Here is a 243,793-nt window from a genome sequence, read left to right on the forward strand (position 1 = left end):
CTCTCAACACACAGAATTTAAAAAGACTGGTGAAGAAGCTCAGTGCAACAACTCTGGGTTCGATACACAGTACCACTTTTAAAAAAGAAAGCAGGTTACACCTCTCATAGCAAGGATGTGCCCCAAAACAGCAGTTTTGAGAAACAAAACCTAAGCCAAGCTGCCCATACTGATCTCCCTGTCATTTTTAGAAGTTCTCAGGGACCCTGACCTGAAAGCCAAAGCAGGTGAAGACCCCTCTTCACAGGAAGAGCCAGCTGTTCAGGGGAAAGCTGAGACCCATCTTCCCCTACACATGCACAGAGCCCTAAGGCAGGAGCTCCTGCAGGAGGCCCCGTGACTCCCACAGGTACCCAGTGAGCAAAGTGCCAGGGCAACTCTGCTCTGGGGTAAACTCCTGTTTCCTGCGTGTCCACAGGTGATCGCAAACAACTGACCAAAGGAGTCTCCGGGACTGTTAGACATGGAAAGGTGACAGCAAGACAATAATAAAATGACAACTGCCTGAATCACACCATGGTCCTAGTCTTATTAGCAAACGTCCTTCCCAATCTCCAGGTCCTGAGGACAGGAAAGTGGCCTCAGGGGCGGGTGATCTGGGCTCCTGAGTCCCTCAGCAAGGCCGGCACATGGGAGACGTGGGTCAGGACAGGGGACCTGCATCCAGCCAGCTGTCTCCACTGGTTACCGCACTCCACTGGGCAAGAATGTCACCCTCTCTGAGCTTACAGCCTCCACCTCAGTCACTAGTGTGATCACGTGGGGAACAAGTGAAATTGGGCTTGGGGAAATGGGTTATTTTGTGGCTTTGTTTTGTTTGGTGTGTCTGCACACTGAACCCGCAACCTCACACATAATAGCAATGTTCTACCATTGAGCTACACTCAAGACCAACGACAAAGCTTTTAGAGATGAGGGTCCAACTGCAACACAAGGCCCACTTATTTATCACAAAGTGCCTACACTGCTCTAAACCTCAATACCAAAATTTGAGTTTAGAAAAACAATTTATATATAAACATTTTTTGTCTTAAAGGAAAACAAGGCACATGCAATAGATACGCCACCACTGACATCACCATTTAAAAATTCATTTTTTATTCTTTTGATATACCTGACTCTAGGAAAATGTTTTGAAGATGATAAAATTGTACTTTATGAAGGAAGACAAAGAGTTGAAGGAAAATGAGAAGGAACAGAGGAAACAAAAGAAAAAACCCACATTCACCTAAGATTTATTTTTTAAGACTAAATAACGTGATAAAAGAATGTTAACCATTCCTGACACTTCAGAATGACGGACCCCAGCTGTTTAGACTCTAGTAGCTGAAATTGTTTGACCTGAGAGACACTGGTTTGTCTGTAGCCCCAACTCCCTGCAGAGCCTCCCTTCTCCACTGGGGACTCTTTTGTACCCCAGAGTACAGGTGGTGACCTTTGAAGATGGCGGTGGTCAGCATAGCTCAAGGAGGCCTGCTGCAGGTATTGCGGTTGGAGCCTAGTGACAGCACAAAGCCTCCTCCGATACCTCGGTGACCCTGAACCAAGGGCACCTGGCCCACAGGGCCACAGTATGGAGGATGGGGAGCACTGCTCCACAGAAGATGGGGTGATGGGCCAGGCAGCAGCCCAAGGCCAGCTCTGAGGTGGAGTCTGCATGGTGTCCACAGCTTTCTGGTCTTCTCCCTCTGCTCCTGGACACTGCTCTCTGCTGTGGAAGCTGCTGAGACCAGTGAGGGATGGAAACTGCCCAGCTCTGAAGCCTTGAGTTGCAGGATGGGGTGGCAGCATCCAGGTCTGCTGCAGCACGCTGTACATGAAGGATGAGGTGTCCTCATTTGGTTTTAAAGAAAAGTTTTTTCCGGAGGAAATTGAAACAACCAGGAATCTGTTTATAAATCCCTTTCTCGGATACGGCATTAGCCACCTGCAAAACCCAACCACATCAAGATTGTGAGTTCAGTGCTCTCAAGGGAATCCAGAGGTGGCAAGGTCTAGGGTGTCTGCTAACTGGACGCAGGGTGGAGAACAGATCTACCTGCAGCCTCCTTGAGGTGTCTACAAGGCAAGAACCTGGCCTGCAGGGCAAAAGAACTCAAAAATTGCCCACTGGGGTAGCACCGCCTGTAATTCCGCCACTCAGAAGGCTGAGTGAGGAAGATCACCTTGGATTTGAAGCCAGCCTGGGCTACATAATGAGACCTATGTCTTAAAAAGCCAAAACAGTAAAAGAACACAAAAATGAAAATGTCAAACCTTCAAAGTTCACAAAGTTCCACCCAGCCTGAAAGGTCTGCATGAAGAAAGGTCACGGGAAGAGACCAGGCTCCAGACCAGGAGCCAAGTGCAAGGGTTGGCCTCGGGTATCCTCCACCCGTGCGCTGCAGGGTCCCAATGTCTTTAACGGTCACAGGTCCAGGGCTGTGGCAGCCAAGTCCCCTGCAGAGCCTGTCTCCTGTCCCAGGATCTGTGAGCAGTGCTCACCCCAGAAAGTCTCTCTCTCTCCGCAGCCTCAGTCCTCACAGCCCTGTTCCTGTGCAAAAAACAGGGCACACCTGGAGCCCAAAGCAGCCCGGGATTCTGATTGGCTGCTCACAGAGTGGGGCGGGGCCTCTCCCAGGAAGTAGGAGAATGCACTAAAGGAATCAGAATGCTCTGGGGTCAAAAGCAAAAGAAGGCACGGCCATGGGGCAGGGTACGGCCAGTCTTCAGGGGCACCATGCTCTGGCCAAAGAGCAGTCCCACCCTGGGCTGAGGACAGCCAAGAGGGGTCTATCTGGGGGCCTCCTACAAGGCAGGGCAACTGTCACCACAGACAGTTATGTCCCACATTGAGAAGCCAAAGCATCCACCAAGCCAGGTGTGGTGCCTCATTCCTGTAATCCCAGCACTCTGGGAGGCTGAGGCAGGGGGATCACAAGTTTCAGCCCAGCCTGGGCGACTGAGTGACTTCACCAGACCTCCCCAAAATAAAAAGTCTTGGAATATAATTTAGCGTAGAGATGGGTTCAGTCTCTGGTTTCCCAACTCTCACAGCCCTAAGTAAGACTCAGCAGCAGACAGGACCTGCCACCATGATGCCTTAGATGTCACTCCCTGACTATCCTGCAGAAGCCACACTGGACCCAATAGCCCCACCACCACCCCAGGGAGGAAGGCACCTGTCACCCTGAGCAGCAGGTATTGCAAATCTTCAGAGGAAGCCCAGTGCTCCAAGATGCTGTCCAGGGTCTCAATGTACCAAGAGCCACGTTCAGTGTCCCTCCAGAAGACAAAACCTTTGGGAGGAAGGAACCCCAAACCGCTTAGAAGCCGCCCCAAGCCAGACACAAGTGCCCCGGCCCCTCTGACTGTGACTCATTCAAGAAGTGGCCCTGGGTTCGATCCCCAAACACCACACACACAGGAACAGTCCACGTCCCCGCAGCTCTGTGCCTTCATTCATGCTTCCAACCAACCCCTGACTCTGGCTGTCATTCCTGTCTTCCTTGCAAGGCCACCCAGCCTTCCAAACTCACCTGGGAAGGTAGAATAGGACACAAGGATGTCACTGGGTGTGGGCAAACTCGACACTGCATCGGCTGGTCTAAGGGCTCCAGGCCTCCCTGGAATGGGACAGCATCTGCCTCAGGGCTGCTGCCAGGGCCCTCGTCATCGGGGGACATGCAGGCCACCTCAAACCCATGGTCCTTCTGCTCTGCAGGAAGCAAAACCAATACCATGCATCACTGAAATACATCAGTGATTCCCTGACAAAAAAAGCCCTTCTCAAGCTTCTAAAACCTCAGCAGAAGTAGTTCTTCCATTTTTAGACTCCCAATAATGTGAACCAAATCAACCTCTTTTCTTTATAAAACAACCAGCCTCATATATTTCATTATAGCAACAGAAAACTGATGAATACATGGGGGGTGCTTACAGAAGGTGGGAAGTGGTGAGGATAAGCAGAGGGGCTATCTGTGAAAACCAAACAAATAACAGAATCAGAGAGGGGTGTGGGAAGTGGGTGATAAGTCAGACAGGGATACCAGTTGCAGCTTCACTCACATCCACTCTGCACATCTGACATGAAAGCCTAGCCTGGGGGAGTCACATGCTTTACGTGTGGCTTGGTCCTTACAGAGCCTCATTACTTCTAAGCTCCCTTCCAGGCCAAATGAATTCTGCCATAAGAATAACTGCCAGTGGGCAGACGTGTGTTCCCTCAGCAGGTAAATGCACAAGCCCTGCAGCACTGTGAGGTGTTTTTCTGCCTTCCTGGCATGATCTCTTAAACTCTGTCACCCCGATCTGACAACCTGGCCCAATGCAGGCAGCTACCTGGCTTGGCCTAGTGGTCACACTGCCAGCACCGCCCAAGTCAATGACTTAGAGGCTTATATCCCAGACCTGTCCTGCCTTCTCTCTTAGTGAAGAGGGAATTGTCACTACTGGAGGATTTTACCAAGTCTTTATCCAGGTGACAGGGTACACCTGTAATCCCAACTATACAGGAGGCTGAAACAGGAGGCTCTCTAGGCTCTTTCTCAGTAGCAGATGCTGAGTCACAAGTCTGGGTAGAAGATTCCTCATTTCTAGCAGCAAATATAGCCATGTCCATGGGGCTGATCCCGACTATGTGCAGGAGAAAGGACCCAAACCAGAGTCACTGCACAGAAGCCCCAGGGTCCAAGACCAAGCCCTGAGCCAGAAGCTGTGCATCTTCTCCGAAGGATTCTTTTAAATGAGCCTGAAATCCATGAGAATTCCACATCTGTCTTCCCTGTCCCACTGAGACCTCAGCGACATGGCCAGGTGAGAATGTGACCACCTGCCAATCTGTCACACAACACAGCAATAGGGACCTTTCTACAGAGAAGGACGTGGCTGTAATGGCTACTTTATCCCCACCTCCTCAGGCTCCACTTCCTCTCCTCTCAGTTCAGAAGCCTGGACTTTTGTCCAGGGACAGTTCAACATCAACCCCGGGATACTGGTCTAGACCAAGCCTAGATGCCCAGGCCGAAGGCTGGGAAATGTGCTCAAGCGCTGTCTAATCCATGCACTTCACACACACACCTCCACAGCAATTGTTCACGTGAACAGAGGCAGGTCCAATCAAAGAGCTCCTACAACCTGTGGGAAAAGCTACTACAAGGCTTCCGCTCCCACAGGAGGGGGTGTGGCTACCTCGGGAAAGGGAAAGAAAGAGGGAGAGGGTGATTTTGTCCCCCAAGCTACATGTGGTGATGTGTGACGCAGTTTTGGTTGTCAAAAACAGGGAAGAGAGAGGCGACTGATACCAACTGGTGTGCTCCACACTACAGTCCCCATAGCAAAGAATCGTCCAGCCCAAAATGCAGCTTTGCTGCAGCGGAGACACCCTGGGCCACAGATCCTACAAGGATCTTGTCCCCAAGAAAGGGAAAGCCTGCAGCTGCCTCAGGCCACTTTGTGGAGCCTGAAGGTGCACCTCACCACAGAAGGCAGAGCCTCAGGCAGAGAGAAACTCATTCCTGAAAAGTCATCGGAGCCTTATATCCAGCTGTGCCTGAAGCCAGTTTGCTCCAGGACTGTTCCATTCAGGACCCAACAAATGACTTCCTAGGAGAAGTTTTATGGGCCTTTCCAACCTCACAGCACACTGTGACACAAGCCCTGTGTTCCTTCTCTTATTTGTAGATGGGCGACCCTCAGCCTGTGTGTGATATGCCCGTGTGTCCAGGCTACACAGGTTCATAGCTCAGAGTCACATGTCCCTGGTGACCAAAGCAAAGAAGAACACATATTCTGGTAAAATGGAGAAGGGGATTTACCCAATGCTAGCTCCAAGGAGATGGAGGGGGCCATTTGCCTGAAATCACCAAGTCCCCCTGTGCACATGGGCAAGGAACTGTCCAATAAAGAACAGACTAGAGCAGGGCAAGGCGAGACCACACAGATTTCCACACTTACTTTAGCACGTCCAGCTGATCCTCTTTGCCCTTTTGGAAAAGAAACTAGACTCCCAGGCCCTGGGATGGTGGCACCTGCATATTTTGTCAATTGTTCTGGCTGAAAAGAAAGTATTGGGTACATGCCCAGTAAGAGGAAGTTTGGAGAAGTCCTTATCCCTAGGGAAAAAAAAAATCTGATGTTTAAAATTCCATTATGCAGTGCCGCTTATGCAAGATCACACAGCCAGTGAAACACGCACGTGCTAAGCTGGTGTTTGTGCAGTGGCCTCATGTGGGAAATGTTATATTTTTCTGCCAAAACAGTCACAGACACGTGGAGCAGAACACCACACGCACATTAGCCTTTAGGACAAAACATAAGACTTCAGAAATGATCACTGGAGTGATGGCTGCAACTACAGAAAAGGGTCCAAATTGCCACCGGAAGTTAGGGACACGGCAGGGGAGAGAACCTAACTCTAACCCACAGGGATTCTGCACCCCAATCTCCCTCACTTTTGCATGGTCCCTGGACCACTGCACTGTTCTTTTACCCCCATGTTTTCAACCGTACAACAATCCTGCTGTCCAGGCCAGGGTCTGTCCTAAGAAACAGCCCCAGAAGACAAGGACTGGTCCAAACAGTCATGATGTAGTCAGAGACCACTATAGGGACAGAGGACCGATTCCTGGGCCTTTAACCTGCTGCTTATTTGAAAGGATGATTTTGCTTTGGTTTGGTTTGGTTTGGTTTGGTTTGGTTTGTTTTTTGAGATGCAGTCTCACCATGTGATAGTTTGGAATAGCCCTGAACTCACTATGTAGTCCAAGGTAGCCTCAAACTCATGGCAATCCTTCTGCCTCAGCCTCCTGAGTCTTGGATTACAGACCTTCACCACCACCACAAGTCTAAAGCACGATACTGAGGTAATCACAGACTTACAAGTGGATTTAAAAGTGGGATTAGGGCAGTCTTTGTTAAAACCTGTGACTCTTGCTCTGGCCAGCAAGATTCTAAGAACAGAACAAAGCTTGCCCTTTGCTTTGTGAGACTCTAGGTCAAGCCCTTCTTGCCTCCGCACATAGGCACAGTGCTCCTCTGGAGACTGTCTTCTAAAAGAGGGTGAAACAAGGGTTATGAGCTCCAAATTTGCCTACATCAGCTCAGCACCCTTCAACCTGAGGACACACCCCTCCCTGGCATTCCTTGTCCCACTTCCCTGCGCCAAATCCCAAGCCTGTGGGTAATGGAGCCCCTCCTCTGGGTAAGCATGGGCCTCACGTCTTGCAAACTTCCCTAGAATGTTACAAAACAAACTGAACTGTTTGTTCACTGTGAAGCACCTCTAAAATCTGTGCTTCACAAATAGGCAGCCTGAGTCCTGCCTAACTCCTCCATGGCCACCCAGCAAGCCACGCCACGGCTCAGAAGAGGTTTCTTGATCTCAGCACCATTGACCATTTAAGTGAGATGATTCCAGTCATCCTGTGCATTGTCAGCCCTCTGCCACCTCCCTGCATTCTATCTGCTAGAGACCAATATTCCCCACTGTCAGCCCCAAGCACCATCAATGTCACTGGACGGTGTCAAATGTCCCCTGCTTGCTACACCAACCCCACTGAGAATGACTGCCTTGACACTGTGTGCTCAAAACACCAGCTTAATTTTGCTTTGGAAACTGCAACCCCCTTTGACCAACAATCAGGCATTTTCTTCCTCCACTATCACATAACATAATCTCTTGAAAGCAGAAACAACCCACAGTTCCTCTGGCACAGTAATAATCCCAGCATTCTGGAAGGCTGAGGCAGAAGGATCACAAATTCAAGCTCAATCTAGGCAATTTAGTGCGACTCTGTGTAAAAATTTTAAAAAGGCTGGGGAGACCCTCCCTGTGAGTCAGCCACTGCCAGAGTGGGGACAGCCACACCCAAGTCTTTCCCCATGAGTCAGTGCCATTTGCAGACTGCATGGGAAGAGAACAAGGCCTCACCAAGAGAAGAGCCCTCCCTGCAAACCAGCACCATGCACAGGCCACTGCTGGAATGGGGACAGCCAGACCCAAGCCCCTTCCAGTGCATGTGCTGGCAAACAAGAAGATCCAACACTTCTTCCTCTCTTCCCATAAGTGACCAGCTGATCAGGAGAAACACAGGCTGTAATGATAGTTACTGAGGTGAAATGCAATCTATACTTGAATTGTTTGGTGTTTCACTGACCTTGCAGGTCTAGGGTTTGATCATCTATTCAGAGGACAGCAGTACACAGTGTGGCATCTGGGGGGAATCTCCTTCTGAAAGCAGTAGCCATCGTTAATTCCGTATGAGCTTGCTTTGAAGTCCTATGTCATTTTCATTGTTTTGTTGGGTTAGGGTTTGTTCTTTTTGGTTTAGTTTGACTTGGTTATATCCGATGGCAAAGGCAGCTATTTCAAAGATAGCAAGATATATTATGGTAGCAATTTTGAATTTACTACTGTCTTATTTTGAGGTCCTTTATTGCATTCATTGTTTTGTTTTTGTTGTTTCTATTTTATTCTGTTCTGTTTGATGTTCACTATGTCTGAGTTATTTTGAGAACAGCAAGAGGCATTATGGTAACCATTGTTGATTTCATATTGTTTTGAAGTCCTGCATCACTTACACTGCTTTCTTTTGATTGGTTTTATTGTTTTACTTTCCTTGGTTTTATCCTCTTTAAAAGAAAAATTAACAAAATAGAGCTGGGGATGTACCTCAGCAGTAGAGTGCTTACCTAGCATGGGCAAGGCCCTGAATTAACTCACAGCACCAGAAAAAATAAAAAAAAAGAGAGAAACAAAGAACCAAAGAAGAAAGAAAGAGAGAAGAAAAACCATATTTCCATATCTACTTTTAGCATAATTATCAGTGAATTTCCTGCGTAACATGTGGGAGAGAAATGGACAAAAATATTTGGACAGCGGTCCTTTATCCCATTGACCTTTGAGAAAATCCCCATCTTGTGCACACCTAGAATATCTTCTGCTGATTAATGTGGCTATAAAACAGAGCCTCGGCCTGGGCCAGGCTCACAGATGTCTCACGGACACACCATGATCAGGACACTACTGCTGGCAGCCTTGGTGGCTGGAGGTAAGCCCTGTCACCCTTGGGCACTGATCCCTCACCCCTGCGAGGGCTGGGAATGGGACCTCTGCATTCCTGTCCCCTTCTCCTACTCCCTTAAATTCAGTGCTATAATTATAAGAAAACTGGAATGGGTTAAGGGCAGGACTCTGCAACCTCTGGGAATCTTTCCAGGACAGGGTTTCCTGATGGGATGGGACATGGGGTTGGAGGCTCTCTCCGCTGCCTGGATCACCGCTCCCAGCACTTACCACCCCTTCTCTCTTCACAGTTCTCAGCCATGAGATCTCCACTTACGAGCTCAATCAGGGTAGGGTAGTTGGAGGACAGGAAGCGCAGGCCAACAGCTGGCCCTGGCAGGTGAGCCAACCACACTGTCCTTGCTCACTCCCTACCCTACTGCTTTCTCCTCACCCCGTTTGCCCTCCACCTTGGGATCTGTTGTGCTCACAAAGAAGAGGATGGGTGGAAACTTGAAGCATAGAAAAGCTATTTCTGTGCCTTTGAACAACCAGGGCCCTGGGGAAAAGTGGCTCCCTCCAATTTAATTCAAGAAGAAGCTGATCCACACTACTACCCAGATGCACACTGAGACATTCACAATCATTCTTACTCTGCTGCTAGCCAATCACATGCTAGCTAGCTAATGTACCATTATTTTATGAACCATTCATCACCATTTATGTAAATATTCCCTGTTTTAAGCAACCAATCAACGCAGTTTATGCAGATTAACCCTGAACCATAAGTCAATATTATCAATGAATGTAAATGCTTCTCACATTATTATAACCATCAGAATACCATGACTAAAATATTGATGAGGCACAGGCACAAATGGGTACAGTGTTACTGATTAAACTTTCCAAAAAAATGTATGGGGCTGGGGATATAAGTCAGCAGCATAGTGCCTGCCTGGCAAATGCAGGGTCCTGAGTTCAATTTCTAGTACCAAAACATGTGAAATTTACACTTCACATAAATGTAGTAAAAAAAAAATTCTCTCATCTGGCATAATTGAGACTAAGTAATTGAAAAATTGAGTGTAGAGAAATTATCTTAAATCCTGTATAGGTTTTAAATACTTTGCTTTAGTTTAGAACATGTAGGTATATGTGGATTCACTGATCCTTGGAACTGCTCTGTAACCCAGGCTGGTCTTGAACACATAGCAATCTGCCTGCCTTAGCCTCTCGAGCCCTGGATTTATAGGCATGCACCTCCACACTCAGTTCAATCTTTTGAATCTTTAAGGGCCTTTCTCCTAAACTAAGTTACCTGCAAGTCCATTTCTTTAAAGGACCAAGGACTCTGAGACACTCACGCAGCAATCTGAGTAATTTTGTCATTTCCCCCTCAATCCTCCCACTCTCTCATGGGCACCAGTGTCAGAAGCAAAGCCAGGCTTTGGCTTTTCTCGCAGCTCACAGAGTTTCCTCTGGGCTGCAGAAGGGCCTCACCCCTCTGCTACTGATCCCATCGTGGGGATCTTGTGCTGAGAACCAATCGCTGTGGCCTCTGCCACCTGCTTGACCAACCTTAGCCTCACCTTTGGAGCCAACTGTCCCTGACTGTACAATGCCCTCCTCACCTTGGGACCAGTGACTGTCGTCTTGGGGGACTCTCCAGACTTCCAGCCCTGACCCCTAGGGAGACATCTTTTTCAGGTGGGTGAGTCCAACCTCCTTAGAATCTTTTCTCCAAGAAATGCTATTTGTATGGCCTGGAAAATGAAATTAACATTTTCCATAAGAAATATTAGAAATATTGACTAGGCTGGGTATAATGCCCCATGCTACACTCAGCACACTGGGAGGCTGAGGCAGTGAAATCAGAAGAGCCTTAGAAATTAAGTGACTCAGTAAAACCCTGTCTCAAAGTTTAAAAAAATCTTTGGAAGGTAACTTAGTAGTAAGGCCCTGGGTCCAATCTCCAGTATCACAATATGTAAGGCGTTAGGGCGATAGGGATGTAGGCAGGTAGGGAGCTAGAGCTAGATGACAGATGACAGAGGACAGTTTAAGATGTGGACCACATGGTGGAGACACACAGCTGCCTTAGTTTGCACATTTATTAAACACACATAATGATGGTGCCCCACAGGATTGCTGTGTTTAGGAGGTGAGTTCAGGACAGTGTCCAGCAATCGTCAGACATTAGAAATTTAACCTAGACATGGCGGTGTCCACCTGTAATCCAGCACTTGGGAGGCTGAGGCAGGGAAACTGTGAGTTCAAGGCCAGCCTGGGCTACACAGTGAGATCTTGGTTCAAACAAAATTAGAAATGTGAAACGCTGGTTACTGCGGTTGTTACTCATCCTGAGCTCTCTGCGCAGTGGACCGTAGGGTCCACTGTCCAGACAAGTAAATGGGACTCAGGATAATAGACTGTCTGCCTGAGCCACCCCCTGAGCCAGGAGGAGAGGGAGGATTTGAATCTGGTTCATCTCCTTGCTCTTTAGCCACACTTTTTCCTTCATGATATACATTACGTGGACAAAATTTCACATCTGTAGGGCACTGGAGGCCTACTTTTAGGTTAGAGGGTTATCTGTCTTTATGGGTCTCTTTCTCATTTTGTCTAACTGTAGACGTATTTTGGGGGGGGGATTGGGGATGGAACTCTGGGCCTCACCCATGCTAGGTGGGTGCTCTACCCTGAGCTACATCCCCAGCCCAACATCTTAAAATCCAACTTATCTAAGGCATAGCCCTCTTAATTGTGAATGAAAGAAAAATGTCCAGTATTTAATTAAAAATGAGGAAGTTCAGACAAAAGCAAGCATCTGCTCATGAAGAGCCAACATCTTCACAATTAAAGGGAACACAGTCTGACTGCAAGCAGCCCAAGCAGCCTCTGTCCTCTGCTTAGCCGTGACAGGGACATGAGCGGCGGGGGTGGGGGTGGGGGATTAAAGAAGGAGAAGGGTAGGTGGCAGCTTTCTTAGACACCAAAGCAGTAACAGATGCTCCTGCCTTGTGGTTCCAGCTCCTACCTACCTACCAGACGTAAATACAAACCCACACACACACGCTGGAGACCATATGGGTTAAGGTTCACTAATGCTTTCTCCTATGGCTGTGAATAGATTCTTCAGAAAGAAATTATAGCAGCTTACAAAATCTACAGGAGCAACCAGGCCTTTCCCCATTCATTCATTCTTCACTCCTATGCTCCATCAGTAAGTCCAGTCACACCTCCGTGTTGGTACAGATTGGTTCCAGGACCCTGAAGGGAACCAATTCCATAGATGCGCAGATGCCCTGCATGCAGTGTCAGTGTGTGGATGTAACATGCATGCACCATCCGGTGTATCTTAGGTCATGTTTCAATGGTTTACACCACTAATAGGAAGTCAGTGCTATGTAAATTGTTGTCTAAAAGGTACAGGCTCAACAGGACAGATTTATTTCAGAACAAATCTGAGACAGAGCACTCTGGCACTAGGGACCAAACCAGCAGCTCTTATACAGACTGTGAGTCTTTTGTAGGGATATGGGGGGAGGTCATTGACAGGGGATGGGGGCTACTTGATTCAGAGAGCACACAGGTCAGGACTGTACAAGGATGAGGCTAGGAGAAGCACAGAGAGTGGTGGCTCCTCTCCATAGCAAGGCTGGTAGTGTCCTGAGTCCCCAGGAGCAACTGTGCTAGGAGGGGACAGCTAGAAGGGTCTCTGGCCAGGATGACAGTGGTCAGATTCCTTCACTCCAGACTCCAGGGTTAAAGTAAGGAAAATGGGCAACACCTCTTCCTTAACAACGTCCCGTTGATGAGGGGTGGGATTGTTAAGGTTTCAGCTGTACTGATGTTGTCTTTGGCTGCTGCCTATGAAATGACCAATATCCTGCTGGAGAGAAATCTCTGAAGCAGACTGAGTGGGCATGGCAGTAATAGAGGGGCGAGCAGAAAGAGGAGGACAGGGAAAGGACAGATTGGACGGTGGACTCCCATGAGTCTCACGAACTGTGCAGAGGGTCCCCGACTTCTGTAGTACTGTCTCGATCTTGGTGTCTATTTTCTGCAGAGCTGAGTTACACTGCCGTGATAATCTGTCAGAAAAGTACAACGCGCTCTATGAAGCATAGCACAGGTGCCGCCTTGGACAGGCTTTGGTGGGGCCTCTCAGTCTCAGACAGCTCCTCATGGTTCCATCTGCATGGTCAGTCTGGAAGTTTGTCAGACTCTGTGCTACACTAAAGACACCAACAAGAGATTAAAGCTGGCGTGCCCCAAGCCTGAGCATCAGAAAGCAAAGCCCACTTGGGGAGGAGCAGTACGCTGACACTGGTCTTAAGGGCTTGGAATACCAGTTAAAACCAGTTATTCCGTACCTGAACACTGTCAGCAGAGGTCAGTGACTGAGGCAGTCAGGGTTCTTCAATACGGTTAGGGCATCATCACAAGGAAAAAAGCCCAGTTATGTTTAGTGTGATGCAGTTTCTTCCTTAATATGTTCATTATGTGGTTGCTCGAATGGAAATCTGAAGAGCTGACTTTAGCTATTAAGTATCTACCAGTACTGTGCAGTGATCCAGGCCTCTGGAAAACCGGGACCAAGAGGATTTCACTGAGTCTGTATTACGGGGTGCGCTAAAGAAGTCAGCGGGGAATTCATCACCATCTGGACAGAGAGCTGTGAGAAGGAAGAGTAAAGCAGGATGGAAAAGACACACATGTGGGTCTGCATGTGTGTGTGAGCGCTGTTTTGGACAGAGACCGTCTGAGGTCTGAAGGAGTAGGGCCATCTGAGACTGGGAGCCGGGCTGTCTCAGTCACCTGTGCCCATGCCTCTCCCTAGGTCTCCCTGCAGTACCAGGCCTCGGGCTCCTGGTACCACACCTGCGGAGGCTCCCTGATATCCAACAGGTGGTTCCTGACAGCCGCCCACTGTGTGAGGTAAGACCCCGTCCCTAGCTCAGGCTGCCGACCTGAGGCTGGGTCACCTCTGACAGCTGCGCCCACAGGGCCTGCGCCCACCACACACAGCAGCCTTGCAGAGCCATGCGGCTGGCCTAGAAAGCTTCGGCCCCTCTGTGACTCAGCCTGCGAGTCACTGGCAGGCCAGGACAAGGTGGGGCTCATAGCTGTGTGTCAAGACTGAGGGAAGCGATAGAGGAGGAGACAGCCAAAACCCCACAGTCTTGGGGTAACCAGAGGTGGCCTCTGCATCGGGAACTATGTTCCTTTAATGACTTCAGTGATTTCTGCAACCTTTAATAACACCATTTGTCAAAATGGTATAACCGAGCTCAGTCTGAACTAAAGCAGATGATATACAAGAGGGCCTGGTGCTGAGTAAGTGCTTGATAAAAGTCCACTATACCAGGCATGACGGCACACTCATGCAATCCCAGCACTCAGGAGGCTGAGGCAGGAGGATCGCCATGGGTTCAAGGCCAGATCCTGCCACAATAAATAAATAAATAAATATAACAATTTATATACCGATTTTAAAGACAAGAAAAAGAAAATACAGGGCAACTTGTTCACTGTCCTCTCGCTTCTGAGTCTCACTGGCTTATTTCACATCAACTGAGACTCACCTCTGTGTCCCTGGCATCCCTTAGGCTGGTGTGACCCTTTCAGGGAGCAGTCTCTTCTCCCACCGGATTTATATTTTGGTGGGAAAGATAATAGAGGCCTGGGAATTACAAGGACTCACTGGGCTGAGCACCCCATCTGGGGCCTCAGTTCACCCATCTGAAAATGAGAGCTGAAAATAACTTACAGAGTGCCACAGAGGGGAACTGATTCCTATTTTCCCTCTGTCCATCTCACTCCTTTTATAGCAATGCAGTTTCTGTGATTACAGCTTTGATTACACACTATACACTAGTATAGAGCAGTTGTGTTATTGTGTAGTTAGGGTGTTACGTCATTTAGGTTTTATTAGAAATTCTTGCCCTCACGGAAGAAAATCCCGAAGTCCCACTAGTGGGCCCCAAGCAGTAGTTCACTGGAGGCCCTGGCCTGCCTTATCCTTGCTGAGGGTCTAAGTGAGCAGGGAGCTGAAACCCTCCGCTTGGCCCATTGCAGTAACTCCAACACCTACCGGGTCGTCCTGGGCCGGCACAGACTCTCCACCAATGAGGCTGGCTCCGTGACTGTCTCCGTTTCCAAGTTTGTGGTGCACCCCAAATGGAACAACAATGCCGCAAATGGGTACGTTGCTTCTGGGTGTACATGGAGCTGGGGTGGTCAGGGGAACAAGGGGTGGTCATCCCCATCCCTACCTCTGACTGATTGGAGCCAGACCCAAAGCTGCCAGGCCGAGATGTGGAGGGAGGGGCAGAGTCCTGTGAACTAGATGCAGTCCTCTCCAAGAAGCATGCAGAACCCTGTGCCCAGGCTCTCAGTGACCCTCTGGGTCACGAATTCATGCCAAGCCTTGGGCCTACAGCGCTGCCTCAGAACCCTACCTGTCAGTGGACTGGAACTGTCTCTCTTCACAGTCCAATAAGGTCTTCTACATCTCCGAAGATGCACTGTGGTCCTACCTACAGGGACAGTGTCAAGACAGTGCACTTGCAAGATGACAAGGCCTCTGAGCTCGTCAAAGGGCAGGAACAGTGAACCCTCCCTGTTCATGCTCTGCCTCTTTCCTGCTGCAGGTACGACATTGCCGTGGGCAAACTGTCTCAAGCTGTCACCCTCAGCAGCAAGATCCAGGCGGCCAACCTGCCAGCTGCAGGCACCATCCTGGCCAACAACAAAGCCTGCTACGTCACAGGCTGGGGCCGGCTGCAGAGTAAGTGCCAACCAGGTGCCATGAGCCCAGGCAGGGAAGGCAGGAGGAGTCACCAACATCACTCAGGATTAAAGCAAATCATCCCTTAAAAGTGCTTAGTGCACTAACCAAGAAACATGGAACATGGTAGCTTAACATATGTGACATCTGTATGACCCAAGGGCAGAGTCCACAGCAGCACTGACTCTGTGACCTCAGGGTTCTAGAGCCCCTTCAACATCAGGAGGGGCTGGAGCCACCATTAGACCCCCCTGTGCCATAGCCAATGCAGGGCTCTGTGCCATCTGGTCCTGCCTCTGAGAACTAGGAACTGTTAACAGCACTGACTGATGGCTCTTCACAGAAATCCAACAGTCAAAATTCCAGTGACATTAGGCCACCAGGGACAAACATAGCACCTGACCTTCCTTTGTTAAACAACAAAAATTCTGAAAGGCTCAAGAGATGCTGATGCCGAGGTGGTTAAAGACATAAACCTACAAGTAATGAGAACATACAAACACCCAAGGAAGCCAGGAGGGTGGAGGTATACGCTTATCACACACAGGTGTGACTGCTCAGAACACACCAGGGAAGAACCAATCTCACCTGCCATGTGAAGAGCAAGGGAGGGTTCAGATGCTTGGCTTTAACCTCTCTCTGTTAGTCACTATGAATCCCTGGACAAGTTACTTTGGGACCTCAGATTCCTCATCAGCAAAACGCAAATTCTGTTGTGAAGACTGAAAGAAATGATAAATGTGAATATGCTTCCTCTACTGCAAAATATTACCTGAACATTACAGGTATTTTCACTATTGTGATCCTACAGGAGATACAATTTCTCTTGTTCTCAATGTCCCACCTAAAAAGCAGAAATAAATGGGACTAGAAGTGCTTAGAGAATATTTAATTTTAGAGAATTCTTTAAAAGTACAAAAATAGTAATCCTTTCCATTTCCATTAGCGCCAGTGGTGACACTAATGGAGATGACGGTGGCAATGACAAATCTCCCCCTCAATACGATAGAAGGCTCTAGATGCACACAGCCTATCATATTTAAGATATGTCCCAGAGCTCCATGTACGTATCCGAGATAGAAAATGCATTACAAGGATTGAAAAAGTCAATTGAAGGGCTGATAGACAGCCAGACATCAGAAACATGCTAGAATCAGGGACTGGGAAACCCATAAGAAACTCAGGAAACCCTTGACCAAGATTTCCTATTCTTGTAGATTTTCTCCATGTGAAAAAATGGCTGTCACCTCCAACCTCTTTGCATCTCCGGCTCCATGCTAGGGAAAGAGATTATTGGCTTAGATCGAGTCAGGTGATCATCTCTAAGCCAATCACCAGGAGCCAGTACACTAACCAATCAAACATGAGGAAACAGTAGGGACAATATGGCTGCTCCATTGAAACATTTTACCTGGAAGAAATTAACAAAGGACAGAAACCTATAAAGTAGCCCAAATTCCCTTTCATTCAGGATACTCTTTGTCACTCTAATGGCTTCCTTTTGGTCTCATTCAGCTAATGGACCGACCCCTGACGCCCTGCAGCAAGGGCGGTTGCTGGTAGTGAGCTATGCCACATGCTCTAGCTCTAGCTGGTGGGGAAGTTACGTGAATAACCAGATGATCTGCGCTGGGGGGGATGGTGTGATCTCCAGCTGCAGTGTGAGTATGAAAATCGGGTGCTGCCTCAACAGCAAAATGAGACCAGAAATGGGGAGAACGCCAGGGGTCCCAGCATCTGTCCTCCTGCCTCGTGGTAGAGGTAGTTCTGGACATTTCAGAACCTGCCCATTGTCCTTCTAATATCCAAAAGTAATGTCTTCAGATTCTACTTATACTGCTCATCCTGGCTCACTGCTGGGAAGTCCTTCTCACCAAGGTCTCATTACTAACATTCCACCTTCCAAGAGGAGGTATTTTCTGGGTTAGGGCCTTTCTAAGGTCATTTCTATTTAGTTTTTAATTAATCCCATTAATGTTCCAAAGTACCCCTCAAGGTAGTTGCCATAGACTCCTTCCTGGAGACAGTGTCTTCCTCAGAAGGAACTCCTATGTTACAGACCCCTCAGGGGACTAGAAACAGATTTGGAAGGGTCTTGTGACACCCTTCAGATCAACTGTGCCCTTACATTCCACACACATAGGCTCCCAGGAAGCTCCTGGTCACAGGAACAAGTAGCAGATGGTTAGCGTAGAGCTGGGAGCACAGGACTGGTTTTAGAGGACAGGGAGCTCTGTGTTAGAACATCAATGCCCTGGGAGTAAAGGTTCCTGTGGGTGGCACCATCACAGCCCTCACCCCCCACTCGGCTTCCCTAGGGAGACTCTGGAGGGCCACTGAACTGCCAGGGAAGTAGCGGCAAGTGGGAAGTGCATGGCGTGGTCAGCTTCGGGTCCAGTCTGGGCTGCAACTACTACCGCAAGCCGTCCGTCTTCACCCGGGTCTCTGCCTTCATAAGCTGGATCAATCAGGTAAGAAGCAGACCTCCCTGAGTGCACTTGAGTTGTTTGCTTCTCTCTGGATACCACAAGAGCCTCGGCCTCTGGGAGCCCAGAATGGCCCTTCATCCAGCGAGGCAGAGGAGGGTGCACAACTGAGCAACTCTGCTAATCATCCCCCACAGGTTCCCTCTGGTTTCATTTTCACTTCTTTTCTGTGTGTGTGTGTGTGTGTGTGTGTGTCACTGGGGACTGAACCCACAGTCTTCTCACGGAGCTACATATGCAGCCATTTTTCATTTTGAGACAAGGTCTTGATAAAGTTCACTATGCTGGCCTCAAACATGAAATCCTCTTGCCTCAGTCTCCCAAACAGCTGGTGTAACAGGCATCACCAGTATACCTAGTCTGGGGACACATTTTAACACGCACACACACACACTCACTGCCACCACCTCAGCTGCTCTACTGTAAAATGGGATTGGAGGGGCCACCACAGGTGAGCACAGCAGTGCTGGTGACAGAGTCCACTAAGTGCAGAACTTGGTATCTGATTTCATTATTTTCAGTTTAACTTGCAGACGACTTTTTTTTCTTTTTGTTTTTGTTTTGTTTTTGTTTTTGTTTTTTGTGTTTTTGAGACAGGGTCTCGTTGTGTAGTTCAGGCTGCCTTGAGCTCACTTTGTAGGCCAGGATGGTCTCAAACTCGCAATGATCCTCCTGCCTCAGCCTCCCTAGTGCTGGGATTACAGGCGTGAGCCACCTCGCCTGGCTCTAAGCAAATACATTTTTTCCCTGCATCGGTACCAGGGATCAAACTCACAACCGCTATTTGCAGATGACAGTTACACTGAAATAAATTATCACCATTACAAAGCCAAGTGTGAATTCACAGCTATGACCTGTGGACACAGTAGGACAGCCCCAGGGTGGGAGGAAGCAGGTGGCCTAAATTTACCCATTTTCCCACACCACCTCCTCCTGGACACATCTGGCTGCTGGCTCTACCTTGCTGACAAGTGCCCGTGTCACCCAGCAGCCCCAAGATTATAGAGAAAAATGGAAAATTGTGAAAGACAGGCCAGTTGTAGAGATTTTGTTGTTGATTGGTTTCTTTTCTATTTCCATGGGGCAAAGCCAAGACTCCAAGTTGGAAGAAGGAAATCTGAGGTCAGCTTTTGCTGTGCCACCAGCATCCCTGAACAGCATCCATGATAGCACAGAAAGATGCTTAGGGCTTCTTCCCAGCAAATCCTAAGACCGTTTTCCGCTGCATGAGTCCCTGTGACTGGGGCTGCTACCACCTTCAGGACAAAGAAGGGGCCAGGCAAAGTATCCTGATTTCTTGTCCCAGGCTCAAATGTTCCTAGTCACTGACACAGGTGTGATGCAGCAGGCCAGATGGCAAGGGCACCAGAGGAAGAGCAAACCTTGCTTGGTAGCTGGGCAGGGGCCCTGTGTTCATGGGACTGCAGCCAGGGAAGCGCAGATGCCCGCTGATGGGTACCTGGAGTAGCAGAGGCAGCAAGCTGCTGTCCGATGGTGGACGCTGCCCAGGAAGTGCTCAGGAAGGGGCTTGTGGAACCCTGCTGTGTTCCAGGCCCAGAGTCACATCGTGTGCACCTGAGTCACACACAGCTTCGGCCCTGGGTGGGAGGGATGAAGAGCACCTGTCAGTGTCAACCTAGGCAGGTACACAAGGCCAGGATGCTGCCAGTAAAAGTCATGGACAGTGGAACACAGGTGGCCGTGGCATTGCTTCCTACAACACACATCCTTTGAATGGCCGCAAATGAGCCTGAGGCAGAACCTAGCTTGGTTTAACAGATGAGAATAATTTCATTATAGAAATACGAAGGCACACGAGTGTCCAATAAAAAGTGCAATCGCCCCTCACCTTCTGTCTGCAGCTCTTCCAGAGAGAAACACTGGTAACAGCTCCATGTGTGCTCTTCTGGGGTTTGTGTGCATCTAAAAAAGACTTGTATGTGTACATCTATCTTTTTTCTAATCCATTCATTTTTTATTTGTATTTCATACAGCAGATTGAACCCATGGCCTTTGCACTTAGTTCCATCCCCAATCCTTTGTGGGTTTTCTGTTTTGAGACAGGATCATGCTAAGTTCCCCAGTTGGGACTCACACTTGTATGTCTTCTGCCTCAGGCTCCCAGAGTGCTAGCACTACAGGCATGGGCCACTGCGCCTGGCAACAGAGGCTGTCTCTAACAAGAAAGGACCCCTGATCCTCCACTGCAATGTAGATCACATTTTCATCAGTACACAGATCTAGGCCCTGATTCTGACCTGCTAAATGCAGCTCCACAGCATGAACGTAATGGGGGTGCTTCCTCTGTCCCTAAGCTCCGTTCTTATGTTACTGTACTGTACATCCTTGGATGGTCTTGCACCCCGAGTACTTGTGCTATGGAGATCCGGCAGCTTCCCTGGCTTGTGGAGTTCGCAGAGGAGAATGTTAAGCAGCTGGGGAAGGTGTTTATCATGCTGCACATGTGATAGGCCCCAGTTCCGTCCCCAGCACTAGAAAAACATGTTTCATGAATACTGTTTGGCAGGCTCTAAAAGCAGGTTCCATTGTCTGCCAGGTGCAGAGGCCCTCACCTGTAATCCCAGCACCCCGGGAGGCTGAGGCAGAGCATCAGAAATAGGAGCCCAGCCTGGGGTAACTTAGTGCCTTAGCAAGACCCTGTCTCAACACACAGAATTTAAAAAGACTGATGATAAGGTTACTGAATAAAGCTCTAGGTTCAACATACAGTACCACATTTAAACAAGAAAAGCAGAGTACCTCCCACAGCAAGGATCTGTGCCCCAAAAACAGCAGTTTTATTTGAGAAACAAATGAAATCTAAAAGACCACACACAGCCATATGGGACTCCCTGTCACCTTTAGTGGTTCCCACAGCCCCTGGCCTGAAGCCCAACAAGGACAGCAGACGAAGACCCCTCTTCACAGGAACAATCAGCTGCTCAGGGGAAAGCTGTGACATCTTGTCCCCCACATACACAGGGTCCTAGGCAGCAGCTCCTGTGTGAGGACCCTGCACCCCGCACTGTGACTCCCCCAGGCACCGGGTCAGCAAACCCGGTGGCTCAGTGGCTCTGCCCCAGGCTAACCTCCTATTTCCTGTGTGTGTCTGCAGGCAATCGCAAGCAACTGATCAAAGAAGACTCTGGGACTGGCAGACAGGGGGAGGTGACAGTAAAAAAAATAATAATAAAGTGACAATTCAGTGAATCCCTCCATGGTCATAGTCTTACTACAAATGTCCATCCCAAACTCCAGGTCCTGAGAACAGGAAAGGGGCTCCAAGAAAGGCCGCTCTGTGCAAGGCCAGCAGGTCAGGCTGCACTCTGGGTGCAGAGTGTATCTTAGGACAGTGCTCGGGAGATGTGGTATATGGGACAGGGGACCTGGATCTGGCCAGTGGTCTACGCTGGGCACGATGTTCCACAGGGCAAGACAATCACCCATCCCGGGCTTGCGGGCTCTGCCTGTCACTATCAGGGATGGGGTGGGGTCAAGTTAAATTAGGCATGGAGAAAATGGGTTTTTTTGTTGTTGTTGTTTGTATTATTTTGTCTGGTGGTTCTCAGGCCTGAAACCAGAGTCTCACATGCTAGGAAGTGGTCTGCCCCTGAGCCATGCTCAAGAATGATGAGAAACTTTGAAAGACAAGGGTCCAACGGCAACCCAAACAGCTTATTTATCACAACTGCCAACACTGCGCTTAAACCTAAAGACTGAAGTTTAAATTTAGGAAAATATAGCTCAAACGTCAACATTTTTTTGGTCTTAAAAGCAAAACAAGACACATATCATAGGTTCGTCACCACTTCCCTAGTCATTTTAAAAGATGTTTTTATTTGGTGTCACCTGACTCCAGGGAAATGTTTTGAAAACAGCAGTCTGCCTTATGAGGGATGACAGTCAGAGCCAAATGGATACAGGCAGAGGTAAAAGGGCATCGCACTCATGTGAGCCTTACTATATAACACTTAGTAACCCAGTAAAACAATGTTAGCCCTTCCTGACACCTCAGAATTCCTGGCCTCTGCCTTTTAGACTCTCCTAGCTAAAACTGGTTAACCTGAGAGATGGTTTGTGTGTGGCCCCAGATCCCTGCAGAGCCTCGCTTCTCCAGTAGGGGCAGTTCTGTCCCCCAGGGTACAAGTGGCAACATCTCAAGATGGCTGTGGTCAGCCCAGCTCAGGGAAGGCAGCTACTGCTACTGGTGGCTGAAGGCCAGGAGGGCACAAAGCATCCTCTGATGCTAGGGCGACCACAAGACTGGCTTCAGAGGACAGAAACCTCGATAATAGAACATAACTGCATCGAAGCAAAGGCTCAGCGGGTGGCACCTTCACAGCCTTCACCCACCACTCGGCCTCCCCAGGGTGATTCTGCATGAATCGCTGTGCCAGGGGGCTCACGGCAAGTGGGAAGGGCATGGGGTAGCCAGCTTCTGGTCCACTCTGGGCTGCAACTACTCCCACAGCCGTCTGTCTTCACTCGGGTCTCTGAATTCATAGACTGGATTGATGAGGTAAGAACAAGACCTCCTGAGACCTGTCCTTCAACCGCACAAGGGCCGCACCCTCTGGGAATCCAGCATCCCCCTTCCTATAGCAAGCACAGGATGCTGCTCACCTGAGCAACCTGGGGAACCCCCCCACCCAAGATTCCCTAAGGATTTGTATTTTGTTTTTCTTTCTCTCATTCTTTTCTTTTTTTGGAGGGGGGGGCGTGTGTTTGTATGTGCGTGTTCATGTATGTGTATGTGTATATACATGTGCATGTGTGTGTGTGTGTCTCTGTGTCTGTGTCTTTATGTTACTATAGAGTGAACCCACAGCCTTCTCACTGAGCTACATATTTAGTCATTTATTATTCTGAGACAGGGTCTTGCTAAGTTCACCATGCTGGCCTCCCACCCAAGGCCCCCAAGTCAAGAAAGAGAGACCAGCTGTGCGGATTTTGTTGTTGCTTGGTTTGCTTTCCCTTCCATTTCCACTGGACAAAGCCAAGACTCAAGGTTGGCAGAGGGAAATCTGAGGTCAGCTTTGCTGTGCCACCAGCATCCCTGAACAACCTCGATGATGGCACAGAAAGATGCTTAGGGCTTCTTTCCAGCCAATCCTGAGACAGTCTTCCAGCCCCAGCCCTGCATGAGTCCCTGTGATTGGGCCTGCTACCGCGTTCAGGACAAAGAAGCAGCCAGCAAAGTTGTCCTGATTTCCTGTCCCAGTCTCAACTGTTCCCAGTCACAGACACAGGTGTGATGGAGCAGGCCAGAGGGCAAGGGCACCAGCAGGAAGAGCAAACCTTGCTTGGTAGCTGGGCAGGGGCCCCGTGTTCATGGGACTGCAGCCAGGGCAGCACAGATGCCCCATAGTTGGTTGCAGGAGTGACAGAGTCAGAAAGCATCTGTCCTCTGGTAGTGGCTGCCTGGGCAGCTACAGAGGGACTTTTGGAACCTTGCAGTGACCCAGGCCCAGAGTCCCATTGTGTGCACCTGAGCCACACACAGCTGTGATGCTGGGTGGGAGGGGTCAGAAGCACCTGCCTGCATAAAACTAGACAGGTACACAAGGCCAGGATGCTGCCAGTAAAAGGCACGGGCAGTGGGGGACTGGTGGCCAGGGCTTTGCTCTCTACAGCAGACATCCACTGAATTCCTACATGTGAGCCTGAAGCAGTACCTAGCTTGTTTTAACAGATGAGAATAACTTCATTATAGAAATATGAAGGCACATGAGTGTCCAATAAAAAGTGCAATCGCCCCTCACCTTCTATCTGCAGCTCCTCCAGAGGGAAACAGTGGTAACAGCTCCATGTGTGCTCTTCTGGGGTTTGTGTGCATCTAAAAAAGACTTGTATGTGTACAGACACATGTACATCTTTCTTTTTTCTTATCCGTTAATTTATTTATATTTGATACAGCAGACTGAACCCAAGGCCTTTGCACTTAGTTCCATCCCCAACCCTTTGTGGATTTTCTGTTTTGAGATAGGATCATGCTAAGTTCCCCCGTTGTGACTCACACTTGTGTGTCTTCTGCCTCAGGCTCCCAGAGTGCTGGCACTATAGGCATGGGCCACTGCGTCTGACAACAGAGGCTGTCTCTAACAAGAAAGGGCCCCTGATCCTCCACTGCAACTTAGATCACATTTTCATCAGTACACAGATCTAGGCCCCACTTCTAACCTGCTAAATGCAGCTCCACAGCATGAATGTAATGGGGATGCTTCCTCTGTCCCGAAGCTCCATTCCTATGTTACTGGACGACACATCCTTGGATGGTCTTGCACCGTGAGTACTTGTGCTATGGAGATCCGGCAGCTTCCCTGGCTCATGGAAATGGCAGAACAGAATGTTTAGGAGCTGGGGAAGGAGCTCAACATGCAAATGGAACAGGCCCTAGTTGTGTCCCCAGCACCAGAAAAGCATTTCATGGATACTGTTTGGCAGCCTCTGAAAGCAGGTTCCATTGTCTGCCAGGTGCAGAGGCCCTCGCCTAATCTCAGCATCTCGGGAGGCTGAGGCCAGAGCATCAGAATATGGAGCCCAGCCTGGGATAACTTAGTAGCTCAGCAAGACCCTGTCTCAACACACAAAATTTAAAAAGACTGGTGATGAACCTCAGTGCAACAACTTGGGGCTCGATACACAGTACAACTTTAAAAGAAGAAAAAAGAAAGCAGGGTAAACCTTTCCTAGCAAGCTCTATGGCCCCAAAACAGCAGTTTTGAGAAACAAAATCTAAGCCAATCCGCCCATACTGATCTCCCTGTCATTTTTAAGAGTTCTCAAAAAAAAAAAAAAAAAAAAAAAAAAAAAAAGAGTTCTCAGGGACCCTGACCTGAAAGCCAAAGCAGGTGAAGACCCCTCTTCACAGGAAGAGCCAGCTGTTCATGGGAAAGCTGAGACGCATCTTCCCCTACACATGCACAGAGCCCTAAGGCAGGAGCTCCTGCAGGAGGCCCCGTGACTCCCACAGGTACCCAGTGAGCAAAGTGCCAGGGCAACTCTGCTCTGGGGTAAACTCCTGTTTCCTGCGTGTCCACAGGTGATCGCAAACAACTGACCAAAGGAGTCTCCGGGACTGTCAGACATGGAAAGGTGACAGCAAGACAATAATAAAATGACAACTGCCTGAATCATACCATGGCCCTAGTCTTATTAGCAAACGTCCTTCCCAATCTCCAGGTCCTGAGGACAGGAAAGTGGCCTCAGGGGCGGGTGATCTGGGCTCCTGAGTCCCTCAGCAAGGCCGGCACATGGGAGACGTGGGTCAGGACAGGGGACCTGCATCCAGCCAGCTGTCTCCACTGGTTACCGCACTCCACTGGGCAAGAATGTCACCCTCTCTGGGCTTACAGCCTCCACCTCAGTCACTAGTGTGATCACGTGGGGAACAAGTGAAATTGGGCCTGGGGAAATGGGTTATTTTGTGGCTTTGTTTTGTTTGGTGTGTCTGCACACCGAACCCGCAACCTCACACATAATAGCAATGTTCTACCATTGAGCTACACTCAAGACCAACGACAAAGCTTTTAGAGACGAGGGTCCAACTGCAACACAAGGCCCACTTATTTATCACAAAGTGCCTACACTGCTCTAAACCTCAATACCAAAATTTGAGTTTAGAAAAACAATTTATATATAAACATTTTTTGTCTTAAAGGAAAACAAGGCACATGCAATAGATACGCCACCACTGACATCACCATTTAAAAATTTATTTTTTATTCTTTTGAGATACCTGACTCTAGGAAAATGTTTTGAAGATGATAAAATTGTACTTTATGAAGGAAGACAAAGAGTTGAAGGAAAATGAGAAGGAACAGAGGAAACAAAAGAAAAAACCCACATTCACCTAAGATTTATTTTTTAAGACTAAATAATGTGATAAAAGAATGTTAACCATTCCTGACACTTCAGAATGACGGACCCCAGCTGTTTAGACTCTAGTAGCTGAAATTGGTTGACCTGAGAGACACTGGTTTGTCTGTAGCCCCAACTCCCTGCAGAGCCTCCCTTCTCCACTGGGGACACTTTGGTCCCCTAGAGTACAGGTGGTGACATTTGGAGATGGCTGTGGTCAGCACAGCTCAGGGAGGGCTGCTGCTGGCTTTTGTGGCTGGAGCCCAGTGATGGCACAAAGCCTCCTCCAATGCCAGGGTGACCATAGACCAAGGGTACCTGGCCCACAGTGTGGAGGATGGGGAGCCCTGCTCCACAAAAGATGGGATGATGGGCCAGGCAGCAGCCCAAGGCCAGCTCTAAGGTGGAGGCCCCATGATGTCCACAGCTTTCTGGTCCTCTCTCTCTGCGCATGGACACTGCTCTCTGCTGTGGGAGCTGCCGAGACCAGTGAGGGATGGGAACTGCCCAGTTCCGAAGCCCTTGACTTGCAGGACGTGGTGGCCTTAGCAACATCCAGGCCTGCTGCAGCACGCTGTGCACGAAGGATGAGGTGTCCTCATTTGGTTTTAAAGAAAAGTTTTTTCCGGAGGAAATTGAAACAACCAGGAATCTGTTTATAAATCCCTTTCTCAGATACGGCGTTAGCCACCTGCAAAACCCAACCACAGCAAAGTTGTGAGTTCAGTGCTCTCAAGGGAATCCAGAGGTGGCAAGGTCTAGGGTGTCTGCTAACTGGACCCAGGGAGAACAGATCTACCTGCAGCCTCCTCGAGGACAGGGCAAGAACCTGGCCTGCAGAGCAAAAGAACACAAAATCATCCCAGGGGGTGGCACTGCCTGTAATCCCGCCACTTAGGAGGCTGAGTGAGGAAGATCACCTTGGATTTGAAGCCAGCCTGGACTAAATAATGAGACCTATGTCTCAAAAGGCCAAAACAATAAAAGAACACAAAAAATGAAAATGTCAAACCTTCAAAGTTCACAAAGTTCCACCCAGCCTGAAAGGTCTGCATGAAGAAAGGTCACGGGAAGAGACCAGGCTCCAGACCAGGAGCCAAGTGCAAGGCTTGGCCCTGGGTGTCCTCCACCCGTGCGCTGCAGGGTCCCAATGTCTCTAAGGGTCACAGGTCCACGGCTGTGGCAGCTGAGTCCCCTGCAGAGCCTGTCTCCTGTCCCAGGATCTGTGAGCAGTGCTCACCCCAGAAAGTCTCTCCCTCTCCAGAGCCTCAGTCCTCACAGCCCTGTTCCTGTGCAAAAAACAGGGCACACCTGGAGGGATGCACCTGCAGCCCCAAGCAGCCGGGGATTCTGATTGGCTGCTCACAGAGTGGGGCGGGGCCTCTCCCAGGAAGTAGGAGAATGCACTAAAGGAATCAGGATGCTCTGGGGTCAAAAGCAAAAGAGGGCACAGCCATGGGGCAGGGTACGGCCAGCCTTCAGGGGCACCATGCTCTGGCCACAGAGCAGTCCCACCCTGGGCTGAGGACAGCCAAGAGGGGTCTATCTGGGGGCCTCTAATAGGCAGGCCCCCAGGCAGGGCAACTGTCACCACAGACAGTTATGTCCCACATTGAGAAGCCAAAGCATCCACCAAGCCAGGTATGGTGCCTCATTCCTGTAATCCCAGCACTCTGGGAGGCTGAGGCAGGGGGATCACAAGTTTCAGTCCAGCCTGGGCGACTGAGTGACTTCACCAGACCTCCCCAAAACAAAAAGCCTTGGAATATACTTTAGTGTAGAGATGGGTTCAGTCTCTGGTTTCCCAACTCTCACAGCCCTAAGTAAGACTCAGCAGCAGATAGGACCTGTCACCATGATGTCTTGCATGTCACCCTCTGCCTATTCTGCAGAGGCCACACTGGACCCAGTAGCCCCACCACCACCCCAGGGAGGAAGGCGCCCCTCACCCTGAGCAGCAGGTATTGCAAGTCTTCAGAGGAAGCCCAGTGCTCCAAGATGCTGTCCAGGGTCTCAATGTACCAGGAGCCACGCTCAGTGTTCCTCCAGGAGACAAAACCTTTGGGAGGAAGGAACCCCAAACCGCTGAGAAGCCGCCCCCTGCCAGACACAAGTGCCCCGGCCCCTCTGACTGTGACTCATTCAAGAAGTGGCCTTGGGTTCGATCCCCAAACACCACACACATAGAAACGGTCCACGTCCCCACAGCTCTGTGCCTTCATTCATGCTTGTGACCAACCCCTGACTCTGGCTGTCACTCCTGTCTTTCCTGCAAGACCACTCAGCCTCCCAAACTCACACGAGTCACTCGAATAGTTCTGTACACCTTCTCTCCTGCCATGTGCCAGGCACTGAGTATGGCGCCCCCCAAGGTGTGATACTTTCCCTTTTTAAAGGTAAGAAGACTGAGGCAGGGCTGGGGGAGGAGGAGGCAAGGGACGAACACAGTCCAAGGGCTGTGACTCCTTAAACTGCCCCCTAGTGTCTCACCAGCCTGACTCCAAGCAGAGGCTCAGAGAGGGGCAGTCAGTTCCTTGCAGTCCCACATGCGCCATGGCACAGAACCAGGACTGGACAGCACAGCAGCCTCTGGGGCTGATGGGGACCCCTTGGCTGGACAGACGCACTCACCTGGGAAGGTAGAGTAGGACACAAGGATGTCACTGGGTGTGGGCAAACTCGACACTGCATCGGGCTGGTCTAAGGGCTCCAGGTCTCCCTGGAATGGGACAGCATCTGCCTCAGGGCTGCTGCCAGGGCCCTCGTCATCGGGCGACATGCAGGCCACCTCAAACCCATGGTCCTTCTGCTCTGCAGGAAGCAAAACCAATACCATGCATCACTGAAATACAGTAGTATTTCCCTGACAAAGAAAAGCCCTTCCCAAACTTCTAAAACCTCAGCAAAAGGAGCACTTTCATGCTTAGACTCCCAGAATTGTGAACCAAATCAATCTCTTTTCTTTATAAAACAACCAGCCTCACATATTTCACTACAGCAACAGAAAACTGATGAATACATGGGGGTGCATTACCGATGGTGGGAAGTGGTGAGGATAAGCAGAGGGGCTATCTGTGAAAAACAAACAACAGAATCAGAGAGGGGTGTAGGAAGGTGGGTGGTAAGTCAGACGGATGCCAGCTGCAGCTCCATTCATGTCCACTCTGTACATCTGACATGAAAGCCTAGCCTGGGGGAGTCTCATGCTTTATGTGTGGCTTGGTCTTACAGAGCCTCATTAATTCCAAACTCCCTGGCAGGCAAAATGAATTCTCCCATGAGAATAACTGCCAGTGGGCAGGGCTGTGTTCCCTCAGCAGGTAAATGCACAAGCCCTGCAGCGCTGTGAGGTGTTTTTCTGCCTTCCTGGCATGATCTCTGACAGTCTGAAGCAGGGTCACCGCGATCTGACAGCCTGGCCCAATGCAGGCAGCTACCTGGCTTGGCCTAGTGGTCACACTGTGTAGCACTGGACCTGCTGGCACTACCCAAGCCAATGACTTAGAGGCTTATTTTCCAGTCCTGTCCTGGCTTCTCCGTTAGTGATGTGGGAATTTTCACTACTGGAAGATTTTACCAATTCTTTTATCCAGGTGTGATGGCACACACCTGTAACCCCAACTACTCAGGAGACTGAAGCAGGAGGATCTCAAGTTTGAGGCCAGCCTGGGCAACTAAGTGACCTAACAAAGACCTTGTCTGAAAATAAAATTTAAAAAGCTGGGCTGAGGGTGTAACTCAGTGGCAAAGCAGTGTCTAACATTCAGGAGGCACCAGGTTCAAAATCACCAGTATCGTCAAGTAATTATCTACATTATAACAGCAAATTTTAAAATAACAATTCAACTATCACCAGAACCCAAGACAGACGCTGTCACTTCTGTACTTCTGTCTTGGCTGATGTGGCAAGAGCCCTGAACACCTGGTCACACAGCCCGAGACAGACAAATCGGGGCTGCATCTCCAAGGGATGCAGCTTAGTCACAGCATCCTAGTCCTTCTGTCTCCTTAATCCAGCTTCGAAATCTTGCTGTTCCCAGTAAGTTTTGCTTTGTTTTGTTTTCATGGAGAGAGTATACATTATTTCAAGTCTTGCTTAGATAGCTTTACTTGGTTCTGTTCTAAATTCAAATAGTTAGAATCCATGTAAGAGGTAACCAGATCATGAGCTGTGACCAGCTGGGAACCTGTCTGTAAGGCCAAAGGGGCTGGTCCTGCCCCTGGAGAGCTGTCCGGGGAGCGAGGCCACCTCAGTCCCGGGAGTTGGTGCCATCGCAGGAGGAGGACAGGGCTGCTGGGTGCCAAGGCCAGCTAACCTTGACCTTGTGCAAGAAGGGGGATGTTCAGGGAAGACTATAGGTAGTGATACTGAGTGACAGTAAGGACCAGGTCACTAGAGGCCTGTAGGAGTCCACTGAGAGTCACCACAGATCCACATGTGACAAAGGTCCTCTTGCTGCTGAGAATGATGGGGGGCAGGCAGCACCTGTCCTAGAAAGCTGGGATCCACCCTGAGCTTCATTCCTAATTCCCTTTGTGTCTTTCATGTGATTCCCAGGAGAAAGGAAGACCCTCAGATACGGAGAAAATCTGAGTTGTACAAGGTTTCTACAGTGCCAACAGCAACAGCCTCCCCTTTCCTGGTGTCACTCTCCCAAGGTAACAGCACTGAGACAGGAGGAAGGTGACACGGGGTCCTCAGGGTGGGGCGCAGGGAGTCCCAGAGTCTAGTTATTAAAATAAACCAGGCCCCGTCCATGTAGTACCTGGTGCGTTATCACAGCAATGCCACCAGGTAGGACCTGCTGTGAACCCCCTTTGTGGAGACACTGGAGCTTAACCTCCCAGGTCATTCGGAGAGTAGGGAGCCAGTCCAGACTCTCCATCATGTAAAGCATTAACCATGGCAGGGAGGCAACACAGCTCACGTCAAAATATAAACCTCAAGGGACACAGGTTCCTTCCCTCTATCTCTGTACCTAACGACCTAACTCACCTGGCATACACAATGAGTACTCAATAAGAGTTTGCTGGATGAAGCCTGTGGCCAGGACCTGCTTCCCCAGAAAACTCCCAGAGCAGAGTAACAGACAGGAAAACACAGCACAGGTTCTGAGCTGCAGCCGAGGATGTGCACGAGCTCCCAAGCGAGCCGGGCAGCTCTGCAGTGAAACAACGCCCACTTCTCTGCTAGCTGAGGCTAAGGCACAAGGAGCTGATGTGCCTTTCAGATGTCCCAGCCCCAGAGAGCCCAGTGTGGAAGGGACTCCCTGGAACACAACTTCTAGGTTACCACTGCCATGATCCACAAGCCGGGAAACCAGGTACAAAGGAGGGTACCAGGTGGGCATGGTGGCACTGCCAGTAGTTCCCGCTACTTAGGAGGCTAAGGCAGCAGCACTGCTCCAGGAGTCCTATTCAACCCGGGCAACCTAGAGACTTTGTCTCAAAAAACTAAAATAAGTAAATGATTCAATACATAAAGTCAGAGGGCTGTGATTTAAATGTGTCTATAGAAGTTCGTGCATTGGAAACTTTTTTTTTTTTTTGTCTTTTTCTTTTTCATCGGTACCAGGGATCGAACTCACGACCACACACTTGCAAGGCAGGCGCTTATGCCACTGAGCTAAATCTCCAGCTCCTGAAACTTATTTCTTAAGTTCATATTTTAGTGGTGTTTTGAGTGGGGTCCTCAGGAAGTAGTCAGGGTTAGATGAGGTTGCGAGGATGGATTCTCACAAAGGCATCAAAGGCTTTATGAGGAAAGTGAAGCCTGGCATGGCCTCACTCTCCCAGCTAATCAGGAGGCTGAAGCAGGAGGATCCCTTAAGCACAGAAATGTACACAAGTGAGACCCTGTAGTGATGATGGTGGTGATGATGGTGGTGGTGATGATGATGATGATGGAAGAGGAGGAGGAGGAGGAGAAAGGACAAGGAGGAAAAGAAGGTGAAGGAAAAAAAGAGGAAAGAGAAGGAGGAGGAAGAGGACAACGATGACAATGATTAAGATAAGGAGAATAGCAACAGCAGAAACCCAAGCTGGCACACTTCCTGTCTCCCCACGATGTCCTCTGCCACGTGAAGGGGCAGCACAAGGCCCTCACCAGAGGTCGGCACCATGCTCCTGACCACCTGGCCTTCAGGTCTGTGAGCTAACGGAACCTCCACTCTTCATCAACCACCCAGCCTGTGGCATTTGCTTAGAGCAACAGAAAGTGGATGAAGACACAGGCATAAAGCAAAACTGTAACTATTACAAATAATGTCGAAAAAATTCTCCAAATCGCCAGGATTTGAGCTCTTGGGAATTCCAATGACTGAATTCCTTAGCTGCCCCTGGCAGCTTGGCTGTGGTCTCCCTTTCTCTAGGTAAATGGTGGAGGCTGGAGAATCACGAGGACAGGGAAGGTAAGAAGGTACTGCCACACTATCCTCTGCTTGGTTTTCACCAAGCCTCTGGGGCTGATGTTGCCACAGTCACATGAGCCCAGGACACCACTGCAGTCTGAAATGACGACCTGTTTCTTTGGAGCAGTTGAGGCTGAGTGTGTCTAGCTAGCACAGGTGTCACCATGTGGTGACAGTGACCATGTCCATGTCTGAGACCTCTGACTGGCTGGAGCAGCCCAGTGAGGAGAGAGGTGGGAAGGGGAAGGGACGGCTCCTTCTCCACCAGCTACACCCATGGGGACTGGAGAACCACTTACCCCCACCACAGGCCTGGATGAAAAAGAGCTTGGGCTTCCCTCCCAGGCTGGGGCAGCTGGTCCCATTGAAGATGTTCACAATTCTCTCGACAGACACAGGACATCCGTCTGTGCCATAGACAGCACCCGGGAACTGGAGGTGGCTGGCCTAGAGGACCAAGAACCCTGGTCATAAAACCAAGACACTAGGACAGGAACCAGTGCCTTCCCAGCAGCTTTGTGGGGTCCAGGCACTCCGAAGGTCCCTGACAGGACCAGCTGGCAGGGTCAGAGCCGGCTGGCTCCAGAAGGACCCTGGTCAGCATCTACTGTAGGGGTCATAGACTGGTGAGCCCAAAAGAGCCAGATGGCCTGACAGTGCCAACCAACTGCCTCCAGGCCAGAGGGGCCAGTGTGGGCTCTGGATGAGCAACATCCACTTGGAAGAAATGCAGATTCCGAGCCACCTGGACCTCCGAAAACAGCAATCTGATCCTCTGGGCATCTCTGCCGCAGTTAAACACTGAGAGTGGCTGCTCTAGCTCAAGAGGTAATCAGAAAGTAATCAGGACTAAGTGTCCCATGCAAAGGTGTCCCAAGTCACAGTGCAGACTTTGAATGCAGCACTTCACTTCGGAGGCCTTAGGCTGCATTTCCCACAGGCTCTCAGGAGGTGCCCTGTGCCATGCTAAGAGGGGAAGGCTCAGAGAGACAGCCCCAGGTAGCAGCAGACCAGAGCTGCACGTGAGGATGCTGGACTGGTCAGGCCAGAACCTGGGGATTTTGATGAGAAGCTAGAAGAAATCTGCCAGTTTTTAAAGCACTGTGGAGCCAGGCATGGAGGCCTACACCTGCAATCCCAGCTGTCTGCAAGATTGGGCCAGGAGGGAGTTTGAGCCTAACCAGGGCACCTTAGTGACTTAATGAGACCTTGTCTCAAAATAGAAAAGAGCTAGGGATGTAGCTCAGTGTGAAGGTCTTGGTTTCAATCCCTAGTGACGAAAAAAGTAAAATAAATATACTGTTAAGCGCACAGAGGACCTCTAGGCCATCAGCCGGTGACTACTCGTCTGACAACCCCTGAAGAGACCAAGGTCCAGGCCGGAGCAAGGGAATGGCCACCAGTGAGCTGGCACATGAGCAGGTCCCTGCGCCCTGAGTCCTCCCCAGCAGCCAAGGATTGGCAGGGCTGGGAACAAAACCCAGAGGTACAGCTTTGGGAACAGACCTTGGCCCCCACTTCCATCCCAGATGGCTCCTCTCAGGACATGCCCCATACAGGAAGACACTTCCAACTCCTCAAAGGGCAAGGACCAGGAGGCCCTGGGAAACAGCAGGGGGTGGGCAGAGCCCCACAGCTCTTTCTCAGGAACCCACAGGTGCTGTGGACACGGGAAGGGTGGGGCTCCTGCGGGCCCTCAGGGGACAGCCTCTGTCCTGCACCTGCCGGAGGAGCAAGGCTGGGAGGGGGCGGCTCCCACCTGACAGCCGTGAGAGAGGATGATCACCACGCAGCAGTCCAGAGCTTGGTGGTCCTGCCGCGCCAGCTCTGCCAAAGCCTGGAGCATCTCCTGCAGGAAGGGATGGACTGCAGGTGAGCCAGAGGCGAAGACGAGTCATCTGCCCCCACATGCTGACTCCTGCTCCCTGCTAAGGCCAGGGCAGTGCATTGACTCTGCATCTAGGGACCAATACTGAAGTCACAATCACTGTTCTCAGGGAAAAGGTGCTGTTCATTTCATTCCCATCACACTCGGATGAGGGGGATTAGTCTTGCTCTCTAGACAGAGAAACTGAGGCAGAGGAGGTCCCTAGCAGGCACCCAAGAGAGCCAGTCTTCAAACCCTCCATTATGCTTGAGTTGTGACCACTGGGCCACACGGCCTCCTGCAGTCCTGGGGAAACAAGGGCTCACCTGGGGACTTGGCTTGCTTTTGAGGTCCCTCACAGACACCGCCCCACTCACCCCCATCTCCGCCCCCAATCGTTGGTCCACTGTACCTTGGCGGTCAGGTCACCCCTGACCGTCACGTGGAAATGCAGCTGGCAGAAGCGGCGCCGCATCTTCTCACAGTCGATGTTGGAGCCGGTGCGCGTGCCGAGCTCCGACGCCGGGCAGAAGTTCACGTTGTTGATGATGAGGCAGTGGCCGCAAGGGTCCGCGTCCAGGACGTACACCTGTCCAGGCACAGGGGCCAGGGTAAACCCGGGGCGACCCCTGCTGCTCACACATGTGGCTAACAGTCTGAAGGGGTGGCCCGGGACAGGGTCTGCCCTCCCACTGCAGGAACAGCAGGGTCCCCAGCCAGCCTTCCAGGGCAGAGGAGCCGCTCCCAGCCCAGGGCACAAACACCCACCCCAGAAGACCTCACACACAGGGGCTCTTGCCGGGGCCTCTGTCAGCAGCTCGGGCAGTGGCCACCCTCAAAGTGTCTGAGGCTCGGGCCCCTATAATTCCCACCCACAGTGGACTATTCATGTCACTCTATGTTTGCACAGAGCCCACAAGAGCCATAGAGTAAATAGGCCATAAGGATAGCAGGAGGGACTGGGGCTGATTTCCACTCCTTATGAGCCTCAGCCAACAGACAACAAAATGCAGGCTGGGACAATCGTGTTTTAGCGAGTGCTGGGCCAGCATCAGGGGGTTGTGGCAGGTGGGGACCAGAACCTCATTCTCCAGTCAGGCCAGGGGCCCCAAGCACTGGGCACAGCTGCAGGAAAAGGCCTGGGGACGGAACAGGACAGACCAAACCCCACTGGCCCCGCATCACATAAAAAACTCACCAAATGTGCACTTCTCAACTTCTCCTGACCACCTAGAGAGACAGAGCAGAAGGGAAATGTGAATGTTGGGGTCTACCAGGGAAAGGCCAAGAGACCATGTGAGAACAGTCCCTGCCAAACAGAGGACAGCAGAGACTTAGGGACCCCAGGGACTGCCGGTGGAAGAGTCAAGCAGCACATCCATGCTGAGGACCGTCTAACAAAGCCGACACCCCTACCCCTGATGTCTCCCAGGTTCAAACCCACAAAGAGCGCACATGTGTGGCCATGAAGGCTTGGCCGTGAACATTCGCGGAGGCCTGATTCATAAAGGTGGATGGAACCAACCACCAGCAATTTGACGGACACACAAAGCGTACGACACGGCCACCCAGGGGACACTACACAGCCTGAAGGTATACTGATACTGCGCACGACACCCAAGGCACCCTTGAAAACATGACACTGTATAAAGAAAGCCAGGTGCCACGGAGTACAGACGGAGACATTCCAGCTCAGAAGGGGGAGACGGCCCGAGCAGCAGGGAGTCTCATCTGTGGGGCTCACGGGGCTGAGCACACAGTAGGTAACCCTGGAAATATCTGCAGAATGAGACTAAATGAGCAGGTATTCATTTTCCTTCTCTATCAAAATAGTTTTTGTTTAAATTAGCAAGAATCAACCAACCGCCAGTTGACAAGGTCAGAAGATGTTTCTCCTTTCCAAACAAAGAGACCACGGTGGCTGCCTCTGCTTTTGTTCCCAGGGTGGCCCCACCGCAGCTCAGAGTGGGCCTGGCCCCTGCTGGAAACTGTCCTCCTGCCAACTTTAAAAAAGCAGCCGCATCCTGATGTTTCAATCAGAAATGGTTGGACCTCACCCAAAGACTCCTGTACGTCTACAGACCCAGTTCTGAGAATATCTGCTCATTTCCAAAATTCTGCTGTACCCCTAAAACATAACCATTATCCACTACTAAGGAACTCAGTCTTCCTTTAATTAGTGCTAGTGATCCACAAAGCAAAACTTGGGAGTCCACAGGATGCAAGAGTATGTGGAGGGAACAAATCTATACATGGCCACTAAAAGACAGAGGCAGGGTCAGCATCACAGGAAGAGGGTGTACACACACACGCACACATACACACATGCATAGGGCATCACATCTTAAAGTAAAAAGGTTAATTCCATTCTGAAGGAAAATGTATTTTCCCTCCCCCATACAAAGACAAAGGCACTCTCTCTGGTGGGCCTCTGTGCCTTGCATCCCCAAAGCACTGTGCTCAACTTTTTCACTGCCCTAACCACAAGCTTATAATTATGAAGACCCAACTGGAAGCCAGCTGCGGTGGCCCACACCTGTAACCCCAGCACTCTGGGAGGCTGAGGCAGGAGGATTGCCAAGTTTGAGCCCAGACTGGGTAATTTAGTGATTTAGCAAGAGCCTATCTCAAAATAAAAAAATAAAATACTAGGGATATAGTTCTATGCAAAGGCCTAGGGTTCAATCCCCAGAACAAGACCTAAATGAGTAGGCACACACCAAATCTCTACCCCTCCATATGAAATCAAGGATTGTACAGCCTTTGCCAACGCTGCATCCCCAGCAGGTCCTTGGCAAATATCTGAGTAACTAAGGAGAAGGTGACACAAATATAAAGACAAGAAAGAGAACGAGCCATTAGTCTGTAAGGCAGTTGATGGAGTGGGTCAGGGACATGGGGTTCCAGTGTTTGAATCCCAACTCTGCCACTGACCTTCTGTGTGATGCTCTATAAACTGCTCAGGACCCTCTGGGCCTCTGCTCTTCCCTTCTGTATCAGGAGACAACAGGAGCAACCACCGATCTCACAGGGTTTCAGTGAGGCTCCAACTGATGATTACATGTGACACCCATAAGACGGTACCTCACGTACCTGGGAACCCAGTAAAGCTGAGTGCGGCCATTCCAGTTACACAGGGGCATTCGCTTAGAGCCAGAGGAGTCCGTACTGTGGACGGCAGTTCTCTGCCCTGCAAGCATTCAACCACTGAGCCATGCCTGCAGCCCTCGAGTTGTCCTGGCATCACAGATGCATTAGTTAGCAGCACCCCTGGCTGGCTCTATCCAAGAGAGGCCAGCAGCGCCACTCCCCTTCAGCTGTCATAACCAAATACCTCTCTACATGTCCAGGAGTAGACAGGAGAGGCAGCAAAACTCCTCGGCTAGGAAGCACTGCTCTAGGGCACCCTTTCCTCTTTGAGCTTTGTAAAGTTTCTGCCAAATCCTATGAGCAGCCTGCTCCCACTCACCCAGATCTTGCCACACTTATATGACTGTAGAACTCTCCTAGGAGGGTACCATGAACCTCCCTTGGGAAATATTACTGGACAGTACTCAGGGGCTTCAAGTCCAGCACCTAAAGGGACACCTGGCAGCAGCATCGGGGTCAGTCTCTCTATGAAGCCAGAGGATATAGGCTGTGGACCCAGCTCTGCACTTAAACTCCCTCTGTGACCGTGGCTCGCAGACCCCAGCGTCCTCCTCTGTAAGTGGGGGACAGTAACAGAGAGGCTTTCCCCGAAGCCACTATCCAGTACGATTGTGATGACCTGAAAATGGGACACCATAAAGCAAAACTCATTCAAACCGATCCTATTTTTGCTATTATTATTTACACTTAGAATGAGTTTCCTACTAGGAATAAATATTCACAACAGGAAATACCTTAAAAAAGAACAGGAAGCTTCAAGTTCAGACCTTAGTCATGAGCTACTCAAATTCACAGAACAGATAAGAGCAGCTGCACTTTGGTTTCTGCCTCCTTTCCAGCAAGACAACAATGCCGATCAACAATGCCAGATCAACAAAGCCAGAACTAGTTTTCTCCCTTCTATCTCAAGCAGATGCAGCTTCTTATCTTTATCATGTTTGTTCGCTGTTTGAGCAAGCTATCCAAAATCACACTTTTTCACTACAGATACCACTTTTTACATCACAGAGGAAAAAATATTGATACTTCTCATTGGCAAGAGTGTGAGGAAAATGGTCACCTTACTCATGGCTGGCGGGATTCTTTTTTTTTTTAAGAAAAGGTTCCATTGTGCAGTTCAGGCTGGCCTTAAACTCACTGTGTAGCCCAGGCCAGCCTTGAACTCTTAGCGGTTCTCCTGCCTCAGCCTCCTGAGTGCTGGGATTCCAAGCATGTGCCACCACACCAGCCCGGTTGGTGAGATGCTAACATGTATTTGAAATGCAAGTTGGAAACATCTGTCAGAAGACAACAAGTACTCCATCAACCCACAGTTCTGTCTGAAGAAACTTGTCCCCCAGTCAGAGAGAGATGCACATAAAAGGCCACAGCAGAAAGAACACGAATGTCCATCAAGGGGTGAATAAATGACTCACAGTGTAAGGAACAGAACAAGGAAGCCCAGACCACAGTCCTGTCCACTTCTCACTAGCTCTCTACTTGGGGAATTTACTTTTAATTCTGTGGCTTCCTCTGCTCTGCAGAAAAATGAGAAATTGCGAATTAAGAGTAAAATTAGATCCCTTACGCAAACAACTCCAAAGAGCTCCTGACAGTAAGCACTCAATCGTGCTAAGCATTACTGTCCTATTAACGTCACTGGCACACAAGGGTCTACCTGGCAGATGTGAAACAGGAAGTATAGCATTAATTCTCCATGTGCTGTGCGGAAACAAAGCCCTGCCACCAACCCATGCAGCACAGTGGTTAAACTGTGGATTATTCTGCAGAATAGAAGCCACTGCCAGCCAGCAGAGCCAAAGAATGGACTCTGACATGCCCCAAAAATATGGCTGAACTCCAAAGATGCAAGGATAGGTGAAAGAAGGCAGATCCAACGGAGTCCATACCATAGGGTTTCATTTTATCGAGGTTCAGTGACAAGCAAAAGGGATCAGTGACAGAGACGGGAATACTAACTATCTCAGCTGGGGAGCGGGTTCTTGGAATGTTCTATATTGCGATGATCTGGGTGATGGCTACCTGTGTGTACGTCCAGGTAGAAGTCCATCTCTTCCCTAGGAATTCATATACTTTGTATGTTTTATTGGATGATGCTTATGATTTTAGATACATTATTTCACCTCACTGGCAAGGCTGAGTCTAATGATACTTATCTTGTGGGGCTGCTGGGATGGAAGGAAGTAAGATATACACTGCACTGATAGACAGATAGACAGATAGTAGGGCAGACTCCTGGCAAGCACAGGTCGCCCTCCGGCTGCCAGCCATGGGCTAGTCCAATCCCTGAACCAGGCCCCTGAACTATGCTTCAAGCTAAAATGCTTTTCAGAAGACAGGCTGAAAAAATTACATGCCCTGAAGACATATAGGAACATTCCACCCATGCCCTATGAACACTCAGTAAGATAACACCATAATTAAATTCTGCGTCTCAAACCAGCTGTACCCCACCACGGCCACCAACCAGGCACTCTTGTAATATTGACGAACATTACCCAATCCTTCAGAACCAATGTCCACTGGTCTGGGTGCTTCCGGTCTGAGAACCTCTGGCCTGAGCTGAGCTGGTAAAAGCTCCTCCGGCCCCAGCACCACTGGGGTGACATTTCCTGGGGCCAGATTCGATGGATCTGGCTTCATCACTCTCGGCTTCTCTGGTTTGAGTCCCATCGGTCCCACCACTGCAGGCTCCAGGTCCAGCGGTCTGATGGCCTCTGGATCCCTCTTTGTCACTTGCCGACTTGTGCGCAGCAATGAAGCCAGTGTGTCCTGGCCCGTTTCCTCTAAACAGCAGATGAACAAAGGAAGGGCCTGCCTCCCTCGGGTCTCAAGATCCGTGATCAGCTGCCTGGCCTGATCCCGCCGAGAACCTGCCTGCTGTGTGGACACAAAAACCAGACACTCACTATCTAGGTACTTTCAAACGGCCCTCATCCTGTCCCCCACTACCCATCTAGTGTTAAGCCTAGACAACCAAGCACATGGACAGAAACTGAGCTTGCAGGTGCACTGGACGTGTGCCCCTCCACAGCATGTGGTATTTCAGAGGCATCACCTGTGCCTGACCTGTGCTAAGTGTGAAAACACAGCAGCACACAGGGTAAATCCGCAGGTGTAAACTCTTAAAGGGAATGCAGACAGAGAAGTCAGCAGGTACACAGTCAGGAGGCAAGTGTCAGGAGGGACAACCTAGGGGGCAGGCAGGGTACAGGACCACCCGATGCAGCTCTGTGGATCCAGAAAGGATGGGTTGGCAAGAGACCGTAGGGGAGGCAAAGAAGGAAATCATGAATTCACAAATGTGTAAGAGGATGAGTAGGAGAGGTGACATTCAAGGCCTTTACTTGGCCAGGCCAAGAAATTCATCCTGAAAACCCCGACAAGCCACTGAAGAGTTTGAGAAAAAAAGAAACAAAGACAGCTGCCTTCCAGAAAAATCATCCTGGGGCAACCCACTTGGGACTCCTGTCTCAGACAGAAGCTTTCTTTCTCCCAATAACTGTATTCTACTCTTAACCTCCACTGTTCCTAAAATTCACTCTTTGATCTTAGAGAACACAAACTCATACTGGACATCTAGGAAAAGGGGAGTTTCTTTCCTCTATATCAATTGGAGGTCTTCCACCAAGATCTTTGGATGGAGCTAAGAGTTTGCTTTTGTTTCACAGATTTTGAACTGGTATTTAGGTATCAAATTTTTATGCTTCAGATTTTATTTTGTATTTGCCCACGACTTTTAATTGTTTTTGCTGTCTGTTATACTTTTGTTAAAATGATATAGCTAAGTTAACACTTGGGAAGTTTATACGGTTTTGTTTTTGTACATGCTGCATTTAAACTAGTTACTAAATTTTCTGGTACTCCTTACTCAACTCTATTTAGACAACAGCGCTAGAGAGAGAATGTTCCCCGTAGACTTTAATACAGACTGTGAAATGGGTCTTCTCAAATAAAATCTAGCTCAGACTTAGGAAATATACATGCCTGCAATAAAACACAGGACTCCTTCCACCATGTAAACAGCACTAGGCCGGTGGCTGGTCTTAAGAAAAATCATCCTGGGGAGAGGATGGACAATGGGAAAGGGTGGGCCACCAGCAGGCCAGGAGGAGGTGGCAGGCAGTGCAGCTGAAATGGAAGGAAGAGACAAGATGAAGCAGAGATGACAGCAGGGAGAATGCACGGAAGTGGCTCCTGACTAGGTGGACCTGAGGGTGGAGGAACAGTCAAGGGTGACAGACAGGTGTCAAGATGGTGGGGCTGCTCACTAAGACAGAAGGCGTTCCAGCCTCCTTATCTGCCACCCGTCCTTAGATCCAGCACCAGCTAAGTTCCTCAGGACCCAAAGGCCACCAAAAAAAGGGGTCGGGGGACAGGTACAATGGCACATATCTGTCATCTCAGCTACTCAGGAGACAGGTAGGAGGATAAGCAAGTTCCAAGTCCAAGCCAATAACTTAGCAAGATCCTGTCTCAGAAAATAAAACAAGATGAGGTAATTCGGTGGGAGGTGCCACCACGCCAGGCTATTCCTAACATTTTAAGTCCAGGAACCTGACAGGGAAATCAAGATTTCCAGTCTCTCTTTAAAAGTGAGAACGACACAGGGCGAAAGGGTCAGGCCCTGGTGTGACCACACTTCAGCTAGAAAGTGCCCACTACCGTGCCCACCCACGGAGCCTCCAGGGTATTGGGCCTGTGATCCCTGAAAATGTGCCTGAAAGCAAGGACTATAGCCTCAAACCACTTCCACTACCCAGTGCAGGCCCACAGTGGGTGCTCCTGGACATGCGTGATCTCACCCCTTAAAACTGCATTACTGTGGCCCATCTCACTGCTCAAGATAACTGAGGCTCAAAAAGGAAATGAGTTTCCCAAAGACCCAGCGCCAGGCAGTCTGATGCCAAAATGGGTGCCTCGAGCCTCTATGCTAGAAAATAAACACACACGCGCCCAAGAAGCACAGGTACTAACAGAGCATGCTGATGGAGCAGGATGTGGAGTCACTTTAACAAACATTCAACAAAGAGGTGTGATTCTTTAGTTCTCCCGGAGATTTGGGGGCTCGATACAGGAAAGAAAAATGAGATGCCCACAGTACGGTTCTCTAAAGGGGGTCGGTACCGGCTGGTGCAGCGGACAAGAGGAGGACGGGGGCTAGGCCGTGAAGTCACGCTGTGACGTCAGCAACCCTCTTGGAGTAGCCTAGACGTCCCCACCCCAGACCCAGCGACCTGGAAGTCCGCGCGCGGCCGAGAGGCAGGGAAGCAGGCTAAGCAGGCGCGGGAGCACACCTGGATATCGTCGATCATGTCGGGCGTGAAGAGCTCGCGTTTCAGCAGAGCGTCCCACAGCGGGGTCACCTGCAGGTCACCCACCAGGCGCAAGCGGCACCGCCGGAGGAGCTGCCGATCCGCTTCGTCCATCGTAGAAAGCCAGCGGGACGGGGACTCCGGCCGCTTCCGGGCCTTGGGGCCGTGCCCGCCCCCTACAGGCCCGCCCTAGGGCCGCCCCTGACCCCGCGCCCTCTCCCCCGAGCCGGGCGGCCTACCTCTTGGCCCACTCACCCAGACCACGGCCCCTTTGCCCCGCCCCAGGACCTCCCCGTGTCGCGGCCCCGCCCCCGAACTCTGGCCCCGCCCGGGTGCCGCCCCCAAGTCTCTGCTCCGTTTTCGCCCCGCCCAGGATCCGCCCCTGTCCTTCCTGCCCTGCTCCCGAGACACGACCCCATCCCCGGGGCCTGTCGCAGAGTCCCCTGCTCCGCCCCAGACCATCCCACTGCCCCCCCCCCTCACCCGTCTGTGCCCCACCCACCCCCGTCTCTGCTCCGCCCCCGCACCTTCTCCCCGCCCAGGGCCCGCCCCCGTCCTGCTAGCCCCGCCCTCCCCGCCCCTAGGACCCGCCCCCGAGTCCTTTCTCTGCGGCGGCTTCGGTGTTTTCGTCCCTCCTGCCGCGTGGCCGTGCCGCCTAGGGATTGTGACACTTTTTTCAACCGGTGGAGGGACGCGTGATAGAACTCGCAAGTTTACACAAGTTCGAAGGGGTCACACTTCAGTACCGGCCAGAGAAAAAGCCACTCCTAGAGCCAGGGTCTGTCCGCCTCCTGCAGCCCCCTCACCAGATGTGGCTTCACTTTCACCCGCCTGTCCAGAGCACACGTCTGGCTTCCTACTGATCCAAACTCGGGTGTCTCACGGAACCAAGCCTTTCTGCAGTCTCTCACCATCCTCTTCTCTCCCACACTAACGCCTCCCACTAAGTAAATTCGCAGAAATCGAGTCTGCTGAAGTCTCATGATTTTGTTTCAGTCATTTCCACATTTAAAATAATTGCTCCTCTTGAGCCTTTGCTAAGTCGTACTAGTGTTTTACATGTTTTAAAAGTCTAGCATCCTGTCAGGGCGTGGTCCTTCCAGTGTGTGAGAGATGGTCCTGGGCTCAGGGAAATGAACTCAAGGTCACGGAGGACACAGATCAGGCAAAATGCAAATCCCGATTGATTTGGCTCCACACGCGCTTCACCTTAGAATATGTCCGAACGCTAAGTTACAACAAAATTACAGATCTCGTTTTGCTTTGTGATTCTATAATAAGCTTGTTCATGAGCTGAAAGGAAGAGGTTTTATAGTCGGAAAGGACTGAGGAAAGCAAAAGCAGGGAACAATGAGTGGATTGTTCTCTCAAAGTCACTTTCCTCATAAAAGTGAAAGTCGAGGAGCTGCTCATTGTTGACCCAAACTGGCCTGGCTTGAAATTTTGAGTATTAGCTCCCCAAACCGCACATGTCAGAAGTTCAGACAACCTAGTTTTAGCTTGGTGGTCTGTTGGGTCCTAATATAGAAATTAATACTGTCGGAGAGGGGCTGGGGGTTTAGCTCAGCGGCATAAGCACCTGCCTTGCAAGCAGGCGGTCGTGAGTTTGATCCCTGGTACTGATAAAAAAATGAAAAAGACAAAAAAAAACAATTAAAAAAAAATACTGTCAGAGAAAAGATGGATCCTTGAAGGAAGTCAGCTCCAAAAAAAATCAGAATTTTGACATCAGAATTGTGGCTGGAGGCCAATCTGAATAGAATCAGGCCTCAGGAAGGAGAAGCAATAGCAAATTCTGCATACCTCTCTAGAGATGAACAGATATTTAAAATTATACTGTCATTAGCACCACCCCGTTCATGGGTGCAGGCACGCATCACACTCACAGGTAGGATCCCCATCTACTCACAGGTAGAACAAAATGCCTTTGTTCTTTTTGCATACCTTTGCTATGTGACTCATTTCCCCACTGGAACAATATTACCTAAGTGGCTACAACACTATAGGTTGGTTGTAGTCCAACCCACGTTGTACCCACGTTGTGAGTTGGTTGTTTAAATTTTCTCTCACAAGGGGCTGGGGATTTAGCTCAGCGGCATAAGCGCCTGCCTTGCAAGCAGGCAGTTGTGAGTTCGATCCCCGGTACCAATAAAAAGGAAAAAGGAAAAAAAAAAAAAGTTTAAAAATTCTCTCTCACAAAGGGCCTCATGCCAACCACTCTCTGTACCTCTCCTGTGTCTCAGGAGCTCTTTGGTTTTTTGTTTTGTTTTGTTTTCCCTGTCTTTTTGAGGCAGAGTTTCACTATACAGTTCTGACCAGCCTTGAATGCACTTTGAAGTCTAGGGTGGCCTTGAATTTGCAGTGATCCTCCTGCCTTAATTTCTTGAGTGCTGGGATTACAGGCATGTGCCACCACACCCAGGTTTTGTTTGTTTGTTTGCTTGTTTGTTGTTTTTTGAGACAGGGTCTCACTATAGTTTAGGCCAGCCTGGACTATGTATGCCAGGCTGGCCTCAAATTTATGGTGACTCTTTTCTCAACCTCCCAAATTCTGGATTTACATGGATGTGCCACCACACCCAGCTCAGGAGCTTTATCTTAAACCTTTTCTACTCCTAACCTTCTTTGTCCCTTGGAATTCATTCCTCAACATTCCAGGGCACATGAATTTGGCACATCTGACACCTAACAGGTTGAGAGTTTTATTTTCCTATATCCCTAGTGCAGAAGCTCAACCCAAAATAATGACTTAATCTGGGTTTGGTTTAACAAATATAATACCTTAAGCAGCAAAACCTTAGCATCAGAGCTGGGGCGCAATTCAGTACTAGAGCATTCGCTCTCCATTTCATCCCAACTGCTGGCTGGGGAGATACGTTATCTCCATTCTTTCGTTTATTTCACATTTACTGGAAACTTATACTCATGAAGATCAATGCATACATGGGGAATATAGAGATGAACAATAGAATTTAAAACCCCTGCCCTTAGAAGCTCACATTCCAGTGGGAAGACACAAGTGATAAGCAATATAAATAGGTATTTTAGTGACAAATGCAAAAAAGAAAAACAGCAGGGAGAAATGAAATTGCTTTCCTTATATTCTCAAGGGGACTATCTCACTGGCTCAAAGAAAGTTTACATCACCCTCCTGTACCTCCTTCCCTCCTTCCCTCCCCACCACCACTTCCCTTTCCAGCGTTTAAATCCTGGCTTGGCACATACTGGGATGTGACTTCTGATTGATAAACATGATTAGGTAACCTAAATTTAGAACTTGGGCAAGTCTCTGCTCCTCTCTGGACCTTAGCATATGGAGGAGGTGGTTTAGAAAAAGATCCCTAAGGTCCCTTCCACCTCTGACGCTCTAAGATTCTATGAATAGGGTTTAAGAGAACCGGGACCAGCGATTGCTTCCCCATCCTAGCAACTGTTGCTACAAGAGGGCCACCTCCCGGTAGGAGTGGAAACCCCTCCCTATACCCGGATGTCTTCCTGGTATCCCGTGATGCATAGCGACATTGCCTCGCTAGGAGGCACGTTCTGGCCTCTTTGGTCACGATCTACTCTTTGGATCTAGCCGTGGAGCGCGCCTTGTTTCTATAGCAACCTCGCCAGGTCCAGGCGCTGACGGCAAGTGGTAAGGGTCAATATAGATTCGCAAACTGGAAGCCCGAGACCTGTCCCATTGTAGCTTCATTGTCAGGCCCTTTAAATGTCACATGACTTCCCTGGGCTTGATCCCCGCCTCTTTCCCCTCCTCGGTCCCTGCTAACGCTGGTGTAAACGGGAAGCTCCCGGCCCGGCGGACTAACTGGAGCACCGACGCTGCAGCCGGTTGGGCCAGTGCCCTTTCCCGGTAATTCTTTCCCAGCGTGACGCGCGGAGCTGCCGACGCGGCGGGGCTGGGAAAGCTGAGATCTCCCGTCAGTTCCTTGTGGTTCCCAGTCCCCGCTGGGCCCGGGGAGGGAAACCGGGAGCCGACGGGGCCCGGCCCAGGGCTTTCAGGGGCGGCGAGGGAGGGAGTCGCCTCATAGAAGGTTTCGATCTGCGGTGCGAGTCCGCTGCGGGACTCAGACCCGGAACGCGTCCCGGAGAGTCTCTGCCCGGGCCGGGGGTCCTGCCCTGAAGGCGGCAGCCTACCTGTCGGACAGGTTGTCACCTGGCCCGAGGCCGGCACGGTGGAGCTGGAAACTGTCAGCAAAAGAACTTCACCACCACCACCATCACCCGTTAACTAGAAGGGACTAGCACAGTGCATAGAAGTAATACAACCACTGTTGACTGTAGACTCCCCCCTGGTAGCAAATCTGTTACAAGTATTTAACGCCCCATGACGGCTCTTCAAGGGGTCTGTATTACTCATTCACGTTTTTATGAATAAGGACACTAAAACTTAGTACTTTTAACTTATCCAAGGTCATAGAATTGTGGAGTATGGATCCCAGTTCTAGTCTAATTCTAAAACCCGTGTGTTTGACCAGTACTTATACAGCCTTCACGACAGGACATGTCTTAAGGAAGAAACTGATTTGCTTTAGGATTTTATTCTGCACATATGCAGTTTTAATACTAGTCACCAGATCAGTTGATTTTATGAGGAGTCTGAGCAGCGTTTGTCTACTTGTCAAAATCCACCGCTGCTACAGCTTTGCCCCTCTTAAGGTGTCATGTTACCCTTAACACTTCAATTTGTGAAAATCATGATAATAAGTTGATGCATAAGGATGGTATTAAAAACCATTGTATGATATTACAAAGGTCGTAATCCTGGAGTGTAAATGTCTACAATACCCACTACCTTGTTCATTAACCAGCCAGGATTATTTCAAAACCGGATAGAATTTAAAACATTTTAAATCCATGCCAATTTTTCAGTCTAAACTGTGAATTCGCCTTTATATGGAAAACCAGATTTTTTCTCGCCACTTTTTCTGATCTGAAATTTTAATTTACATTGATCATTTTTCAATGATTGGGTTAGAGTGGCTTCTGATTTTCTTGATTGTATGTGATGAGAAAGAATATAGCAGAGGCATATTAAGTCTTAGCTGTTTTTAAGAGAGTTCATTATTTGAACATATTTAATGCCCAAGAACCCCACAACAATCCTATTCTGTGGTTGGCACATGATAAATCTTCTGATTTCACAAACTTATTTAACATGTATGCACTGGAGTGTTCTTAAACCATTAAAGTTTATTGCCAAGACAGATAAAAATCATGTACTGTATATGAGCTAGTCACTGATTATTCTGTTTATGTTTTCACATATTCACTTATTATTTCTTCATCTCATTCATTTTTAGTCATTTTAAAAGCTGTTCTAATCCAAGGATCCTGGAGAGTTGCTATTAACTCTTATTACTCATCTTTTCATCTATAGTAGTTCTTAATTTTGATATTCAACAGTGCAAGCAAGATTGTTTAAAAGACAGTCACACAGCTTGACACATTTCCTGCAAAAATATCTTTTGTTTGTTTTGTTTTTCATCTGTATATCTTATACCTTCATCTAAAAGACAAGACTGTCCAGGTTTCTACCACTGAAACTTACTGCCTCTTCAATCATTTCAGCTCTGGAAAGGAAGAGAAATGGAAGTGAAAAAGTTGAGCATTTCCTGGCAGTTCTTGATAGTTCTGGTTCTGATCCTGCAATTTCTGTCTGCGTTGGATTTTGACCCATACAGAGTCCTAGGGGTCAGCCGAACAGCCAGTCAGGCTGATATTAAAAAGGCTTATAAGAAGCTCGCCCGGGAATGGTAGGTGACATAAAAAAAATGGACATTTAATACAAACTAAGCAGTCTAAGCAGCAGAATGAAGCCTAACTTATGATTGGCTTTTAATTATAATTTGTCTTTTCTCTCTGTTTCTGTGTTCACTATATGTATGTCTAGAATATGTAGAACTTGTGTTCATGTTCTATAGTTCTCGGGGATAAGATGCAAAGCCTACATTTACTATGGAACTTCCTTTTAGGAATACTGTGGCTTCAAGACTTGCCATAGATACCATTAGCATATTTAGCATTAAACTGAAGTAGGAAGCAACTTTAATTTTTTTAAAACCATGTTACTGGGCCGGGGGTTTAGCTCAGTGGCATGAGCGCCTGCCTGGCAAGCGCTAGGTCGTGAGTTCAATCCCCAATACCAAAAAATAAAATAAAAATAAAACCATGTTACTAACAGTGGATAAGCTACACTGCCCAGGATATATTATCCCCAGAGAAACTCTATAAGTTTAGTGGGAAGCACCATTCAGCCTTATTCTATGTGTGTGTGTGTGTGTGTACGTGTGTGTACGTGCATATGTGCTGTGACATGAAGGATGAAACCCAATGCCCTCTAGCCCCCAGGCTAGAAAAGTGCTGTACCAATGAGTTATATTGGTTTTTATTAGTTTTGAGCTTTAATAAACAATTTAATCCCAGCACTTAAGAGGCTGAGGCAGGAGTATTGCTGCAAGTTCAAAGCCAGCCTGGGCTACATAACAAAACCATGTCTCAAAAAAAAAAAAAAAAAAAAAACAGTTTAAGCCAGGCATAATGGCACATACTCATAAACCTGACTACTCCAGATCCTGAAGCAGTAAGATCACAAGTTCAAGACTAGCCTGAGCAGTTTAGTGAGAGCTTGTCCCAAAATACAAAAAGGTAGAGCCACACAGTGGTAGACCATTGCCTAGCATGAGGGAAGCCCTATGTTCCATCCCCAGTATGGCAAGCAAAAAGTTTAAATAGAGGGGCTGGGGATTTAGCTCAGCGGCATAAGCGCCTGCCTTGCAAGCAGGCAGTCGTGAGTTCGGTCCCTGGTACCGATAAAAACGAAAAAAAGACAAAAAAAAATAAAAAAAAGTTTAAATAGAAAGCTTTCTGCCCTCAGTTAAAAATGAATCCTTTGGGACCAAGTCTTATTTTTTAAGGAAATCTTATAGAAAATTCATGATTTTATCTATGAGTTGGCAGGCTAGCAATTAGCAGGAAAGCAATAAATCTAAAACACATTATGGACACATACATTGATTTCTCCCATCAAAACTTTGGCTATGATGAAGAAGCAGAAGTGGTAGATTATATAGCTGGAGGGCACACAGCAGCGGGAGAGAAGGATGGAAAGGAGACGGGTAGCAGCCAGCTAGCTGAACCACCCACAGGCAGTGAAGGGTGGTTCGTGACAGGTATCCCCACTCAGTACCTGCTAGCTGCTGGCCTCCAAGTTCTATGTGTGTGATCCCACTGAAACCTTATCATTAACCTATATAGGAAGAGATTGCTAAACCTGTTTTACAGATGAAAAGATCAAGACTCAGAGCTGGTAAATCTGTATCACCTCTGGGTTCCATGATTTGACCTGTATCAACACTTGGCTTATTGTTGTTTGGTTTTTAATCATTTGCCAGTCTGGGCAAGGGTAAGGGTGGGAGCTTAGCATTCGGGTGGCAGGGAGCTGAATGAGGCAGAAAGCAGCCACATGCAGCTGACATGGCTATGCCCAGCTCTTCCTGGCCCTTTCTTCTGTAAGCAGATACATTTTAACATTAAACTAATGGCAGTAAAGGTAAAAAGTAGCTTAAAATACAGTATTTTGAATACATATTTTAGACCATATTTATCAGGAAGAATCCCAAACTAGATCATTATGTGTAATCCCTTTCCAGGGACTCTACACCATATTTTCTTTCAGCAACAGTTCAAACTCCTGCCTGTTGATGTTAGAAGCAAAATATATGTATCTGCAGTTAATCCATAAGCAGCAACATTCCTGGTTTTTAGACAATGGCTCATTATATAGTTCAGACTGGCCTTGAACTCCCAGCAGTTCTCCTGCCTCAGCCTCCCAAATGCTGGGATTATATTCCTGTGTCACCTCCAGCAAGAGCAACATTCTTTTGGAGATGCTATAGCCTTTGACAAGAGTTTCAGAACAGAAATGATAGTTTGAGGATACGGAATCTGTTGAAATACACTGCTTTGACTTTTCTGTCTTCCAGAGCTGAAAAGGGTTTTATGATATTAATTAAATGAGTCATCCTCTTCCTTAATTAGCTCCTCTCTACCAGTAATTCATCATCATAGAGATGTAGAGAGTACCATCCAGTGAAAGTCTAAAATTTTACCTTTGTATTTCTGCTGTACTGTTGTTCCCTGTTTTGACTGTGGAAATGGACAGGTTTCAGCTTTACTTCTGCTGGTTTCAGTTTCATTTTGTGATGGTCTCATATACATTGAAAAACAGCCAGTGTTTCCCAGTTTGACTTTCAGAATGAGTTGTAGCAGGAGAAGTGATTTAATTGTTAGATTATGTTTTCCTAAGCATGTTAAATGTTCCTTAGACTTTTACAAGAATATTCCCTTGCTTGGTGAAATCCTTTGAAATTACTTTTTTTTCCTCTTAGGAAAACTGTTTCTCTCCCTATAATTAAGTTTTATCCTAGACTCATTTCATTTGTCATCCTTATTAGCAAAATAACTCCTACCCCAAGAAAAGCAGATTGATATTACATGGTTCAGCGAACCAAACAGTAAGTTGTCATATCCTTCGCTATATTTCTTTTTCTGTCTTGTTTTTCTTCTTTTTAGAGGTCACTAGTGGCTGGTAAATAACCATACACGATGCTCTCCACACTTTGAAATGTAAAGGTTGCTGTTTGTGAAATAATTTCGTAGTCACTGAAAATACCACCAGGTGATGCTTTCCTAGGGCCGAACATTACCCTATTGTAAATGTCATCCAGTTTGTGGTATCTTCCCACATTTAGGATAGTGTTCCTTACAAGCTAGACGTCTTGGGGCCGCAGGCTTGCCGCCCCTGTTGCAAGACTCCTGTTTCCTACCCAGCTGCCTGTGAGGTTCTTTCTGCTCCTGTCCTGAAGAGCCCTTCCCGGCTTCTCCCCTACAGTTCTTTATGTTAAATCATTTGTCAGTTGCATTATTTTATCCACCCAGCCGTTAGTCTTAACTCTGAGTATTGAAAGCACCTTTTTTTTGTCATTCAGAAACATGCTTTGGACTCACCATCTCGTTTCCTCAAACCATCCTGTTTTCGTTATGCCCAGCCAGGATTTTTTCCTATGCCTAGCCAGAATTCAGTGGTTAAGGAAATTTTGTCCAAATTCAACAGTCAACGATTTGAAGTTTCCTTGGTTTTAGAGCAATTGGAATATGTGGTATAATTCATTCAAACATACTCTTGCTAGAATAAGTCGGTCATACTGTAATTTATTTTTCCTGTCCCAATGTACTTTGATGTGTTTTTAATGGTCATTTACAACCCTGAGAGTTGTTTTTCTTTTTAGAACCTGTGCTAGAGGAACTTGAGTGGACATAAGCAAAACTGATATGTAAATAAGATCATACAGACTCTTTTAACAAAATAAGATCATACAGAATCTTTTACATAAATAAGATCATACAGAATCTTTTAACAAAGTGAATCTGAAAAAAATCAATCCATACAGAACACTGACTTAGATATTATGGAGCTTTAAGGAAATAAACTGAGTCCTTTCCCAAACTTCAAAATCCCACAAACTTAAATAAGAATAAACACAAAAAAGATTGCGGAATAGTATGTGACTTCAAGACTGTTAATTGCCAGCTATAGGTAACAGCCAATATTGAAGATTAGTTCTACTGTTAATTAAATTCCCATGAACTTTAGGGTTCATTTTTTTGACCATCTTAAATATGTAACCTTGAAGCCAGAAATGTTGGCACATGCCTGTAATCCCAACACTTGGGAGGCTGAGACAGGAGGATCACCACGAGTTTGAGGCCAACCTGGACTACATAGCGAGACCTTGCTATGTAGAAACAAAACAAATGTGGATTAAAACCATTATCCATTTAGAGCTAAACGGTACCACAGGCAGACTAGTAATGAATACTGGAGTGCTCTGATTTTTGAAGGTCAGAAGCAATAGACTGCTGGAACCCTAGCTATAACTAAGCAGTTACACTGTGCACCCTATAAACTGCTTCTCCTGCAGGCCAGTGTAATCTAAAAACACCAGCATCAGGTTCACTCTTACGTAGGGAGGAAATGCTGGTATCTTAGAAAAGCCTTCATTTCATAGCTAAGGGACTGAGCCCCAACCCGCTTTGCATGGTGTTGGGGAGTAGCATACACGCACACACGCACACGCACACATCTTGGCAGTGAAATGCTGTCATGCTGTGCCCTGCTGCTTTGAAAATGCACCCTTCTGGGGTGTTTCGGGAGGAAAATGTTTCAAGGTGTCATTGCTTCAACTGTATTTTAGGCAGCTATCCTAACATGTTGACCCGTTTGCCTCTGCTGTCGTGAACTGTGTGTGTGAGGGTGAGAAGTAACCATGTGTGGAAAATGAAATCCTCTCTCACCAGCTGTGCCTCTGTGTTTCAGGCATCCTGACAAAAACAGAGACCCTGGGGCAGCAGACAAGTTCATCCAAATCAGCAAGGCTTACGAGGTACCGCAGCAAACCTTGGGGCGCATCCTTTAGCTCTCAGTGCAATGTGCCTCCCGTGATTGGCTCTCTAACGCCCTCTCAGAAAGTGCAGGACCTCAGGCCCTGACCCAGGTCCACATGATGGTAGAAACATCGTAGCTGGCCACATCAAGTATTTGGAACATGAGCCTGAACACTTAAGCTCTTGAAAAATCTGGCCCTCCACACCCTTCCCCCACTCCAGGGATTGAATCCAGGGCTACTCTGTCACAGAGTTACGTCCTCAGCTCTTTTCTTTCTGATTTTGAGACGAATCCTCCCTTAAGTTGCTTGATGGGCCTTGAATTGGACTCCTTCTGTCTCGTCCTTCTGAGCAGCTGGGATTCCACTGTGTGCCATCACACCTGGCTAAACTATCTCACAGTCTTTAATTAGAATTATAAGAATACTTAGAATATATTTTGTATTACTTTTTTAGAAACTTTTGTTCAAGTGCAGATTTGCCCTTACTTATTAAAATGACACAAAGTTACAGAAACACTGAAACACAACTTCTTGATAGTGTTCCAACATGCCAGCTTAAGTTACTCAGTCTGGAATATGCCTAACAGAGAAGTCCCTGGCTTCCTGATTTGTTAGGGCATGCTTTTCACCAGAAATTGCTTAGAACATAGATTAATTCATCATCCTAAATGGATTCTTGAACCTTCTACCTCAAAGTTTGTTTGTTTTTTTTTTTAATCGTTACTGGGGATCGAACTCACGACTGCCTGCTTGCAAGGCAGGCGCTTATGCCGCTGAGCTAAATCCCCAGCCCTAAAGTTATTTTTAAGTAAAGCAGAGTCAGCTAACACACAAGACGCTGGACTCAATTCTGTGGCTACTTTTTGATATTCTCTGTCTCCAAACCTTGGTCTAAATGATTCCAACCTCATATGGTACAACTACTCCAGTTTTCTTGTAATTGACTCTGTCAACAGTATGTGATGTTTTATTTGCTTTGCTGAAGTGCTCACTGAGATAGTTTCAAATCTGTAATGCCAGCATGAGTGGGACCAGCTAAAGAACTGAGATATTTTTTTTTAACTGAACTATTTTGAGTTTATTTTGAGTTTTTTTTTAACTGAACTATTTTGAACTATCATGAGTTTTCTTTAATGTTTCTGTTAAAAGAAGAATTTCCCAATATATGGAACCACTGCATTTGGAATATTTGGGCAATTTAGTGACTGTCTCAAAATAAAAAATTTTTTAGAAGGGGCTGGGGATGTAGCTCATTGTAAAGGGCCTGAGTTCAATCCCCAGTGCCACCAAAAAAAGAGACAAAAAATACATACATCATAATCTTTATTTTCTTTGTCTTTCAACTTGCTAATGCAGATTCCTTCACATGAAACTTCTTTCTTGTTTTTTAGATTTCTTGTGCTTTTTCCTCCTTGTAGATTCTTTCCAATGAAGAAAAGAGATCCAGTTATGATCGCTATGGCGACGCCGGTGAGAACCAGCAGCAGCAGCAGCGAGAGTATCGCTTCCGCCACTTCCATGAAAATTTCTATTTCGATGAATCTTTTTTTCACTTTCCTTTCAATTCCGAGCAACGGGACTCCATTGATGAAAAGTACTTACTGCACTTTTCACACTATGTGAATGAAGTGGTTCCAGACAGCTTCAAGAAGCCCTACCTCATCAAGATCACCTCGGACTGGTGCTTCAGCTGCATCCACATCGAGCCCATTTGGAAAGAAGTGGTTCAAGAGCTGGAAGGACTGGGTAAGACTGCTTTATTCTTTCGGAGACTGTCAGCCTTCTGTTGCTGGGATGAGCTGACATACACTGCTTAATGGAGAAAAGGTTTGTTTTGGCACTCAGTTTCCGAGGGTTCAGTCGATGACCAGTTGCCACCCTTGCATTGAGGCTTGTGGAGAGGCAGGAACATGGTGGCAGTGGGGACAGTTGCTCACCTCATGTCAGCCAGGACGTAGAGAGAAAGGAAGGGACAAGGACAGGATTTACCCTGCTAGGCAGTCCCAGTGACCTCCGTCCTCCAGCTGAGTCCCGCCTCATCAGCTCATTCAGCCCTGAACTCACCACAGATTAATCCATTCACAGGGTCAGGACCCTTGTGATCCAGTCACCTCTCCAGGCCCCACCCTATACAGCGCTGCTTTGGGGCCCAAGCCCTAAGCACCCAAGGTTTTGTGAACAATTCATTTTTAAACCATAACAGAGATATTGGTAGAGGAGAAGGTGACTGTTCTCATTCATGAATTTATGGAATACTGGGAGAAAACAGCGGGTAATGTGATTTCTCTTCATGGGTTCGTGGTTGTTGTCCAGATATGTTTTCAGAGAGGGGCCACAGTAAGTCAGTTTCATTTTGCATTACTGACTTGAAGATCTAACTATATAATAAGTAGCCAAACACTCAGTTGGGGTCATCCTGGAGGCTATAAGTCTGAGCACATGGTGTCAGTAAGTTTGCTATCCTCTAGAGCCTCCCATGGCCTGCAGATGGCAGCTTCTCACTGTGCAGCCCCGTGGTCCTCGCTGCATATGCGTCTCTGGTGTTTCTGTGTCCTTACCTCTCATAAGGAGACCAATTATGTTGGATGAGAGCCCATCGTTAACAACCGCATTTTAACTTCATTTCTTCTATAAAGGTTCTTTCTTAGCTCATGCTGCCATAATGAAATTCCATAGTCTAGATGGCTTCACCAACAGAAATTAGTTTCTCATAGTTCTGGAGGCTGAGTCCCCAAGGCGAGGGTGCAGCATGGTTGACCTTTTGGGAAGGCCGTCTTCTCAGCTTATGAGGGGCCACCTTGCTATGTCCTTTTATGTCTTCTTATAAGGTCACTGATCATGTCATGAGAGTCACCCTCGTGACCTGATCATCCCAGAGGCCTTTCTTCAGGCACCATCACGTCGAAGGCCAGGGCTTCGGCACGTGAGTCTGAGGGGAACGTGAACACCCCTCCCTGTGATAGTCATGGGGTACTGGCATGAATCACAGATTAGCCTTTGCTCCTTCCACAGTTACCACCAGGGAATTTTTAGTGACCAAAGGAGGATATTTAATTTATTGACTCCCAAAAGTTGGAAAATCGCTGAGGGGTGTGTATATGTGTGTGTGTGTGTGTGTGTGTGTGTGTGTGTGTGTGTGTGTGTGTGTTCTAGGTCTTAGTAGACCTATTGTTAAGTAACTAGAACAGGACAGTCTCAACCCTACAGGCCAAGGATTGTGGATTTCCATGGAGATTACAGATTCCTGGAAACCACTGCTTTATTTATCCTAAAGAAAGTTTTCATCTTGTTAGTTGGAAATGTTTAGGTCCTCCGATTTGCCAAAATGCTTTCCTGAGAGGGAGCAGAGTTGCTCTGGGGAGAAGCTAAGGGAGTGGGCGTCGCGGCTTCTCCACGTGGCAGGAAGTGGGCGCGTGACGAGTGAACGGTGTTGAGGGCAGGTGGAAGCCACCAAACTGGGAGGCGTCTTCATCACAAAGCATCACTGCATCCGTGCCGTCGAGGTGTTGTGTGTAGGAAGGAGCTAATGCTGGCCAGGATCAGAACGCCGACTCCACAGCACTGCACATGCAGGCAGGGAATGAGTTTACACCACAGTGAGCTCAAAGCCCGAATAACACGTTAAACACAGCAGGCAAACTTACACAGTAGGAGACCACACAGCACAGTGGGAACCATCAAGTGCTGCAGGCTCAGGCTCAGGTAGGCAGACCTTCATGCTCTGTCTTCATGTCCTTTGTCTGTGGACAGACAATTCACCTAAGTTTCTTCCATCTAAAATAGCCAGGCGTGGTGCAGTACACCTCTAAATCCCAGCCCTCCAAAGGCAAAGGCAGAAAGATCACCTTGAGTTCACGGCCAGCCCAGGGTGCATAGTGAGTTCAAGACCAGCCTGAACTACATGACAAGACTCTGTCTTGGGAGAAAAATAATAAGCAATAATGTGAAACCAACAATATCGTTATGAAGAATAAATGAGAAAACTGTAAACTAAGGACCTAATACATATTAAGTTCTTTTAATAAGTAAAACTTACAGAATTGCTTTTTTTTTTTTTTTTTTTTTGTCTTTTTCCTTTTTATCGGTACCGGGGATCGAACTCACGACTGCCTGCTTGCAAGGCAGGCACTTATGCCACTGAGCTAAATCCCCCGCCCAACTTACAGAATTTCTGATAAACTGATTTTCCTAGTTTACCAAAATAGTTTCTTTCCCCAGTACTGGAAACCCAGGGCCTTTTTGGTTTGAGACAGAGCCTCCCTAAATTGCTAAATTGCTCAGACTAGCCTTGAGCTTGTGACCTTCCCGTCTCAGCCTACCAGAGTGCTGGCATCATAGGCATGTACCACCACACCTGGCTCCAAAGTGAATTTTTTTCAGTGGCTCTTTTTTCTATGCAGTTCAGCCTGGCCTTGAACTTACTATATAACCCAACCTGGCCTCAAATTCATGGCAGTCCTCCTACCTCAGCCTCCCAAGTGCTGGGATTATAAGCATTCACCATTAGCCATGGCTAAGTACCTGTTTTATTAACCCCATTTGACAATTTTTCCTAAATATATTAGTGCATTGTCTTCAATTCACTGGCTCCCATTCACCACTTTAGACTTATTTTGAGCAGAGCCTGTTTTGGGCCTGGCAGAAAGCAAGGAGCAGCCGTGCAGGCTGAGGGAGCAGGGGAGGCCAGGAAGCGACGTTTGGCATTTGAAGGTCCTGGATCCAAACAGTCCCAGGGCTGCATAGAACCACAGCGCTGGACTTCCTCATGTGGTTGAGGATTTAAAAAAATCTCACGGTGCTTTTAGGTGTTGTGCTTTGTCATTCTAGTAAATCAGGGCCAAGCATATAAAAAGCCAGAATTAGTGTCACATATCTATCATCCCACCACTGGGAAGACTGAGGCAGGAGGGCAGCAACACGTTCAAGGCCGTCCTGGGCTACATAGCAAGATCCTGAACTACATACTGAGACTCGGTCTCAGAAAACTAAAAAAAAAAAAAAATCAGAATTAGCATCCATAGTGTTACAGAAAACAGACCAAACATGAGAAGAAACAGCACCAAGGAGGTTTGGAAGGCAGTTTATTACACCAGTAGGATTCTTCCCCCTAAGAGTCAGCCCCGCCTAGTGGGGTGCTGGGGCTTTTATGGGGAATCAAGGGGGACGTAGGAAGGCAAATTCAGTGCATTACGACTGGAAGGTTTGGGTGACATCTTCATGTTGCTAAGGGAGTTTAAACATTTCAGGTTATATCATAAGGCCCATACAAAGCATGGGTTATTCAGAGGAAGAAATGTGTTCCGTTTTATTAAGATCATCAGTTAGACAAGCTTACACACAGGGAGGAATGTTCTCTTATCAGGCTTGTTGGGGCACAGACATGTCTGCCTGGTCTTGGTGGGCCCTTGGCAGGCTTTATTTAAAATTCTTAATGCCTCTTCCATAGAACTAATATTTACTAAGTATCTTATTAGTCCTCTGCCCTGCCCCACCAAATCCTGTAGAAGCAGGCTGTGACTACACTTGTGGATTACATTGGTTTGTAGACCATTTTCCAATGTTTTTGCAACGTTCAGATTGCTTGAAGATCTTTGACAGCTGGTTCCCCCTGGTTGCAGTGCGGTGACACTGAGCTGGCGTGAGGACCAGCACCACAGCTGTCCTCTGTCTAGTTCAGGTATCTCCACGCTACACAGTTAAGGAAAACAAAGTTTCTGTGTTGAGTTGACGGGGGAGCAGCGTCCCAGAGCTGCGTGGGGCGGCCTGGGGAAGCTTGACATTATCAGAGTGACAGAAGTTGCCTGATTTGCAGAATATGGAGCAGTAGATCAGTTACTTAGCTGAAACCAGCAATCAAGCGGTGTGGAGAGAAGTAGCGTGTAAAAGCACCCCGCATGTGCAGACAGCCAGGTCCAGAAACAGCGCTGCCGCTGACCTGGAGGAGCTCACTGTAAGTCGGAGAGTTAACTCCAGCCTCACATTTGCGAATGCAGACTGATCAGTGCTGCGGAAGCAGAAGGTAACAAGAAAGTCATCTCGTGTTTGCATTTAACGTTTTTTCCCAGTTAACGTCCGTGTGCCAATATTAGGCACTAAAAGACACAATAATTTTTACTGAGCATTTCAGTTGGTTTTCATTGTGCTAAGTGACCTGTGTGGATTATCTTTATCCACAAAGTAACCGAGTCAGAGAGAGACTGTCAACCCTGTTTTACAGATGAGGAAGCTGAGGCTTAACAAGGTGAAAGGACTAATTTAAAGACACACTTCTTTTATGCAGCAACACTGGGGTCTGGACCCAAGAGTGTCACTCTCTTCAAAAGTAAACCTGGCCATCGCAGCCAGGAAACTGAAGTGAGAGACCCCGTGTCCTCCCAGCACACACAGTGTTAGCGGGAGATGCGCACAGAGATGAAGTGATATTTGATTCCCAGGCATGAGCATCTTCAAAACAAATCTCAGCCCAGGGAATCCCAGTTTCAATGACCACGCAGTGATTATTCACTGTGACTTCCTGTTTAAAAAGAAGAAATTGCCCAGTTGGCCACGTGGTGGAGAATGTCTATAGTCTCAGCTAGTCAGGATGCTGAAGCAAGAGCATTGCTTGAGTCCAGGAGCTTGGGCAATGTGACACAACCTTATCTCTTAGAAATAAAAAGTAAAATAAAATAATCATTCCTTTCTTTCAGGTGCTTGCTGAGTTACATAACAATCTCATACAATCTAGAAAGCTTTGCGTATACATCGGTGAAATACCTTTTTTCCTGCATTAGTTCTGGGGTTTTTGGGTTTTTGTTTTGTTTGGTTTTGTTTGGTTTGGTTTGGTTTTCTTTTTTTTTTTTTTTGTGGTACCAGGGATTGAACTCAGGACCTCATGCTTGCCAGGCAGGCGCTTATGCCGCTGCCTGGTAAATCCCTGGCCCCTCCTGCGTTAGTTCTGGGTTGTTGATTTTGTTTTATTGTGAATCATTTTGCTTCTTTGTAGTTTGTTTATTACCAGCTTTGTTTTGAGCTGGATTTGACACTGATGCATTCTTCCACTTGGCTCTGGGGTAACTCTTAAGGCATATTCAGAAGTAGAGAGAGAATGTGTATATGATCGTACCAAAGCGGGACAGGAAGGATCTCCCTGAGGAAGGCACTGCTTGTTTAGGGTTACACAGTGACAGTAAGTGTGCTTTGGCACATAAACACACAGGCTTGATGGCCGTGTTTAAACTGCGTGGAACAAAGACCTCTTAGAGCCCCCCAAAGAGGAGAAAATACAGTATTTTTAAATCCCCAAGGATCGGGCCATATAACAGACAGTTTCTAAAAGAAGTCTTATGCTCTTGCCTTTCTTTTAAAGTTGCTACTCAGGGGTTGGGGATGTGGCTCAGTGGCTGAGCACTTGCCTGACGTGCACAAGGCCCTGGGCTTAACCTTTAGCACAACAAAAATAAAACGAGGCTACTCTAGTTCATTTGGCTGGACACGCCCATCTGTCAGCCAGCCAGATCTTCCTGAACCAGGGTCAGAATCCGTGCGTGGGTTCACCTGCTGTTGGCCCAGCCAGCTTGCTTTCAGCACCTGCGCTTCAGAGTGGAGAGAAAAAGCCAGGGAAGCTGACATATTCGTGGGGCTCCGGGTCGTTAATCACAACAGGGACTGTGCCCAGCTCCTATGTGCAGCCACCTCCAGCGTCTGCATTTTTCCTCACCCATAAACAGTACTTTTATGTGGGTACTTGCATTAAAAGGAAGGGTGAGTGGAAAGTTCCAGGCTGATCTCCAATTCGGAAGGGCCCAATGTGCCCCTTCCACCCCTGGGCCTTTGCTTTGTGGCCAGGTGACCGCCCGGGTGACTCTCTTCTGTCTTTCCATAACCTCCAGGGTCTCGGCGCATGCGCCTGCTCTATCTTTGTTCTGTCTTCTGCTCACGTGATTCTTCATCCTCTTTCCATCCATTGTCCCATTGCTGTTTTTCTGGCTGCAGCATGGTAAAATAGTATACCAGACGTGACTCTGCAACATCCAGTTTCAGTTCATGTTCTGCTGTTGTATCAGCTCTGCAGCCCTGGAAGAGGGCACTTAGCCTCTCCGAGTGGCTTCTTCTGTGTCAAATGAAGGAAGTGTGTTGTCCAAGGTTCCTTGCTCCCACACAGGGACGTGCAAGGGTCACCAGCTGCCTGCAGAGAGGTTTGCTCAGGCTGTCCAGCAATTTCAAAGCATTCGATTTGGGATCCCTGCCATTTACTCAGCCATTCAATTCTAGGAATTTTCTAATTTGGAAATTGTCACAGGCATACAGCCACAAAGATGTGCAGAATGCCCTCAGAACCTGCCTTTTAAGAATGAAGGCCAAAAGCATGGTGAAAGAGAACTGGGGGTTGAACCCAAGGCCTTGACAGTGATCCCCAGCCCTTTTACTTTATTTTATTTTGTTGTTGTTTTGTTTTGTTTTGTGGCAGGGTCTCGCTAAGTTGCCCAGGTTGGGCTTAAACTTACAATCTTTCTGCCTTAGTCTCCCAGAGTGCTGGGATTATAGGTGTGCAACACATGCCCAGTTCAAAAGCAAGTTTTGATACTGTGATTTATAATAAATTTACAAATATTTTATTGTTCATTCCCAGTTCCTAGCACAGAGCTCCTAAGAGATCTTTTTCTTCTGACCCTGGTCTGTGACTCTGGATGCTGACACAGCTCCTAATCTTGGGATTTCCTGGGCTATTGTAGCATCTTTTGTTCTTTGAGGCAGATTTTAATGGGTTCCTGGGTAGGGGTGGTCACCAGGAAGACCACCCGATGGTGAGAGGGTGGAACTTTCAGCCTCACCTCCGTCCTCCAGGCAGGGCAGTGAGGCAGGGGTCCGGCATGTCAGCATGAGGAGGCCTTCACCAAGACCCTGCACCGCTGGGCTGGAGAGTTCTGGGTGGCAGAACACTTGCAGGTGCTTGCAGGATGTTATGCCCAGAGACGGTCATGGTGCCAGAGTAGTGAACAGTGGACACCCAGTCACCACCCCTGGGGAGGGTCTTGGTGTGTGAGGAAGCCCCTTGCATAGATGGTATGAGAAGTGAAGGCCTGTGTGAGTAGGAAATCTAGTTTGTTTGTTTGTTTGTTTGCTTGGTTTCTTGTTTGCTTCCACAACTTCAATATGTAACAATAAAGCATTGGTTAGTGTGCACCGCTGAGTCAGTGACCCGATCACTGCCTTTGGAAGGGCAAAGCAGGAAGACAGGCAGTCCCTGATCAGTCAGAGAGGCAGTGTGTGGTGTGTTAGCAACAGGGAGCACTTCCGGGTCAGAGTGCACACTTAACACCCACAAGGCCCTGGTTCATCAGCAGCACTGCAGAAGACAGGAAGCACTGTGGCAAGAGGCAAGTGAGCAGGTCACAGGGGACCCTACACACAGCAAGGACAGCACTAAATATGGGGCCAGGTCAGCCTCACAGGGAAGGACTCGAAGTTGCCAACAGAATCAGCTGCACGTACACCGAGGAGTGCACACTCCAGACTGGGGGGCGATGGGGAGTACTGCCAGTGCCAAGGCCCTGGGGCAGGAGCTCACCAGTGTATTCAGAGAATCACAAGGACACTGGGGATTGAGCCAGTTGAGTACAGGGGACACTACACTGGGTGTGGGTCATGGGTTTCATTCCAAGTGAAATGATTAGGTCTTTGCAGGGTTTGGATAGAGAAGTGATGATTTTATTTAAGGAACCATCTGGCCACTGTGTTAAGAATAGGCTGGCTGAGCCAGACATGGTGGTTCATGCCTGTAATCCCAGCACTTGGGAGGCTAAAAAAAAAATAGGCTATCTGGCCCAGGCATAGTGACACACACCCGAGGTGCTGAGGCAGATTCAAGGCCAGCCTGGGCAAGACCTTCCCTCAAAACAAAAACAGGCTAGGGATGCAGCTCAGTGATGATAGCACTGCCCTGGGCTTGACCCGCAGTGCTGCAAATGAAAAAAAAAAGCACTTGGGAAGTTACTGTTCTCAGGCAGGAGCAGTGGGGTGATTCCGAGGGAGAAGCCCCGTGGGGATGACGAGAAGCAGCTGGCTTCCAGGTGCATGTCAAGGGGAAGCAGCAGAACTCGCCGGCACGCTGGAGGTGGGGTGCTAGAGATGGAGACAGAAGAGTCCTCAGATGTTGGGATGAGGACTGGAAGGATGGAGCCACTGTCAACTGACCTGGCTGGGGAAGGTGGAGCGGGGTGGGAGACAGGATCTGGACCTTAGTGTGGAAGCTTGAGCAGTCACTTAGACATCCCAAAGAAAATGGGTGTTTGTTAGCTGCTGCTCCTCAGATGTCTCCAGCTGTTCAGAGGAACCAACGCTCCAAGTAAAGGGCTGAATGTAAACGTTAGGGGTTTTTGGCATAGTTGAGAGACAGAGAGATTTTTTTTTTTAAGCCTTTAGCTGGTCGTGGTGTCGCACACCTGTAATCTCAGCACTCAAGAGGCTGAGGCAGGAGGATCATTGCAAGTTTGAGACCAGCCTGGACTGCCAAGTGAGCTCAGGGCCAGCCTGAACTGCATAGTGAGAGCCTGTCTCAAAAAGAGAAAAAGAAAAAAGCCTTTATTGCAGGTATGGGAGGGCTGCTGGAGCCTGCAGGGTCTCTCAAAAAAGAGGGAGCTAGGGAACAGTTTTTATGGAGTTGGGCTGAGGGGGAAGCACTTGAGTGGTTTACAGTCTTGGGATTGGAGAGGGCTGGGCACAGGGAGCAGGAGGTTTATTTCTGGAACTAAACGCACAAGTTACTTTTGGAGAGATATACTCTGGGACCCAGTGCCAAGTTGGGTGGGTGCCACATTAGAGTTAGCTAAGCCCCTGGCTGGCAGATTCCCATCAATAAACATGAGCATGAGGTGAGGTCAATATCAGGTGACCCTGCCTCATCTTAGCTGCACGCATGTGCACAGCCAGAAGAGGCAGAGACCGTGCCAGAGCCTTAACGGGGTCGTGGGGTGAAATTTTAATAAGTCTTAATCACGGGCACTTTTTAAGAATATTTATTTTCCCAGGTCTCAATAATTTGTATAGAGGAAGATGTGCTCCCAAGGGGAGGACTGTGACTTTCTTCTGTCACAGAAGAAATTTTTTATTCATTTTTTTTTAATTTAATGAATCCTAGAGTTTTTGTTTTTAACCGCGGTTAAGCTGCTGAACCCGTGGACTGCTCTTTCTTTTTTTATTCCTTACAGTAGGAACAGTGTGTACCAAGTGCCTGTTTTTCATGTAAAGCATTTCCTCATCATGATCTGCTCCCAAAATTAGAAACAGCAGCACACCCTGGTAATCCCGGGACTCAGGAGCCTGAGGCAGGAAGATTGCCACCTGTTGAAGGCCAGCCTGGGCTATATAAAGTGAGACCCTGTCTTAATCAATCAGTTGATCAGTTGATAAACAGATAATAAAGATTCATAACTTACACTTTTAATTGGAGATTGTACCCAGGGCTTTGGCACTATGTCCCCAGCCCGTTTTTTTGTTTTTTGTTTTTTGTTTTTTGTTTTTTTGAGGCAGAGTCTTGCAAAGTTGTCTGGGCTGGGCTTGAACTTCGATCTCCTTACCTCAGTCTCCTAGAGTGCTAGGATTACATCATGTGTCCCAATGCCTGGCTTGTGACTCTCTAAATCCTGCCAGATCACTCCACAGAAAAACTGACCAATCTAGAATTCTGGCAAATGAAAGAAGGCTACCAGGGCTGTGGGAAGATAGTTTCTCCTGTTAATTCAATCTTAATGTCACACTGACACCGAAAAAGTACTTCCCATTCTTTTGGGGCCCTGGAGGCTTCATACAGCTCTCTGGTCCCTTTCAGGTGTGGGCATCGGCGTGGTCCACGCAGGCTACGAGCGGCGCCTGGCCCACCACCTGGGGGCGCACAGCACGCCCTCCATCCTGGGCATTGTCAACGGCAAGGTCTCCTTCTTCCACAACGCGGTGGTCCGGGAGAACCTGCGGCAGTTTGTGGAAAGCCTGCTTCCCGGGAACTTGGTGGAGAAGGTGAGTGAGTGGCCACTGGGGACAGTGGCTGAGAAGTGGCTCAGTAGGAGCCTGGACACTGACTGGGAGGACTCTCAGTGACCCTCGGGCCTGACACGTGCAAATTAACCCTCAAACCAGCTCATTTCATTGACATCCTTAAACGATGAGTGTTGGGACAAAGTACGGAGACTGAAAGGGTTCATTCTCACCAAGAATCATCTGTTAGCTTTTGCCTGTCCTAGAAATCTGAGCCGAAAGTTACAGTGATGCTTTTCTAAGCAACCACAATAGTTAGATCATAGCATAAGAGAAGAGATTGTTCTGGCTCATTAATTTGCTTATATAAAGGTATTTGTCTTATGAATATGAAAATATTCAAATTATATTCATATATTCAATTATATCTGTAGAAAACACTATATTCAATGAAATCATATTATTTTTGAAACTATAAAGACTTACAGTGACACAATACAGATAAATTTTACAAAGAAAACATTAAAACAAAAGAAGCCAAACAGTTTTTTTTTCTTTTTAAAGCACTTTTTTTTTCCAACTACATTAGGATAGGTATCAAAGTTTCTAGCAAAGGGCTTTTATTTTGCTTTAAATTCATTCTTTTAACATTACCAGAGAAAGGGCCAGGGGTTTAACTCAGCAGCATAAGTGCCTGCTTGGCAAATGCAAGGTCATGAGTTCAATCCCTGGTACCAAAAAAAAAAAAGTTACCAGAGGAAGATCTGGATATGGTGGTGTACACTTCTAATGCAAATACGAGGGAGGCTGAGGCAGAAAGATTGCAAGTTAAAGGCCAGCCTGAACTACTTTGCAAGACCCAGTGTCACAAAACAAAGCAGCCAAAAAGAGAACCTACAGAATTGTCTATCATATTTTCACATGCAGTATTCATAACTGTCCTGTGAATATCATTGTTCACGTGAGAAATAGCTTAAAAGGTCAGAGAAACCCACGCACTCCTGATGATAATAGCTGCTGGGATGGGTTCTCCAGCATTTGCAAAACAGCCATCCTATGCCAGGCGTAGAACACCTACCTGTGGAGGACTCTGCAAGCAGCTTCCGGGCTGCTGGGTGGTTGCTTCCATTCAGTGCCTTGGAGCCTGGAAGAGGCGTCCTGGCAGAAAAGATCCCTGTGCTGCTTCGCCAGGCTAGGGGACAACAGGAAGGTGTGGGCTGCCGGCCTGCAGAGCTCCTGCTCGTGTTCAGGAGTTGCTGGTGAGCAGGATGGGGTGAGGTTAGAGCTCTCCACCACGGGGCCTCAGAGCACTCCAGGATTGGTAGGGAACTGGGACCTTGGCCAGCTGGTGACAGCGCAGTTAGAGGAGTGAAGCAGATTTGGACATTTTCTAGAACATTCCAGGTACAATATAGAGAGAAACGTTATTAAATGACCATGAGAAGTTTCTGCTGATGCTTTTAATTTGTTCCCTAAGAAAATACTTTAAGAGATAAAAAGTAACACTGGGTGGTAATGAATGAAAATGTACAGATGGGACAGGCCACTTTATTCTTCTGTGCACCGTTTAAAAATGGCCAGTGTCAGGCCAGTGGGTTGCTCCCAGGTAGAGGGCTGTCGTCTCCCTGGACTCCATCCCCAGCACTGGACCAAGGGGAAAGGGCAGGTGTGGTGCTGTGCTGCAGGTTAGTAGATAAACAATCATGGATAAACAGGCTCTGCGGGCCTGGTGGTGGAGCAGTGCGCACGCACACTCAAGTTGTGTTCTCTAATTAGCAAGAACCAACTTTAGAAGCTCAACTTTTATAATAGGATTATTTCAGTCTGAGCTGAAGTGGATGAAAATTCCAAGTCTCTATTCTTTTTTAAATTTTTATGAGTATATAATGATTACATTCATCATAGAGTTGGTACGTGCATTAACACATCGTGTTTTCTTTTTATTCCTCTTCCCGTCCCGTTTTCCTCCTCCCTCCATCCCTTGGTCCCCTTTCCATCTGCAAAAGGTGTATCTTCCTGCTTCCTAGTGTCTACCTTTTTATTTTGCTCTTATTTATACTTTTAATACTTTAGTCAAAAGAATTAGTTGTCTTTGGGGGTCTTGGCTTGGGGAAGGGTTGTTTTTGTTTTTCATTTTTTGAGGCAAGATCTCACTGTGTAGCCCAGGCTGGCCTCAAATTCAAAGTGATCCTCTTGCCTCAGCCTTCAGAGTGCTGGGATTATGGGCATGTATCCCGAAACCCAGATTGTATTTTTAAATTTTTGCAAATAATCTTTTCTACATATTTGATTTATCTCCTGATTAGAGTATAACATAGTTGTAAAGAATTAACAGTTGTCTCTAACATTCTGTTTTCAATTTAAGGTTACAAATAAAAACTATGTCCGATTCCTCTCCGGCTGGCAACAAGAGAATAAGCCTCACGTCCTTCTGTTTGACCAGGGGCCCTCTGTGCCACTGCTTTACAAGGTACCCATATGCTGACTGGGGTGCTCGCATTTTTAGGGCGCAAATAATAACCTGTTCATCCTTACTGGAAGTATAGTTAGAGCATCCCTGATCTGTTCGTCCAAAATCTGAAATGTTCCAGTCTGAAACTTTCTGAGCACCAACATGAAAGAGAGAGAGAAATTCCACATCAGAGACCTCGTGTGGTGTGGCTCAGGAAGGCGCAGACTCTTGGGTAAATTACCATCAGGCTGTGCTGGAAGCACGTACAAAGCAAGTGAGTCCAGTGTGTAGACTGCTCACATCCTCGGGGTCTCTCACTACACATCTCCTACGCTAACACTTAGGACCGAAAGAAAATCTAAACCACTTTGCATCGCTGGCCTTTCAGGCAAGGGATGCTAAGCCCAGAATTGTTGCTTACATGAGAATATTTGGAAACCAGAAATGTTTGTTAGCCACCTCACACTGAGCACTTGCTGCTGCTGGTCACTGTGCTAATGCTGCTCACATACTCAATGTCACTTGGCCTCGGAAGAAGCCACTGTCAGGGACACCACCCATATTTCATAGACTGAGATGCAGAGGGCATACGAGGTTGCACAACCCACAAGGTCTCACCCTGCACAGTGGTGATGCGATGCCCCTGAGGCCCATCTGCCTGGGCACCTGCCCTGCTGATGACTCCTGTACCCTGGGCCCTGCATACCTTTCACCGTCACTGTCACTGACATAGAGAGGGAAAGGGTCCCAGCCTTAGGCACAGTCACAACCATCTGGCATAATGTGGGTCCAGGTAATTCCTCAAACCCATGGCTCTCACCTAGGACAAATTTCCATAAGACAATAATTTATCATTGGAGAAAAGAATTAGTTGCATTGGCCTTTGTTGGTGGTTTGCACACGGAGACTGCTGTAGAATTCTGGGAAGTGTACAGATAACCAGAGGTGGAGCTGGGCTATCTATGCTGAAGGAGGCAGATCCCCTGGACTAGTCGTTTAGGTCTGTTTCTCTCTGTCCTGCTCTCACAGCTGACTGCATTTGCACACAAAGATTACCTGTCATTTGGCTATGCGAATGTGGGGGTCCGAGGGGCGGAGGAGATGACGCGGCAGTACAACATCAATGTGTACGTGCCCACCATCCTGGTCTTCAAGGAGCACATCAACAAGCCCGCCGACGTGATGCAGGTACGTGTGGGGCACCACGGCTTCGTGCGAATGAGCAGAGCAGGTACCAGGGTGGAGAAACTAGTTTCCATTTCTTCTGCTGATGCATAAAATTTTAAAAAGAAGGTTTTTGTGTTTTCTTTTCATCTGACTTGGCAGTACTTTGCATAAAAATATTTTATTCTTAAGTGTTCCTGATGGAAAATTAATAATCTAAACTGGGTGCAGGGGCACACACCAGTGATCTCATGAAAGAGGGGGTACCATAAAATTAGTGCAGCCAGGCGAGGCAGTGCACTTCTATAATCTCAGCATTTGGGAGGCTGAGGCAAGAGAATCACTGTGAGTTCAAGGCCAGCCTAAACTAATACCAAGTCTGCAGTACCTGGGCTCGAGCAATTCTCCTGCCTCTGCCTCCTAATAACCAAGTCCATGTCTCAAAAAAAATAAAAATATGGGGCTGGGGATTTAGCTCAGCGGCATGAGCACCTGCATTGCAAGCAGGCGGTCGTGAGTTCGATCCCCAGTACCGATAAAAAAAATAAATAATAAAATTTTTAAAAATACTAAATAAATATTAAAATAGTGCAAAGAAAGTCCACAGAATCAGTGATTGTATGTGCCACACACATAAACAAAAAGCCTGGGGAAAAAACAAAGATGAGAACATATAATTAACTGCTCCAAATCAAGAATTTAAAAAGACATATCACCCAGTAGGGAAAAAAATGGGTAAAATAAAGTAAAGCAGTACTATTCATACTAAATTGATTTTGATCTTAGAAAATACTGGAGTGTTTTGTTTTGTGTTTGGAGTCGTTTTGTTTGCAATGCTGGGGCTCAAACCCAGGGTGTCGTGCATGCTAGGCATGTGCTTTACCATTGAGCTCCAGCCCAGCCCAGTATTTTTCTTTAAAAGTAAGTCATTTGGATTAACATGTACAGGTTTTGCTTTTTAATTTCTAAGGCAGCAAATAAATGTCAGTAATAAAGCTCACATAGGAACTGGGCTCAGTGGTAACCCAGCTACTCAGGAAGCAGAGGCAGGGGAATTGCTCGAGCCTTGGCAATGTGGCAAGACCTGCATCTCTAAATGAAAGAAGGAACAAATCCATCCTGCATAATCAAAAACTTTGGGATCTTCAGTATTTCTGAGAGTATAAAAGTGTCCTGAGATCAAGCAGTCGGAGAACTGCGGCTGCGGGTCTGGCTAGAGAAAACTTGCTGGTGCCTGGGATGTGAAATTCCCCACTCCTGGGGGTAGCAGGGTTTTCCAAGGTCCTGAGAGCTGTCGCACTTCCACGGAGGTGTGTGAGTTCCACCCCTCTGCAGCCTTCCCCACACCAGTCCAGTTTACTGTTTCCAAGTCAAATGCCGATGTGAGGGCATCGCCTTGTGTCTCTGCTTTGTGTTGCCCTTAATTCTAAGCAGTCAAGGTGTCCTCTCATTTGTATGTGAGCCTTTCGGTCTCCTCTGGGTGATGCACCTGTCTGTTATGTTGTTGACCACATTATCCATCTGTCTCTGTTCTGATTTGTAGCAATTATCTGTACATCTTCTCATCTGTAGCACTGTTTTTTTCCCTAGTCTTTTGGTTATATGTGTGACAAACAGCTTCGCCAATTCTGTGAGTCACTTTTGCAGTATTTTTAAGGTATTCGCTTTTTAAATTATTTTTAAATCTTTACATAGAATACATATGTAAAAGGATATACATGTAGGGGCTGGGGATTTAGCTCAGTGGCATAAGCACCTGCCTTGCAAGCGCATGGTCATGAGTTTGATCCCTAGTACCAATTAAAAAAAAAAAAAAAGGATGTACATGCCAGGTAAGTGAACTGTCACGTAATGAATACACGTGCTGGAGAGGAATCATCCCAGTCCCTTCTTCCGCCCTCCCAGCCACTCCCCTGCTTCCCAAGAAGAGCAGATCCTGCTCTCAAATGTGCATTTGGCCCATTTGCTGCCACACAAAAGGGTGTCACAGTGTGAACAGCTGTCTCTGGCTTCCCTCGACTTGAGTTGTCAAGTTCCAGACATGTTCTGAGGTGTAGCTTAATAACTGTCCACTTTCATTATTGAAATGGTATGGTTTGAATTGACTGCAGTGTATATGTTCTGTTGTTTGTTTGTTTGTTGTTTTTTCGTTTCTGGCTATTTGAATAACAATGCTGGGACCTTGATAGTTGCTTTGTTTTGTTTTGTTCTGTTTTGTGGTACTGGAGATTGAACCCAGGGATGTCACACTGAACTATAGTCTCAGCTCTCTTTTTTTTTTTTTTGAAACAAGATCTGTATAGTTCAGGCTTGAACTCACTGTGGAGCCCAGGCTTGCCTCAAACTCTCAAAGATCTCCCTTCCTCACCGCCGCCCCCGGAGTACTGGGATTACAGCTGTATGTCACCACACCCACCACCAACCCTTGTTATTTTTTTGTTTTGAAACAGCCTTACTAAGTCACGAAGTTGCTTAGTCTGGCCTGCAACTTGTGATCCTCCTGCCTCAGCCTCCCAGAGTGCTGAGATCAGAGGTGTGCACCTCTCCACCCACCACGACTGCATCCTTGTAGTCTTTTAATAAATGTAACTGCTTGCTTTTAATGTAATCAGATTATGAATCGTTCTCTTTATGACTGGATCTTGTCTGTCTGTAAAGCATACAACGTACATCAAGGTCTCGAAGATATTCTCATAGAGCCTGCAAGTGTTCTGCAGCTTTGCCTTTTATGTTTGGATTTTTAAATCATTAGAAAACAGTCTTGATATCTGATAGATCTCATTTTGTTTTTGGCTTAGGGGGGAGGTTTGCTGTGGTTTTTTTTGTCTTGTTTGTGACTTTCGAAAGTATCTTGGCTATTTTTGTACTTGGTATGTTTTGTGTATGTTTTGAATACTGCCAAGTACATCAGAAGAAACAAAGGAAAACTCTATTAGCATTTTAGTGGATTTGTGCTGGTTATTTAAATCAGTTTGGGGAGTTTGTACTGAATGTTTTGAGTCAGTTGATTTTTTTTTTTTTTTTTTGTACCAGGAATCAAATTCATGATCTTGCGCTTGCGAGGCAGGTGCTTATGCCACTGAGCTAAATTCCTTGCTGTTAATAGATATCTTTACAGAATTGAGCCTTCTACCTACAAACATGATATATCTGTTTTATTGCTTAGGTCCTTATAAAGTGTTATCATTTTCTTTAAAGACTGTGTTTTTGCCTCAGCTTGTTACATGCTTCATATTTTTGTACTGTTGAAAGAATATCTTTTTATTATATTTTATGTGTGCAAGTAAAAGTACTAAAATTGATTTTTTTAACACTGACTTTGTGTCAGGCTGGGGATTTAGCTCACTGGCATAAACGTCTACCTGGCAAGCACAAAGTTATGAGTTCAATCCCTGGTACCCCCCCAAAAAAAAGCTGGGCGTGGTGGTGCACTCCTATAATCCCAGCACTGGGGAGGCTGAGATAGAAAGATCGTGGCAAGTTTCAAGGCCAGACTGGACTACAAAGTGAGCCCAAGGCCAGCCTGAACGGCATAGTGAGACCCAAATTACTGACCCTGTGTCATCCAGCAATCTGACCAGACTCTCTTACTGGCTTGAAGAATTTACTGTATCATTGTTTGGATTTGCTGAGTACACAGTCCTGTGATCTGAGCATAGTGACAGTTTTGCTGCTGCCACTGCTTCCACACCCTGTTTGTTTCATTCCGTGCCCGCTGCTGAGCTCTGGGATGCAGTGGAAGGAAGGAAGGGACAGAGGTCCTCCTTTATTCTGACCTCAGAGATCGGGAGGTCTTTCAATGTTCCCCAGTACTCTTCGTCAGATTAAAGAAGCTGCTTTTATCCTTTGTTGTCTTCTTGTTTCTATGTTTATTTTTCCCCAGTCCTGGAGATGAAACCCAGGGCCTTCATGCTGAACTGTGTCCCCGACCTTCTTACTGTTTTGAGATGGGGCCTCTTAGCTTGGAACTAAAATTGCAGGCCTCCTGCCTTCACCTCCCAGAGTGCTGGGGTTACAGACGTGCAGCACCACACCCGGCCAAGTCCTTGTTGACTAAGAGCTTTTAAAGCATGAATAATGTAGATGCTGGAGCTTGGACCCAGAATTTTCCAAGTGCTAAGAAAGTATTCAAACACTACCACGGAGCTATATCCCCAGCTGTTTCTGGGTTTGTTTGTTTGTTTGGTTGGTTGGTTGGTTCTGTTTTTGGTTTCATTTGGTTGGTTTGATTTTTGAGACTGGGTTCCTGGGCTCAGCCTTAAACTACCTAGCCTCAAGTGACCCTCCTGCCTCAGCTTCCCAAGTAACTGGGATTGCCAGTATGCACCCGTGGGCCCAACTCAACGTTACAAATTTTAAGATTCGCCTCCAAAGTGTACTACTTCATCTATGTCCCAAAATTTTGATAAATAGTATTTTCATTAATCATTTAAATTCAAAATACTTTCTAATATAAGATAGACTTTCTTTCTAGATCAGTTGCTTATTCAGTATATGGTTTGTTTTATTTGTTTTGTTTGTTTTTTGATACTGGGGATTGAACACATGACCTTGCACCTGCCAGGCAAGTACTTGTGCCACTGTGCTAAATTCTCAGCCCCCAGAGTATGTTTTTTAATTTCTAAACATTGCGTTTCAGGTTTATATTTTATATTAAGTTCTAGATTAAGCACAACACAGCACACAGAAGCCCCCAGGGGAGAGAGGCCTTGCTTCTTCCTCTGCTCCAAAATAGCTCCCTCGTCAGCACTGTGCATTCGTGTGCTTAGACAGCCCCGTGTGACCGTGACCTGGCTGAGGTATTGGAGCCAAGGCCACCACCACCTTTGTATCCCACCCCCAGTGAGAAAACCGAGTCACAAGCAGCCGCCTCTCGGTTTGTGTGCAGGCTCGAGGTCTGAAGAGGCAGTTGGTGGACAACTTTATCACCCAGAACAAGTACCTGATGGCGGCCAGGCTCACCAGCCAGAAGCTGTTCCACGAACTGTGCCCCGTGAAGCGGTCTCACCGCCAGCGGAAGTAAGGACGTGAGAGTCGCCTCTGCTTGTCATCGCACAGGAGGGGCCGATGCCATTGACCGCAGCATGGTCAGAGGTCTCCTCCTCGGTGACAGAACCTGGACCTGACGTACTGATCGACACCTGGGGTGCTGATGGGGTGGGTTAGTCCTAGGCACCTGAGGGCCAGCCTGGCTGAGAGGTCAGAGACCCCCCAGCATGTGCCGCTGGGTGGAGACCTGAGAGATGGAGTCTCTGTGTCAGGGAGCCCAAGTCACTTCAGTTGCTGTCCCTAACAGAGCATTACAGAGGAGCCAGGACAGTGATCAGACAGGACAGGCAGGTCCCTGGATGTTCAAGCAATTTGCTGGTTAAAGGGAAGGCTACCACTCCTTTACTTGGTAAAGTCTGTGAAAGGTGACTGTACAATTTCTTTTTTTCTTTTTTTGTCTTTCTCATTTTTATCGGTACCGGGGATTGAACTCACGACCGCCTGCTTGCGAGGCAGGTGCTTATGCCGCTGAGCTAAACCTCCAGCCCCTGACTGTACAATTTCTAAAAAGGTTGGAAAGTCAGGGAAATCATTGATCATGCCGTTCTCAGATCAGCCGGCAGCAGCTTTACATCTAGAATTATTGTATTTAGTGCTCGGAAAGGGGCTCAAGAAGGAGTAAATGAGCCCTGAGCTCTCCCTGGGACCGTGCAGAGGAAGCCCCTTCAACACGGGGGTCAGGGGCCTCTGGTGTGAGATAGATCCAGCCAGACCCCACTGTAGCGGGACAGAGAGCTGCTGAGAGCCCCTTTTGCAGTAGGGACTCAGTGACCAGCTCCCGGATGTCACGGAGAGTTTGCCTGGGGAAAATGTCACCAGTCTGGACAGGGGGGAGGTCATTAGAGAGTCATTGGCGTCCTCTCTCCTGAGAGACCAAAGCTTGCATCACACAGCCGTGTGCAGCCCTCTAAGCCATCTGCGCCCCTCTGTCACCTTTGCTGTCGGGCTCTAGTCCCACCTGGGTTGGTTACAGAATCTCCTCTCTTGGTCTTGTGCAGGTACTGCGTGGTTTTACTGACTCCCGAGGCTACCAAGCTGAGCAAAGCCTTTGAGGCCTTCCTGTCCTTTGCCCTGGCCAACACGCAGGACACGGTGAGGTTTGTGCACGTCTATAGCAGCCGGCAGCCGGAGTTCGCCAGCACCCTGCTACCCCACAGTGAGGCGTTTCAAGGCAACTCAGCGGTGAGCCCCGGGTTCTCTTGATCCTTCTTGGAGCAGGGGATGAAGCTCAGTGGTAAAGAACTTGCCTAGCATGGTGAGGTCTGGGTTCCATCCCCAAGACAGAAAAGGTGATCAAGCTCAGCTTCGATTTTGTCATCGTTTTGATAATCATGGAAAATCTCTCTAAAAACCAAATCTTGGTTATTATAATTTTAAGTTAGAGGTTATAGAACGAAGTTTATTTTTTAGAAAGTTAAACTATAAAGAACAGTTCCTTTTAAGCCAGGCATGGTGGTACATCCCTGTAATCCCAGTACACAGGAGACAGGAGGATCGATGCATGTCTGAGGCCAGCCTGGACTACATAGTGAGTTGAAGGACAGACTGCACTACATAGCAAGACCCTGTCTCAAAAAAAAAATCCTCTTTAGAAGGCTGAGCCAGGAGGATTGCTCGGCCCTAGGACTTCAAGGCCAATTTGGGCATAACAATGAGGCCCTGTCTCATTCATGAATGGATGCATGCATGCATGTCAGGAACAGTGGTGCATACTTGTATGGGGCCAAGTGAAAGGCCAGGCTAGTGAGACCCTGACTCAAAATAAAAATAAAAAGGCTTGGGGATGTTGCTCAGTGTGAGCACCTGCTTGGCTTGCATGAGGCCCTGGGTTCCATCCCCTGTACTGCAAATCCATAGTTCCTTTGTCAGGAGGATTTCAACCCCCTGCCAGTATTTCAGACTCCAGGTATTTGTGTTGGCGCTTGGTACTGACTTCACGAAACCCTTGCGTCCATCATCCCTGGAGAGAAAACATCCACTCACGGCTTTCTCTCCTGCCCCCAGGTATCTATCTTAGAAAGGCGCAACACAGCAGGAAGAGTGGTGTACAAAACCCTGGCAGAGCCCTGGACTGGCAGCAAGAGCGATAAGTTCATCCTGCTGGGCCTCCTCGACCAGCTGCGGACGGATCCAGGCCTCCTGGCGTCCGAGGCCGTGCTGCCCGACCTGACAGATGAGCTTGCCCCAGTGAGCATCGCCAGGGAGGCTGGGCCGTTGGCATAGCCCACGGTCTCCCAGAGCCGGTGACAGTGCCTCTGAGAGCAGGGGTTCCCGGCCTTCTGTGCTGGGGGTGGAGGACCCTCCCTCCAGGCGCAGTCCCAACCGCTCTATGTCTGTCCCCGTAGATCTTCCTCCTCCGCTGGCTGTACTCCGCTTCTGACTACCTCACCGACTGCTGGGAGACCATGATTCACAGTAACTGGTAGGAACCGGCCGGGAGCGCAGGGTCTCTCTGCCTCAGTACCATCCTTTTCCTGCGTGTGCCCTCTAGACCTTTCCATTGACTGCTCCCCTCTTCCTCCTCTCTAATCCCACATTTCTCTTTTTGCCAACTCCCCCTTCCCACTGGCTGGGAAAAGATCACCCTGGCCACCATGTCCACAGCAGAGCTGGGACCACTGGCCACTTCATCAGGGCCCCTGGTGCTCCACACGGAGTCCGCACTCAGGAAGGCCCGCGTGCAGGTACACGAGGAATCACTGAGGCAGTCAAAGGGGACACTCCCCCCCACCAGGCCCCTGCAAGACCGGTTCCTCGGTTTCTGATATCGCAGCATCAGAAACTGCCCTGTGTTTGCAGCTTAGGGCCTTTGTTACCCTTGTTATCACCTCACTTCTGCAGAATTTATTCAGCACAGCCTGTTACATACCGAGATGCAAGATCAGATTTTCAGAGTAAGCTACCTGTGAATTAGGGCACTGAGGAAACAAACTCGCTGTCACCCTCACCCCCACCAAAACAGCCCCCATTGTGCGGCAGTGTTCTCTGGGGCGGAAGCGTCCTTACTAGGGAGGTGCTGTCTCTCCTCTGCACTGGAGAGAGACCAGCACAGCACGAGCTGATGCAGCTGTGTGCTTCGTTCCAGGCGGGAAATGATGCCCCTGCTGTCCCTGATCTTCTCTGCCCTCTTCATCCTCTTCGGTACCGTCATCGTCCAGGCTTTCAGGTAGGTGCCAGGGCGGCTCATGGCATGCCTCAGGTCAGGATCCTTTGTTTGTGCTCTTTGTGGGGAGATGGGCACGGGGGCACACACCAGTCGTCCAGCTACCCAGGAGCCTGAGCCCAAGAGTTCAAAGGCAGCCTGGGCAATGACTGTGTCTCCAAACCAAACAAACCTTTTTTGGGGGTAAAACTCTTTTTTTTTTTTTTTTTTTGTCATTCTTTAGTGACTCCAGCGATGAGCGAGAGTCACACCCTCCAGAGAAAGAGGAGGTTCCTGAAAAGACCGGGAAGACTGAGCCGAGCTTCACCAAAGAAAGCAGCAGGTTTCTCTGAACCACTCCGCACTCTCTGCCCCCTGCACCTGGCCCCAAGGGTGCAGCCTGCCAGGGTGATGTGGGGTGTATAGCACGTAGAGGGCAGAGGGGCTCCGCCTCACCTTCCCGGCGCAAGCCCTGAGCATGTGTTAAGCATCCCTCATTCAGCAAGCTGAAATGTCAGATGCTCTAGAATCTAACCCCGTGTGCCAGTGTAACTCACAAGTAGAGCCTTGCACACCTGACCACATAGGACAGGTCACAGCCAAAGTGCAGGTGCACTAAAACTGCTCTGTGAAATTCTCTTAAGGCTGCATGGTGGCAACGACTGTAACACAGCAACACAGGATGCTGAGGAGGGGGATCGCCAAAGTTCAAGGCCAGCCTGAACTACACAGGGAGACCCTGCCCTCCCCCTCAAAGAAAAGGAAGAAAAAAATTACCTTCAAGCTACATGCATAGGTTTACATGAGCCATAAATGAGCTTCATATGTAGACCTGGGTTCCATTCCCTAAGGTATCTCCTGCTGTATATGAAATACAGTAAACTTTGGTTTGCAAGCATAATTTGTTTCAGAAATACGCTTATAATCCAAATCACTTATATTTCAAAGCAAGTTTCCCCATAAGAAATAATGGAAACCCAGATGAGCTGTTCAACAACCCAGAAATATTCGTATAAAAATGATTCATTACCACCAAGCATGGTAGGACATGCCTGTAATCCCAGTACTCAGGAGGCTGAGGCAAGAGAATCACCGTGAGTTTGAGGCCAGCCTAGAGTACATAGGGAGTTCAAGGCCAGCCTGCACTACATAGCAAGACCATCTCAAAAATTGTCATCCTGTAATATAATACAAAATAATAACACAAAATGTAAAGAAAAACAAATTAACTTGCATTTACCTTTGAAAATGAGAGGACGATTTTCACTATCACATTATAATGGGATCACTGCTCTCTGCTGACTCAATGGAATCTTTTTTCTTTTCATACACTTGAACAAGGAGCCTATCCAATGGCATTTGCTTTTACCTACCTTTGAGGATTTCACAGAAATGTGACATTGCATTGTCATTAAACAGATTGATCACTCGCAGTGCTATAGCCTTGTTCAGATGCTGCTTTTCTACAAAGTTTTGCACTGTTGCCCTCATTTTCCACATCTCCCTAATCTCACTTGGAGTGAGGGGTCCCTCCTTTTTCTCCTCCGCTTCCTTCTCTCCTCTCCTCCATGACCTCTTGATAGAAAAGGTTCACCCACCATCCTGCAGAGAGAGAGGGAGACAGACAAGAACCCCTAGCTGGGTCGTGATCCTGTGACATGCAGCACCGTGTCCTACTTGTATCGCAAGACATTACTGGGATTACAGGGATACTGGGATTACTGGCATGTCCTACCATGCTTGGTGGTAATGAATCATTTTTATATGAATATTTCTGGGTTGTTGAACAGCTCATCTGGGTTTCCATTATTTCTTATGGGGAAATTTGCTTTGAAATATAAGTTCAATTTGTTTGCTCATCTTCCAGAACACTTTCAAAAACAAGTCACTTACAATCCAAGTTTTACTGTATTCTAAAATTAAAAAAAAAAATTCTGCAATCCAAAGTCACAAGCATTTCACTCAGCCTGAACAGGAAGAGGTCACTGCTGACCTGTGTCCACTGAGACCTAGGTGTTTAGCTAGATGGTCATTTCCACCGTCGCTCCAGTTTCTGTGTCAGACGTAGTAATGCAGGCAGGCTGGCGGCCAAGAAGAACCCAGGGTAGTGACAGGAGACCAGCAGAGGAGCATTTCACCACCACTCCTAAGTGTGCCCATTAGGGTCAGCCAGGGTCTCAGAGACAGAGGAAACAGATGGGTTGATCTTCGTCCCCTTCATTCAGTCCTAAGGCAGCTTCTGTAGAGCTGAACAGGGCTGTTGACAGGGCTGTTGTAGGCCGGCGTTACCTGCACGAGAGTAGCTCTGTCCAGCCAGTGTGAATCCATAGTAACCCTCCCCCGTCTCTAAGACCCCAGGGTTTGGTCCACGAGTGCCTTCTTAAAGTAGGGCCATTTACCTCCCCTGCCAACCTCCTAATAACTCCGTGTTCCTCCACAGCAAGATTCCTAAAAAAGGCTTTGTAGAGGTCACCGAGCTCACAGATGTGACGTACACCAGCAACTTGGTCCGCCTGAGGCCGGGCCACATGAACGTGGTCCTCATTCTGTCCAACTCCACCAGGTCCGTCCTGCTGCAGAAATTTGCTTTCGAGGTCTACACGTTCACTGGGTAAGTGTGTGTGAGTGCGTGCATGCATGTATGTGTGCGTGCACATGTACAAGAAAGGACGGGAGAGGGAGAGAAAGCACACACTACAGGGTCCTCTTAGGTGAAGGACTATCGCATCCTTTCCTCCATGGCCATGTGGGGCTTTATCTGTACTGCAAGATGTCAGCTCTGCTTCCCAACCCGGACATCTGAGCCATCCCCAGGACCTCTTTCCTCACAGGCTGTTCATGTCCTGTTGGTAGTGTGCAGAGGGAGCTGGGCCTCAGTGCTATTCCCTGAGCTCTGTCGGGACACTGGCTGTTCCCAGCCCTCAGGCACTGCCTGAAGCCCGATACCAAGGAGCAAGCGGATGAGTAAAGGGATGTGGCTGTTGCCAAGACCACCTGGCTCCCCAAGAAATCCTTTCTTTCCAAATCCATTTTATTTCAATGAGAAAAAAAGAACAAAAAATATAACAAAATTTGAAAATACGCAGTGAGGAGTCAACAATGGTACATACATTGTGCATTGTCATCCCCAAATCATTCACCCGGAGCATAAGACCTCTGCCTTCAATTATCTGAACAGTACCAGCACAAATCTTTCTCTTTAGTGAACTCAGAACTCAGTAGTACAACTATCTTAACTATTTTTAATATACATAGTAATACATATATATAATATACTATACATATTTTGTAATATACATACACATATACATAGGGGTTTTTTTTTCAGCTTCTCACAATAATGAGACAATATGATTACACCTGTGTGTCTTATATATTTCACTTATGAATATGGTCTCAGGTCGCATCCATTTACCTATAAAAGTCTCCTTTATGGCTGAGTAGTACTCCATTGTATAAAAATACCGCATCTTTTTTATCTATTCCTCAATGGGTATTTAGGTTGTTTCCAAGATCTGGCTATTATAAATTGTGTTGCTGTAAACATGGGTGCACATATATCGCTATTGTATGTTCTTAATTCTTTTGGGAAGATACCCAGAAATCCTCTAGATCTGTGCTCAGTCTCTTCCTGATGCAAAGCCTTTTGCTGTTACCTCGCATCCCCTGTGGTCAGTGCGTCAGCAACGCCCTGAGTCCCTTCTCTGTTCCTCGGCAGGAGCAGCTGTCTGCACTTCTCCTTCCTGAGCCTGGACAAGCACCGGGAGTGGCTGGAATACCTCCTCGAGTTTGCTCAGGATGCAGCTCCGATCCCGAACCAATACGACAAGCATTTCATGGAGCGGGACTACACCGGCTACGTACTAGCTCTGAATGGCCACAAAAAGTACTTCTGCCTCTTCAAGCCCCAAAAGACAGTGGAAGAGGAAGAGACCATGGGGTCCTGCGGCGATCTCGACGCCTCCCTGCACCCAGGTGAGGCTCGGGGGAAGCCCTTGGGCGGCCCCGGGCCCAGGCCCATCAAAGGGAAGCTGAGCAAGCTGTCTCTGTGGATGGAGCGCCTGCTCGAAGGGTCCTTACAGAGGTTCTACATCCCATCGTGGCCAGAGCTGGACTGAGGGTTTCCAAAAGAGCCGTGAACTCTTCAGGTTTTTAACCAGTCCCCAGAACAGGTATTTTCAGGACTCAACCACCACAATGCACAGAGCATAGATTTTAGTCACTTCCAGCACAGTGGCAGGAAGGAATGAACCATACCGCAGGCTTGATGTCCCTAGATCAAAATACTTCTCTCCCCTCTGAGTTTTTTGGGGGTTTTTGTTTTGTTTTTGTTGTCGTCCTGACTTGAATGCCGCACTATTTAAATAGACCACGCGTTCCCTTTTGGTTACCTTTCTCACGTGCTCACATCCCCTTCCCGATCTGCCCCCTACGAAGCACAGGCTCTCCCTGCGTGGTGCGAGACCGAGCCCCAGACCCTGTTGCCCGCGATCACTTAGCTATTCCCGTCTCCCACCTCGGGCTGCTGCTTCTGCCACTTGCGCCACACGGAACAGCTTGCGAGTCCCAAGAGAGGCCTTGCTGCAGTCTTCCCTGGAACCGTGGAGCAAGCGCCGAGAAGTGTATTTTGGGGGTATCCCCCACGACAGTCTTTAAAGGCCCAGGGAGAGCGGGGTCTGCGTGTGAGGTTGGTTTCCCTCCCCAGCAGAGGAAGGAAAGCCAAAGCCTTGCAGCTCCAGGAAGGGTCCGTCCAGCAGGCTGCACTGTCATGATGCTGAGCCGCAGGCCTGTCCGTTTCCAGATGCCTTTCTGCCTCTGTCCGTCTAGGGTAAGGATGTTAGGAGCCATAACTCGTAACCTTGTTCTCTGAACGTAGATAAGCTGCTCCGGAGCCGTAGAGGTTAAACTGCCAGGGGTCAGGCGGGGGAGCCTCTTTATCCCGCGGTCTCTGAGTCGAATACCAGGCACATCTCTCTTCCTCTCAAGAGCCTCAGCGCTCTCAGCAGTCACCTTTTGAACATTGTTGCTCTAAAAGAACTGTTATCTTCAAATGAGCCAAGACTCATCTTAGAATCCCGACTTGCAGTGGCTGCCTTTCCACCTCTGGCCTGAATTCCTGAGTCTCAGCTGCATCGTTGCGTCCTTCCCATAGCGCCCACTGCTGCCCGAGGCCAGGGTCACCGTCACACCCATCACCAGTGCTTCATGCACCGCTGGCCCGACCGGGGTCCTGCCGGCCAGGAGCCAACGTTCTCTTTGTCTCTAGGGCCAGACCACCAGTGAAGTTGGGACACCTTCCAAGAGGGGTCTGTTCTGCTGCAAAGCAAAAGCCCTTTTATAAAACGAAGGGTGAGAATCAGGGATGGGACAGGTCCTGAGTTAGGGTTTCACTAATCATAATTGCTTTTAACTAAGCCACTCGGATCCTTGATACTTTAAACATTGAGCTACCGTGGTACGTAATGAATTACTTTGAGCCCAGGAATTCCTGCGGCATTTCATGGAGTCTGATAGCTTTATTAAAAAGTAAAGAACTCACTGCCAGGCATGTCTCTTCCACGTGACCCTTTAGCATGGATGCTGACTGTGGGTGCTTCATCTGCAGCCCCTGGCCCAGCTAGAACCCATCTCATTGGCTCCTTGGTGTACTGGCTGCAAAATTATTTTCTAGAGTTTTTCGTTTTCACATTTTGTTTTTTAATGGCCAGGTTGCTAATAGAAGAGGGTCCAGTAGTAAGTTATTTTTAATTTGGGATGATAATGAAATTCCTGGTTTTCATTTCTAAAAGCCAAAACCTCCCTCAGATGTGCTCGTTTTTTAAATTTGTATCATCAAAAGCACTCCCAACAGCTGAACCTTCTTCTGCTTGTGATAGGAAGAAAAATGGTGATGGAACTGACAATATTCCTGGCAAATGTTTTAGTCCAAATTTTCTCCTCCAGATCTTCTTCATGCACCCCAAGAGGAGACAAGGGCACTTTTATTTTCTATTGAACTTCACCCTTGACCGTGCAAGCCTTTTTCCTCCAGAATGTTGTTTCTGTGGTTTTTGTATAATTTTGTGTCAAACACGTGAGCCGTTGTGCTCCTCAGCCTGTGCTGCCATTTCTCATTGTGGTATATGTAATCCTGCAGGATCTGATCTTGGTTTTGACACCCAAGTCTTCCAATACCAACACTGATGTTTTAAGAAGCAGGTATCTGACCGATACGGACATGGATCGTGTTCAGTAAATGGGTGAAAACTAGCCTAAAACAGATGCTGGGGAATACGAAACCATTTCAAAACTGCTTCTTTTTGTATTGCTTAGGTATTGGTCGAAGTTTGTCTACCACAGGTTATCAGCCCCAACTCAGCAGAAGTGCCGTGAGCAGGCCTGGCCTCCCTTCCGGAAAGTGCCCTGGGCTCCAGACACTACTCAGTCATAGTTCGATCATGATTTTCATACAGGCCGACTTCTCATTCACATTTGTCATACTTGTAGCTTTTTATTTATTACTGTGCTAATCAATTTGCAGCTGCCATCAGGACATACATGTTTTCTTGATGTAAAAAGAAATGGGGCTGGACGTGGTGGACCACTTGTAATCCCAGCACTCAGGAGGCTGCAAGGCCATCCTGGGCTACATAGTGAGCTCAGGGCCAGCCCGAGCTATGCAGCAAGACTCTGTCTCAAAAAACAAAAAAAGAAGAAGAATGGAATGGGCTAATCTGACTGTGCTTTAAATGATTTGCTTTGTTTGGAAGTAGGAATTGGGAGCAAACACTCAGCTGTTTTCTTTACAATAGAGTCCTTAAAAGCCCCGGTGTGAGCTGGAGATGTGACAGAGCACCTGCTTTGCATGTGTGTGAGGCCCTGGGTTTGATCTCCACCCATCACCAAAAGCAACCAAAAACACTGATGCAAAGTCATCTTTGCAGATGAAATTCAGTTCATGTCAAATATCTTGTCATCAGTTCATGTCAAACACCTTCCCAAGAAGACAAATGTAGGGTAGCAGCTGCCGAATCTGTTCAAGGAAGATAATTATACTTGAGAAACCGATCAGAGAAGAAGGTGAATATTTTGCACTTTTGATACTCTTTGAAACAAATAACTTATTTGGCAAATTGTATCTTTTTATGTTTTGGGTTTGGGTTTTTTTTTTTTCAGGGTTTTTTGTTTGCTTTTTTTTGTTTGTTTTGGGATTTTGTTTTGTTTTGTTTCTTGTATTGTGAACAGGCACTGAAGTTGTTATTTGTTTTAAGAATATTACAGACTGGAAACAAATAAACTATTTTAATGTGTGTAACTATGCGGTAGCTCTTGCATTGCAAGATAAAGATTTTATCACAGATACATTGTCAACAAAATTGAATTTACATGTAACTCAACACATGCTCATAATCAGCATAATTCAACTGCAGGTTTCAGGAACCCTTGTCACAGAGAGCTCCTCACTTTAAAGAACAAATAATGTGCTAGTCATTACCCAGTAATCTCTTGTAATCCACAAACGAGCCCCCAAACTCAAGTTCAAAAAATGAGGCAAAAACATATTTTAAAAAACAGCGCTGATTTATTTTATCCTGGGCCCAGCGACACAGTGCAGTTGGACATCGCAAAAGCTGTGTGTCGCCTTTATGTACACATCACAGCTCACAAAAGTAAGGGTTATGGGCGTGGATCAGGAAATCTGTTAATGAGGAAGACCTTTGTTTTCCTCAGCAGAGAACAGAGGAGTCTAGCAGTAATTAACAATCTTTCTGTTACCTTATTTTAGCACCACATCTGTTATTTGTAGAGGGCAACAATGGTTAACATATCAATTAGGTTAGGTTTTACAATTCTTTATAGTGGAGAGCATTGATTAACATATCAATTAGGTCACCCAGAGGAAAAGAAACATGCATATAGAACAGTAGGCCGCATTACAGGTATTTTGGTATAATACAAATATAACCAAGCTCTTTTTGCTAGTGTACAACAAATCCAGGATTCTCGGAGGCTGAAGCAAGAGGATCACAAGTTCAACCCCAAGCCCAGCCTGGGTCATTTAACAATTTACCAAGACCCTGTCTTTTAAAAAAGTTAAAACAGGGCCAGAGATATAGCTCAAAGGCCCTTGATGCAATCCCCAGTACCTCACACACATACACACACAAAATAGCTAATGCAAAAACAGTATTACAGAGAATGGGTTAGAAGTTTCATTAAGGGCTCAGCTAAGTGGATTCTAGTTCAGAGACATTTTGGGCATCCTCCTTGAATTTGCATGTATTTTAATTTCTAAATTTTCATTTATAATTACAATAGTCCTAAAACTAAGGTACACACCCCTAAACTTCTAGAGACGGAGCTGTATTTTAAAAGAAGATTCTATACAAATATGGAAAATCACAGTATTATTGCATGTTTTTTAGTTTTCCAATTTTTAGATAACCTTGAAGTCTCCATCCCCTCCCCCGTATCCTCCACCATCTTTCATCAAAGGAAAAAAAAACCTCAGAACTTGGATCAGAGCTTAACCTTTCATGTCCATTCAAACTGCTCAGAGATAGTGGCTGTTTGGGTTACAGTTCTAAATGTCTGTATCTCACAGCCACGGCGACCCTTTCAGCAGAGAACTTTGTGGGCATAAACTTGCATACTCGAGGCTGCTGGCCTTACGTTCTGGAGACCTGGGCAGCGAGGCGTCTCTTGAAGACTCAGGCAGTTCTCACTTTGGGGAGAGCGCACAGCATCTCAAACAGCAGGTTTGCCGCCAGGAGGGCCGTGTTCCCTGCAGAGGAGGAGCAGCCAAGCTGGGGAGCGAGTGCCACCACCGCCCTCCCCTGCTAGCAGGCAAACCTGGAGATCCCCCAGCCGCTGCTTCTGACCCCAACTACGTGCCCTCTGTGGGCTGCGTGCCCTCTGTGGGCTGCCCGCCCACCCGTGTGCATGCTTCCCTGCCATTCTGCCTCCTCGGAGCCTCATCTGGAAATGAAAATCCACACGGTTCTTCTCTTCCCCGTAGATCTCTAATAATGCTGTGTATCATATTTATTATGTACCTCTGAACCTAAGAGCCTTAACTCCGGGTTTCTAAATTAAAATTACCGGGACAAGCTGGGCGTAGTGCTGCACACCTGTAATCCCAGCACTCAGAGGCTAAGGAGCGAGGACTGCAAGTTCAAACCCAACCTGGGCAACTTAGTGACTTAGTGAGACCCTGTCTAAAACTTTTAAAAGGTTAGAGATGTAGCTCAGTGTGAAGGCCCTAGATTCAATCCCCAGTACCAAACAAAAAAGCAAAAAACAAATCTGCTTAATGACATCTGCTTTTTTGCCCGGATAGGGTCTCATTATATTCACCATGTAGCCCATGCTGGCCTCAAACTCATGGCAATCCTCCTGCCTCAGCCTCCCAAGTGCTGAGATTACACGGTGTGCCTCCACACCCAGTCAGCATCTGCTCCTAAGATTTTTTTTTCCTCCTTCATCACAGAGGATTGAACCCAGGGGCATTTCCACAGAGCCCCATCACACACACACACTTTGCTGTGGGACAGGGTTTCACTGGGTATCCCAGGGTACCCTAGCCTCCAGATTACTGAGATAACCAGTGCACACCACCGTGCCCAGCTGAACATTCACTTTCCACTCAAATACCAAAGGAGGAGGAATTGCTCCACCTTGTCGCTGAACTTCAGACTGCTTCTTTGTCTTCCGCTGCCAGGCTAACAATACCTGGCTTCTTCCCAGGGGCTTCATTAGCGTTAATTAGCTGCTGTTTGCAAGGTGTGCTGTAGTAGATTTATTTTTTCACCGTTGGACATGTACCCAGCAGGCTCCCCAAGCTATTTAAGGGAACCTACCCATTTTCAACTTAGTAAGGAGGGTAACACAATTTAAACTAGCAGGTCTGAGGGATCGCAGCCTTCCTACTTACCAGAAACATCGTACTGCGGTGAAACCTCCACAAGGTCACAGCCCACCACGTTCAGGCCCTGGCAGCCCCGGATGATCTCGAGAGCCTGACCAAGATGAAAACCAGGTTGTCCACTGTGAATCCCTTCCAGTGAGACGCAGCCCTTAGCCAGGGCTGCTCCCGGAACATGCCCACTCTTGGAGCAGAAACTGTAAACACAGTTCACCGCAGCCACAAGGGTGGGCCCTGCCCCACCCCAGCTCACTTCTAGCCATCACACAGTCCACGCTGCACCCTCAGTGCATCCTCTGGGAGCTTGATTCAGGGTAAACTAGGGAGTTGCCTCGATAGGGAGGTAATCCCATGGTGTGTGCTTTTTAAATCTCACCCTGAACAGGTACACTGAGCATTTTTATGTATTTTATTTGGGTGCTGGGGATTGAACACTCAGCCTGCACATCTAAAGCCTGTACTTTACCACCAAGCGACACCTGCAGCCCCAAGGCTTAATGTTCACAGGAGGGGCAGTTGACATCACAGCATTGTCCCCATGAGCTGATTTCAGAGGGACCAGAGGCAGGTGGACCACCCAAGGGACACTCATATCCCAGAGAAGACATGAGACCCTGCCAAAACCAGTGCCCCCTCCTTCAGTATTCCAGCCTGAGGTCAGCCCTGAGATCGGTTAAACCCGGGTGCCCTGCTTATGAAATCCTATCCTGACCCTTAAAAAGACCCACTAAAGTCCTAGGAGCTAAGTAGCTCTCCCAGGGATCCACAGAGGAGCCTCCTCACCTGACTCGGGGTGAGACCAGCAATTTCAGGTGTCCCTGTCCCCGGTGCATAAGCGGGGTCCAAGGCATCGATGTCAAAGCTGATGTACAGGGGTTTGCCCCCCACCTGCTCCCGGACTTCTGCCATCAGGGGGACCAGCGACTTGAACCAGCAGTCTTCAGCCAGGACCACCCGGAAGCCCTGGGCAGGAGTCAAGAGCTGGAGGTCAAGGCCAGCTCCACACCGAAACTTTCCTGAGCCCTTCATCACCGACCCTCAACTGTCCTGGGGAGAACCTGTGCCCCTGTTTTACAGGTGAGCTAAGGAAATACAGTCAGAGCCAACCTGGGAGCTGGAGTCAGGGAGGAACTTCCCCAAAGCAAAGGAGCCACTTCAGGGGGTGGCTGCTTTCTGATGTCTCCCCCGACCAGCAGCGGCCTCCTGTCCCCACTTCCTGAACCTCACACAGTTCTGGTAAAGTTCTGGTCAAAGCCATCATGGCCCCTGTGCAGGCCATGAAGGGGACGGTGCTCCAGAGACAAGGGCGCTCAGCCTGTCACCTGGCTCCGGCTGTAGTGGTAGGGATCCAAGGTGGCGGCAGAGCCTCGGATGCCGATCTGCACCACCCGCTTGCAGTCCAGGAGTCCCTCGTCCACGCCGCGGCGGAAGGTCGTCCCGTGATAGAGCGTCTCCCCCAGAGCCTTGTCAGTCGTGTCCGTGTGGGCGTCCACATGCAGCAGTCCCACAGGGCCATGCCTGGTGACAACAAGGCAGCTCAGGGGCCAAGCGACCCCGAGAGACACGACAAGCTCAGCCACTTGGGACACCAAAGTCTGACAGCAGTTCATGGCCCAAGTGGGACAGCTGGCCTCAACGACCAGCCTTACAAATCACTTAGCATCTCAGACAGCCAGGCAGAAAACAGACACCTTGCTGCACTCACAGACATTGTCAATGACAGTAACAGTGACAATGAAGTGTGGCTCAGGGATGAGGCTGGCCAAGGCTGCACCTGTCAGAATCCTTTCTCCAACTGTGGCACCAACAGGAAGTGCCCCCCACCCCCGCTCTGCAGTAGGGGACTGAATCCAGGGCTGACACACTGAGCTCTGTCACTAGCCCCTTTTAGTTTTCTTTTGAGACAGGATCTTGCTAGGTTGCCCAGCCTGGGCTCAAATTTGGATCCTCCTGCCTCAGTCTACGACAGTGCTAAGATTGGAGGCATGTGTCATCACACCTGGCACAGCAGCAAGCTTGTTTGGGTATTTTGTTTTGTTTTGGTTTGGTTTTTTAAGGCAGGGTCTCACTGCCTTGAATTCACTATGTAGCCCAGGCTGGCCCTGAATACACAGCGATCCTCCTGCCTCAGCCTCCTGAGTTCCGGGATAACAGATGTGCGCCACCACACCCAGCTTCTAACAGCAAGCTTTGACCCAGTTCCTCTCCATCGACCCCTGCCAGCCATCCCAGAACACAACTGCATATAATACTGTCCCCATCAGCGGCAGGCAAGAGTAGCTTTGAGCTCAGACCTGCACCCCACCCAGGTCCAACCAGAATGCCACCTACATGCCCTTCCCAAAAATGAAATCTGGAGTTGCCATCCACAGCTTCCGTCCTACTATCTTTGTCCGGCTAAGTTAACCAAAGTTGGTCAGTGTCTGCTGGACTCCACTTCTTTTTTTTTTCTTTTTTGTCTTTTTTTGAGACTGGGTCTTGCTATGCAGTTCAGGCTGGCCTTGAGCTCACTTTGTAGCCCACTCGAACTTGCAACGATCCTCCTGCCTCAGCCTCCGAGTGCTGGGATTACAGGCCTGAGCCACCACGGCCTGGTTCCACTTCTGAAAACTCAGTCCTCCCATGATCTGAGAAGGGGAAAACAGTGTTTGTCCAGCCCAGCATGTTGCTGTGTGCCTGAAACCCCAGCACTCGGGAGGCTGTGGCAGGAGGGTTTGAAAGCTTGAGGCCAGCCTGGGTTACCTAGTCAGAGGCTGTTTCAACAAAACAAAAAGATAGGCTGTGTGTGCCCTCACACACATACTGCCCTCAGTAATTTGTATTTAGCCTTTGAATCCAAAGAGAAATTGGAGCTAGCCCTGGGGGGTTGTGAATTTTATTAGGGCTCGTCTTTCTAAACAGGTTGAAAATGCTGAGCACGCAGCTCAGGAGAGATCTGGGGCAGCAGAGAAGGCAGCCGGGGTGTTAACAAATGGACTTGGCCTCCTGCTGGTGACTGACAGAGACACCTGGAGCTAGATCTTCATTTTGATCTGCAGAAGCGACCCAGCTTTTGCTTTTCCTATTTCCTCTAATAACCTGGAGCCTGCAGCAGCCACCCGAAGCTTCCCAGCAGCAAATGAAACCACACTTGGCCGAACCTTTGGGACTTACTTTGCTGCCATTGCTTGCAATATGGGATATGTGATTGTGTGATCTCCACCTGCAAAGAGTAAAAAGGAAAAACCAAGGTTTGAGCTGTGGGTAAGATTAGCACATGGAAGCCCAGTGCAGTGGTGTGTGTCTGGAGTCAGCTATTCAAGAGGTTGAGGCAGGAAGATCACCTCAGCCCAAGAGTTTGAGTCGGAGCCCCCATTTCAAAAGGAAAAAAAAAGAAAGAAATTCAACAGAGCTTACCAGCAAATGCCTCAGATAGCTCTGCCCAATAGAATCTTCTGTGATGGTGGAAATGCTCTGTACTGGCCAATATGGTGGCTGAGGAAGTGACTATATTCTAGTAAAGTGTTGCCTTTGATAATTATTAGTACTGATAGCTAACAATTGTTGGAGCTTCAAATAAACCAAGCACAAAGCTAGGCACATCCTATAGGTACATTCTTTGTTTGTTTTTGAGACAGGCTTTCTTCATGCAATTTAGTCTGGTCTTGAACCCCCTCTGTATCCCAGGCTGACTTTAAAGTCATAGTGATCCTCCTGCCTCAGTCTCCCAGGTGCTGAAATTTACAGGCATGCACCACCATGCCCAGCTCTAATTATTTCTGAAAATCAAAATCACCCATACTTGTAATCCCAGCACTTAGGAGGGCCAGATCAATGTAAACTCAAGGTCAGGTTGGGCTACACAGTGAGTTCAAGACCATTTTAAACTACACAGCAGCAAGACCTTGTCCCTCCCCCCTCCCAAAAAAAAATCCAATATGGACAAAAGAAATCAAAATTTAAGAAGAAAAACGAAAAAAGATGAGCCAGGCATGGAGTTACACACCTGTAATCCCAGCACTTGGGAGGCTGAGGCAGGAGGATCACTGTGAGTTTGAGGCCAGCCTGGGCTATAAAAATGATTTCAGGGCCCACTTGCATTATATGAGACCCTGTCTCATATATGAACAAACAGAAAAATCTTGTCTCGAAATAAAAATCAAGATGAGTAACCGCATGGCTTCCAGCCATACTGGAGCCTGAGGCAAAGGGAAAATCAGTACTACTTACTGTTATATTGATCTGGATTATTAACTTTTTGGGCACTTGTTGTTGTTCTGGGGATCAAACCCAGGAGCACCCTGTCAACCAAGATACATCCCCGTTTCTGTTCCATTTTTTTTTTTTTTTTATCAGTACTGGGGATTTAACTCACGACCGCCTGCTTGCAAGGCAGGTGCTTATGTCACTGAGCTAAATCCCCAGCCCCTCTCTTCCATTTTTTGAGGAAGGGTTTTGATGACTTGCCCAGGTGGGACTTGAAATTTCAACCATCCTGCTTCAGCCTCCCTCCATGTGGGATTCCGGCAGTGCTCCACAGTGCCTGAATACCCCTCAATTTTTGCACTAGGTAGATAGTCCATCAGCCCTGACGGTGCTACTATGACCTGAAGGAAATGAACTAGAACGTTCTCTTTCCTGTTTTGCTGCCATCTTCCCTGAGGCCTGCCCTGAAGAAGCAGCCATGTGCCGGATAAACTTGGAGAGCAAGGAACCCCCCTTCCCTGGTGGATGCTGTTACCTAAGGTCAGCGGGACACAGTCAGCCGCGACGATCTTCTCATAGGCCTCTCGGATCAGCCGGCAGCTGTCCCGAAGGTTGTACAGGTTGATGCCCACGTCACCCAGATCGGCCACCGACAGAGACTGGAAGGGGACAGCGCCAGTGCTAGGGTTGACCGCACGCAGCATCACGGATTCCTCCCGAATGCAGCGGGGCCCGAACCTAGAGCAGGATGAAGAGCAGGAGGAGAAGGAGGAGGAGGAGGAGGAAGAGAAGGAGGAGGTGGAGGTGGTTGTGGCCACCTGTGGAGGGGCGAAGGCTCCCTCTGCCCAGGCCTCTGCTCCACGACTCTCCCGAGCCGTGTGCAGGATGAAGCTTCCCTGCCAGACCTTGCTGGCTGAGGTGTTTAGCAGCCTCAGCCTGTACCAGTCAGGCTTCAGCAGTACTTCTTCCTCGAGCCATGACAATCAAAAATATCCTCAGACTTTGCCAGAAATCTCGATCCTCTAGGCTGCAAAATCATCCCCACGGAGAACCACTGATTCTTTTTCTCAGTTGCCTCAAAATGTGCTTCCAAGTCCAAGGGCCCCGATTCAGGATCCCATTCACCACCAATTTATTCATTTAATATTGATTTCTTAATCTCCCTGAGTCTGTTTCCTAATCTGAAAATACTCATAAATTCACACTGCTGTAATTAAATCAGGTAATTTATGCAAAGTGCCTTGCATTCAGTAGACAATGCAGAGTAATACAGTCAGATAAGAACAAAAATTAACTGCAAGTGCTTAGTAACAGAGAAAATAGATTTAACTCCTCTGACTTCATGTTGGGAAAGGCTCCTTAACTTAAGCATGGCAGGAGAGGAGTTAAAACGTTGCTCTGTAGTTCAGGCTGGTCTTGAGCTCACTATGTGGCCCAGGCTAGCTTCGAACTCCCTGGGATCCTCCTGCCTCAGCCTCTGGGATCTGCCAGCATGCCTGGAGCAGGTGGAGCATTTTTCGAGTTAGGTGATAACCAGAGGTTTTGGGAAAGTGCAACTGCCAGCATCTGTTCTCCAGGGCAATGTCCCCTGCCTGCCACTGTGAGACGGGAAGGGGGAATAGCAGGCCCACAGCTGCCATCCTGGTAGGTAAAGGCCCCAGCCGAGGCCCAGAGAAGGCTGGATGAGAGGGAAATGACCTCCCAAGACCGGTTGGGCCCCTGCAGTTGCTTGATGAGGGTTCTCCCCTCCTCATTGGTATCAGGCCGGCCACGTGCCGCCAGCCCCAGTGCTCCAGGCCTTACCTAGCGCCCGGCCGGTTGGAGGTGCCAGTGTCCAGGGGCACCCCGACGAAGGCGGCATCCAGCCCCTCGGGGGAGGCCTGTACCGGCAGGCGCATCATAGAGCTGATGCCCACCGGCCGAGCCACCAAATCGGGGCTGGGAGGCTGGTTTCGGGGGACATCGGAAGCCTGGCGGCAGGGGCTGAACCTCGGGCTGTGCCTTGAGTGGCCAGGCTCCCCTGCAGGACGCACGCAGAACCCGGCGCCCCTGGTCGCCAGCAGCCGCAGCATTGCTGCCTGTGGTCCCTGAGCCAGCGGCCGGGCGGGGGGGGGGGGGGTAGGGGGGGTGAGCACCCCGGAACCGCCCCAACTCAAAGGGCAGGGGCACTGCAGATCAAAACCGCCAGGCTCCAGGGACCTGCGCCTCTCCCCAGCCCCCTCTGGACTTCAGCCTCTGGCTGCTTGGGTAAACAGAGCCCAGTTCAGGCTCTGGGTCCACGCCCACCAGCCTGGCCCCAGCTGCGCCTTGGTCCTGGGTCCCTCAAACCTGGCCTTGGGCAGCCCTCGCGCCCATGCAGAGTAACATTCTTGTTTTTGTAAAGGATGTAACAAAATAGTTTATTCTGAGCCGAATATGACTGACCATGGCTGGAAAACACGGATTCAAGTTACCCTAAATGACATGCTCCCCAAAAGCCCAAGAGATTGGAAAGGGAAGAGAGCCCTCTCCAACCCAGAGATATGGAAATATGCAGGGTTTTTTTTTTTTTTTTTTGTCTTTTTATCGGTACCAGGGATCGAACTCATGATTGCCTGCTTGCAAGGCAGGCGCTTATGCCGCTGAGCTAAATCCCCAGCCCCAGAAATATGTAGTTTTTAAAAATAATGTTAAGAAATTTCTGGCCGCAAACCAGACGTGGTGTTCCACATCTATAATCCCAACACTCTAGAGGCTGAGGCAGGGGGATCGTTGTATATTTGAGACCAGCCTGGGTTACAAAGTGAGCTCAAAGCCAGCCTGAACTGCATAATGAGACCCTGTCTCAAAAAAAAAAAAAAAAAAAAAGAAAAGAAAAAAAATTCTGGTCGGGTATGGCGATACACACTATAATCCTAGCAATCTGGAGGCTGAGAAAGGCGCACCATCAGTTTGAAGCCAGCCTGAACTACATAGCAAGACCTTGGCTCAAAAAACAAAAAAGAAGTGATGCCTTGGTAAATACCTATAATCCCAGCTGCCAAATTCCAGGTCAGCCTGGGCAATCCGAGCAATTTAGTGAGACCTTGGCTGAAAATCAGAAATGAAGAGGGGAGACGTAGCCAAGTTTGAGCCTTTGGGTGCAACCACAGCCCCCAGCACTGACAAAAGAGAAGGAAGGGAGGAGGGTGGGAAGTGAGGGGAGGGGGGGAGATGGAGACAGGAAGAGAGGGAGGGAGGGAGGGAAGGAGGGAGGGAGGGAGGGAGAGGTGGCACGGGTGGGGGCTCATCTCCCAGCCCCTTTATTGTGCCGCTGGAGCACCAATCCTCTTTATTCCTAATAGGAAGAAAGTGTTATAACTCGTGCCCCGGTATAAAATCCAAGGAAACAAGAGACCGAAAATTTAGGTAGCAAAGGCTTTATTTCCAGGCCTGGTGACAAGTCTCTGGGAGCCAATTTGGAGACTGTGTCCCAGAGACTGAAGGGAGGAGTTTAAAAAGAGGCTGGAGGAAAAGGGGTGGGGGGGGGACAAAGAAACCTGCAGAGCCATCAAACTTGTTGACCCGAGTCTGGAAACTGTATTGCTGTCCACTTAGCTCTGACAATCTCGGGAGTTCCTGGTGTTTCTCAAATAACTCCCATCCTACAGACTGACATTATCTCGGAGTGGCACATCTGCAGCAATATTTGGAGAAGAAAGTGGACAGTTAATTATCCCAGGACAGCTCTTTTTCGCTAGTGGGTGTGAAGGGGTCAAGAGTTACAAGAAGCTGAAACTTAAGTTTTAAAAGATCTGATATCTAACTCATTTGATGCATACAGAACAAAACGAAAGCACTGATTGGGGTTTGGGCCATAGTATTTCCCGGTAATTTCTTTGAAGCTAAACAGTTCTTAAAATTGGGGCAGGCTCATTTTATGACAGATCATCACCGGGTTGGGAAGAGGTCACCAGAAACCCAAATTCTTTATGGCCTAGATAGATAGGTGAGGGGAGAGGGAGGCAATAAGGCGCCATACAGAACAGAAAGTTATGTGTCAAGGTCAGGTAAAGGGTTAAACTCATACGCAAATCTCTCTGCACACAAGCAAGTTACTTCAAACAAGTGTAAATTAATGGGCCATTCTAGTTTTCTTTAGCTCTTTAGCGGAGAATAGAGGCGCCTAACAGTGATTAACAACCCTTGTTAGCTTGTTTTAGCACAACTTCTGTAGTTTGTAGAGGGCAACAATGGTTAACATATCAATTAGGTGAGATTCTTGCAATTCTTTACAGAGGAGAGTATTGCTCAACATATCAATTAGGTCACTTAACATATCAGTTAGGGAAAAAGGATAAAAAAAACACATTTAGTAAGTCACATTGCAGGTTTGCTATAATACACATATAACGAAGCTATTTTCTTAGAGTACAACAGAAAGATGACTGTGGGGAAGGAGAGAGGTCATGGAATTGTGTGCATTATTTGGTGACATTGTTTTTTAATCTCTAGCTGCTGAGACGGAATCGGAAAAAGATCCATTAAATCATAACCTCTCTCCGAAGGTCACCATTAAACTCAACGCAGGAACCCTCCACAGGCCACAGGCTGGGACAAAGTTCTCCAGGGTCCACAGCGAGCGCTGGCTGTTGGAAAAGACCTCTCACTGGGTCCCAGCAGTTTTCCAGAACAATAAATCCATCTCAGCTTTTCTCTCGGCACCCAGATTCTACCGTTTCTCTCCTGTCACTTGAGCTTGGACAGATCATTTTCCTACTCCTGATTTTGCTGTGGTTGTCATTGTTTGAGACGGGGCTGGCTTTCGTCGGTCAGGCTGGCCTGGAACTCACTGTGTAGTCCAGGGCATTCTCAAACTTGCTGTGACCCTTCCTGCCTCAGCTTCCTGAGTACTGGGAGGACAAGTGTCTTCCACCCTGCCTGGCTTCTTACTTCCTATTTTGTTTTTCTTCATCTCACAAGTATTTGTTGAAAGCTGATGCCTGCCACAGCACTGTCTCCAAAGCTCTCCCCAGGCGCCTCCTGATCAGATAAAGGCTCCTCTGTCTCTACCCTTCTGATGGCTCTCTGATAGGAATCTCCTTTCATAGTAACAGGACTGGGGTTTTGTTGCTGGGGGCCGGGGTGTTTTTGTTTCCTTTTGTTTTGAGAAAGGGTCTTAATATATAGTTCAGGTTGGCCTTTAACACACTCTATCTGGGGCTGACCTTGAATTCATGGTGATCCTCCTACCTCAGCCTCCTGAGTCCTGGAGTTACAGACCTGCTCCACCATGCCCAGTCAAGGTGACAGTTTGGTCCTACATACAGTTCATTCACAACAAGGAGCAGGGTAGTCTGATGTCCTGCCCTCAGTCCCCACAAGGAGGCATTAAAATCAGCAACTGAGTGCTTGCCACATATCACCACCGATGTCACCTCTGAGGTCACTGCAGAGTGCATGATTGCCCCTCATGGATAAGGGCCCAGGCCACTTCTGGAGAGCTGGATTCCAGAGATTCCAGGAGGGTAACAAACCCAGTGGGACCAGTCAAGAGGTGGAAATTCAAAGAGATGGGCGTGGTTTCCAGCCAAAGGGACTCCAGGTTATCCATGGTGGTCGTCCATATCATCAGATACCTCTCCAGAGGGCTGTGAACCGTTTCAGCAGAATCTAAACTAACTGCAGGGTAATGGCTTTAACAATGACCACCAGCAGGATATTAACCAATCAGAAGAGATGTCAGCTGGCTAGGGCAGTAAATGTCATTGCATACCAAGTAGGCAGCAAACTTTTTTTTTTTTTTTTTTTGGTCTTTTTGAGACAGGATCTCAATGCAGTTAAGACTGGCCTTTATTGAACTCACTTTGTAGCATGATCCTCCTGCCTCAGCCTCCTGAGTGCTGGGATTACAGGTGTGAGCCACCACGCCCAGCTCAAACTTTTTTTTTTTAATTCTAGAGAATTTGTTTTGTTTTGGAGACAAGTTCTGCTTCTTGATGATATCAACTTCTTTTATCCAGATACCAAGTAATTGGCCCTCTTCACTCCTGGCTGATCTAAAATGAGCCCTCTAGGGCAAGAGAAAACAAAGGGAGAACAGAAATTAGCTACAGGAAAGCCCATCGCATGAGGGTAGTGCAGTTTCAGAGTGAGGCCAGAAGAGGGCGCAGGAAACTTCCGCTTGATCATTAACTAGAGAGCCTAAATTTAGTAGATGGAGGTTTCCTTCAGTCAGGTGACACAGTTTGTATCTGCCTCTTTCTTTCCTTCTTTCTTTGTTTCTTTGTTTCTTTCTTTTTCTTTTTCTTTCTCTCTCATCCTCTCTGTCTCTGTCTCTGTCTCTCTCTCTCTTTTCAGAATTTACCGTGTATCCCAGGCTGGTCTCAAACTCATCAGGATCCTCCTGCCTCAGCCTTAGAGTTTACTTATGAAGTGACTCAGAAAGCCTCTAAAGGTGACAGTTGACTCAGTTTGATTTTATTCTGAGATCTCAACAGCGTGGTTTATACAGTAGGTTATCTTTTTTTTTTTTTTTTAGTGCCAGGAATCAAACTCATGACCTTGGGCATGCCATGCAAGCGCTTGTACCTGACTTAAATCCAGCTCAGAGTAAACTATCTTAATACAATCTTTGCACTAATGTTTTCTTGAAAAAAAATTTGAGATTTGTTTTCAAGCCCCGGCCAGTCTCCTCTCCATCTGCTCCAGGTCGCATTTCTCTATGCCGCTATAAGGGTGCCAGGAGCTGCTTCTCCTCTTGCTCAGCGTGGGGACCATAACCCAGTTTGCCTTTGCAGCAATTAAGTAGCATTGGCATCAGCCTGGGCCTTGGAGAAAGAAGCATCAGACAGATCTGAAGACTGATTATCAATTATAAACTGCAGAGCCGGCTAAGTAGATCCGACTCGGCTTACTAGGAAGACTGGGCACGCAATAATTGATGACTAAAGGGAGTAAGCCAAGGTTCTAAAGTAACACAAAGCTCAGGGACACGTGGGAAATGCTGCCTGGGCAGATCTATGGGCTAAATAATGCTAGCTGGGCAATTAAACCAGGAAATGTCAGGACCCCGTGTTCAGAGCGTAAGAATGCCTGAAGGATAGATGGAGAGCTCAGACAAATGCGGTGCAGATCATAAAATGTGGCATAACAAAGTCAACGGGATGATAAAAGTATTTGTTCTCTTTTATGACTTGCTTTCACGTTGCCAATTTCCTTAATTCAACCCTTGACATTTTCTACTTTATTTGTGCTTCCAATCATCCTATAAATAATGTTTTATTTATATTTCATAAGCAACTGAAGTGCCAGACCAATAATGTCACTGCACCAGGACACTGACAGTTACCTCCCCAAGATCCAGAAATTAGAAATGGTCTTGATTGTTTAGCTTGGGTCAGAGTGATCGGTGGGGAATGGGTCTCCTGTATTGGATAGCTGAGCGGATAAAAGGAGGCCTCCACTGGCATCGCTTCCAGAGCTACTATCAAAATGGTTTTGGAGCCAATCATGATAGATAGTAATGCCAGCACTGGGAAGGCTGAGGCAGGATGATTGCCATGAATTTGAGACCAGCCTGGGCTACATAGTGAGTTTGAGGACAGTCCTGACTACATAATGAGACCCTGTCTCAAAAAAAAAAATTGTTCTGGAGCTCTGTGTCTTATGTTTTGTTTTTTACTTAAATTTCAGTCTCACTGTATCATCCAGCAATGTAGCCTTGGCATCATCCTGGGCCTTGCAGAAAGAAGCATTAGACAGATTCAAAGATTGATTATCAATTATAAACTGTAGAGCTGGCTACAGTCTCAGGATCAAGTGGCCCTGGCCTTAAAGTCTCAGGATCAAGCGGCCCTGCTGCCTCAGCCCTGCAGCCCCTCTCTCTTCCCCCAGCAGCTGTCATAGCATACCAGTGTGCCTGGTTAAAATTCAGGTTTCTTTGGCAGGGTGGTGTGTATGTGTGTGTGTGTGGTGCTAGAGATCTAACTTAGGGCTTTATGCATGGTAGGCAAATACTGTACCACCAGTTACACCCATAATCCTTAAAGAATGCTTTTTTTTCCTGGATAATTAACTACAACCACAAGTAACAAGCCTCAGAAATTTCCATTTTACCTGGCCTCCATTTGCTGCTGTCAGGCAGGAAGAAAATTGCAAAAGCCCATCAACAAATGTTGGAAGAAAACACCATAAGCTGATGAACAGCTGTTTGCCCAAAATAGTTTGTGTACCCTGGCCTTCACTGAGTCAAGCACTGGGTAAGTCAGTCACGGACAAGGGTGGGCTGATGGCTGTCTTGTTCTGAAAGCCATCAGTAGTCAGTCCTTGAGGACATAACACGTAACTTAAAAGAGTTTCAACACACAGTGATTTAGCAAGCTAAAAGTGATCCAGGGTGTCATATTTGGACTTCCTCTTCCAGGCATCAACACAGAGAAACAGGGACTTGATTTACTTTTCTGCCTAGAACAACCAAAACATAGACACCAACACCACCCCCGGCCCCAAAGAAAAAGCAAAAAAGTTTTCCAAGCTGAATAGCAGGCTGCAAAGGAAAGTAGTCCTTGGGAAATGGGTAACAGGTAAGATGAGCCCTTGAAGTTCCAAGGACAATGGATATTCATGAGTCAGTGAGCATCAACGAGGGATTTATGTGTCAGTGATGAATGCTTCAATGTCAGGGAGAACTTCACCTCTCTATTTAGTAAAGCCTTCTAACCACAATATGTTGGTAATGTTAAGCCTGTTATTTCAAATACTATAAATTCTCAGATTATGAAACTAATAGAATAACCAGAGGGAATCCTGAACAAAAATTCTATGTGAATTATTTGCCTTTTCTATCCTATGACTTTCCCTTCCTACATAACTAAAAGCTACCCGGTGTTAGGAAATCTTTGCTCTGCTGTAAAACCAGTGTTATAGTTGATACATTGTGTCACCTTGAGAAATGTAGGAGCTTAACTAAGTAACTCAGTGATTCTACATTTCTTTTTGGTAGAGGACCAGCCTTAGGGCTCTAGAATGTTCATTGTGTCAACCTGAGACCTTTAGAAGTTTAACTAAGTGACTTAGCAGAGTAGCAGGGTCCTCACTTTGTAAACATCCTGAGCCTGTGCAAGAGGAAGGCACCAAGATTATGTGAGTGCTACACACACCCTAGAGCGGGTAGCCTGCATACAACATGAGGGGGAAAAAAGGCTCGTTCTTTTTCCCTCTTGTTGCTTTTGCTATCTTCTACTACTTGAAGTGTCCCTGTGCTGTGCCACTCTGCCTTGGAGCCAGCTGATTATGGCCTGAAACCTCCACAAACGGTGAGCTAAATAAACCTTTCCTTCCTTAACTTTGGGTGTCGGGTATTTTGTCCCAGCACAAGAGAAAAGCAACTAAGACAACGAGATGTGAAAAAGAGGAAGTTATGCCATTAACTATGTCACTTAGGACTGTTTTTGCATCAGGACAGCAGAATCATTTGCACCTGGAAATTGGTTAGACTTGCAGAAACTTGCAGGCCTGCTCAGACCTAAGGAACTGAATGTGTGTTTGATACAAAATCCCAAGTGTGCGCATCACACATTTATGCTTGAGGAGCATTATCTTCTGACAAATAATCTCTCTGGTCATGTTTCCTTATGCATGAAAACAAAGGACAAAAACTTTCTCGCCTCACTCCATGGGTTGATGATTAGAATGAAATAAACCTCCATCCAAATACAAGTCATGTACACTCAAAACTGGTCAGACAACTCTAACAAACAGTGAACTACGTGCAAATCTCATGCACATCACAGCTATTCCTGGGCTGAAAATGAACAGGGCTGCAAGGGTGGCTGACTCAGCGGAAGAGCAATAGCAAACACAAGGCCTTGGGTTCATGGCCAGCACCAAAAATAAAAATAAAAATAAACCTAAAACTGAACAGCAAAAAATATTATTAGATATCCCAAAGACAGGTCTTGTTTAAAAGTGAATTACATAAACTTTTCAAAAGCATGTAAGTGTTTTAACTTCTGGATTTTTTTTTTTCAGTGCTGAGGACGAACCCAGGGTCTCGTGCATGCCAAGCAAGCGCTTTACCACTGACCTACTCCTGCAACCTCTTTCTTCTTTTCAATTGAAATACATTACTCTTCAGTCAACAACTATTCAAAACAAAACCAATTGTACAGAGTCCCTATTGTCCATTTCCTCTCTGGACAAAACACCAAGCCATGATTTAAACCGCAAGGAGACTGCAGGAAGCCATGCCTGAGATCACCAGCAGGCAGTAGATTCTCGGCTCGCCACTGCCACCATCACTTCCCTGTCCAACGTGGAACCTATCCTGTTCTGTCGATCTGAGATAATCAAAACAACAAAGCCCTGAGTGGCCCTACCTCCGGCTCCTGCAACACGATAGCTGCCTGGTTAGTCCTTGAGGATATAAGCGCACCCTCCCCACCCCCACCACGACTGTCAGGATCCTTGAGTGTAGGCCTCAAAGAGGGCTTCCACCCAGGACTTTTATAGGAGCAAGAAAAGGCATGAAAAGCATTTGCGGGCACTGAACACTTTCGACTTCGCTGGAAGTTCCGACAGCTAATTCCATAGTAGCCAACACTCTGAGGTGCCTGGGGTCGCCTAGCAACCAGAAGCAAAGCTCGTGGACGCTAATCATTGGTTGGGCTGTGTCACGTGATCAGGAGCTGCTGCCCAATGAGAGATTGCTTTTCGGTTATGTGGGTGGCGTAGGCGCATCTCCCTCAGCAAAGTGCTGGCCAAAGAAGGCTGCGGGTGTCCCTGGAGCAGAAGTTTCCGGAGGTTTCCGCCCTGTCCTGTTACAAAGTCCCTGTCTCTTTTGTTCCAACCAAAGAGACGAAACCTTTATTCGCCGTCAATGCTGAAACAGAAAACTGCTGAATCAATCGTGGTGGAGATTTCCTCAGAGTAAGACTGACTTTGGGACTAAAATCTGTCTCCTGTTGGAACAAAGTTGCCACCGAAGGTTCTCTGCCAACAGTGTTGGCCCTGCACATAGTTTCGTAAGAAAGATGAAAGTGAAAGATGCAGAGTTGGTCGTGTTTATTTAGCTCTGACTAGGAGGGAGACTTCCAAAGGCAAGAGTTTTATTGGACCAGGAGGGGCGTCCTGGTGAAGCAGGTGCTAGAGATGCAAGTTCCCAAGTGAGCTTTAGAGCACTGCCTTCTAGTTCTTGATCCAACCTCGTTATCCACATGTCAGTCATGAACTCAAGACCTAATAACCTGTAAACCAGGAAGTGTGGGTGCACCATCACAGGGCTGTGAGACGTGGCCCCTCAACCTGCCAGTGTGAAGGGGATTTGAGATGATTGTGATAATGTCATCCCTATAAATAAATTTTCTGAGGCAAGCAGAGGCCTTCCAACTACTGCATATGGCCTGGAATAGTGGCCCATACCTTGTATTACTCTTGATTGATTTTCACATCCTATATTCAGGACATTAAGAAATCGTGTTGGTTTTGCCTTCAAACTGCGTTTAGAATCTGACAACTTCATTACCTTCATTTCACAGCTGCTGCCCTGGTCAGGTCTGCCTTCTTGAATCAAAGCAATTTCATGCATGTGAGCCTATGCACTGGGGACCTCTCCCATGCACAGCCTGTGCCCTACCACTGAGCAACACCAGAGCCCTAAAGTATTCTCGTTTTTAATATACCACAGCATGTCTCTTCTCTGCTCAAAATGCTCCCCAATTGCTAGAGGTGTGGCTCAGTGGTAGAGAGTGCTTATTGTAGAGCTCTAGGTTTGATCCCAGAGTACCACAAAAATAAATAATAACAAACCAGAACCTTTCAGTGGCTTCCTATTTGAGTCAGTAAAAGCCAAAATGCTTATAATCAATACATAAGGGGTCACATAGGCTCCTATCCACTCTCCTAACACCTTCAGAAAGATACTCTTTCCCTGCCTCACTGGGGATTGAACCCAGGGCTTTCACACTGAGCTACCTCCCTGGTAGCTCCCCCCTTTTTATTTATTTCCTTTTTTTTTTTTTTTTTAATCTTTGAGACAGGGTTTCACTATGCAGTTCAAGCTGGCCTTGAACTGACTTTAACTCAGACTGATCTTGGACTCATAATGATCCCCCTGTCTCAACTTCCAAGTGCTTGGATCATAGGCATGTGCCACCTTGCCTGGTTTAATTCCTTTTATTTACTTATTTATTTATTGAGAGACAGGATCTCAATAAATTGCTAAATTGCCCAGGCTAGGCTTAAACTTATGATCTTCCCGCCTTAGTCGTCAGAGTGCTGGGATGCTTAACTTCATGTTTCTCATGTAGGATAAACATTATTTCAAATTTAGGTCTCTGCACTCCTTGTCTGTCTGAATATCACTCCTGCTCTCTGATATTTTCTTTCACTTTACCTGTTTCAACGTTGTGTTATAAGAGAGCATTTTGGGGGGCTGGGCATTTAGCTCAGTGGCATAAGCGCCTGCCTTGCAAGCAGGCAATTGCGAGTTTGATCCCTGGTATCGACAAAAAAATAAAAATAAAAATAAATAAGAGAGCATTTCCCTGACCACCATGTACAAAATAGCAAATCACTCAGGCTCTTTTCCTATTGCTTGCTACACACACACACACACACACACACACACACACACACACACACACGTACACTCATACATATATACAGATATATCACTTAGCACCACCTGACATGTTATATATGTTCTTTGTCTACCACTTGCTACTAGAACTTAAGTACCTAGAAAAATGTCTGGTATGCAGTAGTTGTCAATAATTGTTGAAGAAATTAATAAATGTTCTATGCCCAACATGGTTCTATTACTAATTATAGTGAGTGGACCAAAGTTGTCTCACATGGCCAAAAGACTTTGTACCCACAATATTGGCAGTGTCCAGTCAGAATGTTTTGTAACCACTTTGTATCTTTATAGTTGACTTTTTGTACTCTTAGCCTTGAAATTCCTCCTCTTATGATGTGGTGTATTCCAAGAGGGGCATCCAGATTTGGGGGGGGGGGAGAACCCAGTGTTTCTTAGAGAAAACTTTATCAAGGTGTGTCACAGTTGGATCAACAAACCCTTGCTCAGCTGGCAACAGTAAGTGAATTAGGCTTGTTGTTATGTCTTGTATCCAGATGTCCCCCCAAAGCCTCATGTAGTCATAAGCGGGTTTTTGGAAGTGGGTGGTCCTAGGGTTGTGTGATGCTGGGATCAAGGATGCCACAGTAGGATTCAGGGTGTGAGTGCTACCTGCCTAAGGGGTAAGATGTAAGTAGCATCTTGCTGCTGGCTGCCTTCTGTCTGACCCGCTTTGCCATGGACCATTTCTTCTCTTCAGTGCCCTTTGCCATGCCACCCTGCTTCACAGCCGACTATGAACAGAAACCTCTACAAACTGTGAGTGAAATAAACCTTTCCTTATTTAAATTTGTGTTTCCAGTACTTTGTCTCAGCAACAAGAAAAGTAACTAAGACCCGTCTGTTAGTCCAGAAGTTGTTGGGAAAGTTTATCTTCCCCAAGTTCCCCAAAGTCTAGAAATCAGCAGCCCATGAGTGATATCTTTATTCCCTAATAAAATGCAAATAATCTAGACTAGATCATATCTTCAGCAGTTGTTAATGCCTCAGTGTTAGTTCAGATCCTTTTTTGTGTGTTTTTCCAAATCCTTTTTTGAGAACAGGTTTGGAAAAGGAAAGAAAATAGTAGCACCTTAGAACTAAGAGGGGAAGACAAAGTCCATGGCCAGAGGAAAGAACACAAAGGTGAGCTTGCCAAAGACAAACTTTGGCCCGTTTCATAGTTTTGCGCAGGGTTGATTCTCATAAATCAAGGTGCACATTGATTTGTAGCCCAAACTTGTGACTCAGCAAATTAAGGTACCTGAAATCAGAGGGTGAGGAAATGTCGATGTCCGCTCCCGGCCGGCAGGAAGGACACACGACAAAGTCTGGTAGTGGACAACCTTTTCTTTTTATTTTCCTTCTCCGTACAGCCTGCCCTGGGTTCTCCCAGCTGAAGCCTCCTCTGGTCCGCTCCCCGCGGCTCCTTTTGTGCTTCAGTCTGCCCCAAAGCCTCTACCGGTCCACTCTCCGCGGCTCCTTTTGGGCTTTTACTTCTGGGCTTCTACCTGGCTTCTTCTTCCGCCCAGGGGTGGCACCGGTATATATACGGGTACAGTGTCCAATCATGTTAAAGTAAGCAAGGCAAGCTGATTGGCTAACATCATCAGTTGCCAGGCAGACTATATTGTTGAGCGGGTTGTTTACGCGGTAAGCAGGAAACTAACATATTCGATGGGAGGGGTAATCTACCTCAGGCTTTGCTCTTTACCACAGGCCGCACGTCCGCCGCGCAAGGCGAGCTATCACAGACGCGGCTCCCAACATCTCCCCCTATTTTATTTTTTATGAATGTGCGCATCGTAGCCCTTCCTGGACTGGGTGCAGAGGCTTATGCCCTATGTGTAGGCCCACCGTAGGTCCTTGGCTTAGACCCTGGTTGGCCATGCCATGGTCTGCCAAGGCCCTGAGGCCCTCGTCCTTTTTCTAGGGCCAGGCACAAACTGGACGGAACCTGGATGCACACAAGCTTGCACTCATTTCCTCTCCGTAAAGAAATCCCCTCGGAGAGAAATTTAGACCTGGGCAGCATCTAACAGTCCAGCGGCTTACGTGCAGGATGGGGTAGGGCCTGGCTTAGGTCGAGTCGTGCTGGGGAGGCACGCTCTTACCCGTCATTGACTCACCTACCCTGCTGTGTATTGTCACCTTATGGAGGAGAATGAGGGATGCCCGCCATATCTAGACTCGGTCGTGGGCCGATTGAGCAAGCCATGCATATGCCTGAGGATCTTCTTGTCCATTTCGGGCTACCGCTATTTCTATTCATCTTATTGGTTGGTCTGTGATGGATCTCCAGTAGGGCAGGTCTGATCTTCAGTCGAGGGCTTTGTTGCCCGTGTCAGTCTCTCCGGTATCCACAGTGGTTCTCGTCCCGGTTCCTGTGGGAAAACACAAACCGCGCCTCGGTTCCAGCTGACCACTGGATCCGGGCCCATCCATTGTCCTGTCAGGACATCTTTCCACTTCACCCACCCTTTATGGTTGGGGGAAGGGTTGCAGTGCTCCACAGCTGGGGAGCGATTATCATTATTTAAATTTAAAAAATTGTGTGTGAATAGTGCCATGGATAATCGTGCCTTTGGGGCCAGGCCTTGGCCTACTCCCCCTTTTTGTTTTTGTAAAATTTCTTTGAGGCTTCTATGAGCCCTCTCAATGATTCCTTGACCTTGGGGATTGTATGGGATACCATGTTTTAATTGAACCTCCATCATTTTGCAGAACTCATTGAAGGCTTTGCCTATATAGGCTGGTCCATTATCAGTTTTTAATATTTTTGGTTTGCCCCATGCGGCCCAAGCTGCCAGGCAATGATTGATCACATTAGACACTTTTTCACCTGTTTCTGCTGTTGCGAATATGACGTGAGAACAGGTGTCTGTGGAAACATGAACATATTTAAGAGTCCCAAACTCCTGTATATGTGTGATGTCCATCTGCCAAACATCACCAGGGATCAAACCTCGAGGGTTTACTCCCATCGGTATGGCAGGTTTGTATGTGGCACAGGAGTCACATAGTCGCACGATATCTCGTGCATCTGCTCTAGAAACATGGAAATGGTTTGCTAGTGTCCTGGCATTAACATGAAACTTATCATGGAAGGCACGGGCTCGCTCGATTGGTGTTAGTAAGGTAAAAATCCATAACGGGCGAGTGGCAGTGTCAGCAGCCGCATTCCCCTGTGCCATGGGCCCCGGCAGGGATGTATGTGCTCTTATGTGGGTGGTGAAGACCTTATGGTGTCTGTTCTGAAGCAATGTCTGGATAGACAGGAACAGTCCAGCCACTGTGGAAGTGGATCTAATTAAACTGGCAGTCTCAAGCACTTGCATAGCATTGACCACATACCTAGAATCGGAGACAATGTTAATGGCTTCTGAGAACCGTTCAAGAATCATTTTAACGATCTGCAGTTCTACCACCTGAGGCTGATCTGGTTTAAATTGTATGGTAACCGGGGGCTTGCCTAGGATCACATAGGCGCCTATCCCCGTCTTGGAGCCATCTGTGTATATTGTGGTTGCTAGGACTAATGGCTCAGAGGCAGTAACCTTTGGAAAAATTATAGGGTGCTGAGTGACAAATGACAAGATAGGGTCTTTAGGGTATTGATTGTTTATATCCCCATGGAAAACACATCTCAGAATGGCCCAGGTATCTATGCAGGCAGCCAGGGTCTTGATCTGGCTGGCGGTATAGGGTACTCGGATGGCTTGTGGTCCTGAGCCAAAATGTTGGACAGCTCTATCATGCGCTTCAAGGGCCAATGAAGCGACTGCCTCCGGGTAATGCTCTATGACTTTTGCAGGTGAGACCTTAGGGTGTATCCACAGTAGTGGTCCTTTCTGCCAAATCACCGCTGTAGGCTGTAGACTAGTCTGTAGCAAACAGACATCAAAGGGTCGCCCTGGTTCAATTCTGTGTAAGGTAGCCCCACCTAAGGCTTTTTCCACTCTCTGTAAGGCAGCTCTTGCCTCAGGAGTGAGCCTCCTGTGGGAGGCTATATCTGGGTCTCCCTTCAGAAGGTCGAACAGGGGTTTGAGATCTGAATTTGGTATATGTAAATATGGCCTAATCCAATTAATGTCTCCCAATAGCTTTTGCATGTCATTTAGGGTCCTAACGCCATCCATCCTAATGGTGACCTTCTGTATAAGTCTGGAGGCGACACTGAGGTCCACACCTGCTGACCCAGGGGTGGCCCTTGTTGAAGGCTGCCACCCTGAGCTGTCCTGTCTCTGGGGCGGGGGCCCGCCTGTGAAGGGGGCCCCCTCTGGCCGTTTTTTGGCTCTCTAGCATCTTGTCCACAAATACGGTTGCCCTGAGCATCAAAGACCGACCTACACTCCTCAGCTTTGTGTGATCCCTTTTTGCATCGCCCACAAACATATGGTTCTTCATTCCTAGGGCGAGGCCTAGCATCTGCATTGTTTGGGCAATGACGTTTAATGTGTCCTGGCTCCCCGCAGGCAAAACACCCTTTAGCCTTACATTCCCCTTCTAACCCGCGAGGTCCCCTCTGCTGTACAGCCGCGGCCAGGAGAGCAGCCACTCCCGAGTTGGAGAGCGGCCCCCCTATCTCTCTGCATATCCTAATCCAGGCGTTGAGGTCCTTGTTCTTATGAGGAGCTATCGCTGCCTTGCACTCCTTTGTACATTGCTCAAAAATCAGCTGTCTTACCAGCGGTTGAGCCACTCCCGGATCAGGAAATATCTTATCGGCAGCATCTTGCATTCGGGCCACAAAGTCAACAAATGGCTCTGTGGTACCCTGAATTATTTTTGAAAGACACAAGGAGGCTGTTCCGGCACCACTTACCTGTTTCCAGGCGCGGAGCCCTATGGCATTGATTTGTTCATAGACAGCGCCGGGGAACTGGGTCTGGTCATCAGCGTGCCGACCTTCTCCCATAAGCATTTCCTTGTTCCACCCCCGGTTTCCCCGATTGGCGTTTCTCTCAGCCTGCTCTGCAGAGAACTCTGCGTACCAGGCTCGCCAATCCAGGTAACTGCCCGAGGGCAGACACGCCTTTGCCAGCTGAATCCAGTCCGCGGGGGTGAGGGGCCCAGAAGACAGATTCTCCAGCATGGCAATGGTGTAAGGCGCAGTCGGCCCAAAGGTTGTAACTGCATTTTTAAGTTCTCTAATCTGCTTTATCTCAAAAGGCTCCCATACATTGCGTCCCTGGCCCATAGCTACTTGTACAGGAAATATCCCGTAGGGGCCACTATCTATCCCAGGTGGATGTACCTCATGAGACAAGTGTCCCCCCTGCCAAAGCCGCCTGTAAAAATACCGACCCGCCGGCGGCGGAGCATAAGACAGCGGCCGTGATTGGGCGGAAAATGGGGGCCCGTGCATCACTTCCTGTTCTGGCGAAAGGGGAGAGAGCTCCCAGGCGGCCGCCTCGTGGCGAGGAATCGCCTCCGGAAACGGCCCCCAAGGTGAGGCGGAAGGCTTCGCCTCCCTCTCGCGCCGGGGAGCGCTCAGGAGCTCTCTACTCCTCCGCAGACCAGGTTGAGCAGAGCGCAATTCGCGGGGCAACGCTGGAAAAGAACCCTGCGACCCCTTATTGAGCGATTTAGGCTCCTGACAGCTGGTCTCTTTGGCCTCCTTGCCATTCAACTTTCCCTCGTCCTCGGAGTCAGACGACTCCGAGGCTAGAGCCCCGTCCTCCTCCTTAGCATCCTTGTTCCCCTTGACGGACCCCTCTCGGGAGCTCCCTGACTGGGCCTGCTCAGATACCCTGCGTACTTTTGTAAGCTCTTGAGAGCTTTCTCCACAACCACCCTCGCTCTTAGTGTTGCTACCTAACATGTTTCCCATCTTTTAATATGTTACTCACCGCGTGAGGCCCAAGGAATCCGCCACTTACGCGTGAGCCTGAGGGGAGTCTAAAAGCCCTGTAGGTGCGCGCCACCCAGAGCCCAGGCTTATCCCCAACTCACCTGTCTCGCAGCTCTGTACTGGAGCGTTGTCCACTTCCACGTCTCGGGGGTGATCAGTCCCCGGGCGGGCCTCCAAATGTCGATGTCCGCTCCCGGCCGGCAGGAAGGACACACGACAAAGTCTGGTAGTGGACAACCTTTTCTTTTTATTTTCCTTCTCCGTACAGCCTGCCCTGGGTTCTCCCAGCTGAAGCCTCCTCTGGTCCGCTCCCCGCGGCTCCTTTTGTGCTTCAGTCTGCCCCAAAGCCTCTACCGGTCCACTCTCCGCGGCTCCTTTTGGGCTTTTACTTCTGGGCTTCTACCTGGCTTCTTCTTCCGCCCAGGGGTGGCACCGGTATATATACGGGTACAGTGTCCAATCATGTTAAAGTAAGCAAGGCAAGCTGATTGGCTAACATCATCAGTTGCCAGGCAGACTATATTGTTGAGCGGGTTGTTTACGCGGTAAGCAGGAAACTAACATATTCGATGGGAGGGGTAATCTACCTCAGGCTTTGCTCTTTACCACAGGCCGCACGTCCGCCGCGCAAGGCGAGCTATCACAGACGCGGCTCCCAACAAGGAAAGTTCTTAATTACCAGAAAAAAATTAGGGGAGAGGTACTGGAGACTGACCCCAGGCCCTCAGCAGATGCTGGGCAACCACGCCATCCCTGTGCTAAACCATAACCCTATTTAAATTTTATTCTGAGCCAAGCGTGGTGGTGCCTGCTTGATACCAGCACTCAGAAGGCTGAGGCAGAAGGATTACCATGAGTTCCAAGATAGCCTGGGCTACATAGTGAGTTCAAGGCCAGTCTATACTACATAGCAAGACCCTGTCTTGAAAATAGTTGTTTTTATTTTGAGGCAGGATCTTGCTAACTTTGCCCAACCAGCTTCCAACTCTCTAGAACCTGGTAGCACATTTTGATAACCCAGTGGGTCAGGTATATTGGAAAGAAGGACTTGACCCAATGTGGTGGGGATGAACCATTGTAAGACCTTAGGGAAGTTAAGCTGAAAAGGGAGGGGTTGATAGATTACACATAGACACATGACCCTGGCCAAAGAAATAGGCAGGCTTGGGCTGGGGATTTAGCTCAATGGCATAAGCGCCTGCCTTGCAAGCAGGCAGTCATGAGTTCGATCCTTGGTACCGATAAAAAAGAAAAAAGACAAAAAAAAAAAATAGGCAGGCTTTGTGTTAAGGTAAACCCTTAAAATGTAAACAGAAGCACTGTCTGTTATCAGGTAACATGCTACAATAATACCACGGAGAAAGGGCTTCTTTGTGCAACTAACCATGGATGGATGAGAAGGGGAAAAAACTTTTTTGAGACAGGGTCTCACTCTTGAGTCAAGGCTAGCCTTAAGCTCAATATGTAGTTCAGGCTGACCTTGAACTTGCAAGTGTCCTCCTGCCTCAGGCTCCCAAAGCCTGGGCTTATAGGCATGCACCACCATGCCCATCTCAGAAATCTTGCTATATCTTCCTAAAGAAAAAAAGGAAAAAAATAAATGCAGTAGTTTACAAATCTTGAACGCATACAGTGTTGGAGTGACTTAGTTCCACATGTAGCCATAGATTGACTAAGGTAGATGTTGTGTCACTGGCTTATTCTTTCAAGTAAAGAACAATTAGGCAAAACCCCAGGTGACAGAAGCTTTGCCGGCAGTAACCACATGGTGAGGAAAGGGTTTGGAGCACGGCAAAGTATCCCCACACATGAGATGTAGGCAGAACATTTGTGCTCTAATTAAAAGTTAATAATAGGTGTTCAGATTCTTCTTAAGTTTTTTCCAGTTCACAGAGTTTACCACTCACTAGATGTGTGAACTTAAGGGGCTGGGGATTTAGCTCAGCGGCATAAGCACCTGCCTTGCAAGCAGGCAGTCGTGAGTTCGATCCCTGGTACCGATAAAAAGGAAAAAAGACAAAAAGAAAAGAAAACAAACAAACAAAAAAAAAGATGTGTGAACTTAAGCAAGTTAATTAAAGTCTCTAGATCTCAGTTTCTTTATCCGCAGAATGGGAATGATGCCCTGTAAGGACAGAAGAATTAAATGAGGCCTGATTGGTAGCCGTGTAACACAGTGGTTAAGAAAGCAGGTGCAAAAAAAAAAAAAAAAAAAAAAAGAAAGAAAGAAAGGAAACCAAAAAGAAAAAGAAAAGAAAGCAGACTTGAGTCAGAGGACCTGGTTTGAAACCAGGAGCGCCCATCTACTCTCTCTGTCTCAGCTTCTTTATCTACCAAATGATAAATCACAGAATTTTTATGAGGATGAAGTGACTCAACACAAAGTACTTGGAAGAATTCTTGGCACAAAGTGAAGTATTCAGACAATGTCGGCAGTCCTTTGCAAGGTGCGGGACACACAGCGGTGATCAGTCCATGCATGGGCAGCATTCTTGGTGGCCCTGTTGCTGGTCAAGAGCAGGGTTCTGGGTTCTGTGACTCCCTCCTGTCAACCGCCACCCTACGCTGTCTTGATTTAGAATTGAGTATTGGAGGGGTCTCCCTGGAGGTCGGCATGGAGGGGCAAAGCCTGTCTTAGGTGATGAGAGAGAAGCCCACACTCAGAGCCAGACCCTAGAAGGCACCTGAGCAGCGTCCAAAGGGCTGGGCCTGGGAGAAGGAGCTGCCTGGCACGGAGCTGTGGGAACACTGTGCTCCTTGGCAGTTTTCCTGGGCAGAGGGGGCTCAGGGTCACCAGACCAGGGAACAGGGCTCTTGCAGAGGGCTCTTCTGTACTGGGTGGAGGGGCTAGAGAAAAGGATTGTAGAATGAATGCCCAGCCCCAGGCTAGGACCTTGGGCCTGAATCCTGTTGAACACAGTGGGGCTCAGCTACTGGAACGTGCTGACTGTGTTTTTGGAGCTTTCTTTCTCTTTTGTCAGGAGTTATTCCTCGTCTTCATCATTCAAATCCAGTCCATGAACAGGACCTGGTCCACTCCACCAACCATCTCACCAATCTTCCTGCTGCTCCCTGCCTCAACTGCCTCATTTGTGGTCCATCATTTCTGTCACCTAGACTCCTGCTGGAACCCCGGAAATATTTTCCACTTTCCCTTATTCCAGTATCACCCCTTCTCCACTCAGCACCTAGTGTGAACTTTTTTAAAAAATGGTTTTATTGAGATATAAATGACATACAAATCATCTGCATAAACAATAACTTGTAGCGGAGGATTGTGTAATCACAGCACAATCTTAGAATATTTTCATCCTCCCCTGAAGAAAATCTATACCCATTTGCAGTCACTCCCATGTACTGCCAGTGCCTCGACCCTACCAGTGTGGGGAAACCTCCTGTCCCTGTGGATCCGCCTTTCCTGGACATTTTATATAATTACCATCTTGCAATGTATGTCTTTTTTTTTTTTTTTTTTTTTTTTGTACCAGGGATTGAACTCACAACTGCATGCTTTCAAGGCAGGCGCTTATACCACTGAGTTAAATTCCCAGCCCCCAATGTATGTCTTTTTTATTTTTTTGTACCAAGAATCATACTGAGGGCCTCATGCTTGCCTTGTCCTACAGCACGTGTCTTTTGCGACTGGACTCTTTCTCTAGGCATAATGCTTTGAAGGTTCATCTGTGTTGTAGCAGACAGCTGTGCTTTTGTTTTGGTTTGTTTTCCGTTTTTTTGAGACAGTTCAGGCTGGCCTTGAGCTCACTTTGTAGCCCAGGCTGGTCTCAAACTCGAAACAATCCTCCTGCCTCAGCCTCCTGAGTGCTGGGATTACCTGCATGAGCCACCACGCCTGGCATATTTTCATTTCTTTTGAGTATATTCCTAGAAGTAAAATTTTACGATCATATGATAACTAAACTTTCTTATTTTTCAGTGCATTTTTGTTATTGTTTTGGTTTTTTTGTGGTACGGGTGATAGAAGCCAGGGTCTTCACACTGAGCTACATCCCCAATCCTGTTTTCTTTCTCTGTACTTGACTTTATATTTTCAAAAAGTTTTGATTAGCACACATTTGCAGGTCATAATGTTTACATTCATCTTAGGGAATGGGTACATGTACTTAACATATCTTAATTATTTTATCCTGCCCCATTACTACTTTCTAAAATTGTTTTCTGTGAGGCCAGGACTCCTTGAATTTCCCAGGCTGGGTTTGCATTTGTGATCCTCCTGCCTCAGCCTCCCAGAGTGCGGGGATTATTGGTGCGTGACACCACTCCCAGCTTCATATGGCTTTTCTTACCATAACCATCCTAGTGGAAGTGAACGGTGTCTCACTGTGGTTTCCGTTTCCATTTTATCATGCTCACAGGCTTTCTGGGTCAGAAGTTCAAGGAGAACACAGTAGAGGTGGCTCCACAATGTCTGGAGTCTCTACCAGACTTAAAGGCCGGAGGTGACTCAACGGCTGGGTTGAATTAATCTGAAAGCGTCTTAGCTCTGTTCTTGGGCAGTTTTCCTGGGAACAGGCTTTGTCCTCAGCCGAGCTGAGCCTAGAGTATCTACACATCCTCTCTCCATGGTGATCTCTGAGTCAGAGAATTGGGACTTCCTCATGGCATGGCCACTGTGGTCCAAGACAGCCGATGGAAACTGGGTCTTCACTTCAAAAGTCACATAATGTCACTTCTGCCTGTCTGATGTGACTCAAGTTGGAGGGACATACACCCTGCTTGTAAATGTCACTGCACTGTAGGAAGAACATGCAGGCTGAGAAATGCTGTAGCCACTTCTGGAAATTTGGAATCTGATTACTGCTGGGAAAAATATAACAGAAAAATGTGTTTCTTATGATTTTGACCTTTTAGCAAGATGCTGAGATGCTCTGTCTTCCCAGGGACCCTTTCCAAGATCTTGTCCTGAACACAGAACTGGACAGGAAATGAAATAGTGGGCTTTTACGATTTTTTGTTTCATTTTGTCTTTTTGAGACAGGGTCTCTTTATGCAGGCCAGGCTGGCCTTGAGCTCACTTTGTAGCTCAGGCAGGTCTCAAATTCACAATGATCCTCCTGCCTCAGCCTCCCGAGTGCTGGCATTATAGGCCTGTGCCACCACACCTGGCTGGGCTTTCACATTTACTAAAAGTATTTTGGGGGGCTGGGGATTTAGCTCAGTGGCATAAGCACCTGCCTTGCAAGCAGGCAGTCATGAGTTCAATCCCCAGTACCAATAAAAAGGAAAAAGACAAAAAATTTTAAAAAATAAAGTATTTTTTTTTCCTGGAGTTTGTAAACTGAACCCAGGAACTCTTGCTAGCCAGGCAGACGCTGCACCGCTGAGCTAAATCCCTGGCCCAATTAAGAGTATTAAAGGTAAGAAAAGAAGGGAGAAGTACTGTGGACAGAAGTGCTCTGTGAGTGACTATAGGAAAGGAAAGATGCTCTGCATGCAGTGAGCCACAAAGAAAGATAGAAGGAAGTGATCACAAGGCCAGCAGCTGCCATCCCTACACCCTTTCCGCTGTCAGATCAAGCTATCCTATCAAAAACTTACTTGAACTTGTGCCAGGAGAATGAGAGCCAGCACTCTCTGATTGGTATCAGGTACAGGGCTTGGACACTGTTCTGCACACACATCCTGAATATTCACGATGGACAGGACTCACCCTCTGGCCAACCACTTTGCCATGTCCTAATCTCCTGTCTCAACCTCAGCTGATTCCCTGACACCACCTAAGAGTCCTGGATCATTTCTCTGCTCAATACACTTGTTATGTCAAACTTTCTTCAGGTAGAAGGTACTTACTATGTATGATTGCCTAATATCAACCTCTATTCGTCCCCTCAGCCAGTTTCTTGAGGAAGCTGAGAGACAGCTGAACACTCACTTGTTTGGCTCGTATGTGACACAGTTCTGTCCAGTGAGAGGTAAGCAGAAATCTGCTGAGGGACTTCTAGGTGAGCTCCTGCCTTGCACAAGAAAGTGCTTCGTGAAGTAGAGGCAGCCAGCCCTCCTACAGTCCTCAGGGAAAGGCCAGAAAAATTGCAGAAACTATTGGCCCTGGTATCATTGAGCCACTGAATGCAATGCAATGCAGCTGTTATCTTGAGGTGCTTATCTGATAAGAAAATAAATCCTTATTTGTGTTAAGCCAGTGTGTTGATTTATTGAAACTCAAAAACTGCAAAAGTAGGGCTGGGGATACAGCTCCTTGGCACAGTGCCTACTGGCAAGCGCGAGGTCCTGAGTTTGATTCCTGGTACCTAAATAAAAGAAACCTGCAAAAGTAAAGGGCTTTATGTGGCGTCTTAAGAACTGCTATTCAGAAGACACTACTGTGAATCAGTTTTCCAAATAAAGAAGGTAGGGAAACTGGGAGCTTGAAAGGGGAAGCAGTACAAAGCAATAAAAATTCCTTTTTAGAAAAATTCTAAATTTGAGAACAGACGCTGTGTGACAGGGGCCAAGAGAAGATACGGGATTCAGGGTGCTGAACCAGGAGCATCATGAGCTTGCCAGCCCACCAAGACTGAATCTCAAAATGAAAAGAGGATTGGCAATGCTGTATTCCCAGGATCCTCCTGCCTCAGCCTCCCAAGTGCTGGGATTACAGGTGTGCATCACCACACCTGGTTCCATTTTCAAAAACTCTGTCAGTGTTGTTTTCATGTTAATTTTCCTTTTCACAACAGTCAACGTTGCTGATCCAACTACCCTGCTCAATCAACGTCTTGCTTCTTCCCTGTCTGTCTTTGAAAGCCTTCAGCTGGAAATTCTTTCCTGCAAGCAGATCTGCCTGCTTCCCCTGCATCCATAGCCACCAGCTCCTTCTTTCCCTCCAGGGACACTAGAAGAGGGACCCAGGGAGGGGGAGGCAGAGTAAATGGAGAGACGTTAATCCCACGTCCACTTTCCATTCATCTCTCAGTTTTGTTTTACTTATTTAGTCTTAGGTCTGGGCCTCTATCACTCAGCAGTGACCTTAAAGAGGCCCCTAAAGTAGTAAACACTTGAGTTGATCTTAAGCTGTGTCCATTACAGGCACTGTATTACATGCTGGGGTCACCAAGGTAGCAAGTAACAAATCCCAGTGGAGAGAAATCGATTGACAAGGCAGAGGGGTGGAACCTGGAGAGATGGCTCCTGAGAGACAAGAGGGGTCAGAGAATGGTGCTGCCAAGGCTCTTTGTCAAGCGTAATTTACACAGCAAAGTCACAATAGTAGCTGTTCAGGGGGCTGGGGATTTAGCTTAGTAGCATAAGCATCTGCCTTGCAAGCAGGCAGTCGTGGGTTCAATCCCCGGTACCAATAAAAAGGAAAAGGTCAAAAAAAAAATAGTAGCTGTTTAGCTAATACTGATTGGATAGGGAAACAAGTCACACAACAAGGCTATCTGAAAAGAATAAAGGCATTTTAGAGATGGGTCCAGATATTCTTAGCACCCACCTGAATGACTGATTCCTATCTGGATTTATTGGACCAGCGAGTGCTAATTTTTGTATAATATAACCGCAAGTTATTGTTTATCCCATAAGAAGGCACACAGGGGCTGGGTGTGGTGGTGCAAGTCTGTAATCCCAGCACTAAGGAGGCTGAGGCAGGATCGTTGCCAGTTCGAGACCAGCCTGGACTAAAAGGTGAGCTCAAGGCCAGCCTAATTTGCATAGCGAGACTGTGTCTCGAAAGGAACCAAAAAAAAAAAAAAAAGCATGTAAGCATATAGTCCTGTCCTAGCCATCAGATCTTTATCTTGAGGCCCACTCTTCTCCAAATGTGCCTCTGTCACAATTCTGATGTCTTCATTTTATGCTGACTTCCTTAAGAACCCGGACCCTCTCTGACTCTACAATATATTTTCCATCTAACTTACACAATGATTTTCGTTTTCACTCTAAATCATCATGACGGCAACAGAATCAATCTCTCAACCTCAACTACTATCTCAAAAAACTTATGTGTTTTACAACTTGATGTTTAGTGACCAGTCTCTGCTAGATAGAGCTGAGGTCCAGGGCTTGTATTTTTATTCATTTATATCTCTGGCACGTGGTAGGCGCTCGATCAATGCCTGTTGAGAGCGTGGAGCACTTACTTCACAGAGTTCAGCTATTAAGTCAACCCAGCTACAGTAGAATTTTCTTTCTCCGCCTCCCTCCCCTCCCCTCCTCTTTCAATCCCCCGCCCCCTTCTCCCTCCCGTTCCGCCACGCCCCCTTCCCACCCCTCACGCTCCAATCCTCTCCGGACTTCCCGCCTCCAATCCCCGGCCCCGCCTCCCGCCGCGTCGCGAAGGCGGAGGAAAGAGCAGGCGGGCTTTACGGCAGCCGCGTTGCGGCGGGGCGGGGCGCCGGGTGGCTGGCGCGCTTGGCGGCAGCGGTGGGAGGCAGGCCGGCAGACGGACTCGCGGTCGGGTGGTGGCGGCCGTGCTCGCTAGTGAGGGCGGGAGGGAGTGAGTCACTGAGCGTGTGTGAGGGAGGGAAGGAGCGAGCTAGCAGCCCGCGCCGTTCGTCCGCAGCACCCGCCAGGCCCCGCCGCTTCTCCGCCGCCCCGCGCCCAGGCCGGGCCAAGCCGAGCCGAGCCGGGTCGGGTCCGGTCCGGGCCATGCTGCTCACCGTGTACTGTGTGCGGAGGGACCTCTCCGAGGTGACCTTTTCCCTCCAGGTCGACGCCGACTTCGAGCTGCACAACTTCCGCGCGCTGTGCGAGCTCGAGTCCGGCATCCCCGCAGCCGAGAGCCAGGTATGCCGGGCAACGAGGGGGCCTCCCCGGAGCCGTCCCTCCCTCCGCTGCTGGAGGAGACCTGGGAAGTGAGGCGAGCGGGGGTGGTGGTGCCTGGCTCGCCCCCGCAGCCAGGAGGCCGCCGGAGTCGGGAGCTGCGCCCACATCCTGGCTGCGGCTGGCGCTGGCGCTGGGGTGGGGACCCGGGTGCGGATCAGAGAACCTGGCCGCGGACGCGCCCACTGCAGCGCAAGGGGCACGTGGGCTGCCGGGCAGCTCTCCACGCCTTCTGGCGCGTCGGCCCCTTCTCCCGCACTAATCCAGAGTTTGAGGTGTCACTGTGAACCCAAGCATTAGCCCTGAGATTGCAGGCAGGGTTCAGACACCCTGCTTCTCCAACCAGAAATACCAGTTTGGAACACTGGTAGATAGATGTTCATCTGCTGTTTAGGAGAGGGTTCCAGCTTAAATATACGTAATTTATCTTTAAGCGTGTACTTGTACTTTAGGTGAGGGGGAAAAGTTTGAAATACGCTTTTTTGGTTTTTTTTTGAGGTCTTTGGAAAAATTCTTTTTCTCCCTGTCGCATGCGTTTCAGGTTAAGTTCTTGTAAAAAAGTAATTGATTAGACTCGCGCTGCTCCCCCCCCCCCCACATTCTCTCCTGGTAGTAGGCCAAAAGTTCCTCCTGGTTTTGTTTTTGGAGACAAGGTCTGTGTAGTCGAGGCTGGCTTTGAACTCAGTATGTAGCCTGGGCTTGCCTCGGGTTCACTATCAACCTGGTTTAATCTGTCTCAGTCTCTCTAGTACTGGAACTAAGGACGACAAACGTGCGCCACTACGCCAGACAGAGGCTCCTTCTTTCAGGTCACAGTTCAGTTTGGGTCAGTTCCTACTTCAGTACTTTATAAGGATATACGCTTGCAAATTGCCTAGGGTGGTATCTCGCTCGTTGAGACTGTTTCATGGGTACTGGAAAGGAGTTTAACAGCTCACATTTTAAATAAGCAAAGTAATTCTTAAGGTGCTTTGGGGCTGTCAGTTGTTTGTCAAAACAGATGACAACAACTCCTTAGCCTTTATCTTAAAGCACTTTTCGACTTGATAAAGAGGGCTTTGGAGGACATAGTCTAAACATCAGAAAAACTAGAAATCTTCCAAGGCTCCAGAATGTAAATCTTTATTTCCTACTGCAGTTATGAAACAGTTCCAGAAACTATTGCCCAACTCTAGCTTGTTATGCCCTGTCTTATGGTAAACAAATGTGTCAATATTTTGTTCAGAAGGCTGGTTCTCTTACACAATGTGAACTTTAGAACCTTGGCATAAAGCTATTAGAAAAAAATTATTTCAGGACACAGAGTGTCATTTAAATACTATCTGGCAAGAGTTACAAAGAAATTGGCAGAACCCCCACCCCAGGTTCCCCAAAAAATTCATAAAAACTTACGAATCAGTTCTTTCAGTGAATCTCCTGGGGAGAGCTAGGAAAGAAGAAAAAATTGGCTTTCCGAATTTTTTTTTCCTTCTAGCTGTTATAGTACCCTGATTGTAATCATCAGTGTTAGAGAAATAAATAAAAACTAAAATATAAGTAGGATTGGGAAAGAAGAGAGATGGAGACTGTTTCTCTTCCTGAACCCTGTGTGTGTGTGTGTGTGTGTGTGTGTGTGTGTGTGTGTGTGTGTAAAAGAGAGATATGCTGGACATGGAACCCAGGACTTTGATCCTGTAGGGTGAGTGCTCTACCTCTGAGCTATATACATACTGTGCTACAGTTTTTCAGATGGTTTTAACAAAAAATTTTAGTGACTTAAAGGGGAATGTCAAATGGAAAGACAAATGTACTGTATATACGGTGGTGGTGCTGCCTGTAATCCCAGCTACTCAGGAGGCTAAGGCAAGGAGAATTGCAGGTTTGAAGCTAGCTTGTACAATTAGCTAGATTCTGCCTCAAAATAAAGGAAAAGGGCCAGAGATAGAGTTTATTGTCCTTTGGGGCTTAGTCCTCAGTATTGTTTTTTTTAAAAAAAAAAAAGTGTATAGTCGATGAGGACTGTCCTCTGCCGATTGGGAACTTTAGGAAAACTACCTAGTTAAATGGTTAGGCCAACTCCAAATTCTTCTTGGTCCATTATGTCAGTATTTTACCATTTGCTTTCTTCCCAAGCCAAATTAGCATATACAAATCCGGGCTGCCTAGTGTTAAGCCTGTATTAGATATCTGTAAACAGCGGCCTGGTTTTCGAGTTAGTTCTGTTGGCTCCTTTGTAACCTGACAACATAATGTCTATTTTAGGATGTCTGGTGGTCGGTTGTCTTTCACTGGCTTGCCCATCAGGCAGGAACAGTATCCACCCAGACTCTTGAGTCACTTCCTTTCATCAGATCATAAAAGTAAACATAGTAGTTTTTAGCCCCGAATAATCATTTTCCTTTATACCCACCACAATGTACCTCTCAGGGCTCTGCCCTGCTTGTTTACTGGACTCTGATTTACTTTCTTGCCTTTATCTTCTATCATTCTCTCCCCCCTCCCCCTGCTTTTTGTTTTCTGTCTTTGAGTCAGGGTCTTGGCCAGTCTTTCAGGCTGGCCTTGACCTCACTGTATAGCCCAAGCTAACCTCAAACTTGCACTGGTTCTCCTGCTTCAGCCTCCTGAGTGCTGGGACCCTAGGCATGTCACCACCGTGACTGGCCTACCTTTCATTTCTGTTTCTTAAAGGTTTTTTCTCCCCTCCCCTGCCCTGCCCTCCTCTTCTCTTCTTTTACTGTTTTTTATAAATGTCCTGGCTAGATTTTCCTGCCACGGGGTGTGGGATGTTCAGACCACTGACCTCCAAACACATATGCCTGTCTGTTTCACAACATGTTCCTTATTGTGTACATAATACATTATGTATAGACTAACGGTCTTTATGTGCCATATGTGTAGATGGTAACATTTTGTAGATCACGTATGTTTTACATGTGTGTACATACAATGCACTGTGTGTCAGTAATACACATGGAGTATTACCTGTGTATGTGATAACCACAAAATAATTCAAAGAATGAGTTAAATGAAAATTCTAGAATTTTCTATTTTCTGCCTGAACCCTGAAAGAATTGCCTTGCATGTCTGCCCTTTGTTGGGAACCACTAGTTTACAATTCAGTCTTTATGTCAGTGTTGAATGTGCATGTGCAGACACTTGAGAAGGTGTTAGTTTTTAATAACTAGATTGATGATAATCGCTGTAATGGAACGATAACACATTCAGGATGGAAACCATCTCCATTTGTGCATGTGATTAAAGCTGGGCATGTTGCATCACTTAACGCAAGTGTGGGCCTGGAAGCCAGTCGGCAACTGTTTGATGCTTTGGTGCAGACTTGGCTGGGTGAACATCAAATAATTATCAGAGCTTTAGCATCACTTTAAATTAAGGTCTTGGGTTTTTTTGAAACATCATTATAATTTACCTGTGTAGGAGGCATGTCATAAAAACATGTACAGAATTGAAGGACCCTCAAATGAAAGGCATATTTAAATGCCAAATAAGATCAGTAACTGTATGATCCTGGAAATGCTGCTCTGCACAGAGCATGATTCATGGTTTGAAGGACACTATTTTAAACCAGTGGAAACTGAAAGTTTCTGTTGTAGCTGGTTTTGGCATGTTTATTTGCTCAGGTAATTTTCTTTTTTGTTTGTTTTTGTTCTTGATTTTTGAGACAGGGTCAGATAGTCCAGACTGGCCTCAAATTCAAAGCAGTCCTCTTGCCTCAGCCTCCCAAATACCGTAATTACAAGCGATTTTAAAAAAAATAAATAGTACAGAAATTTGGGAGTAGGGTCACATGCCTGTAATCCCAGCACTCTGAAAGCTGAAGCTTGAGGATTGAAAATTGGAGCCCAGCCTCAGCAAGAGGATTTTAAAAATACACAGTCACTTATCACTCTGTAACACAGACATAGCTGCAATTTACTTTTTAGTATATTTATTTTCTAGGCTCTGTTCTTTTTATATATTTAATTGTCTTTTAAACATAATAGATCCTAAACAGTGTAAACAATTCATGTTACTTTCTTCAGTAACATACCACTACATTGTCAGTGTTTTCCTGTAAGGTTTTAAATTCAACTTTGGTCTATCAGCTGCAGAATAAGGTTAAATGGGTTTATTGTGATTCATTTAACAATTTCCTTGTTGCATAGTGTTTGAACTGAGAAAAATTGAAAGCAGTTATGAGTAACATTGCAGTAGACACCTATTTATGTAAGGCTTTGTTTCCCATTTCTGACTGTGTTCTCAGGATAAACTCAGATAAGGGAATTACCAGGTCAAAGTCATGAATTTTTTTTTTTTAAAGACAAGAGTTTTTAAAAACCGTCTTGCTGTGTGACCCAGGCTGGCTTTGGATTTGTGGCTATTCTCCTGCCTCAGCCTCCTGAGTACTGGGATTACAGGCATGTGCCCCCACACCTGGCCCTAAAGGCATAAACTTTTGAAAGGATTCTCAGTAATATTTTGAGATTGCCTTGCAGAAGCTAGTAAAAGTCAAGCTGTGTGTTAGAGAAGATAGTAGCTGTGGTTGATGACATGTGCGGGCTCTCAGTTAATGGTAGTATTTATTATTATGAAGCCATTCAGATGTGATTCCAAGAGCTTGGTGTCAACACTTTATGGTCCTCAGTGCTGGAAACGGACTGCTAAGATTTCTGTTAATTGAAGGCTCTTGTGCAGAGACCAGAAAACATTTGACCTCATGCTTAAAGCTTTTGGAGTGCTATTAATTAGTTTGTTGTTAAATGTTGATTAACATTAGGATTCAGCCTCTAGGGTGCCTTCCCTGGCATCCGCACCAGCAGTCATGCCAGTTTTGCAGATTTGGACTTGTTGCTGTCTAAAGCCCCTGTTGCATGTGCTTGGGACTGACACACCTGAGTTTTGAGAATTACAGCTTTCTAGTTGGGTAAAATCAATGTGGGAAGCATTGCCAGTGCTGTCACCAGTATCCATTTTGTTTATAGCAAGAGAAGAAGCCTTCAGGCTAATAGACACTCAGGTTAAATTGTAAGGTCACACAGATTAACCTACAAAATAATTCTTGGTCCCCTTCCCTAACCCATATTGAGGCTTGAACTCAGGCCTCCTGTATGCTTGGCAGTGCTGTATCACTGGGCTATATTCTATATTCCCAGCCCTTCTCGGATTCTTAAGCCTATTTTAACAAAAGAAATTAGTTCTTTTTTTGGTGGGGGGTACTGGGGGTCAAACTCATCACCTTGTCCTTGGCAGGGAAGTGCTTGAGCCACTGAGCTAAATCCCTGGCCCCAAGAAATTAGTTCTTTGTGGCAATTGTAATTGTAGTTAAGCTTGAATTTTTTTTTTATTTTTTAGTTAAGCTTTAATTTATATTTCATTCATGTTCTCAGAGTGAAATGGAGTCCACATGCTGACTTCTCAGTGTGAGGAATGTTTGCTCCTCATCTAGAGGGTGCTCCTCATCTTTTGTTCTGTTCTGTTCTGGTTTTTGGTTTTTTTGGTTGGCTTGTTTGTTTTGGTTTGGTGTCTTGAGACAAGGTCTTGCTTTGTAACTCAGGCTGGCCTTGAACTTTCAGTGATCGTCCTGCTTCAAACTCCTGAGTGCTGGGATTGCCGCTGTGCACCGCCATGCCTGGCTGTCATCGAGGGCAGAACGCAGTATTCCATAGTTCATATACATGCTGGATTTAGCACCTGCTGTATTGGGATGTTCCACTTTCATTGTTAGATGTCATTGCCTTCTGTAAAAGAGTGATACTGCCTGTTGAGGAAATGCGACCCCTGGACAGTGATGAAGGAACGCGTGATGACTATAAAACGGGGACACAGAGGAGGCCTGCATTCTACCACTGAGCCACACCTCCCAGCCCCAGGGTTTCTTCATGTTCAGGGCAAAGACAGTATTCCTGGGTGTAGGTCACTAGTGGTAATGAATGGCTTAGTAGCTCTTTTTCAAGTCAGAGACTGATTCACCTGGCCACAGTGGAGTTCCATCTGGGGAGTTTATATGTGGTACCAGAGAAGAGTCTGGGCTTGAATGTCAAGCGGGTGTGGTTTCAGTCTCAGCTCTCTTCCTTTTTAATAAAGGTCGAGTAGTGGGAAGTGATGGTGGTAGTGGGGATTGAACCCAGGATGTTGGCACCAGAATGTGTCCCTAACCCTGTCTGTCTGTCTGTCTGTCTCTGTCTGTCTCTGTCTGTATTTCGGCAGGTTCTCCACTAAATAACCCAGGCTGGGTTCAAGCTTGAATTTGTAATCCTGCTACCGCAGCGTCCCAGAGTGCTAGATTATAGGTGTGCACCACCACACCTGGCCTTAGTTCTCTTCTTCATCTCTTTGTGACCGCTATACATATGTAAGCCCAGTCCATAAAGTGGGACAAATAATGCCTGAAGCGGCTATGAGACTTACATACGAGAATTAAGTGGAAGACTGAGGACAGGGCCTGGTATAAGCTCACTCAGTGGTAGCTGACTACCATTTTAATCTGGCTTTTCACGTACAATATCCCACCCAAAAAGCAGTCAGCGATCTTGCAGATAGGATCATTCTTGGCTTTTGTTTTGTTCCAGTTTTGGTGGTGCTGGGGATGGAACCCAAGGCCTCCACGCATGCTGGGCACGTGCTGTACCATTGAGCTACATACATTCTCAGCTCCTAGAATCATTCTGATTCTGCTGAGTTTGATTTTGATTCCTTGTTTGTAAGTAAATTTTTCTCGTATGTGCACTTGCATAACATGTCTCTGCCCCAGGATCTGATCATCCGTCTGTGTGGTGACTGTTGCATTCATGAACTGGGGAGCCAGAGGTGAGGGAAGTAGGGGTCAGTGGCTTTACAGTGTTGCTGCTGCCTTATCCAGCCTGTCTTCTAGGCCTTCCCCTTGGCATGCCCCTCACTGCTCACTGTGCACTGTGCCTGTGAGGCCTGCCTCTTCCGACTTACGGCTGTTTTTCCATGCATTCCCACAGATTCTGATACGACTCTTGGTTATATTGCCAAAAATCTGTGTTAGTTCGGGTGTATTTTTACCCTGGGATCTGTGCTTATGTAAGAGTGTGAACGGGATGATCCAGTGCCAATGGTAGGCTGTTGATGTCTTAGCTCTGCAAGCTGCGGGTGAGAACTTACAATACTTTTTCTAGTCTTGTGTGAAACTTGTAAAGTATAATAGGACCTGCAAGTTCTGCAAATCAATTTTTTGTTCATCCCCTGGATGATTCTGTTTATGAGGGTTAGTTCTTTGGCTCGTCTCAGCACAAATTCTGGGAGCAGATATGATAGAAACCCTTGCCTTTGTAGTTGAAATGCTGTATTTTCAGTTTCTGCTCCAGGGAGCCTTCCTGGGGACCTCTGAGGGCAGGTGAGAGAGCACCGTGGAATGATAGCTGTCATGGTTATGTAGCCCAAATGCTTGCCTGACAAATGGGAAATATGAGGCCTGACTCAGCTGAGTGGCAGCCTCTCTCCGGTAATTATTGCGGGGTCAGGACACGACTTGTGTTCCTCAGGGTGCATATGGCCCAGTGTCAAGCAAATCCTTAGGATGAAAACCTTTCAAAGCCATGGTTATTCTCAGTGCCCCGGTGGAGTAAATGGTAACGCAGGTCAAGTCTGGTCTTCATTTATGGTTAAATTATATGCTTTTGTGTGTTGTATTTTTTCCCTTTCACAGCACATTGTTATTTTTGTACTCTCAGGTTTTCTTCGGTAACCACACATCATAAAAAAACTTTTGGCAGTGCATCCCTGAAGCTTTTTTCCATTGATACTTACTGTTCCTTTCTGAATTTCTTTCACTTTTATTTTTTCCTCATACATAGAAGAGTGATAAATGTTAATGAAAGAGAAGAAAGAAGGCCAGAAGGTTTATATTTGGGAACTATTTAAACTTACCAGTGTACAAGCTTACTTAAGAGTGAACATGTTAGTTAATAGTACTGTAGTTAGTGTACTCAGAATAACTTCCCTTCTAACTCAGAGTTAAATCTAAAATTGTGTCCGCTGTTTCTGTAAATTCATTCACCATTTTGTTTTGTTATTTTTTTTGAGACGGTATTGCTCTGTAGTCCATGATGTTGTTGTTGTTGTTGTTGTTGTGTTTGTTTTTTGGTACTGGGGATCAAACTCATGACTTTGCACTTATCAGGCAAGCACTTAAGCTGCTGAGCTAAATCCCCACCCCAATCCTGGCTGTTCTGACCTTGGCAGCCCCCCTGCTTCAGCCTGTCGAGTTGCTGAAATTGCAGCTGAGCCATGCACCCTCACATCTCGCCCATTCAGTCTTTAACTCAACAAATATTTGCACATCTATGTATAACAGGCCCTGTCCTAAGCATTTGTGATATGGTAAATGAAAGAAGGTCATTATTACCAAGTAGTTTCCATTTTAGTAGGATAGAAAGACAGTAAACAGGCAAATACAGTATTCTGGGAGGGTACTTTTTTTCTTCCTGTTTTTTGAGACTGAGTCTTGGCTATGTAGTCCAGGCTAGCCTTGAACTCCTGGCCTCAGCCTCCCAAGCACTGGAATTACAGGCAAGCACCCTCACACCCTGCTCTACATTTTATTTTTTTGCAATGCCAAGGTTCAAACTCCAGGCAGGTACTCTGCCATGAGCTATTGCCAGTATGAGAGTACATTTTTAGATAGGCTATAAGGTAAGGGGTCTGAAGAGGTCTAAAGAGACCTTTAAAAAATGACAGGAAACAATATTAATCACTCAGGTGACAGGAACAAGTGAAACAGTCCTGTGGGGAAATTGATTTCTTGTTTATTGAGAAACAGCTATCATGTGATGAAGAGGTCACAGGGAGCCGGGGTTCAGATTGCTGGGCCCTGATGGGGATAGGAAAGATTCGCCATCCCTTTCTAGGTTGATGGGGATCTAGCAGAGTTTGAAGAGGGAATGGCATTATCTGATCAGGTGGGAAACTGTCATCCTGTTTTATACCATGTTACTTCCCAGTGCTTTATGCTAATTTATGTAATAGATTATTACATCTTTTCTTGTTGTAGCTTGTTCATGCCGAAAGACCTCTCACAGACAACCACAGATCACTGGCTTCTTATGGCTTGAAAGATGGGGACGTGGTGATTTTACGACAGAAGGAGAATGCAGACCCTCGACCTGCAGTGCAGTTCCCAAGTAAGAAAACCTAACGTTTAGCAGTCCCAACGCTAACCTCCATAGGGAGCAGAGTGTATGGTTCTGAGTTTCCGATTGGCTTTGGATTCCGAGCCCCAGGACACAGAACCTGCCTCTGCCTACTGTGGAACCTTGGGCAAGTTACTTGACTTCTCTCAGTTTTTTCCTCTTCTATAAGATAGGCGCCAGATCTTAGAGCTGATGTGAGAATAATGCATGTGAAGCCTTCAGCATGTTGCTGCCCTTGGTGAAAGTTAGCCTTTGTTGCGATCAGTGAATCTATCCAGGGAAGGACCAGTGGGTGAACCTGTAGTTTCTAAGAGCAGCCTTGTTTTGGGGGAGCATTTTTAGCTAGCCAAGCACTTGCACCTGCATTTCTCATGCTCTAGTAACTTAGTTGTGGGGGAAGACTTCCCACCTTACAGTCATTTTCATTAGCATGTGTGTGAAGCTCAGGTTTTAAGTGATCATCAGAGTTACCCAGCTGTAGTCTCTGCGCTCGGGAGGCTAAGGCAGGAGGATCGTGAATTCAAGGCCACTCAGGACTACGTTGTGAGATACTGTCCTAAAAAAACAAAAAGAAAAACTTACACAGAGTGGTTGTCCCCTATCAGCTGTTACCATTCAAGAAGAATCTTACCTAACTTGGGTGACCCATCCAGAGTAGGTGTTTATAGGCGAGAGTCTGCATTTGGAGTTAATGTGTACCTGAGTAGTTTGTAGAATTGAGTGAATGTGGTGTGGATGTATGTGCTCATTTGATGGTGAGAGGATCCATAGCTTTCTTTAGATGCTCAGATTCACAAGGTCCTGATGTGGAAAACCTTGAAATGCATTAGTTTTTAGTACTTCCTGCTATTCTGGTAGAATTATAATTACTTTCTTTCATGGTAGCAGGGACTAACCTCAGGGCCCCGTGCATATTAGGCAAGCAGTATACCACCGAGCTACATCCCCAACCCTTTAAAAAAAAATTTTTTTTTTGAGGCAAGATTTTGCTAAGTTCCCAGACTGACCTCGAGGTTACAGTCCTCCTGCCTCAGCCTACAGACTAGTTAGCTGTGCACCACAGTGCCCAGCTGGTAGATGTCCTCAAACAGTTTCTGCCTCTGAGTCATGTGTTTAAAGTATGTGCTAAAGGTTGATACGTGTCTGGGGTGATAACCAGCTTCAGCTGGGTGCACAGTGATTCCATTCAGTCTGAAACTGGAGCGACTCGAGACCATCAGATGCTGGCTTCCTCAGATCTGGATTGCATTAGCCCCTTGGGGCCACGGCTGAGTTTCAGAACGAGCAGTGGTTCAGGGATGCCAGTTGGTAAAAAGCAAATCTTCCTGTCTTTCTTCGGTTAATGTGACATTGTTAGCACCAGGAAGTCACTGCTTTTTTTCTATGCTGTCTCCACATGGACAAGACAACCTGTATGTAGTCAGGAAATAAAGTTTACAAAGTGAACAAGTTTTCAAAGATTATTCTGAAATGAATGGACTCTCAAGATAGTATGTCCTAGAAGTAGAGATAAACTTTCTTGACTTGCAAATAAGGCGCACCCTAATCATCACAAACCTTGCGGAGGTTGTGTGGTCTCCACCCTCTCCCCGCTTGGGTGTTCTCGTCCCCTCTCTGAAGGTGCGTACTGACTGCCAGGCGAAGTCTGTGTGACGACACGGCTGGCTGAGCACATGCTGTAAGTTGTAAGGCTGAAACCTTACACTTGGGTTTGAACATTCCCTTTTTGTATGTGAGGGCCAAAAGGCCTCAGAATGGTCCTGTATTTGCAACAGTTTAGATCATTAAATTTATTTTGGGGGTTTGGAAAAAAATGTAATTTGCTCTAAGGATATACTTCAATGGTTTGTAGTGTATTCAGAGTTGTCCAGCCATCGTCACGATTAATTTTAGTTCATTTTTATTACCAGTACTGAGTAGTACTCATTACCTCTTTACCAGTAAGCTCAAGTCTGCATTCTATCTCTGTGTTTACCTATTCTGGACATTCCGTGGATGTGGAGTCGTGCAGTGTGTGAGTCGTTTGAAGAGGGATTAGTGCGCCCATGCTTTGCTTTGCTTTTAATAAGGTCAGCTCAGCCTAGGATATAGAACCTGGCAGGGAGCCTCCTAATTTCCTCAGGCATAAGAAGAGTTAGCCTCTGGTGCGTGTAAGAGTATAAATTCAAAGAACCCTTAAGAACTCCCCAGGGCTGGTGGCGCACACCTGTAATCCCAGCACCTGGATTAGTTGATAGAATTCTAGAACTCAAATCTACCTAGACAGGCCCCCTTTGTTTACTTCTTTTTCCTGTTTTGTAGCAGCAAATAAGCCAGGTTCTGGGCAGGAAAATTACTGAGTTCACAGCCAGCATAGACTGCAGTTCAAGGCCACCATGAACTACTAGGGAGACTCTGTCTTTTCTTTTTTCTTTGTTTAACATCCATTGATTCTGTGTTTACTTGACACTGATAGTACTCTTTACTCCAAGAGCCAGAGCTCTTTGAAACATATATCAAACCAGACTAGGATTTTTCTCAAGAAGAACATTCAAAATTGTGTGATTTCATGTGTTGAGAGGGCTTTTGATACCTGGGAGGATATTGTATAACCCCAAATGTCTTAGTCACTTTCTGTGTCACTGACACAAATACCCAGCGCCCACAACTTAGAGGAGCGATTCCTTTGACTCACAGGGACAGTCGGAAGCAGCAGCAACAGGTGGAAGTTGCTCATGGCATTGAGGAAGCAGAGACAAAGGAGGAGCCTAAGGGGAGACACCTTCCCAGGGCGCGCCCCACCACCTGCCCCTCTCAGCGAGGCTCCACTTGCTGATAGGTCAGCTGCAGCACCCATGTCCAGTCCTTCTGAAACCCCTGCCTGGGAGCCTTCGGGGAACATGCTTGACGTAAACCGGAATACCTAGAATTTGGGGTTACTGCCACTGCCTGCCTGTCTTTCTTTCTGTCCTTTCCTGTCCAGGACCTCACAGATTGCATCTATATATTCAAAGTAGAGGATGTGCAGGGGAGAGGCCTGAGGATATCTGAGGTTGCCGTTAGCTACTGTTATGTGCCGCATGTGAGCAAGTGTTCGGTTCCTTCAGCACGAGTTTTTGTGGAGTGAGCTGAGTAAACTTGATTGATTGCCCCCTCCCCCAACAGACTTACCACGGATAGACTTCAGCAGCATAGCTGTGCCTGGCACGTCAAGACCCCGCCAGCGCCCGGCAGCAGGCGCACAGCAGCCCCACTCATCTGCTGGAGAGATAGCGTCCTCTCCTCAGGGCTTGGACAACCCAGCCCTTCTCCGAGACATGCTGCTGGCCAACCCGCATGAGCTGTCCTTGCTGAAGGAGCGCAACCCGCCCCTGGCAGAAGCCCTGCTCAGCGGAGACCTCGGTAAGCTTGTCCATTTGGGAGGCTGTCGGGCTGCCCTGGGGTGAAGAGATAGTTCACAGTGAGTGCAAAGACTCCAGCAAGTGGTACATTCAAACCACTGTCTTGTGTGATTTGTTGAACACATCTAATATGTGTCTGCGAGCAGTAATCAGTATTCATTCGTGTCAGAGCCTGGGGTAATTGGCAACCATGATAGGATTCTAGAACTCAGTTTAGACTGGCTCCCTTTGTTTACTTTTTTTTGTCCCTCTTTTTAGCGAAGCATGTAAGCCAGGTTCTGATATTTTGACTTGTTCACTTAGATCAGTGGTGGCAAACCTATGGCACATGTGCCGCAGCAAGCTTTTAGGTTCCCTGAAAGCTTTAAAGATTCACTGTTACTGACTGAGGTCCTCAGTTAAAGCTCACCAGCAAGATGCCAGCTGAGTTACTCTTGGTTCCAGAGCACATCTGCAGTGCCGTCAGCTGACTGTCCCTGGTGTCTTCCTCCCCAGGTTCAAGTGGCAACATGGTTGCTGCCAGCTGTTTGGAGCTGTGTTGGAGCCATTCTTTTATTAAACAAAATATTTATTTTAAGCTTTCTGGAGTTACCAGGTTTTCTCTACTTTTCTCTCGTTTTGATTTTGGGGTTATGCAGCTATGCAGGTTAAATTTTTAAACCATAATAGACACCTAACTCTTACCATTTGACTTTTTCCCCTCTGGCACTAAGAATTGAACCCAAGGCTTTACACATGCAAGGCACACACTCTACCATTGAGTCACATCCCAAGCCTTTTTTTTTTTTTTTTTTTTTCAGGCCGACCTTGAACTCACTTTGTAGCCCAGGCTGGTCTCGAACTCGCAATAATCCTCTTGTATCAGCCTCCTGAGTGCTGAGATTACATGCATGAGCCACCACGCCCGGCCATCCCAAGCCTTTTTTAATCTTATTTTTGAGACAAGGTCTCGCTAAGTTGCCCAGACTGACTTTGAACTTTACTCTGTTTCTGCCTCAGCCTCCCAAATAGCTAGAATTACAGGCATGTTCTGCCATGTCCAGCATTTGACTATTGTTCCCTACACTTACCTACAAGGAAGTGCACAGATTTTAAGTACTAGAGTCATTGAGTTGTTTTTTTGTTTGTTGCTTCGTTTTTCTGAGGCAGGATTTTGCTATGTAGTTCAGACTGGCTTTGAACTCACCCCAGGCTGACCTCAAACTCGTGTCAATTGTCCTGCCTCAGCCTCCCAGGTGCTGGGATAACAGGCATGCACCACCATGCCTGGCACAATTTATTTTTGACAAAGTCCTGTAACCCCAGTCAAGATGCAGATCATGTCTATCACCCCAGAAGTTTCTGTTGTTCTCTCTTCCACTCAGTTTCCTCCTGTTGTTCTCATAATCATTGTGGGTTCATTTTTCCTGTTTTTGAATTTGGTGAATGGAATCATAGAGGCAGTACCTTTGGTCAAGCTGCTTTCACTCCGTTTTTAGGTCTACCCATGTTACTTATGTCGTTAGTTGAAATGACCATTATCTTGATTTAATTTTTTATGTCGACATAACTAATCATCAAAGACCATGTGGCAGTATGTTTAGCCTTATGCATTTAAATGTGCCACCATTTAAGAAATAAGAAAATAGACTTTTTTTTTTTTTTTGGTCTTTGTCTTTTTCTTTTTTATCGGTACCGGGGATCGAACTCACGACCACACACTTGCAAGACAGGCGCTTATGCCGCTGAGCTAAATCCCCAGCCCCTAGAAAGTAGACTTTCACTAGCACACATCATGGACTATCTTCTCTTCTCCATCAGAGAAGAGAAGAATATGATTAGATTAATAGTGGTTTACACATTACCTGGTTTAAGGCAGAGTATTATAAAACCAAGCTAGAAGAAGAAAAAGAAGATTATATATCTAGTACTGTGTTTTGTCCTAGGTCATAGGATAACAGGGACAGTGGGAAGGAGAGAAGTGGAGACCTGTATCTGGCCCACAGATAGACTTTCCTCACTGAGTTACTGGAAAGTTGTTATCTGAGTGAAAACAATCCAGTGGGTAACTTGTAAGAATAAGTTTGTGAATAAGGTTTCTTTACTGAACTTAAATGAAGAAATCGCATTGCCTTTAGGGAATAGAATGCAAGTGCTTGTTTTTTAAGCATCCCTGCTACATTTTTTATGGCTGTATTCTGGAAAATGTTTGGAATGGAACAGAACTGATAAAAAATGCAAATGTTGAGGCCAGGGATTTAGCTCACCGGCAGAAGTGCCTGCCTGGCAAGCATAAGGTTGTGAGTTTGTTCTCCAGTACCCAAAAAAAAGAAGAAAGAAAGAAGCAAATATGCAGGCATGGTGAGACATGCATATAATCCCAGCACTTAGGAAGCAGAAGCAGGATCATTGTGAGTTTAAGGCCAGCCTGAATCACATAGTGGGGCTGTGTATCCAAAAAAAAAAGAAAAAAGAAAATGGAGTGGAGTTGAAGATTGTCCTCCCTTATTTTTGTAGAGAGATTTTCCAGAGTCCTGGTAGAGCAGCAGCAGGACCGAGCCCGGAGAGAGCAAGAAAGGATCCGTCTCTTTTCTGCTGACCCCTTTGATCTTGAAGCTCAGGCAAAGATAGAAGAGGATATCAGGTAATGATCCATCCACCTAAAGAGCAAGCCTGAGAACATCCAGGTTTCCCAAAGTGCAGGTCACCTGGCATTATCTGGACGTCTGTGTATAGTAGCCTCCCTGTAATAACCTCAGTCTTTTAGGTAATTCTGTCCTGTGCCATTTTCCACGCCCTTTGATCCAGCATGACAAGGTACAGGTGCCTGATTTAATAACTCTCTTTCCTCTAAACCTTTCTGACACTGTGACTAGCAGACTGTTGTTACAGCAGCTCCAGGCAGATGACCCGGGATGCAGCCAGGAGCCCTGTCTGGTGCCATGCTAGGCTGGTTACCTCTGCAGACTTGTGGTTAAATCTGGGGCTTGATGGTAATCGGATTAGAGAGACGTCTGCACAGGTGGATTCTTGTAGTTCCAAGTCTGCCTTCCCCTTCTGCTGTTTCTATAGTGCAGTGGTCTTCATCTGGGCTGCTTTGAAGCTACCTTTTGAAATTGCAGACACTGGCCCTCCACCCAAATCTGATGAATCAGAATCTTTACCTAGGCAGGGATGACGTACTGATGCAAGCCGTGGCCCCATCATCAGTTACAAACAAAATTCTGTTCAAGTAACATGGCTGATGCTCTCCCTGCCGCTATTTAGTTTTGTTGCTGATTGTAAAGATATTAGTTCAATTAAGGAAAAATAAACACACAGGCTAACAAACAGAAAACTAGTCCCAGCACTTGAAAGACTGAGGCAGGAAGATCTGTTTGAGTTTGAGACCAGCTGGGCTACAAAATGAGCTCAAGGCCAGCCTGAACTACGGAGTTGAGACCCTGTCTCAAAAAGAAAAAAAAAAAGCATACTTCTGTTTGAGTGAGTAAGATAGGGATTTTTAGGGGCTGTGTTATCATTTTTGGTTACTTAACTAAAGCCTGACTTGGTTATACTATACTACCATCTTGGGAGCTAAATAGTTGTTTTCTGAATTCTCAGGCTACGTTTGAAATCAGAGCAATGTAAATTGTGTGCCAGAATCAGTAGACGGCCTTATATTGTTTTTAAGTGCTCCCATTCATGATAGCAGCTATTGATGAGTATCTTTGAGAAACATCTCACTAGTTAAATCTATCCCGAGAAAAGGAAAATATTTATGTTCTCCCTACTAGGCCACGTTGCCGTAGAAAGGAGAACTGATGTTGGCTTCAGAGTAGTTGCATGCAGAGCTGGGCACGGTGGTGCCTCTCAGGCCAACAGGGGAGGCTGAGTCAGAAAGACCAGTTGGTGCTACATTGTGAGGCCCATCTCAAAATATTAAAAACAAGTTGTGTTTAACTCAGGCAGCAGTAGAGGTAGCAAGACCTCAGAGCAGAGTGTAACTGAGCTCTTGGAAAACAAGAAGCGAAATGGAGCATGTCCAGGTGGCTTGTTTCTTCTTGGGATTGGGGTGCAGGAAACCGGGTACTACCCCCTTTTTCTTCCCATTCTGAATGCACACCCCAGTCCTCATGCATACCAGGCAAGCTCCCTCCCACTGAGCAGCACTCCACCTGTGCACCCCTGCTCATGAAGGACACAGCCGAGCTGGATGTGGTGGCACACCTGCAGCCCCAGCACGTGGGATTACAGGTGAGCCTGAGGCACGGTTATAAATTTGAGTCCCATCTGGGCAGTTTAGCAAGATCCTGTCTCGAAAGAAGTATGTAAGTTGAAGGAGAAAACTTTGTGCCGCTGAAGAGACATGTGGAACCCAGAATAGTCAGAGTACCTAGTGTTGTCTAAGAGCATTTTTTTCTTTGCCAAAACTCACTTGGGTTAGTCATTGACAGGTTAGGACACTCAATTTTAGAGTGTATCTTAGTTAAGTAGTGAAATAAAAGGTGTATACTTATATCAGCTGCCTGTTTTTTGTTTGTTTGTTTGAGTCTTTTGAGACAGAGTCTCACTATGCAGTTCAGGCTTGCCTTGAGCTTGCCTTGTAGCCACAACTGGTTTTAAACTTGCAAAGATCCTCTTGCCTCAGCCTGCAGAGTGCTGAGATTACAGGCATGCACCACCATACCCCGCTCCTGTTCAGGTTTTATGTGGCACACAATGCCACCAATTATACAGGGCATGTGTACACTGGGGTGTAACAGTTTACCTGTTTGCCTAACAAAATTAAACAAGGCAGCTTTATTTCTGGAAAGTTCTGTATTTTATTACAGAATGGCTGATTAAGCCATGAGTTCATTTGAGCTTGAGTATAACTACAAAAAGGACAGCACTATAAATTTAGAGTTAAGGATCAGCAGACTTTTTAAAGGCTAGAGAGTAAATACTTGAAGCTCTCAGGCCGTATGAGCTCTGTTGCGCATGTTCACCTCTGTCACTGCCATGTGAAAGCTGGCCTAGAAGATGGGCTAGTGTGTGAGTGCATGGTGTTGCTGTCTCCCATAAATTCATTTACACAGATAGTTAGCAGCCTGGTTCACAGTGTAGTTCACCTCAAGGCTTGAACCCTGTTCTCTTACTCTCTCAGTCATCAAGTAAGTTGCCTGGCCATGTTGCTTGTTTTTTTTTCCCCCCCATTACATTTTTGTTTTGTTTCATTTTGGGTACTGGGAATTGAACTTGCCAGGCAGGCATTTACACCCCCGAGCTAAACCCCCAGCTCTCCGCATTACTGTTTTTTGTTTTTTTAATCTTTTTTTTTTTTTGGTAGTGTTGGGGATTTAACCTAGGGCCTTATGCATGCAAGGCACAAGCTCTGCCACTGAGCCACATCCCCAGCCCCCGAATTACATTTTTTAAATTTTTATTTATTTATTTATTTTTGGTACCGGGAATCGAACTCATGACCATGCACTTGCAAGGTAGGTGCTTATGCCACTGAGCTAAATCCCCAGCCCCTCAAATTACATTTTTAAAGAAAGGATTTGATAGGTTCAGTGAACTATGATTCATGTGTATACTTTTAAGTGATAAAAGACACACTTTTTTTTTTTTTGTAGCATGAGGGATTGAACCCAGGGCCTCATGCATGTTAGGTTAGGTAAACTCTCTATCTCTGAGCTACACCCTTTTTATTTTCTTTTTTTGAAGTGAGTTCTCATTTTAACTTGGCCCAGGCTGACCAAACTTGGGGTCGATTCCCTTCTTTTCCTTCCCCAGGAGCTGTGATCAGCTGTTAGATGCATTTTTGGCCCGTGTTGTGCTGTGTGCCCTGTACCTCTGAGCACTCTGTTAGGAGGGAATTATTACCCTGACTCACATATTGGAAAACCTGTTCTTGGAGAAGAAGTAGCTGGTGCCGCAGCAGCAATTGAAATATTTCTATATCGTCTTTGCATACTTCCTGATGGACTAGGCATAGGAAATATATTCCAGGATCCAGTTAATCTTCAGTTAAGATTGAAGCATTCATGAAACCCTTGACATTCTACAGAATAAAAACAGCTGACCATGCACTCTGTTTTCTTATTTCTGAGCTTATAAAGGGATTTTAATTGTCTTATATGAGGGTAATTTTTATGCCTTCAGTTTTTTTATCAGCTGTGTGTCTTACCACCTCCTACTAAGTCACCCATTGCAGGACAGAACACTAATTTCCATCCCATGACTCAGTTCTATTTAGGGCAAAAGATATGTACAAATCTGTTTTTAATACTGTAAGTTTGCAGCAGATTGATCTTCCTGGAAATAGTGCTTTTAGTGCACCTGGTTTGGTTTTGTTACAGGCAACAGAACATTGAGGAGAACATGACGATAGCTATGGAAGAAGCTCCTGAAAGCTTTGGCCAAGTGGTGATGCTTTATATTAACTGCAAAGTGAACGGGCATCCTGTGAAAGCCTTTGTTGACTCAGGTGATGTCTCCGTTTTTTGTGTCCCCCCACCCCACCCCGACATCCTGCTCTGCACCATAGGAAAAGGGGACAGAATACTCAAAACTTTAATGGGAAAAATTTATTGTGGCTCACACTTTGTAGAAGTCTTGCTCCAAGGCAGGGTGGCATGGCAGAGGAGAAAGAGCTCATAGCATGGTAAGCAGAGGCAAGGAGAGGTGGAGAGGAGAGGAAGGGGGCTCTTCCAGGGCCCGCCCCCAGTGACCACCACCTCTGATCAGGCTTCACCTCTCAGCATCACATTTAGCTGTGAACTCATCAGTAGACTAATCCATCCATGATTGTCACACCCCCATGATCCTGTCACCTCCCCAGAGCCCGTTAAGAGCATGGGAGGCTTTGAGGGGACATCCAGATATCCAGACTGTAACAGGGCCACTCTCGGTGGATGACTACGGTCCTTTGAACTGGTAACGAGCCTGGGAGTTGACTTGCTTCACTTACTGGTTTTCTTGCTGGTTGTAGATTTATTTCTCAAATCGTATGTTGACCAGTTCTGCATTTTTCCATGTCTCTTTTATCTTGCTGTGTTCCCTTAGTTGTTATCCTGAGTTTTTGAGTTACTTTTGTAAGAAATTGAGACCAGTAGGTGTAGAATAAGGAGCTTAAGAAGGAGCTTCGTGGGCAGTAGGTCAGGTATTCATGGTGGTCTGCATGCCAGTGCTTTGCTATTAGTCATGTAAGGATGAGTGGGCCACCTTCCTGCACTTAGAATTCATGACCAGGTGAGACAGGAAACTTGCCACTCACGGGCTCAGGTAGCCCTTGCTGTCTGGCACTGTGTCTTAGCAGAGCACGATGGATGGATGGGTGGATGGATGGGTGGATACATAGAGCAAGCAAGCACTTGTGAGCACCTCATGGCTGTGTCACAGTGGCCTTATGCGTCTTACTGTGTATTTCAGTGGGCTGGAAGGTGCAGTGACTTCCTGGAATAGAAAAATTGGCTCAGATGCCTTCTTCATTATCCACAGCTACTTGAGCTCATGCTAGGTTTCAGCTCTTGGTAGGAGTTTGCAACTTCAGGTGCAGACACTTTCTTGGGAGAAGTAAGTCTTGCTTCCTGAGTTTAAAAAGTGTCTGCTGAAGGGGCTGGGGATTTAGCTCAGCAGCATAAGCACCTGCCTTACAAGCAGGCGGTTGTGAGTTCGATTCCCGGTACCGATAAAAATGAAAAAGACAAAAAAAAAAAAAAAAGTGTCTGCTGAGTGCTGTTTGCAGTGCCTGGTGCTGGGTTTGGTGGTGAGATTTAGTAGCTGGAGCATCAGAGTGCTGTGAGTGAATCAGGCAAATACATAAGGCCATCGAGCGTTCCTCATCCCTAGCTGTGTGCCAGGCCATCTTAGTCCATTTTATTTCATCCCGTGAGCTGTGTTCTACTGACTAAGTGTAGGGAGGTGAAGCCTCTCCCAGTCTGGAGTCTAAGTGGTGCTTGGTACTAGAACTCTTCACCGCTGTGTGAGCCTCTGTGGGGGTCCGGAGGACACAGAGACCTCATGCTCACTCTGTTCAGTGTGCACAGCAGTGCATTCCCAAAGACAGCACTTCGGTTTGGGACTCAGAGCTCAGGGTTGATAAAAGGTAGAGAAAGAAGCCTCTCGTCCTGGCTCACTTTAGTTAAACCAGTAAGTGGCTTTTATGGAGTGAGGTGAGGAGGGTGAGAGGAAAGAAACAATGTTCCCAAATTGCTTTTTCTTTGGTTAGCTCTGGGCCTTCTTGAATCTTCTTGAATGCCAAGAGCTTTCAGCCCCCATAGTGCCTAGGGTACCTAAGGTGCAAGGTGCACAGGAGGTATCAGAATTGAAGCACGGGGAGAGCCCAGAGGGGAGGTATGTCTTGAGCTGGGCCGAAGCACAGTGAAACTCAGAGAAAGCAAGAATTCAAAGGGGCCCTTGATAGGCTAAGGCAGTGGAAGCAGAGGAGATGCACACCTGTGCACAGACATACTAGAGTGGGGCACTTGGGCTGGAAACCAGCAGCGAGGCCGGAAGGAGGCGGGACCTGAGGCTGTGGCAGTTGGTCCAAAATAGACCCACAAAGTGGAAACGGGCACAGGCTGCCGTTCGGATGACATAAGCTAAGCGGTTAGAGGACAACTGAAGGCAGAGAACCTAGAGGGCTCTCTCCCCTGAAGGTTATAACTGTGTCCTTGCTGTAAATCACATGTTCAGAGTGGTTGGGAGCCAGAAGTGTTGTCCACTTGCAGTGGAGAGGTTATGAGCTAGATGGAAAGCTACGGTTAGGAGGGGCAGGGCAGAGTTTGAGAGCAGAGAGAGGGCGGAGGCATCAACTGTGAACTATGCCCGGGTTCTAGGACTGCAAGAAAGTCATTCCAAAGCAAAGATAGAGAAGTCCAAAGTGAGAATTCCGGCGGGGGTGGGGAGGAGGCCATACCTCTCTGCTCTTGGTAGAAGTGTCCAGCACACCCGGAGCACGGAGCTAGAGTTAAGAGAAAGATGCGGGCTGCAAGTAAAGATTGGTGACAGGCTTGTCTTTAATATGCGCTGACTAGCTGAGGACATGGACCTCAGAGTGGGAGGGACACCTTAAACACCCTCAGCCCTAAAGAAAGAAGGCCCAGTCGCTGCTGGCACAGCGTGATGAGCACGCTTCACACTTCTGGGAGACTACGGGACTTCTTTAAAGGAGGAATTGTGTTGGGGATTGAACCCAGAGCCCTGCCCATGCCAGCACTGTAGCACGGGGCTATAAGCCAGCCCTAGAAGGTATTTTTTAAATGGTGAACTGTAGTGTCCCAAAGTTTGAAATAAAAATAACTTGAGAAAACACTTAGCCGTTCAGTGAGAACCTTTCTGTGTGTAAAGTGCTGCTTAATTTAGCATTGCCATCTGTAGACATCATCATTTGAACTTGAAAGGTAGTTTTGTTTTCTGTTGATAAAGTTTTTGGTTTTGGCAGGAGCTGGTGAGAACAGGGTCTTGCTACCTGGTTTTGAACTCACTCTGATCCTTCTGCCTCAGCCTCCTGAGTGCCAATATTACAGGCGTCCCTACCACATCAAGCTATTATTGATAAAGTTTTAAATATCACTTAATAGCTAGGCATGGTGGCACATGCCTGTAATTCCCTATGAGGTTGAGCAGAAAGATCATAAGTTTGAGACCAGCCTGGACTACATATCAAGAACCCTATCTTAAAATTATTACTTGCAGCAAAATAAATGTTTGCTCCCTCATAGTCAGATTTCCATAATATGTTTCAGATTCCATTGTGGAACTAAAACTTAAAGGGCAATGGGGCACCTGCTAGGGAAGAGAGATGTTAGAAATAAAGCCTGAGCCAGGCGTAGTGGCACATGCTTATAATCTCAGCATTTGGAAAGCTGAGGCAGGAGGATGGCTGCAAGTTCAAGCCCAGCCTCGGCTACATAGTTCAAGGACAACTGAGCCGCATGGTGGGACACTGTCTCACCTGGGGGTATAGTTGTTTTCTGCCTAATTCTTGGTGCTATATTTTGAGTCTTGCTACAGATGTGGATTTTGTTTTTATTATATGATGATTCTTTCTCCTTGCAGGTGCCCAGATGACTATTATGAGTCAAGCCTGTGCAGAAAGGTGTAACATAATGAGACTGGTGGACCGGCGGTGGGCAGGGATTGCCAAAGGAGTGGGCACCCAGAAGATTATTGGAAGGGTACACCTAGGTGAGTGGAGGCAGCAGGAATAGCTTCTTTTGTAGATTATTTGTAGCATACTGGGTTTTAGAAGTTTTGGGAGTTTTAAAAGTTTTGTTTTTTTGCATCTGATTCACAAACTTTAATTCCCAGGAATTTGAAATCCTATGTTTCACCAGGGCTATACATAGTATGTGTTTGTTACCAAAAAAACTGCACACTTCTATTTCCTGCTCCTCAGAGATAATCCCTCTTCATTATTTTGATTTCTTTCAGTTAACTTTTCTTTTTTTGTACCAGGGATAAACTCATGACCTCCTTCTTGCAAAGCAGGCTCTTACACCCCTGAGCTAAATCCCAGCCCTTAGCTACTATTTCTAAGTAACATTTATTTTGCTGTTTACTGATATGACTCTGAATGCTTTTGAGAGCTGAGCTGTCTGACTAAATATAATTGCTTTTCTGTTAGAATTCATAACTGTCCTTCTGCGGGGTCATTTTTTTGTGCATTTTGACCTCATATACTTTGCTATTTGTATAAATCTCTAAATAAGCCAGGGCCTATGAGATCTTGTCTTACATTTCATCCTGTGCGTCTTCTAGAAACCTGCTGAGGAAAGGTGGGACGGAGGAAATGGAGGCCTTGAATATCAGACATGCCTTTTGCCTTCATTCTGCCGACTGGCTGTTTTGGAAATGATTTTTCTTCCACAGTTGTAAGGCATTGTTCTTCGCCTTTCCATTGTCACTGTCTCATAAAGAAGCCACCTGCTGCTTTCATTCTTTATCCCTTTCTCTTTTTTGCAACTTGTAGATTTGACCTCGATGGAGAGCTTTTTGTTGTTTTTGACCAGGGTGTGTTGGTGTGCTTGGGTATGGCTCTTTATCTGCTAGTATCCAGTACGAGTATTTGATGACCTTTGCAGTCTAAAATCTCCTGTCCTTGGGGCAGGGGATTTAGCTGAGTGCCTGCCTGGTGAGCATGAGGTCTTGAGTTTGATCCTCAGTACCAAAAACCCCAAAAACTCATGTCCTTTATTTCTAGAGCTGTTCCTTGAGGTATTTGTTTATTTGTTTGCTTATGTATTGTAGTCCTAGGGATGGAACCCAGGACCTTGCAAATGCTAAGTAAGTGTGCCACAACTCCACCCCCCTGGCATTTTTTCTCTTTTTGTACAGCGCTGGGGATTGAACCCAAGGCTTCACACTGGGCTGTATCCCCAGTTCCATTTTGTTTTTTGAGACAGAGTCTCACTAAATTGCTCAGACTTGGGATTCTCCAGAGTACTGCAGTCAAACCTAGAGCCTCTGCCTGCCATGTGAGTGCTCTACAGCTGCGCTGCACCCCAGCCCTGTGCACTTATTTTCCTTGTAATGGGTCATTTAATGTGTAACGTTTTATGCTCAATTTTAATAATACTCAAGACATTTTCCCCTAGTGTCACTTTATGTTTCATACGCATCACGTGTTATATGGATTTAATCCAAGTTTTGGGATATGTTTTTCCCTCCAGTAATTTTAACATTGCAGTGGGTTTTAGTGTGATTTGTTTGTTTGTTTTTTGGATGCCCATTATGATTTTTCCCCCCACTTAGTCAAAATTCCTTTAAGTGAAACTAGCAAGTCAAAATTGTGTCTAGCTGGGTGTGGTAGCACACACCTATGATCCCAGCACTCTGAAGAGGCTGAGTCAGGAGGATCACTGCAAGTTCCAGCCACCCTAGGCCACATAGCAAGTCTAGGACAGCCTGAACTACATAGCAAGACACCCTGTCTCCCCTCCCCCTAACTAACAATTGAAGGGCAGCCTAGTGAGATCTTGTCTTAAATTGTAAAACAAATTGAAAAGGGCTGAGGATGTCACTCAGCCTTAGAGTGCCCCAGGTTCATCCCAGTACATGATGTCATGGGAATAAACACAAACTGAGGACACGTTAACACCTAGAACTAATGAAGACTTAATCCTCTTAAATATATGGATGTGTATGTTCAACTCAGAAAGAAGAGATAAAAATTTATAGCGATAACTTCAACAAGAAAGCCAGTTAGGGGCCGAGCTCAAGTGCCTGCCTCGTAAGCACAAGGTTGTAAGTTTGATCCCTATACCAAAAAAAGGAAAAGAAATCCAACCTAGGGGGCTGAGCTGGGGGCTTACCTCAGTGGCAGAAGTGCCTGCCTGGCAAGTGCAAGGTTGTAAATTCATTCTCTGGCACCAAAAAAAAAAAAAAAAAAAAAAAAAAATGAGTGCCCACGATTTAGTTCAGTAATATAAGCACCTGCATGGCAAATGCAAGATCATTAGTTTGATCCCTGGTACAAAAAAAAAATCCAAAGATCCAACCTATCTCTCCACTTCTGTCCAGGTGCTTGATAAACATGAAAACTTCCCTTGCCGCATTAATTGGCCAGATAATAAAATCACTGCCAAATTAACAAAGGCTTACATCTACTAATCATAAGTGTTGCTAAGAAGATGAACAATGGAAACTGAGGTAGTGCTAGGAACATTTAATAAAAAATTCAGCAGCACCAGCAGAGTCAAGCATAATTTCCCCCGGAACCTTCTGATTCCACCTCCTAGGATAACTTTAGAGAAACTCTGGTGCACGCAGGAGAATGTACAGGAGTATTCATGGTGCCACTGCTTAGGTCAGCAGCAACTCGATGCCACCTGAGGAGTGCAGTAGCTGTGCATAAATCACCATGGGGCATCAGGTGTGCAGCGCTGACGGGGAAGTGAGAGAAACTTGGAATGTATCTCAAAATACTTATTGAGTGAGAGGCAAATTACTTCATAATCATAAAATAAACTGTATATTGTTTCTATCTACCGAACTGAGAAAAAGCTGGGAATGATTAGCACAGAATCCAGGCTGGTTAAGAGAGTAGGGGAAGCAGTAAGTTCAGGTAATGAAGAATGAAACAGAGAACCATTTTGTTTGGTTTTGTTTTGCTCTGTTTTTTAAATAAACTCCCTTAGTACTTTGGAATGAAGCCAAGGCCTTTGCACTGAGTTACGTTACCAACCCTTTTAATTTGTTTTAATTTTGAGACAGGGTCTTTCAGGGCCCTTAAGATGCACAGGCTGGGCTCAAACTTGCAATCCTCCTGCCTCAGCCTTCAGAGTGCCAGAATTATAAGCGTGGATCTCTGTGCCTAGCTCTTCTGTTAGTTTTCTATTTCTTTTTAGTTTTGTTTCTGTTTTTGAGACAGGGTCTTGCATGTAGTTTAGGCTGGTCTTGAGCTCTTTATAAAGCCAGGCTGGTCTCCAACTCTCTAGGATCCTCCTGCCTCAACCTCCCAAGTACTGAAATGACAGGCGACACCATACCTGATAGTTTTCTGTTTCTTAACCTGGGTGTTTATTTTATTCTGCTTTATACATTCATCTCATGTACTGTTCTGTTTGCAAAATACTTTCCTTTAAAACCAGAAGAGTAATGAAAGAGTCAAAGCAAGAGGCTCCAAGCAAGACATACCTTGATATTTGTTGCCTCTCGTTTAACAAATAGGAACTTGATTATAACAGGCAGTAATAAACCACTTTTTTTGTGTTGCTTTGATTTTTTTTTTTTTTTTTTGCTTTTGTTTTTTCAAGACAGAGTCTTTTGCTATGCAGTTCAGGCTGGCCTTGAATTCTCTCGCACACACTGGCCTCAAACTCAGTGATCCTCCTGCCTCAGCTTCCTGGGTGCTAGGTTTACAGACTTGTGCTGTCAGACTGGCAATAAAATCAGTTTTTAATATAGGTTAATTTAAAAGATGAAAACATACAGATTTTAATTCCCTTTTTAAAACCTTTTGTAAGTGTTTGGGACGCAGGTGGTTAAGTTGGCTTTACTGTGATTTTTGACCCTTTAATGCCTGCTTTCCTCTACCTGCACACATCACCTCCTGGCGCCCCACAGTAAGCCACGCGTTCTGGGGAGTAGTTCCGCTGTACCCACTTCATGAGCTGGGGCCCTGTTGGCTTGCAGTCTGCTTTGAGGCTTTCCTAGCTGTCACCATTCAGTCGCAGCTGTACGTGGCTGTGCTGATGGCAGGGAGTCAGAGCTTCTGAGCAGATGTCAGTAACTGCTTCTCTTCGCGGCTTTAGCTCAGGTTCAGATTGAAGGAGACTTCCTGGCGTGTTCCTTCTCCATTCTCGAGGAGCAGCCCATGGACATGCTTCTGGGACTGGACATGCTGAAACGGCACCAGGTAACTAAGAACTTCCTTTGATTTATGTATTTTGCACCTGCTTTTCCAAGTTCCATGATTTTTATCACATCATTTCTGTTGGTTACATGTCCGGGAAAACCAAGAAGCATGAACTTTTCAAACCTAGAAACATCCTTAGCTGACTGTGTTGCCACGTGGTGGTTGAAGTGATGTGACATTGGAAATAGAACCTTTGTGAAATCTCTGAATCTCCTGTGTCTCGCTGTCTGTTTTGACGTTGTAACTGGCAATTTAGTTCCCTAGTGTGACTTTAATAGTTTTTTGATGGTTTATTATGAATGTAGGTTTAGCAGGTGTTCAGTGATTCTTTTTTTTTTTTTTTTTTTTTTGTCTTTTTCCTTTTTATCGGTACCAGTGATCGAATTCAGGACTGCCTGCTTGCAAAGCAGGCGCTTCTCCCCAGCCCCGTTCAGTAATTCTTTTTTGGTTTTTTGAAGCAGTGTCTTGCTGTGTAGTTCTGGCTGGTCTTGAATTTATTCCCTCTTTAAAAAGAAAAAGCTAATTCCCTATATCATGCATAAACTTTCCATAATGATAAAGTTCTTGGGCCGGGGATGTAGCTCAGTGGCTTAGCGCCTGCCTGGCAAACACACGGTCCTGAGTTCAATTCTAGTACCCACAGAAAAAATTTTTGAATGCTTCCCAAGTACTGTAAATAACTATTAAATCCCAAACGAGGTGTAAATCAGTAGAGAAGTGCTTGACTGGCATTCGTACTTCTGTGGTTTGAGCTGTTGGGAAAAAATCTTAGAAAAGAAAGTGCTTTGTATGTCTTCAACATTCTACATAGAAGGAGTGGGGTGCACATACCTATAATAGGTATATCTAATTTTATTAACTTTTCACTCTTTCCCTGTATTTTAGTTATAGTATATAGGCCAGCCATTTCCACCTCTATAGTCAAATCATGTATGTGTGCAGCCCATTTTGTTTTGTTTTGTTTGCAGTACCAGGGATTGAATCCAGAGGAGCCTACTACGTGCTACATTCCCAACCCTTTTTATTTTTATTTATTTATTTATTTGTTTGTTTGTTTGTTTTGTTTTGTTTTGTTTTTGGTTGTTTTTTGGGTTTTGTTTTTTTGTTTTGGTACCAGGGATCGAACTCACGACCTCACACTTCACAGACAGGCACTTATGCCGCTGAGCTAAATCCCCAGCCCCTATTTTTTGGTTTTTGAAACAATGTCTCACTACGTTGTTTAGGCTGCCTCTAACCTAAGATCCTTCTGCTTCAGCCTTCTGAGTAGCTGGGATTACAATCATGTGCCACTGTGCCCAAATTTGTTCTACACTAAGTAGATAGAAAAATGTACAGAACAGAATAACACAGAGGCAATCAAGGGAATTTCTGTAGAGGTTGCTTTGCACATTTTCATTTTTGAGACCGTTAGTTTAGAGTCTAAACTGTCCTTTGTAAAATAAACCAAAAACAGCATACATAAAACTAAATAGTATGACTTTTAACTTTATAAGAAGAAAATCATTTGTATGTTCTCTAAAATGCGAGGCTTCTAATTTTATGCCTGGCAACTTTCCAAGTTTTGTATCACGAATGTTTATAATCAGAAATGATCAAACATTGATCTAATGACAAATAAATATAAACTGTACCCTATAAAGGTTTTATTAATAAAAACTTTGAATATTAAAAAAGAATTCTAAGTTGAGCATAGTGGTCCATGTCAGCACACAGGAGGCTAAGGCAAGAGGATCGCTGCAAGCTCAAGGCCAACCTGAATTACAGCGCAAGACCCTGTCTCGTGAGTGAGTGAATGAATGAGTTAGTTCTAAACCGGGTACAGTAGTGGGCACCTACCCCAGCTACTTAGGATAGTGACACAGGAGGATCACTCGAGCCTAGAAGTTCAAGACCAGCCTGGGCAGCATATTTGTAACTCGTCTCAAAACTTGGCAGGACGAACCCTAAAATGACTGGCAGTATCACCCAAGTTAAATTTAAATGCTTTTGGATAAAGAGGTTTGCTTTGATTTTTGTTTAACCGTCTTTCTCCTTCTTGATACTGCTCCTTGTCAATGGGGTTTTTTATTTGGGCTCATAATTTTCCTACATGGCATTTTATCTGCTATCTTTTTTTTCTTCTTCTTTTCTTCAGTGTTCCATTGATCTCAAGAAAAATGTACTGGTGATCGGCACCACAGGCTCCCAGACGAGCTTCCTACCCGAGGGAGAGCTGCCAGAGTGCGCCCGCTTGGCATATGGCACTGGGCGAGAAGATGTGCGACCAGAAGAGATTGCAGACCAAGAGTTAGCAGAAGCCATTCGGAAATCAGCAGAGGATGCAGGTATTGGAATGGTTGAGCTCTTGGATAATACTCACAGAGAGGGTAAGACGTTTCCAGTCTCTGGTCGGTCTCATCATCCAGCAGTGGGATGTTCATTAGCTTCCTGCCTCCCTTCCACCGCTTAACACAGTAACAAAGAACTTGGTTTCAGCAGATTCAGAATATATATGCCATTGCCGTATACAAGATAAACTGGGGAGGTATTTGTTGTATTTCTCTGGGTTTTGTTTTTTTATTTTTTATTTTCTTTTGGTTTGGTTTGTTTTTTTCTAAAGTAAATCATAGCAGTAAGCAGATACTTAGTTTTGACTTCAACAGTATTTCCTCAAAATTTTCATTCCTTTTCTTAGCCCCATTTAATTTGAAAGACATCATTGTCACAGTGACTAGTAATTTTAAAATATTTATCAAAAGTACTGCCAGCAGCTGGGTATGGTGGCATACTCCTGTAATCCCAGCACTCGGGAGGTTGAGGCAGATGGAACATTGCAAGTTCAAGACAAGCCTGGGCTACATAGTGAGCCCAAGGCTAGCCCAAACCACATAGTGAGACCCGTCTCAAAAAAGGACACTCCCCACCCCCGACAAATAAAAGTACTGCCAGCAAACAGCAGCTAGACTCATAATTGAATAGTAATCAGAATGCTCTTTCTACTTTTATTGAGATCACTGTTGTATCTTCACGCTACACGATGAAAACTTCCAAAGTCAAGGGACTTAGTACTTTTTCTAAGTCTCAAGAGTTATGGCCTATTTAAATATAAAGATGGAGCAAATGTTCTGGGTAAAATGGAGCAGCACGATTTTGCTCAAATCCCCCATCTGTTACAGAACAATGACTGTGGGATGTGTTTTATAGACGCTTTAAAAAATTACTTTTTTTAAATTACCTTTTAAATATGAGTTATTTTAAAGTCCTGGGCCACAATTATTCATCAGTATGATTAATGTCTGATTAATTTCTGATACAGTAGAATGTATTACATTTAGATGTTCAAGGACTAGCTTTCTTCTAATGACAGAAGAGGTAAAAAGCCAGGGTTGCCACTTTTTTTCTTCTGCTACTAAAGGTAGAGCCCAGAACCTTCACACTGAGCTGTATCCCCAGTCCTTTTTATTTTTTATATTGAGGGCAAGGTCTAAGTAACTAGTTTGTCTAGGCTGGCCTCATACTTGAGATCCTCCTGCCTCAACCTCTCAGAATGCTGGATCACAGGCATTTGTCACCATGCCTGGCTCTTGCCACGTGTTACTTGAGAGCTTCCAGCCTTAAGCCTAAAATGGGCCTGGGTAGCAGATGCACTGGTCCAAACTGGCCTTGTTCAGAACCTGAAAGTTCTGTTGCGTTTTAAATCAGCGTTGCGTAATAAGGTGCGCTTTCAGGCTGGAGGTGCAACGCACTTGCCTGGTGTACATGTGGCCCTGTGTTCAGTGCCCGTCCTCCCCCAAGTGGGGTTTTGGTTGCAACTTCTATAATTTGAAGGAAGAGGAAAATTTTAATCTTCCCAACAAGATAAGCATGAATAAATTTGACCTACCAACTTAATTTAGAATTTAGGATAATTACTCAGTTTAGTCAAACTACATGTTAATATGAAGGTAAATTACCATTGCTGAAATTTTTTCCCTCCACTATCTTTATTATTAGAGAAAGATTAGCTTATGACAGCCATGTTTTCTAACCTATTAGTAACAATTACTGTCTTCAGTGACTACCTTATTTTAATAGAAACTTAAGGTTAAAATAACATAATTACAGATGTTTTCAGTGCCAATTTTAAAAGATAAAAAGGAAGTGTCTTTTTATCCATATAACCTTTTGTTACTGATATGTATGGCTTATACTAACTTTTATAACCTTAAAGATAGTGAAAATCAGGAACTGGGGATTTAGCTCAGCGGCATAAGCACCTGCCTTGCAAGCAGGCAGTCGTGAGTTCGATCCCCGGTACCAATAAAAAAGAAAAAGACAAAAAAAAAAAAAAGGTGAAAATCGTTCTGTAAAATTAGGTCCTGTTTGTTTGGAAAGCCTTTCCCAAATCCAAACTCTGGGCATAATAGGTGAAAGTATTTTTTGAAAAGCTGTTGCTTTAATGTATACTTTCAGACTGGGGATTTAGCTCAGCAGCATAAGTGCCTGCCTGGCAAGCATGAGGTTCTAAATTCAATCCCAGGTACCAAAAACAAACAAACAAAAAGATTAACAATAATGTATACTTTCTATCAAAGTATACTTAATCTTTCTATCTCCCAAAAATAATTTAGCCAGGTATGGTAGCACATCCTGTGATTCCAGTACTCTTGGGAGGCTGAGACAGGAGGATCACGAGTTCGAGCTCAGGGCAGGTAATTTAGCAAACTAGGGAGATCTTGTATCAATAAAGGATAAAGATATACATCAGTGCAAAGGCTCCGGGTGCAATCCCCTGTACTACCCAGAAAACAAGGAAAAAGAATTAAGAATCAGGGATTTTATATATATATTTTTTTTACATTTGATATTTTAAAACTGACTAAAAGTGAAGGCAAATCAAGATAAATTTTGTTATTTCTTTTCTTCTAAATATGAATCTCAACAAAGAAACTTGGAAAATGATTATTATATGTGTTCACTTATTCTTATTGCATAAAATACTTTCATCTAATTTTATCTGATGGATCTATTTTCTTCACCCGATGTGTTTGCTCAAAAATTCTGAGTGTGGATGTGTAAAATTAATTTCTTTCTAAATTCAATTAAAAATCTGTTGAGCACTTGGCATCGTGGCACGTGCCTTAATTGTAGTACTTGGGAGGCTGAGGCAAAAGGGTTGCCATAACCTTGAGGCCAGTCTGGGCTGCGTAGCGAGACCTTGTCTCAAAAAGCGCTGCCTCCCCACCATCCAAAAAATCTGTTGTAGTTGACACATTGTTTTATGTATTGTGGGAGCATTGAAGCAACCAGCGGATCTTTTGGATGTCCATATTGTAGAAACATAGCCCAACTTTAAGCCTGCTGGTTCCTGATTTCAACGATGGCGAAGGAATGGAGAGTACCCCTGCATGCTGTGTGGTTTGCACTGTTAACCCAAGTTTGCTTGTCTGTTTCCTAATCCAAACAGAGCGTCAGAAGCCATGATGCATGTAGTGTGTGTGTACTGCAGCTGGAGTGGGCCCCAGACCAGGTATTTATAGCCACCACGTTAAGCCTTCCGTGCAGTTGTCCTCTGTGCTCTCAAAGCCTGTGTTTCTGTAGCAGTTTTGAGAATTAGCTTCTGCCATCCACCATTTCACCCTGTTAATCATGGTTACAACTGGCCTGCAGTGTTAATCTTTGTGTGTATGTTGGCATGCAAATAGACATGAATAGAAATTCTTGTTTAAATTATCAATTAGCACATTTCAGAGCAGGGAAGAGCTCAGTAAAAAGTGCTGTTGTAGCAGCCATAACTGCTGTCTGCTGTGACTATGAAATCAAGAACGTTGGAGTCACAACACTTCGTCCTTGGAAAGACCTGTGCACTTAGGTTCTCCTAAGTCTCTTTCCTCTGAAAAAGTGGAACCTTTAGCCCAGGGATAGAGCTCAGTGGCCTGGCAAGTGCAGGGTCATGAGTTCAATTCCTGGTACCCCCAAAAAACGGGAAGTTCTTTTTCCAGAGGAAATGGAAGCTTAAGTCAGGTGAAAACAAGGGCTTTGTAGGGGTTTTCTGGCTGGTTGTAATTGAATTCATAGCATTTAACCCCCTTTCTCCCACTCTCAGAACCTTTACCTACCCTTCCCCTCACTCCTCATCGGGCCCTCTGTTCTTCTCCCTCTCTAGTGTCCCCTTATAAACCATAGTTTATTCTTAATATCCATTATTTTCATTCTCCTCTTGAGCATCCTATTGTACTGACCGAGTCCTACACTACTTTAGGACTTAGGCTAATGACAGCGCCCACGTCAGGAACAGAGGGCTACATGGTGCTGTTCAGTGAGTACAGTATCAGTGAGGACGTGTTGGCCCTTCACCTCCGCGGCGGTTTATCACTGGTACACCGGTGCTCAGTGGCCCTATCATACTTCTCTATGTTGCTAACACAGATATTTCATTTCAGTGCAGTTTTCTATTAGCATTACATCAGAATTTAGGTTGATAAAACCAGTGACTGTTTCTAGATTCTGATGGATATAATTTAAATTAAGACATGCTGCTTTCCTGTTTACTACTAAACTATAAGTAAGGTAAGGTTGTTTTGTAAGAAGTCAATAACTTCCTGATCCAACACTTTAACTTCTTGTGCTATTAACCGTTGTTTGATTGGAATGCTTTAAAGTTGTTTGAATTATAACTGCATTGCTTCATGACTTAAAGTCAGGACCCCATGGTGGATGTTAGCATTCAGCCCAAAACATTTTGAGTTAACATCTAACCAGACAATGTTTTGTAACCAACTTGTGACCAGTCTTTTGACTATAAGTTATTATAATATGTGCTTTCGGTCAATTCTTGTTCAGTGTCCAAAAGAGAATCGGAACTGATGTTCAATGATACCTTTATGGTTTCTGCACTGAGCTAGTATTTAAGCCTGGCATCATGAAATTCATTCATTGCAGTAACTCTAAGTACAGTCATTGCTCCCAGACTGGGGCCAGAGGATTGCCGTAAGTTCAGGGCCGGCCTGAACTACATCCTAAGGCCCTGTCTCAGAAACAAGCCGCTACCTGCTGGAAAACTGCTGTGGTTTCTCTTCGCTATTCACTTCACTGTTCTTCTGTTCTTAAACTACTAAAATGTTCGTAACTGTGCTAAATGTGGTAAAGTTACAGTATTTGGTAGGCTGATGATTGGGATTTAATTTCTTAACTTTACTTCTGTTTTCCTGGAAGTCTGCAAGCATTATGTGAATTCTTACTTCTCCTTGTAATTCCTACTATGTCCCAAGTATATGTGTTTATTTTTTTTGTATTTTTTTTCGTTTGTTTTTTTTAAGTATACCTGCTTTTGTGCTTCTCATTTCTAAGTTCATTGTTCGTATATGAAACATGAAAAGTGCTTTAACATGGAAATTATTGTGTTACAAGGTTTCTCAAGATTTATGGGGGCCAGGGATTGAGCTCAGCAGCATCAGTACCTGCCTTGCAAGTGAACGGTCCTGAGTTCAATCTCCGGTACCAAAAAAAAAAAAAGATTTTGTGATATGCTTAAGAATCACCTGGGAATAGTGAGCATGGTAACACATGCCTCTTATCCCAGCGTTCAAGGAGGGCTGAGGCAGGAGGATCTATCTCTGAGAGTTCAGAGCCACCATGGGCTACAAGGTGAGTTCAGTGCTAGCCTGAACTACATGGTAAGACCCTGTCTCAAAGAAAAAGAATCACTTGGGGAGCTCATTGAAAGGGCAGACTCCTGGGTTTACTGTAAGGATGGCATCCAAGAGTCTGCATATTTAATAAGTATCCCAGGCAACTGTAGCACTATTGGGGTAAAATACACTTGAAATTCTCCTAGAAAGTTTTAGACTCACTGGGATTAAAGATGGGAAGGCTCAGCCACTGTGTAAATACACACGCTGTCAAGAACATCCCTGCCTCTCACTCTGATTCACTGATGTTAAATTGCTTAGTGCATTAAAAAGATTCTTATGTTTTTAAACTCATGTGTAGGGACCACTGCAGTTCAGCAGTGCAATGCCTGCCTGGCAAGCATGAGGCCATGGGTTCGATTCCTAGTACCCAAAAAAAAAAAACAAAAAGTCTATATGTGTAAGGGAAACCAGAATTAAAGGACTTTTGTTATACCCTGTTTAGATTTATATGCTCTAATAATTTAATGGCCTTTGTTACCTGTCAGTTAATCTTTTTTTTTTTTTCGCTTTTGTGACAGAGAAAAGCGGTAAAGAATCTACCTCACTGGGAATGTCATCATTACCAACTTCAGATGGATTTACCCATCCAGCCCATTCTCCAGGACCAAGTCCTGAGAAGGGTAATCCTCCAAGTCTTGCTCACTCTGCCTCTGCTTCAGTCCGCCCTGTCAAGCCCTGTGACCAAGATAGCATTGAACTTAAAGCTGTGAAGGCTTTGAAGGCTTCATCTGAGTTCCAGATGAACTCAAAAAAGAAAGAACTCCTTCCTCTACAGGATTTTTCTGATCATGCTTCCTCAGCAGACCAGAGTCCAGCTATGCCTTTGCATAATTCATCCGAAGAAGCAATTATTAGAGATAATCTGGAGAAATCTGCTGAAAGAAGCAACCAGGGCCTCAAACTTTATCTCCATGCAAGACAGGAAACTAGTTTATCTGTCACAACTACTAGGATGCATGAACCACTGATGCTTGCAGACACAGAGGGTTGGCACCCAGGAAATCAGAACCTACATCAACTCAGTGGCCTTCATCAGCACACAGAACCAGGGAATAAACAGCGTGAGGGACAGCAGGATGTTCCACGTGGCCAAGGACAGCTCTGTGAGCCAGGGGATCTTGAGCTTCCTGAAGAAGAGCAGCAGAATCAACAGCAAAGTGTTAATTTGAAAGCTATGATGAAAGGAGATGGGCTTCAGCAGAATGCAGATCTTCCGAGCACAGAGGAAAGCTCTCTGCCTTCAGGATGCTTCGGCTGCTCAAATTCAGACATGCTTATGGAGATAGATGTGGAGCAGACCCTAGTTGCTGTACTTAATTCAGCAGCCAGGCAGAACGCCGATGTCAAGAACGTTGGCATCGAGTCTAGACTCACTGCAGATAATCCCTCGATGGAAGTAGAAACATCAAAATGTAATCCTTCATCTGAAAGTGTGAATGATTGTGTTTCCACTCAGGCTTTACAGCCCCCAGAAAGTAATATTGAAGTGTCTGAAACAAATAATGAATACAGCAACAGTCTACCCTCTCTGAATCTCGGTGGCACTGGTCAGCCGTCTGTGGAGTCAGCAGAAGAATCTTGTTCATCTGTAACAGCAGCCTTGAAAGAACTTCATGAACTTTTGATCAATAGTAGTAAACCAGCTTCAGAAAATACATCTGAAATTACCTGTGTGTCAGAAACAGTACCCGAGGGCCAAACAAGTGTTAAAGGCCTTCCAGAAAGATGGACTCAAAATGAGTATCTTCCCCACAGAGATCTGTGTCCACAGGTCTCCTGCCATCAGGCCAGATGTGTATCAGGGAAGACAGAAGGCTTAGGCTCTGCATCTGGAACAGAAGACATGGAAAGCACTAGCTTCCAGGGACCAGGTGATGGCCTGTCAGCTGACCAGGAAGGTGTCCCCAAATCTAGAGAGTCACTGAGTGAGAGCAGTTCTGTCACTGTAACCTCAGCTAAGTCATCTAATCAATTACCCTGCACCTTAGGTGTAGAAATTACATCCAGTCTCCTAGGCGATGAGGAGGATGCCCGCAATCAGACTTCGGAGCAGACGGAGTCTTTGCCATCTAGTTTCATACTGGTTAAAGACTTGGGTCATGGCACACAGAACCCAGTAACAGACAGGCCCGAAACCAGAGAAAATGCCTGTCTTGATGCTGCAAGGCCATTTCTTGAATTGGAACCACTGACCAGCTGTCCGTCATCAAGTCCTTCCCTCCTTTTACCCTTAAGTTTTCCTGCCACAGATATTGACCGGATTATTCGGGCTGGCTTCACTTTGCAGGAAGCTCTTGGGGCTTTGCATCGCGTTGGTGGGAATGCAGATCTTGCACTTCTTGTTTTGTTAGCAAAGAACATTGTAGTTCCCACATAACTATGGGAAAGTGGGCTAGACCGTACTCCGTTCCCTTTTAAAAAAAAAGAAGCACTCTATACACACACACACACTCACCACATACACAGTATATGTAGAACCCCGCAAGCAGAATGTTGAGCCAGATTTTTTTTTAAGGGTTTTTTGGGGGGCGTTTTTTTTTGTTTTGTTTTGTTTCATTTTTGGCCAAAGTAATTTATGATCTCTTGTCTGATGAATTTGTCTATCCTACCTGTTAAATTTTGGGCCTTTAAAAATGTATTGGCAGTATGCATACAAAAGCTTTTTATTCTCACTAAGGTGATGTATTCTGGAATAAAATGGATGGTTTTGTGTATAGCATAACATATTAGAATGAGAGTGAATGCTTTAAAAAGCAGAGACCATGAAAAATCCCACTACCCATGCAAGTAGAAACACATCAGCTCCCCACCTGTCTCTGCTGCAGGCAGGGTATGGCTTGTTGACTCCATTTAGAAACTTCTGACTATAGAGCTTGGTGTTTGGAATTATACACAGTGACTGTGTATTATGACTCACCAGTTATAACAGGAAATTGAAGAATAATTGGATAATATACCCTAGGGTGGTATGCTTTTATTTGTGTGCTCAGGAATTGACATTTTAATGGGGGGGGGGCGGCTACTCTGCATCACAGGCTGCTGCGTGCATGGGTTGATTGCCAAATACCTTTATTACATTGGCCGGAATAAGTTAGAATTAACATTGTAGTGAAACATGGTGCTACTCAAACTTTAAAAGGGAAGAAACAAAAAGGCCCCAATCATGATTCCATTTGCAGATGCCAAGAACTGTAGGAGAAAAGGAATGGCCTAGATAAACACTGGAATTTACTAGAGATTGGGTTTGCTAGCATCTCCCTGATAACACCTCAATCCTTCCTGACTAATAACAAATGTAAGTTCAGTTAAACAGGTTGGTTGCCAGCAGCTTGTTTCCTTTCAGTGTCATCTACTAGGCAGTTCTTCCAGAGCTCCATTTGGGCTGTGGTCTGAATGAAGTGGAAGTGCGATGATCTTGTCACTGGTTCCCCGTGGTGCTTGGAATGTCAGTTTGGTGTCGTTCGTGGCAGTGGAAATAGTAATAGTAGTTTCTGATCAGTGGCCTTGGCAAAGTTTTCCATCCCTTTCTTTCCTCAGGAGTTTCTTTTTTAAGCAAGATTAATGTTTGTGTTTACCATGTCAAACTAGAGTGGGGCAAAATATATAGAAGTATTTATTGTGGCCTTTTTTTTATATAAGGACTTGCCCTTGGAAGTCATTGTCCCATGGGCCCCACTGTGCAATAATCCTACTGGATAGGTGTTAGATAGTTCCTAGAAATTGAACTGTTCTTTTACATACCTAGCAAAAATCTGAAATCTTGATTTTTTTTTTTTTTTTTTTTTTTTTTTTTTTTTTTTTTAAGAATTTTGAAAGCCAGGCGTGGTGATACATACTGGTAATCCCAGCTCTTGGAAGCCTGAGACAGAAGGATTACAAGTTTGAGACCAGCCTGGGCCATATAATGAGATCCTGTCTCAAGAAATAAATAATAAAAATCAAAATTTTTTAAAAAATGGATTTTTGAGAATGATTATTTCTGATTCCAAATTATAGTCTGCAATGTGTTTGAAGGAATGATTTCTGAACTTGAGTTAAATGATATTTTTCTGAAGTCTCTCTGAAAGCTTGTTTTTTCCATGAAAATTTAAATCAGCACAATCAAAACCAGAGCTCATCTCAGGAGTTTTTGAAACTTTTATTTTAGCAGCTCTTAGAGGCATTTCTCTCTCCTTCTCCCAGTCTCTCTCTTTTGCTGTGTTGCTTGTATGTATGCTTTGAGACTTCAGTGACCTGGCACAGGTCTCCAGATTCATCATGATCTTTCCTGAAGTTAGGAAAGGGTTGACAGAAGGAGTTGTTTCCTGCTTTCCAGGGGGCGCTCAGAACAGCAGGTGAACCCGGCTGTCTTTAAACATCCAGACAGCCATGCGTTGAGGAGTCTTGCTTGCGCTACACCAAAGACGTGAGATGTACTAGGAAACAATTACAGGATTTTTGTCAACCAGCTCAGAGCTGTGATTGTAATTCAGTAGTTGGTGCTATGATTAAGACAAAATCCAGCATCAGTGCAGCGGGGGCCTGTATTTGCTTTATGGGTGGTGATTTGAGAGTATAATTTAAGGTTACAAATCTTTAGGGCACAGGGTGGGGTGGGTAAGGGAACTCACTGGTGACAGTGGACTCCTCCCGAGAGGCCTGCTGTGTGGAGGTGGCCGCACAGCACTCTGAGCATATGAGACCTCAGCACACCATTCAGAAGCTGGCCACTGACTTTATGGTGTCAAGGTTTAGGTAACTGTCCCAGGTGGAGTACGTAATGACAGTCTGGAAAAGATTTCATTACAGTAGCTTTTCTGTATGTATCTGTATATTTACTTTTAGGATTTTTTTTTTTTTTTTTTTTTTTTTTTTTTTTTGTCTTTTTCGTTTTTTAGGAAAAAATCAGATAGGCTTATTGTTGTACAGGAATTGTTAGGAATACTTTCAGTGAGCTTAACCCACTTGCCAAATATCCTTGTCCCTTTTGGTCTATTTTTGTTTGTTTGCTTATTTGTTCGTTTTTAAACATATACTTGCTTTTGATTTTTAAAATATCACTTTCTGTCCACCATTCGTATAAAAATAAAATTGTTGACGTTAGGATTTTGAATGATTATTTTAATTTTGTAGTTCTAGCCCACAAAGGGTACATTACACTGGTGAATCTGCATTGTCAGTTTTTATGCAGTGTTTAATACTTTAAGAACTTTAGAAGTGCAGAAACTATATATTAACTTCTAAAACTAAAGATCAAGTCATTGTGAGCTCTGGTTGTCAGCAGAGCTGATAGATAATAGCCATAACCAGCACTGGATAGCTCCTGCACTGTAACCAGTAGGGGCAGTCCTGTGGCCAGCACTTACATCCTAGGGGGGTCTCTGCTTATACACCAAAGAGGAGTAGATGTCCTGTAAGCCTTGAGTGTTCCCTCAAGTCGGTTCCTGTGTAGAAGGGTGTGTTTGCTAACCAGCTATGCCGAGGCTACAGACGTTGCTTTTGGCACTTAAGACCATGTGCAGTTGCCTGCTTGCTTAGGCCTTCAGACAGCCAGGAGCCTTGTTGCTACAGTGTGGGCTCTAACTGTTAATGGATAAACAGAACCAGTCGCTTGGCAAAGGAAGCTGGGTAGATTGAAAGTGTTAGAACCCTTCTGCCTGCAGCCTACATGTCCCAGAGCTCCTTGACTCCATAAGCACTGAAGGGACACACAGCCCATTGTGTTTCTTCCCCAACAGTGCAAGAGGATACCTAGGAATAAAATATAAGACTTTGTATCACTGATTTTTGTGGTGCCCGTTTAATGTAGAATCATCCTGTTCCTCCCTACCACAACTCTCTCTAATGAAAGCCATAAAATTGTTGGTGTGACTTTTCAGCTCATGTCTATAGATACATGTGTAAACTATCACATACATATGGTGATTGACAAATATCTTAGTTAATTTTACATAGATTAAAAAGCAAGCAATTTTTGTATCTAATAGTCTTCACTTACGGTGGCTTTTATCCCACCATGTGTATAATAAACTGCCTTGCAGATAGCTAGTCTGGAGAGTCACAGTGCATTCGGATTGCCTTGCCCTACCCGTTGGCCGCCTGTGGCGAGGGCGCACAGGAAGGTTGAGTTGCTCCATATTTCACACTTAACTCTCACTGGCAGCGCGGCACAGAGAAGCTAACCAGGGCCTGGGGCGAGCTCAGTGGTACAGCGCATTTGAGCACGTGAGGCCTGACTTTGATCCCAGCACCAAAAAAGATCAATAAATAATAAATACAAGACGCTAACTGGGTTGTGTTCTCTCTCTAGCACACTCACCCGAAGGCCCAGTTTCTCATTTGAATTTGCTGACTTAGTGTAGTCTGTGGCTAAGCTAAAAAGATAGTTACAAGTTTCCCTTCCTAGAAAATGTGTCGTGATAGGAATTTCATAAAATGAAAGTAGCCTCCTCTGCCCTGAGAATTTTTGCTGATTTCTCTTAAACAATCAAGTTGATTTCAGAGCCTGTCCTTTGTGCTGGAATGTGATGTCAAGGCTCAAGTTTTATACTAAGTGGAGCCTCTGGAGGTTTTAGGAGTTCATTGAATAAAGAACTTAGGGGTGAACCTTCAATGTTCTTGCTTTTCTTTTGTGCCTTAGTTTCTCTGAACAGCAGAGACATCGAATGGTGGGGAATGGCAGTGGGGGAGGCTGGGGGGAAAGGTTAAAGTAGCCTCCTGGGGATGAGGACCCGTGGAGGGCTTTGGCTCCTGACTTTCCCCACGCTGAGTCACTGGGTGTCCCCTGACAGGGTTGCTATATGGGGTTTTACATCTGGTAAACCAAAAATGGTCTCTAGATGTTTATTGTGTTTATTGTTCTATCAGTGTTAGGAGTAAGGAAGAGGAATTCAAGAAATTACTTTCTTAACATATTTAAAAGAAAGTTAACTACTCCCTTCAAGGTTAGGCGTTACAAATCTTTGAGACAGGGCTTGCTCTGTACCACAGGCAGGCCTCAAGATGCATGGGGTCCTCATGCCTGAGCCCCTCAAGTGCTAGGATTCCAGGCGTGTACCACTATGCCTAGTTTTCTTTTTTGGGTCTTTGAGACAGTCTCGTGGTGTAGTTAAGGCTGGTCTTAAACTCACTGTTTAGCTCCTCAAAACTCCTGGGACTTCTGCCTCAGCCTCCTGAGTGCTGGGGCTGCAGCAGAGCCCCACCACACCCGGCTTGCAGTATGACTGAGCACGAAAATCTTCCTGAGTGCCTGTGTGCCGGGGCCTGACGAGTGCTAGGGATTCAGGTGTGACTGCTTCCAATGCAAACTACTACTGCTCGTAAATTTGTTGGAGTGTTTTTGTTTTCCTCTCCCAGGACAGGGTCTTGTGTTCCCCAAACTGGTCTCAAACTTGGAACCTTACAGCCTCAGCCTTCCACATAGCTGGAATTACAGACATACACTACTGCACACAGTGAGCAGGCCTTGCTTTTTTCTTTTCTTTTCTGTTTTTTTTTTTTTTTTTTGGTGCCGGGATCAAACTCATGACCTTGTGCTTGCCAGGCAGGCCATGCCTTGCTTTTGAAGTCAGAGTTACACACTTCTAATTTAGAGCTAGCTGGAAAGACTCAAACCCACAATGGAATCAGATGTTGGGAACATACAGTCTTCCCCACCCTTCCCCTCCAGTTCTGTGGATTGAATTCAGGCTTTTGTGCATGTTAGATAAGCCCTGTCACAGATGCATCCTTAGCTTTAGAATGATTCCTACATTTTCCTTTGGGAGTGGGTACCAGGAATGGAACTCAAAACCTCGTGTTTGTCAGGCAGTGGCCATATTGCTGGGCTCTTGGCAGCCCACGTTTTACTTTTTTAGTGCCCGGTGTAGCGTGTGCTTGTAATCCCAGCACTCAGAGAGTCGGGCAGAAACATCAAAGAGTTTGAGGCCAACCTTGCCTACACAGTAAGACCCTGTCTCCAAAAATTTTTTAAATATATTTTGAAAAGAGTCAGATACACTAACAAAGTTGTAACGTCTGGTAGGAACACCTGAAGGGATCAGGTACTGAGGTCAATTTATAATTAGAGAAAAGGGACAGGCAGCAAGGAGTCCATGACCGCCTGCTTCCCATCAGGACCTTGCTGTGCGGGTTAGAGATGGGGGCAATGCCCCACAGCCTCCCACACCCCTCAGTCAGCACGGCTGCTCAGGAATCCTGGCCATCTGGGCTGACAGGACTTAGCCCAGGATTCTGCAGGGTGTGCTATTTTAAAGCAGCTGAGTGCAGCATGTGAAAATAGGAATCTAGAGCAGGAAGTGTAGCAAGTAGTTCTGGGACTGGGTAGAGAGCAGGACTGATTTACAAAAAAATGCAGGACCTGCTGAGGCTCAGCAGGAGGGCTGCATCCAGGGACCTTTCATCCATTAAAGCCGGTACAATCTGTGTTGCGATCTGAAGCAGGGAGCAGGATTTCTGAGTCTCGGCCTTCAATGTTGAGATTCACAGGAAATGTGACTGGTCATCTACACTGGCGGGGCTGAAAACAGGGCTCAGCTGAGAGGACACCACCTTAGGGACAAGATTGTCCAGGAAAACAGCACAAGGGCATACGGGTTAGATGTTCCTGTACATAAAATACTGAAACTACAGACAATGGGAAGTGGAGAGAGCGAGAACACAAAATTGGGGTAGTTTGTACAGAACTACATTTCTATACTGTAAGATTTTCGTTACCAAAATGGGGAAGGGTCAGGTTGAGGCATTTTTCCATTTTTTCCCCCTGGAAAATTTCATCTGATCGCAAGTGACTTTTTTTCTTGGTACCAGGGATCAAACTCAAGACCTTGTGCTTGCCAAGCAGGCATTTGTGCCAGTGAGCTAAATCCCCAGCCCTAGGAAATGATTTTGTCTGCAATCTTAACTGACTGGGTTTGTGAGTCCCATCAGTTTGTCTCCAGATTCCCTGACCAGGCTCCTTTTCTCCTTCCTTAAAGTCCCAGGAGATTTCTGAGTTTTATGCCATCCATTCAAAGCCTATCAGAAGGTGTAGGTTTCTGTTTCTCACTCTCCTGATCAATCACCCTTTTGAAATAGTTGTGATAGAACAGTTGCACATACTGGTTGAATTTGCTTTTGGGGGGGCTGGGGATTTAGCTCAGCAGCATAAGCGCCTGCCTTGCAAGCATGTGGTCATGAGTTCGATCCTCAGTACCGATTAAAAAAAAAATGAATTTGCTTTTTTGTTTTTTTAACCATGTACCTTCAATTAAAACTGACTTGTATGTCTTTATTCCAAATCTCTTGTTAATGCTAAGTCAGGCCAATGGCTTTTGCACTCAAAGATTTGTTTACTACTTTTATAGCCATATTTGGCAAATCGTAGTAATAGAAGCCCTCTTTTCTTCCTCTCTTTGCTTCGTACTGCAAGATACTCTTTACCCTTTGAGACTACTGCATTTTATGAGAAGAACTAGACTGACTGGCAAAATAGGCTTGCCAGTTGCTCCCAAATGCTTTGGTTTTGAGAGTTGGGAAAACTCTGAGAACTTAAGGGAACCGAACTCAGGAATCCCAAAGTTGATAGCATTGTGCCATTAGTTTAGGGGCTGAACATAGGACCTGTCTACAGCTGAGTGAATCTGATGCCTTTGAGTTTGAATTTCTGTCATACTGAAAATGTAAGTCAGCCCTGAGTAATTGAACACTTTATTTTATTTTTTAATAGGAACTTTCTGAAGAAAAAAGTGGTGTGTAAAACATTTGATATTTAAGACAATAAAGTTTTTACCATAAGAATTTTGTTTGATCAGTTTCTTTTTTAAATTGAGGTGGTTCCTTCACTTCTGTCACTGTCTCTGTGCCTGAACCCAGGAGAATAAGCACCATGAAGTCAACTTCCAGGGTGCAGGAGGACAGATGGGCGTTTTGTAACCACCTGCCCTGTTGGTGCTCAGTAAGCTGTGGTGTGCAGTGTTTGAGATTCATATCCTCTAGAGCCAGGCTGCGTGCCTGCAAATTCCCTTTGCCACTTGCTAGCTTATATGACTGGTGAATTAACCTTTCCACACCTCTGTTTCCTCTTCTGTCACATGAGACATCCTGGGAGAGTCATGGGGGTTAAACAAGTTCACATAGGTGCCTGGCACAAACTGTGTGCTTATTAGATGTGATCAGTTATCACTCAGAGGGCTCTTTTGGGGTCCAGAGAATGCTAAATAGGCTTTCCAGAAGTTGAGGCTGTCAGCCAGGCCTGATGGTCCACATATGTAATCCCAGCACCCTGGGAGACTGAGGCAGAAGGATCCAGGTGTGAGCCCAGCCTAAACAATTTGACCACTGAGAAAAACCCTATCTCAGTTTAAAAGGGGGTGGGATATAGCTCAATGCAAAGGCCCTGGGTTAAACCCTCATTATTGCAAAGACAAACTTGAACAGAAGATGTGGGGAAAGGCTCTACCCTATTCAGTCATTGAGTATCCTGCCTGGATCTGCCTGCCCACTTCATGGAGAGCCAAGGTCCACACATCCTCTAGCAGCGAGGCGCTGTCTGCCAAGGTTTTATGTCCCGCATTTCAGTAGCAATTTTTGTATTAAGGTGGATGCACTACTGCCACAAACCAACCTCCAGTGTCAGTAGCTTCACATTAAAGAGCCTGGTCCTAGCATGCATGAGGCCTTGGGTTTGGTCTTTGGCACAGCAAACAAGACTGAAAGTGTGAAATAGGGGTAGCTACCTGGTACATTAGTTACCTAATGGCTTATGACAGGTCCATACAGCTCGGGTGAGCAGAGTAGAATATTCATTCAAAAATAGAAATACAGAGCTGTGCATGGTGGCACACACTGTAATCCCAGCCCTCAGGAGGCTGACTCAAGAGAATACTTGCAAATTCAAGACCAGCCTGGGCTACAAAGTGAGCTCAAGGCCAACCTGAACTGCATAGTGAGACCCTGTGTCAAAAAAAAAAAAAAAAAGACAAGGGGTCAGGGGTTTCGCTCAGCAGTGTAAGCATCTGCCTTGCAAGTGCATGGTCGGGAGTTCAATCCCCAGTACCACAAAAAAAATACAAGGAAGTAGGGTGGGAGGTTAAAAATAAAGATTGAAGGGGGCTGGGGATTTAGCACAGCGGCATAAGCACCTGCCTTGCAAGCAGGCGGTCATGAATTCGACCCCTGGTACCGATAAAGATTGAAGAATAAAGAATGAAGATACAGGGCTGGGTCTATAGCTCAGTGGCATAAGTGCCTACCTGGCAAGCATAAGGCCCTGAGTTTGATTTCTGATACCAAAAAAAAAAAAAAAAAAAAAAGATGCCATAGTTCTAAATCCCAGAACATGTAATGAGCAGAGCGTAACGCAATTCCCAGCTTGCATAAAAGGGCCACATTGTCAATTTACTGCCTGCTTGTTCAGCGCTGCTGATCTGCTGATGGGGTTAACCAGCTACCATCCCTTGTCTGTGGAGTTCATCCTTAAAAACGAGCTAGTGACTTGCTTCCTCCTAGTAAGTTACTAAAAACTAACCTTTTCCCTGTTCAACTGCAGATGTATGAAACTGAATTGCCTGAGCCAGAAGCACCCCAGCCTTCTCCGTTCAGCCTCTCCCTGAGAGCTAAATGGCAATTTTACCATGCAGGTGTTCAAACTAAAACTTTTAACTCCTTTCCTTCACATCCTGCACCCATCCCAACCGAAGCCCTAATGCCTCTACTTCAAAGTATTAGTGGCCTGAGCATTTCTATTATTTATTTATTTGCGGTACTGGGGATTGAATAATGACCTCGTGCTTGCCAGGCAGGCACTTATGCCACTGAGCTAAATCCCCAGCCCAGGTCTGAGCATTTCTAGAAGCCTGTTCCCAGGTGCCAGACCCTCCCACCTTGATTATTACAACCCCTATTCTGGCCCTTGCCTGAGCTCAACAAATTAAATGGGGCTCCCTCAAAACCTCTGAGAGCCGGCTTGGTGGTGCACACCCATCCCAGCACTGGGGAGGCTGAGGCAGGAGGTCACAAGTTCAAGGCCAGCCTGGTCTACATTAGCAAGACCTTGTCTAAAAAAAAGAGGAAGAAAAGAAAGACCTCCAGTGGGCACCAGAGTACAAAGCAGATCTCTTTGGCCTCCAAGCCCCCGGATGCCTCTGCCTTCACCTCCTGAGCTCTCCCCTCCCGGGCTCTAAGCTGCCCTGGGCTGAGTGCAGTGCCCTGCCTCCTCCTACCTGGGCTCCTGGGAACTGGCTGTTCCTCTGTCTGGAGCGTGTTTTCTGCAGACCGCATCAAGCCTTTCCTTTCGCTTCTTCTGGGTCTTTATTCGGACATCACCCTAGTGAGGGCTTCCTCTGGTTATTTCGCCTGAAATTATAGCCACCTCCCCTTCCTATTCACGAAAGTCTAACTTGCTTTTTCCTCCTTAGCGCTGACCCCACTTCAAAGACTGCCTGTTTTATTTTTCCCCCTCGTTAGAATGTGAACTAAAAGAAGAAGAATGTGAGGTCCGCCAGTGGGGGGCGCTACATCCGAGCTGCTCACCACAGCGCCCTCGCGGCCAGAATCGGTGACCAATGAGCTGTGCTTTGCATGAATCCGTTGAGAGATTCCTTTGTACTACTTTAGTTCCTCGTCTCTTTTTTTAAATAGTCTTTTATTTTTATTGGTACACATTTGCAAGAACAGAATGATTACATTCACTGTGGGGAATTGGTACATTTTCCTAATGCATCTTGGCTCCTCATTTCAAAGGCCCTCAAGGGCTGCGCCATAGGCAGGATGACCCAGCTAGTGGCGGAACTGCAGCTGGAACCCAAGATGGTCAGCAAGGTCAGTTTGCAGGCTGAGAGATTCTGGCACTGGAAGACCGCCGACTTTGAGTTTAGTGATTCTAGAAGGATGGCATCCGAAGGTCGATAAGTTTGTGGGCGCCCGTATGAAACAGTTCTCTGATATACCCACATGCGGGACTAACATAAAATCTTGGCAGACAGCACCTCGCTGCTAGAGGATGTATGGACCATGGCTCTCCATTCATTGTTTTCCTAGAATGAAAAGACTCGAATCAGGCCCAGGTAAAAGCAACCTTACGTTGGTTCTTTGTCTTCTTTCTGACTTTTTACTTTCATGGCCAGCAAAAATTTTTCTGGACCCAAACTGAATGAAAATCTCATTAGAGCTGGGTGTAGTAGTACATGCTACAATTCCAGCATGAGGGCGGGTGGCTGAGGCAGGAGGATTGCAAGTTTGAGTTCAGTTTGGGCAACCAGTGACTTATCTAGATCCTGTCTCAAAATTAAGAAAAGAGCTGGGTGTGGGATACACACTTATAACCCTACTGCTTGGGAGGCTCAGGCAGAAGAACTGTCATGAGTTCAAGGCCAGCCTGGACTGCATAGGGAGGCCCTGCCTCAAAAAAATTAAAATTAAACAATTAAAAACCAAAACATGAAGCAGGTTTAAAAAATGAAAGGGGTTGGGGATATAGCTTAGTGCAAAGGCTCTGGGTTCAATCCCCAGTACCACAAATGACAACAAAAATAAGAAGCCAGGTCTAGTGGCACATACCTATAATCCCAACTTAAGAGGCTAAGGCAAGAAAATTAAAAATTTGAGCCTAGTCTATGTATTATATAGCCAGACTCTATCTAAAAACAAACTGCAAAGTCAAAAACCAACAACAAAAACCTTATTAGAGGAGTTAAGTATGATGTAACTCAGTCGTAGAGTGTATGCTTAGCATGCATGCGGCCCTGAATTCAGTCTTTCAGCCCCAAAACCAAAAACCAAAATCCTCATCAGAAGAAAAGAAAAAAATTAATCAGAAGATATTCATTTCAGGGCAGGGGATTTAGCCTGGCAGTGTAAGTGCCTGCCTGGCAAGCGCAAAGTCATGAGTTCAATCCCAGTATTAAAAAAAAAATAGAGGCTGGGGATTTAGCTCAGTGGCAAAAACACCTGCCTTGCAAGCACGCGGTTGTGAGTTCGATCTCTGGTACCGATTTAAAAAAAAAAACAAAAACATTTCAGAAACATTCAGTGAGTAGTGTGTGCCAGACACTGAGTTGGCACTGTGACTATGGCATGGACAGAGTTGAGCACAGGTACGTGTTCCCCCAGCACTGATGTTACAGCAGTCTCTGGAAAGTGGTAACAAGAAAAAAAAGGTGAGGAAGGGTTCCAGGGATATAACTCAGTGTCACAGCGCCTGCCTGGTAAGCATGACGCCCTGAGTTTGATTCTCAGTACCCAAAAAAAAACACCCAGGTAACTCTACGATAAAAATGTGTTAGGCTCACAGGCTGAGAGACTCAAGCTTCTTAATGGAAAGTAATGGAGGAGAAAGGTCTTCTTTGGAGATTACATTTTTTTTTTTTTTTTTTTTTTTTTTTTTTTGTCCTTTTTCCCTTTTATCAGTACCGGAGATTGAACTCAGGACTCCCTGCTTGCAAGGGACGCACTTATGCCGCTGAGCTAAACCCCCAGCCCCAGAGGTTACATTTCAATTGAAACCTGATTGAAAGGCTCGCTCTGGGGAGGATTTGGGATGTAGTAGGTTAGGCCAGGATACAGAAATAAAGAGGCTCAGAATTTATTTGTAAGTTCTTACAAAAAAGCTTGTCCCTTGCTTACAGTACACTCCAAGGCAAGTGTGGATGGGCAGCATTCCTCCGCACAGTGATTCAGGGACCTGAGTTCTTTCCCTGTCCAAGGCTTCCTCCCACCTGATGGAATAATAACTACAGGGAAGAGGACCACCCACTCACCCTGGGAATGCTCAGGCCCTGGGTGGAGAGCTTCATAGCTGATCACATTCCATTGGAGAGTGGTTGGTCACCTGATCACATCTGCCACAAAGGAGGCTGGGAAATGTAGTCTAGCACTTCACCTGACCATCACCATGGCAGGAGCAGATTTTGGTGAGCAGCCACTGGAGAGGAGCACTCTCAGCAAAGGCCCATTGATATGAATACATTGGTATGTTTGAAAAACAGGTGAATGGGGCTGGCACACACCAATAAAGATTAGGAGATGATTTAGAGAGGAAAGCCTGACATGGTGGCACGTACCTATAATCCTAGCACTCGGGAGGCTGAGGCAGGAGGATCATTGCAAGCCTGGGCTACAAAGTGAATTCAAGTTCAGCCTAAACTGCATAGCAAGACCCTGCCTCAAAGAAAAAAAAATTGCCCAGAGAGTAGGAATTCTATTTCAAGTTCTACAATGGGAAGCTGTGGGAAGCTTTTAAACTAGGAGGTTGAATGATACCCCAATTTTACCAAGCTATCTGGCTGGCTAGATAATAATGGGGAGGGAAGCCAGCATTTGCCACTGAAATGCAATCACCTACATTAAAATGGCCTGACTTTGGCTTAGCCAGAGCCAGAGCTGGAGACGTCTGTACTTCTGGGCACTGGAGGGACGCTGTGAGAATTCTGGCCACTGCAGTTATGTACAACCAGCCCCTCCTCCTCTTCACCGTCTCTACAGGGGGTTGAACAACTTCAAGGGCCTGGTGGCCAAGGAAACACTTACTCCTTCCTCTGAAAACACAGCCCTGCTTCTTTTTGCTGAAGAGCCAGGGCTGGAACTGACAGGCGTCAGGCAAGTGCTCTACCCATGAACCACACACCTTCTTAGAAGGGGTCTTGGTATGTTGCTCCAGCCGTTCTCAAACTCCCAGGCTCAGTGATCCTTCCTCCTACCCTCCCCAGTAGTGGGGATACAGGGACCTGCCACTGTATCCTGCCCACCTTTAGATAATCGTTGCAGGATGACTTTTTTTTGTTTTTTATCAGTACTGGTGATCAAACTCACTTGCACCTGCTTGCAAGGTAGGTACTTATGCCACTGAGCTAAATCCCCAGCCCCTGCAGGACGACTTTTTAGAGGTTCCAACAGCATGAGCTTTCGGAATGTTTTCCTTTTTTCCTCTCTGAAGCGGTACATCTTTGGAAAGAAGAGTAGAGGATTCTTGGTACCTTTCTCTACCTTGCCTTCTTGCCCCAATTCTCCCTTCAACTGCTGGCACTTAGTGGTAAAAAAATTTAAGGGAGGCTGATGTTTCAAAAACAAAACAAACATCAAAATGATCTGGAACTAAGGCCGAGTGACTTGCCTGAGGCCCTGGCGTGAATCAGCCAAGGCTTTTCATTCTTGATGTGCTTTGACTCAGAGTCTCGTGCACTTCCCATGTGGTCGGCAAAGTCTTGTGCAATAAATGAGCAAGTTTCAGGCTGGGCGAGGTGGTGCATGCCTGAATCCCAGCACTCGGGAGGCTGAGGAGGATCCCTGTGAGTTCGAGGCCAGCCTGGGCTACAGGATGAGTTCAAGAGCGACCTGGAGTACACAGTGAAACCCTGCCTCACAAAATCAAACAAAACCCCAAACCAAAAAACAAGAGTGGATTTCAGTTTTGAGCTTAAATGACTCCCAGCAACAGGACTGGTAAGTGTCCTGTGCTTTTCAGAGTCACTGAGTTTGTTTCATTGTTTTGTTATTGTGATAGTCTCACTATATAGTCCAGGCTGGTCTTGAACGCACCATGTAGCTCAGGAGATGGACTCAAACTTGCATCAAACCTCCTGCCTCAGGCTCCTGAGTGCTGGAATTACAGGAATGTACCATCACATCTGACTAGAGTCACCTTGTGTTTTAAGACTATATAGTTCAGGTGGGCCTTGAATTCACTATATGGCACACACTAGTCTCCAGTTTGTAGCAACCCACCTGCTTCAGCCTCCTGAGTGCTAGGCTTGCAGGCATGCACCACATGCCCAGTTTCAGGGCATGGTGGACCCTGTGTTTGAGCTCTGGGCATGCAGCACTTACCTGCACATGAGCACGCACTTGACCTCTTCTTCCCTGCAAGAAATTTTTTTTTTTGTACCAGGGATTGAACTCACAACCTCGAGTTTGCCAAGCAGGCAGTTACACCACTGAGCTGTTTAGGCTCCCTGCAAGAAATCCTGTCAGACTACAAGATGCCCCTCTTCTCCCACCCTCACATACCTAAGCAAACCTGCAGGATCTGGCAGGTAGTTAGACTGTATGTTCTCTGAATACTGTAAAACTTGAAATAGAGCCAGGTGTGGTGGCGTATGACTAAAGTCCCAACACTCCGGAGGCCAAGGCAGGAGGATTGCTGCAAGTCAAGACCAGCCTGAGCTATATAGTGAATTCAAGCCTAGCAGGAACTGCATATTGAGATCCTTTCTCAAAAAAATGTGGAACAGGAAACAGGACCATTCCAAAATGTATGCAGATAAAAACAATATGGCAGAAATGTCATCACCTTCCTATATGACAGACCACCAAGTAGACACTGCAGGTATACAAGTACACCTGTGGAGTTTGCCATGTGCCCATGTCATCAACAGTCCTCCGGAGAAGACGGTTCCCAGAAGAAGATGGCTTGGTGCTCAACAGCAGGGAGGAGCACAAAGCTTAGTGGCTGGACTTTGCGGTGAGTGGATTGTCCCGAGTCAGTGCTACATCCAACAGGTCAGGACCTGTGGGCTCCCTAGCAGGATGTCACGAGAGTACATGAGTAGACTAGTCTTTCCCCTGCCAACAGATACCCTGGGACACTGGTTATTTTTTTGTCATTCAAAGCAATATGTCTTCTGCCCTCAGTTTTCCTGTGCAGCACCTACAGCTCGTGGCCCCACCTGCCCTTATTCTCCCCTTTGTCCAGACCCAGGGAATCAATCTCTTTATTTCCTGAATTCAGGACGAATGGGAAAATGCTTTCCCTTGAGTTGCTTCTTTCCCCAGGCAAGCCCCCAGCCCCAGCAGTTGCCTCCTAGAATAGTCTGCAATGCTGTAAAGGGGTCCCTGGCCCAAAAAACCATGCACAGTGTTTCTGGAGTCAGATTCCTTCTTGCTGTCTGAGCTCCATCTCCATCATTTGCAATGTGATTTGAGACAAATTACTCAATTCCCATTCGATTTCTTCAGCTACACTCGAATGGTAACGCGAGCCTACAGGAGACAAATGTATGAAGCACTTGGTTTAGCACCTGACACATAGGTAATACTCGGCACTTGCCATCTGTACCATCATTCATGTTAGAACTCCAGACCTAGACCCAGAAGTGGTAACAAGTGCAGCAATCCTAGCTTCTCAAATAGTGGTTCTTTTTCCTTTTCCTAAGTTTATTTTGTCTCTTATCCAGGCATGTAAACAAACAAACAAACAAACAAAAGCCTTTTGGGTGTCTCCTTGGAAAGCTGAGGATGGGGAGGGATTGTTGTACTCAGGATTTACAAGGGAATGGATTTACACATTTTTTTTTCTTTTTTTCTTTTTATTGATACTGGGGATCGAACTCACGAATGCCTGCTTGCAAGGCAGGTGCTTATGCCACTGAGCTAAATCCTCAGCCCCAAGGGAATGGATTTAATACAGGATACATAGTTTATAGAATTATTTTCTATTTTTTTTTGTCTTTTTCCTTTTTGTCGGTACTGGGGATCGAACTCACAACTGCCTGCTTGCAAGGCAGGCGCTTATACCGCTGAGCTAAATCCCCAGCCCCTAGAATTATTTTCTAATATTCACCCAGAGTCAAATGCAGAAGCATGCAGATCTGTCCACACACTAGAGACCCAAAGAATCCAGCTGAGGGCCTGGATCCCATGGCAATGTCCTGCATGAGTCCAGCTGAAGACCTAGAGCCCAGCAGTGTCTTCTATGAATTCAGCTGGAGGCCTAGAGCCCATGACAATGTCTCACAAACTCTGTATCAAGGATCTGTACTGGGAAGACCCAAAGGTTAGTGGGGGAAGTAGCAAGTCTGTACTGGAGCCAGGAAACAACACTCAAGGTAAGGACCAAGGCTCCCCCAGAGAGAACTGCAGCCATCCTCATTGACAGCGAGAACCCAAGCTCCTCCAATGATGAGAACACCTGAGTTCACATCAAGAAAACCATTACGACAAAAATGCTGCAGGAAAATCAACAGCGCACCACCTTCCCCTCCAGATCTGCTCTTATGCTGTTGGCAACAATCCTCAGGTGGGCTTCCACACCTAGCACCACGCTGATTCATTTCAGCTCAGTGTTACAAGCTGCCCGTTAGTTAATCCATCACAGAGATCTTTAGGATGAGGTGGGGTACCTCTTGGATAAACTACAGAATAAGTGTTGCAGCTACAATTATGGGGTAACCTGTGAGATGAGATAGCCTGAGTAACCAAAGAGAAGGCTGGGGGGAGACAGGATCGAGAGCTGTAGTGTCTAAGAATTAAAAGAAGGGACTAAGGAATCCTTTATTTGGGGACCAAATGAGAGAAGAGAACAGGGTGTGACGCTGAGGAGTCTGAAGTAAACGTGGTGAATTTGGGTAGGATGTGTGTGGGGGAAGAGGAGAGTGGGTATTGCATGTCTGAGGGCTGAGGGAGTTGAGGCCCTCGGGATACCTCACAAGGGACTGAAGAAGCCTAACGGGCCTTAGGTCGGGAAGTAAAGTGAAGTGAGTGTTCTATGGGACCAGCAGGGGCCTGATGTTTAGAGTTTGGCATTGAGCATGAGGACCTGGGAGTGGCCCATGAGGCCAGGGCGGACCTGGGCTCTGGAGCAGGACCACACTGCAGCACTGGGGCCTCTAGGCTGCCTAGGCTTGAGACGTGAGTCTGCACTGAGGGACTCCGGGAAGAACAGGAGGGCTGAGAAGAGTTTCTGACTGGTGGTGGAAGGGTCCCCAGCGTCCTGGGGAACTGTGCAGGGTCCACAACCAGTGGGGTAAGAGCACAGGGGTCCGGGTCAGCGTTCGTCGCTGGGGTCTCCAAGGAGGCTGGGACTGGTTCTGTGTGGGTCCTGGGGCGTCCGAGTGGCTCTGGACAGGGTCCAAGGAGGTTCCCAAAGCAGAGATGGAAAACCTAAAACCCACCTTACGTGTGGAATAAGTCCTGGCTTCACTGAGTCCCATTACAGAAAAAAGGAACTTTCAGGACCAGCTAGGAAAGGGTCATCAAGGGACTTATTAGAATTTAAGTACACACGCAAAGAAGTGTGGGCCTCAAGAGAGGCGCCTATTTCCTCCAACAGGGAGCATTCGGGTTTCTCTCGAGCAGGTGGGGAACTATGGGGGTGTAAGTCTCGGGAAGTTGTTTTGGGTTTGGGGAAAAGGATGGCCCACTATCCAAGTGAGAGGCAAGAGCCTCACCATGTTTTTAAACAAGATAGGCAGGTAGCATTCTTTGAATTCTCTCAGTCTGTTCCTTGGTCTGATTCCCACCCTTTACTTTCCCAGTAAGCTAGTTTATGAATGAGGTCACTGGGTGCCCCGAGAAGGCCGGAACCCCGGGCACCGGGGTCGCGGAGGAGGCCGGACCGGGGCGCCCGGGCGCCTGCGGAGGTCGGAACCTGGGGCGCCCGGGGTCGCCGAGGAGGCCGGAACCCCGGGTGCTCCGGGGTCGACGCGGGACAGGGTGTCACCCGGTACCGGCCCGCGTCCCGGCGTCCCGGCGCCGCCCCCTGACATCAGTTCCTGTCGCCGCCGCCCGCCGCGCAGCCCCGGCCTCCTCTCCGCTCCGCCCCGCCCTCGGGAGCCGCCGGGCCGCGGCGGAGCGAGGCCCCGGGCGAGGCGAGGGCCGGGCGCCGGGCCCCGCGGCCGGCACCACGGAGCCCCCGCACGGCCGGCGGCAGCGGTTGGCGGCGGCCCCGGGCCCCCGGCGCGGGAAGCGGCGGCGGGGCGGCGGCTGTGGCAGCGCCATGGAACCGCGGGAGGTGAAGGACCGCATCCTGGAGAACATCTCGCTGTCGGTGAAGAAGGTGAGGCGCCCTCCCCGGCCCCGGCCCCGGTCCAGGCCCTTCTGTATGGGTCCCTTCTGTTGCCGGGGTGCGGGACACCGCCCTTCCCTCCGAGACTCGGGCGTCGCATCCCCGCGGGCAGCGCAACCTCTGCGGGATGGAGGCCGGAGGGACGCGCGACTTGGGGCTTCCCGAACCCTGGCCGGGCGACGGTGACATTACCTCTGGAGCAGGGAAGACCCCCGGGTCATCCTGCTCAAGGATGGCGGTTTCCAGGAGGTTAAGATTAAGAACCCTAAGTGCCTAGAGATTGCATTTGGGATGGCCTTCTTCCCTACCTCCAGAACAACACACCGTCTTCGCCCTACTCTCTGACCTAATGCCCTTCCCACGCTTCGTTCCCCCCATAACGTCCTGATGGAACTTGGGTGCAGGGCTTGCTGGAGCAGGATAAGGCCCCAGACCTAGGTGGGGATGAGTACTGGCAAGAGCATATGTATGGTGAGGTGAGCTCATCTGAATGAACAAGGGTCGGGTGCTAGAAGGTAGAATCCGGACACACTGAAAAACCTTAGTGGCCAACCAGAATGGGTATTTTCCCTATTTGAAATGCCTGGCTCACCCGATCATCTCAGAAACTGGGAGGGAAATGATTTGGAAAAAGACTAGCTTGAATACATTAAGAAACCAAAATAAGCGTTGTATTTATTCGGGTTTTCTTTGGTTTTGTTTCTGAGACAAGGTCTCACTACACAGCCCAGGCTGGCCCCAAATGTGCCATGATCCTCCTGTCTCAGCCTCCCAAATGCTGGGATAACAGGCATGGGCCACCTGGCCTAGCTCAAAACAAAGATTCTAATTAAATCACTATGTATGGGGGGCTGGGGATTTAGCTCAGCGGCATAAGCGCCTGCCTTGCAAGCAGGCAGTCCTGAGTTCGATCCCTGGTACCGATAAAAACGAAAAAGACCAAAAAAAAAAAAAAAAATCACTATGTATGTAAATAACTCTTTCCCACTTAAATTTCCAAAAACACTAGGTAAGCATTTTTACCTTTCGTTTTAAAAATAAAGAAAAATAGATCCAAAGTTTTTATTAAAATGTTTCCCTAAAAGTGCATCTAAAAGTGACATGCAGAGGTCCAGTAAGTTTGTTGTTCCATTTTCCTGGACCTGACTAGTAAAATGGAGTATAGTTTTCTGCTTACTCAAGAAGCATAGGGTGAGCAAGTACTTTGTTGAAGAGCAGTGCATCTTTCGTAATGGAAGAGAAAAGAAAACTGCTGACACTTGATTCTAATCCGGCTGACTATGGCTCCAGGTTGGCCAAGGGTGTTGCCTTCCATTGTTTTTTGTTTTCGGATTTCAAGCAAATGAATGGAAAAGTGTCCAGAAGAGAAGTAGGAGACATGGGCACCTTTCACAGGTGTAAGCATGGATAGGTGAAGGCAGAAATCTACTCTGTAAATCAGGCAGTCTCTTATGAAAGAGATGGGTGTGCTTGTTTAAATGCTTATAAATTACATGTTTGGACAAGCATATTTTATTGAGTTATCATGAAGCCCAGGAAATATAAGTTGCAGACTAGAAACTGGAAACTCATCACTGGACACATCCTACCTATGGTGTGACTGGCATTGTGGTTGTGAATACTGCTTGTGGAGTCCAGCTGCCTATTTAATCCTTTCCTTGCCCATAAATAACCTTGGGCAGGTTCCTTAACCTCTTTATGCCTCAATTTTCTCATCTGTAAAGCAGGGATAATATTGGGGTTGTAGGGAGGTTGGCTTTTGTTTTGTTTTGTTTTGAACAGGGTCTTGCTATATGTAGTGCAGGCCGATCTTAAATTTACTGCCTTCCAGGCTGCTCTCAAATTGTAATCCTCCTGCCTCAGCCTCCCAAATTCTGGGATTACTGGCACGTGTCACTCTGCCCAGGTGTTCTGAAGGTGTAATGAAGTTATGTGGAATGTTTAGCATGGTACATGACCCAGTGGTAGCTTCATAAGTGGTAGCTTTCTTTGTTTGTGGAGTAGTAAAGCCAGCTCCTTGCTTTTACAGGATCTGAAGGCCAGAGTGTCTTACCATCAAGAGGTTGTTGTGTGACACAATTTGTACTCATTATCCATTTTATTTGTATGATTGTTTCAGACAGCTGCCGTACGATTGGAGTCAGGGGGCTGAGACAGGATTTTGCTGTGCAGTTCAGGCTGGCTTTGGATTTACTTTGTAGTCCAGGCTGCACTTAAACTTGCAGCAATCCTCCTGCCTCAAGCTCCCAAGTTTTGGGATTAGCTGTATGTACCACAACACACCATATAATTCTTGCGTCACAAAGTGTGTTTGGTTTTCTGAATGAGAGTATCTACCTCTAATAGGAGTCAGTTCTGTTAAGAGCAGCAGACACTGTGAGTAGACCAGCATTCTTGAGGTCAGATTTGTTCTCAAATGCCAGTCTCACCTAATTTTGTCTTCAGAGTTCTTTGACTTTTTGCTGGGTGTGATGGCACATGCCTGTAATCCAGTACTCGGGAAGCAAGGCAGGCGGGTCACTGCAAGTTTGAGGCCAACCTGGGGTACATAGTGAATTCAAGGCTGGTTTGGGCTAAATAGTGAGACCCTGTCTTAAAAAAACCTCAAAAACAAAAAGCAAAAAACAGAGTTCTTTGACTTTTTCTGCCTTTTAGCCACCCATAAATTATCCTTTCTGCTTCTTTTTATTAAAATGAAGCACTTTTTTGATTTGTGGGTTTTCATCTTGTTTTGTTTTTTTAGGCTGGGTCTCAATATGTAACCCAGACTGCCCTTGAACTCAGTGATTACACATGCCCAGCTTTACTGCTTTTTTTTAAAGGATGTTTCCTGAAGAAAATGAGATATCTATTTCTGCAAAGAAGTACTTATGGAGCCAGGTATGGTGGTGCCATTCCTGTAATGCCAACACTAGGGATGCTGAGGCAGAGGGATCACAGAATTAGGAAGGCTGAGGCAGGAGGATAGGAGTTTGAGGCTGGCTGGTTACATGAGACTAAAAAAAAAAAAAAAAAGAATATGTATGCATATATATATATATATATATATATATATATGCAAACATCCTAACTGTATAGTTTATTTAATGTGTTTCACAAAGTGAGTGCAACCACATAACCAGCACCCAAATGGAGAAACAGAACATAACCATCGCCCCCCAACTCTCCGTTTTTTTTTCCCAAAAGCCTACATCAGTGGTGGCCAGTCAGTGGTACGCATAGCATTGCTGGCGGTTTGTTGTTACTGACACTTCTAAAAGGTTTGCTATCACTGACCTATAAGGGTAGGGTACTCACTCTCCTCAAGCAGTATGGTTCAGGATTTGTTTTGTTTTGTTGTTTGTTTGCTTTTGGTTTTTTGAGACAGATTTCACAATGTAGTTCAGGCTGGTCTTCAACTCACTTTGTATCTCAGGCTGGCCTTGAGCTCGCATCGATCCTCCTAGATCAGCTTCCAAGGTGCTGGGATTACAGGTGGGTGCCACCATGCCCAGTTTACCAAGCAGTACTGTTGAGTTCAGTTACTTCCACACCACATTTATTTCATCATTTAACTGAAGTAGGTGTTAGGCTGAGCATGGTGGCACACACCTGTAATCCCAGCACTTGAGAGGCTGACGGAGGAGGATCATTTTGAGGTCAAGACCAGCCTGGGTCACAAAGTGAGCTCAAGGCCAGTTTAAACTGCCTAGCAAGACCCTGCCTCAAAAAAAAAAAAAAAAAAAAAAGCTGAAATCAGTGTTATCTAACTTGAATCCAGAGGAACTTGTGCTCTTATACGGATTCTTGGGGACTAAAGAGAACTAGAGAGTTTAATAGTGCATTTGAACAACAATGATGGCAAGAATGGTGGCACATGCCTGTAATTCCCAGCATTGGGGATGCGGAGGCAAGAGAATCACCTTAAATTTGAGGCCACATGAGACCCTGTCTCAAAAAATAAAACAACAAAAAAAGGTAACAATGAAAAACAATTTCCCAGTGTTCTGGAAAGAAAGCTAGTAGCTGAAACGTCCTAGGTGCTGCTCATATAGCCTGTGGCTGCTAGCTTGTTCACCGCTAAACAGAAATGTCTAAGCTTAGGACAGTGTTAGCATGTGGGATTGGCATGTGGCTCTACTGAATAGCATCCTCCCTAGAGGAGGGCGGGGAGTGGGTTGTTTGTTTGTTTGTTTTAAATGTCTTGGGAGTGTTTTGTTTTGTTGAGGCAGGATAAAACTACTACTTCTCAGTCCAGGCTGGTGTCTTTCCTTCTTTTTTTCTTTCTTTCTTTTTCTTTTTTTTTTTTTCCTTTCTTTCTTTCTTTCTTTCTTTCAAGAAAACAATCTTACCAACAGAATCATGGCCATAAAGATATGGAATGCCTCACAAATTTGTATGTCCTCCTTGTGCAGGGGCCACGCTAATTCTCTCTGTATCACTCTAACTTTTAGTATGTGTGCTTCCAAAGCCAGCACTAAACTTTTTCTTAAAAGATCAAATGGTAGGCCTGGGGATACAGCTCAGGGGCATAAGTGCCTGCCTGGCAAGTGCGAGGTCATGAGTTCGAGCCCCAGTATCAAAAAAACACCAGACAATAAGTATTTTGATCTTTGTTGAAACTACTCGGTTCTGCTCTTGTAACTCAAAAGCAACCACACATGTATGGGTGTGACTGTGTTCCTCTAAACCTTTCTACAAAACTAGGAGCAGGTCAGATAAGTTATATGTGTACCTGTGTATGCACCCAAAAAAGCCCACGCCAAGATCAGCTGAGGAAAACTTTCAGAGAAATGTGTGTGTTCAAGCCTCTGGTGAATGGAATCTCTGTTGTAGTGTTGTTTTTGCTCATTTTATCTATTTTTTTTTTGTTTGTTTTTTGTTTTTTTCTTTTTCTTTTTCCTTTTTATCGGTACCGGGGATCGAACTCACGACTGCCTGCTTGCAAGGCAGGCGCTTATGCCTCCAGCCCCTCATTTTATCTGGTTTGCAGAGTGAAGGTGAACACTGTGACTTCTAGTACATGCCACATATTCAGTTGTTTATTTTTTGTGGAACTGGGTACCACCAGCTGTTTTTTTGTTCTTGTATTTTGAGGAAAAGTCCCATTAAGTCATTAAGTTGCACAGGCAGGCCTTGAAGTTGCCATCTGCCTGTCTCAGCCCTCCTGAGTGTTGAGATTATAGCAGGTACCACTACATCAGCCATATACTCGGTTATTTAAAATATTAGTGAGCACCTTCACTAGGTCTTTAGTGTTTTAGGCCCTAGGAAGTCACTGTGATCAAGGCAGATGAGGCCTCTGATCTCATGGAGGTGACATCCTAATAGGAAAAGATGAAGAATAAATTAGTACATAGAAACACTGATGATTTCACATTGTGGTCAGTGTGGCTCAGACTTTCGGCAGAACATGTGATAAAGATTTGGCGGGGAGGCTGGCTTTGGAGGAGGCCAGCAGGGAAGACTTCCCCAAAATAGGGACATTATGCCAGCAAGGATCGTTGAGTAAGATGAAAGGAAGTTTTTTCTTGTTTCTTGGTTTTTTGTTTTGTTTTGTTTTGTTTTTTTTATTGGTACCAGGGATTGAACTCATGACCATGAGCTTGCAAAGCAAACACTGAGCTAAATCCCCAGCCCCAAGGAAGTTTTTTCTTAAGAAAACAGGTAGTTGCTTTAAAAGCACACAAATAGCTGCGAAGACTATGCAGAATGAAAAGTAACTGTCCCCTAAAGCAGAGCAATGTCATAATGTGACTGTGGCTCTATGACTGCTGCTCGGTAGGCAGTGATACCGCCCTGGTCTGGATGTCCCACCAGCTTGGTTGGGGCCCACGCGGATGGCCCGCCTCCTCTGTTTTGGCCCTGAGACAAGTTCTCTTTCTGGCAGGTGTCCACCTTGAGCAGGAGGCTCCCTGTCTGGTCGGGGCCCAGGGGCAGTGCCTGGCTGCAGCTGTCACCACTCAGCCTGGAAGTGTTGCACAGGGGCTGCTCTGTGGGATGTGGGCTTTTCCCTACTTTTCTGCTTCTCTGTGTAGGTTAGACCTGTCATGACATTCAAAATTGGTGAGTAGGGCTGGGGATGTAGCTCAGCGGCACAGTGTCTGCCTGGAAAGCATAAGGTCCTGAGTTTGATTTCTGGTCCCCCACAAAAAAAATCAAATGAAAAATTAGTGTCTAAAGAAACCCATTAGTGTCACACATTCCAGGAGAAAACTTGGTAGTTGGTAGTAAGAGATGTTGACTATTTAGTTTAGATTGATAGCTTTTTGTTTTTGTATTTTTTGGTTTTGTTTTTTTGTTTGTTTGTTTGTTTTTTGTCTTTTTCCTTTTTATCGGTACCAGGGATCAAACTCACAACTGCCTGCTTACAAGACAGGTGCTTATGCCGCTGAGCTAAATCCCCAGCCCCAGGTTTTGGTTTTTTTGCGACAGGATCTTACTATATAGTTCAACTTGGCCTTGAACTTAGTAGCCCAAGCTGGTCTTGAACTCTCAGGGACTCTTCCTTCCTTAGCCTCCTGAGTGCTGGGATTACAGGCCTGCAGCACTACACCTGGTTTAGAACAATAGTTTTGTTCTCTATGAATTCAGGGATAAATATTTTGAAAATCCCTAAGGACTCAGGTCATCAGGCAAAGATCTAAAAAAAATTCTCTCCACACTCATCTCCATGCTTCCTTTTCCCCAGGGTCCTGACATTGCTATGGCTGGCTCTCAGTTTTTATCTCACATAAAAGAGACTGGGAGGGACCCAAAGACCCCCCAGCCCACTCCAACCCCATAGGTAATCCAACCCAAGCCCAGGAATAGAGGCTAGTGAAGTGATACCCACTTTTTTTGAGCCCTGGCCATTTAGCTTAAACATGGTCCTCCTTTTATGGAATGTTCTCTGGCATCAGGTTTCTGTGTGAAACCTTGTGACATTGTTCTTGTCCCAGCACTGAGTGCTTGGGGTCCTCTCTCTGTTGGCTCTAGCAGGACCCCATCCTTGGCAGAGGCCCTGAGTGATGCTCTGAAGCCAGACAGAAACTCATCTGCTTCCAGGGGGAGAGACACATGTCACTTGATAGCTTCTCTACTTTAATTGGTGGGCCAAGGTCAACTCTGGGGTCACTGGGAGTCATAGTTCACACTCTGGAGTTTCAGATGTAGTCATAGTTCTTGTGTGTCTTCCCTAAAACTCCTCCATCTGGAGCCCAGTATGAAAAGAAACGGAAGAACTGAAAATCTGCCCAGTTTATAAAAACGTTAGCTCTGTAAAGCTAATCTGTTGGGTGTAGGGGGTGGAATGGCCACAATGCTGTTTCAACACGGAAGGGAGGAGAGGAGCTGGAGTCAGCGTGACTGCCGCAGGGAGAAGGCAGCGTTCATAGGGACCTCAGGCTCCCGACAGGGTCATGATTTCCTCGCCAGTCCACAGTGTCATCTCAGTGTTGAGCACCATGGCAAGGGCTGTTGCTGCCCAAGTTACGGGGCCCTCATACCCAGGGGAGGTGGTGGGCCCTTTCCCTCATGCGCTAACACTGTCTTCTGGCCTTGCTGCCTTGAGGCAGGCTTCATAGCACAGCATCTGGCGCTGCCCTGCAGCCTGTAGTGACTTCACAGCCAGAGCTCACCTCCAGGAATGTCTGTCTGACTGCAGCAGAGTGTTTAGCTTGGGTGGTCTCTTTCCAGACTGCGCTGAAGACAAGAAGGTCCCAGAACTTCCCTGTGAGGCAGGAACACAAGGATGGTTTCTGGGACAACCCCTGACTGGGGCTGAAAGTTCAGGCCACTAATCTTTGTTAATGTGACCTCCTCGGGTCCTGAGCGCACCTCTTTCCTCTCATCATCCAGCAGCTGTCCCTGCCACAGACACAGCCGTACACCATTTGTGGATCTGTAACACACACACGCGCACACACACACGAGCAATACAGGAATCCAAAAGAAAGACAAGGACAGTTTCCTACACTGCCCCCTACCCTCAAAACCATTTTTCATAGTTGGAAGCAACAGAGTCTAAGAAATTCAGTGGTAAGTGAGACAGGAAAGTCCTGGCACACACTTGGAACCCACAAAAGTCCCCTAATTTAATTTCCCATAGTCAGCCTCGCTGTTTAAGGTTCTGCTGTTAGGCTGCTAAAGCCTGAGGCATCCAGACACACTGAGAAGATACTATCCTAGCAGTCTCTCCTGTTTTTAACTACCTGCTTACAGTGCATGATGATTATATTCGTCATGGAGACTGGGTACATGCACATACCTTTTTTTTTAATCTGCTTCTTTCCTCCTTCCCACTCCCTCCATCTCTTCATACACCTCCCTTTTGCAAAAGATCTATCTTCCTGTTTCCTATGATCTTTATTTGGGGTTTCTCATATAAGAGAACCCATGCAAAATTTAAGCTTGTCTGACTTATTGTACATAACATCATGGTCTCAAGGTACATCCATTCCCTACACGTGACTGAACTTCATCTTTCTTTATAGCAGAGTAGTTCTACATTATGTATAAATACCACATTTCTTTATGTGTTCATCTGCAATGGTTATATGGGCTGCTTCCAACATTTAGCTATTATAAGTTGTACAGCTATAAACATGAGTATGCAGTGTGTGTCAGTGTAACATAATGACTTTTTGTTTTTTGTTGTTGAGACAAGGTCTCACTATGTAGTTCAGGCTGACCTTGAACTCCCCATGTAGACCAGGCAGTCCTCCTGCCTCTGCTTCCTGAGTATTGGAATTGTAGGCCCATGCCACCACACCCCACTAATGTGACGTCTTTAACTCTTTTGGGAATATACCTACAAGGGGAATGGCTGGGTTGAATGAAATCTCTAGTTTTAGTCCTCCTGCCTCAGGCTGCCAAGTGTTAGGTATGCCACCACACCTAACAGTATTTGTTACTGATTTCTTGATGATGGCCACTCTTTTTGGAGTAAGACGGAATCTCCGTCGAAAGCCTCGGGGCTTACATTCTAGGAAGAGAACAGAGTTGTTATATGCATTGTGCTGGAAAAGGTTAGTGCCTCCCTAGCTCCTACAGCAACTATAGATTTATAATCTCTGAGGTTCCTGTTGGACTGCCCCCTCCTGGTCTTGCATTTCTACCTATAAATTATCTGACTCTACAGCATGGGCCATGAGTGCGGGCAAGAGTCCCTGCGTGTCCTCCACACAAGGCTGTGATTTGGACAGTGACTTGGTGACCATTTCCTTTTGCAGCTCACCAGGTGAGTGGGGGTTGCACTCATGAGGTGATGCTATAGGCACAGTAGACAGTGAAGGGAATTGAAAGATGAACGCAACTAGTGAAGACACCTAAGCTTTTTTTTTTTTTGGTCTTTATGAGACAGGGTCTCACTACGCAGTTTATATTGGCCTTGAGCTCACTTTGCAGCGCAGACTGGTCTTAAACTTGTAAGGATCCTCCTGCCTCAGCCTCCCAGGTACTGGGATTACAGGCATGAGCCACCACACCTGGCAAGACATCCAGACTTTGCAAGACTGTTTGTTGCCTTGTCCTGCCAGTGCCACACAATACGCTGAGTGTGTGTGCTCTGAAAACAGAGCAGGATGTCTGCCGGCTCCTGCCTCTGGCCTGCCGTGGGAGAATGAAGAGAATCATGTGCACTGTGTGTTTGCAGGCTACTGGCTGGCACTAGGCCTCTGGTGCTGGTCATTTCTCTCCCCGTTCTGAAAGGCATGCTTGTGACCTGGGCACAGGCTCTCCTGGGCAGGGCTCTAGCTGTAAAACGAGGCATCGATGGAAGCACAGTGTCTTGTTGAGTTTTGTTTTCCCAGTGCTGGCGATCGAACCCAGAGCTCTCATATGCTAGTGCTTTCCATGTCCACTAAGCAGTGGGACTTCTGGTTCTCACACAGGGTGATTTTTAGTTCTCTGGCCCCATTGTCCACTGCAATCGGTTGTCATTGAAAATGAGTATCTTCCAGATCAAGGTGAGGCGGGATCTCAGGTTAAGATTAGAGGAGTAAGTCAGAAGCGTTGTGGGTGCTTGGGCTTGAGGGAGCTGCAAACACCCAGCAGCTGAATCCTTTGCTGACATCCTCCTGCGGTCTAAGAAGGGTGCAGTGAAGACTTTCCTGGCACTGCCCTCCAGCTTCACTCCTACACAGCCCATGATGGAAGACCTAGGAAGGCCCAAGACCCCTGCTATTGAGCCATCCTACGCAAGTCTCTGGGATGTGCCCGCCGGATGTAACCCCCTCCTCCACCTGTACCTTATCCTAAGGGGGTAGAAGCAGGATCTCCAGAATTAGCCTACCCATAGTGTCTGAGTACACCTGGCTGAGGCAACAGGAAAGTAGGACACCCCTCCCTACCCCCAACAAAGTCAGGAAGTGCAAGAATCGCCTCTGTAAAATGAAGGTTCTGGCCAGGTGATTGCTTTTCTGATTCTCCATCGAGTTAAGTAGTTAGTTTCATCCACTGGTGATCCATCCTTTCCCCCATCTCTCCTCCCCTTTGTGCATCTTCCTGCATAGGGCATTCTTAGGGAGGCCCCAGCAAACTGCTTCACAACCACATGGTTTCTAAGGGTGCTGCTGCTCTTAGATTCTGCAGCCCTTCAGCCTGGCCTACATCCAGCCTTGCCTTAGACCCCAGCGCTGATCCTCTACAGAACTATGTTGGTGGTGTTGTTCCATTCCTTGAGCCATGGAACACAGGCACTATTGTTCTTAAGAAGCTGTAGAAAGACTGAAAGGCTAAGGCCTGCCTGGCTGCTTTGCTCATGTAATTATTGTTATTATGATTTTTTTTTTTTTTTTTTTTTTTTTTTTTTTTTTTTTGAGATAGGGTCTTACTATGCAGTTCAGGCTGCCTTAAGCTCACTTTGTAGCCCAGGCTAGTCTCAAATTTACAATGATCTTCCTGCCTCAGCCTCACTTGCTTTTTAAGAGAATGGATAGCAGGCATTGGCCTTTCCCATCTAGTCTGCTGGTATCTATGCCTGAAACTGATGCAGATTGCTAATCTGAGGTCAGGGTGGGCAGGGTGTTATGGTGACTGTCCCGAAGGCTCCATAGGAAGGTCAAAGCATACCAGTCCTTCTCTGGGGTCCCTCTCTGGGGAGTCCAGCCCTCAAGGTGTGAATACATTCCTGCTCCCACAGTAATAGTATCACGTGGCTGAGCTTGGAGACTGTGCTGACCAGAGCAGCAGTTTGCCCAGTTGGTGGCAGGCTGTGCCCCCACTGCCCAAGAGGATCTCCCCTTGCCTGGCACACTACAGCGCCAGTTGAGCTCATCTAATCATGGTTATCGATGATTTCTCTCTAAATTTTTATTGATACTTTATTAAAGCTGTTAACACATACTAATTGTGTGAGTTAGAGGTTTTGCTGTGATGTTGCCATCCCTGCATGATAGTGCTTTGGTCATGCTTAAAGGGCTGACTTGAAGGGAGGCGGCAGCAGCTAACCCTTCCTTCAGCTGAGGTCTTTTCTGCTTTGGGGTTTCCATCCCTGCCCTGGACTACTTGCAACTATCCTAACATTCTGTCATCTAAACACAATAGGTCTCCATGGAGCAACAGGGAGGCTGCAGGCATCTGGTGACCTCCCTGGGCAGCAAAGGAGGGCCATGCCTCAGACAGTGCCAACTCTTTCTCCCGTGTCCATAGGCCTGTGCCCTCCATGGGTGGGTAGGGATGGGCAGGTCCTGTGGGGGCATCCCATATGTACAGCCTGTGTCTGTCCAACTTGGCAGACCCCAGGGACCTGTCTGAAATGGGGATTTGTTCTGCTCCATGCATAGGTATAGAAGTGCAACTCACCCTGGCCTCCCCCTGGGCAGACTGTGAGTCAGTGGTGGGCTTGGAATCTAGGTTTTCCCATCTGTCCAGCTGTGCAGCATGACAACTTCTTTTGGTCTTGACTGGCCGGGGAGAAAGGGAGTCTGCTATAGCCATCTATCTCTGTGGCCCTTTATAATCCAGCTGCCTTTTAACTACCTACCCAGAACCAAACTGGAAGGATTTTGGGCTACCAGCTGTAGTACTAGTGTTTTGTGGTTCTGTGCCCCTAAGAGAGCAACAGGACAGAGCCGGCTGAGGTCCAGGGAAGGGAGTGGGATTAACCCGAATTAAAATGCTCAGGCATTCCTTGGCTGGTGGGTGTGTGTCACCCACATTTCCTGGAAGCCATGGGATCTAACACCAGTATTACTATGGCCAGTCCTCCCCGGGGCACTCTGAGAACACTGTCCTTTCAGCATTGAATGAGTCTGGGGTGAACTGAGCCACCTCCTCTCAGCCCAGGTACCAGAACACACCCCAGAAACAAGGCCAGAGCACAGCTGGACTGCTGCAGGGTGTGGTCTGGGAACACACCTTTGAGACAGAGGCCTGGAGTGGAGAAACTATGGCTTTTTAAAATTACTTAATCCTTCTCAGCTGATCAGGGAGGGAACTGGGACTCCAGCTCAGGACCCTGTGCTTACCAGGCAGGCCTGCACCACTGAGCTAAATCCCCAGCCCCTCTCGGCTGATCTTGACCATCTTTTTAAAATAGAAACTTTTTCTTCCTCCCACACTCAAGCACACCGGCCCACCTGTGTCAGCTCCTGTCGGTGGCCACCCCTTCCCAGCAGGAGCCCATCTCATCGCTCCTCTGGAACTTCACTCCTCACTCCACCCTGTCGCCCTTTTGGCCAAAGGCATTTTCTGTATTTGTTGTCTCTGTTTCATCCTTTCATTTTCCCTCCTGTTTTCTTTTCTTCCTTGAGCTTGTGGTGATCCTCCTGCCTCAGCCTCCGAAGTGCTGGGCTTACAGATGTACGCCACCATGCCCTGCCTTCCCTCCCTTCTTTCTGGCTTTCCCTTTTTCCTCTTTTTCTCTTTTCCTTCCTTCCTTCTTCCTCTTGTGCTATCCTTCTTCCCTTACTCCCCTCCCACAAAAAGTAGATACAGTCCCCAGTGACCCACCTCTGCCAACCAGGTCCCACCTTCTGCCACCTCTCAATGGTGCCACCAGCTGGGACCAGGCCTTCAACACATGAGCCTTGCAGGATACTTCCCTCCAAACTGTGACACTTACATCCATCAATAGGTCCCTGCCGGTTCTCACTTCCTCTTCCACTACACCCAGCCCTGTTCCATCATTTCCTCGCCATCTGCACTAAAGGGAGCCTCCCAACCTGTATCTCTCCCTCTCTTTGTCCTGCTCTGTCTCTTTTTCTGTCTCTGTGTCTGTCTGTCTCTTTCTCTCTCTCTCCCTGTTTTTTGTGGAGCTGTGGATCAAACCCAGGGTTGCACACATGCTCGTCAAGTACTACCACTGAACTATGTCTCTAGCCCTGCTTTTATTTTATTTTGAGACAGGATCTTGCTAAGTTGTCTATGCTGGCCTCAAACTTGTGATCTTCCAGCCCTCTTGCCACAGCCTCTGGAACAGCTGGGAATGTAGGCCGAGCCACTGCGCCTGGCTCCCAGCTAGTCTTCCTGGCTCAGCCTCCCAAGTGCTAGGGTTATAGGTGTGCACCATGACACCTAATCAGTAAGACTTTATTTGTAAAATAGAAAGTGGGCTCATGCCGTAGCTTCCTAACTAACGCTTGCTTCAGATTCCTGCTAATTCTGAAACTTTCTGCCTTTTCCCCAAACCTGCAGGGACAGAAGGAAAACCAGCACTGAGCTGCAGGTGGAGTCATCTCACAAGTAGGGAGCTCCTCCAGGGGGGCTAGGCTTGTAACCAAGCAGGACACCTCAGAGCGGGGGAAGCCAGCACAGGTCATGGGCAGCAAGAGTCCTGGGCTTGCTTTCTCAGAAGCCACCTGCTTGCTCTTCTGCTTCTGTCCTTCAGGAAGCAGAGCTGCAGAAGATGCACAGCCCACATCTACCATGGGCTTTTTGGTTCTCCTGATGTAGGAGAGGGCACTGCACTTTTATTCCTCCGGTTCTCCTAGAAGACATTAGAAAGGATGTAAACTGAGCCTAGCATTTCTATATGTTACTCATTTACAAATCTTGAACCCAGATTTGATGAACTGGCTCAGCCACTTGCTAGCCCTGTGACCTACTTAATGGGGTAGCTGTGATGATTAAATAATATTTTTGAACTGCTTTGTCATTGCAGCATCAGCATCGTCACAGCTGCTAACACTTACTAAGTGTTTACAAGGTGTCATCAATACGGTATGACTCATTATCTGAGCCCTCATAACAGGGTATTGTTACCAAGCCCACTTCCCAAACAAAGAAACTGAACGTAAATGCCAAGCCTACGGCCACACAGTGAGTAGCAGAGCCCCGTGCTGTGGGACCCTAGATCCACTCTTCACCACTTTGCTCCTTTTTTTTTTTTTTGTCTTTTTCCTTTTTATCGGTACCGGGGATCGAACTCACGACTGCCTGCTTGCAAGGCAGGCGCTTATGCCGCTGAGCTAAATCCCCAGTCCCTCACTCTTCACCACTTTGCCACTTTCCTGGTGCACACAGTAAGCACTCAGTAAACGATGCTTCCTGATGAGAGCGGGTATTGAACTTAGCTGTAGAGGCACGTGGCATGAGATGTGATACTCGTGCTTCCAGCCTGAGTTGTGTTTTTGTTTTGGTCCTGTCCATTCTGTTGTTGGGGCCCCCATCTATGCGACACTGACTCTCCGCTGCTATTCTTCCGGTGCCTGCTGGTCTTGCTGGTTCCCGAAGTAGCTGCAGCCTCTCTGTAGCTACGGGAAAGCATCCCTGCTGTATGCTAACTTTTGTGCTGTTTGGTGGACCAGCTCTCAAAGTATGAGCTTCTGCTGTTGATATAGCTCCTCAAGGTCTCACTTCACCGACTCATGAACATTATTTTCCTCTTGCTCCTTTCAAGATCTGTGCTGAGTAACAGAATCTGTCTAGGGTCTCCTGTCACCTAAGGCGATGGAAAATGGTTACCAAGCTGCTTGCTGCAGAGCACAGAACAAGTAGGCTTTGGAGCCACCTGCTAGTGAAAGAGCGTTAGTTACTGAGAGCAAAGTGTGCCATTGTTTCTTTGCACCTGAGCTTACATTTAGCCAATTGTTGTGGAATCAGTTTGATCAAGAATATGGGTTCATTATTGTTAATCATTTCTGCTAATGCTGAGCATTTGCTGGTTGCCAGATCTGTGCTATTTGTGTGATTTTCCCCACTCAATTCCCTAAAGCAGCAGCATTCAGTAGAACTTGCTGCAGTGATGAAAGTGCTCTGTATCTGCACTGAAACAGTAACCGCTAGCCAGTGTGGCAATTGAGCACTTGAAATGTGGTATAGAACTATAGCTGAATTGTTAGTTTGGTTTCCTCTTAAATTTAAATAGCTACATAAGGTGGCTACATTGGTAAGCTCATATCTAAAAAGTCCTTTTATTTATTTTTTTGGTACTGGGGATTGAACTCATGACCTTGCACTTACCAGGTAAGCACTTAAGCTACTGAACTGAATCCCCAGCCCTAAAAAAGTCCTTTTAACTTGAGTTATAGTTGAGAAAGTAAGAGAGTTGGGGGGTTGGTAATTTACCCATATTATTCCACCCTGTAATCATAGAACCAGGCTTTGGATCCAGGCTTCCTGCTTCCTGAGCCCTCTTCAGCATCGTGGCTATATTCTTCCTACTGGACTTTTCACAGAAATTGTTTTGTGGTTACAGATTGCTCCCTACCTCACAGTACTATGGGTAGATATGCAACCCATCTTAAAATTAATGTGCTGTGGGGCTGGGGATTTAGCTCAGCAGCATAAACGCCTGCCTTGCAAGCGTGCGGTCATGAGTTTGATCCCTGGTACCAATACAAAAAAAAAATTAATGTACTGTGATATATATATATATATATATATCCCTAGCCCTTTTCTCAGTTTTTGTTTTAAGATAGGTAGGCTTGAATTTGCCATCCTCCTGCATCAGCCTCCTAGAGTGCTAGGATTACAGGAGTGCACCACCATGCCTGGCTTCAGCAACTCACCATACAGCAGCACCCACACAAGACAGAACAGGTTTTTTGGTGCTTGATACCAAAGAATTAGCGATCATATGCATGTTTAGCAATAGTTGGGCTGGGGTTAGAGGGATAGCATTTGCCTAGAATACAGGAGGTCCTAGGTTCAATTCCCAGCACCACAGCGAAACAGAATCATTAAAGTATAGTATATCGTGTTTTTAATACAGTATGAGTATGAAAAATGAATATAATATACATGTGATGCACTGTGGTGGGGGTCATCCCAATTCTTCTTTTTAGCACATCCCTGTTTGCTCTGTCCAAACTCACCCTGATGTCACCTTGGTCCCAGTTGCCTTCTGCCTGCCAGCAGGCTCCTCAGAGTGCTCCCAGATTTGGTTTCTTTCTTTGTTTGTTTTTGTCTTTTTAAGACAGGGTCTCATTATGCAGTTCAAGCTGGCCTTGAGCTCACTTTGTAGCCCAGGCTGGTCTCGAACTTGCAAGTCTCCTGCCTCAGCCTTCTGAGTGATGGGATTTCAACCATGTGCCATCACACTCAGTCCGTGTGATAATATCTTTTAGGCAAAGCAATAATCAGAACAATGAGTATATCTTGTTCTTTGCTTTTTAATTATATTTCTTTAGCTCTGCATATGCAGGGAAAACTTGAGGGGACACCTGCACACCAAGCTGTTGGGCCTGGGGAGCAGGGAGCTAGAGGTCCTCATACTTTTTACTTATCTCCACGTTGGTAATAAGCAAATGTTTTCAGAATGATTTTTTTTAAGTTATCTTGTCCATGAGAAACAGGGAAAAATGTAAATCTGAATCTGAATTTAACTAAAATAGTATTGAGAGATTTCACTTCTCCTTGCTTTAGCCACTTGTTTATAAATAATGCTTACATATAGGTGTACACGTTTTCCCTGTTTTCAAATGCTATGATATCTATGGCTACTTTTATTGTAGAAATGAGTAAGCCTCTGTTTACTTTTCACACCTATTATTTATTTATTAATTTTGTGGTACAGAATATTAATGGGCAGGACTAAGCGTCCGTTCTTCCGCTGAGCTATGTTTCCATACTTGTTTGATTTTTTTTTTTTTTTTTTTTTTGAGACAGGATTTCACTGTGCAGTTCAGGCAGGTCCTGAACTTTGAATTCGCTCTGTAGCCCAGGTTGGACTCTCACAGTGATCCTGTTGCCTCAGCCTCATGAGTGCTGAGATTACTGATATGTGCCACAATGCCTGGCTGATCTCTGATCTTGAAATATTTTTTGAAAAACATTTTTTTTTTTTTTTTTTTTTTGCAGCATTAGGGTTAAACTGAGGGCTTTGTGCGTGATAGGCAAGTGTTCTACCACTGAGCTACAGTTCCAGCCTCTTCTCAGTTTTATTCTGTCTCAGCATCTTTCAACATTGCAGAGGCTGGCCTCAAACTTCTAATCTTTCAGCCTTGGCCTCTTGAGCAGCTGGGATTACAGGCCTCTGCCATTGCACTGGGCTTTAAAAAAAATTGAAAGAAACTTGACTCCAGGGTTGCAGTGCTTTACAATGTATAGGAATGCCTTTAGCCATTGCCAAGAAGCAGTTGTGCAGGTGTCATAGCTTGTCTTGTCTTATAGCTCTAGAATCTTCCTTCCTGGTCCTCCAGTTTGCCCCCTGGAGCCTGCAGACCTTGCAGGATTTAGGTCTGTCATCATCTTACAGGAATGCTGGGCTTGTGCAGGACCATCAAGAAGAGAGATCTTTTTGTTGTGGAGGTGGATGGCTAGGCTTCTCTGAAAGTGCCTGCTTATCGGTACGGTTAGTGCATCTTGCCTGCTGCAACCATCTCTGCCACTGCTTTTAGAAAGGACTCGAGAACACATTTGTCCCAAGAGCTTAAACCCAGACCGGAGATCTGTACATCTTTCAGCCATTGGGAAGGCAGCACTCAAATGGGACATGCGAACAAGGACTGCCAAGACTTTCCCCAGAGCTTTGCATCAAAGAGGCTCTCCCTCTCTCACTTTGGCAGCAGGAACTCAGTCTGAGTTCCCTAGCAAGGCAGATAAGCTGTCCTCACCTAATGGGCCTGCTCTGTACTCGAGGTCATCTCATCTGCTGTCCATATCTCCGTGCAGCAGTCCAGACTGGGAAGTGCCCTTGGTGTAGGGCTCAGTGGGAGCCTGGAGTGTACCTAGAATTGCACCCAGTCTTCCCAGTTTCCTCAGGCACGCCTAGTGCTCGTATCATCCTCTAGCAACAAAGCCATCAGAGCAGGCCCATCAGCCTTTACTGTGTGTGGAGGGCAGCCCCAAGCAGGGCCAGCATGCTGTACAGCTCCGTGTGTGACTTAAATATGTGCCCTGTCTATGGTCACCCTGGAGTTGTGCAGATGTGACCCTGACCTGAAGCATAGGACCACCAGACACCTGTGCAGACGCTATAAATCCCTCTCTAGCATCAAATTGTCACTGTGCAATGTGCTCTTGAGACCTTTTAGGAATATGGCTGGGAAGAGATGGCCTTTGCCTCCTGGAACCCCGGAGTAGGCAGAATCTCAGCAGAATAGGGCAGGCTGAGGGGAACTTTGATTTGGTTATCGTGGCTGTATCATTTGCTGGTACTTGTCTTTTGCTTTTTGTTGTTGTTTTTGTTTTTTTTTTGGAGCAGAGATTGAACTCGCAACCTCACAGGTGCCAGGCAGGTGCTCGTGCCACTGAGCTAAATCCCCAGCCTCAGCTGGTGTCTGTCTTCCTCTTTATCTGTCTATGTTTCTTTTGCAGCTGCAGAGCTACTTTGCTGCATGTGAAGATGAGACCCCTGCCATCCGGAACCACGACAAGGTCCTCCAGCGCCTGTGCGAGCACCTGGACCATGCACTGCTGTACGGGTAGGTGCGGGAGTTCGGAGGGCCAGGTGGTTAGCTCACTCATCCATCCCAGCACGGCAGGATGACTGAGAAGCGCTGGGGTGAAGGCATGCTGGGGACCTGGGGGACCTGTTGTCTGCAGCTTGCTGGGGTGACCCCACCCAGGCTTCAGCACTGTTGTCCTGTCCTCACAGACTGCAGGACCTCTCATCTGGCTACTGGGTGCTCGTGGTGCATTTCACTCGCAAAGAGGCCATCAAGCAGATTGAGGTGTTGCAGCACGTGGCCACCAACCTGGGGCGCAGTGAGTTGTGGCAGGGAGAGGCAGGATGGAGACAAGCCATGCCCTTCCTTTGGGAGGCTGACTGCCTTGTGATGTCCATGACAGTGGGGCTAAAGTGCCAGCACCCTACTCAAGGCCTGTTTTCTCCTTGTGTGTGATAGTTTTGGATGCATCAGTGAAGGGAAGCATTACATGGTAGAGGACAGGACCCCTTACATCCCAGGCAAGCACACACAGAGAAGTCATGTTTCTCTGCAGATTAGGGCCGCAGAATCAGGGCAGCATGCTTGCCTCTCAGCCCATGTGCAGTGTGCCAGCTGCCCTCTCAGGCTGTCCCAGCTGGCAATAGGCTAGGGCCTAAGCTTTTGGAGTACTGCTCCCGCAACTGGTTTGTTTTTTTTTTCCCTTACTGCCCTAGCTTGGCAGAAAGCAAAAGCCACACCCTGACAGACCGCCCTTTGAGTTATTCCTGCCTCTGTTGCAGGCCGGGCCTGGCTGTACCTGGCCCTCAATGAGAACTCCTTGGAGAGTTACCTGAGGCTGTTTCAGGAGAACCTGGGCCTGCTGCAGAAATACTACGTCAGGTGAGTGTCTGCAGTGTGGGAAGACCCACAGCACACTAGTAGAGGCCTAACCTGGCATCCCATGCTGAGGAGGCGGCACTGATGTCCAGAGAGCTATAGGAGGCTTGCTGGCAGTGTGGTGCTTCCCCTAGGGACGCCGAGGTGCTGCCTGCTCTCCTGTGTACAGTCTCATATTCCATCCACCTGACCCTCCACCCAGGCCTCAGGCTGACCGAATGTTCTACACTGACCTCAGCCTTTGCCAGGGTTGCTGTAGGGACAGAGTATTTATAGCACCCATTGAGAGCTTGCTGTGCCTATGCCACAGGCCCATCTCTGGAGCCCCTAGCCTGTAAGAACAGGGTGCAGAACCCTGGAAGGAAAGGCGTGGGGACGGCTGTGTCACATGGGTGCTGTCCATGTGCTAGAGCTGTTATGTGTGTAGTTGCAACACATTTGGCTCACTGTTGAGGTTGGGCTCAGCTGGCAGCCAGATTCAGGAGTGCCATTGTTGCTTCTCGTGTCTTGCAGGAATGCCCTGGTCTGCAGCCATGATCACCTCACTCTTTTCCTGACCTTGGTGTCTGGGCTGGAGTTCATCCGATTTGACCTGGAGCTGGTGAGATGTCCTTCCTCTGGAAGAAACAGAGGATGGGGCAGTGGGGACAAGGACTTCATTTTTCAAGTCCTTTGGGGAGATTGCTGGCCACATGAGCTTGAGCAGTGCCTGTTTGTTCAAGTGAGGGAAGAGCTTCCAGGTCAGTGAAATTGAAGTGGAGGGGAGTACTTTGGTCTTTTGGCTGATGGCAAGAATTCCTGGTTCAGGTAACTTTTCCTATCTCTTTCCAACATGGAGAAAAGCCACATAGCCTGGAGTAGCTTATCCCAGGAGGATTTGCCTTCATATTTAGGACATAAGTGTGTGAGGGACAATGTGAATTTATCCCTGTGCATCCTAGAATTCTGGAAAGGGGCAGTGGCCCCATGCTTCCCACCCTGTGTACTCTCTGCTACCCTCTTCAGATTCCCTGGCTTCCTTCACTCCTGCACTGTCCAGTTGTGCTGTCTTCTCCACAGGGCGATGAGTGCCCGTAGGGTGCTGCACGTAGGGTGAAACCCTCTACATACCATGTTTCTTCTTGTCTACACGCACTATTAGAGTTAGTCCAGAAATCAGGCACAGTAGGAGATAACAGTCACAGGCTATTAGTAAAACAGAAAAATTATAATCACGCAAGTTACTTAAAACTTATGAATTGTTTACTTCTGGAAGTTGTCACTTAATATTTTTGGACCGTGGGGAACTGAAACCAAAGAGCATGAAGCCGTAGACACAAGGGAGACTGCCACACAGGCAGGGTACTGTCCCATAGGGGCTTCAAAGCGCTTCTTGGGCTCATCATATTAAGATGAATGTGCTACCTCCTCTTGATCAAACTACCCTGCTTGGTCCCTGTCCCAAAGCACATACTGAAAAAGAAACTTGGCAGAGTAGAAAGTGAAGAAAGTGAGCAATCTTAATAGTAAAAGAGGTCAAGGAGTTGTCAGAGGGCATTTGAGACTTCTGATTGCTCTCTCCTCTGTGCATGTGCCTGTGTGCGTGCGTGTGCAGTGCTGGGGCTGGAACCCAGGCCCTGCTAGGCAACACTGTACCACGGACTCCCCATTTATTTATTTATTGCTCTTTTATTTGTCACCCCAAAGTGCACAGGTATAGAAGCTGGAACCATTCATACTTTCTTCAGCAGCTTGGCCCTGAATTTACCATATCAACCCATTGATTTTCCCAAAGAAAAAGCATAGGGGAGAATGTAACAGATCTGTGTGTCCCAGGCCTGGATTCTGCTGCCCATGGAAGGTCACATTCTGTGGTCCACCTCTCCCCCTCTTTCCCTAGGATGCCCCTTACTTGGACCTGGCACCCTACATGCCTGACTATTATAAACCTCAGAACCTGCTGGATTTTGAAGACCGCCTGCCCAGCTCAGTCCATGGCTCGGACAGCCTGTCTCTTAACTCCTTCAACTCTGTCACCTCCACCAACCTCGAATGGGATGACAGTGCAATTGCTCCATCTAGCGAGGGTAAGTGGCCCCTGGTGGAAGGAGCCGCACCCTGACCAGACTTCGAGCTGCCTCACCCTGGCTGGGTGGTGTCTCCCTTGGCGGCCGTGACCAAGTGGTTAACTGCTGTTCACCAGTGCTGGCCTTTATCCAGATCTAGATTTCCTCAGAGTTGCTGTGGTGGCTAAAAAAGTAGATTCCAAGGACCAAGGGTTCAGTTCAGCAGTTGTACATAAGCGTCTACCTAGCAAGCACCAGATCATGAGTTCAATCCCCCGTGCCCCCACACACACACCCAAAAAAAAAAAAAAAAATGATTCCACACATGAAAAAACAAACCAGAATTTTATGAATTTTAGGTATTTTTCCTGATAGTCTTAGGCACATACCCAGCGAGTTTTCTGAGCACAAAGGGATTAGCAGCAGTGTGCTCTGGAAACTCATCTGGCATCACTGGGGTGAGTGTTGCTGCTTTGGAAAGTTTGTCTTACCCCAGGCTGCAGGCAGGAAGTGGCTGAGCAAGCCCTGGGAGGAGGTAGGAGAGCTGGGCAGGTGGAAAGTGTGGGGCTCTCACAGTGGCCGGTCGTGTGCCCCTCATACACTTGCTGCTGTGCAGTGTTGCTTAAGAAACTGAGGGGGAATCTGTCTTGATCCTGCAATTATTAGAACAGCCTGTTTTTTCTCAAACCTTAGGCCTTGCGTTCATTTATAAAATCAGCCATCTCCCCTACTTTGTCCCCACTGGGTGTCGATCTCATCATTGATGGAAAGGAGAAAGCACAGGTTCAGCCTCAAGGCTCCAGAGTTGCCTCAGCATCAAGACCTTGACCTTCCTCTTTATTTCTGCTTGTGCCATCAGTCATATGTCCCAAGAGGGGTCACTTTCACATTTGCTGTCCAAAAAACCTGACTGCTTGTCATCGAGGCAGAAGATGGCAGCGCAGTCTTGAGTCAGCCTCAGGGTCTGCCTTAGAAAAGCTGAAGGGAGTGGCTTTGAAGCAGCAGCCTGATCATCAGCCCCCTCATCTCAGCAGTTTAGAGTGTGCGGCTGGAGATGCCAGGCAGGACCTCGTTACCCTACGGGCTCAGAAGGAAAGGAGCTAAGAGATAGAAAAAGAGGTTAGGGCCGAGGGAGCCCAGGCCCTTCTGGGCCATAGCCAGGTTCTGGGTTCAGAAACAAATGAGCTCCAAAGCTTTCCTGAGGTCAGAGGCCCTGGGGCCAGTGCCTGCGCTGAGCAGCCGGGCAGCTAGTACGTTCCTTGAGATCATTAGAGGAAAGGTAGAAAGTTCACATTTTCCCTCTCTTGTTTTCCCCCCATGTCTCCCACTCATTCCCTTACCCTTCTCCCACTGCCTGTGTTTCTAATCTTCAGTTTTGTCCCTCATTTTTATAGATTATGATTTTGGAGATGTGTTTCCAGCAGTGCCGTCTGTACCCAGCACAGACTGGGAAGGTGGGACAGAGTCCTCTGGGACCCTCTTTGCTTGTTTTGCAATGTTTCCATGGCAAGCTTGCTGCATGTTTCAAAATCAGCTCCTTATTATTTATAATAATGTCCATGATTATAATAAGCCGCTCTGGTGCTCTAACAGATGGAATTCTGCAGCAGGAGAACTTGGCCTTTAGCCCTAGGTCACTCCCGTCTCCCAGTGCAGGGCCTGGGGTGTCACTGAGTGTCTGTCTGCATGTGGGGATGCCAAGTCACCCTCCCTGATGTTCACATCAGTTGATATTCTCATAGTGCAGGGGCAACTCCTTGTTTGTGAGGCATTGGTGGCCTGCGTGAGCAGAGATTTGTTTTAGAAAACAGTGCCTTTAAACACATTAGTTGCAGGCTCCAGACAAGCACCCAGAAAAAATATAGAAGGCTTGATTCTTTCTCTGCAGCAGTCCATTTTTTTATGTCCCTTCTCCATTTTTATTTCATTTTGGTTTTGTTTTTTGAGTAAAGGTCTTGTGATAGTTCCCAGGCTGGGCTTGGATTCATTCTGCCTCAGCTTACTGAACATCTAGGATAACAATCATAATCCCACTGTGCTCAACCCTCTTGGATATTTTTAAAAAGAGATTAAAGTCCAAGTGAGGTATAGGTGAAACTTTATACAGGGAGAGTCTTAAGATGTTTTAAGGCAGATTAAGTAAAATCTGTTCAGGGCCTGGGGATTTAGCTCAGTGGCATAAGTGCCTGCCTTGCAAGCTAATGGTCGTGAGTTTGATCCCTGGTACCAATAAAAAAAAAAAAAAAAATAGAAAAAGAAAAAAAAAAGAAAATCTGTCCGTCTTTCCCCCGTCCTCTGGAAAGTGCAGAGTTTTAGCATTTTGCTGCTGTAACCCACTGCTGGACTTATATAAATTCATCAGTGATTGCTAGGTTGCCGTGATTATTCAGAGTAGACGTATTTGTGACAAGGCAAATGCTTGTTCTTTAAATGTGAGGCTAGGCTGGGGATATCAGTGGCACTGTGCCTGCCCGGCAAGTGTGAGGTTGTGAGCTCCATTCCCAGTACTAAAGAAATAAATAAACGTGAGGTCATTCCAGATTTCCCTTAAAGAGCAGGCGCTCAGGGAGCCATTTCCAGTCTGGAGGGGTGGCCCCATCCTGAATACTAGAGACCTGATCTCTGAGAAGTGGGTGATGGATGGTCTTTCCCAAGTAATATGAGTCTGAAACAACTTAACTTTGCAGGAAGTAAGATCCTGCCCTGGGAAACATAAATTATGTGTATTGGCCAAGAGAATAGCATTGCAGTCTCCTTGTTTCATTTAAATTAGCCTGGAACCCAGAATTCCATCGTAACATTGTTGACCTCAGCCTCTATTGTAGCACATGTGCTGGGCATTGGGTTTTCCCTCTGATTTAACAACTAACCCCCTTCCTGAAGTCCTGTGGCAGTCACTTAACAAAGGCGGCCTGACCTTCTTTGCAGCTCTTCAGAGCTCCCCATGGGCTGACAACTAGCAGCCCGGTCGTTTGCTTGCACAGGCCTGGGGCCTAGGGCAGGGTAGTATTTCTCTCAACCCTGACCTGCTTTCCCAAGCTCCTTGGGCACTGACGCATTCCCTGGCACACCCTCAGAAGCTCACTGGGGAAGGCTCTGGAGGAAAGCAGGATTTGGGAACATGTCCGTACTCAGGGCCCTGGGATGAGAGGAGATGGCTGCTCCATGGTCTTTGGCTTCATTCCAGAGCTAGTGGGCATCCCAGCCTTGATGCCCGCCACACCTCAGATCTGCCTTCTCAATTCTCAGGACCCCACCCTGAGCAGCTGCAGGTGTGGAGGAGGAACAACGGGCTGGGAAAAGCTCAGGCTTTGAGGGATTCTCTTCAGAGTCACAAGACACCCCCAGTGTTTTCCTGGCAGAGCTGGCAGTTAGGCCTCTCTGGTCCTTCCATCGAAAGGCAGTGTGCTTGGAAACCCTGGATGTTGTGCTGCGTCAGCAGGCAGCTGCTCAGTGGTTTTCTAGGACCACTGAGAGTTTGCCAGTGGGACAGGCCCTGCCAGGGGCTGCAGAAAGCACAGTTGTACCTCTTCTGGGAGAGATGGCCAGCAGGATGTACACACACTGGCAAATAGGGAGTGAGCAGCCTGTGTCCCTTGCCACTAACACTTGCCAAGGCTGGTGGAGGTGCACAGGCCTGTCTGCCGCTGGTTCACAGCCCGTGCACTTGTCACACAGGTGCCCCTGCCTGATTCGGAGACTTGCGGGGGGAGGGTGATGAGGCCAGCTTTCCCGTGGAGAGGCAGCACCATCTCCCACTCTGTGGGCAACAGCCCTGCGGGCAACAATGTGACAGACAGGTTTGCTTGAAAGGGAGTTGTCAGCCCTGCCCACAAGAGGCCTCTGGTCCCGACCCCCAGGAGTGGATGCTGGGGAAAGCCCCATCCAAGAGATGAAAGGGTCTGGAGCAGCCCCTCCACACTGGCCTCTGGTCTCATTCTTGTCACCGTCCCATTGCTTCACTCTTTGCTTGTCTCTGGCTCCTTCTGTCTGTCCTTCCCACAGGCTCTCCTCTTCGGACACCCATCCGACCCTGTCTGCTTCTGCCCCCTCATTTTCTCTGGTCTCTTCCTCTATTTTTCTTGTTTCTTTTCTGTTGCCTCTTGTCTACAATGAACCCTTCAGAGGACTTGGGGTATCGCTTAGCCCTGTTCCTGAGAGCAGTGCTAACCGAGCTGCTGGGCACTCATCCTTAGAAGAGGGCTCCAAGGCTCACCAGGAACCCTAGAAGCTGTGTGCCTGTCTCCTCTTCACAGCTCCCCGCCACACCAGAAGTGTTAGAGCCTTGAGGCTGTTTCCCGAGGGCTCCTGACTATGAACCTGGCCGAATTGTGGGCTCAGATGAGTTTCTAGTTGTGGTGATGGGGAGGACCCCCAGTTTCTCCTAAAGCACAAATCTCTGTCCTAACAGGTTGGGGTTTCTGCTTTTGAAACAGGGCCACCCTGGTTAGGCTTCCCTGGGAGGGACAGTAAGTCCCCTGAGATAAGGGCCCCCAGCTGCCCCTGACAGGCTGTCTCCCATCTCCTGGCCCCAGCAGATGGAGACCTCACAGACACCATCAGCGGTCCTCGCTCCACTGCTTCAGACCTGACCAGCAGTAAGGCATCCACCAGGAGCCCCACCCAGCGCCACAACCCTTTCAACGAGGAGCAGGCTGAGACAGTGTCCTCCTCTGAAACCACCCCAGTGCATGCCACCTCACAAGACAAAGGGGACTCCCAGGTTCTGGAGCCACCAGATGCCTGCACAGAGCTCGAGGTCATCAGGTCAGCAGGAAGAGCCAGGGAGAAGTGTCCAGCATTCGTGTGCCCACTGTTGGCCTCACTGTTTAGTCCAGGGGTAACCTCGTGGGCAGTGGGGCATCTTCAGAGACTAAGAAGTAGGCCCTCCCCGTCCTTAGGCAGTTTGGTTTGAAGTTTTGTTGGGGATGGTGAGTTGGACCTAGGGCCTTTGCACTGAGCTACGTCCCCGTCCCTTTTTAAACATTTCTTAAAATTTGGAGACAAAGTCTTACAAAGTTACCCAGCCTGGTTTTGTCTCCTAGGTAGCCACAGCGAGTTTGGGTTTATCTGCTGGAAATCAAGGGACCCACTCAGTGGTTCCCTGGCTACTGCCCACATCCCTTGTGCTGCCCCCAGGCACATGCTTCTCACCCTGCCTCTGCTGGCACCAGGGACCCTTCAGAGCCTGGCCTCTGCTTCACACTGTCCAGGACCACAAGGCTTGTGGCAGTGCCCTCAGAAAACGTGCCAGGGTCGCTCCCTGCCCAGCCTGAGTCTGTCGGGATGGCCCTCAGGTGTGCACTGTCCCCATCACCACTCCCACAGGGTCACCAAGAAGAAGAAGACTGGCAAGAGGAAGAAGATCAGACCAGACGAGGAAGCAAGTCCCCTTCATCCAGCCTCCAGCCAGCACACGGGTGCCAGGCAAGGGGATGGTGACAGCCTAGTCAGCAGCCCAGGCCTTGGGCAGGACTCACCGGACACCACCCTGGCCTCCCCACCCGAGGAGGGCGAGGGGCCCAGCAGCACTGCTGAAAGCAGCGAGCACTCTGAGCTCGGCCAGGTGGGCCTGCTGATCCCTGAGATGAAGGACACCTCCATGGAGTACCTAGGACAGCCCCTGAGCAAGGTCATTGACCAACTCCATGGGCAGCTGGATCCCAGCACCTGGGGCTCTCACATGGAAACCCCAAACCAGTCCTTTCGGACCAGCGCTCCCGGGGAGGCCCCGGAGAAACCACCATTTTGCGACTTTAGTGAGGGGCTTCCGGCCCCCATGGACTTCTACCGTTTTACCATTGAGAGTCCAAGTGCTGTTACATCAGGTGGTGGCAACCATGACCCTACAGGGGCTGGCCAACCGCTGCATGTTTCTGGTGGCCCTACGGCTGCTAGCCAAGAAGAAGAGGGAGGAGGAGGAGAGGGACAGACACCTGGGCTCCTAGATGATGCACCAGGGGCGGCCCAGGAGCTAGAAGAGGACTCCCAGCCCGCCCTGGTCCCTGAGGGGCCTGGGTCCCAGCCAGAGCTGCAGATCCAGGAGGCTCCCTGCCCACTCAAGGGGGACCAGCCCAGCCCGTGTCTGAGCAGCGCTGAGGACTCCGGAGTAGATGAGGGCCAAGGGAGCCCATCTGATATGACCCACTCCTCAGAGTTCCGGTGAGCACACACGAAGGCTGCCATCCCCGGGGGCAAGGGACAGGGGGCCTCTGACCTCCCAAGAGACTAAGCACAGTGCCCTGAAGACTGAGTCTGGGGTGGAGGTGGGAACAAGCATGACCACCACTGCCATAAATGACCCCTGTCCTCCTGCACTGCCCCTCTCCCAGGGTAGACAACAATCACCTCCTCCTGCTGATGATCCACGTGTTCCGGGAGAATGAGGAGCAGCTATTCAAAGTAAGTCCCAGGAAGTTGGGATTGGGCAGACGCAGCAAGGGCTGGGTGGGGCGGGGCGGGGCGGGGCCGGGCAGGAGGCCTGAGAGCCTGTGCTTGCCTCTCAGATGATCCAGATGAGCACTGGCCACATGGAGGGCAACTTGCAGCTGCTGTATGTGCTGCTCACGGACTGCTATGTCTACCTGCTCCGCAAAGGTGCCTGCTGCCCCCACAAGTGATCCTTTCCTGGTCCACTCTCCTCTGAGTGGCATGTAGTGATGAAAATGGACCCCAGGAAGGTGTTGCCAGCTGAGCCCGGGATTCTGCCCTGCGAATGCCCCATATCTTTTCCCTCCTCTGTCATTTCCAGTGGCAGAGAGTGTCATTTCCAGTGGGAGGAGGGTCCTCCCTGTGAGGGGCCCAGGCCTTAGGAATGGGGCCAGGGGATCAGAGGCCAGGGGGTAATAGGCATTGGGGTCTCCTCTCTCAGGGGCCACTGAGAAGCCATACCTGGTGGAAGAGGCCGTTTCGTACAATGAACTTGACTATGTTTCGGTGAGTGCAGGCTCTGCAGTTGGTTATAGGACTTCCTGGGCCACCTACACTCACAGCTGCGGAGCAGGGCATGTCTCAGGGTTGGGCACAGCTGAACTCTTAAGGAGGCTTCTGGATGTGTTGGGGACAGGGCCAAGCCAAAAACTCCTCTTCCTGGGGACACTCAGGCCCAGTGACCGCAGGGTGTGCTTACTTCTTTCCTGTGGGTCCTACTTCTGCCTGGCGGCAGCCACACCCCACATGGTGTCTTCCGGCAGGTTGGCCTCGACCAGCAGACAGTGAAGCTGGTGTGCACCAACCGCAGGAAGCAGTTTCTGCTGGACACTGCAGATGTGGCCCTGGCTGAGTGAGTGTCAGCCCTACCCCCCACAGGCCAGACCCAGGGCATCTGCCCCTGTGTGCTGTAGCTGCGGGTAGAGGACATGGGAGACACAAAATGGGGAGCGTATATGTTTGCTCTGGACTGCCACCAACAGACTGACCCTCTCAGTCTTTGGAAGGGGTAGGGGCTAGTGTGAGTTATCCAGCCAGAAGAAAGGCAGGGCACCTGCTGGACAGGGGATGATGGACAGGGGGTTATATGTGAACCCTTTATGTGATGTAGCAAAGGTCTGCCACCCAAGGCTTGCTGACCAGCATCTCATCCCATTTTCCTTTAAGATCCAGGTCCTCTCTCCCAGCAGGGGACAGTCAGGTCGCCTCTTCTGGTCGCCATTTGATGGCCAAGGGTTCCCATCACATAGCTTCCGGCCAGGCCCTTCTGCCACGTTTCTATGGCCTCTCCAGATAGGAGCTCTCACAACAAAGTCCTGTCTGTCCCCAGGCCTCTGACAGCAGCCCTCACTCCTTGAGCAGGTTCTTCTTGGCCTCTCTGAAGTCAGCCATGATCAAAGGCTGTCGGGAACCACCTTACCCCAGCGTCCTGACAGATGCCACCATGGAGAAGCTGGCACTGGCCAAATTTGTGGCCCAGGAATCCAAGTGTGAGGTCAGCAGCTGGAGGTGGGGTGAAGTCCATGCAGGCTCAGTGGTGGGTGGCCTGTCGGGTCAAGGTTAAGAGATACAGACCAGGGGCTGGGGATTTAGCTCAGCTGCATAAGCACCTGCCTTAAAGCAGGCAGTTGTGAGTTCGATCCCTAGTACCAATAAAAAGGAAAAAGGCAAAAAAAAAAAAAAAAAAAAGAGATACAGACCAGACCTTCAGTCCCCTTCCCCGCCCCAGGCAGTCCCCCTGCCTGCGGGTGTGTCCTAAGGTGCTCAGTGAGCACCTGCAGTTGCTGCTGCTAGCCAGCCCAGCCACCTGCCTGGCTCAGAGCTCACCACTTTGTGCACAATCCCCACCTGCAGGCATCCACCGTGACTGTACACTTCTATGGGCTCGTGCACTGGGAGGATCCTATGGACTGTTCACCTCCCGAAGGTGCTATCACCAAAGAAGGTGTGCTGCACTACAAGGCGGGCACCTCCTACCTGGGCAAGGAGCACTGGAAGACCTGCTTCGTGGTGCTCAGGTGGGTGCCCACAGCTCTGTGCCCAGAGCAGAGCGGCTGGGGAGGCTGCCTTCTCCTCCATGAGCTTTGAGCTGGACACAGCCAGGCCTGGAGACCTTTCTGTATAGCCAGCCTCCCTGCTGTACCTGTTGACTCCTTCGTCAACCACCCCTCCGTAGAAAAAGGCCCAGCTTTCCTTACCTGGGCTTCATGGCCACGGTTTGGAGGCTCTCTGGGATTTGGACTCTGCCTGGCCCCCATTCCTTGGCCAAGCCTCACCCTGTTGTGTTGTGCCCTGCAGCAATGGGATCCTCTACCAGTATCCTGACCGTACTGATGTCATCCCCCTGCTCTCAGTGAACATGGGGTAAGTGTCCAGGAGATGGGGTACTGGGTAGGTATGGTGCCAGACTGCTGCCCGAAGGCCACAGCTCTGGCTGAGCCTGGGCCCAGAACATCCATCAGTCCAGTCTCTGTCCCTCAGCCCTGCCCTCCCCGTCCAGCAGTGGTGACGGTTATGCTGAGGTTTGCTGAGCTGAGGCTCTGAGGAGCCCTGGAGTGGGCAGGAGGGAAGGAGGCACTGCCTGGGGCGCATGCCAGGGAGGGACCTGTCTGATAGGGACCAGCCCCCACCAGCAGCTCCAGTGGGAGGAAGCCTGGATGAGGCAGCGCCAGTGCTGGCCAGTAGAGCTGAGCTCACTCTCACCCTTTGCCTGGCCGGCCGAGTTCCGGTTCCCAGAAGTGCTGGAGATAAAATGAGTCACACAGAAAGGGTGGAGCTGCGAGCAAGGGTCCACAGCCTCCTGGGGTCTGGACAACTGTCTGGTACCCTTCGTTCCCGCATGCCGCCAGCCCACCCCTGGGGCTCCCACTCCGGCCAACCCTGCCCCCTCACTCCCGTTTCACCCCTCCTCCTCTGGCCCAGGGGGGAGCAGTGCAGTGGCTGCTGGAGATCCAACACCACGGATCGGCCCCACGCCTTCCAGGTCATTCTCGCTGACCGGCCCTGCCTGGAGCTGAGTGCAGAGAGCGAGGCTGAGATGACCGACTGGATGCAGCACCTCTGCCAGGCCAGGTCCAAAGGGGTGAGCCCCTCCCACCCCACTGTTCACCTGCTTGAGCCTATCGGGAATCCCCGGGGCTGTCCCAAACCTGCGCCAGCCACAGAGCAGCCCCAGAGGGCCTAGATAGGATACCCTGGAGCCCAAGACCACACTTCGCCTCTCCCCACCCACGCTCCTGAGGGGCAACAGCCTGCTGGGGGACTCAGCTGGGTTCTGGTGTAGGCCACCCAGAGAACACCCCTGCTCGTGCCTCAGGTCATCCCCCAAGGGGTTGCTCCCAGCCCCTGCATCCCCTGCTGCCTGGTGATCACTGGGGACCACCTCTTCACTTGCCATGAGGACTGCCAGACCAGCTTCTTCCGCTCACTAGGCACCGCCAGGCTGGCCGATGTCAGCGCTGTCTCCATGGAGTCTGGCAAGGAGTACTGCATCCTGGTGAGGTGTGGGTGGGCTGGGGTGGCATGGGCCTGTGGAGGGAGGCCCCCTGTTCACCTGGGCCTGGCTCCCTAGGAATTCTCGCAGGATAGCCTGCAACTCCCCGCTCCCTGGGTCATCTACCTGAGCTGCCCTTCCGAACTGGACCGTTTCCTGTCTGCACTGAACTCCGGGTGGAAAGCCATCTACCAGGTACCTAGCTCTCCGAGAGCCCCAACTGCTCCTAGCACCTGACCTGACCTCTAGGGTCCTGGGGACAGCAGTGTGCCTGGGGGCAGACGTAGAAAAATAGGGCCATAAGGGTAAAGCACTGACTCAGTGAGTCTGTGGCAGAAACTAGAACTGGAACCCAGCTGGGAGATGCAATTCCCAACCTCAGGTGAAGAGCGCAGAGAGGTACTTCCATGGGCCAGGGCTGCCCTGCCCTGCTCCAGAGCTTAACCCAGAGTAGGAGGGCTCACTGGCCCTGGAGAAGGGCTCCGGGGCTGTTGCTGGACTGCAGCCTGGGGAAACCTAGGAAGGAGGCCAGCAGGCAGGGGAAAGCTGCTCCCCAGGCAGAGGCAGAGGAGCTGCAGGTTCAAGGCAGAGCCCAGGACTGGCCCTGGGAGTGGGGACCACAGCCTCCCACGCCCCTGCCTGCCCCAACACAGGTGGACCTGCCCCACAAGGCGATCCGTGAAGCCTCCAGCAGGCAGAAGTTGGAGAACGCCCTGAGCCTCATCCACAGCGCCTGGCAGCGGAGTGACAGCCTCTGCCGAGGCAGAGCCTCCCGGGACCCCTGGTGCTGAGGCAGCGTTGGGTGGCATCTCAGGCGGATGGGAAGGGGAAACAGGCTGACCAGAAGGCACACCGTCCCGTGTCATCGCGCTGCCCGAGAGCTAGGCCCCTACACGTGTCCTGCAGCCCGCTGCTGCACCAGGCGGCAGAACCACGAGTGTGGCTTGTGATGGGGCCTCCCCACTCCCAGGGGTCTAGACTGGTGTCCAGCACCCTGGTATCCTGCCTGGTGGGTGGTGGCTGGAGGTCGATGGGGCAGAGGTTCTGAGCCCTGTGGGCTCTGTAGATGCATACTTCCTTCCCACACCACCACCATCTGTTCAAGATGGCGATGAGAATCCATCTAAGGAGAGCAGAAGGACCAGGAGGGTGGGAGCCCTTCTTCCCCTCCTGGGTCAGGGACCTGGGCAGAGGCTCAGGGCCCACTGGGGTCCTGAGTGCCCAGCCACCCTTGTTCGTTTTGGAACACTTTCCTGGCTGTTCAGGAGCCGGAGGACTGGTGTCTGTGCATGCTTCCCCCCTGCTGATCCACCCCACGCACAGCTGCCTGCCAGGGGCCCTGCATGCCCACGGCCTGTCCTGGCTTCCCCTGCCCAGCAGAGCCAGCAGGACCAGGAGCAGCTAACTCCTCATGCCGGGAGTACAGGGGAGCGGGAAGGCCTGGCAGAGGAGTAGAGCCCAGCAGCCTGGCGTCCACCTTGACATCTCCCGACTGTCCCTTGCCAGCTGAAGCCAGGCCTTTCCTGGCTTTATCAGAGTCCTCAGGGCCAGGGGCCAGTGGTCTGAGTTTTGTTTTTAAAAATAAAACAGATACATTACATTGCCAAAACTTGTCACTAGCTCTCTTTGAGCAGGGTGGAGTGGGAGGGCTGGAGGGCCTCCTCCCATTCTGCAAAGTCCATTGTCTGTCAGTTGCCTGGACACACGGAACCGGGTCGGCCTCGGCTTGGAGGTGCACAGGCCCTCAGAGGCTGGTAGTCTGACCCCCATCCCCAGTGTCACTCCTCACACAGTGGCCTTTATTTTCTATCACCATCCTACCCGGGCCCCTGGTGTCTTGGGGGAAGCACGAACCCGAGCAAGGCAAATCCAGCCCCTGCTATTGGGCAGGACACTGTAGGCACACACACCAGTCTGCAGAGGCCCTTCTGAGGTAGGTGTCACTGCGGTAGCTCTGCCTCATCTGCAGTGTCCCTTGCTCAGCTGTTACCAGAGGTCCACTGGAGAAAAAAAAATAAACAAAAAACAAACTGGGTAATGCTCTGCAGTCTCCCGTCCCAGACGCGAGTTACTCCTGTCCAGAGTACCCTTGCCCTTCCGTCAGCTGACCACGGTGGTTTCACCGTGCTTGTGTCCACATAACACTCATTTCACCTAATAATAGCCCCAGATGGGGCTGGGGATTTAGCTCAGCGGCATAAGCGCCTGCCTTGCAAGCAGGCAGTCGTGAGTTCGATCCCCGGTACCGATAAAAAGGAAAAAGACAAAAAACAAATAGCCCCAGATGAGGGGGAGTGCCCACTCCCTTCCCCTCCTCCTCTCCCCGCCAGGGTCTTGCACACCAGGCAAGTGCTGTACCCCTGAGGTGCAGCCCCTGTCCAGTGCTTCCTGTGAGTGGGGAAGGTGAAGTCTGGTGCCGAAGTCCACACATGTAACCCCGCACTGAGGGGACAGAGGCGGGAAGAGCACAAGTTAGAATCCCACCTGGGTAACAGGCCCTGTCTTCAAATTCTAAAAAACACTAAAGAATGAAGAGCTGGGACTGCGGCTCAGTGCAAAAGCCCTGGTCCGGTCCCCAGTCCTGAAAAAAATGAATGGGTGAAACGGTGACAGCTGTAATGTAGCACAGTGACGGAGCACAGGCCTGGCGTGTGCGTGCGCCTGGGTTTGCTCCTGAGTACTGAAATAAAAAAAGTGAAAGTTGTCTATCAAGGAGAGGAAAACCACCTCATGGTGGGTTGGTAGTGGCTGGCACTCCTGTGATGGCACACACGCAGTTTGGTCAGCTGCGGTTTCAAGCATCCTCTGGGGTCCTGGAAGGAATCCCCTGCGGGTGGCGGGGTCCCTGTGTCTCTATTGTGTGAGTGGGACTGAGGCTCAGAGGAAGTGCTTGCCCAGTTAGTTATCCCAACAGCACCTGGGGTTTGCAGTGGGGGCGTGCTCAGGGTTGAGCACTGGTCTAGCACACATGAGAACATGGGTTTGGTCCAGAAAACAGAAATTGTTCTTCAGCTTCCAAGGTCTTTCTCTGCTAAAAGTGAGACGATGGACTGTGGGAATGAGGTCAGAAGACTGAGGTCCAGAAAGTGGGGTCTTGGCCGGAGAAGAAAAGATGTGACAGCTGCAGAACCCTCATGCACCTGTGCCAGGGGCCTCCAAGATGCTCGTCCCCTGTCTAGCTTGGGCTTTCAGCTGGAGCAGGACAGGCAACAAGGAGACAGGAGGAGGAGGTGCCCCTGCTGGTGCCACCTTCTCCCTGCCCCCACACTTCTTCCAGTCCCAAGTGACCTTTCTCCCAGATCCCAGGGTCCAGGCTCCTGGGCCAGAGGCAACTGGGATTGGTTAGGGCTGGAGGGGGCGGGTCCAGGCTCACTGACCGGGTCTGCTGAGCCGAGCAGGTGGATTTCCAAGATAGCAGTGGCTGCAGGGCAGCTGCTGCATTCAGCTGTGACCTCTGTCTTCTAGACATGGGCCCGGGTTCTCTTGTTCTCCAGTCCCTTGTCCTGGAAGGAGTGCAGACAGCCTAAACATCGCCAGTGTATGGCCTGGCCCATGTCCTGATCCAGGCACAGGCAGCCCCTGGCATGGAGGCTGTGGAGCCGGTTCCTCCGGCGGTGGACCTGGTGCTGGGTGCCTCAGCCTGCTGCCTGGCCTGCGTGTTCACCAACCCCCTGGAGGTGATAAAGACGCGGCTGCAGCTTCAGGGAGAGCTGCAGGCCCCAGGTACCTACCCTCGGCTCTACCGTGGCTTGGTGGCATCGGTGGCTGCTGTAGCCCGTGCAGATGGCCTGTGGGGCCTACAGAAGGGGCTGGCTGCTGGCCTCCTCTATCAGGGCCTCATGAATGGTGTCCGATTCTACTGCTACAGCCTGATGTGCCAAACTGGCCTTAGCCAGCAACCAGGCGGCACTGTGGTCGCAGGCGCCGTGGCTGGGGCACTGGGAGCATTCGTGGGGAGCCCTGCTTACCTGGTGAGTGCCTTATCTCCATCCTTCACCCCTCCACCCAGCCCTGCTGGGCTCTGCAGCCTCCAGGGCTCCAGGCCTTGGGCTAGTGGGGCAGGCTGGGTGGGGCAGCCGTTGGGAATATCTGAGCCAGACTGGAATGAGCCCTTTGGCACCAGTGCCTCGCCCTAACCTTTGCTGCTCTGAGGTCCCTACCCACTGGTCCTGGGCCAGGGGAAGCTTGGAGGTGGCAGCAGATGTGTGATGCAAATCCTGGCTTGGGCATGTCTCCTCCTGTGTGCCCTGGTGTAGGCCAGGAGTCAAAGCTGCCTCCAAGCAAGGGCTCTTGTGCCCTGGTCTGGGTCCTGTGCAGTCATCTCACTCAGCCCTCAAAGGGTGACAGAACTGAGGCCGGAGGGTGGTGAGGGACTTCTGGCATGATGCAAAACCAGGTCCCATGCCGTATACCCCCAGGGCTCAGGGACACTGTACCCTTGACACATCCAGCTCATCCCCCAGACTGATCTGATCCTCTGGTCCCTTCTGCTCTTGCAGATCAAGACACAGCTGCAGGCCCAAACAGTGGCTGCCATGGCTGTGGGGCACCAGCACCAGCACCAGGTGAGCAGCCCCCTTCCCAGAGCGCTGGGCTGCACCGGGAGTACTCCTGGGCTAGCGGGGACATCCGGTGACCCATGCCTTCTCCCCACAGAGCGTCTTAGGTGCCTTGGAGACCATCTGGCGGCAGCAGGGCCTACTGGGGCTGTGGCGGGGCGTGGGCGGGGCAGTGCCCCGAGTCATGGTGGGCTCAGCCACCCAGCTGGCCACCTTTGCCTCTGCCAAGGCCTGGGTACAGGAACAACAGGTGAGGGGCCCAGGGCCCACCTGCCTCCTCCTGCACAGGAAGTACAAGGGTGTCACATGGAGCCCCTTAGGAGGCTGGAGCGCTGACTGTCATCAGAATTGTGACCTGGCCCTTGGGCCCAGTGGGAGTTGGGAGTCACCAGTGAACCCTAAAGCTGTGAAGGAATCCGGGTTGTGGGTGGGGAGGGGAATGGCTGGAGGAGCCTAGTCTGTTCCCTGACCTCTAGCCTTCGAGCCACCCGTGCTAGGGATTGGGGAGGTCACCCCGAGGGTGTGAAGAGGGCAGCTGCAGGGTCAGCAGCCTATGCTGTTCCCACAGTGGCTCCCGGAGGACAGCTGGCTGGTGGCCCTGACGGGCAGCATGATCAGCAGTGTAGCTGTTGCTGTTGTCATGACACCCTTCGACGTGGTCAGCACACGGCTGTACAACCAGCCCGTGGACAGAGCTGGCAGGGTGAGTGGGGGCGGGGTGGGGAGGACTGGGGAGCCTGGAGCCCCCCCCACACACACACACACACGCAGCTGGAACCCACAGTGACAGCGGGATGCATGGCCTGGGCTCGGGCGGTGAATGCCTAAGTCCCAGTTGTGTGCTATGCACCTTGGCATCTGGATTTTATTCTTTTTCCGGATGAAGAATCTGAGGCTCAGACCCCATGGCTTGCCTGAGGTTACCCAGTGGCTAGTGGGGAAGCCAAGATTGGAACCATGGTTTCTTGTGGTACTGGCAGCCTCAAGGATGTGCCCAGGATCAAGGTGCCACGTACATAGCCAAGCTGAGCCCCAACAGGGGGCTGCACCTGCCTGAAGGCCCCTCTTTCTAGCATCGCATTGTAGGGTCACTCATTAGAATCAGCCCAGCTGAGGGCACATGCCTCTTCTGTCACACTAGATACACACCCCTGGCCATGCCACCTGGGGCCTCCTACCCCTCGCGGTGATGCCCACACTGTCTGTCCCAGGGCCAGCTGTACAGGGGCCTCACCGACTGCCTGGTGAAGATCTGCCAACAGGAGGGCACCTCGGCGCTCTACAAGGGCTTTGGCCCTGCCTACCTGCGCCTGGGCCCTCACACCATTCTCAGCATGCTCCTCTGGGACGAGCTGCGGAAGCTCGCCAGCCGGGCCCAGCACCAGGACATCTAGGCCTTGTCCCTCCGCCCATCCTGACGGTCCCACACGTGGCCAGAACGATGGCCCAGGGTCCCTGCCCAGGTCCTGCATGGGTTTATGGAAAGTGCCGGCCACTCTGGTCAACCCAGCCCCTGAGGGCCAGCGTCTGCGCTGAATCACCACCCCTCCATCCTCATCCTTCTCCGCCCTGGGCCACCACACCCCAGCCCCCTGGCTCGTTCTCAGAGGAGCAGCTATGGCCGCAGTACTGCCATGAGCTCAGCTGTTTAGCTTGTGGGGCCCTCCGACAGATAGCAAAGTCCTTTCACCCCAGGGAAGCTGAGGCCAGGACGGGTGACGAGGTCCGGGCCAAAGCCACACAGCTGGAACTCAGCTCTGACAAGAGCACGGCTGTCCTAGAACTGTGGGGCTGGAGCGAACTTTAGGGGTCCCTGTCCATGTGAAGAGACTGTGATGTCCTCCCGTCTGGTTTCTAGGGCCACTCTAACGGTGCCACATAGTCTGGGACTTAAACACTAGAGATTTATTTTCTCACATCTGCAGGCTACAAGTTGGAGGCTAAGGTGCTGGTAGGGCTCATTTCTTCTCTCCTTCCCCTCCCTCCCTTTCTGTCTTGTCTCTGTCTCTGTCTCTGTCTCTGTCTCTGTCTCTGTCTCTCTCTCCCCTCCTTCCTTCAGGGTAGAACCCAGGGCCTCGAGCATGCTGGGCTTATCCTCTAGCACAGAGCTGCAGCCAGCCCAGGGCTGCTTTCTCCTAAGACTTCTGTCCTTGGCTTGTAGAGGCCACCTTCTTGTGTCCTTCTGTGTCCTGCATCTGTGTCCTAACCCCCTTTTAGAAGGACAACAGTCATGTTGGACTCAAGCCCGCCCCACTGAGCCCATCTTAACTAAGAGATGATTTTGCCTGCCTCCATGTGCTGTCACAGCCGGGGCTCCCAGGGTGGAATCTGGGGACATAATTCACCCAGCGCCATCTGAGGGCTTTTACTGAGGGCCTCCTGACAATCCCAGAAGGGTGCTTGGAGACGCCCACTGTTCAGGAGGGGCCGCCTCCTCCCAGGAGAGTGGCAGGGTGGAGCCAGGGTAGGGCCAGAAACACAGCCACCCCCCACGCCTGCACTGACCTTTGTACTGCAAGGTGGACACAGTGCCTTGCCAAGGTGGACAGCCCAGTCACAGCCCGATGACCTTCACTGCCACACCCGCCACAGTGTGTGCCCCACCGCACACTCTAAAACAATAAAGTTTTCTATTTTGTTTACTTGTGTGACTCCCCTCTGGGAAGCGTCTGTCCCTACCTGGGCTCTCACCCAGTTCTTTCCACCTGGGGAGGGCAGACAGCAGAGATTTCTGGGGCCAGGCCCAAGCTGCCTGCCACCTAGTGGGCATAGTGGGGATGACCACAGGGCAGACCTACAGGCACAGGCCGGGGAGCCCAGCCTGGACCCATGTCCAGCTCAGAGCTGAGGCCTAGGGCGGCTGGATGAGCAGACCGCACAAAGAGAGCGAGCCTGACCTCTCCTTCAAGGGAAGACCTTGGCCTTGGGAGGCTGGGAGAGACCACAGACCTCAGGCTGTCGGGAGAGCCGTCTACTGCAAGGAGGCTCCAGGCTACTCCAGGCTCAGAGGACCGAGTCCACACTTCCGGCTGAGAGGGGCAGGGCAGTGCCTTGAAGCTGGCAGGACAGAAGGAAAGCTGGGTTCTGGTAGGCAACGTGGGGCTCCAGCCCTTTGGGGGGGTAAGAAAGGCAGAGGCCAGACTGGCAGGAACAAAGAACAGAAACCTTCTGCCACCCAAAGGGGAGCAAGGACAGAGCTAGCCGTGTGTCCCCTGGGTCCTGGAGCTAGGCCTGCCGCCCTGCAGCCTGGGAGGGTTCAGGCCAGGCCTCTCCTCTCCTCTCCGGGACCTTTAACCCCTTCCAGCTCCTCCCCTGCTCTCCATGGACACCTTTGCCCGGTGACATCATCAGTCTGTCCCTGCGCAGACCTGGCCTGAGGCTGGCCCCGCTGGGCCTGCCATGTTCTCCTTGCTGCCCCTCCCCTCCTGGCTCCCCGGCCTCCCCTCCCTGGAGTGGGGCTCCAGCCTCCTCGATGGGCTCCTGCAAGGTGAGTGCCTGCCCGCTCCCACTCTGCTGGGCCCTGCCCTCCCCAGGTACCAGGTGGGTCCCACCCCTCGGGCCTGGCCCTGCCTCCTGTCCCAGCTCTCCTAATGCCCACTGGCCTTGGCCTCCTCCCTTCTCCCTCCTCCTTGCAGGCCTCATCGGGGCCTTCGGGGTCTCTGTTCTGAACAACCTCCTGAAAGTCTACTTCTTCGTGGGCTGTGCCAAGTGAGTGTCCCTGCCCCAAGCCCCTTGCCGTGCCCTCACCTCTGAGGTGGCTGAGGTTGGTGGCCCTGCTCCTCTGCCCTGACAGTGACCCCAAGCGGCAGATGGAAACAGAGCGGCTCCAGGCCCAGTGGGCCCTGCTGGAGACCGTGCACCTGGTGGGCCTGGCCCTGTTCCTGACCATCGTGGGGCCCCGGGTAGCGGCCCTGGTGGTGCTGGAGTTCTCCCTGCGGGCCGTGTCCATGCTGCTGTCCCTGCACAAGGTGAGGCTGCGGGCAGGTGGGTCACCCTGGCCCTGTCGTCCTGGTCCCCTTTTCCCCCAGGTAAGGTATAAGGTTTCCATCTGATTGCCAAAGTCGCTTCTCCATTCACACCCGAAACAACTCCGTCCAGGACAACAACGCGGGCTCTGTGTGTGGAACCTCCTGGAGCCAGGCTCTGCACTGGCTATTTTGAGGCCATAATCTCATTTCATCCTCAAAGCCAGGGGGGCAAGGGTTTGCTTTGGGATCCCCACTTCACAGACAGGGAAACTGCGGCTCAGAGGGAGCACACAGTCTGCCTGTGGTCACCCATCAGCCAGGGTTGTCAGGTGTGAAGCCAATCTGAGTCAGCTCTCTGCAGCTGTCAGATGGACAGAGGGACGATGCCCAGGGTCCCTGCAGTGGGACAAGACAGCCACCACCTGCACCTCTCCCACAGAGCTCCCGGGGCCTGGAGACGCTGCAGCTCTACCTACTGAGTCAGTATGCGCTGGGCTGTGCGCTGGGCTGCGGGCTGAGCTTCCTGCAGGAAGGCGCCCCACACCGCACACTTAGCCTCCTGCTCAGCCTCGGGCTGGCTGCGCTGATCCACTCGGCTGCCCGCCGCCTCTGCCACCATGTCTGCCGCCTCTACGAGCTGCACAGCAGCCAGCACTACTGCGGGGTCTGCCTGGGCCTGCTGGCAGGTGCACACCGCCTCCCCGGGCTGCTGGGCCGCGCCCTGGCCATGGCCTTCACCGTGGGCAACCTGGCAGCCGTGTCCCTCATCAACCAGGACTTCCTGAGCACCTCAGAGGCCGTGCGCTTTTGGACGCCACTCACCATCTGCTACATGCTGCTGGTCATCTACATGCAGGGTGAGGGCCGGGGCCAGGGTCCTTCCACCAGGTGCAGAAGGGAGGCCAGTGCTGGCCACCCCCGGGCACAGTCATACACAGTCACACATGCTGGGACTGGTCCTGCGGTGACAATAGGGAAAGAGACAGTGGGTGGAGAGAGCCACAGGTGCCAGAGCCCAGGGCGAGTGTGTGGCACCGTCACACCACCAACAGAGTCCAGGACATTGTCCTGCCCAGGCTAAAGAAGGGACAAGGCTGGCCAGGCTCCCAGACAAGTTTCTAAGTGGGGAGAGGGACCCGGCCAGATCCGGCCTCTAGGAAGGGCCATGTGGCTGCAGAGTGAGAGGGGCGGGAGCAGAGGGCCCCGAGGGTGGTCTAGGTAGAGAGAATAGAAAGTGCAAAGGCCCTGAGTTGGGAAGGAGCACAAAGGAAGCCAAGATGGCTGGGGGTTGGTAGGCAAGGGCAGTGGGTCAGAGCCAGAAGCTGGGGGTGGGCTTGGGCCAACTCCAAGCCAGCCAGTGAGGCAGGATCTGTTTTTCTCCAAATGTAGTAGGACCTCCTGGAGGACTACAAACAGGAATGACCTCATCTAGTTGAGGTCATGATTAGCTGGTCAGCAGACGCTGGTCTACAGGATCAAAACCGAAAGTGTAGTGGCACACACCTGTCAGCCCAACATTTGGGAGGCTGAGGCAGGAGGATAGCTGTGATTTGAGGCCAGCCTGGGCTACAATGTGAGCTCAAGGCCAGCCTGAAGTGCATAGAGACCTGTCTCAAGAAAACCAAAACAAACAAAAAAACCAAATCTGGGAGCCCTTGGAGGAGGCTGCTGGCAGGCAGGCAGAAAGAAGGCACCTGGGACCGGGGTGAGATCGGGGTGAGTCTGGACAGAGCAAACAGGGATGTGTGAAAAAGAAGAATTGGGACGACCCCTGCCACAGTTAGACAGGCATCAGTGCACCCCCGGGGTGCAGGCTGGGCAGTGGGCATGGGCAGGCAGGGACAGGCACCTCTGGGTGTGCACAGAGGAGCTGGGGGTGGAGGAGAGTGGCATCGGACCCGGCCGGGCCTGGGGTGCGGCAGTGGTCGGGCGGTGACAGCCCCGCATCCCCAGAGGAGCAGCGGCAGCAGCGCCTCAGCATGCAGAGCCAGGTGCAGACAGTGCTGGTGCGCATGGGCGGCCTTTTCGTGCTGCTGCTGACCGTGGGCCGCTGGCTGGACCTGCTGAGCCTCTTCGTTTCCCTGCTGGGCGAGCTCTGGTGCCTGGCGGGTGTCCGCACTCTGCTGGACCTCTGCCAGATCCAGGTGGGCACCCCGCCATGTGTGGCCCCCCACAGCCCCAGTGCCCTGCTCCAGATAGGACCTGAGGGGCCTGCATTTAACAAGAACTGGGGTGACCTCTCTTGGGGCGAGGGGTGGAGGGAGCTCGAACCAGTTCTCCCCACTCCCGTAGCCAGGCCCAGGCTGAAACTAGGAGTGGGATCCCTCCCCTGCCTGCACCCAAGGGGCTCCTAGAGGAAGGATGGGGCCTGGGGATGGCCAGGGCAGGAAATGACTGGTTCCTACACCCACCCACCCACCCGCACAGGACTTCCCATGCCAGCCTGCGGTGTCAGTGCCCAGCCAGCCCCCGTCCTCGGCCCCCACCAAGCCCCAGAAGACTACCTTCCTGCTCCACTGCAGGGAGGACCCCGGCTCAGTCCCAGGCTCTTAGAGCCCGCGTTTCCAGGCCTTGACCTCAGGACACTGTCTGGAAGCACAGCGGCAAGGCTGGCTCCACCTGGACCTCAGGACAGGCCCAGGAGGTCTGGAAAGGGGAACCAGGTGGGCGTGGATGCAGTCCCCATGGAGGATGGGGGACACGAGTCCTCAGAGTGGCTCCCCACTTTGCTGGCCTCCCTTTCTTCTCCATGAACAATAAAGATGAATTTCTAAACCTGAGTTTAGAATTACAAAGTCATAGAGACTTTTAAACCAGCACAGGTAGCTCACACCTGCAATCCCAGTACTCTGGGAAGCTGAGGCAGGAAGATCACAAGTTTGAGCCCAATGGGGCATCTTATCAATACCCTGTCTCAAAATTAAAATTTTTTTAAAAGGGCTGGGGATGTAGTTCAGTGCAAAGGCAAGGGCTCAATCTCAAGCACTGGAAAAAGAAAGGAAAGGAAAGGACTTTTTGTTTGATTTTTGACACAGAGTCTCACAGTTCAGGCTGGCCTCACGCTCACCATGTACCCCCAGAGTGGCCTCTCAAGGAGATCCTCCTGCCTCAGTGTCCTGTGTGCTGGGATTATAGACTTGTGTCACAAAAAGGACTTTCTGAGTCTGTGAAGCCCTTCTAGAGGGCTGTCCTGGGCCAGGTTCCCGGGGACAGATCCCTTCAGACAGAAACGAGTCTAGTGAGAGCTGGAGGCGAGGGGAGGGAGGGACGGACGCATGGCCTGGTACCCGCCCACAGTGTGGCTGTGCGGTGCCTGCATTCCCTCTCATCCCAGTTGAAGCACAGAAGCTCTGAAGTCCTCCGTGGTGCCCCTGGGTCCCCAGTTCTGGAGCCTGCCTTGCTTCAGACCATGAAGATGCTCCCCTCTCAGCCCCATTCAGGGCCAGGACCAGAAAGGTTGATCACTGGGGCTCTTGTCCCTCTGCCTGCCCTCCGTGTGCCCTCCATGTGCCCCTCTCTGAGTCTGTGGGAAGAGGTCCCTCCGTGGGGTGGGTGCTAACACGTGCTCAGAACCTTTACCATCCTAGTTCATTTGGGCATCAGCCCCAAGAGGCTGGTACCATTACCCCTTTTCACAGATTCAAAACCCGAGGCTCACAGAGGCGAGGCGACTCGCTCAAGGGCACACAGGTAGTAAGTGGTAGGATCTGAACACAGGCAGCCAATCCCACAGCTCATCTGCTCTGCACGCTCCTTGTTCCCCTCATCAGGTTGCAGATTCAGGGCCCCAGAAGCCAACAGACCCGGGCACAAGTCACACGGCAGGGCTGTCCCTGGCCGGCTCTGTCTGTGATATCTCCCGAGGCAGCCTGAGGCTCCCCAGCAGGTGCGCCTTCTTGGCCCAGGCCTCTGGCCCACAGGGATGGAGGGCCCCAACCCAGCAGAGACCCCCCAGGGCAGAGGAGTCTTCCTGCCTATGGGCCTCTCTGGGGATGGAGCTACATTTGTCTAAGAGTGGCAGGGAGTGGCAGGTGTCACAAGTAGTGGTGTCTCAGGTGGTCACCCTAGGGAGGAGATGGGTTTTCGTTGTATTTGATGAGACAAGATCTCAGTCTTGTAGTTCACGCTGGCCTTGAACTTGAAGGGATCCCCCTAGCTCAGCCTCCCAGAATGCTGGGATTACGAACAAATACAACCTGTCATCCCAGAGAAGCATTTCAGGACACAGCAGGAACCCTGGGCTGATTTAGGAGGCAGAGTTAGAAGGAAGCAGGGAAGGGAGTTGAGCTGGAGGAGCTGGAGGGGGCACAGCTCCCTCTGATGGAGAGGCTCAGGCCAACCCCCTGCAAGGGCCGAGATGGCTTTTATGGGTTTGCTGAAGCGGCTGGGCTCGGAACCCTCTCCTCAACCCTGGCCACACAGAGAGCCGTGGAGCGGAGCGAGCCGCGGGTGACAGTTGGGCTCCCTCCTGACGTGAGCGCCTCTGCTTGGGGCCGGCTCAGCTTCCCCACCTACCTGGCTTTGTTTTCACAGAAACAATTTGAGCCAAGGTGACCAGGGAGTTAGGGCGAGGACTGGAGACCTCTGCGCTCCCTGGGGGTGTTGAATGTCCCTGTCCTCCTCTTGAAGGGATGGAATAGGTCACGTGAATGCAGGGCTGATCAGCCTGGAGCCCAGAGCTTCTGAACCTGGAAGCGAGGAGCAGTGCAGAGCTGGAGGAGTCTGACCCAGGCTCTCCGGGAGTAAAGGAGACAGACACAAAATGAAGGTCAAGTTCATTCTGCTTTTAGTGACTCGCTGGGCATCTGCCCGGTGAAAAGTCAGTTTTCAGCTAAAGCAGCTTTTGAGTTCCCGATTGTCTCAGGAGAAAAGCCCCATCATGCTTGTAGTGGGGAACAGATGAAGGGCCCAAGAGTGCACTTGTGTCTGTCCTTCCGGTCCTCTGTCCTATGACCAGAGGAAATGAGGCTGGGTGAAAGTGTTTGAGGGTTCCGGGCTCTGAGGGGTTCCTTACTCCCTGTAAAGGCTGCCATGGTCCCCTGATGGCCGCTAGGAGCTGGCTGGACCTGAGGCTGGGTGGGTGCTCTCAGCTCCGTCCCCAGGAACAGCCACCCACAGGACAGGGAACCCAGGCCACACTCCAGGGTATGTGTGCTAGGGGCAGTTCCCAGGGAAGCCCCCTCCCAAAGACAGGACCCAGCTGTCCTGCCAGGACATGAACTCCGTCACTCAGGACAGGAAATGGCCCCGTCTGGCGGAAATGGCTCAAGGAGCAGGCCCAGGGCCAGCCCTGCCTGACTAGGCAGGGCTCTGGGTTCCAAACAGGGCCTGTGTTTGCTGGAAGTGACCCCAGCCTCTCAGTCCCTGGCCTGGCCTGGGACCCATTGGGAACAGGCCCAGGAGGGGACTGGACTCAACAGCCTTTTCCTTTTTATGGGCACAGGGACCATTTTCCAAACAAAATCTAGGACATGTGGGCCAAAATAAGATTCTTTCCTTTTTTTTTTTTTTTTTTTTTTTGTCTTTTTCCTTTTTATCGGTACCGGGAATCAAACTCACGACTGCCTGCTTGGCAAGCGCAAGGTCTCGAGTTTGATCTTCGGTACAAAAAACAAAGTTTGAGTCCAGCCTGAGTAACTGAGTGAGACCCTGTCCCCAAATTTAAAATACATAAAATAAAAGGAGCCAGGGATGTAGCTCAGTGAGTAGGCCCTGGTTTTAAGTCCCAGTATTGAAAAAAAGAGAGATGGGGAGGCCAGGGTCCCCAGTCCCGGTTTAGAGCAGGTGTGGCCCCAGGCCAGCCAGGATGGAGTGGCTGGCCTCCCCACCTGACACCCCGCTCTGGCCTTCCTGAGCTGGCAGTGCCTGCTCTGTGCCCTCCCTGCTGGGCGCTGGCAGGTAAGGCCAGTCTGTGGAACGCTGGGCCTGGGGCCTCAGAGATGAGTGAGGTGTGCAGCCTGAACTCCCAGGGCAGCTGCTACTGACGGCAAAAGGAAAGCTGGGTTTGGGCTAGAGATGTGGGGGAGGCCGGCGGCTCGATTTGCCATCTGTGGCTGCACCCGCACCATCCCCCAAACCGAAGGGACTTAGCCCTCCTTTCTCAGTGGGTCAGGGATCTGGCTGTAGCTCTGCTGGGTCCTGGACTCGGGGCTCTCCCAGACTGTGGTCCAGGGGTCAGCAAGGTTGGGGTGCAGCTAAAGGCTGGGGCTTTCCTTGGGGAGCTCCCAATTGTCCCAGGCAGCTCCCCCAGGGCAGGCAACCAGAAGAACATGAGAGAAGGCCTGGCAGAAGCCTCAAGCTGCATGGACAGCAAGCTCCCTTTGTTTATGTCTCCCTCCCAAGCAAGGCCCCACGTCTCTGCACCAGAGAAGGGGGGTTGTCCTGGGAGACAGGGTCCTTGGGACAGCTTGGAAGCTGCGGTCCACAGAGGGGAGCTTGTGGGGAAGAGGAAAGCTTGGAGCAGAGAAGGTGGGAGATGCACACCCCCAGGCCAGGAGCAGCATGCAGGGACCCCGAGGCTGCCCAAGAGCAATCATGGGGGCTGCAGGGGCCTCCTAAGGACAGGCTCACAGGAAGGCAGGAATTTGTTCCCTGTGGTGCAGGTGGTGGAGGTATTTACATGAGCAAGTGACAGAGACTAATGTACACTTCACAGGCGTCCTCTCCTTGCTGCTTTTGGCTTTAGTTTCTTTTGGTTTGGTTTGCTTTTTCCAGATAAGATCTCACTGTGTATTCCAGGTTGGCCTTGAACTGTGTATTCCAAGCATGTGCCACCACATCCAGTGTAAGAGTATGGAATTCTTCTGAAAGAGAGTATTTACTTGGGGTAAGAAGAGAGACGCAGTTAATTCTCAGAGACTTAGAGACCTGGATCCCTTTTCCTGATACCCCGGGGGCAGTTTCCCAGGAGTACGGACTGAAAATGCGTCTCTAGCCTCATCTGGCCTCCCTCCCTGCCTACAATACTCTGTAACTCCCGCCCACGCCCACGCCCACGCCCACACCCACAGCAGGCGGAGCCTCACCAGCATGAGACCTCAGCGGGGGTTTCACCACCACCGCAGTCCGCTCGCCTTGTACTGAGACAGGTGGGCACCAGCAGGGCCACCAGAGGCCAGGCCACCGACCACAGGGTGCCTGGGAAGGAAGAGCCTCAAGGACCAGGGAGCGAAGACAGAGCTGTCAGGCAGGACACAGATGGGGCAGGGCGAGGAGGCTCCCGTGAGATGGGGCTCAGTCAATTAGGAAGACGGGATGGGGGGGCAGGCTCAGCCTGGGCAAGCAGTGAGTGCACTTGGGGCATCAGGACCCTCTGAGTGACTGTGCCGGCACAGCTTCACACTGTCTCCCGCCTGCCACGCCTCAGGGCTGCAGATTCACTGAGTGGATGCAGGCGTGGGAACCACAGGCCCAGCTCAAGCCTGCTAAGCCCAGACCAGGAGGGGATTAAGGATCAGACACTGTTGTGACAGCCAGGTCACCAGCAGCGGGGCTGTGCCTTGGTGAGATAGAGGGACATGGGCCTGGTAGCTGAGGGGGGCTGTGGTTTAGGGAGCCCAGGGGCAACATAGTGGGACTCCGGGAGAGGGGGACAAATCTAACTTTTGCTCTGCTTGGGTTCATCCCACCCTGACATGGACATGGCAAGTAGGATGCTCCAGAAACCTGGGCACAGAGAGGCAGGAGTGAGTGCCCCCATTCTCAGGTGCCAATTGTGCGTGGCCCAGCTGTGCCCCTTGGAGCCTATGTCCTCTGCATTTCTGCAAAGGCAAGTCTGCACCTCCGCGTTCCCAAGGTGACACACGAGTGGCAAACAGCCTGGGGCAGGGGAGGAGTTTGTCCAGGTCAAGGCCAGCACCAGACAGCTGGGTATTCAGCCTCTATCTCTGTCTGCCCCCAAAGCCAAGTTTCCCCAGCCCCCAATCCTGGGCCCAGCTGTCCCCTCCAGGCAGAGGCCACCCTAGGGCTCCTTTTTCTGTCTCAGTCCCTGGTTCCCTCCTTCACAGCACATCCCATGCCCCTTGGGGACTGTCGCACTGACTTGCCTCCTGGCTCCATGTCCCCTCCTTCCCTGTGCATTCTGGGTGGTGAGGACAGACGGGGACTTGATCCTTACGATCCCCTTGTCCCTGCCTGCTGCCTGCACGTGGCAGATGCCCCCCAGAGTTTGTGGAGTCCAAGCTGCATGGGCTCTAGCAGGAGCACAGCCCCTTGCCCACTGGGCATTTGAGGCAGAAAAGCAGGCCTGAGCCTGGGGCAGGGAGGCGGGAACAGCAGGCCTGGGAGCGGCCGACAAAGGGCATGTGTTCTAGGGCCCAGTGTACTTCCTGGGTTTCCATTGCAGGAAGTTTGGAACCGGGCGGGCACCTGCCTATCGGTGACACCGACACCAGGGCTGGTGAGGGAGAGTTGGCCTGGGTGTCCCCTCCATCTGGAGCAGCCTGGAACTGGGAGAGGCGGCCAGAGGTGAACAGCTGGTGAGTGGGGGCACCTGGGTCCCCACCCTCCCCTAAACTGTCCCAGAGAGCCTGGACCCTAGACTGAGTCACTGTGACCTTGGGCCAGGCTGCAAGTCAACCCATGGGTGCTCTGCAGTTCTCTGGTGACATGGTGGGGTGGCTCACGGAATACTGCGTGTGTCTTGTTCACCTGAAGTAAATAAGCTCCTGCATCACCAAGCACTTGACAAGAGGTCCTACAGCCCCTAGGCAGGTCCTTCCCATCTCTGTGTCCAGTGGGCCCCTCCTCCCTGCAGCTGGGGCCATGGGGCGCCTTCTCCTAAGGGTGCTGCAGAGGGTGCAGTGCAGGGCTCACCCAGCAGGTACAGGCTGCCACGGGGCCTGGGCAGCCTTGGTTCCTGCATCTGCGGGGGTGACTCCTGTCCCTGTGACTGGCAGACCAGTGTGCCCAGAGGCCCCTGCTGTTCTGGCTTGAATCAATTCTCCCCTCACCCCTTGGGACCTCAGCGTCCTGGTCCATGCTGCAGGAATGATCAGCCCTGGAGCCCAGGTCCGGGACTAGCAGCGGTCTGTAAGTGGGCACACAGGCGGCCCTGGTGAATGGCAGCCACTGGAGTTCCTGCCTTTGTTACTACAGGGTGACTGTGGGGACAGAACGGAAAAAGAGGTGACAGGAGCTAGGGAGGGGCGACCCTCAGAAGGCAAGGAACTCAGGAGGAGGATGGGACAGAGCACCAGATCCCGCAGGGCCGCGCCCCCCATGCCCCTGGCCTGCACCGCCCTGGCTTTAATCAGAAGAACAATCTGTTTGCTTCTGAATCAGACCCAGATTCCTTTCCCAGCAATGTTCCTGAGGCCTCCAGGGACCCAGCGGCCCATCCCTGCCCCAGTCAGGGCCCCAGAGCTCAGGGCCCAGACTCCGATTCCCTCCCACCAAGTTCCAGCTACTCCAGCTTGGGGGAGGGTTTCGGGGGGGGGGGCAAGCCGAGCCGCTGCTCGCCAGCTGGGCCTCACCTGCAGGAGTCCGCTGGGAACAGCAAATAGACGTTCCCCACCCAGGGCATTCCCCGAGCAGCCCCAAACTCATTATCTATGGCGCGGACCCGTGCTCCTCTCTCGCGGTCCCCTGCCTTCATCCCCAGGCCACGCTGGAGAGGTAGGCAGCGACGCCCCCACTTTCCAGATGAACACAGCAAGGCTCGGGGTGTCGGAGTGGCTGCCCAGGGCCCAACTTTAGCGCAGGGCCAGAGAAGCCAGGTCTGCCTGACCGCTAAGATCCAAGCGGATCCCGGGACAGACCGGACCCGGGAAGGTGGGGCCGCCGACCCAGGTGACCCGGCCGGCCCGGAGAGGGGAGGACCCCTCGCGGGGTGGGCGGCGGGAGGACACCACCTCCAGGCGGGGAGGGGCGGGAGGAGTGGTCCGGGAACAAAGGGAGGGGGCGGGGGCGGGGGCGGGCCGGCAGGTGGGGGGGCAGGTGGGGGCGCCGGCCCGGCCCCCTCCCCCACGTCACCTTTTATGGTAGCGGCGCGGCCGGCGAGGGCGAGGGCGGGGAGGCGCGGGCGGGGCGCGGCGGGCTGCGCGCTGGGCTGGACGGCCGCGAGGCGCTCGCAGGTAAGGGGCGCGCGGGTCCCCGGCCGGGCTCCCTGCCTCAGCCTCACGCTGGCGACCCCGCTGCGCCCGGGCGGACCCCAGCCCGGCGTTCCCGGGGGTCACGGGCGAGGCGGCGCCGCCCGCTGTCCTCTCGCCCCAGTGCCCGGGTCCGAGGCTCAGCCGGGCGGCGGGGCCGGGTTCCTGCCCGGAGCCGGGCGCGGGGCGCGGGGCGCGGGGCGGGAGCTCCCGCACAAAGAGGACCGCGTCCGCACATGGATCGAATTAGCGTCCCCGCGGTGACCGGGCCGGCGCCCCGCTCGGCTGCCCGCGGTAGGGGGCCGGGCTTCCGGAGCTCAGGGGTCGCGAGGGCAGCAGGGGCCCCAGGTGCTCGTTCAGCCGGTGTGGCTGGAGGGCCTGGGGCCGGGCGATCCCCGAGGTGGGTGCCTGGGGTGATCTTGGCGTCGCCCCCTGCAGCCCAGATCTGGGAACCCGGGACCGCGGCTGGGCAGCGCCCTGTTTCCGGCTCTAAGGGTGAACTGAGTCTCCGATGGGGGAGGGGGCACCTCGTTGCCCTCAGGGGCTAAGTAACCGACCGACCCCCTCTTTCCCCCCATGGATACCCAGATCTGGAGCGCCCTCTCCCCTGTCTTCTCCATCACCCTCTGCGTGGACACTATATTCTCAACTTTATGACCCAGACCAGGCCCAGAGGGGTTGTTGTATGACCTGGTCCGGGGTCACTTAGCAGGAAAGCGGTGGGGAGCAGCTGGAGCCCAGCTCTGTGCCTCTTCCTGTCCCCGAGGTATAGGAAAGAGGGATCCTTCTATAAGGCTATGAGCCCCTTCTGGGAGCAGCATTGGGGTGCAGTCTCACCCCCGCCCAGCAAAATTTAACCCTGGACCCAAACCCAGACTGCTTTCTCGAGGCCTTAAGGACAGAAGTTGAGAGATGGTTCCAAAGGTGCTTCTGGACAGGACAAGGACTGGGAAGGGGCATGCCCTCCCCAGCCGGCCCTTCCCCCGCTGGCTGCCGCTGCCTGAGCTGGCTGGTGGCCGGCTGTCCCAGCCTCCTTCCTTCCTCTTGGCAGGAAATGACTTTCCTTCCCTTTGTCCCCACTTTCTCCCTTTACCCAACTGGATCTCGGGCCCCCCCTCCAGGGAGGTCCCCTGACTGCTGCAGGCCAGGAATTTAGAAACTTGGTAACATATCTGAAGAATGACCCTCCACTGGTGGCTGTGGGACCAAAGGGAATGGCAGTCCCCTTTCCCCATGAGATCTGACCCTTTGAAAATCCCCAGCTCAGCATCATCCCCTGGGGCTTGAGGGCCCTGCCGCTATTTAGGAGGGGTTGGGGGGTGTTGGCCAGCTGTGAGCATCTGGCCAAGCGCCTTCCCAGAAAGCAGGTCGGGTTTCCAGAGCGGGTCAGGGTCAGAGCAGGCCGGGAGAGATGGAGGGGGGCCTGAAGGTCCGCAGCTGCTCTGGGCCCCACCCCACGGTGTTGAACATACCAGAATGGGTCATGCCACTCTGGGGGGAGAGCAGCCTGGGGACTTGGGTGGGGTGCTGTCCACCCAGGGAAGAAAAGTGCGTGGTGTTGGGGCTGAGGATTTAGCTCAGCGGCATAAGCGCCTGCCTTACAAGCAGGCAGTCGTGAGTTCGATCCCCGGTACCAATGAAAAAGAAAAAAACAAACAAAAAAAAAGTGCGTGGTGTCGCTGGGCATGGTGGTGCAAGTTGGTAATGCCAGCCCTTGGGAGGCTGAAGCAGGACATTTATTGTGAGTTTGAGACCATTCTGGGCTACATAGTGAGACCTTGCCTCAAAATAATTTAAGGGTCAGGGATTTAGCTCAGTGGCACAAGTGCCTACCTGGTAAGTGCAAGATCATGAGTTCAGTCCCCAGTACCCCTCTGCCCCCCCAAAAAAGAGAACCTTGAGTATTGAGGACCATAGAGCTCTGGGTACAGGGCCTGGCACAGTCAGCACTGTTGTGATTTCATCTTTAAATCTCAAATGCGTTTTGAAAATTGTGTGCAAAAATAGCTTCTTAAGCACCTAATGAAGTATAAAAGTAGAGACTATGGCAGCCACTGTAAACGTATACTTCCAGATACCACTTGGGTAGCAGTCGGAAAGAATTTTTAAAGTGAGTGTGGTAGTGCCTGCCTGTCATCCCAGCCTTCTGGGAGGCTGAGGCAGGAGCACTGCAGATTCAAGCCCAGGCTATGTAATTTAGCTATTTAGCAAGACGCTGTCTCAAAATAAAAAAATAATAAAAGGGCTAGGGAAATAGCTCAGTGTGAGGGTCTTGGTTTCCATTCCTAATACGAGGGGAAAAGAAAAACACTTCCAAAGTTATTTCATTATCAGACATTCTTAACCAAATGTCTAAATCAACTTCAGAGGAATTTGGGACGGCACTGTTGTCTTTGTCACTGTTACTCTCAGGAGAGAGCCTGGGGACAACGCACTTGGAGAGACACTGGGAGGCTTGTGAGTGGCCACCCGGGCTCTGAGTCCACTATCTGGGGCCCTGGTGTCCTGCTGCGTCCACTGCCCACCCTCCTCTCCACCCGCCTGTGCAGGGCTGCAGGGTGACGTCGGTGAGCCAGGCACACACTGGGAGAGAGATAAAGGACGTGTTTTTAGCTCTGGGCACGGTCACTGGGTGCCCAGCAAGGACTCCGGAGCTGTGTGCCCCGTGTGTCCTCAGCACGGCCTCACTCTGGGAGGCTGCCATCTGCAGGAGCCACCCGAGATGGAAATTCACAGCCCTTTCCTGGGGCTGGGGTGTCACCGGCTCAGGCCTGTGCCTCAGTCACCTGCACAGTGAGTGGCTCCGGAACAAGCAGGAGTCACAGGCGTTGGTAGTGGCCCGGCGTGTCCTGTGGTGGCTGTCATCACCCAGACTGCTGCCGAGGGGCCAGGGCCAGGGGCCTGGGGAGCTTCACGGAGTGGGTGACATTTGAGCTGGACCTTGGGAAGCTAAGTCCACCCCATCAGGTCAGGAGGGAGAAGAGAAGCAGTGGTAACAGTGGGCATCAGGTAAGAGGAGAAAGACAGCCGGAAGGGAGCGGCAGGACAGTGGGAGAGGCCGTGGGTCTGGGGGGGTCCCGGGGGGTCCTGCTCAGCTTCTAGAGCACTTGTCTGGATACACAGACCCTGGCTTCCAACCCAAGGCCACAGGAATGGAGAGTTTATTCCTTTTTTTTTTTTTTTTGTCTTTGTGGCAGGATCTCACTATGCAGTTCAGGCTGGCCTTCAGCTCATTTTGTAGCTTAGGCTAGTCTCAAATTTGCAATGATCCTCCTTCCTCAGCCTCCTGAGTGCCAGGATTACAGGTGTGCACCTGGTTCAGAGGTGGTAGGGAGGCTGGGAAGGCAGAGGAGACATAAACGGTGTGGTTTGCGTGCTACGAAGATTGATGCACAGGAGATTAGAGGTGGAGACCAGTCATGCCCCACCCCCGCGATGCCCCAGGCCTGAGCCAGGGCCGAGGCTTTCGAGATGGGCCCCAGGGAGAGACGCTGCCAGGAGAAGGCTGAGAAGAGGATGCTGGCTTCCCCAGCAGGGTGGTGCAGTTCACAGGCCCCGGATTCAAAGGCCAGCTGTGCCACTGCAACCTCTCTTGTCTGTTTCCTCACCCGGAGCCTGGTACAGAGCCTGCGTGAAGGAGCGGCAGGGGGCCAGGCAGAGCCACACAGGGTCCCCGCTGAGGCATCCTGACCTTCCCTCCTCCCCTCCACAGCAGGCTGTCCAGGACCCCCAGAACTAAAGCTTTCCAAGGACATTCGGGATCCCAGGTGAGGGAGGTGGCCTGGGGGTGGCCCTGGTTCTGGGGTTCTGAGACCAAGAAAGTCATCCCCATGCAGGGAGAGGCAGTGGGGTGTTTGGGGCCCAGCCCTGTGGCCACATCGCCTAGTGGGCACCCACCTTCCCTACTGGGAACCCCCTTGGCTGGGTGGGTGGCGTGGGGGTGGCCACTCCATCCTGATGGGGAGGGAAGCCCTGAGCGCCCTGCTCCTGTCCCCACAGGCCCTGGGGCAATGGCCGCCAAGCCCGAGAAGAGAGTCGCCTCCTCCGTGTTCATCACCCTGGTGCCCCCGCGTCGCCATGTGGCCGTGCCTGAGGAAGTGAGGCAGGCGGCTGGCGAGGCTCGGCATGGCCGGCCCTGGGAGCCCCCTGCCCCCGTGAAGGCGCCTGGGGCTGGTGCAGTCAGGAAACCCAGCCCCTGGGCTCCTCCTGGCAGAGCTGCAACCGTGGTGCCAGCTGTGTCCCCTCAGCTTTCCAATGGAGGTAAGAAGGGGGTATGGTGGAGGGCACAGGGGACAGACTGCCAGCCGGTCACACATTCACGCTTCAGGCGGCTCGGGCCATGCAGGCCCTGGGAGCCACCTGCCCGGTGTGAATCCTGGGCGCCTTCATTTCTCAGCTGGTGATGCTGGCTGGCCGCTCACCCTCTCTGTGCCTTAGTTTCCCAATCCATAACACAGGAATAAAAACAGCACCTTCCTCAGAGGCAGCCTAAGGATCGGTGAGTTAACACGTGTGTAAGGCAGCCAGCTGTACATCTGCCAGGCGGAAGGCGCCACGTTTTCAGTCTTCCCTGCAGTTGTTATTCTGGGGAATGAAAAGATAGAGAAGGCAGCGTGGGGTCGCCTCCTCGTGCCTAGCATCCCAGCACTCAGGAGGCTGAGGCAGGAGGATTGTTATAAATTCAAGGGCAGCCTGGGTTACATGGTGAGTTCAAGGCCAGCCTGAACTACATAGCGAGACCCTGTATCAAGAAAAGCAAAAACAAAAAATTTCAGCCTCCTAGTGGGAGAATCAGAGATGAAAAAATCCTGGAACTGGAAGGGGTAAAACGCACCCTGAGGTGAGCTGAGGTTAGGTGCCTTCTCTGAGCAGGTGACACTCAGCTGAGACCCGAGTGGCAGGGTGGTGCCGGCCGGGGTGGGGGGCAGAGCTCGAGGGGCCCCAGGGCAGCAGTGAGCTCCGCGGCCACAGGGTGTGGGAGCGGTTTTGGTTTCCTTTGCACTGTCCCTTGCCCGCGCAGGTGACCTGCTTTCCACCTCGGCCTCCTCTTCCACAAGTGGGAATTAGGCTCTGCATGTGACCGATTGGTCACAGACGGACACTTCCTAAATGACCCCTTTACCTGGAGTGATCCAGGTGTGTGTGACCTTGTTGCTGGGTGACAGGAAGCCTCTGTCCTCTTTCCCTGTGATCCCCGGGCCCTGCTGTCAGGTTGGGTGGATCCAAGGAAGGTGACAGCCAGGGGCCTGGGCTACCGGCTGGAGCACCGAGGCACTGAGATGCCAAGGGTGACAGGCCCACCCAAAGTGACAGCTGGGCCCCTTGGTGCTAGTCAGGTGTCCAGTCTGTCCATCACCATGGAAACCATCCCAGGCCAGAGCCGGTCCCAGGGCGCCATACCCATGCCCGGCGTGGGGTGGGGGAGTACATGGACGTTCACGTGACATCCTCCTCCGTTGTGACGGCCACTGTCAGTCTGCCTTTCCTTCCTTACCCCCAGCCCAGGGACACACACGGGCTCCTTCCAACTGCGTCTCCCTGGAAGAGACCTTGGAAGAGACCTGGAAGAGACTCAGCAGCGTGCACCTGTCAGTTTGGGGGCCTCAGCAGGACCCGGGAATCTCAGGTCCCACCTTGCTGGGATGGTATAGGTTCTAGGCCAGATCCTGGTCACAGCGCACAGAAGCTGGCTGGCTGCACCTGCTGCTTCAGGCCATCTCCACGGTGACTGCCATCTGTCACCTCAGCCAGTGCTGGTCCTTGGGCATCCACAGCGTATTTTTGTGGCTTCTCCTCCAGGGGTGAGTGCCCACCCCACACCACGAAACACACCCATCTGCACAGGCACTGCCTCTTCTCAGTCCGAGGCCAGTTTTTCTCAGCCTGCTTTCATTTTTTTTCCCTTGAGACACCATCATAGCCCAGCTGGCCTCAGAACTCCCTGCAACCCTCCTGCCTCAGCCACCCAAGTGCTGGATTATTCACCAGGCTCTCAGCATTTCCCCCCCTCATCTTTTTTGAGAGAAGGTCTCACTATGCAGTTCAGACGGGTCTGGAACCTGCAAGCATACTCTTGCCTCAGCCTCCCCAGTGCTAGGATTACAGGCGTGTGCCACTACACTCAGCTCTTCTCAGTTTCTTTTTAAGAAACTGCTGTCCCTCTCCCTCAGGGACCCCTGGGCAGGTTCACCTGCTCAGCTAGGTGGGGGGCTGCGTGTCCTGTATTTCTGCCCCCTGAGCACGGCCTGATGCGCTGAAGCACCAGGCGAGCGTGGGAGCGGACCTGACTCAGGGCGCAGCCTGCGTTCCACACTGCACCCTCCGGGCGCGTCTCTGTCTCCGGGCTTGTTCTAACACGGCAGCCGCCTCTGGGACTTCTGACCCAGCAGGGAATTTGCATTTCTTACCCTTCTTCCGGGTGATGCCACTGCCCCAGCCTGGAGACCATACACTGGGAACAGTACATGGTAGTCGGGACTGAACTCTGAGAAGCGCTGTATCCCTGGGCTATACCAGCCCAGGTCCGTTTTATATTCATTCGGATCCTGGGTCTCAGTTGCCCAGGCTGGCCTCAGATTTGTGATCCTCCTGCCTCAGCTTCTCAGGTACACAACACTATGCCGAGCTTAAAAAAAAAGAACCCCTGGGGGCTTGAGGGTTGGCCCTGGGTTTGATCCCCAGACACTGTCTCGTTATGCAGTTTAGGCCGGCCTTGAACTCCCTGTGTAGCCCAGGCTGGTCTTGAACTCTCTCTCGGCAGTCCTCCTGCCTCAGGCTCCTGAGAACTGGGATTACAGGTGTGCACCACCACGCCTGGCTCTGATACTTTAAAATGTGCAAGCAGTGTGTAGGGGCCAGGTCAGGGTTATGGGCTTCTCCATTGCTCATACGGCTTCTTCGGTGCCGGGAATGTCACAGTTGTCCCCGCTGGTGGCGGTGAGCTATGATTCATTCCCACTGTCCACAGTCACCCTGGTGAGTGGAAAAAGTTTCCTGCCCACCCAGCTGCACCCATACGTTAACCCTGGTGTCCATCAACAGGCTGGTGGATGGCGGGACAGAGTGCTGACTCTAGTCCTAATGTGTCAGGCTGGTGAGACTCAGGCCACGGCAGTGTGTGGCACGGTGTGACCTTCAGGCCAGCCTGTGTCTCAGCTCCGGAAACTTTAGCAGAAATGCGATTCTCAGAGGCTTCCGAGTCTCAGCGCTTCTGAGTCAGAACCCAGTCAGGCGGGGCCGGGGCTGTGTTTGAGCCCCGAGGCCTGCGATTGCATCAGGACCCCGTCTGCTTTCCTGGGTGCCTGGACAGGGTGTACCCCAGTGACGGGGACACCGGCTTCCTGCATCCCTTTTATTCTGGGACACTGAGCACCACACGTCCTGAATCTGGCTGTGGACTGAGAAAAGAGCGTTTGCTCAGTGGTGCCCGTAGCTGGGACAGTAGTACCATGTGAGCCCCTGCCACCCTAGCGTCTGCTGGGGTTACCGTGGCTTTGATGGAGACTGCCCGTCCCTGGAATGCTGTCAGCCCCTGATGACCATCATGGGAATCTGTTCTGGAACTGGGCGGCACCAGGGTCACCTGGAGGACTTTGGTGTCGCATGGTGGCTCCGGCCTCACAGCGGCTGAGCCTGAGGGCAGGCTGGGCTGGGAAGTTGCATCTCTAGCAGGCTTCTGAGTGACAGCCAGGCTGGGGTCCAGAGCCCAGGCTTAGGGTGTCACGCTGGGTCCCACAGGGAGGTCTCTTGGCAGGCGGCCCCTGGGGATGTCCACACCTGCCGCTCTGCAAGGCCTGGTCCCCTGCCACTCCGCTGCCTGTCATCTCACGGGCCCCAGCAGCCCTCAGGGTCCCTGCCCATTTTCCACTGCGCAGTTTAAGACTCCGAAGTGAAGTTTTAGTGTGAGCCTGCACAGCGAGTCACTTAGGTGGTGCCGTCCCTCAGCCTTTGGCCACCTACTGTCCCACCTTCGGTCCATGACTTTCTCTCCCTTCCTGTTGCAGGCTGCTCTCAGCCCCCTCCAGTCCTAGACACTGAGGACGCCCTGGACCTCCCGCCTCCTCCACCACCACCCCCAGCCTTCCTTCCTCCAGACCAGGAGCCCCCAGTGCTGCTGGGCGAGACCCTCAGCTGTGCCCTGGAGCAGCTGCCCCCGCCCCCGCCCCCACTGCAGGTACCGCACCAGCCCTGGTCTGGAGACCACAGGGCGGGCCCTGTGCCAGCCATGACACCCACCCAGCCAGGCGTCCCACAGCCCCTGGAGGGGGAGGTGCCATGACCTGTCCCCTAGGGACCCATTCATCCCCCGGCACACAGGAAACCGGCGTGGTCCCCTGCTATGCCTGTGGGGGCCTTGGGCTCCTCTGCGCCATGGGCCTGGAACAGGGCTGACAGAGCTGCCATGGCTGCTGGGTGACTTCTCCTGTTCCTTCTCTGCCCAGCATCCTCAGGCCCTAACAGAGGGACTTGCAGGCCTGGCTCGGCCCCCTCACCACAGCTCAGAAGAGGAGCTGCCGCCTCCCCCAGAAGAGCCCGTCAGTGTCATGGAGAGAGAGGTGACCACAGGTAGGGGTGCAAACCAGGGGAACAGGGACCCCACCTGTGCCTCGAGGCTCACACCCCACAGTGACAGGCGCAGCACTTGTGCTGTGACACAGTGTTTAGTTGCTGGTTTGTTTTGTTTTGGTGCTGGAGACTGAACACAGGGTCTTCTCCCTGAGCTGTGTCCCCAGCCCTTTTTATTTGGAAGCAAGGTTTTACTAAATTGCCTGGCCTGGGCTTGAACTTTTGAATCTGTTTTCTTCAGCCTCCAGAGTGCTGGGATTACAGGTGTGCAACATCAAATTTCATTTTTTGGTGGGGGGAGGGTACTGGGATTTGAACTCAGGACCTTGAATTTGTCAGGTAGGCGCTGTGCTGCTGAGCTGGACCCCAGCACACCACCAGATTTAACCTCTTTTTACCTTGATTTAATTAAAATCAATTAAATATTGATTCACACAGCTTTTTGCTGATAGTAAAAAAATCCCTTGAATTTTTTTTCTCAGTATTTACATTTCAATTTTGTTTTTCATGCTAGAAATTGAACCCAAGCCTTCGTATTGAATTATATCTCCAGTTCTTTTTTTTTTTTTTTTGAGACTAAGTCTTATTAAATCACTACATTGCCCAGGCTAGGATCAGACTTGGGATCTTTTTGCCTCAACCTCCCCACAATGCTGTAATTACCGATGTGTGCCACCATACCCTACTCCCTTATGCAAAATAAAAGAACAAAAGGGGTTCGCAGGGCGAGTCCCCCCTCAGCCTCCCTCAGTGCGCCCAGCTCCCTGCAGACACCGGCAGCTTCTCTCAATGTCCTGCTGTCTGGCCAGGGATGTCCTAGAAACACACAGCAAGTACTGGACAGTGTCAGGTGTGGTGGTGTCCACCTGAGACTCCAGCAAAGAACCCTACGGGTCCCCAAAAGTGCACACCGAATGGCCCTCATCCAAAATCCTCCAGCGGCCTTTTGGTTTTCAAACTTTGGAGGGTTTTGACATGTCCAAAATAGCCCCTAAGTCGAAACGCAAAGCCCACTGGGGCCCTTGCGCACTTGTGTTTCCCTGCAGCCCGCCGTGCGGTGTGGAATTTCCCGCATGTGTGGCGTTGTTGGGGCACAAGACATTTCTAACTTGTTTGCTTGAGACAGGCTCTCACTGGCCTCAAACTCAACTGTGTAGCCCAGGCTGGCCTCAAACTCACAGCAGCCCTCATGACTCAGCCTCCTGAAGGCTGGATTCCAGTGTGCACCACCACGCCGGGCCATCTGTTGGATCTTGGAGCATTTCAGATTCGGGGCTTTCAGACTCAGGAGGCAGTAAACAGGCAGCCGTGAGCCTTGTGCCCTAGAGTCTGGGCATCTTGCTTTTTTTTTTTTTTTTTTTTGTCTTTTTGAGACAGGGTCTCACTGTGCAGTTCAGGCTGGCCTTGGGCTCACTTTGTAGCCCAGGCTGGTCTCGAACTCGAAACCATCCTCTTGCCTCAGCCTCCCGCGTGCTAGGATTACAGTTGCGAGCCACCAGGCGTGAGCTCAAGCGCCTTGCTCTTTCTGAGGGCTGTGCAGGGCTCGTCACATGGACAGGGCAGAGGTGCTGCCGGATTCTTGGGTGCTTCCTTGCTGTGACTCACAGCCGAGCTGAGCCACTGCGCAGGCTGACCTGGTACTTGGGGCTTTCTGAGGTGAATTCCTGGGAGCGGGAGAAGCACTGGATCAGCTTCCTGAGTCATCATCCTACACTTCCCACGGCCTCCGGGGCCGGTCACTTCTTAAATACAGTTGTGACACAGCTGTCTCAGGCTGGGCCTAGGGACACACATGATAGTGAAATGTGGGAGGAGCTGCACCAGGTTTCGAACCCAGAACCCTCACACTGAGCTCCATCCCAGCTGTTCTTATTTTTTTAATGTTGATACAGGGTCTCACTAGGTTGCCCAGGTGGGACTTGAACTTAAGATCCTCCTGCCTCAGCCTCCCAGAATGCCAAGACTGCAGGCATGCTTTATCACACTAGACAAAAAAACCTGATTTTTATATAGTCAGATATACCACTCTTCCTTTTTTCTGGCTTCTGGATTTTATGTTGCACTTAAAAAGGACTTCTCTAAAGCTATAAATACTTGGGTGTGGTGCCACTCACCTGTAATCTCTGTACTCGGGAGGCTGAGGCGGGAGGACTGCCTGAGTCCCAGGCCAGTCCAGGCTGTGTAGTGAGAAACATTTTTTTAAAAGCAGTGGCCAAGTTTATTCAAGAAAGTGAAAGCGAAGAGTGAGGGAGAAACTGGCTCTGCAGAGTAAGCTCACGCCAAGTAGGAGGAGAAGAAGCAATAAAAAGATACCGTGGAGAAGGCCGGTGGGCTGCCGTGAGGAGAGTCCTGATAGCTTCATAGTGAGTTTAAGGCCAGCCTGAATTACAGAGCAGGACCCCGTCTCAAAAAAAAAAGAAAGAAAGAAAAGAAATTTACATAGATGTAAAGAATTGCTTAGCTTCTTCTAGTGGCTTCATTTTTCTCATATCTTTTTTTTTTTTTTTTTTGGTCCCAGGGATCGAACTCATGACTGCGCATTTGCAAGGCAGGCACTTATGCCGCTGAGCTAAATCCCCAGCCCCTCACTTATATCTTTTGATTCACTCAAAATTATCTGGGTATGAGGTGTTGCTATTGCAACCTCTTTTTGTAGATGACAATGCAGTTATCCTAATACTGCAATTTTTTGTGTCTATGTGTGTAGCTTTTTGGTTTTTGTTGTCTAAAAAACTTTGATAAAGGAACAAAATCAGAGCTCCAACCCTCCCAATCCCACGTTATATCATGAACTTACATCAATCATGACAAAACGGCATTGATATCAAGATAGACAAACCACCAAGGGGCCAATGTGAAGTCCCAAAATAGATACCCACATAACAGGTTTTGATTTCTGGCAAAGATGCAAAAGCAGTTAAGTGGAGAAACGGTTGTATCCTGAGTAAATATACTGGACCAACCGGAGATGCAAAAAACCGAAACCTTACAGCACATCAACAACTTCTTAAGACATCCAGAGTCAACTCGGAATGGCTGGCGGTGTGGGAAGTAGAGGCAGCTGTGGCCGAGTCGGTGCTTGGCTGAGGTCATTCTCTCTGGGGAAATACACATTTTTTTCCTTATCGCAGTAATGAAACAGTACGATGTTTATGCACGCATGTGTTCTCAAGGCGCATGAATGCAGTTTTTCTGTTGTTTGTTTGAGATGAGGTCTCACTGGTCTCCAAGTCACAGCGATCCTCCTGCCTCAGTCTCCTGCATGCTGGGATTACAGGCACGCACCACCGTGCCCGAATTTGTGTGGTCTTACTGTATAGTCCAGGCTGACCTGGAACTCTCCATCCTCCTGTCTCAGCCTCCTGACTTTTGGGGTCGCAGGTGTGCACCGCCACACCCGGCTCCCATTCCATTCCGATGTTCCTCTGACCCTCCGTGTTTGTCAAATAAAGAAGCCGAGGGGCAGGCAGGGGACCCGAGGCCACGCCTTCGTCATTTGCTGGGTGAGATTGGGCCCTGTCCTCCAGGCTGGGCTGGTGATGAGCTATGTTCCCTTTACCCCAGATGTCTGTGCCTTCTGTCACAAGACTGTGTCCCCCCGGGAGCTGGCCGTGGAGGCCATGAAGAAGCAGTACCACGCCCAGTGCTTCACCTGCCGCACCTGCCGCCGCCAGCTGGCCGGGCAGCGCTTCTACTCAAAGGAGGGGCGGCCCCTCTGTGAGCCGTGCTACCAGGTACCCGTGCAGGAGCCAGGGTGGGGCGCGGGGACAGGCACAGAGTTGGTTGTCTCAGTGGTGGTGTGGGATTGAATTCCCCACAGACTCAGAAAGGAGAGCACTGGGCGGAGAGATTTAGCCTAGCTTGGGGGTTGGTGCCTGGAATCCCAGCACTCTGGGAAGCTGAAGCAGGAGGATCACCTCCATTTTGAATCTTGGGCCAGCAGGAGCTACATACACATCGAGCTTCTGTCTCAAAATCCAAAATTGAATTTAAAAATAACAGAAATAGGTGGATTGGGGAAGCGATGGTATGGGTCCCCAGCAGCAGGGGCTTGGGGAGGGGATGCCTCGGGTGGCTCTGAGGCCTCAGTCCTCTGCCCAGGATACCCTGGAGAAGTGTGGCAAGTGCGGCAAGGTGGTCCTGGACCACATCACCAGGGCTCTGGGCCAGGCCTTCCACCCGGACTGCTTCACGTGCGTGACCTGTGCCCGGTGCATCGGCGCCGAGAGCTTCGCCTTGGACAGCCAGGACCAGGTGTACTGTCTGGACGACTTCTACAGGTATGGCCTCGGCCCGCCCCAGCCCTGTTCTGAGGACCCTAAATCCCCCTGCTGGTGAGCATTAAAGCTTCATTTCCAAACTGGGCCACCTCGGGGCGCAGGGCTGTGGTCCCAGCACTCTGGGAGGCTGAGGAGGGGGATGAGATAGAAAGGTTCAAGCCCCGCCTAGATAACTTAACTTAGTAATTACCCTGCCTCAGAATAAAAAGGACTGAGGATGTTACTCAGTGCAGAGGCACCAGGTTCAAGCCCCAGTCCTGAGAAAAGAAAACAAAAGTTGTGCCCTGTAATAAACCAGTAATAGACCAGTGAGAAGAATCCCAGGCCAGAAGTGCACTGCTCCGCTCCCAAACGCACTTACACACACACACACACACACACACACACACACACACACTCTCTTCCCCTCCCGCTGGTGACACCCCAGGAAGAGACCCGAGCCCGCCCAGCCCTGCAGCTCGTTCCCCATCATCCTCACTGGGCTCCCTGCCCCCTAGAAAATTCGCCCCCGTGTGCAGCATCTGCGGGAATCCCATCATCCCCCAGGACGGGAAGGATGCCTTCAAAATCGAGTGCATGGGGAGAAACTTCCACGAGAACTGCTACAGATGCGAGGTGAGCCATGCCCCGTGAGGCGTGGGGTGGGAGCCGGGCTCCTCTTCTGGAGTCGAGGAGTATGAGTGGTTACAGACAGCTGTGATCGGAAGTGTGTTCCCGTAGCCTCCTAGGAGGCTGAGGCAGGAGGGACTGCGGTTCCAGCCCAGCAGCAATTGGGCACACAAAGCCAGGTTTATGATCTCCAAATTAGAAGCCCAGGTCACAGAGAGGGGACCGCGCAGGAAGCCACGGCCCTGGGAAGGCCTCTGACTGCATCTGGACCTGGGGGGCCAGGGTGCTTGGATTGACAGCGTCTGGGCTGGGCTAGGGTCACCACAGTGGGGAGAGGGGTCCTCTCTGGGTGCCGGGAAAGAGCGCACTGAGTGGCTCTGGATGACAGGCAGCGGGGAGGCAGTGGGGGGAGGAAGTGCTGGGAAGGAAGGGCCGACCCAGCCCCCGGCCAGGCCGCGGGAGCAGCCTGGAGAACCACAAGGAAAGTGACTGCGCCACCATGTGGGCTGCAGGGGCCAGCCTGAGCTTGGGAGGCACAGAAGCACTCTGAGCCCGCACAGCCTGCGGTCAGGAGTTCCACGGTGACTTACAGTGCCCTGCCTCCACCTTTGTTTGATTGATGGTCACATCATGGAGCCCAGGCTGGCCTCGAACTCTGGGCAGCCACCTGCCTCAGCCTCCAGAGTGCTGGGAGGACAGCTGTGCACCCCACGCCTGGCTGTCACTGACTTCTCTGTCTTCGCAGCTGATGGCAGTGTCGCTGGGTGTCCCCTCACAGGGAATCCAGCAGCTCTCAGCCTGCGAGTCACTGCAGAGGCTGCAGTGGGCCTATGTGAGCGATGCTGGGCGAAGGCTGCTCTCGGCTGCCAGGGCCCAGGGCAGTGAGCTGCCTGGCACTCGATGCCCTGCTGTGCGGGCTGGAGTTCAGGTCCCAGCGCTGTTCCGTGCCAGGAAGTTCCAGCAGGAACTGGTGTTCTTTGAGCCCAGCCAGGGCATTGATGGGTCCCTGCCTGTCCCCCATAACCATGGCTACCAGGGAAGTCGGAGTTGGCACTCTAGCAGTGCTGTTTCAGAGGTCAGGACTGGAAACTTGGCGTAGTGGTGCACACCTGTGATCCCAGAAGCCAGGAGGCTGAGGCGAAGGATCTCCCCGAATTCAGGGAGTTCGAGGCCAGCGCCATCAGGGGATTTAGTGGCCATTTTCTTTGAGATTTTGAGTGGAGTTGCAGACAGTAGCCACACGAGGGCGCCCTCCCAGTCGGCCACCAAGGAGGCTGCGTCCTGTCACCACTTGTGATCCCTCCTTGGGGACCAGGCCCTGGGATGGATTTCCCTGCTAGCTGGGCCCTGACCATGTCTCCGGACCTGAGTCGCCCAGATAAGGTGCACAGGCAGGTGCCTCCAGCTCCTCACTCTGCAGTCCTTTGTGGCTTGAGGAGCTGGAATTACTCATGCTGAAGCGATGCAGGCTGGAGAGCAGCAAACAGCCTCCAAGCTGGGGAGGGGGGTGCATACCTGTAACCCTGGCTCTCTGGGAGGCTGAGGCAAGGGGAATCACAAGTTTGAGCCCAGCCTGGACAGTTTAGCCAGACCTTTATTCAAAATAGAAAAGCACTGGGATGCAGCTTGGCGTGCAGGCCCTCGGATTGATCCCCAGTGACCCAGAACAACAGCAAAACAGCACAAAACCCTCAGCTCAGCCTGGAAGCGTCTGTCCCAAATCCACAGCCACCGCTGTGGCCTGGGGCAGCCCCTGCCCTCCCTGGACCTGTTTCCCCCCAGGCTTTGGGGTTGTGCAGGCCGGCAAGGTCCGACTCTGTGATCCCTTTACACCTGCCCCCGAGGGTCCCTGAATCTCTGGCAGGGACTCTTCGGTCACTAGATTGAAGCCTGGTCTCGCCACATTTCAGAGAGACTGAGCGGGGCTGCAGGGAGCACACAGAGCAGTGGGGCAGGGCGTGGGGTCCCCTCCTGGAGCCCCCCCCAAGGACTCCCATGTGTGCTTTTTCCCCCAGGACTGCAGTGTCCTGCTGTCTGTGGAGCCCACTGACCAGGGCTGCTACCCGCTGAACGACCGCCTCTTCTGCAAGCCGTGCCACGTGAAGCGCAGCGCTGCAGGCTGCTGCTGAGACCCCGCCAGCCCAGCGGGCCTCCTGCCTTGTTCCCTCCCGGACCTGCTCTCCCACACTTTCCTTCCGCTCCTCTCCAGGGTGCTGGGGCCCGGCCTCCTCCCAGGCAGAGGCAGTGCAGGGTCCCAGGGACCCCAACTTTTGGTTCCCTCCCATGTGGACACCAGAAGGCTGCCAGCTGTCAACATCACACCCGTCCCCCAGATCTCTGGACCAACCTGTGCTGGGCCACGGGTCTCCCGGTGGCACCTGTGTCGCACGGGTGCTGGGCCAGCTGTGCATGCAGAGCAGAACTATTGGAGGGAAAACTGCAAGGTCACTACAAAGTGCTTTTGGTAGCCAGGCAAGGTGACACACACTAATAGTCCCAGGGCTAGGAGGCTGAGGCAGGAGGATGGCAAGTTCAAGCCCAGCCTGGGCAACTTAGCAAGTTAGTGAGACCCTGTCTCAAAATCAAAAATAGGGCTAGGCATGGTGACACAATCCCACACTTGGGAGGCTGAGGCAGGAGCAGCGCAGTGAATTCAAGGCCAGCCTGGGCTACATAGCAAGACCTATCTCAAAAACTCTAAATAAATAAATATTTTTAAAAATGGTAGAGGACATAGCTCAGTGCAGAGGCCAGAGCTCAACTGCCAGTATCAAAAGAAAACTGGTTTTCGAAAACGTTGAGGTTTGCACGCTGGGAAACAGCCACCTTGGATTTGGGTGAGTTTTTCTCCTTATGTCCTCCTGAGGCCTCTTGAGAGAGACCTCACCCCCGGCCCCCCACACGTCCAAGAATGCGGCCTCCTGGTATGTGGAGTGGGCCTGGGCCTGCACGGGCCAGGGGTCCACGGGCCAGGGGGGGCTCCAGCCCTTGGCAGACACCAGCACCAGGCCAGGGTGTCCCGCTGCCCCCAGTGGGCGCTGTCGCCCTGCCAGCACCCAGCTGTCCCTTCCCTGCTGCCAAGGCCACACCTGGAGGTTCGCCCCTGCTCCCCTTTGATTATTTTTGGAGCACCAGGAATCTAACTCGGGGCTGCATCCCATCCCTTCTTTAAAAGTTTTAAATTTTGAAACGGTCTCGCTGACTTGCCCGGGCTGACGGTGACCCTCCTGCCTCGGCCTGTCTCAGTGCTGGGAGCACAGGTGTGTGCCACCAGCCCAGCTTCCCTTTATGGTGTCCTTGCTTATGCAGCTTCATACCTTCTGTGACTCCATACAGAACACGTCAAACAACAGTGCTCCTGACCCAGGGGACACCCTGGTGGACAGCCTAGCACTCCCGGTGAGGCCTGGGTCTGCTACCCTGGGGACACTTCCCAGAGCCCTCGGTGCCCCAGCCGGAGCATAGCCACTGCTGAGCAGGGAGTGGCCACCCTGGCTGCAGTGCCCGCCCCACCTCCCCTCTTCAAGGGCTGACCGCTGCCGCCTCTGTGTTGCTCTCTCCTCCTGGCGTCCCCTTGCCCGCCCTGAGCCTTAGACCTGCAAGGCCACCTTCTTATACAGAGAATAAACACGTGCTGATGAGAAGCCCCGCTGTGTTGTCCCTGACCTCACACAGGGGATGCAGCCTACCTAGCCCTGCAGGCTGCGTGTAGAGGTATTTGTGGTGACACACACCTGTAACCCCAGTGCTTAGGAGGCTGAGGCAGGAAGATCGCTTTGAGTTTGAGGCCAGCTTGGGCTACACACAGCCAGAGCCAGTGTCTAAAAAAAAAAAAACCCAAGTGTGTTGGGCAGAAAACCCAAGTGTCTGCTCACTGTGGCCTGTGTGTCCCAGAGTGCCCACACCTTCTTCCCCAAAAGCCTGGGCTCAGCTTGGTCATCTCCCTGTGCACACTGGACACAGGCCACCAGCAGGAAACCCTGCAGGGCCGCAGCGCTCATCTTCCCTGTGAGCTGGCTTCCTTGCGATGTGCTGGGCCGAGACTGACCCCAGACACATGGTAGGAAAGGCCCTGGCTTTGGGGACTGACCCTCAGTCTCAGGGCCTCTGTGGGCCTCTGAGAACTGGGTGCAGCACTTAGGGCTGCATGATCACAGCTGCAGCTCCTTTTATCTGCAGACCTCGGGGATCACAGTGGCATTTGTCATTTATCAGTCACAGCCCCAGGAATGAGCTGCCTTGGTCTGCAAAGCAGGGAGACCTCATTACGCAGGACCCTGTAGAGCCCTAGACAGCCGGTGTTGGTAGCACACCCTAGCTCTTGGAGAGCTTCAGGAAGGGCTTGCTCCGGGCACCAGGTCAGTGGCAGCACAGCTGTGACTCAAAGCTTCACTCTGAGACTGCAGCTGCGACTCAGCAGGATGTGTGAGGTGGGGGTTCTTTTTTTTTTTTTTTTAACTTTTTATCGGTACCAGTGATCGAACTCACGACTGCCTACTTGCAAAGCAGGTGCTCATGCCTCATGCTGCTGAGCTAAATCCCCAGCCCCTCTTTTTTTTTTTTTTGTGTGTGTGTGTGTGTGTGTGTGTGTGTGTGTGTGTGTGTGTGTGTTTGAGACAGGGTCTCACTATGCAGTTCAAACTGGCTTTGAGCTCACTTTGTAGCCCAGGCTGGTCTCAAACTCACAAGGATCCTCCTGCCTCTCCTGAGTCTGAATAGTGTTGCTTTGGACCTTGACTCAAGGCCCACTGTCCAGAGTGACTGTCCAAGGTAGGGGTGGGAGGACCAGGGCGCCGCTTGTCTCTCAGTCACCGAGTTCGGTTTTGTTTTCCCCTAAGGCAGTGTAACTTACGGTTGTGATTCCTCATGTCCCAGCTCATTTCTTTGCGTCATTTTGGGTACCTGGGATCGAACTCACGACTCGCGCTAAATCCCTGGCTTTTGCCTCATTTTGAAACAGGCTGTCTCCCCAGACTGGCCTTGGAGTCGAGGCAACCCTCCTGCCTCAGCCTCACAGCGTGCGCCGCCACGCCCAGTGCTCACTCAGACCTCCCGGGAATTTGACGCTCACTACAAGGCGGCGAACCTCGGGACTGGCACTGAGATGAGCCAGTCACCAAACAAAACGACGGAGAAAGGGTGGCAGCCAGGGGTCGGTGGGGAGGGGGGGGTCCCGGGGACAAGGTCCCCGCTTGGGAAGATGGAGTCAGGGCTCAGCTGCACGCGGGCGGAGTGGCGTCTCTCCCCGCGTCTCCGTCCGCCCCGCGAGCCGGCGCCAGAGCAAGGCTGCGCTTAGACCGCAGGGCGCTGCAGCCCGGCGGGGCGGCGGAGGACGCAGACGCCCTGGAGGCAGGTGCGGCGCGCGGCCGCTAGAGGGCGCCGGGGGCCGGAACGGGCGGGGCGCCCGGGTTCCCACGCCTGTGAGCTCTGTGCGGTCCGGGGCCGAGTCCCGACCGCAGAGCCCCCAAACCCGCTGTGGGAAAGCCGGGTCCACCGCCTCTACATGTGGACGTCAGCCTTCCTCCCTGGCCGCCCTTTGAGCTGGGTACAGTGCCCATGGGGATCCTTGGTTGTTCAGATCAGTAAAATAGTTTGTTGTGTAGTTTTTATTAGGTTTTGTTTTTCTTTTTTTTTTTTTTGAGGGGTGGCGGACAGGGTGTCACGCAGTACAGACTGGCCTTAAACTCACTATGTAGCCAAGGCTGGCCAGGAACTTACATCGATCGTCCTGCCTCAGCCTCCTAAGTGCCAGTATTACAGGGGTGAGCCACTACGTGCAGCTCAGAATGGGTCTTTGTGTTGGGGTGGCGGTGGGGAGGGGGCGGTTCTGCCTGGCAGGAAGCTGGATAGTGGCCTGGTGGGGCAGCCTGCCTGGACCAGGGTTCCTTGCGGTACTGCAGGGCAAGAAGTGGCACCCAGGGCACAGAGAAGGTGTGAGAACTGCAGAGCTCACACAGCTAATGAGGCTGGCTGGTGGGTGGGAAGCCAGATGGTGACGGTGTCCTGGGGCCAAGACTGGCTTCCTTTCCTGCCCTGGGGCCCCTGACCCCTGCACCCCTGTCTGAGACCTGGGAAGTTTCCATCCACTGAGGCTGCCTGGGCTGGGCCTGTCCGGGACATGACAACAGGAAGCTGTGAAGGGCCACATGCTTAAGTGCCCAGTACCATACTGTGTCCCTCCTCCAGGGGACAATCACATATGGTGGGGACCCATGGCTGTGAGGACCCAGACTTGCACAGAAGGGCTGAGGGTCCAGATTGGACCCAGAACACTTGCCTAGCAGGCATTAGACCCTGAGTTCCATTCCCAGCATTGCCAGAAAGATTAAAGGTAAGTATGTGACCCCAGCACTCAGGAGGCTGAAGCAGGAGGATCTCATTTTGAGGCCAACCTGGACCAGATAGCAAGTTTAGGGTCAGTTTGGACAGAAACCCTGTTGCAAAAATAATAAAAATAAAACCAAAAGATATGGCTGGCGGGTGGTGCATTACTGTCCACTGTGGGCACAGGGTCAGCAGGCAAGGAATCGGTGCCATCACTGCTGAAAGACTGAGAGACCCATGGGG

At 49.0% G+C, this 243,793-nt stretch overlaps 9 protein-coding genes, 4 long non-coding RNA genes and 1 other non-coding gene across 31 annotated transcripts; 7 read left to right on the forward strand and 7 right to left on the reverse strand.

The window, feature by feature from the left end:
* Positions 1 to 1,078: 1,078 nt before the first annotated feature.
* LOC134472827 (uncharacterized) lies at positions 1,079 to 3,274 on the reverse strand. The gene is made up of 2 exons (XR_010042807.1): positions 3,169 to 3,274; positions 1,079 to 1,927 (listed from the first exon to the last, which is right to left on the reverse strand). It is a non-coding gene; the product is annotated as an uncharacterized LOC134472827 (long non-coding RNA).
* A 5,685-nt stretch (positions 3,275 to 8,959) lies between these two features.
* On the forward strand, positions 8,960 to 21,472 carry LOC100715239 (chymotrypsin-like elastase family member 2A). Its single transcript, XM_003471181.2, has 8 exons — positions 8,960 to 9,029; positions 9,295 to 9,383; positions 13,827 to 13,924; positions 15,065 to 15,190; positions 15,640 to 15,776; positions 17,292 to 17,437; positions 18,095 to 18,247; positions 21,378 to 21,472. Exons 1-8 carry the CDS (start codon positions 8,972 to 8,974, stop codon positions 21,393 to 21,395), a joined length of 825 nt encoding a protein of 274 aa, XP_003471229.2. The 5' UTR covers positions 8,960 to 8,971; the 3' UTR covers positions 21,396 to 21,472.
* A 4,491-nt stretch (positions 21,473 to 25,963) lies between these two features.
* Casp9 (caspase 9) lies at positions 25,964 to 43,139 on the reverse strand. Of its 2 annotated transcripts, none has more exons than XM_005004353.4 (9): positions 42,847 to 43,139; positions 40,048 to 40,426; positions 35,598 to 35,629; positions 34,812 to 34,988; positions 34,292 to 34,381; positions 32,832 to 32,979; positions 28,754 to 28,933; positions 28,072 to 28,181; positions 25,964 to 26,813 (listed from the first exon to the last, which is right to left on the reverse strand). In XM_005004353.4, the coding sequence occupies exons 1-9, from the start codon at positions 42,976 to 42,978 to the stop codon at positions 26,721 to 26,723; spliced, it is 1,341 nt and encodes a 446-aa protein (XP_005004410.1). In that variant the 5' UTR covers positions 42,979 to 43,139; the 3' UTR covers positions 25,964 to 26,720. The 2 variants fall into 2 exon arrangements, with proteins under 2 accessions (XP_005004410.1, XP_003471228.2); XM_003471180.5 differs by having other exon boundaries at positions 40,048 to 40,429; positions 42,847 to 43,137.
* A 3,452-nt stretch (positions 43,140 to 46,591) lies between these two features.
* Dnajc16 (DnaJ heat shock protein family (Hsp40) member C16) lies at positions 46,592 to 84,371 on the forward strand. Of its 2 annotated transcripts, XM_063235554.1 has the most exons (16): positions 46,592 to 46,723; positions 48,442 to 48,626; positions 53,249 to 53,315; positions 54,737 to 55,064; positions 65,128 to 65,312; positions 67,636 to 67,740; positions 68,752 to 68,910; positions 73,775 to 73,905; positions 74,934 to 75,117; positions 75,940 to 76,122; positions 76,281 to 76,357; positions 77,021 to 77,101; positions 77,322 to 77,420; positions 79,518 to 79,688; positions 80,796 to 81,052; positions 83,390 to 84,371. In XM_063235554.1, the coding sequence occupies exons 2-16, from the start codon at positions 48,460 to 48,462 to the stop codon at positions 83,584 to 83,586; spliced, it is 2,391 nt and encodes a 796-aa protein (XP_063091624.1). In that variant the 5' UTR covers positions 46,592 to 46,723; positions 48,442 to 48,459; the 3' UTR covers positions 83,587 to 84,371. The 2 variants fall into 2 exon arrangements, with proteins under 2 accessions (XP_063091624.1, XP_003471449.1); XM_003471401.5 differs by lacking the exon at positions 83,390 to 84,371 and having other exon boundaries at positions 80,796 to 82,615.
* Agmat (agmatinase) lies at positions 84,144 to 93,258 on the reverse strand. The gene is made up of 7 exons (XM_063235555.1): positions 92,970 to 93,258; positions 91,702 to 91,904; positions 90,135 to 90,183; positions 88,304 to 88,499; positions 87,765 to 87,944; positions 86,991 to 87,075; positions 84,144 to 85,841 (listed from the first exon to the last, which is right to left on the reverse strand). The coding sequence occupies exons 1-7, from the start codon at positions 93,236 to 93,238 to the stop codon at positions 85,768 to 85,770; spliced, it is 1,056 nt and encodes a 351-aa protein (XP_063091625.1). The 5' UTR covers positions 93,239 to 93,258; the 3' UTR covers positions 84,144 to 85,767.
* Positions 93,259 to 105,075: 11,817 nt separating this feature from the next.
* Positions 105,076 to 118,359, reverse strand: LOC134472917 (uncharacterized). Its single transcript, XR_010042947.1, has 3 exons — positions 118,210 to 118,359; positions 109,696 to 115,875; positions 105,076 to 106,165 (listed from the first exon to the last, which is right to left on the reverse strand). It is a non-coding gene; the product is annotated as an uncharacterized LOC134472917 (long non-coding RNA).
* Ddi2 (DNA damage inducible 1 homolog 2) lies at positions 117,974 to 162,602 on the forward strand. Of its 6 annotated transcripts, none has more exons than XM_063235556.1 (9): positions 117,974 to 118,336; positions 127,365 to 127,494; positions 130,648 to 130,884; positions 133,380 to 133,506; positions 137,189 to 137,316; positions 140,892 to 141,020; positions 145,088 to 145,191; positions 147,329 to 147,518; positions 153,365 to 162,602. In XM_063235556.1, exons 1-9 carry the CDS (start codon positions 118,199 to 118,201, stop codon positions 155,221 to 155,223), a joined length of 3,042 nt encoding a protein of 1,013 aa, XP_063091626.1. In that variant the 5' UTR covers positions 117,974 to 118,198; the 3' UTR covers positions 155,224 to 162,602. The 6 variants fall into 6 exon arrangements, with proteins under 6 accessions (XP_063091626.1, XP_063091628.1, XP_063091629.1 ...); XM_063235559.1 differs by lacking the exon at positions 153,365 to 162,602 and adding an exon at positions 150,620 to 150,682 and having other exon boundaries at positions 117,978 to 118,336; XM_063235557.1 differs by lacking the exon at positions 117,974 to 118,336 and adding an exon at positions 125,029 to 125,048.
* A 10,550-nt stretch (positions 162,603 to 173,152) lies between these two features.
* On the forward strand, positions 173,153 to 206,766 carry Plekhm2 (pleckstrin homology and RUN domain containing M2). 5 transcript variants are annotated; one of them, XM_005004351.4, is made up of 20 exons: positions 173,157 to 173,571; positions 192,241 to 192,347; positions 192,521 to 192,630; positions 193,094 to 193,193; positions 193,704 to 193,791; positions 195,070 to 195,256; positions 196,630 to 196,689; positions 199,771 to 200,002; positions 200,564 to 201,397; positions 201,568 to 201,637; positions 201,742 to 201,832; positions 202,107 to 202,171; positions 202,429 to 202,517; positions 203,027 to 203,159; positions 203,519 to 203,682; positions 203,963 to 204,028; positions 204,587 to 204,746; positions 204,981 to 205,160; positions 205,236 to 205,352; positions 205,811 to 206,766. In XM_005004351.4, exons 1-20 carry the CDS (start codon positions 173,512 to 173,514, stop codon positions 205,946 to 205,948), a joined length of 3,051 nt encoding a protein of 1,016 aa, XP_005004408.1. In that variant the 5' UTR covers positions 173,157 to 173,511; the 3' UTR covers positions 205,949 to 206,766. The 5 variants fall into 5 exon arrangements, 4 of the variants coding, with proteins under 4 accessions (XP_005004408.1, XP_003471444.2, XP_013009391.1 ...); XM_003471396.5 differs by having other exon boundaries at positions 199,774 to 200,002; XM_013153937.3 differs by lacking the exon at positions 196,630 to 196,689.
* On the reverse strand, positions 177,930 to 178,037 carry LOC111757242 (U6 spliceosomal RNA). Its single transcript, XR_002791617.1, has one exon. It is a non-coding gene; the product is annotated as a U6 spliceosomal RNA (small nuclear RNA).
* A 169-nt stretch (positions 206,767 to 206,935) lies between the features above and the next one.
* Positions 206,936 to 208,660, reverse strand: LOC134472918 (uncharacterized). The gene is made up of 2 exons (XR_010042949.1): positions 208,535 to 208,660; positions 206,936 to 207,157 (listed from the first exon to the last, which is right to left on the reverse strand). It is a non-coding gene; the product is annotated as an uncharacterized LOC134472918 (long non-coding RNA).
* On the forward strand, positions 208,562 to 212,358 carry Slc25a34 (solute carrier family 25 member 34). Its single transcript, XM_013153941.3, has 5 exons — positions 208,562 to 209,128; positions 209,657 to 209,722; positions 209,814 to 209,966; positions 210,285 to 210,419; positions 210,928 to 212,358. Exons 1-5 carry the CDS (start codon positions 208,742 to 208,744, stop codon positions 211,108 to 211,110), a joined length of 924 nt encoding a protein of 307 aa, XP_013009395.1. The 5' UTR covers positions 208,562 to 208,741; the 3' UTR covers positions 211,111 to 212,358.
* A 426-nt stretch (positions 212,359 to 212,784) lies between these two features.
* Tmem82 (transmembrane protein 82) lies at positions 212,785 to 216,464 on the forward strand. 3 transcript variants are annotated; one of them, XM_063235560.1, is made up of 8 exons: positions 212,785 to 212,803; positions 213,083 to 213,203; positions 213,352 to 213,424; positions 213,510 to 213,684; positions 214,124 to 214,370; positions 214,460 to 214,541; positions 215,638 to 215,828; positions 216,112 to 216,464. In XM_063235560.1, exons 2-8 carry the CDS (start codon positions 213,116 to 213,118, stop codon positions 216,435 to 216,437), a joined length of 1,182 nt encoding a protein of 393 aa, XP_063091630.1. In that variant the 5' UTR covers positions 212,785 to 212,803; positions 213,083 to 213,115; the 3' UTR covers positions 216,438 to 216,464. The 3 variants fall into 3 exon arrangements, with proteins under 3 accessions (XP_063091630.1, XP_063091631.1, XP_003471224.1); XM_063235561.1 differs by lacking the exon at positions 215,638 to 215,828 and having other exon boundaries at positions 212,788 to 212,803; positions 213,021 to 213,203; positions 214,124 to 214,541; XM_003471176.4 differs by lacking the exon at positions 212,785 to 212,803 and having other exon boundaries at positions 213,021 to 213,203; positions 214,124 to 214,541.
* Positions 216,465 to 218,447: 1,983 nt separating this feature from the next.
* Positions 218,448 to 223,708, reverse strand: LOC106027997 (uncharacterized). Of its 2 annotated transcripts, XR_010042948.1 has the most exons (3): positions 223,158 to 223,708; positions 220,710 to 222,785; positions 218,448 to 220,487 (listed from the first exon to the last, which is right to left on the reverse strand). It is a non-coding gene; the product is annotated as an uncharacterized LOC106027997 (long non-coding RNA). The 2 variants fall into 2 exon arrangements; XR_001201596.3 differs by lacking the exon at positions 220,710 to 222,785.
* On the forward strand, positions 222,034 to 240,870 carry Fblim1 (filamin binding LIM protein 1). 4 transcript variants are annotated; one of them, XM_003471395.5, is made up of 9 exons: positions 222,034 to 222,161; positions 227,485 to 227,539; positions 227,772 to 228,032; positions 231,776 to 231,945; positions 232,214 to 232,337; positions 235,902 to 236,071; positions 236,439 to 236,617; positions 237,115 to 237,232; positions 239,242 to 240,870. In XM_003471395.5, exons 3-9 carry the CDS (start codon positions 227,783 to 227,785, stop codon positions 239,353 to 239,355), a joined length of 1,125 nt encoding a protein of 374 aa, XP_003471443.2. In that variant the 5' UTR covers positions 222,034 to 222,161; positions 227,485 to 227,539; positions 227,772 to 227,782; the 3' UTR covers positions 239,356 to 240,870. The 4 variants fall into 4 exon arrangements, with proteins under 4 accessions (XP_003471443.2, XP_063091634.1, XP_063091632.1 ...); XM_063235564.1 differs by lacking the exon at positions 222,034 to 222,161 and adding an exon at positions 223,661 to 223,757 and having other exon boundaries at positions 237,136 to 237,232; XM_063235562.1 differs by lacking the exon at positions 222,034 to 222,161 and adding an exon at positions 223,662 to 223,757.
* Positions 240,871 to 243,793: the final 2,923 nt, after the last annotated feature.

This window comes from Cavia porcellus, unplaced genomic scaffold (assembly GCF_034190915.1).
Source record: "Cavia porcellus strain 051 isolate PalLab524CR breed Dunkin Hartley unplaced genomic scaffold, mCavPor4.1 scaffold_25, whole genome shotgun sequence".
In the NCBI taxonomy this organism is placed as follows: Eukaryota; Metazoa; Chordata; class Mammalia; order Rodentia; family Caviidae; genus Cavia; species Cavia porcellus.

Excerpts from the sequence above, each read along its gene's own strand:
- Agmat (XM_063235555.1), bottom strand. The coding sequence starts at position 93,238 with ATGCTGCGGCTGCTGGCGACCAGGGGCGCCGGGTTCTGCGTGCGTCCT. Across the intron at positions 90,184-91,701 it reads CTGTGTCCCGCTGACCTTAG|GTGGAGATCACACAATCACA; the intron begins GTAACAGCATCC and ends TACTCTTTGCAG. Across the intron at positions 88,500-90,134 it reads TTGCAAGCAATGGCAGCAAA|GCATGGCCCTGTGGGACTGC; the intron begins GTAAGTCCCAAA and ends TGTTGTCACCAG.
- Fblim1 (XM_003471395.5), top strand. The coding sequence starts at position 227,783 with ATGGCCGCCAAGCCCGAGAAGAGAGTCGCCTCCTCCGTGTTCATCACC. Across the intron at positions 236,072-236,438 it reads TCTGTGAGCCGTGCTACCAG|GATACCCTGGAGAAGTGTGG; the intron begins GTACCCGTGCAG and ends TCCTCTGCCCAG. Across the intron at positions 237,233-239,241 it reads AGAACTGCTACAGATGCGAG|GACTGCAGTGTCCTGCTGTC; the intron begins GTGAGCCATGCC and ends TTTTTCCCCCAG.
- Dnajc16 (XM_063235554.1), top strand. The coding sequence starts at position 48,460 with ATGGAAGTGAAAAAGTTGAGCATTTCCTGGCAGTTCTTGATAGTTCTG. Across the intron at positions 68,911-73,774 it reads AGCCCGCCGACGTGATGCAG|GCTCGAGGTCTGAAGAGGCA; the intron begins GTACGTGTGGGG and ends GTTTGTGTGCAG. Across the intron at positions 75,118-75,939 it reads CGTTTCAAGGCAACTCAGCG|GTATCTATCTTAGAAAGGCG; the intron begins GTGAGCCCCGGG and ends TCCTGCCCCCAG.
- Tmem82 (XM_063235560.1), top strand. The coding sequence starts at position 213,116 with ATGTTCTCCTTGCTGCCCCTCCCCTCCTGGCTCCCCGGCCTCCCCTCC. Across the intron at positions 213,425-213,509 it reads TTCTTCGTGGGCTGTGCCAA|TGACCCCAAGCGGCAGATGG; the intron begins GTGAGTGTCCCT and ends CTGCCCTGACAG. Across the intron at positions 214,542-215,637 it reads GCTGGTCATCTACATGCAGG|AGGAGCAGCGGCAGCAGCGC; the intron begins GTGAGGGCCGGG and ends CCGCATCCCCAG.
- Casp9 (XM_003471180.5), bottom strand. The coding sequence starts at position 42,978 with ATGGACGAAGCGGATCGGCAGCTCCTCCGGCGGTGCCGCTTGCGCCTG. Across the intron at positions 32,980-34,291 it reads TCCTCTCTCACGGCTGTCAG|GCCAGCCACCTCCAGTTCCC; the intron begins GTGGGAGCCGCC and ends TTGGTCCTCTAG. Across the intron at positions 28,934-32,831 it reads CATCCAGGCCTGTGGTGGGG|AGCAGAAGGACCATGGGTTT; the intron begins GTAAGTGGTTCT and ends TGCTTCCTGCAG.
- Ddi2 (XM_063235556.1), top strand. The coding sequence starts at position 118,199 with ATGCTGCTCACCGTGTACTGTGTGCGGAGGGACCTCTCCGAGGTGACC. Across the intron at positions 127,495-130,647 it reads ACCTGCAGTGCAGTTCCCAA|ACTTACCACGGATAGACTTC; the intron begins GTAAGAAAACCT and ends CTCCCCCAACAG. Across the intron at positions 133,507-137,188 it reads AAGATAGAAGAGGATATCAG|GCAACAGAACATTGAGGAGA; the intron begins GTAATGATCCAT and ends GTTTTGTTACAG.
- Slc25a34 (XM_013153941.3), top strand. The coding sequence starts at position 208,742 with ATGGAGGCTGTGGAGCCGGTTCCTCCGGCGGTGGACCTGGTGCTGGGT. Across the intron at positions 209,967-210,284 it reads CCTGGGTACAGGAACAACAG|TGGCTCCCGGAGGACAGCTG; the intron begins GTGAGGGGCCCA and ends CTGTTCCCACAG. Across the intron at positions 210,420-210,927 it reads CCGTGGACAGAGCTGGCAGG|GGCCAGCTGTACAGGGGCCT; the intron begins GTGAGTGGGGGC and ends TGTCTGTCCCAG.
- LOC100715239 (XM_003471181.2), top strand. The coding sequence starts at position 8,972 with ATGTCTCACGGACACACCATGATCAGGACACTACTGCTGGCAGCCTTG. Across the intron at positions 13,925-15,064 it reads ACAGCCGCCCACTGTGTGAG|TAACTCCAACACCTACCGGG; the intron begins GTAAGACCCCGT and ends GGCCCATTGCAG. Across the intron at positions 15,191-15,639 it reads AACAACAATGCCGCAAATGG|GTACGACATTGCCGTGGGCA; the intron begins GTACGTTGCTTC and ends TTCCTGCTGCAG.
- Plekhm2 (XM_005004351.4), top strand. The coding sequence starts at position 173,512 with ATGGAACCGCGGGAGGTGAAGGACCGCATCCTGGAGAACATCTCGCTG. Across the intron at positions 202,518-203,026 it reads GCAGATGTGGCCCTGGCTGA|GTTCTTCTTGGCCTCTCTGA; the intron begins GTGAGTGTCAGC and ends CTCCTTGAGCAG. Across the intron at positions 203,160-203,518 it reads CCCAGGAATCCAAGTGTGAG|GCATCCACCGTGACTGTACA; the intron begins GTCAGCAGCTGG and ends CCCCACCTGCAG.